The sequence below is a fragment of the Struthio camelus genome, chromosome 7 (assembly GCF_040807025.1).
Source record: "Struthio camelus isolate bStrCam1 chromosome 7, bStrCam1.hap1, whole genome shotgun sequence".
Taxonomy (NCBI): Eukaryota; Metazoa; Chordata; class Aves; order Struthioniformes; family Struthionidae; genus Struthio; species Struthio camelus.
In genome coordinates this window covers 18,307,387-18,570,385 of record NC_090948.1, presented here as the reverse complement: position 1 = coordinate 18,570,385, position 262,999 = coordinate 18,307,387, and the positions used below count along the sequence as shown (strand labels likewise).

Sequence of the window (262,999 nt, the reverse complement as noted above, 5' to 3'; positions counted from 1 at the left end):
TACTCTGGAAATTGCTGCCATGGCTTACTGCTGTCAGCTCTTCATTACTGCTCCTTTCCTAGAGGGTATCACCTCCAAAACCAAAGAGCCAGAATGTACTGATGCAGATGAGTGTCAATCATCAGGTCTAGTTGTTCAGCCATGGGGACAATAACTCCAGCAGGAGGGATAAGGGCTTAAACTCTTCCACTTCACTTTGCAAGAGGAAATCTAACTATACCCCTAAATTTTTGAGGAACTTGCATGTACTGTAAAAATTAACCCTATATTTTTAGTTTAGGTTTTGGACAGGTTCACTAGCCACTTTTCTATTTTGTTGTCGTTTATTATTTGTAATAGAGCATTGCCATGGTAGGATATGTAAGGTAAAGAGCAGGATGCTGTTATGCTAGGTGCTGTATAGATACAGGCTATAGATAACAGGTTTGAAGTGTTGTAGTATACATTTAATTTTCCATTCTTGTAATTAATTCAAATTATATATTTGCAAATATAGAATGCCTGAAACTTGTAAAAGCAACTTTTCAAGGGAAAAGAACAACAACTCTACAGCCTAAAATTTGCCCTTTTTCTTATATTAAAGCTAATGCAGTCAATACAAATATATTTTCCATGGAGGAAGCTAGGTTTCCTTAATGTTTCCTGCTTGTCCTGTTTTCACATTGTTCCTGGTGCTCCTGTGCTTATTTTCAGTCTGCTGCTGCAGACTTTACTTAGGTTCCTGGGTCAGCTTTTCTTTTGACAATTGCATTGAAAGCAGGGGTCAAAACTTCAAGGTGAAAAGCATGTATTAGGGGGTGAAAATGGAAGTGAACTGTATCTGGCTGAGGAACTCCAGCGTGCAGGTGTCTGGAAAACAAAGTAACTAGGATGAGGACTGAATGCTAGTTGTAATTAAAATGTCTGCTTTCCAGGTTTGAAGGCGAGTTTAATATCAGGGGACAAGATCAATTTCCGTAACGGGTCCTAAAAGCAGCCGGGAACAGATCTCAGAGGAATAACACGTATATCCCTCTTCTCCAATTATATCACAGTAAGCAGGGGTGGTACCAAGCCAGTGTGTCAGCTTTGTCCTGTCTAAGAGTTATGCTTATGAACATAAATTCCCGCTTTACTGGCTAAGTCAGTTTTCTTGTTCTTTTGTGCACCCCTATCATGGCTCGTGAAAATGCATGAGAATTTTTACTGCCTGGAGTTGCTAGGTGATATTTCTAGTGCTGGAGAAACAGAGTGGAAGAAATGGCCAGAAACATGGATCTGGAGAAGGAAATTCACAATTTGTTGTGATCCATCAGCTATCAGTCTCCATTTCGCCTATGTTTTTTCTTCAACTAATTTTCTGTAAGCACTTTCCCTTGGTGCCCTGATGGAGCATCTAACAACTCTTTAAAACTCCCACACTGTCCTTCAAACACTGTCTCTGTATCATCTCCAATCAACAGAACTAAGCAATTGGCATGTTATGACTACAACTTACTCCCTTCAACTCTTTCACTGTTACATTGTGCTTTCCCATACACTATTTTTCCCTGCTTTGTTTGGTCATAGGCTTAGGCTAAGTGTTTGGGGAAAGGGACCCTCTTTTTGTTAGGTCTACAAGGCTTAGAACAATGCTCATTGATTCAGTACTGCAATAGAAATAATACACGCTCAATGACAAAATGGTTGTAATTATAACGATGGGAAAGTACAGAACTGGAGAGGATCCTGAAAAACAAACAGACAAAATGTGCAAGCTCAAGAACCAAAACAAATAGAGAAAGGACACTGAAAAGAAGGAAAAAATCAAGAGCACAATATGAACAAGAGCAGATGGGAAGTAACAAAATAAAAAGGGAGGGAAATTTCACAGAAAAGATGTGATAGAAGGCGAAAGAGCAAGAGAAGTGCTTGAAGATGGGAACAACAACAGCAAAAGTGAGTTCTGACACTTCTTACTCAGGCAAAATTAACTGCTGTCTTTCCTGTGAAAGATTAGGAGCCTGGCTTTGAACTTTTTCATACAGACAAAAGTAAAAAAAAAACTTCAGCTGAGGTGGGTGAATGCCACAGGCACTGTTAATCTTTGGAGAATTTTTAGCATTATTATTAGAAATAAAATTATATTTGTTTCTATGTGTGTATTTATACACTTAACATACTACTTTGCAACCTCACAGACATTGTTTTAAAGTCAAGTCCTCAAAAGTTAGGAAATATCAGCTTTGTAGCTGGATTTTCAAAAGCCATTCAAAAAGGGCCCTTATTAGAGGCTCTTAAAGGATATTGAGGTGTCCTGGGGTAAGAAGAAGAGTCCTAACACACAAATATCTGTGTAAATATTGGAATAGAGAGTAAGAATTAATGGTCTGTGTTTTTTTTTTTTTTTTTTTTTTCCTGTGGAGGAAGGTCAAAAGTGGAGTTCTGGGGGGTTCTAAAGATAGTGGTAGGGATGTGCTGACTGAGACTGAAATTCCCAAGTAATAAAGTATTAAGTCAGAAAAATGGGAACCAATGGGGAAAGAGTAAAACATGGGGGGGTTGTTCATTTAGGGTGTGGAGAGAAATGAATATAAAGTAACCTGATTGCCATGACCTTTCACGGATAACCGAGAGCGGCCTCGCAGTGACATCTGCCAGCTCCCTCAGCACTTCTGGGTGCGTCCCATGAGGTCCCATGGACTTGTGTGTTATGTCCAGTCTGTTTAGATGTTCCCTAACCTGATCCTCATTTCTGAAAACATTCAGCCAAAGGCCGAAGCCTTCGTATCAAATGCAGATTGGCAAGTTACAACCAACTGAAATCTGGTACAATGGGAAGTGGCTTGTAATAAGTGATGCTATCAGTGTGTGACAGGGTAGCAGGAGTGTGTATGTATATTGCAGTATTTTTAATTTGTTTAAGGTGGGATTCAGCCCATGTGCCTTTAGCTATCTAATGGTTAAATATGTAATAAAAAGGAGTTTACGTTCCTTCTCTAGTTAATGGATGGAGATAGGCATCTCCAGTTGATAACTCATCCCACTTATTTTGGATTAATTCTACCCTTGTTATCTTGTAGAATGACAGTTTAGTCTTTTTAAGTCCTCTAAATTATGTTATATATCCTGAAGGGTCAATTCTACCCACTTAAACTTCAAGGACAACGTTTTCTTTGATTTTAATAAGACCAAGATTTCAGTGTACGTGTTTTATTTTTCTAGCTATATTGTCAAAGGCTCAAGTTCTTCTTTGTTTTAATCAGGAACATTGATTATGAATAAGGCACATGTTCTCATTCAGGTGTGGAATGAGGTGGAAAACTATGAATTTGAAAGGTGGAATAAACGCAGTCATAGCTTAATAGACAGTAGTTGCACCTTTTCTGACACAAACAATGTAGTGAACTTGGGAATTTGCTGTGAACTGCATCATGACAATTGGATAGTGAAGATCGGGGCCACTTAGATTTTGGTTTATTTCTTTGGATAAGTTTTGCTGGGACTTCTACAACATTTGAAAAAATGGGAGATTACCCATGTTCATGCTAGAAATCCTGTGTTTGTAACTGCCCCCCCCTCCCCCCGGGGTCCTTCAGGAAGAAGTGGGACTATGCCAGCACATTTCCCATCTAAGAAGATGCTGTGCTGGGGTGCCAAACCTAGAGCTGATGTGTGTTTTCCTGCGGAGCTGATCCTTGTAAAATTTTCAAGCAGAACTGACTAACCTGAGTAGTCCTGGCATAGAGCAAAGACTGATGATGCATAAGCTATACCAACTCCAGAAAAAATCCTATCAGACTAGACTTCTGCACATAATTTCTTCCCTACTCTGTTGGTGTAGCGTCTTCAGCTGTGTTACACCTGCAGCATATTTAGATACCGTACATGTTGGCTAAATTGACCAACACACAGCGAGGCAAAGGGTGAGTTCTTATATGGTCCTGAATGTTCCTTTAGAGATGACCTCTTAGCTCGTATTCTAAGCTAAAAGAAATTATATAGGTATTTAGCCTATATAGCTTTGTGTTTAGCACAGACAAATAAGCACTACCAAGAAGATTATACTCAGGGGCATGTGAGTGTGTCTACATAGCTCTGCTGGAAAATAAATTGGTTGTAAAGTAGTAGAATAATAAATAATGGGTGGAGAACTTCAGAGTAAATTAGTAATTATCTGTTAAAAATTCTACTCTCCCTCCCCCTGCAATGCCAAACGGAGCATGGATTGCCACACAAAGATGCGTCCAGGAAATTTCTGTATGAAAGATACTGCATATTTCCTTTGAAAAGTACAGCTCCATACCCTGGTGAATAAACAAACAAACAAATCTAGTGACTCCTCATCAGGATCACAACAGAAACAAAATAATGGACATTCTATTTAATCCTGCACTTTATCACTTCTTCACAATTTGGTCATTATGAAATATTCTCTACTATGTTAGCTACGGTTCTAATTACTTAGAGACCTGTTTTGCAGGAGATGAGGAAGATTTAATATGATAACAGGGAGCTGTTTTAGTCTTTGGACTCTCAATTCACTGGAGGGAGGACAGGAAGAAGAAGGGTGTGTTCATACATTACTGCCATTATAGGGCTGACAGGGTTTCATGCAAGTGTGAGTGAAAGAACATGTTTTAGGCAGCTAATATTCTTTCACTTTTTTTTTTTTTTTGATAAATAATACAAAAGATGTTGATAGGAGAAAATTATCTAGTTCCCAATTCAGCAAAATCCTCTAGCTGCACAAAACGACTTTGGGATAAACTTGACGTGAGGAATCCATCTGATGATACAAAGCTACTGGCATAGGATCACGGCCAGGTGTGTTTGAGGTGAACGTAGCTAGAATGATACTTCATCCTAGGGATTACCAACTGGGGGACTTGCCCTTTCCAGTTAGTGTAGAACTGACCCCATCTTAACAAACTGCAGCCAGTTCATCATGGATGCCGCTGTGAATCTGGCCCTATAAATCTAATCTTTCTAAGCAGATAATCTGGTAAATGTCCTTGCTGGAAGTGCAAGAGAATGCTGGGTGGAAATGAACAGCTGGAATCCTTTTTATGTCTAATTGCCTCATGTGTGCCATCATTTTCTTTTATGATATAGCCAAGAATTGGACATGAAGTGTAGCGCATAGTCCATCTTTCAACATCAGTTTAGCCCTGTCAGGAAAGGGGAGGAGGTTCATTTAATCCTTGACTATATTTATGTGAATAGCTCCCTACAACCATAATGCAAGCCTGCTTGCTATTATTGCAAGCATTTCTTAATTGAGAGGAGTTCAGCAGACATGTCTGGTATTCTCTGAGGTCCAGCTGGCATCCGATTTCCAGCAGAGTTTACTGAGAAACATGAAGGTCAAGTAACTTCCCCAAGGTTAAACCATAAGTGGCTCAGCTGGGATTAGGGCCCAGATTCTTTTTGCTCCTAATCTTTTGCTTTACTAATCACTGCAGTCTCTTTCTACAAATACTTAATAAGTTCATATTTGTAGGCATACAAGCACAATGCTATAGTCAAACCTAACTTAAGTTTTGGGAAGAGATTTCATGAGAAGATAGATAATGAGACCGTGTTAGCAAAGCTAACTTGTAACTGAAATAATTAAGATTGTTTTTTGTTTATGGGAGCTATCATTTTAAAGGCAATGTTGCGCTTCTCCTCTTGATCTCTCATTTTTCAGAGCTGTGCACATTTGGCCACCCTTCCTCATCACTTTTCCCTTTCAATATATGTGCCATTGAGGAGCATGACATTTCCTGAACGCTCCAGAATCTTTATTTACCTTTATTTTATCTCAAAGAAATTGGCTTACTGGTTCTGCAGAAAGAAGCAGTAACAAGGTAGCTGTCACCAGCTATTTGTCCTTAACTTAAAACTCTCCTTGATACACATTCTGAAGCATTTAGAATTGGAAGAGTGTTATAATGTGGTTGTTCTACCCATCTCTTATGTCAGATTGGGTCCTCCAGCTTTAAGATGAAAACCAGGAACAGAGTTTTTAGTCGAGAAGAGGAAACCCCCTAATTTTCCGTATCTTCAACTGAAAGCCACGGTCGGTATTATGGAGCAGGAAACAGTTTATAGTGTCAGCTGGTTTTAATTAAAGGCTAATTTTCCCCAATACAAAGTCACTTAATTACAAACCAATAAACATGTTCGCACCATAGCCGTCAGCTCTGTTTCTGTAAACAGGAATGGCTACAATGCGCATGTCTGGAAAACTGCTTGGAAAGCCTCGCGAGGCACAGAACTAAAATAATAGCTAACACACCTCCCCAGGATTAAGGAGCCAGAAAAACAAAAATCTCTTTATTTAGCCTATTGTTAAACTAAGTCAACACGGTGTAACTGATCCGCCATTAGGCAGTGAAATCTAAAGCCGTGGGGCACAATTAAAAGGCAACCTGGCACCTGCTGTCTCCAATGTATCTTTTGAAATAGCCAGAAAGGGACTATGCAGTTTATCAAGGGATTGAAACTGATATATGAAGGGCTTTCCATTGTAGGTTCCTACTTCAAATTTAGCCAAGTATTACAGAGCCTGGAAATTATTGTGTGTGCCTTATTCTGGTCCTATATAAAAGGATTTTGATCGCTATCCCCACTGTTCAAAAGTTACTGCTGGATATCAATAATCTCAGCAAAAGTGCCAAACATGAACAGACGTGGAAGTGGGACTCATTTGCAGTGTGAATACAGATGATTAAATGCAGTGACATAGTTGTGGGACTATGTAGGGAAGCTTCTATTGTGCTGCTGCCCTTGCAAGACTTGAATTGTACGTATAGGATTAGCTCACTAAAGATTCAAAATGCAAAATGGCTCGAAGTCTGAGTTGTTGACTATTAAAAAAACCCCCAGATTATTAGATTTTAGTCTGAGATAATGCTTTAAAATCCATTTGAAACCTTTTAGGGAGCCAATGAAACATATAAAAACTGGATAAAATAGGAAAGCAGAGACTTCTGTCAATGTCTAACTTTGCTATGGTATCTTGATGAGATGTTGGAACAGCTGGAGACTTTTTCAGAGGAAGTTCTAGAAGAGCCAGCTAAAATTCAGCATGTAGAGATATAACAAATGTACAAAAAAGTACAAAGGTATCTGAGCAAAAGAAAGGAATCTAGGTAGACTCTATTTTCCCACTACGTTAAGGGCTGGTAGGGATTTCATTAGATGAATTTTATCAGTAGTGATTGGAATGGAAGTTCAATTAGCAATTGAATGGAATTGTTCAATTAGCAGAAAGAAAAAAGCAGTGTCCAACTCTGCACAGGGATACTCACGCTATTTCCACAGAATTCAACAGGGAGCAAACACTCATACCTGAATATTTTGTAGCACTCCCATTAGATTTTACCCTCTGTTTCGAAGCATATGTACATAGCTAAGATTAAAATACAGGGAGTTATGTTGATATTCATGTGAAAACCTTTTTATATTAGAAATATCACCCAGTTCTTGAAATAGATATTCTAGAAGTTCCTGATAAATGTCAAGGAAGGTACAAAACTGTTTGTTTGTGGAATAAGACAAAGAAATACTTTCAACTAATATAATAGCTTGCATTGTAGAATGAATTAGTTCTTTTAGCACCCTCATGAGTGTTCACCTTGACACCAACAGATGGGTAAACTGATGCAGACAGGTTAAACAACCCGACGTGAGGTATGCAGGTATGGACACATGTGCCTTGTATTAGTGCATTAGTATCTGCCTAGATGGTGATAACATATGAGAAGGTGCTACTGACAGATAGCCATAACTGATAGAAGTGCGAAAATACTTTGCAAAAATACACCAAAGGTGTGGCATTATAAGATATATTACGACATGGCTTATGTCACGGCTTAGAACAACTTGGTGATTTTAAACATTCCAGTTTGTTTATCTGTAACTTCCAGAAGGAGAAATTAGCCCTCCTTGCTAAAGAAAACAACACGTGTACGCAGGATGTATTTTGTAATGTTGCATCAGAAAGAAAGTATGCGCAATGGCGTGTGGTTTCTGGTTTGTTTGCCCACCAAGAGTAAAATCTTCCCCATTTTGAGAATGGGTTGAAGACTGCTTTGTTCCCTCAGCGTCTCTATGCATTAACAGATTAATGCAATTTGTTTCGCTTCAAACTCTTCTGGTTTTGCCAGTTCTTCTCATGGCTCATTAGGGAAATTGAGCTCCAGCTTGGCACTCACATATGGCTTCATCACTGGTAGAAAGTCCCTTGGGATCCTCCATTAGTATTTGCTGCTAGAGAAGGTGCTCCTGTGTCACACGACAATCCGTGCTAGCTCAGCACAGTGTCACTGAAAGTTGCAAAGTCAAGATGTCTCCCACGGTCAGTTCTGTGTCTCTTTCTTAGTTATCTGGCCACTACTAGTTTTCCAAAGGGTAATGAACTCACCTCTGAGCCAGCTGGGTCATGTAATCTCTCTTGACGTATGGGAAATGGGAAGAGAGGCTCTGGGTGGCTTAATGCCACCCAATTATAGTTGTGCTCTAAAATTCTGGTTTTGAATGTTGGATCCTGTCCCTACCTAAAGTCCTAATCCTATTTTCTGCTTTCTAAACATGTTCCTAGTTCCTCTTCCTACTTAGTGCGGATTCCTAATCCTGCCTCTGGTGTGCTCAGCCTTGATTCTTAGCTCTTGCCTCTTTCTTTTCCAGCCCTGATTTTTGCTTCGAGTTGGCTCTCCTGACCTCATTTCAGCTATACCTGCTCCCAATCCTGAAGACGTTTGCATACATGGAGACTAAAATTACAATGAGCCAAACCTCATCTTCACTTAACCTTGCAAGCTCTTTGGTTTTCCTGAGATTGAAAGTTAACTGAGGACAGAATACAGTTCAGCGGGGTTAGTGTATCCTAATCAAGACACAGAGCATGTGGAAATTCTAGTTCTGATACCAAGGCAAGCTATCCAGGAAGGTGAGTGTCATCTTTGAGCGGATTATTACTGATGGAGTTACATGTGGTAGAGCCGTAAACACAGTGAGAATTTTTTTTAAAAAAAGTTGTAACACATACATAGAAATGTACATAAGAACATAAAAAGTCTCTTCCATCTGTTGTCCGGAAAAAAAATCATGCTAATAACAAAAAAATCTTTTACCCCTTTGAGAGAATGGGAAGACAGAGAGATGTTCCCCCACAGGTTGTAGGAGAAGACTCAGTAATTGGCTAAGAACTTTTCCCTCACGCTGCAGAGTCTTCATGTGCAAGTGATCAGAAATTGTATTTGAAAAAGCTATATGACAATAAGTGTATGTAGGATATTCAGTTATAATAGGGCCTCTTAACCGGATGTGTCTGTCTGGTTGGTAAATTAAAATAATTAACAAGGGAAACTGATGTACTGAGTCTATTTAGCAGAGTGTCACCTGGCCAAAAGCAGATTCCAACAGAACTGGAGAAGAATAGGGTAACTGCTTTGTAGTATTCTCCCAGTTTGCTCTCCCAGTGCACAGCAATCTGAGGCGCAGGGACATCTTGATTACGAGGTGGTTCCTTTTTTTTCAGTAGTTAGATTCATCCGTGATTTTGTCTCATGGCTTTTCAAACTCATGTTAATTTTTGGTATCTGCAACTTCTTGTGAGAATGTCCCTTGGTTTAACTATGAACTGCACATAGCACCCCTTTTATTTGTTTTGAACTTGCCTCTTGATAATTTCATTTTATTCCCTCCAGTTCTTTTACTATGAGAAACTGTGAGCGGTCATCCTTTGCTCACCTCTTTCATATCACTTCTATCATATTCCCTCTTAAGTTATCCTTTCTCAAGGCTGAAGAGTCTGAGTTTCTTTGTTCTTGTAAAGAGATTCCATGCGTTTGCCTTCCTTCGTTGTTACCCTCTGGTTCTGTTCTGGCCTGCCTGAGGGAGGGAAAGCAGAACTGCATATAGTGTGGCAGATACCTGCATCACAAGGATTTATGTCGTGGCTACGTGATGTTTACAGTTTTGTTCTCTGTTCCTTTTCTAATGATTCTTAACATTCTCTTCTTGTTTATTACTTCTATGTTTATTACTGAGCTCCCAACGCTGTTTTCATATCTGTGTATATGGTACCTCAAAGATATTTTTCTGGGTGGTATTAGCCATTTCGGAGCCCATCATTTTCTATAGAAAATTACTATTGCTTTTCCCTATGTATATTCCTTCACGTTACTATTGATTTTCATCTTCCGGCTTCTTGCCCAGTCCCTCAGCACTATGAAACCTTTTTGCAGCTCTTTGCAGAAAACTATGAATTGAAAAACTTATTGTCATCATCAGACTCCTTCACTGTGGTATTTCATCCCTCCTTCCCCTTTTGTGAATATATTGAACAACAGCACAGGCCTTAACAGCGATTTTTGTGGGACTCTCTGGAAACTACCAAGAAAATTGAATTTAAATTCCCACAATCTGTATTCCATCTATTAACTATATTTAACTATCAACTATATTAACTATTTATGGTATTTATCCATAACTGGACCCACCTTTTTTTTTCTTTTTTGCCAAAGCAGCTAACTCCTTTAGAAGCCTTTGTTGAAAGATCTTGTCAAAAGTTTGTTAAAAATCTAATTAACATAGGTCAACAAACTCTTCCCTGTCCTCAGGCACAGAGACCACCTCAAAGAAAGCCAATATACCTGTGGGACGAGTCACAAAACCTGTGTTTAATAATCTCTACAATCCTGTATTTATAAATCCATGGATCCTACCCTTTTTAATAGTTTCTGTCAGTTTGTTCAGTGTGCACGTCAGACTTACTAGTTAATAGCTCTTTGGCTTTCCCCACAAATCTTGTCTGTATGGCATCTTCAATTATTTTGACATCGAATCCATTTTAACTGAAGAGGTTCACGTCACACATGATCATGTAGTTATTTTATTCTGTATTCCTTTAAAACTCTTTGTTTCTGGTCTTAGCGATTTTGTTTGTTTTGTTGATTTGTTCTTTAACCTTTTCTAATGATGCTTAATTTGAGACAGATTCTCTTGCACATATTCCACAAAGAAGAGTTCTAATGCAGAAGCCTCCACAAGCTCTGCATTTACATCTGTAAAAACAGATGCAAATAATTCATTTTGTTTTTCTTCTGTGGTTTGATCTTCTGAATGCTCATTTCATACCTCATTCATCTATTGGCTGTACAGATTTTCTGGAAGACTTCCTGTTTCTGATTTTTTTCTTATGGCATGGGCTAAATCATTTCTTATAATGCATAAAATTCTGAACTGCGTTGTTGCTTTTAGTAACAGCAAGTACGACTTAATCTCATACATCTGCCTATTTCATCATTTAATATATTTATTAAATATATATTTTACAAAATTTAATTCATTAATGTTTTTTCCTGGCTTGTGTCTAATGAGGTTATAAACCATATTCTTCTGTACTGTTTGGCAGTACCAGCTACTATTTTGTATCACCCGGGCAGCTTAAGGACTATTTGTTTTTCCAGAAGATAGCAAGTTCTGAATATGCTGATGAGGAGTAGAGCAAGAATATGTCTCTTTCCATGGCTGCAACTGTGTGGGCAATACTACAGGTGGCAGAGGCTGAAATCCGTGGTGGAAGGGACCATGGACTAACCATATTGAGATGAAGGAAAATTATGATTAGGAGTTCACAGCTCTTGCTTAGCATCGGTAGGCCAACTGTCTAGGAAGACAATCTTTGAACTTGGAGCAAAAAATAACCAAGATGCGCCTGCTATTTCTTTTAAGAACGTCTGGTTCATAGGAGTCGGAAAAGATCTGTTGTGACACCAACAAAAACTCTGAGCCAAGCAATCTTACTGCTAGATGGTTGTTTCTAATTCTTGTCATGGCCTGTAAATAAAAACTGTAATGTTACATGTAAACAACATAATATAAATGGAGAGTTCAAAGAAAATACATTTATTCTGTTATAGAATAGTTCCATTGCAAATGTCTTAAAAAGTGCCAATACGCTACAGTGGTTATATACATTCTGGAGACAATAGCCAATGCTCAAAAAAAATATTGACTGCAGATGTCAGAGAAATTTTTTGGTGAAAAATAACAACTGCTCTGGGATAATTCATGTTTAAACAGGGCATAGACTGTCTTGCAGTTGAAAATCTATTTCACAGGGTCTCACATTGTAAAGCAGACCAAATTCAATTTAACTTTTTCAAAACGAATGAAGGAGTGAAGTGTTCTTACATGGATTTAATTCTTGCTTTTTAAGAATTTGAGAATTTAATTGTAATTTGAGAATTTAATTGGAACAGGTTGCCCAGAGAGGCTGTGGAGTCTCCTTCACTGGAGATCTTCCAAACCTGCCTGGACGCGATCCTGGGCAATGTGCTCTAGATGACCCTGCTTGAGCAGGGGCCTTGGACTAGATGATCTCCAGAGGTCCCTTTTAACCATTCTGTGATTCTGTGATTAACAGTGATGCTTATACATCATGCCTATCCAGATATACTATGGGCGATCTCTGTCTTAGGGCAAAAGAATACAAAGATGTTCTGGTTTTTATGCAGCATTTGTTGACCCTTAAGATATGACAGTGCTTGATGTTACCTTAAAGAAATCAGATTCTAAGGATAACAAAACTACTTAGAAAATATCCAAAAGTGCATTTTTGCACTCACTCACAGGGCGTGCCTGGCATCACATGAGGTGCTGCTGTCAGCATCGTTATTTTTAGCAAATATGTCTGCTCTCCTGTTCTGACATTCAATTCTGAAACAGTTGAGGAGACTGCAGTAAGATTTTGGTCTCATTTGAATTTCCTTGATGGCTTCCAGTTTAGTTTCTAATCTGAGAGTGGTGCGATAGCACTTGTTGCATTCATTGGGTATCACTTCCATGAGCGAGCGGATTCAGAAAGGTCTCTGAGGCAGCCTTGGATGTCGTGAGGTGTTATGAGGTGTTCTCAGTACTCCCGCAAAATGGGAAGGCGATAGGCTACTACCTAGGGAATTTGGGAGAGTGTTTTCGGGGATACTGACTTGCATGATAAAGAGCTCTCATGGTTATTCTGGGAGGAGCTATTACCTCATATTAGTCTTTTTGGTGGATTTGGTCGTTTTTGTCATTTTTCACCAAACTATCACCTTTCTTTTTTCCTATATGAATCTTAATCACAATGTAAATTTATTTTTGTAAGTGTGTGTCTTGATGATGTCTTTTCTGATTACTCCTGTACTGCAACAAATCTCAGTGTATATGGTCAGACAGTAATCTTTCTTCTTTTTTTTCGCCTGCTGGTGGGATAATCTCTTTAGATTCCCAGGTTTTCTTTTTTTTCTCCTGTGCCTGACATCCATATATATTCTAAAATTGAACCATAAAGCGATACACTATCAATAAAATATTTTATTCAATGTTTATATGCTAATCTGTTGGGATAGGTAGTTGACAATACAATGCAGTTTTTCATCCCTGCATTAGGAAAGCACGTATTCGAACACAAATTTTATACTGAAGCTGCAAGCTAGACTCTGATGATTTCTACGCATAATTCTTGTCTCCTGTCTTTCCTAACTTTCAGGCTGCAGCCAGAACTATATATAGGCGTCCTGTTTTTCATTTTTGTTTTTTAGTTGTAGCAAGTTTGCAGATCCAAAACACTGTGGGTACAATTTGTACTCATCGCTTTTGACCATTTATGAAAATGTAATGAATTAGAGGCCAGAAGAATGATCTCAAGATTTGCATGTAAAATGCCAATATATTTCTCTGCTTGTTTTTGGCACAGATTGTTTCATTTGGGCATAGCAGAACCATCAATGATATAATTTTATTCCTGAAGATAATCTTTTGGGCCAAAAAACAGAAATTCAGAATGGCTTCTTTTCATTCTCTCTTACAGTCAAGGACACAAGGGAAATCAATGATGTCAGTGTGAATGAGGAATGAAAAATATATTCATTTAAAATGGGTCCTTATTATATGCACATACACACTCAAAGACAGCAGCAGTCCTCCTTGTTCTTCAATTCAGTCCTCGGTAAACAGTGTTTTTCTTTAACTTTGTTGGAATTAGTAAGATGTGGCAAGATTTCTGGAGAAAAATTTAGCTGATTGCTCAGTCAAATTGCTCATGAGTTAGTTTGAACTTCTCCTGTTGGGAACACAAATCTTTCTACTCCTTGCTTTTGATTTTGGATGCTGTTTCATAAGCTTAGAAAGATTATCCTTTTCAATGTCCTCTTTGTTCAAAAGGCATCTTTACTGCCTATTTCTGCCATGATTGTTTGCTCCTTTTGGCCATGTTATGCCTGAATTTCCTATTTCTCATTGTGTCTTTGTACTCCTTGTGATCTTATCTTTCCATGTGCTTTAAAACAGCACTCTTTTACAGCACTCTATTACTATCAAGTGTAATTTATCCTTCTTCTAAGTAACAATAATATTGTGTTACTAACAAAGCAAACATTTCTTTTACAGTGATTTCAGTTTTGATTTCTGCTTTATTTTGAGCATATGAATATATAGCAACTAATCTAATTCATGTGTAATGTCCCAAATGCTTTCACTACTGCTGTCTTTTACAGATATCCACTATAGTTTGTGCAGCTCATCAATCTTCTTTCTACACTGGACATAAACGCATTATGTAGGGACCTTTCCTTCTTGCTGTTTTATTGCGGTGTCAGCTCTCCTGCCCAGTGATAAGTGCAGTGAATTTCATGCATGCTTGTGCAGAAGGAGGTGTAAAACCATAAAAAAGTAATGGGTAAAGCAAATAGGGACAAGTCTCTCTACTCCATCGAAATGCTTACAGCTTTGGCTGTTGGTATATGTTGTGGGGCAGAGAGCAGACCTGGATTTGGGGAAGCGAGGTGTGGCGGATGGGTGCCCATTCCCTCTGCGAGCAGATGCACGGCCGCGGCGGGCTGCCCAGGCCCCTCGGAGGGCTGCGCGGCCGGGCCGCGCGTGCGGCCTGGCTGTACGGCTGGGCTGCGCCATACCTGCGTCCGGGCTGCGTGGCGGGGCTGTGCGCATGGCAGGTTGCACGCGTGTCAGTGCAGCGTGTCGGTGTCACGCGGCTGTGCAGCAGGTTGGCGTTGCGTACTCGGCCATGCAGCGTGTAGGTGTTGTGGGCCTGGCTGGCTTGTGTGCGTGGCCGAACAGCGTGTCGGCGTTGCGTGCGTGGCCATGCGGTGTGTCGGTGTTGTGGTCATGTCACTGTTGTATGCACGGCCGTGCAGTGTTGGTGTTGCGTGCATGCTGGTGTTGTGTGCAGGGCTGTGCGGCGTGTCGGTGTTGTGTGCAGGGCTGTGCGGCGTGTCGGTGTTGTGCGCAGGGCTGTGCGGCGTGTCGGTGTTGCGTGCAGGGCTGTGCGGCGGGTCAGTGTTGTGGTCATGTCACTGTTGTATGCACGGCCGTGCAGTGTTGGTGTTGCGTGCATGCTGGTGTTGTGTGCAGGGCTGTGCGGCGGGTCGGTGTTGCGTGCAGGGCCGGGCAGCGGGTCGGTGTTGTGCGCACAGCCGAGTGGTGGGCCGGGGGTTGCGTTGCTGTTGCTGCACGGCCCGTGCTTCGTGCCGCGCTGCACAGCGGGTCGGGGCTGCGCGCGTGGCGGCACCGCGCGGCGGCGGAAGCGCGGGAGGCAGCGGGAAGGGGTGCGGAGGCCGCGGCCCTGCCGCCCGGCGGCCCTGCTTTGTGTTTCCCTGCCGCCCGCACGGCCTCACCCGCGGAGGAGGCGGCGGCGGCGGCGGCCCCCACGGGGCTCGGGCCCGCCCCGCTGACGGGGGCGGCGGCGCCGCGGCCGCCCTCCCCCCCGCCGCAAACGCTCCCCGCCGTGGGCCTCGTCGGCCTCCGTCCTTCCCCGCCAGGTGAAGCGCGTATCCCTCCGCCGCGGCCGCCCCCACCCCCCGCCGTCGGGCTCGGCAGCCCCGCAGTCCCCGGATGGAAACTGTTATGGCCGCCAACAGTGACTCGCCGGGCTACGAACACGGGCGAGGTAACGGGGCGCCGGCGGCAGCGGGCGGGGGAAGGGGCCGCGGCGCGGAGACCGAGGGAGAGAGGGAGGAGGGGGCCCGGCCGCGGCCGGGGCGGCGGCCCGGGCGGGAGGTGCGAGCTGGCAGCGGGGCAAGAAGCCGCGGGGCGGCGGGGCTGCGCCGTTAAGTAGTTCCGCGCCCTCCCCCGCTGCCGCCGCGGGCGGGTCCCGGCGGCGCCCAGCGAGGGGCCGCGCCGTCCCGCGTGGCCGCGGCGGCGGCCGCCGTCTCCCTCCGCCGGGTGGCGCGGGGCAGCGCCGCCGCCGCCCGGGGCCCGCGGGAGACCGCGGCGGGCGGGAGGGCGCCGCTGTCCCGCGGGACCGCGCGGCGCCTGTCGCCGGGCCAGGGCGGCCGGTGGCAGCTCGGGGAGGAGGGGCGGGGTCCGTTGAAGCCTCCCCAAACGCAGCCCCCTGCCCTGCCCTCCCCTCCCATTTCGGGGAGCGGCTGCCCCGCAGCGCGGCCGGGAGGCGCCGGGGCCGTCGCCAGACTCGTCCCCGGGACGGGGGGAAGGTGTCGTCGCGGCCGCGCTCCCCGCAGAGCCGCGAGTCGCGCCGTCCGCGGCGGCGGGGGCCGGTGCCCCGGCGAGGTGCGGCGCGAAAGTGCCTGCGGGCCGCGGCCGATGCGGGCCGGGGAGGCGAAGCGTCCGCAGGTGCCGGGGCGGCGGCGGGGTCGCGCTGGCGTTTTCCCGGCTGGGAAGCGCGGCGTGTTCGTGGGTGCCCGGTGTTGGCCCTCGCCAGCTCGAGGAACGGCCTGGCGGCTGTTTCCGTGAAATAAACACTTTGCCGTGGCGGTGAGATTGTATCTGAACATAAGAAAACGCAGCTCTGTGAGTTCCTGAAGAGCTAGTCCTGTTACTTCCTGCGTGCGTCCGGGTTTTTGTAGAGATGCAGGCGCTACTTAAAATTTGCAGGCACGTATAGGATTGGAGCGAGGATGGAAAAGAGTGTTTGTGCTGTAAAGTTTAAGTGAGTGTAAGCAGATTTTGCGAAAATCTTGAAAATACTAGCTGCCTGGAAATATATTTTAAACTACTTTTTTGTTCTAAGTGGAAAAACTAAAAAGGGTACCAAACTTAGGAGTGTCTTATTTATCCCTTCTCACTAGATTAAACTATATAACTGCAACTCTTTTCTCCGTGTTTCTTTTCTTTCTTTTCTTTTTTTTTTTTTTTGGGGTGGGGGAAATAAAGTTCATACTAGAGCACCCCTGGGGTGAAAAAAATGAGGCTTAGAAACAATTTATGTTTGCACTTACTTTTTTTTTTTTTTTGTTAACCTTAGCACATGCATACATATTTTCAGGTTTTGTACTTACGATATCTGTTTTACAGTCTGCTTACTTGTTTCAAATATTGTGAATGTACCATTTTTCCCCTTAGGTTTTGCAAAACTTTCTGGAAAATTACAATTATCTTTGATATATTTATGACAGGTTGTTTACCATTGTTGCTTAAGAAATATTTTTTGTGGCTTTTTTTTTTTTTTTTGGCTCCAAAGACAAGTTTGTTTGGTTCAAATTAAAATTTGATCGACTGATATACCTACTACTGCTTTCTGTCTTCTTTTTAGCCTTTATACTTACCACGGTTAAGAAAGCCTGTAAAGTACTCACAAAGCTAAGATTAAAACAAGCCTAATTATGAGGAGTTTGATTGCTATCTATTCTTAATCCTGCTCATAAATTTAGAATTTGTGTTGTGTTCAGTAGTGCTCTCTGATGGGAGGGAAGGCAGTACATGTTTACAGTTTTTTCTTCTTTACTGTTTTAAAAATGGATACAATGTAAGATTGAAGGATTTGTGCCTTTCACCTTAAGCTTTCAGTCATGCTTGTATTTATACCTTTTAAAATATATATCCTTTTGTTTCCAGACCTTTTCTCAGTATTCCTCCTGACTGTGGTGGCATTTCTGGAGTTTTACATACTTACCTCTTCTATGTGAGTGGAAAAATGTTAAAAAGGCTGTTGAAGAATTGAAGTCTAGTCTGTTCTTAATGAGTAAGTTTGACTTTTCCTTTGATAAAGTAAACTTGAAGATCACTGGGATTTTTATTTGTTATGTTGAAGGTGTTTGTAGATTGTTATTATTAGGTAGTATGGAACTATGTTAAACTGTAATTTGTTGTTAATTAGTTAAAGATCTCAAATCAGGTTTGGATATATCCAGCTGAGATATGTTGCAAAACAGAAATATGCTTTATCTAATTAATGAAAGGTTGCCCAACTGAGGACCACATCAGCCCCAAGTTAAAAGCTTGAAGTTTATTCCCTGCAGCATGCTGCATCCACTTTTATTTTTTATAGTGTTAGCTGTATAAATATTTCAGGTTTCAATATCTGACGGCATTCCCTTTTAATTGGAAAAACAGGCTGCTATTATCAGGATGATGTATTTCTGTGCTGTAACCTGTAAGCTTCATGTGTGACATCTCTGTATTTACAAAAGTTCTTCAGCCAGCACTCCCCAGTCGTATTTTGGTCACTGATTCTCTATGCTGGAGTTTAGCTTTCTCCTGTTCAACTTCAAGGGATTCACCACTGGCAGGAGAAAGCATTACAGTACAGTGCTTTTTTGGTGCAAATGGAGTGTAATATATATGAATTGTTCTTTTCGTATGGCTCAAAATAGAGTAATATCACATGTATTAATCTCCAGTGTGGAAGACAGGAAATGTGTTTGTTTGACTTAAAAAAAAAAAAAAAAAAAAAAAAAAAAAGCATAAAGTGTTTAGTTTTAATTTTGAGAGACTCCCAGTGTTGGTATGGTTTCTTTCAGTTGTTTGTTTTGAATATCAACGTGTACTTGAAATGTTTGAGTTCTCATAACTGAAGAATACAAGTAATTGAATTACAATTGATACTGAAGTCTGCATAAAATGTGGAGATGTTTTGTTTATTATTTTCAAGAGTTGTGTAGAATTGCTAATATCTTTTCTAAGGAATACAATAAAACATATACTTAAAAATGTGTTTTGCTTTTCTTATACTCTGGTACATAAGCATGACCTTGAAAATATTTCAGTCTCCATTTTCTTTCTGTTGAGTATTTACAAGTTTAATGCTAGATACTCCCATTTCACAGGACTGTGGGAAAATGTTTGGAAGACTTTAGTGGTGATGCTTATAACGGCTTGCAGCTCTTGTGCCTCAACGCTATGAGGAGAGGATGCGATCATTCTTTCAGTTTAAATGTGAATAAATAGGATGATCTAATGACTTCCACGTCTGCATTGCTTCAGGGTGGGCAAGGGAATAGGGGAGAGAACTGCTGATCAGATTTCAGCCAATGCTTTACTAACTTCTGCTACTAAAGAAGAAAACAATGCTGTGACTTTTTCACTATGGAAAATATATTTAGCAAAAAATACTATATGCTAGGAAAGAACTAGTGAAGTACAACTTCTTGTTCCTTTTCATTTTCACTTTCTGAAATGGAAATGATTTTCTGTGTTATGCCGTTTGTGCTGATTTATGCTGACATGGTAGTGTTGTTTGAATGTGGACTTGAGCATAAGTTTTCAGCGCAGCCTGTTATAGAAACGCTGACGTTTAGTCTGTAGGAAGAGACTGATGCTAACTATACCTGTTTGAGCCTCTTAATCCATGGAGAAGTAATGTTGTTAGTCATACTTCTGTTCTGAAAAAAGTTAACCTATATGCAGGAATGTATGTTGAGAAACAAAATTAAATTTTTATCTATGGACTACTTTATTGACTACTTTCTACTACCTTCTAGTACTATACTTTCATTACGTGATGCTAAAGGTAGCCTTGCAAAATATTCATTGTGAATAAGTTGGTTTAGCCTTTTTTTTTTGTGTGTGTGCGTTGATAAAGGTCACTTCTCCATTAGTGAAGGAGATCTTTGTATTAAGGATTTTTTTTTCTTTTTAAGCACAATAGTTAGTTATTATGAGAGTAACAGCCTTTAATAATAATAAAAAACTTCTGTTGAATTTGACTTGTTTTTAGTACTTCAGCTAGGTGCAATTAATGATCCATGTCACAGAGGAGGTATTGAGTTTATATTTGCAAGAAAACTTGAGTTTATCTGATCCTCAGTAATTGCTAACTTTGTTTAAAAGAGAAAATCTTAAACGTTCTGATGCTTAGAGTGTCATAGTGGAACAAAAATTGGTGGCACAAAGCATCAAAATACTTTCCTCTTTTTCAGTAGATGTCCCTTAAAGCTTTTTTCCCCTGTGCTTGCTAAATATTTTGTTTAAAAAAAAAATAAAGTTACAATACAATATCTCTTTTGCCTCATGGTTTTCTCTCAAATGCTATTATGATCTCTCAAATGCAACGACTTCAAAGCTTGTCATGTATTCATTAATGAGTTGTAGTGAATGTACTAATTGCATTAGCTTTAAAAGTAATATTTGCTGTGTTTGTTTTCTACTTTCAGGAGAAGAAAATGGGGAAGTTCTAGAACCTCGAGGATAATTCAGCACAGAAGTTTGCTGCAGGAACTAAGACTAATCTCAAGAATTCACTTAAAAAAAGGGAAGGAATACTTAAAATTATGCCATCTGAAAAGGAACAGATTTTTTGTGATAAAAAGCAAGTTAATTTGTTAAATCACAATGCTGCAAAGAAACTTTCTGTGGATACTACTTTGGAAAAAGCACTGGTGAATGATACTTTAAGTATGATGCCTCAGCCAGCAATTGTAGATGTCGGTCTCTCTTATGAACTGAAAAATGTGAAAATCGATTTACCCAAGGTGAACATTCCAGATGAAGTATTAATGAAACATGAAGTCGATAGATTTAGAAAACTGTTTCAGTGTAAACAGCAAACTGCAAGGAAGTCTTTAAATCTAGACAAAATAAATGGAAGCAATTCCAGTAGTTCAGAGGGAGGCCACTTGCAAAATAAACCAGAAGTGCAATTTGAGGAAGGGTTGAAAACTACAGCAAAGATACTGAATTTCACTTGTACAATGTGCAAGGATAACATTCGCTACAGCCCAAATGATCTACAGAAACATTTTCAGCTGTTACACTATGGAGAGTTGCCTTTATATCCTTGTGAAATGTGTAACTTTTCAGCGAATGACTTTCAGTCGTTTAAACAGCATAGACGCACCCATCGCAGCACTTTAGTAAAATGTGAGCTCTGTAATGATGAGCATATGTACACTTTGCTGGATTTGACAAAACATTTCACATCAAAGCATTGTGTAAACGGTCACTTTCAATGTGAAAAATGTGGGTTTTCCACCCAGGATGTGGGCACATTTGTTCAGCACATTCACAGACATAATGAGATCCCATATAAATGTGGAAAATGCCATCACATAAGCTTTACAAAAGAGGAGTTCCAGAAACATCTTCTTGTCCATACTGGTACGTTTCCTTTTGGTTGTCAATACTGCAGTTACAGCACACCGCGGAAAGATTATCTTTTAAAACACATTATAGCTTTGCATAGAGACCACCTGTATGCAAAAGAAAAACTGGAAAAGGATAAATGTGAAAAAAGAATAGTCAAAACTTCAGCAGGATTAAAGCTCGTATTAAGAAGGTATAAAACAGGAGCATCAAAGAAAGCACTCTGGAGACGGAAAAAAATAAGTAGTGGAAGTGACGCTACTGAAGAGAAAAATTCACAAATACTAAGAAGTATGAATAAAATCCAACTGAAACCTGAGGAGCTGAACCAGTTTGTAAGAGATGTGGAAGCAAATGAAGAAAAAGATGAAATTATATATACTGAAAAGCGTAATTTCACAGGTGGAATGCTATCTGCTACTACCGCACAATACAATAAAGCAGATGATGGAACAAGTTATGGCCTGGGATTATTGAAAAATGCTGTTCATGGGCCCACAGTATTGATGGTCAAAAACAATAAAATATCTGTTCCAGCAAATTACAGTGCTAAATTTATGGGATTCAAAATGGTAGATGGAAAGCAACATATTGTTATAAAATTATTACCTACAAGTAAGCAAAACTTACATTTGTTGGGTCAGAAAGCTGATCTAATTAAAGATGGCTCTGCAACTTTGCTACAGACTGCTGATCCCTGTAGCTTGTCTTCAGGTGCTATGCCACATGTAACTGATCAGGCAACCTTGAAGAACAATTCTGTTCACCCGTTAACCTCTGCTCCGTTTTCTTTTTCTGCTCCTCATTCAGGAAAAACAAAAGCAGAAAAACAAAATAACTCCTTATTGTATGGCAGAAGTGTTTCTCAAAGTGTAGCACCTTCTAATGTAGCTGTGGGAAAAAGTTCAAATCATTTGCAAATGAAGTTGTGCTCAGCTGTGCCTCCGTGCGATGAGGTGACAAAAGTTGGAACTCAGAGTGGTATCTCGTGGGGAAACTATAGTCCTCCAAGTCATCCTCAGGTATTACCGCCTACTGTTACAAATGCGCTTCATTATGACCCTATGAAAATGCCCTTCTTCCCTGAACTGAAAATACAAAATGGTGGCCTGAACAATAGTAACGGAACTAATAATCTGTATTATTCCCCTTCGGTTGATTCTTCTAATGAAGGGTTGCTTTCTTTTCATAATTACTCTAAAATGGACACTTCGGATAACCAGTGTAGCATTTGGATGTCAACAGATGACAAATCTAAAGAATTTATATCCAGCAAAACACTTTCTTTTCAAAACAGTAGGAGAGGTGAATCTGCATCTTCATTTTCAGAGTCAGTGAAAGGCTTAAAACCAGAAAAAATTGTATCTGCTCAGTCAAATATTAATAAAACTTATGGACACATAAACACTAAGAATAACTGTATATCTTCTAAAAGCCAATCTAAATGTGTTATTGATAGAGAGTGCTTTATGGAAGACCAGCATAGTAATGGCCAGCAGTATTTGGACACTAACATAAATCAAGGCTTTGAGAATGTAGCAGAGAAATTTCAAGAAGATGCCTCTGATTGTGTTAACTCAGCCTTAATGCCTAAAATCACATCGGTTTTCTCGTTACAGAGTGAACAGGCAGCTAATTATTTGTCACCTGAAATAAACCAGTTATTGCAAGATGTGTTAAAAGTGAAAGCAACTACTCAGCAAGAATCCCATGGCAAGTCAAATAACTGTGTAAAACTTTATTCTGAGAAGTTGCTTTCCAGTCAGGAGACAGGAAATAAAGCCCTTATGCATTTAAAGAGCTCGGCAACTGCATGTGGGTTTCAGAGGCCTCCGGCTAATGTAGGCTTTCATTTATATAAGAGAGAGTTGAACTCAAGATGTAGCACAAATGAAAATATACACTGTGGGAAAGAAAGGAAGATACCCAGAGCATCATTTGATTCACAGGGAGTGGATAAATTATCTAGAACTGCAGGTGTTGGTACGCTGCTTAAAACCCATACAGATGCAATCATAACGCAGCAGTTAGTAAAAGATAAAATGCGGTCTACAACCCAAAATCCTAGTAGCTTTTCACCAGTTCATCAAGAACAGAAGAAAACACTTTTAGTTCAGTCACCGCCGTCAGGATTTTTTGTACCTTTGCACCTTGCTAACCAGCCCGGACTACAGGTTGTTTCAGGAAAATCTCTTCCATCCACCAGTTCATCGGACAGTCATTTGACTAAAGGTGTACCTACATCTTTTGTTTTAAATAAAGGGCCTGGGATGATTTTGACCTTTAGTGGGGCAATTGGAACAGTTGCAAACGTCCCTGGTGATAGTTCTCAGGTTTTAGGAAGAGTTGCATCCAGAGAATATGGTAAAATAACCATACCAGCTTCAAAACCAGATTTAAAAAATGACAGTTTTAGAGGTATAAGAAGTTCCAGTAGTAGGAGAGCGTGTAGCACAGCAAATGACTCATTGAATAGCATGCCATTCAAAGGACCTCTTGTAATTACAAACTCATCTGAGTCATCTATGAAAGGAATTTCTTCTGTGAAAGTGTTAACAGAGCATCAGGATGCTGCCTTTGGTTCCTCAGAGTGTATAAAAGAACAAGAAGTTCAACAGAAACAACATGTTTATGCGCTTTTGCCTGATGGACAGCAGGCAGTTTTTCTGAAATGTATGACACCAAACAAGCCTGTAATACATAAACGTAGTGTTTTTCAGGATAATGCTTATCATCAAAATTGTCAACCAAAGAAAACCGGAGCCATGCAACAAAAGCTTTTGGTGAAAATTAAGACTTCTACTCCGGAGTCACTGGCCGATACGAATCGGTCAGTAAGCAGCTCAGTGCCCTCACTACAGCTGGACAACATGCAGTCCCTTACTTCTGCACTAGTACAGAAACAAGCTAATCTTACTTCTAGTGATGCCTTAATCTTACCAGGTAGGTTAATGCCAGCAAATGCCTCTGTGGCAAGCTCTAATCCAGCATGTTGTATTCATCCTGTAGAACCTGTACGTTCTGCCAAACCCGCAGGGACACGGTTGCAAAAAGATTCTGCCGAGAGTACGCAAGTAATAACAGCTAACAATAGGAATAGCTTTGGTAGTCAGAAGTCCACGTGGAGCACCAGAAACAGAATTGCGAAAGTAAAACCTCGTTTAAAACAAACTGGGCCTAAAAGTTCAGAAACTGTGGTTTTGCAAAGAAACAAGAATTTCAAACGAAAAAGGAAGGATAATTACCCAGAACCTCCAAGAAAGAAAGTAACGTTGCCCAGAAAGTGTAAGGAAAAGAATCAAGCTGGGGTTGTTAGTGAATCAGGTGGCCCTTACAAACCAAGGGCATCAAAAGAAACCGTGAGGACTTTGAAACTACTTCCTTTCAATTCTAAACAGCTTGTGAAATGCCCTCGGAGAAATCAACCAGTTGTTGTTCTTAACCATCCTGATGCTGATGTTCCAGAAGTTGTAAATGTAATGAAAACCATTGCTAAATTTAAAGGACACGTTCTTAAGGTTTCATTGTCAAAAAGAACTATTGAAGCTCTACTGGAGCCGGCTTTCTGCAGTCCTTTGGACGTAACTACTGATGATCTTTCTCAAAAGAGGCACAGGACAATAAAACCTATTAGCCCTGTAAAAGAAAGATTTGTGTTAAAATTGACACTGAAAAAGACTAGCAAAAACAATTATCAGATTGTGAAAACTACCTCTGATAATACCTTGAAAGCTAAGTTTAGCTGCTGGTTTTGCGGTAGAATATTTGACAATCAGGATAATTGGGTAGGACATGGACAGAGGCATCTGATGGAGGCTACTCGAGATTGGAATTCATTAGTGTAATGATGACCAGTGAAGAAAATAAATACCATGAGTACACATTTTAAAAAGAGAATCCAGTTGAATTATGATACACAAGTCGTTTTGTTTTGTATTTCAGTATTGTAACTGAAATTTAAGTATAATGTAAAATGGTTGTATTTTGAAAGGAAGAACAGATTCTCTGTTGGCATTGAACTTTGAGATACATCAAGGAGCTTTGTGGTTTAGATAACTTGTAACTAATTGCAAATACATTTCCATAAAAATATATATTATTTTTTGTTACTACTATTATGTCCTATATTTTTATTCTATCGAAAGAGTCTTCAGGGCTTTTGTTCTGTACATATTTAAGAAACCTAAACATGTAAATATTTTTATACTTTTCAGTTTTTTGGTATAATTTTTGCACAGAAATTATTCCCCCCCCTTATTTTTCAGTTCTGTGCATGCACTACTAAAACCAATTTTTAAATTTTCTTCAACTACACACAGCTAATATCCTGGGATTTTTTTTTCACTTGTTAGCTCTTGATTTTGTTTTTCAGGGATTGAACACTATTGTTAGCAAGTGCCTAAAAGATGTGAAGCAGTTTACATTATGTCAACTGTGTAACCATAGGTCCAAATAGGGCCATTTCCCCAACAGTTTCATTTAAACAAAGCCATATGTGAATGCTTTAAGCTATATTGCTATGCACATGACACTTGTACTATTTCTGTGCAGTTTGTCTACTTTCTTAGTGAAGTATTTTTCATATAAATTAATAAAACATATTACGATTGTGTTTAATACAGTGAGCCTGAGAATGGAATCAGTTGAAAATATACAGTATATATATTCATAATGTATATGGTGTTTAAGAATGGTGAACATTCCTAATCTGTATTGACTCTGTCACTATTAAATTTGATATAACTTGTGTTTACAGAATATGACTATGAGCATTTATAGAAAATATTTCTATTTTGGTTTATACTATATCTGACACAAACCCTCTAAGAGGGGCAGCATATAATGAAGTAGAAAGAAACAGTTCAGGCCCGTAGCTGGATAGTAGTTATTTTCCACGTGGAAGTAATGTGTCCGCGTAACGACTGCATACTATTTCCTAATGTTGCTTACTCTGATGAACTGCTTTTTAGGGTATTTGGGGCTTGGCAAAACCCAGGCTTCAAGTAGTCCTCCTTCATTTTAATGGCCAGTAGGGTAGTACTCCCAGGAGCCTGCTTGCTTCCTATTTATTTTTTGTAAGGGTAAGCAGCAAAGGAGAATGAACTTCACATCGCTTAATGTTCATGTGAGAGTATGTGAACAAATGTCCTTATCTGATCCAATGATGATTATATTTAGAGTCTTTGTCCTCTAGGTTCTTAATGAATCCAGAGGCTAGATTGAGCCGTCAGTAGGAGTGCCCTTAGCATATAGCACTTGGTGTCCGTGTTAGGCCTTACATGCAGTTTGACTGAGAGGTGAGGCAGCGTACAGTTCACATCTCTCCTTGTAGCTGATGGCGTCACCCTTCATGAAGCTCATGGGACATGTTCAAGGAAGAGCTTGAATAACTTTTTAATGGGTATCATTATTGCAAGGTCAGATGGGAGATCTTGAGATTGCAAGAGTGCTGGGTCGCATTCACGCTGGTCAAGTAAGCATGCTCTTATGTACCCAGAGGAAAGAAGCTCTTACGTACCCAGTGCACTCCAAGTTTTCCCTTGGTGAAGAACGCGGGCAAGGTGTTTCCAAAGCCGGCTTGGCAGCAGGTTCTGGCTTTGCAGCCGAATGCTGTGCTACGCAACAGCGTAGCTGTTAGAGTTTTACCTAACTACTGGCAGATTACATCTTAGGTGTGTAGGTCCGCTTCCAGAAGTATTGATGGAAAAAAATTGTCAAAATTGAGTACTGGACTCGGAAAAGGCTGGGACATCACTGAGATTTTAGATTGTATGCAAGTCCCAAGGTAGTTCTCTGTGACTGTTTCCATAATGTGAAAGTGGAGCTTGACCTGCTATCAGTGAAGTAACTAGAAGTCCCTTAGGGATGCTCCTGGGAAGAGAATTAGATTCATGTTACATTTAAAAAAAAAGTTACAATGAAAATGATACAAAAAAATTTCAGTACTTAGATATGCTTTTTTTCTTGATGCGTCCATGGGCAGCTAGTGAGCTGCATTTAGGAGTCAGTGCCTGAGCCGGTCAAGACAGCAGTTTTGGGTGAATTAATACACAGTTGGAGAGCTTTATATATCAAAAATGGCTCATTTTGTGCTACACAGTGTGTTTGAACTCTGATGCGAGTTCAGACAGGAACTCCGAAGAAGAGTTGTGTACTGATGAGGAAATTTGTTAGAAACAGCATTATGAAGAAGCATTAAGCTTTTTGGGTTGAAAGGATCTATTGACTACCTTGGTTTACTCTCCTATAAAGCCAGAAGTTGAAGCCCTGAATCTCGGACACTGCAATTGCCTTTGCTGGCAGAAATATCTGTGAAGTTTGTGGCTAAAATGTACCTACTCAGTGCTGATTTACCAAGGATAACACATTTTTGTTACCGGTTACTTAACACTGAAGTTAAAGTCTTGCCATGGCGTTAGAAGGTTTTCTCTGTAGTGATGAATCATGTGGGTGTCAGCATACTGTCATTTCTTTTTTTTTCCCCACCAGTTTGTTTTCCTTTGAATCTGGGAGCCTTGTACAATACTGTGAAGAGCAACACTGTAAAATCAGGAAATGTTGAAATAAGGTTGCTTTATAAAATATTCATTCATTGTTGTGTGTCGCTTTATCCATGGACATCTATCTCATTTAGTACAGAGAACTGTTGCTCACTAATGAGCAGTGATTTAGTATTTTGTTTCCCCACTCTTAACTATGTCTCTGTATTATTTAACGCACATTGTTCAAATATTGTTCTGAAAATAGAATTCTTTTTTATTATGAGCTTTTCCATAATGCTTCATTTGAAGTCATAAGCGTTTGGCACTGCTGTAGATCAGGTTCCAAGGACTCTCAGGTCAGACTTCCATTAAATTAAGTATTAAAGATCACAGTTACAGATCATCCTCATCAGTAGAAAGTTAGGCTTAAACAAACTGACCAGCATCACAGTGGATGTGTAAAAGGAGCAGGGACGATATACAGTTCTTGAATGAAATGTTCAACTGTCTTAACTGTATGAGGCTACCTTTCTACAGGCAGATTCCTGCAGTGTTTCTTTACACCTTTCTCAGCTTCTTCAGTAAGTGGGCAAGGTCCCCTGCAAACAACAGTCTGTCATTACACAACTACGATTTATCCCCAGAATACCACTTCTGAGCTAAATGAAATATACAAATCTATGTGGAAAAATAGTAAATGATCATATATTTAATGCCTGTATTGTAATAGATATTGCTGAGGTGACAAATTAAGGTTGCAGGAGTTTCTTGATTTGAAAACTGTCTGATTTTTGAGTGTTTGACTTGCAACTGTAACATTTTAAGATAGCTTGTAATATTGTGCAGATAACAAGATAAAAAATTCTAACTTGGCTATTGTGTTTTGGGACATACGGAAATAGGTGTAAAAACAGGGTCAACAAATGTTTTTTCCTACAAGAAAAACATATAAACATAGCCGTGACCTAATCTTTATTTGTACACTGTTCATGTTTTTCTGACTGTGTAAAGCGGCCTTAAAGGAGGCCTAACATTTAGCCCATTGTGTATTCTTTGTAACATCACTAACTCATGTTTTTTCTGCTTCAATAATTCCAACGTTTTAACAAAAAACTTGTGTTTAACATTTGTTCCAGGGCTGTTGTCATGTGAGACATGTTTTATTTTTTTTAACAACATTTCCTAAGACTCTCTGCCTGCTGCTCGTGGTTTAGAGTGAAGGAGGAATGTAGTTTTGTAACGTGCGTGTCTGAACACTTGAATTTCTGAGAATGCAAGTTCTTACTCCTTTCATGAAACAACCTTGACAGGAATAATTTGCAATACCCATTGTACTCTCCTTTTTGTATCAGGTAGGCAGAAAAGACTTCATCTCTTGAGTACCTTAGTAACTATGCTAGTTTGCCCTGAGTTCTCAAACAACCACAACAACTTCTAACTTCATTTTAAAGCCAAATTTTCAGTTCTATAATTTATTTTACTCTTTCCTTTGTCATTCTAGGTCTTCAGTTAATAACAGTTATCTGGATGATAAATGTATGTAATAATAACAAAGAAATATGAGGGAGAGGTGTTGCTATAGCTGTCAGAGATCAGACTAAAATACCTGCTACCTGGGGAAAACACCTCACAGCTTTAACTAGTGGCAGATGCTGGCACTGCAGCAGTTGTAAAAAAGTTTCAGGTATAGTATTGCATCAAGTTACCGTTTCTTAGATTCAGTATTGAGTGTTGAATCAATATGGCCAGTATTTTTAACATAATGTGCTCCAGCCTCAGTACTCAGTGTATTTGAGGTTCTTGGAAAATGCAGATCTTTTGCTCCTCCCGCTCTCAAAACTTTCTTCTTTCCAGCTTAGATCTTCTCTCCAAATATGTCTATACTGCAGCCTGTGCAAATCAGTTATAAAACTGATTGGGTGTTGGAAGCAAACTAGTTTGCTTCCTGTACAACACTACGAGCATAGAAAAATACGTGATTGCATACTGTTTTGTTTTTTTGCATGAGGCCTCCTTTTTTGCCTAGGATGTTCTCATCTCCGGATGAATGGATTGTTTTGTGGAGGAAGGTATTGCCTGTTAAATCCTTGCCTCATTTTGTTGATGAAATTGCAAGGTACCCATGTAATAGGGGAGAGAACTGCAAAAAGGAAAAGGGTTTTGCGATGAATGTTTATCTGGAGCACATTATGATATTTGTAGATCAGCCACGAAGTAACAAAGCTTGAGTGCTGGGAGCTGAAGGTCAGTGGCTGCAGTGGTTTGAGTATATGAAGTGCTCAGTATTGCTAATTACTTTGAAAAAAACCTGATACTTAGTCTCTCAAATGGAAGCCCATAGATATACTTGAGTTTCACTTTTCCATACCTTTTTCTTCCCAGTTGTAGAATGGCCGTGATACCATACCTTTACTTCAGAGAAAATATATATGAAGAACCTAGATACTTTTGTGAGAAGCGTTTTGTGAGAAGCACCAACAAGAATCAAACAGTTGTCCTGCGAACAAAGATTAAATGCTGTGGACTATGAGAGTGAATAAGGCAAGGAGTGTTTGTGAACAGGAAGAAGGCTAAATATCAAGTGACTGCTTATTCGTGAGATATTGTCCATTGTGAGTATTACTTGAAACGGTAACCTTTTGAAGAGATGTTTGATATAGTTAAAGGATATGAGAATGCACATGCAGAGGGAGTAAATCAGGCTTGCAGAGGGAGCAGTACCTTTGCCTGTTATTAATTCTGAGGCCTTGACTGCAGTCTATGCTCTAATCCTTACACTAGTACTAAGCATAGTAACAGCATAATACTAATTAATACCAATTGAATAACATATTAACATAGAATTTATGCAATACTGTAAATGATATAAACTAAGGTTTGCGTAAACTCTATATGTATGTATTTCCTTACCTGCCAGTATCTCGTTTCCCTCACATATGGAATAAGTATTAATCTGTGTTGCACAGGGAAGAAATGAGGCCTAGCAACGTAGACAGCCGTGTGCTGAACATCTTTCTCCTATAAGTAAGCAGTTAATTCTAGAAGCCAGTTGCATTACTTCTGGAAATATTGCTCAAAATCACAAGGAAGTGGTTGCAGAATACAGTGACAGGTGTCTTGCTGAAACTCCTACCAATCTTACAGATCTGGGCTTAAGTTTTAGCCCAGTTAAAATGCTTTACTGATAATCCTAGAGAATGCTGCCTGCTCTAGAACAAAAAGAATAGAGCAGATGTATATGGAGTGTCAGTTTTGGAAAAAACCTTTAAGATCGATGAGTTTTCAAATCCAATGAAATAAAACACCTTTTGAACTAATTAACAACAGTTCTTCGGGAGTTTTTCATTGGTGCAATTTATATACAAAGACTATAAAGCATAAATCTAATATTTAGTGAATTGTGCTTTATTGTACTGCATTTGTCTTTAGGTTTTACCAGCTGAGGTTCCCTCTATTTAAACTGTTTATACAGCATCAATTTCATTTTCACTGTTTGCCCCAAGCCTTTTTGGAATTCTCAGCCTTTGTGGAAATGACTGAGTTTATTTATTATTCTATTACCGTGAACAAACTAATGTGATAGAACAGGCTTAGAAAAAGTTATTTTTTGTCTGTAAAAACTGATTCTGTAAGAATTGAGTTTAGCAATGAAGCAGTTTGCTTGAGCCTACAGTAATTTGAAGACGACAGATTTTTAAGAAATATTAAGCCCAATGTGTATGCTAGAGATGTTTAAAAAAAAAAAAAAGATAGGCTTCATAACAACAGAATTTGTGAATGAGCTTGTATAAACAGATATATTAAAGACACATCAGAGACAGTGAATTGACCCTTTCTGGTTGGAAGGACGCTAACAAATGTCATCCAGCAATACTTCCATACATTACTGACTTTACAATATTTTTAATTTTATTTGCACATTTGAAAATACAAACAAAAATATTAATGAAGCACCTAGAGTAAAGCTGAAGAAAAGGACAATGCGTGTTCATTAATCTCAGAAATTCAGGCAGCTTTATTGCCAGTGATCACATGAAGTATAGTTCTACTTTCAGCTTGTACACAGTGGTACCTTAGGTTTAGTTGCTGTAACTTCTGGAGCTGTGCACTTTACATGGAAATCTCTGAAAGCCGTGGTGTGTGGTAAATTTAGCAAGTGGCACGAGCAGGTCACTTAGGGTATTCTCACTTTTAAAGTGGGAATGTCCTACAGGAAATCTATCTTTAAATAGCAGTCAGAGAACGAGGCTGCGGTATGCAGTTGTTGACATGACTTTGAATATCCGTGTTGTCATAGATGCAAACCACAGATAAGACTGTCTCTGCTTTGGCTTCTTCTGTTAAATATGTATGCTTTTCGGATAAAATGACATGGGGTTGAACTTTATGAACTGCATCTCTTACTATTCAGTGGATGTTCTTAAAGAATATTCTCCATCATTCTGGATGATCTTCTTTAATACCTGATCCACAAATTTTGGGATGCTGCAGGAAGTGATTAAGAAAGTCTTGATCTCAGCAGTTCAGTTTGATTATGAAACTCTTACAATATGTTTCAGTTTCGTTGAGTCTTTTGTGTTGTTTTGGCTGTCAATTAGAACCAAGGATGTGCGCTGATGATTCTCTACTATTTCAGCAACACTGTCAAAGCGCTAGATAGAGAAAACAAAAATTAGTTAGTAGCGTTAGCTTCCTTTAAGTGCTCTAACACTAACAGTAATCAGTGTATTATCTCTTTTTCTCTTTGGTCCTCCCAGCACTGAAGATGGTGGAACTCTGCCTTTTAGTAAGAGCGCTAGTCCTGTACTTAGTCCTGATTCTAATCATAAACAGATTAAATTTGGACAGTGGCAGAGATTACTGCCACTAGCTGTCTCATCTCATGCTCTTTTCCCTTTGTTGTTGCTGCCTGCACAAACCAAACCATACAATTTATAACTTGGCATGTTAGACTGACACCACTTTCAGCTTACCTTAATTTCCCAAGCTGCAAACTATGGCAGTTTGGGATCTGCTTGATTTGTGGCTCAGCCACCTGATAGAGGGCTGGTGATCTCTGGGAGTAAGATGGTACAGACAGCTAGCAATGATAACTGTTTCAGCCATTCAGTTTTCATCTGTTTGTCATTGTGAATTAAAACCCTGAATCTGCGAGGTCTGTTGCGCTTTTCCTTTTGGTCTTCAGCCAAATACATATGGAACTGCATCTTTCACTTTTTCCCTGAGGTCATTTTTGACCCGTTGTTGAGGGCCAGATGAGCTCCAGGCTATTATTTGTTCTGTAGCCTCAAAATGTTGCCTGGGAGGCAGATAATTAGGCTCAGGGAAGCCTTTCACTTCCCTTAAAAGCCTACTTTATGCAGCGATAAAACCCAATTTTTGTTGATATTTGGGTTCCAAATCTCTGTGCAGCTCTCAGAATAACTATCTGTGTGGTATAATAGCCAAGCAGTGATTTTTACACTCTAGAACTAATTTAACATATTCTTTATGTGAGAATAGGAGTAAAAGTACACTCATTCTCTTTTTTGATAGAGATTTGAGGGAGAGAGCAGTGATGACTTTTTTTTTTTTTGAAAATTACTGGTGCGTAGCTTCTGCCTTTACAATTTTCAAAAAACTTAATTGGAGTCTAAGTAGAAGGTGAATAGAGGACTGGAGATGGCTGGAGAATTTGTATCTAGTAACTGCAGTTCTCATCCTCATAGCTGTTCAAAATGGTTATATGAGTACGTTTGAAACTAGATTTGTGGTTTTAATTAGCTACGATGTGCAGTAGCTGACGTTACACTGGTTTAATAAGCCTGGTAAATCAGTTGTCACATAGGGTATACTTTTATCTTGATGCATAAAGAATCCTCTTGATCATAGTGCGGCATACCCTAATCCTTTCTTATAAAGCTATATAACTGAAAACAATAAGAGTGGAAAAACCACTCTCTCACCTCTTCACCATTTTTTTCTCTGCCCAGTGCATATTGTCGTGTTGATTCAATAAATCGTATGGGGATGTTGTATACTCTTCTGTTATAAAACACAACCAGTGTGTATGGTTGCCTTGAATCCTGTCCAGAACTCTTTCTAATTAGGAAAGATCCATCCTAAAGAAGGAAAAGAAAATAAATAGTGCGTTCAATTTTTTTTTTCTAACAGCTTAGTCTGTTTTTAGCTTCATATTTGTATCTGTATTAGTGTTAAACCTTTTTCTCCCATTAGGGAAACTTAATAGAGCAGAAAGGAAGTAGCATGTATTCCTGCTGTCCAAGATTAGCTTGCAAAGGTGTCCTCTAAGAGCCACCTTTTCTGCTGCTTCTGCCTGTTCTCTCTCAGCCAGAGAAAGGAAGAAGAAATAAACGTGCAGTGTCAGAAGTCTGTTGGGGTCCACAGATGATTAGTAAAGTAAGTTGCTATCAGTGGCAGTAGGTGGGCAAAAAAGCAGTGAAACACAGGTTAGAATTACTGTTTCTACGGAGCTGTAAAAAGCACCCTGATCATGATCACCTAGTATCACTGACAACGTAGCCCAGTGCTCACTAGCTAGCAGTAGCCTGTGCTGGTGATAACCCCAGGGTCGCTGCCCCACTCTCCTACTTTGTGGCATGATACAGAAGAGAGCTCTCAAGAGTGGAAACATGCCTCATGCTGAGGATGAAACTCTACATGTGATTAATCCCTTTTGTGACATTAGTTTCATGTACACAAATAAAATAGTCAAGGCAAGGACTCAAGTTCTCCAAATATCTAAATGTATACTGTTGCTGTTTCAAAATGGGTAGCAGCATCAGCCTTTCTAGATAGTAACTGTTTTTACAGTGGTGGTTAATATTTGGGATGGAGGTCATTTAAAAGCCATGAGACTTTGCCTTTCATTTTAGAGAATGCCTATGAGCTATCACATCTTCCTCAGCTCTCAGCTTTCTCCCCAGTGCACTGCTCTTTGCTCTGAGTTACACTGATACAGCTTTGATTGTCTTGGGATGGAAAGTATAAAAGTTAAAGAGTTTCACCACAGTAATTTCTTGTTTGACAACATCTGCATGGGATAGTATTTTGACCTGTTCAGCATACGGCTCACTCTTAGAATATATCTAGCTGTCTTCTCATTTTTTTATTTGCAAAATTTCCTAAAACAGACATTCTTTAAAAGCGTGACATACCTTATTTGATCGATACAATGCGTCTTCTGCTGTTTTACGATCACAGGTAGCAGCATACCATGCTTTACTATGAACACCAGCATCCTAGAGAGAGAAGGAGTAAGTGTTACTTGTATCACATCATTGCATATTACCATCAAATAGCACTTGTAAAATAATAATAATAAAAAAATGAACTTTTTTGTAGGGGAGTTGCTACTAAATAATGACGACTGTGAAGAACTCAAGTGCAGAACACCTCAGGAAACAGAATTCAGACAAGCGTTTGCCAGGAGCTCATAATTTTCATTAGATAGAGGCAGTACAAAGAAAAACTAGTGTGTCAGAACAGTGGGAATGGATGTATAATAGAAGGCTGATACATGATAGAAGAAAGATACCCTGAGGAAAGTCTTCAGGTACAACCAGAGGACAGTTTGGCATTTGTAAAGCAGAAGGATATTCCAGTAGAATTTAAGGAGAGTTTTCAGGAAGCGTTGAAGAGTAGTATGACCATTAACAATTTCAATGCCGCTCAGCTGTGGCCTAGCTCATAAAATGTCTAGATTTGGTATGTAAGGTTTTGTGAAGGAAATTTTTCCATATGCTTAGTGCTATTTGTGAACGTGACCAGGATTGCCTCCATCTGGATAGTGTGGAGGTAGGCTAAGTGTGTCTTTGGCTCTTTGTTGTTATTAAATGAGTTATTAAATGTGCCCCACAAAACTCAGGAAGCATTAACGTCTCCCCTCTACCTGCCCAGCAGTGCAGCGCACAGTACTTTCACCTGAGACATAGGAGATTTGGATTCAGTTCAGGTTCTCTGTTGTTGGAATGAGTCTGAATATACCATCACATTTAAAACAGCGTTACTAAGTAAAGGGCATAAGCTACATTATGTTTACCGTGGGTGCCACGGACAAAGATTACATCTGTGACAGAATGCAGAGGGGCTAGTATTTTTTAACATACCTCTTGGGTACCTCATTTCTGTGTGGTGTGCCCCTGTCAACACCTCACCAAGATTCCCCTTCTTCTCTCCATTTATTGCATACTTGTACAGGCAAGGCTTTGTACAGTGATTGGACTTGTCCAGAACCTGTTCTTCCAGGGAAAAGCATTGGACAAAGGACTTCATCATGGGGACATAGGGTTGGATAAAGATACAGTGTGGGAAGACTGGCAACCCAAAGATAGGTGGATTCCATTTTAGAAGATAAAAGGTCTAATAACATAAGAAGTATGAAGATAAAGAGATAGGAGGAGGTGATGGCAGTTGGGAGTGAGCATGGCAAGAGATTATGATTTGGGTATAATAGGATATGGTAGAAAACTGGGTAGTAAGAAGATGCTTTATTGGGTGTACATTTGGGAACAGGAGTGGAGTTTAGGGGTAGCCTGTGGAGGGTGAGATTAGAGAGGTCCAGGAGAAAGATCCTCCATAAGACTATAGGGGAAGGACAGGAATGAAGGACTAGAAACAGGTGAAACCTATGCATTACCAGGCTCCGATAGCTAGAACGAATAGTTTATAAAACCAGCAATCATAGAAAGTGAGCTCCTGGTGAGGTGGGTGATGCAAAAGCTAAACCCAGTGAATGGAGAGGCTTTAGAACTAGTGCACATAGTGCATAGTGAAGTTGCATATTATGGCTGAGCTGGCCTAGCTGGCTCATGGCAGCCAAAAAGGGAAGGTCTTGGCCTCTCCCTTATGCTCTTTCTGGTGTTCCTCTGACCCCAAGATGAGATAGTTCGCTTTGGTAATTGCAGAAAAGTATGTTACATTTTTTTTTGTTTTTCTTGTTTTGTTTGACTGTGAGGTTGGTTTACTGTCAGTTTAAGGAGTTGGCTCAGCTCACTGCAGGCTCAGAGGACTGCCACAGAAGCACATGGCTGGGAGTGCGGAGGCAGTGAGGAGAGAGCAGAGCCTCCTTTTTGTGGGCACGAAATTCTTGGAATTGGCTCAAGCCGCATCATGTAACTTCATCCCCAAAGTCCTTCAGTGTGTCTGTCCGGTCACACTATTAATGGGAAAAGGACAGGATAAGAGGAATTGCAAGTATGCAAGGTACTCAGCACTGTGGGAATGAGCGCAGTAAACCAACCTTTATTCAACTGAACAGGAAGGAGTCGACTGCCCAAACCCTTCTTTCTTCCTACCCTATCTGTGGGGTATACCCTGGGAGCAGAGAGCTGCTGCCACTGTTTGGATGGGAGCCAAACAGGTAATGAACCTATACTGGCATCAGTCAAGCCTGCGAGCACTTGTGTGGTACAGCAAATGGTAGTACTGCTGTATATTTTAATTGGTGGGAAATAACACCAACTTCAACAGTTAATTTTCATTTTTTAACAAAATGGATCTTTTAAGGCTCTGGTTTTGCCTGTGGGTGTCGCATAAAAGCTGTGAATGTAATTGTTACAAGCCGTTTATTTTAGTGTCTACTGGATTGTTTATTTGAAAGCGATTTTTATAATAATATCCAGTGTGACTTACTATTAAAATTGTTCCAGAACTTTGAGTCCTTTGTGTTCCTCACTGTTGTATTATCTTTGTCATGTCAGGCTTTAGAACATTTAGCGTTACTGGCTCTGCATAATAGAGCCTTTGTTTTGCACTCAACAGAACTATTTTTACCTTGTTTGTGACTACTGGGCTAATAAGGATGGCTTCCTGCATTTTGCGGTCTCCCTTCATCCAAAAGGAGAGTAAGGGGTATAGTATGGAAATGAAAATAGCTTTGCATTTGCTCAAATGAATAATCTTAATGCTTAATGTTGGAACAAAATAGAAAAAAAAAAAGAAAAAAAGACATCATAGAACTACCTTAGTATTAACAATAATGAGAAGAGGTCTGTTTAAAGGAGCAGAAAGGAGTAGACTAGTGTAGGGGGAGGCACCATAGAGTCTGCAGAGAGAGGCAGCAGTGCCTTGCTTCTCAGGCCCTACAGCTTTGCTGACACCCCAAACTACACTAAACAGGGCAACGTTCATAATAGCCCAGCACAGCAGAATGCCACTCAGCAGAGCATCTTCCTTTTTCTCCTGTAAGTTTCTGGATTTTCTTAGCCCATCTCATTAGTGCAGGCCAATGCTATAGCTGCAGATGGCTTCATTGTATCTGCTTGGTGCAAATTTTTTTTTTTTTTTAAGCACACTAGCAGGCAAAAAAGTATAGCTATAAATTAGAAAAAAGAAAAAGGCAATTAAAAGCTCTTTATAATCGTCTGTATCAAGGGCTAGACTAAATACTCTAAACTACAGGTTTCCTTGTATCAAATGGTGTCTGAATATTATGACCTGAGAATTTAGGAAGCTTTTTGGGTTTTGTTTAAAATAACTGGTAGAGTGCTAAGGTTTGGTATAATGCTATTTAAGCATTTTTCTACAGTTTGTTAAAGCTCTCCTACGCTATGTGTTGTAAACATTTTGTATGGAAAATTTAGATTATTTGTGCCATAAATAAAATTTTCACTACAGATGGAGCCAGAGTCCTTATATAAAAGGGGAAATGGAATGCGAGCGGCCTCAGCAAAGGAGTATGACTTAGGGAGGGAGATAGTACTTTAAGTAAACCAAAGGATTAGAAGACTTCTGTAACTTGAAATGCCTTTAGCTAATGTTATACCTGGTCTGCAGTACTTGAAATGGATGAAAAACTGCTGCGAGGGGAAGCACTCAAAGAACGGTTTGCAGCTTCTGGCACTTCTAGAAAAGAGAGAGTACAACAGGTATAAGTTCTCAAAGAACATTTTGTTTTATTATCCAAAATTGTTTGTTGTGAGAATTTTGGAAGGTCTGGAAATGCTTGACCTGTGGTATCATTCAGGAAAGAGATGTACTTGTGTGGACCCTATGTGAGTGCCTGGGATACTTATCTGCTCACAAGAGGATCTTTGCATATAAATATAGAGAAACAATTTGGAAACAACTTGGTTAATAGCCAAAGCTATATTTAATATGCAAGGAAAAAAACCCTAAGCAAATCAGAATATAGCAACGAGTAAAGAAAAATCAGGAAGACTATGCGAAAAGTACTCAATATCTAATGTGAGAGGTAGTCATATAGGTGAAGGAGTCAGCAAAACTAATGTAGCTCAGAGATAACTTTTCACTTATTTCATCCAAATGAATTGTTTGCACATGTGCTCAAGAAGCCTCGGCAGCAAAATAAAGAAGCAGAGCTAGTAGGGAAGACTACGAAGTTTGAAAATAACAGAGCATAGTGGAAAATACGTGATATTAACTTGTGATAACAGAGCATAGGAGAAGATAGCTATCATGGCTGAAACACAGATGTTGAAGAATTTGAGAAATCCAGAAATTAAGAGGCAAATGGAGGAGTACTGTTGCATGCATTAGCATATAGATATGATGGAAATATGGGAAATTGATATAGATGATTGGTTTTCTGATAAGACAATCTTGGACAAACATAGCATAGATGTCTGCTATAGGCACTTGCGTCAGATTTGGGTACAGGTAGAGAAATGTTTAATATTAAGAAAAGATGGCTATAGAAAGTTGAGTGTTAGAATTATCAAGATGGGAGGCTATATTTCCTGTTTCTTTTACTTATTGGAAAAAAATGCTACTAGTATTGTTAGTGCTCACCTATTCCTGAATATGATACTTTGCAGACTGCTTTACTAAATAGTCACTGATATAATTCTGATTTAGATTTTGGTTTCAGAAAGCAGTACGAACATGATAGTGATCATGCGATGATTCAGAGAATTAGAGAATGCAGTTGGACTGAAGAGCTCAAAGACTTCTGTGAGAAGTAGATTTAGATTTTCTTTATAGTAAAGAAGCAGTTGTCTGGAAGTTGCATTCCAGGTGGGTGGGAGAAAGTTGTAAGGAGCAGTGCCAGCTCTCAGTGAATGAATAATCACCTCAAGAAGGCTATTAAAGATTTAGAATTTTGTTTTCCTAGCATATTTTGACTGACTCGCTGCAAAAGCTGTAGCGGACAGTTTCTTTGTATGAAGAAAGAATTGCCAGAAGTCAGACTGAATTAGACTTTACAGAGGAAGTTAAAATAAATAAGAGGTTCCTTAGCCATACAAAAAAGAAAAGAGAAAATGGCACTGTCCGCAGAAAGAATTGTATTGAGTTTAAAGATAATCTCGGTACTAAGTTAACAGTGGTTCTGGTGCAGGAATGGAAATTTCCACAACCAAGTTGGAAGCAAAACTCTGGAAGCTTAGTACATTTGAACTGGCAGGCCCAGATAATCTTTATCCCAGAAATCTGAAAAACTGGCACATGAAGATCCAGGGCTGGTAGCAATTATTGTAAATAAATTTCAAGTCAGGGTGGTACTGTATTACTGAAGAGTACCAAACATAACAGCTATATTTAACAACATGGAAAAAGCGACCTGAGAAACGACAGGCCTTTTTGATGGACTCAACAGAACACAAGTCCCTAGAAGAGAATGTAAAGGAAAGAATATTTTAAAATGTGGAGGTGAAGGGGAAAAAAAAGTAGGAGAAAATCTGACATTCACCCAAATAGATCAAATCAGACTAACATTATAGCTCTTTCGTAAAAGAACTGATTTCTGTGAAAAGGGAATATGGTGCTCTACTCACTGTAGGCTTTGTCAGAGCATTTGATAATGTGCCATATGGGAAATTAGTGCTTTTAAATAAGAAAATGAACATTAGTGCAAGACTTGCGTGGTGATAAGGGAGAGACAGCAGGTTGTGCTGAAAGGACATTACAGATTGGAACCAATTGTATCTGTGATAAAGTTGCTAGGGACCTAGCACAAAATGAGTTTGTTAATGAAATTTGCTTATCAGAGCATCATTTAGTACCTGATGACCTCAAAGAACAGAGTAATAGAAATAACACAAAATTTAATATTCCAGTAGTTACACTTAAAGGATTAGCAAGAATTTATGCTACAAGTTGAAGCACATCGCTTGCATGTGACAGGAGCAGACAAGCTTAGGAGCATCAGCCCACTGCAAGAATGTGAACCATTATTATGATTCCGCAGTGTAAAAGGAGATGAAATAGCAACATACATCAAGCAAACATTTCCAGGAAATATAGGGAAGTACTAATAACAGTGTACAGAGTATAAGCTAGACCACATTCAGACTGCTATGTGCAATTCTTATCACCCATGTACATTTTAACAGATATGTTCAGACAGAAACACATGTGGAAAAGGGCTAGTAGAGAGGTCAGACAAATGTTTGTCTGCTAAGAGATTAGAGAAATATTAGAACTAATTTACACTTCTCTATGAAATCACTCGATTTTTTTTTAACCATGAACTGAAAGTTTTCTAAGTGTCTCTCTGAAAGTATTATTTACAGAAGAGCTTTAGAATTTGCCATTATAAAAATATCATTTTTTCCCCCCACAGAAAAAGAATAAATGGCTGGGTGCAATAAAAATCTATCTAGCTTCCAGGCAAAAGAAGCTTGGAGCAGCCCAGAAGAAATTATATTTGGAGTTTTTCTGTGGCAACGAAGACATATGGAATCTTTATTTTGATGGAAATTGACCCAGACTGCCTTTTGCAGAAATTTCCAGTAGTCATAAATGGGAGCGAGGCACCTAATTCCCATCGAGTTACACAATAATCCTAGCCTAGTCCCTTAATTTTACTAGCTGAGCTGAGTGTTATATAGCCCCTTGGATATTTAACGTCCTGGTTGTATACGTTATAGACACAAATGTTAATTCCAAACTTATGAATACACATGGCATCTTAAAATAGTCTTAATTCAAAAATTTGAATTTACAAGTTTATCACATCTTAATTCAAAATCTGAACTATACTTACTTGGCAGAGTTGAGGGCTTTTGGAGCAAAGACCTGAAATAAATATCAAGAGATTATAGAAATGTCTGAGGGGATCTACCCAGTTTTGAAAACATTATAATTGTGTATTTGGAAGGATGCAAGGGTAGGACTTGTTCCATCTCACCTGTTGGCCCGTTGAGAGATAAGGACCAGATACAGGTATTTTTAAAAATCAGTTCCCACTAGTAGTGGCAGTTAGGAATTTAAGCAGCTGGCTTAAATCTTCTCCATCACTGACTTAGAGATCATATCCACCCATGCTTTTTGGTGGTGGTTATACTATTTGGATATACTTGCCAAGTTTTATTTTTTGCTACTGTGAAGCTTCAAGAAACGTGACTTTTAAAAAACAGCAGGCTACAGAGAAAGCAGTGCTCCCCTTTGAACTTCCCACACCTGTGTCCAGACTGAGAAGTAGGAGCTGGTATGTTGAAATATTCAAAAGAAGAGGAAAAGAGATTTTACTTTTGGGCACCACTTGGAAGGGATGGAAGCGGAAGCTCTTGGCTAGAACCTCGCCGTCGCTCTGCTGCTGTCGGTTTCTCTGTAATTTGGGGAAACAAATTGTAGAGTCAAGATTTCTACAGAAATATATTGTCCCAGATAGGAGAGTCTCAGTACTTGAAGGGTGTTTTTTTTTTAAAAAAAAAAAAAAAAAAACATGGCAACGTGGCATCCTGCTGCTTTCTTTATTGACTGGTGGCATACCACTAAATTTTTAGGCAAATAGCTGTGCCCTGAACGCCTTCAAGAATTCAGTGGGAGACGGTGCCTTCTGAGAGGGGAGCTATGAGACCCAGGAGGACACGGGGGGCCGTCTGCCTGCAGGAACTCGGCTAGAGGAGGTGCGGCCGCCTGGCTGCCTCTTGCCCTTGTGTTAGCGGCTCCCGCTGGGCGCTTGCCTTGGGGAGCCGCTGCCTTGCATGGAGCAAGCCGCGTTTTCTGCCTGGGTGAGGGACTGGCTCTTGCCAGGAGCCGTCTGTGTGTGGTGGTTCTCGCTGAGCTCAGGGTGATGCGCTCGCACTTCCCCTCCCTTCCCCGCTTGCAGCACTTTATGGCACGTTGCTGGTATTATGTCGTACGTTACCCTGCCAGTAACCTCAGTAGTTTTACTGTGGCTGTTTTTAAGAGAACAACGATATTCAGTGCAACTATGGCTGGCCAGAGCCAGTTCTGTACTGCTAAAACGAAAAACCCTTCAAAAACCTAGAATAAATTGAATGTGATATTGTTTGTTTCATGTTTTTAATAGAAGAAAATTAAATTCTGCCGAAAGCCAACTTTTTTGGCAGTAGTGGAGATAATTTACCTTCATTTACAGTTAAGGTCTCTCTGGATGGTAAACTTGGTTTCTGCAATGAAACAAAAGGAAATCAAATATTAAATGGCATATTACTTGTACAGAATATATATTTGTTTTTCGTATAGTTTTTGTTAACCAGTTTACATTTAGAATTGACAACCTCTCAGAGGTATGAGGAAATAGGGACATGGCCATTCTGTGATGAGCCTCTGGTTGTATGATTGTGAAGCTTTGGATTTTGCAAAATAGATTTGGAAAGAATCACAGTTTATATATAGTGTAAACAAGATGGACAAAAGTAAGATCTGGAGATGAGTGCTTAGTGAGATGAGCGCATGGAATCCCCCCAGGAGCAGGTTTATGTTGTAACAAATGATTCATTCTGGTCTCAAGAAGTTCAAAGATGAAAAGTCCATCCCAAATACTTATGAATCAAAATGTGAATATTCTCATCTTGGTCAAACTATGGCCAGTTAATGTCTGAACGCTTTTCTCTTTACTGAAGTTTAAATTGTCAGTTGAGCTGGCAATAAAAACTGTCGCAACCTTTAAGTTTCTTTTTCTTTCCCCATTGTGAAACAATTAGAATAAGCTGTCAGTTTCAAAACATTTTTTCAAATGAATTTATTTGAAAAGGTCAACTAGTTCTCCTGCTTTTTCCCACAAGAGGTTTTGGGATATTTTTCTAATGACGAAATATTTATTGAAAAACTTCTGGCTAATTCTGGTAAAAGCCTACATCTTCCTTGAGTTATCGTTCTTATAATATATCCGTGTTCTCCATATGCAGACCCTGTAGATTTCAGCTGATACTTCTGAATGGCCCATGCTCCCATCTATTTCTCATTTTATTCAGTCTTTGCACTGTGCATTTATTGTTATATCCTAGAGTATCATATCCAAATATCTGTTTAATCTATACGTTCTTCTACTTGAGATTTCTTACTGCTGCTTCATTCATATAACTACACCCAAATGCCTGTAGTTAGTTTCCATTCTTTATTTCACTCCTTTTCCCTTATTTTTTCATGCCTTTATGTTGTGCTCAAATTTATGATCAAATTCAGTCTTGCAAGAAAACTAAAAGTTACCTGTAAAATGATCACATAATTATGCAGTTATAAATCAACTTACTGCTGGATTTACTGCATTAGAAGTCTTCTTTCTGCAGATTGGAAAAAAAAAAGAGTATGGTTACTTAACAGATATGTGGAATTCATTTAGCAACTAAGCATCAGGTTCTTTGATACCTGAGATATTTTTGGCCAACGTAATATGCAGGTCTTTATTGGATAGCTTTTGCAGTAGAAAAAAAAAAGATGAAGGGTATCATGTGGCTTCTCAGTAAAGGTACCTATGGTATGCAAGGAAGCTGTGCTCTATCCAAGGCCTAATAAGACAACTTGGGTGGGGCAGAAAAGTTTCAAGAAAAAGAAAAAAACCAACTGTCTGCATTTATAAGCGTGCACATGCCATTGCTGCAGTATATGACTAAATTAAGAAAGCCAGCTAGCATCTGCCATCAGTGGCAGGCAGTGAAGGGCAATGGCACTGTCATACAAACAGTATTCTTCTAGAAATAACGAAGGATGGCCTGGCAGCAGTGATCCTGGCTTGCTTTTACCCAGTCAGGATATGAAAAAATACTCCGTTTCATGAAAAGGAGTAGAAATTGCTGGTTGCCACAGGCAAGGATAGGATTCTGCTCCTAATACAGCTAGCAATTAACCCCATCCCCCTCAAAGTAGTAGGTATATTGTTTTTTTTTTTTACTCACATGACCCTAGGTAATGGAGAAGGAGCTGCTCCAGTGGGAAATCTGGATTCCTGAGCGCTATTGAAGCTATGATCTAGAGGTGCATATGATATATTTATTATTCAATATTAGCAGTATCTGAACAGTGGGTTTTCTAAAGGCCCACACTGCAATGGTATAGCCATCTCAGTGTTAAAGTAATAAAAGTACAAAAAGTATCCTTTGGTTTAAGTTCTTTCTTGACATATTTTCATGCTGATTAAACTGGAAAGCAGTTCAGTAGCCTTCCTCATTGCTGACTGATAAGGATAAAATTTACACTGACACACTCCACTGCATGGGATATTAAGGTCACCAATAATACTTACTACTTATTCCCTCTCATATCACCATGTCTTCAGTGCAGAATACTTACTTTCCTCATTATTGTTTGCTTCACGGTCCTATAATGGAAAAAAATATTAGATCTGACAAGGAGCAATTAAAAAATAAATTATTGTCTAATGGGAGGTGCATGAACTGTTCTTGGCACACTGCTTAATGTTTAAAAAGTACTAATATAGAATGGATATAATATTCAGCATCCTTTTCATCAGCTTTCATCAGGGAATTCAAAATATTTTAGCAAACAGAAATTATTTTTGAATGCTATGATAAGCTTGGGATTTCACGTGGCATAGAGAAAAGCGTCCCAGGATTTTGCAGTGGGACCTTTTGGTGCATGTTTAACTTCTGAGCTGGAAAACAGAAATTCTGCAACAGACCCAAAAGTTTGGAGTAGGCTTCCTAGGGTGGCTCTTGTGCCAAACTGCATAACTGCAAGTACCCAGGGGCTGATTATACCCATTGTACAGATGGGAGTTTGCTTGGGAGCCCCATCCTTCGTTCTGTAACTGACTGCGTGGCCATGGCAAAGCGTTCATCTCCCTCGATTCTCTGTCTGCAAAGCTATGATACCTATTTCAGAGGTATGCTGTGAAAGTGAATTAATGAGACGTTTCAGGTGCAATATGGCAACAGAGAGCGTTCTGAAGCCAGAGCATTCTTGTTAGCACTAAGCAGAGTGGAATTTCTGTCCAGCATTCTCCCTTCAGATGGATTTTTTTAACCGTATGTTGGTATGAAAAGCTGAGAAATCAAACCATTTCATAAAAGAGAAGTCCTGGATTTGGCACCACTCAGGAATTGTTCAGCATCTTGCAGGATATAGATCAAATTAATTGGAAGAATGTTGTGATCAAGTACAAGGGAAACTAAAATGCTACTGCTGTTACATTTAGAGGTATGAAAAAAAATCAGAAATATTTGGCATATCTTGAAATTTAAAGATTGAAAGTGAGACTATAAGATGCTCTGAGTAATCTGTATTATGTTGTTATCTTAGCATCCAACTTACTTAGGTATGATCCCAAACTCCTAATTTTAAGAGCCTAATTTCTCCGTGTAGTCATTGCTAGAAATGGGTATTTCTTAAGGACAGTTCAGAGGACGGGACTGGGACAGAGTTCGATGCACATAGCTTTTGGCACTGATGCTGATGCAGTTACTGTTTCCCTGATTCTTGGTAGTTTGCTCCTGATGTGAACTCTGCCTTATGCTGGTACAAATGTTAGTGAAGCTATGGTGCAGAACAGCTTAGGGAACTAATCTGACTGAAAAAGAACCTTTTCTGTATTTGCTTTTGCCCATTTGCTGCTCAGTTAGGTAAGTTTCCAGCTAGTTTGCTTCACGAAACCTTTGTTCTTGCACAACTGAAGGGGACAGACTGGGGACAAGGGTAGAGGTAAAAATGAGATGACGAACACAGTCATAGGAAATCCAAAGCTTATAATTACTGCTTTGTGGACTGCATTTTCAAGTGATACTGATTACTCAGACTACCCAGTCTGAGAAGTCATAGAAAGATTCAGTTTTTCAGAACATATTAATCCTTCATTATCTGAATATGAATGAAGCTCAAAGAAGATGCCTCACATTGGGCAAAATCACACATTGCTACTGAAAATAAGGCTCTTTAAGTTGCCCTGGCATTTTTTTTAGTACAAAAGCTTATTTTTGTGGACTTAGACTTATCCCTTAAACCACTTAAAATTTTTCATAGACCAGTGCAGATGTCAAGTACACTTCTTTTGTCCCAAAGATTAAAGAACAATTACAATATTAGATAAATCTGACATTCAGAGTCATCTATTCCTGTTACCTAAGCCAGATAATAAAAAGCATCCTTATATAACACAGATACTGGAAAAGCTTAACAGATTTTTTTATAGCAGCATGTTAGTTACTCACTGCTTTTGGATGAAGACGATTTCTGGGAAGAGGCACAATATTTCTGGAAAATAAACGAAATAGGTTAAACAGTTTTTTTTTTTTTTAATTGCTTGATTCAGACACGTATTTCAGGATCTAGAGAGGGTGAGGTCTGCAGTAAATGGATGTAGTCACAGCTAGATACACTTGTGATGACTCTTTGCCTCTAGTGTGGAACTCTTGTAGAAGAGCTTCTATCCTGGACCTTTGTCGCCCATGATTGTGCACAGGACCTCCCCGAACACTGTAACAGATATCATGTTATGGATGCCACCTGCTCTTCCTGGGGTAGGTGGCCTGTTTTGCACAGTGATGTCCCAGAGATTTGCAGTGTCTTGGTTACCTACCAGCTGCACTTCTGGAGTGACATAGGCTGCATACTCCAGTTTTCTTTGCCTCTTTTCCTCCAGAGAGTCAGAATATAAAATTGTTGATTGACCACCTGTGTTCAGCTTCTTTACCAGCCCTCCTGTGCCCCATCACCTGCAAGGGGGCAGGGGATGTTTGCAAGGGTGCAGAGACTGACAATAGGACTTGAGACTGGCTTGCAGAGATGTTTTACTCCTGCACTGCATCCCTGAAGGTATATTCAGGAAAACAGTACGTATTTGGCAAACTGGCTCAAGTACAGAAGTTGACAAGGAAGCTGAAACTTTTGTTTTTAACTTGCCCCAACATCCCTAGCTTGTTCTGTGTGTGTGTCCTGACAATCGCTCATTGCCTGAAGGGCACACAATAGAGAGGAGAAGAGTTTTGTCTACATTAGTAGGTTATTGACATAAGCTGCTTTTGCTTTACCTGGAAGTATCCAGCTTAGGTGATGTGCTGTGCATGTGGGAGTGCTCTGTATTCTGAGCAAGCGTAGAAGGAAGTGGCATAGTGAAGCTAGTACAAAACCATGAATTTAGAAAGGAAAATTTTATTTAAAAATAATGAATAAAAAAAGCAACCTTTCTTTCTCCTCTCCATCCCCTCAAAATCCTAAAAAAAAATACCCATAAGAGAGATTTCTTTTTAATATATATTACTCTGGTATTATTAAAATTAACAGAGGAATGAATTGCATTATTTTTGTGAAGATATTCTGAAGACAGATAAGTATATAGGTGTCTAAATAAGAAAATATATTTTCTGACAAGTTTCAAACGATGCACAAACATTCATAGCAATGGATTACCTGGTTACTGGTGGTGGTGATGATTTTTCCTTTAAGAGAGAATGCACTGAATTATTTGGTTATCTTTAGATTTCATAAAATATAGCAGCATGATCACATTTATGTTATAGCAATAACTCAGATTTACTAGTGCTGACTTTCTGCCTATCCCATCTTGATGCGGATTACGAGGCAGAGTTCTGGAAGTCTGTACCTCAACAGAAAAACGTGAAGCCTTAAGTACACCGCTAGGCCCTACGTTATGTCAGTACTGGCAAACGGGAAGAGAAGGACTGTGTCAGAAGTGTCATCGTTCCTTTTGCTGTGCTTGTGCTTCTAGAAAGCGTTGCCTTGGGCTGCTGCTTCCCAGACTGGCCACTGTCACACAGGACTGGCAAGTGTCAAGATTTCCCCATTTATTCTGTTCTGCCATAAAGTTCTAGGTGCAGAGAGAGATTTATTCCGATTTTTCCCCTTTGAAGGGCTGGTAATATCTCTCTCTGTTATTTTATTTTTTTAAACAGTCACATTTATGTTTTTCCTCATGGACAGAGGGCAACATGAGTCATAAAAGACATAACAGCCTTACCTCCTCTTCAGGAACCTCATAGATTTCTATAGGAGAGGAAAAACATGGATTTTTAGTTAACAAAAATGCACCACAGGTTTCGTTAGCAAAAAAACTGGTTAGATTTTATATCAATTGTACTTTTACTTCTGGAAAAATAATTTGGAGAAGTCACTCAAAGTTTGATTCTGCTTCCTTTATTAAACTGAGCTCATCCTAAACCCTAAGGCAGCCACACCCGTATTCTGTTAATGGGAGCTTTAGAGACAGTCCCAGGAAGTCTGCATAAACAGGCCCTGTATCAATGAAACTCTCCTTCCTGTCCCCCCTCCCACCCCCCCCCTTTTTTTTTTTTTTTTTTTTTTGCAAAACACAGAGGAGTGCTTGTGGGAGCAGTTAGCCTTTCCTTGACACTCAGGAAGGTAGAGATTAGGTGAATCATAAACCCAGACTGACACATTTGTGTTGCCCGTGTCCATCCCTAAGCTCTGTCTCACAGATGTATTTTAATTCACAGATACTAAAAGCCTAAAATCACTAGCATCCTTATTTATGTCTAGTTTCTTCAATGAAACTTGAACTACATTTCAATAAGTTTAACGTCAGGATTTGTTGCTTTTGTTGTGCTGAAAAGTGTTCAGGTACCCACTAGGGGGAGTTGTTTTATTTTTTTTTTATTTTTTTTATTTTTTAGCAACGAATCTGTCAAGAGATGGTTGTTGGCCAAAAACTGATTTACAGAAAGGCCAAGATTGAAAGGACATTAGAAATGTCTGAGATGTATGTGACAAAACATGAGAAAAAAATTCATAGTTTGTGGCTCGAAAGTTGAACACATTACTAATGAATCTGCACACCCTTTAAAGAACTGCATTAACAGTTTGTAAAGGTTACTTTCCAAGAAATTAATGTCACGATGAGGAAACGAGACAGCTCAGAGCTAGCACAGCTAAAAAAGATTAAGCAATGTTATCTGCACTTTCAAAAGCAAATGTGATCCCTCTCTTTTATTTGCTTCTGCTTTATTTCTTTTTCTAAGTAACTGCTTTTTACACAACTGGAACACTGTATCACAGGGTGTGCAAAACATCAGTTTATACAGAATTTCATAAAGATTGAATCTTGATGTGATTTTAAAATACTGAGTCTTTGTTCCTATAGTGTAATGAGATTATTAACATACTGAGTCCTGAAACTATTTTAGTTGTATTGATCCACCTGAGTTCTTCTACTAAAGCAGAAGACTAAAAATAGGTCGTTTGGAGTAAATGGCTTGTTCCAGTTTTATTCATTCTTAAAACCAATTTACTAGTAAAGCCAGGCAAAAAACTTGCTACAAAACAGAAATACCTGAGGGGAGCATACTTTTATTTTATGGGAGTATGTCATAAGGTTTATATTCCGAATACATCAAGTGTAATTTAATACTATTCACTGTTAGATTATGTTATTTTAACAGTGATACAAAATCCACATACCTTGTGTGTCAGAAGTAAGAGAAGGCTTTGCAGAAGTAGGGAAGGCTGACTTTGTCGTTGGTTTCATAAATCTGTTCACAGGAGCTAAAAACATACATATAGATAGATATAGATTTAGATATGTGTGCGCGTATATCCATCCATCTCTATGTACATATGTGTGTATTTTTTAAAAAGTAACATTGTGCAATAAGAATAAATATTAAAAGGGTCCTAGTGATAGCCTGCTATCCTCGTGTGACCTTGAAAAAGTCAACCGAGGCAGAAAGAAACTCTCATTTTAAAAGGGAAACATTATTCACAATGTTCATGTCTCGCTGAGTAGGTCTGATATTGTCAGTAAAGGTAGAGAGCAGAACTGCATACTCTTCCCTATTTACTTTTCACCATAGGACTGTAATTTCACTCTCCAGCTAAATTTACTTCAGATAGTGAGGTAAAAATATTAATCACAGTCTTTATTTACTGAAAGCCTAAAAAGGCTCAGAAAACAGAATTTTAATGCTGTGGCTCTCTTGGATGAGGAGAGAGATTCTCATACCATGAGAAGCTTCCTGAATATACCAGGGCTAGACTTTGAAATAGCTGAATCAGAGCAGTAGGAGTTAAACGTGGCTTCTGACGAAAGTAAAGATAATTTGCTTTGGCCTTGTCATGGCCAAAGGAGACAACTGCCTCTTGTCAGCTTGTATGCTCTTTAACAGCTGCATCTCTTCTCTTTGAACCCCAGAAATAGACATTAATTCAGTCCATTTTTTCACTGTTGTTCCTAACAAGGTAATAAACAGTTATCAGCTTAAATGACTAATACTCACGTCTTGTAGGTACCGACGAGCTGCTTTCTGTGGGTTCGATATAGTTATCGTCGTCATTGTCCACTGGCACGATGTAATTGTCCTACGAGAAACACAGGACAAAAATCTACTGATTAAATCTGCATCACTTCAAAGAACTGTTGGGAATGAAGTCCTGGCAGCAGCTCACCGTAGTTGCCATTTCACAGTGACTGCTATTTCAGACATTTATCATTCTATATGGATGGGATTCCCCGAGACTGAACACCCTTCACTAAATAACTCGAATTATAGCCTGGTGGATAAAAGCCCTCCCTTCCCTTTGGTCCTAGTGTAACGTTCAAATTTACTCTCCCCCTATTGCCTGCAGTTTGTTATGGATGAGCAGAAACTATTCTGTGGTCTAAATGGCTTCCACGGATACTTGAAGTAAGCAGATATCCACTAGGAAGCAGCCTGGTACTCACAGGTCATTGCTGTGATGGACAGAATGATTTGAACTGTAGATGGCTGATTGAGGCTGGTATGGAGACGAGCATGTGGAACTGCTGTGTGGTCTACTTCATGATTGCTCTAGGGCCATCATTCATTTAAACCACCAAAACAAGTGTATCTATGAACATTACCTCATCATCACTGCACTCCTTAGGCTTTGGTGGTATTTTTGGCTTTGGAGCAGTAGATGGCAGTGGCAGAGATGGCTTGGATGGTTTCTTTGGTCTGGACAAGGCTGAACTGGGCATGGTTGGGAGAGGTTTGCTGATGGGAGGAGGCTGCTGGTGACTAGTCCGATTGTCTTTTAATGAGAAAAAAAAAAAAAAGAAAAGAAAAGAAACAAAACCGTTTTGGTAAAATTTACTAGGCTCTGGACACTCTTCTACCTATGCAAACAAATCTCTCCACTGTCGCTGCAACTTAGGTTAAAAGGCAGACCTGAGGGACTGCAGGTCCTAATTTTGAGATATGTCTGCAAACTAGTCCTTTTCTCACTCAAGGTAGCAGCCTAGTCCTCTCTATCAGACCACAGAGGCTGCCTAGACACTTGACTTATGCAAATAACTGTTTCTTAACTCCTCTGGAAAAAGATAGTGGCCAGACGGTATGATCCATTAATCAGGGTGCTCTGTGCCAGAGTAATCTTTGGTGATGGGAAGTGAAAAAGAACATATCTGTCATGTGGAAAAATAACTGTTATAGCATAAAGGGTGGGACTGAAACACAAATTATGGCAAGTGTCATTTTAAAAACTTCTCACCTATTCAAAGAACAGGTAGGTAACGTGCTTATAAACTTCTGCGAGTACGTGTGTGGCACTGTAGCACTTCAGCAGCTATTTTACAGTCAATAACGGTCTTATATAAAAATATCTGGCATTACGCTGCTCTTTCTTTTCTCAAAGGCCCAAATCTTCATCTAACTGAAGCTAACTTTCATTCACTCCAATGTGACCTGCTCATAGCCAAAAAGAATCAACACAGGAAGAAAGAAGGCCTTTCTGTTGGACTGATGGAAGTAAAATCTTTCTCCTGTCCCGTTTTTCAGTATATTTATCCTACTCACTACCAATTTGGAAGGACAGCATGGATGCTTGGGCTGCTTTGGCCTCTGCTTTGGTGTTTTTGGAATAACAATATGAGCTACAGATGATAAAGAAGGGACCCCTCAGAGTCCAGTCTTATGTGCTTAACCTTCAGTATGAATCCTTCATTAAAATACGGGGATGAGTTTGGGGCCAGGTCAGTGGTATTTCCCCATACCTTTGCTTGAATTTTATAGTTAGTGGATGACTATCATAAAGTCTGTAGGCCTTACAATTACGTTGAAACTCTAAGCATTGCTGGCAGCAATACTAACCTGTTTCACGCTATAATAACAAATTGTACCCCAGAAGGTTGAATATATGATTGTCAGAATTAAAAGCAAACTCTTGAGGAAGGGACAGGTTAGTCCACTTGAGGCCATTTCTCTTTTGGTGCTGTTAATAAGCAGTTATCAGACTGATGTAACCAACTATTCCACATCTACCTGCGTATTCACCCCTAGAGATAGGGAATGCTGAGGGAATCTTCTTTTTCTCCTGCTCACTTGGAGGCGGTTCATAGCTGTCGTCAGCGTTCTCTTCACTGGGGACCACGTACATCTCAGAGTCAGAGTGGTCATCTGGATTTTCATAATCACTGTCCTAGGAAGACAGAACTTCCCATTTTTCACTTCATAACACACTTACAGCTTTATAGCAGGGTATGACATTCGAATATCCTTGCAGGATTACAATTAACAAAATTACAAAAATGCGTTGAGAAGAGCACATAATGCTCCTCTTTAGTCCTCCCTCTCCAAACAAATAGAAACTCCACCCATCTCCCCTTCCCTTCTGTTCCAGGTCCCTTCCTCGTCCCCTTCTCCGTGGCACCTCCAAGAAGTCTTTGTCATACTAAGAGCTCAATCTTTAAATTACGGACCAACAGCTTGTTTTTCATCACAGGACAGATCCTTCCTAGCTCCTGCCGCAACTCTTGATGTGTCCTGCCACTTCTTCTTCCTTTGCTATTAAAGAGAGCTCAAGAGCTAACACCTGAAGGAAACAGGTCACTTCAGGGTGATAGGCTGTACAGTATGGTAATTAATTAACTGTGGAAGGCAGTTGGTCATGGCTTGCTTCATACAATTTCAGTGGTATAAGTTCAACCACAAGTAGGTGATTCAAAAGTAAACATTCATTATTATTGTTTGTGCTGAACTTGTTGCTACAGTAACTTCCTACTACCTCCCCAAAAAATATACTTACAAAATCATCTGACCATTGTTCCTCTTCATTGTCTGCATGTTCTAAACCAAACATTAGAGTTATTTAAGGAGATGAAATAGCATAAATGTGTATCTTAAGCATAGACTGAAAAAATCTAACATACTCAGTTAAAAAATGAAAAGAGTGAAATTTTCTTGAACAGTTAGGAGACAAACATTTTTTTGGTTTTGACTGAATAGTAAAATCTCCTTCTGCTTATTTGTTTTTGATAAATTGTTACAGAGCTGTTGTAAGAGTAGTATAAAATGGTAAATTTTATCTGGCCTAAACAGTAAGAGCGTGCAGTATACCCAGGGTGTCTTACTAATGCATCTCATTTTTTAAATAGAGTAACAATTTCTAAGTAACGAAACTAGTTCTGGCCTTCCGGCCATTCAGTTTCTTTCTTCTCTGTTCAACTTCCAGGGTAGAAGGCTAACGAAGGTGGTGACATTAACCACTGAATAACTAGCTGATAACTTCCAAAAAAAACACCCTCTTCTGCTTCAGCATTTCATATTGTTTCCTTAACAAAACAACTGTTAACATGTAAAGATGGGCATAAACAAATTTGTAAATATTAATTCTGAAGGAGCAGTTGCTTGCTACTGTTTGTTCATGGTGGGACAACTTGCCATGGTTTTCTTGCTTCACATTTTGTAAGTGAGCGTTATCTTCAGAATTGTTGGTAACAGTATACTTATCAACAGGAAATTATAAGGAAATGCATAGCTGAGCTACTCTTAACACATACAGGCATCAAATATACACAGATTTAAATTTCTATTAATCCAGTCTTACCTGAAGCATAATCTCTTTGTGGTACACTTGGTGGTGCTTTTTTTTTTAGCCTGTAAAAAATAATTATTAAATATATGATCTAATATGTAATAGCAGCTAGAAGGAAGCATTAGCCACATAAAACGCTGATGACAAGACGTCTGCAGCTGAAGAAATACAGATTATTTTGCAGATGCTTAGCAAATAGCTGTGAGAGAATGCTTTGAAAAGCTGGAAACACATGGGAAATTAGAATCTAGTCTGAGATTTTTTTGCTAAGAACATATTTTGAAAGAACAACTTCCTTGCCCATCCTCCTCTTCACTTTCAGAGTAGCATCTGATGATATAGGTGTCAAAGATAAATACACATCTATCTGAAGAAGAAAATCTATTCGGGTTTACAGAGGCTTTTCTAAGTCTGTAGCAAGAGAAAAGGGTGCAGCACTCGTTCTGTTTTATAACTATCATTTGTATGCACTTTATTTTCTGGTTAATGTTTAAATGTATAACACATCTTTCAAGGCCAGATTCTATTTCCACTGACTATTATTTTATGGTGTTATACCCTTTTTTTGGTAAGTACTATTCCAACAGCATTTTTAGTACTGACTGAATCAAAAAATTACCTGTAGAAATACTGAAAGGATCTTTGTAGCTTTCTCTTCAATTGCAGCTTCCTGTGCTATATCTAGACTGTGAATATATATATATATATATATATATTCTTGCTTTCTTAATTTGCAACTGTCCAGAGAACATACTGAATTACATAGTCAGTTGATATATTATTTCATTAATGTTCTAACATTACCTTGTAAAAAAAAAAAGATGTGAATTTGTGTTTAAAGTCAAACCAAATGGTGCATGTGTGACATTATATGCCAGACTGATGTATCTGAAGACAAGAAAACTTTGTTTGATGTAGCAGTGTAAAACATGAATACAATTTTCATAAAATGACTCTTTAAAGTGAGTTTTAAACACCATCTGACAGCTCCCCTGCAGCACTGGTGAGACCTCACCATGGATTTGAACCGTTGCCCACTGAATTGATGGCTTCAATCATTCTTCAACCATGGAATTTCTTGATGGTATTCATTTGCAAAAAACGAGCAGAATATTTACAAAGAATATTGTTCATAGAGAATTTAAATTTTTTTTTTTGGTGATTCTCTGAGCAATAGTGATGTCTATAAATTTTACTTTACAGCAAGAATTTGACAGTTAAGTCTTGAGCATACTGCTTAGCTGTTTGTTCAGGTAACAATGTAACTCAGAGTGGTGGCACTCTGGCACTAACACATCAACGTAAGAAATTTTCAAGCCTGTTTTGAGAAATGCTTCGGCTACTACTGAGTTAAATTCATAGAATTCGGTCACTCAGGTATTCACAAAAAATAAACGTGCATGAATGAGTGACTAGTAAAGGCACTGCTAAAGCTCAAAAAAAAAAAAACCAGGTGTATCATATAAAAATATTTATCCAGCTTTGTTTATTACTAGCAACACTAATGAAGGATAGCTGCATCTTTCTAGTCTTTAGCTTCCTGCAGCATGAATATAACTTAGTGTACAAACAGTAAATTAATAAGCATTCTTAACAGCACTGCTATGTTCTGCCCAGGTTAGCATAGGCATGTTAGAAAGAAAAACCCAGGGCCACTGCCAGGACAGATAGCAGCCTTAGACGTTAGGTCTAGAGAGAGAAGACCAAAATCCATTCAGGTACTTTGCAACATGTCTGTCCTGAGATGTTCAGAGACAGCAGAGACTCAGAAAACAGTGGGCTGAGGCAAGAGTGAGAGGCCCTCTGGGTCTCAGGGCAAAACACGTGGCCTAGGCCACATTATGCATTTCCTAAGCACTAAGCAGAAGATTTCAACACTTGATCCCAGGCCCTGTAAATCCTGGCAGTAGCCCTGACAGAAAGTGTAAATATGTTACAACAAAAGCACAAAAAGCACAGAACAGAGCTCTGTGTCTAAGCAACCTATCATGCCATTGTGCAGCTCTGAAGTAGCATACCGATCCCAAGTATCTTTCCCAGTTTTGCAAATTAAGGCCACTTGTTCATTTTGGAACCTGAATATCAATAGAAGAAAAGAAATCATGTTTCCATCACAGAGCTGAAACCGTTCATGGCCACATCTCTATATGTTAAAATCTCTTCAGTTATTTATTCTAAAATTTAAATCCACCTAAAAAAAATTCACTGTACTGGCATGGTTTATTGAGTGCCAGAACTGACATTAAAGCTCTCTTGAAGTCAGTTGGAGCTTTGCTTTTCACTTTGCTGGAGCCAGAATCTTACCCACTGTGCAAACTGCAGTGCAAGCTCAAAAGACCTGATCCCTATGCCAAGGAGCAGTTATCTAGCTATTTCAGATATTGGTGTAGTTACACACATAGATGCTTACAGAGTGACAATTGACTCAATCCTGTTCCCCTGAAGTTAATGACAGAGACCTGGAAAAATCAAATCCCATCCAAATGAGGATACATATTTAAGTGGAAGACAGAATGGTTTCCTAAATTATCTTATCACTGAGGTGTATAAAATTATAGCAAATGCAATTTGATACTTATTATATTCCAGTAATACTCAGTTCTGGACTTAAGTTAAAGGTGTTTTAGCTCTAATGGGAAAAAAAAAAAACCCAAATAATTCAAGTTTCCGTTGACTTTAATACGACAGTCATTTTTCTAAAATTTAATAGAAAATAAGTATTTTCTGGAGATTTTCAAATATCCCAGAGAAATTTCAGTTCTAAAGGACTCATCCATAAAATCAAAATATGCTTTTGAGCATATATTTACAGTTGTTTTTTTTGTTTTTTTTTTTTTTAAAAGAAGCAATATGACACATCTTACTACATCATTAGCTTTGACAAATAACCAGTTAACAGTTGAGGCATTTCACGTAAAGGGGCCTCATGCTGTTCACACAAGAACACAATGCAACACAAGAACACAACGCACCATACAGAAACTCGAAATAACCTTTAGGAGAATTAATTATATCATTAAATACATACATACATACATATATATATATATATATATATTCTGAGATTTCTTTTCTATAGCATGCTGCAGTTGATGCAACAAAGCATTTAGGCATGGTCAGCTAACAATTCCTATAGGAATTACAAATAGGCTTAAAGTTAATATCACATATATGTTTTCCCAAACTATATGGGGAAGTTGTAATGAACTGCAGCAGAGGTATAAGTTTTCTGTTCTAGCAACACTTGTTTTTACAAACTGCACCCAGAAAGGCAATCACACTTCCGTAGCAGCGAGCCTTTGTGTGTAGTTCTTAATTCTTCTCAGATGCATTTCCTCACCAGTGTTTTTGTTCCCTCCCTCAGCTTTTAAGATGTGGCTAAAATCTATCTATTTTCAAGAGTTCTTTACTTTTCCTGTTGTTAGCTATTTGTATAGGGCCCATCCTCTTCTTAGAGAACGTTTTTACTTAATAGAATTTACAAAAATTATGTTGACATCCTTACTGAGTTGAGTATTTATAGTACATTATTACTCCTAAGTGCACTAGATCATCACACTTGTGATTAAAAGAAGAAATAATTGAACTTTGTCCAAAAGCTTTTCAGAATTCCAAACATGTGCAATCTAGCTGGCAGATAAACTTTCTCTGAGCTGTGTTCTCATGACTCAGTGGAATAGTTTGTTATAGCTTTGGAATTGCACAAAATTGGGGATTTTTTTTGAAAATTTGGTGATTGTACAAAATAAATTTTCAATTGTTTTTAATCTTCTTGCTACTCTTTTACACATTTTCTTTACAACTCACTGTAGCACTGAAATGGCATACAGTTGGTTTTTGTTTTTTTGTTTTATTTTAATGAAATACTGTCCTGCTAACAAAAATCTTCAGGCTGTACTAGAAAGGCACTCAAACCATACTATTCTGCTACACGTGGAAATTCATGTTTCTTCAGAATACAGTTAAAAATTATTTATTATACTATCTCCTGATTTCTTTGCCTAAGTGTGCTACAGCTCGATTTTAGTACTTTCTTCTCAGTATTTAGCGCATAAGATACCACTTTTCCCTCTGCCAAGGCTTTGATCACAGATATCTTCTAGTTGCAGCTATGCAGGTTGAAGAGACGTTTGGTGACGCAACCGTGTTCTGCTGCCTCAGATTGCTCCCCTTGCGGTGTGCCAGCACAGTGGGACTGTGTGAGCACTCCCAGCCCATTTCAGTCAAAGTGACCTGGGATGGCAATGCTCTGCTATTTAAATTGTCTAGGCTAGCCACATTACATGAGCAAGTCAGCCAGCAGACTGAAGTGGGAGCAGGTTGCAAGAATTTGGGAAATGATGGGGGAGTATACCTCCTTAGGATGGCACAGCTATGGGTGGAAGACAATGTCTGGTCAAGTTAGTAGTAGTATAAAAAAAATGGACTAGACAAATCTGAAGACTTTGTTAGGAAAAGCAGATGAGATGAAGATGCATCTTCTTTCCATTCTTCAGGTCATGTGGCAAACGTGATTCAAGAAATGGACACGTTTGGATTGTGCACAGTTGAATAACTGCACGCACATAGTTTCAGCTGTTTCTGATGGCTTTGCAAACAAAGTTTCAATAGGATGTGATAATGCAATAAGGTGAGTAATATGAACTCCTACTTTCTTATTCAGCACGTACCAAACGTGAAATCCTTACTTTGCTTTATACGCAATATAAATTTTAGCATTGACTTCAGTAGAGCTATGAGTCCTCTGAAAACAACAAAGCCTCAAAGGCTTAAAGCTTGCGATCTACAGATCAGTGCTACATCTTTACAATAGGTTTCAAACACAGGCCACCGTTCTGCAGAGTGAAACCCGTAATTTCTCTTTCCAATTTCCCTGTTTTGTATTACCAAGGATGTGGCTATGGACCACCTCCCCCAACCCATCCATCTGATTGTTTATACAACTTTGGCTGTACCTATCACTTCTTTTACACCTGACTGCATAATCCTCTTTGAAATCATGATCTTCATAGCAACTGGGATGCAGGTATTGTAAACAATTATGCATGTGATTCAGGGCAAGCAGGTGAACAGTAGCCTGCGTAGGCAATAGTTTTACAATCAGTGAATTTTGAGTTAGGTTTTAAGAACCTTTTAAGCAATGAAGAAACTAGCTATAAATTTCTTTCCTGTTACTACCACTATTCAGACCGTTTCCACAGAACTTTAAAAGCTACGTGTTTGCTAAGCATGCGTACAAACCCCCAAAGATGAACTAGCTTGGAGAGTGAGACATTTGATGCAGAAACATTTCTTACTGTTCTGCCTGGTTAAGAGCCAAAGCAGGTTTTAGAAATGTCTTAACAAATACTGGTAATAAATTGAATGCATTTCATGAGTACTTGATCATTTTTTCAATTTCAGGCTTACAGTATACATGTTGTTTGTGACAAATGAAGGCTTGGAATAAGCAGGTAAATTGTTGGACTTCTGTAAGATTATTTCTACTTAGAATAGGCTTGAATTTGAGCCAAAATTACTACATTTTTCCAGTGTATAGACAAATTCCAAAACTGTGCTACAGAAAGCCAAGTTTTTATACAATTTTTCCTGTTTCCATCATGTTTATGTCTTAGATATTCCATAAAATAATCATATATGAGCGATCAACTGGATGACTATATTTTTTTTTTTAAAAAAGAAAAAGCATTACTAACCTCCGCCCCCTCAAAAAAGGGCAAATTCAGTGGAATACAGCCAGTTCTAATTCTGCAAAGCTTAGTATCTATTGTATATATCCTTCTCAAGGTTGTCAACTGCTGATTTTATTGCAAGACTCATACTATGTTGGGGGGCTAAAGAATACTATGTTAGGGGCTAAAGACTGAGTTTTTTTTTTTTTCTTTCAATCTCGCAATTTGTCTCTGGTTTCATAGCTGGGGGAAGTAGAACGTGAGCTTTGTGCTGCAGTCGCACATTAAGAGAGTTTTTATAAGCCTATTCTTTTTGTGGATTTTTTTTTTTTTTTTTTAAATCTTGGGCGAATCAAACTGCAGCTATCTCGCATCTGACGTTTAACAACAGCATTATCATTATCCTCTGACCTTCCCAGCTTTAGCTACCTTTAGTTCCTGTTATTCTTCCCTTTTATGTGTCCTTCCCTTTACTCTCAGGGAAGGACACAGTCAGAGCAATCCTGATTAACAGCAAACCTCATGTCCAGGCAACCCTGGAAGACAATTTGTTGCCTCAAGTTATGAGCTTGAAAGGCCTCTGTTTCTGTCATCTGATTTCCTCTCTGAGGCATTTGCATTGGACCCATTGAAACATTATTAACTAACTATACTTAAATTACTCTGAAGTGGAAAGCCAAAACAGAAAAACAAAAACCAAAAAAACCCCCAAACACACACAATCCCCCCTGCCACCCCCCCACCTGCCCCCAAACCCCTTCCACCAAAAACCTCGATTCTAGAAGCTGTTTCGTGTGAGCAGATCCCAAGTGAAACTAAGGTTTTTGCAGGTAGAGATCAGATCTGTCTGAACAGAGCGGTCTATATGCATACATACGGTATTGAAACCAAAAGTGTGCTTAAATTATATTAAAGATCTAAATAGTTGAAATATGGTCAGTTTAAGGGAAATGTTGCTTTTAAGCTTGTGTGGAAATAACAAACATATATAACACTGATTTACTGTAAATTGCAAATTGCCTACTCAAGTGTTATGGACAGAAACAGAGCTGTGATAAGGACGCCACAAAGGAGCTCTTGCCCTGCCTGGGGAACGGTAGAGACGGAGCGGTAGCTGCTGCTTCGGGAAGCGTTTGGCCCCTCTGCCAGCAACAGCAGCTGCCCCACAGGCACCGACCCCGTCGGGCTGGCCGCGGGGCAACGAGCTGTGGCCTGCCGGGGTTTCCAGAGCTCTTGCATAGCCAGACTAGGGGGTGCCTTACTCTGTTCCCACCGATCTCCTGACTGCTTTGTAGATACCTAGCGTTGGCTCTTGTTAAAATCCTGCTTTTCTTTCTTGAAGTGGTCACACTTGTTTAAAAACAGTTTAAAAAAAATGTTTACATACATCTTTTATGTATGAGAGCTGTATCTGTAGAGTTTTTAATATCCTCATCCTGGAAACATGGTAGATGCTGTCTACTAATCAACTTTTAAAAGTACTTAGTACTTTAGTAGTCAGTGACCCATACCTAAAGAAGGACATCTGAATGAGGGAATCACATCCAAATGCAAATTCAATGCAAATGAGCTATTTCATTAAAACAAAGAAAGAAAAAAAGCAGCACACTAAATGGCTAATTGCTTTAAATAGGCCTTTGACCAGAAACAGTGAATGATGTATTCATTTGGCAAGGATGTAGGGTTACTGGAGTTTCACTCCATGTATAAATATACATTATGAGTATTTTGTGGTACTCGTATGCATGCAACATCAGTGTTTATGCTGTTTTGCACTTCTTACTGGAATGAGAATTTTAGGCTATCCTGGGTTTTGTTTTACGGGACTGCAACACAGGACGATTTAGCATGTTTATAGGAGTTCTGACTATGATGTCTGACCAGTTGGTTCAAGGTGGAGTTCAAATTAAAATTTAATTGCAGCAAGTAGCCTAAACAGCAGCTTGAGGAAAAAGGCACACATTCAAACAGCAGGCAATGATCATTGCCAAAGAATATGTAAGAATGCATTTCACCTAAACTGTTTTTCAGTGCTCTAACACAACTTCCCTTTGCAGCTCAATTCTGCAGCTATTTTGTGAGACGCATTATTATTGATGACAGTTTGGCATGATGCAATCTGGACTGAAGCTCTTAATATACATTGAAGGACATCCCTCTAGAATGACATGGTTCCATCTTTAATGTGCTATACATTATGTTAGTCATCTAAACTTTAAAAAAAATAGGATTAATATTTCAAACTTACTTTTTGAACTTGTTTATTATCCCAGTTTCATTTTTCTTGATGTCATGCACCATCTTTTGAAGCTTCCTGTAAGATATTAAACAAAGTAGGATTAAAATTACCATGTGATTGAACACCTATTTATATAAATTAAGAAAAATATAGGGAGTGTATATAGTTGTTTTACTTACCTAGTAAACACAAAACACATTTTTAAAGTAGTTTAGTTGCTAAAATCATTTGTGTATGAAGTTTCCCTCCCTTTTTAACAGAGCTCTTTGGTATAATTTGTTTTATCCTTCTCTGTACTACAACTCAGTTTAAACAATTGGGCTAAGTTCCAGTGCATCAGGAAGGAACTTCATTGCCTAAATTAATAGTTTAGAATATTTTAATGTTAACATTTTCTTCAGAACTGACTTTATGATATCTCACAGCTAGAATGGGAATGCTATCTGATTTCTGACTTTACGTGAGTCATTTCATCAGTGGACAGTTTACCTCATTCCCATAGTGTTTGTAGTTATAATGGGGTGGGGTGGGGGCAGGGGGAGAGGGGGAATAATACATTCCTGTCCTGCTGTGCCCAGGCCATCAGAGAAACCAGTAGAGGATCTGTGACTCTGAGCTGTAAAAACTCATCGTGTCGAGACTCCAGTTAGATGGACGGCTAGCTGGAACCAACGCTTGTTCTTACTCTTCAGCTAGTTCCCCGGACCTCATTAAAAATATACTTGTCATCAAGGCAATTTAAGTTGAATAACTCATTCTTTAGTCAGGAAGCATCATTTTAGAATCCCACCTCCCTTCACATTTGAAAAACCCCACTAAAATCAAATCAACTTCAGGAAAACAGATATAACATTGCAAAAATACTGCTTTATAACAAAAACTCTTAGAAGGTTGATCTTAATAGAAATTCCAATAGAACGCATATAATTTTTTAGTTTCTTCCCGCAGTTTATATTCTTTCTGTACACCTAAATGAAGCATCCCTGTATTAGACTTGAGCTGAAGATTTTATCTAAATCAATAAAAAGAGGAAATGATTTTTCAAAACAGGCTTTAAAAAATTCTGCCTTGCATTTGTCATTATAAATTGCCCACGTCATTTCATGTTTTAGTCCTGCCTATCCTACTGCTGAAGCAAGATCAGACTACCAAAAGGCTTTCCAAATCTTTGCTTATAAAGAGCAGTACAAAAAATCAACGTATTCTTTTCCTTTTTAAAGCTTTCTTTAAACTTGCTACCTTAATTTGCAGAAGGCTGAGTAACATGCAGAGCTTTGCTAAAAAGAAACATATCTTCCAGCTTCGTCATTAGTAACCGTGGTTCTCACTTAAACGTTCAAATAACTTTTTCAAAGGAAATTGGAATTAGATGAGAATCAAATAAGTAAAATTGGGAAATAACTGCACTAACATTTTGTATCTATTTGTCTGTGATCCATGGATCAGATCGAGCAGACAGGTAGCCACTCTAGGCATCAGATAGTGGTAGAATATTGGGCTTATGCTGAGAGGGATCTTCCTATCTCCTACCTTCCGGTGGGATCTAGTGTAATCCTTTTTTTAATGAGACGTGCTTTAAAAAAAAACCAATTAGATAGCTGAGTAATGGTAAGTTTTTGGAATCCTGAAATAAAGAACAAAGCTTATTTTTCATCTTAACACTGTTTATTAACAGAACAATCTGATCTTTTCATTGCGTCAGCCAGAATTGAAGGGTATTTCTCACTTTCAGCAGCCCTGTCACAGAACAATCCTGCTCTGTCAAAATAGGTCATGGGTCTGATACATAAGGACTATTCCTAGAGCCTAAATTGTTGCCCAGCTTTCCTTAGAAGCCTGTCTTTTTCGGTTCTCCACTAAGCAAAGAACTCATGAGACTAACCCTCTGACAAATAATTCACAAGCACATCTTTAACTTTTGCTCAAACCTCATACCGTTAATTTACAGCAAAATGGTATACTGTAAACTGCTGATAATAAAAAAGATTTACTTACAGATGTGAGAAATGGATGAACAAAAATGCTTAGGGATTTGCTGCAACAATGCACTACATCTATGAGAAAAGTTTTGTTATCTAAACTAGCCAGATCCATTAAATCTGCAAATCTGGGATCAAGATCAATCTCAAAAGAACTTCTGCTTTTGTGAATTTTTCTAAAACTACATTCAGTTTCTGGTTATGCTTGAAAGATCATAAATAGCCATCTTTTGCAGTTTCTGTTTTGTGCCCCAGCTGGCACCTGGCAGTGCTTATAAACTAAAAGTAATGAGGAATCAAAAGAATCAAAAGGGAATTAAATGGTTTAGTTCTAGTTTGGGGAGAATGGTTGCTTGTAAGCATTTGTCCTTTTCAAAAAGGCTTGCCAGCCTTTAATTAAAAATTGCATGTGAGCATTAATTATTTTTGTTCCAGTATCGATTTATTGTTAGAGACGGGGCCCAAACCTAAATCTGACTTTGGATTTAGATCTGAATGCTGCACATGGCCCATCTCTGGCATTCATATATCTTTAAAATAGTATAGCTTTATTGTGAAAAAAGTTGTTTCATTTTTCACATGGCTGATTTTATTTTGGATTGCCATTTTGGCTTGGGGGTGGGGGAGCTTATAACTGCAAGTTCCCAGAACAGGTTGCTTTTCATCTGATCATATTTAGCTGAATTGATTAGACTGTCACGGTGATGCTCCATGTGCATTGAATAAAACTATAATTTAAAACAGCATTTTAATTCAAATTTCTATTAAAAATAAATGGATGCATTAAATTTAGAGATAATTGCATGTGCTGCTACAGATGCAATCAGTTATTTTTCCCATGCAGATGGGCAGAAACGAAAACATTTCCGTTCTTGCATAATCAAATTTCCTAAAAATCCTTGCCTGTTTTTTCCTCATTCTTTTTCTGGACCCATTTCATTTTATAATTGCAAATTGTGATCAGTTGGTGATTATCTAATATGTATTTGTGAATTGTTTCACTTTGAATGTGAAGTTGTTGCATAGCTCTTGTATTCGTTGCTATAATACTGAAGTTGTTGCCTGGGGACTGCTTAACTTGCAGCAAGCCTGTGCGAGTAGGCAGGTAACCAGTGCGTTGTGTTGTGTAGTGGTGAGACTATGCAGTCAGCAGTCACGGGTGAGCTCCAGGCCAAGTGGAATCCCCTTTGACCCATGAAGTTTAACAAGCTGTGAAAACCAGTCCGTCCAGTTAGCTAGCAAAGGCTAAGATTTTTTTTTTAAGATGTCACCTGATACAACAGGCTACAATGGACAGGTTTTACAAAGGGCTGTCGGCCTGGTGGGCGATTTTAGAGAGAAGGTAGAAAAGACGAACAGCAGATAGCAAAGCTGGTCAAGAGAGGGACTCTGCGGATCCCAGAGGGCCCTGACCCAAGCCCAAAGGCCCTTCCAGAGTGATGAGCAAACTGAAGCACAGAAGTGCAATTCATAGACTTAGGTTTTGCCTGGACCTATGTATCTCACATCTGGCTCTAAAATATTTTTCTTAAGACAATCTCCTCAGACCTCCTAAGCAGAGAGGTTTTGTTGTGGAAAGAACTATACAGAGCAGCAGCCTTGTGAGTATCTAGGAGCTGGAGTCTGCCATGGTCCAGGTGGGCACTCCTTGCTTCAGGTACTTTACAACCTTCCTCCTTCAGGAGGCTGCAGACTCAGGACCTCGCTACTTGTTCTCTTGGAATGAACAGATACTAAAAACACTCAGGGACCTCAATCAGCTAATATTGTAAATACTGAAAATAATCAAAGTAATGCTACTTTAATCTTGCATTGCAGTTAATTAAAGATAATTAAGAGGTGAAACTTAAGAGTTGTTTTTTTAAGTGCTAACTCTTTCAACTTTGATCGAGAGTTTTTGTTTGTTTTTTTAGTCTAAAACCAGGCTTGCAGATAAAGGCACAGCCTGTGTTACTGTTAATCTTTGAAAACACCTTTTAGCAAGATAGCTGTTGGGATGCAGTTCAACCGTGTGACTGGTATGGACCAGGGTATACTGGTATGGACCCTTGGACGAGGGACTTGCAGCAGATGGGACAGAATTTCAAACTGCTGCCTTCAGTGCTGATAGTAAGCATGCAAATAATTTTGGAAAATCTGGTTGTAGATGCTGCTTCTACAAAGTTTTAAGTTTCTAACAAATATATTAAAAATTCTACAAGTTTGAAGGAATAACACAAAGACTGTTAAATTAATCCTCCCTCTGTATCCACTCTGCACTTAATGCTCCATTTCAGTTTCATAGCCATGGTCAGCCAGTTAGTTCAGTGGACTGGTCAGGCCTTGTATATAGGTGATAACTCCGTGATGAGTGAAACTCTTTCTATTATAGCTACTCTCAAATTTTAGTTTCTCTCTTAAAACAGCTCTGTGCTGCCCTAGGTTATTAGCATGTTGAAGGTGGAGATCCTGTTCTTTGTCGGAGCCCAACAAGAAGTGTTATTAACTGGTAGGAAGCAGTCAAGTGAAACAATATGTATATGAAGTAATTAGCAGACCACAAGTCCCCAACAAACATTAGTAACTTCTACTAAAGGGCTTTTTACTAGCTGAAAAATGTGCAAGAAAAATTGCATTCAAATAAAGCTAGCCTATTCCCCTGGTCTCATTTGGGACTTTATGAAAATAGTTGAAGGTTGTTAAAGGTGATAAACTGGTCTAGCCTGGGCCTATTCTTGATGTTTCAGTGCTCTCCAAGTGCTTTATGTGTTCAGAGAACTTCACCAACATGCTACTTCATACTTACTGCACTCTTTTGACATAAGCAAAAACTATTCCCCTATTTGAGAAAAAAACTGAGGTAGTGACTGGTTAGTATGAGATCTAAGTGAAAGATGGGAGATGGCCTTGGGAGATTAGATCCAGGTTTCTTGATTCCAAATTCCCTACAGATCAAACTGCTACATGTGTAGTTTTATCCTACCTGGCTAAAACAATGAAAATGCTGAAGAAGGAAGATTATTTTACTAGACAGTGATCCAGCTTGGAGACAAGATCTAGAAAGAGCGAGTCTAGTGAGCTAGAAAGTGTATCTGGGAGAAGAGAAAGAAGGGTATTCTCCTTTGTGGTTGAAAGATAACTATTTCTAAAAAAAAAGAGATGCCTTTTTGCTCTGTGTTGACTGTTTTCTCTATCTTCACTTGTGACCCCCAGCAATTCAGGATTATCTGATATACTGGAAAAGGAGGTCACTAGTTGTGATACATATGTAAAGAAAGTTGCAAAGGTTTACCACTGCAAATACAACATACCTTGAAAGGAGGACTCACTGTGTCACAAAATACCTAGCTATGCTCAAAGACTGGCAGAGCTGCCTTGAGATAAAAACAAAGTGAAACAAAGCCACCCTCTCTTTGATCTGGTCACAGCTCAGCATATGAGGAATGTAGGTAAAATGAAGGAGAATGATTACTTAGGGAAAAGACTAGCCTATGACACATCTACACATTCAAAGATCAGCTGGAAACTTCTAACTTCTTTGCATACAAAATATCCCACAAAAGGTTTCCATAGTTAAAATAATAAAAAAGAAAATACAAATAACAACAACAAGAAAGCGTGTAATAAGCTTTCAACTCAGATGTAAACTAAGGTAGAGAATGCACAGAATCGAGAAAGAGGGGTCAGTCTTATTTTCAGACAGGTCTGTGTCTGAGGAATAAGGAATAAGGAGTTCCCTCACCAAATAAGTGACTGAGAAACCGTATCTATTAATATTATAAATCTCTGAAGACACTGACAAATATATAATATAGCTAGAAAGATGGTGGGGTTGGTATGTATTTCCCAGGAATTCTTCATTAGGGAATCCCCTGCTTATGCTCTGACTTTTGGCAATTCTGACTTTTGGTATCCAGATTGCATTCAGACTGCCAAGATCGTTCACACAGTCCAAAGTCTGCCTTTGCACTCCCTTTCACAGGAGGGGACCTGTAAGGCCCTTGGTGCGACACGTGCTCTGGAAAAGCCACTGCCACAGGCATTCCTTGTCCAGCCTTCAGCCCCCTCCTCAGCGGCTGCTGCCTCCCAGCACTCCTGGGGGCGGAAAGGCGTCTGTTTGCAAGCGCAGTATGTTTAATTTATTTGTGCGCAGTGAATCCAGTAATTTGGACCATCAGCACACACGCTGGTTGACCACACTCCAGCTGTGCAGCTGGCTTAGGCACGTGGCAAGGCCAGGCCCGTGGCAAATGACACCCCTCTGCTGCAAAGCTATGATTACGAGGGCTCCTGGCTGGGAAGGCTGGGCTTTAGCGCGTCTGGCTGTGAGCACAGATGTGTGCACTCAGAGTCGGGAGTGGTACTGATGGTGTTTCTGTGAACAGTGCTGACTGCGGAGTAGTAGGGAGTGGTAGCAAACGAAAACCAGTTTTAAATGAATCACAGGAAGCTTTCTGTATTACAAGCATGCTTACTTCTGTTTATCCGGAGCACTTATAATTATAACTTTTCAAATTTCCGGCACTTACAAGACAGTCTGAATTATCTGTTGTGCCTTTTGAAAAAATCCCTGCCTGTGCTTATGGGACCCAGTTTCTCTGGTTAAAAAAAAAAAAAAGAAAAAGACAGAATTTTGAACAGGATATATTCAGACAGAAATGATAGGCACCTATTCAAGCAGTAATGAGATGAGATTTGAATCCATGCACGTTCAGTGTGAGGTGACCTGCATATTCTTTCTCCTACTCTGAAGTCCAGTTAGATCTTTAATTAAACTGGTAAACTTGAAATAGTTCCAAAAGAGGGATTGCAGCCTGGGTTCAGTTCTTGCACCTTTTTGGGGACAGCCTTTGTTCCCTGACAAGGCACTGTTTAGTTCCATATTTAGGAAGTCTCATATTCTGAAGATACAGTTACTACCTCTGGTCACTTAAAAAAAGTAAGACAGTCGCACTTTGGCTGCAGCCTTCACTTTTGGCTCGAGAAAGACTGCTTAATAGACCAAGCAAAAAGAAAATTCTTATTTTCCAGGCAAATCTAGTGGCTTCGCATTGGGAACCAGGAAGAAAGGGATTTAATAGGGGCAAGTTGAGAGTTAAAAAAAGAAAAAAAATTAAATGAATTCCCCCTGAAGCCCCCCCCCCCCTTTTTTTTTTTTTGCAAAGAAGAATCATAAAAAGAAAGGGGAAAACAGGAAGACTATAATGGGATTTGGAGAATAAAACCTAAATTATTAGAAGATTAAAACAAAAACTAAAGAACAGAAGGTTAAAACTTACCACAGCTGCTTCTGTTCTTAAAAATGTGAAATTGTAAAGAAGAAACAGCATGCCCAGCCCCCTCTTTTACTCCTCCTCATAGCACAGTTATTCTAGCTATTTCTACCCCCAACTGGTCTTTATTTTGTGTTTCTGTTAGCTTTTAGTTTTATAAACAGATGTGCAGGTGACAAAATTAAGAAAGAAGGTTATTGACAAAGAGGAAGAAACCTGCTTGCTGGGGGGAAAACGTGCTCACCAAGAGAGGGATCTGTAAAAGCACCGCTTGAGATTTTGAAAAGCTTGAATGTCTTACCTTGACCTGATCTTCTCAAACTCAACTAATGAACAAGAAGATCACCACCTCTCATACAGTAGGCTTCAATCAGTACAGCAACCCTAACACTGTCTTTGTGGAAGAATACTGTTTTCAGTGAACTGGGTAAGAGTATCTTCATAAGATATAGCTTTGTGATACTTGTGCATCTAGAACAACCCAATTATTTAGTACGATTTTTTTTTTCCTGTTCCAGTTGCTGAGTAGAAAGCAACATGAAATTCCCAAATACAGGTGGCATCTAATTCCTCTCTCCAGGCCTACTGCAAGTGCTTCAGAGCTCCAGCCGCCTGCGCTGCTATATATATATTCTACCTGGAGCAGCGAGAAGGAGAGTGCAAACTGGCATCATGCGCTGCGTGGCAGTCGGTGAGTTTTCTGTGACTGCTATATAATGCAGATGTACAACACTGGGTTCTTAGGGTGCAGTCAGATAAACTGTCTCAGTTGCTGCAGATCTGGGATAGAAAGTTGCTGCCCCTCATGCTCTCTGGGGACTTATGGCAGCCCTCCGCCGCGAGAATTTTTGTGGTGGGAAGGGAGGAAGTTTGGAGCTGGAGGTGGTAACTTGTGGCACCAAACCATCAGTTCATTGCAATGAGCCTTTGATCTTTATCTGTAAAGGCTCTCTCAAAGCTGTGAAGAAAGAAGTTGAAAGAGGCTTGCTTATGGGGAGAAATCAATTACAGACACCTATCTGAAAGGAAGGAAGTGCAGCAAATTGTCTTCTGCTGTGTTCATGAGATATACAAGAGGAGGTGACTATAAATATTTTAGTTTTGTCATGAATGTTGATTTTTTCCTTGAAGTCTGAATAACATCCTATTCTGCTCACTTTTCAATCCTCTGTTATTCTGTCTAGAGGCAAAAAACTGTAATTGGAGCAGGTGTGTGTTTACATGATATACACAGAGGCACAGAAAGGCTAAATATTGATTATACTTTTCATCTTCATATGCCCTCTAGCTAATCTTGACAAACTAACTGTCAATCTGTCTTTTACTAGTAAGTATTAACACAGACTGACTGAATGAAAGTATGTAACATGTAAAGGCATATTATATCCTTGGCATAAATTAGTCCTAACATGAAGTTAAATAGTAAAAGGGACTTAATTTGAGGTGATTGGGAGTTCTGCAAACTGAAAGAGCCTTTCATTTTAATTTGATCTTGACTTAGCCAAGGAGCCCTTATCCTTGGCTAGGGCTCATAAGTAATATGAATAATTATTAATTATATGACTTATCTAGGCATATGCAGATTTATCAGTAGGGGTAAGACAACTGAAGCCCTGTCAGTGACACTGACTGGTGCAACTGCTCCCTCATTTTAGAGGAAGGCTGAGGTTTATTCTGAATATTTATGAGCAGTATATTAATACGAAAGACTTCACTTGTCTAAATTGTATGGATTTTTTTTTGCATAATTTTTTCCTCTGATTTAGCAGAAAATAGTAGATCTGGTTCCTCTTATCTTTCTTTATTACTTGTGGGGCCTTCACAAATGGTTTTGCATATCCAAAGACTGGTGATGGTCAGGTGCAAAATTTTTAGTATAGCCTTTTGAAATGGAAATATTTAACACAACTCTGAGGGCGTTTCAGGTATGGACACCTCTTCCCTTTTATCCAACTTGTTCTCCCATTTATCTCATAAAGGAGTGCCAAAAATGTCATCCTTATCCTTAACTGGATAACAGTCACGCTGCAAGTAGTACAAAGAAGAAAAAGAAGAATTAGCTATTATGATGTGCTAAGTGAATATTGCAGATCTTTTATGGGCACAGTAAGTTTAATCTTGTGTTCTGCAACTAACCTGCTCTGTTCTGACTCTTCTTGGTTAACTAGTCTTTTATATGCACCGATTGTCTAGATACCAGCTGATGCATTGAAAAAACAAACAAACAAAAAAACAAACCCAACCTACACAGAAGCTATATTCACAAAGCCTACTCCATTCTTCTGAAAGGCTTGCAAGCAGCAGAGGGAAACTAAATGTATGTAAATAAATGCCTCCCTGAAGGGCTAGTACTCTACAGTCCTGTAGGTTATAGCAGAGCAAGGACAGAATATTTTAGAGCAGTGTTTTTTATGCTTTACCAAAAAGAGGAAGTTTAAAGTCATTGCAGGGAAGTGAATAAAGAGAAAACTTGGTATGGACCCAGAACATTTCCATGATAAACAGTGGTAACATTACTTTTAGTCACAATTCTACTGCATTTTTGAAAGGTGAGATGACATTTGTCATTCCTGCAGGCGTGTAGGTTGAAAGCATAGCACGGTTGCATAAAGGAAATGAAGGTGAATGGAAAAGTAAGAAAACTGAGGAAAATAACACCTAAAAACGTGAGTGAATTAGACATAGAAAGAAGAAAGCTCATCTTCGATTTTGAGTTAGAATATGGTGAATTAATTTATTTTTCCTCCTGTCTACCTCTTCCACACACTTCAGATCTGGCATTTTAGTTCTGGCCACCTATTGAAGGACAACTAAAAAAAAAAAAAATCTATGTTCAATTATGTAATGGTGTGACCAAGATTTAGCCAGGTGTTTAAGCACACATCTAACTTGAACTGCCTTAAAGTTATGTACTGAAATGTTGTGGTCTTGCTAATGTAGGCACATAAGCACCAATATCAATAAATTCACTTCATGATCTGAATGCAGTCTTCATCAGTGTCTGTGTCATTGCTTGCTGCTAAAATACATTTTCTAATGTAGTGATTTTAATCCACTGAGTTCATGAACTTGGAGTAATATAAAGTGGTGTGCTTTTTCAATGGACTGGAAAACTTTGTGGGCTCAGTAGCGTGAAGGCAAGGCTCTTTGTACTAGAGAAGAGGTGGTCTTGGGCTTTTTAAAATCAACTTCTTACTCTTCTCCTTAAACCAAAAGTGCATTTATATGCATAATGGTCTGCATTTGCTCAACCAAATAGTACTCTGACAACTGAAAGAAAGAGAGTAGATCTTCTAGGTAGGGCATTAAACATTCTTATTAACCAGTTTCTACAGACAAAATAACCTCAGATATCTAATCTTCCCCAGTATTTGCAAGTCACTGATACGGGTTCCAATGGAATAGCTTTTAGGTAAGTAAGTGCTAAGACACTCTGTAAGCAAAAGATGCAAGAAATTAATAAATTCTCTCATTTTAAGATTTTTTAAAAATAAATTCACATTGCTTTTGTAGAGGCAAGATTTGTCTTAAAAAAGAAGAAAAAAACTAACTGCATGCTTGGTTCAATTCAAACTTACTCAGCAAGAACAATAATAAAGGAGAAAAAACCCAACACACTCACAACTGGACTTTCAGCATGGCTTTTAAATTGTCCTTTACAGTCTAGTACCTCTTTTTCCATTCTCTGACATGGTTTTCCTCTCTTAGGCAGTGTTTCTCTATGGGGCCACCTGAGCTGGAAGAAGATTAGAACTCTCTCTGGTTTCTCTCTAAAGGATAATGTTTTTTTTCCCCACTTTCAATCTTTTCCTTACCAATTAGCAGCTTCGGTGTAGCAACTGATTTCCTTTGCATACTTTTGCTTGTTACATAATGTTTATAGCAAAAATTGCAGATTTTGGATGTTATGTCTTCAGCACTACATTATAATTATAAATTATTAAATTTAATGCCTTTAGCTCAAATGACTTTACTGCTTGTTTAGAATCCAAAAGAGGGAGGAGTAGTGAGATGGACCAATTTTGGCACATCTGATGGGGACTAACGAACACTTTCTGTATGTGGACGATAAGTGTTTTTGCTCAACCTACAGAAGCGTCATATCCAGCATAGACTGCAGGGTGGAGGCATCGCACTAGTAGGGATCTAACAGGAGCTTGTCATAGATTTGTTTTGTTTATTTTGACTGAAGTCTAGCAAGTTTTGCTAGAACTTCAGAAGTATTTTGGTCCAAAAGTTACATGGCCGCCTTAACGGCGCCTACATGGGCTGCTATTGAAAGGGGAAATCCTGCCCTTCTCTGTCGTCTTGCTTTTGACCTCAGTGCTTGTCTATCTATGATGGCTGAGGGAACACACCCAGCTGAAAAACTAACTTCTTTTTCCTTTTGCCAGTTTGGTATCAGCAGGATCAGATCTGGCTCATCACATGGCCACGGACACCCTCCTGCCAGTGCGAGGGTGGCAATGAGCAGTTGGGCAGCAGGGAGAGTGAGGGAGTGGCAGAAAGGTTTTTTGGCAGCAGCTCAGCCTTATGCCGAATTACATTGGCCATATAACTACAGCTTCAGCAGCGCTCAGCTGCCTCTGTGCTTCTTGCACAGATGCCAGTGTCTATATTTTAAGATGTGAAGGAATCATTTAGCCATGTAATCTGACCTCTTTCATTCACAGCCCACGTCACCCAGTTACCCCTGTACTGAGCTTGAAAAATACGTGCTCATGTCTTTCTTTCATATTTTTGCCTCATGATGTGTTATTTTAATTCTTGCTAAGAAATTTACTATAGCATTTATACTGAGCTCATAAACTTGTAGCATTGCACATCTGGCTTCACTGATATCCGGAAAATAAACTTTCCAAAATGTATATATTAAGAGATTAGGAACAAAGATGCTAACAAAATTTCTAGGCTTCCTTTGCCCATCAGTCATTTAGTATGGCTGTTAAAAAACAAACTTAGTTACACGTTATATAAAGTCCTTTCACAGTCTACCAAAAATCTAAAGAGGGTTCCCTACAACCAAATGAGAAAACACTATCAGTTTTCCAGTTCTCTTGTCTGCTGAACACATAAAACTGATGACATTTGCTTTCTAAAAGTGATATTTACTTATCTGTCATAGTGTAACATGCTTTAGCGTACTTAGAATAGAAAGGACGTTATATAAAACTAAATATCTATCCTCTAATACAATAATCACCTACAACGACAGAAAGTATAAGCAAAAACTATATAACGAGCCCATATATTCTTTCTTTTCTAGTGGTCAGGGTCTTATAAATCATCTGCAGAAGTGAAGAGGGGTAAAAATGGCTTTCAACTGATTCATGCAGTCGGATTCTTACCTATAACAGAAATAGTTTTGAGGCATTTCCGTTAGATATGTGAAATAGTGGGTCACAAATTTCCCTAACAACAGTGTGCACCAAGTAATCTTATTAGAAGATTTACGTATGAAATTTGTTTTTAATGAAGAGGGCAGAATGGCAGACAGTGATAGAATTTGGTCCTGACAGGATGAGGTAGTCAGGGAGAAGGATGAGAGTGAGGAAAAAAACGGTCAGAGGAACTGTTGTTATGAAATGCTTGTGCAGAGAGAACACACTGGGGGTGTAAGAGGAGGTTCTCACAGTTGTAGTTTGGGAAGTTTGGAATGGAATGAGATAAGTGCGAAGTCCAGAGATGAGACAGATTAATGAACTGATTAAACTGACAGAAAGCTAGAGGAAACAGATTGTACAGCTTCATCATTTAATCACAACTCCATGTTTTGTGTGGCAAGCTGGACCTAAAAACCCCATAGGAGGAACCCGTATTTGTACTCATCAGCATGGCAAATTTGGCTGGGGACCTCCTTTTCCCCATCCCTGCGTTCCTTTACGCGTTCCTTTTCAATGCATAAAGACTATACCAGCAGCACCATGATTTAATGTGACTTTACATTCAGCTCTCATTTTTGGGGGATTAAAATGGCTGGTGTGCCACAGTAGCTGCTGTTGGGACACAATATTACTGTGCAGTGGACAGTTGTTAGGAGAAGCTGGAAGCTGGGGTGAACGGGTGCTGGAGGTGGGAACCCAGTGGTTGAAGGCCCAGAGGACATTCATTGCCCTTGCTGCCTTTGGGCTTCAGGCTGGAGGCAGCTGAGGCTTTTGCTAGAAAACAGAGCAGGTAGAAGAGCAGAAGCAAAGGGGCCGTGACTTGTGCAGAAGAGGCAGTGATGAACAACTAGACGGGGTCATGCTAATAAGTTGTTAACGGGGAATGTTTCCTCTGATTTGGGCCCTCAGACCACTGAGCAGCACAGAATTAATTGTGTGCATTTGCATATCCTTTCCTCTGAAGGCTATAAGTAAAAGGGGGAAAATGTTAACGTTGGATATGGATTCAGGTGTGTGATTCTATAGTGGGGGGCATTCTCTAATTTACTTTGGCACTTAAGTTTCTTTCCTATCTATGTTTATTTTTGTTCTTTTGTCTTGTTCATTGCCGAGTTTTCACTCTGATTCTGAAATACAGTGTGTTAAAAATTTAGTTTAAAAAACTAGATTAAGTTGCTGCTATTTACTATTAACAGGAAAAAAATAGTAAGTATTTTTATTACACTAATCTTACAATGCAAAATTAATGTTCAATTATTCCCAATTCATTTTCTCCAAGAGGAAGTATTGCCTATGGTAAAATATCCTGTACACAGAAGTCATCAATTTACAGTTAAATAAACTCATTTCTGCTTATACGCTTTCATGAGGAATACCTTTGTAAAACAGAGGGGCAAAACTATAGGCTAATAATTTGATTGAAATGCAGTTGATGTTGAAAGTCAAAGAACTCTTAGACCTAGTTTCCACTCTAAAGTTTTGTCATCAAAGTTATATTGGCTAAACTTAGAGGGGGGCTATATAGCCAAAGTGCCCTAGAGTAGGTATAAGAAGAACGGACCTAATAGTTACAGTCAGGCTATCTGTATTAGCAGAAAATCAGTGAGGACCATAAATACCTTAAAATTTGTCAGCTAGATGTCTCTCAATCAGGCCTTAGGGAAACTCTTCTTGATTCTAACAGAATTAGGATTTAAACCTTCCTGTTTAGCAGGGGATATTAAAACAAAAGGATTGGCTTTGTACTGCAAATAAGCTCACAGGCTGGGCCAGCTTTAGAAAAAAAAAGGCAGTAGCTTTTCATAGATTTGGGAGTTATGGATGGAGGCAGTGATTTTAAGGCTTTTTTGGGAAAAAAAATTGCAACAAGTTAATGAAGTCATCTGAAGAGAACATGAAACCATGCTCTTTAGAGTTGGAAAAGCAACCTGTTTGTAATCTGGAAGTTGTCATCTTATATGACCTTAGAGAAATGAAAGCTTGTGGTAAACTTCTGGTTCATGCCATGGTTCGTCTGTCCCTGCAGTGGTGATGGTAATGATGCCTTTGAAAATGGATTTGTGATACACAGCTGAAAACAACTAAGAGCAAAGGGTCATTATTAAGGTTTGTGGTCATAATAAAAAAATGCAGTAAGTCTGAAGAGATGTTACAAGAGTCATATACAGCAGCTGGAAATTATTTAAAAAGGAGGAATCATAGCATCTTAGTTTAAGGAAGTTGAACCACAAAAGATTCTGCAAGTTTGGTGCTATATCTTTTGAGTTGCTAACTTCATGTTACCTTTGCCAACTCTCATCCTGGATTACGAGTGCATCTATTTATGTATACATTTGTCTGAAGCATAAAATTATTTTCTGAAAGTTCAGGCTGAAATCAAGGCACACCAAAGCCTGCCATGTTAGCATGGCTATTGCTCGTGTATTTCACTCCCCACTTTAAAACACTATTCTTTAAGAAGTACCTGCAAATACTTTGTATGCACGACATAGGTTAACCTGTCTCCTAATAAATTGGCCTAGGAATTCATGCTTTCCTGACTACTTGGAAGCAATCAGAATACATAGTGTATTTGGAGGGAATATTTGCCTAATGCTGTGCATACTTTATCACACTACCTAAAAATAATCCTGGAATTCCATAAAGTCCCAGCATTCCTGTCTGATATTCAAGTTAATTGGGTGACTTAATTGCAACTGCAAACAATGTCCATAACCACAACATGGTAGTTAAAGAGGCACATAAGACCGCTTTTAGTTCTTATTTTTGAGATAAATGAAGGAGTTGAATATGTTAAAAATTCAGATCTGATACAAGACTTGCTAATGCAACGAAAAGCTAGGTCTGATAGATTCAAATATACCCACAGAGAATAGAGAGAAAGATTGATATGAGATTATCAAAACCACATAATAGCTAGCTTATCAGATCTACACTTGGAGGGGGGAAATCAAAAGCTGTAGGCTCAGACACCAACTCAACAGCAATGCTAGTCTTTAGAGAAATACTTGAACTAGAATTATGCCAAGTGAAATTTTGTTTTGTACGAATACATCTTAGCTTATGGAGAAAGTTAGATTCTAATGTAATCTTTTCATGCACATAATACTCAGTACAAACTCTGAACCAGCTAGGCATCTCCCATACACATAGGGGCTATACTATGAAATCAACAAGCCGCATGGCATAAGCGGACATACGATTATTTCAAAGAGTGAAGCAACGGCTGCTACCATGTTAGGCTGGTCTCTTGCTGTACTTGCACATCTCTTCTAAATTTATACTCTCAATGTGTACTCATAGAGCGTTCTGCCATATGTTATTAAAATCCTGATATTGTAGTAAGACCATGTAGCCAAATATCCAGAATCTCTGTCTAATAAGGTATTCAGACATGTTCAACTTAAAGCATGCATACAGCTCCACTGTGTGCAATGAGAACACTCACAAATTGGAGCAATAAGCGTTTTTCGTATGTTCCTTGCAGAACCATGGTGAGCTGGCTGTAAGAAGCAGCGAAAAAGTAGCCTTTGATACTTGAAGATAATAGAGCAAAGTAGAGCTACCTCCTTCTCTTCCTTATTTTGCAACAATGTTAAAACTTCAACCAAGATAAAGTGTCAGCCCATGTAAAGATGCAGCAGGGATGCAGCGGCATCCCTTTCCAATTTAGGGGTTTGGAATCAGTACACAAACAAGTTGCAGACCGTTATAACCCTGGCCTATCAAACCTCCTCTAAGTATCTGCAAGTGATCCTGTTTTAACTACTTGCACCGGCGCATCAGCTGCATCCTGGCTTCCATTTTAATCACAGGAGGGTGGGTGTTTTATTTCTTTATATATCAGTAACTGCCTTGATGGCATCAAGTTTTCCATCACATCACTTGCTTATCATCTTGAGATAACTAGTTTATACTAACACTGAGGCTTGTCACCATTTAGAAATTATAAGGTGATAACATTAGAGGCAGTATATGCTTTCCCAGTGTGTCCCCTATCCATTGATCCTTGCAGAGAGTCCTTCCCAGGGATGTGGGATGCAGTCCACCTAGCTTTGTTCAGTAGGTCATGCTGGGGAATAGCAGGGCCGTTGCAGCTTTTCAGGTTCCCCCTCCTATCCCCCAATATTTCAACATCATTGAAAGGGTAGATGTCAAGAAAAGCTGTTCCAAGCTTTACAAGGGAATATTTTGATTTCCATGAAAGCTTCTGGGGAGAGGGAAGGAAGCTGAGAAAGGTTTATAAATTGGTGGTGAGTGTTTACATATGGGTTATTTTAGAAGATTTGTTTTTCAGTATTTTCTTCTTTTTTGGGGGGGGGGGGGGGTGAGGGGAGTTCCTATTTCACCGTAATCTGCAATGAGACTTCTTTTCAACATTAAAAAATAAAAGTCATATGTTGAAAAAGCCTTGGGGTGCCAATTCCAGTACACGTGTCACACTAAAAATACTTCAGTAATGGTCAGCTTCTGCTTTTTGTCTCAAACACTGTATTTAAAATTGTTCTCCTTCACTTGGGAAGATTTCCCGTTTTCCTGTTTCCTACATTGTATCAGTTCTTTTGAAGACTGGGAAATATTAAAGAACTTAGCAGGTGCCTAAAGAACTTAGGAAAGGCACCTTCACAGGACACCAACCTGTGGTTGGTGTGGTTAAACCATTAAGCAATTAATTCAGTCTTTTACGTATGGTTCATTCCCCGTAGCAAGTCAAAGATTTTCACCTTAAGCCTTTGAAAACAGGCATGTGCCCACTCTTTTACTTTTCCCTGCAGGAGAAGCAGGGACACACTTTGCTTTGAAACCTGCTGCATCTGACCATTCGCTGCAGGCCCGGATTTATCTTTGTGCACTTCCCTGTGCCGCCCGGTGAGCCGGTAGCAGCTCTGTTTTACACGAAAACTTGTGCCAAGTCCCTCGCGCGTCGCAACCTCCCGGTCCTGCCCCACGGCGCTGCCGAAAACGGGCTCAGGGAGAGCTCGTCCCCTCGCCGTGACCCTTCCCGGCCCGCCGGGCTCAGCCGGGCCGGCGAGAGCCGGCAGCAGGTTGCCCCGCCGCCGCCCTGCCCGGCCCGGCCCCGCCGCCACCTACCTGAGCTTCTCCCCGGCCGGCACGGCCAGCTTGTTCAGCTTGTCCATGCTCCGCGCTGCCGGCCCCGCCGCTCGCCGCCGGCTGCCCCGGCCCCTCTCCGCCCCCTCGGCCGGCCCGACCCGCTCCGCGCCACCTGCCGCCGCTTCCTGCCGCTGCCCGGCTGCAGGCAGGTGGCCGGGCGGGGAAACGCACGGCACGGCACGGCACGGCACGGCACGGCACGGCACGGCACGGCACGGCACGGCACGGCACGGCACGGCACGGCACGGCACGGCACGGCACGGCACGGCACGGCACCCCCTCCTGCTGCTGCTGCTGCTGCCGGCGCGGCGGCCCCGTCTCCGCAAATAAAGCCTCCGGCGGCGTTACATCGAGGGCGCTGCAGCTGCCGCCGCGGGGCTGTCGCAGCCTCGCTCGTTCCCCCCGGCGCCGGCAGAGGAGGGACCCGGTGCTCCAGTCCGGCCCGGCCCGGCCCGGCCCCTCGCGGCGCGGGGGCGGCGGCGGCGGAGCCGGCGGCCCGGGAGCGGAGGTTACTTTTTTCGCAATGGAAAAGCAGAGCCTCGTCAAACCGTTCAGACACCCCCCTCCGCTCCCTCCTGTAAAGCCCTCCGAGGGCTGTAGGGGAGCCCTTGAGAGAAGGTGTGCCTGCAGGACCGATACTCCCCGGCTGTACACAGCTAAACCTCAGCGGGCTGTGGCAGGGCCCGGTAGCCCACGGCCAGCCCAGGTAGCCAGCCGGGTGCGCACGGTGGCTCTGCACCCTGCACCCTGGGCTGCCGCTCTGCTGCTCCCCACTCCTTGGCGCTGCCCCAGTTAGGATGTGCCAGCTCGCAACACACTGCCGTGGGCACTTCGCCCTTCCCAAAAGGTCTCCAGCAAAAATAGAGAAAACTGCCCCACTGTCCCCATCCTTTTGAATGTCACTGTCAGAAACAAATATTTCCTCCCCCTCTGAAACTAAGGCAGGAGCAAACCCTGATCCAGCCTAGGCAAGGCCGTTCTCACCCAAGATGCAGCTAGCTGAAGGGTGTTTGGTGGCTCACGTGTCTGAGCCTGGGATTTCTGTATAGTCTGGGGCTCAGCCATTTGTTCCTTTTTCAGGCTGATCTCTGCAGGCAGCTGGTTGTTTCCGAGGGGTGCATAAGCAGGTATTAATGTTTGGTCTTTATCCTGAAGTGCAGATTAACGGGCTTTTTGAATTCTGTGGCTTTTGCTGTCTCTCTCTCCTTTCTGTATTTTTGACTTGTCTGTGGTGGCTTAGTTTATAAGCTAAGGCTACTCTAGGCAGGAAATCTACTCTTTCTTTCATTTTTATTTTTATTTTTACTTTTTATAAATGTGTATCTGAATCATAATAACACTTCGACAAGTGCAATATGTTTTGAGGACATCAGGAGGTATTTCTTGGGGAGATTCTCCAGCCACTTAGGCTAGATATCCACCTGGAAGTGTTTCTTCCCTAGATGGTACTGATCATAATTGTTTCTTTATGAAAATTTAGTGGCAAAACACACTTTTCTGATTAGTGCAGAAGACTGTCAAGTGGGAAGAAAGAGAGGATGCCACAAGATTTGTTTCTTTAATAACAGTATTGCTCTGCTTTTGGCATTGCTAACAATTTTTGTCTCTGAGCTTTCAACATGCACGTCACTGGGTATTTGCATACAGCTTTTCTCTAGGGACGGCCGGTATTGAACAAACCGTACTGTCTGGGGTGTCTAACACAGTTCTTGGGCTGTAAGGAATGACATAATAATATCATGTACTACACGCATTTCTGGAATTCCACCTTGCATTATGTCTGGTTACGAACTGGACACCTTTGCAAGTTTATTCTATAAAAGGTATTTTGAAAATTAAAGTTGCACTCTTGCCATGTGAAGAAGTAGGTGTAAATAATTTGCAGTGTCACTTTACTTTTTGCTTGCATAATCTTCTAGCCATATCTAAATTTATACCAGAATTTGCGATTTGCTCAGCAGACCCATACAATGATTTCTCTTGCACAACAACTGGCTCTTGCCTGACTAGCAGAGAAATCCCAAACTGTTTCCCTTGGAGATCTTTGGTGGCAGCCTGTCATGCCCACTGCGTACTGCTTTCACCTTGTTTGCCGCTGACTCAACAATTTACAGGTTTTAATGCTCAGCAGTGCCTGGTGCGGGGGGCTTTCACCCTGGTCTGCAGAGCGCTGCCACGCCAGAGCGCTCTGCTCCCGGGAAGGCGTCCCTGCAGACGCCCTGTTCTCGGGGCAGTCCCTGAGGCTGGACTTGGCCTGGCTCGCTGCTTGGTAGCAGCGCAGCTTCAGCCGGCTCCCTCCTCGCTGCGCATCGCGGAGCCCACTGATCTGCTGGCTCGAGCGTCTGTATAGCTGCGCAGGGAAATGGACTGGGAAGGGAATCCACTACAAATGGCCTAGCACAAAGTAACCAAAAGTAACAAAAAGGGAAGTTTCAACTTGGAAGGGATTTGGTTTAGTGCACAGATGTTTGTAAGAGCGCAGCACTGGGGGTGGGAGGAATAGGGTGTGCGTCTGCTTACACTGGTGCTGCTGCCAAAAGGTCACCGCTGAGAAAGTTCCCATTGTGCAAGGCTTGCTCCTGAGATTTTGTGGCACTGGCCACAAGGCCTTTCACTGGTCATCTCTCAACCTGCTTGTTTCTTCCATGCGCACATGTGGCCCAACACACAGTCCTTCCTCGCTTTAATATCCACTAGCATCTTGTAGCAAAAAAACCTTTTCCTGCTATTCCTGCAAGGCTTGTTTTTACCTGATGCTGGAAAGCTGTACAGGGAGAGGAAGTAAGTACTTGTCCTCACGGCTTACCTGCTCTGAATGCTTACACAGAGTTCATCTTATCTCCCCTTATTTCCACCCCCATCGAGACACTCTGATTCTTTTTTGGAGGGAAAAAGAGGCCTGGCCTAGAATTAGCAGAGGTCACTAGTACAGGGTTTGGCTGTCTTTGCTCATGCAGAGCGTAGGCAAAGATTAAGTCAGCCTCTTCCTCCCCAGGAAGAATAGCACATGCAGGGCCCAGTGTCCCCTAGTTATCTTAGCTATAAAGAGAGTTGACAGAGCATGACAGAGCGTTTTTCCTGCCCACTTAACATATACTATGACTGGGAAACTAGTGGAGTCAAGCACAGGGTATCTAACTCCTGAAATTAAGAGAAGGAACCCTCCATATCCTAAACCAGATGATGTCAACCAAAGCTTTTCTGGTTATGATCCCACAGTGAAATACCTCCTCTTCCCCAATTTAAATGTGTGCTTGCATCTGGAGCATTTGGATCTAAACAGTGTAGTCTCATCAAAAAAAGACTACAGCCTGCTTAATGCTTTCTGTTCTGCCTCCAAATCTGCATACATAGCCATCTATCCCAGTATTGACCAAGCTAATCCGGGTAGGACAAGATAGGACAACCACTGGAGAAAAGCCTTAAATAAAGAACGCACCCAAATCCCTCCAAATGGCCTGAGGCCATTTTCCTGCTACTTTTCCTAGCAGATGGTTTCAGAATCAATCTGGCACGCATTGGGATTGATCCTGTCTGTGGTCAAGAGGTTTTTATAAAGTCCAAAATTGGTCTGTAAAAGCCTTTACTCAAACCATATGTGAGGAGAGCACAAAGGTAAGTCATGCTGGTCATCCGGCTGATGTACTGACCCGGAGTGACTCGAGGTAGAAAGGGGGCAGCTGCAGTTTCTGGGGAGAAGGAGCCCTGCAGACCAGCGAAAGTGCAGGAAGGGTGAAAGGATTTCCTCTCTCTTCGCCTTGATCCCATAAATCATGCGTCTCGGGTCCTGGGCAGAAGAGATGGGGCAGGGCATCACTAAGCTCAGCTCCAGGAAATGGCCTTCCTTCCTCTTTAGGAGGACTGGGACAGTCTGGAGGCGGTTATAATGTCATCCTATTTTTGTAATTGTTGTCATCCCAGCAACTGCCCCTCTTTGACTTCATGTGCTCATTTGGAGAATAGCAAAGAGGAACTGGGATCCAGTTTACTGAGTGGGCGGCATCTTGGCTGCAACCTTGGTTCAAGTGAAACTGTCTTTCCCGGCCAAGAGCACTGCTCCTGATGGGGGGGGGGGGATTTGTTTCGAGGAATTGTCACCTGTGCCACCCCCATGCACCCTCGCATGTCTGGGTACGGCAAGGCAGCGGAGGAGGCACAGCAGCCAGCCTGCAAGCGCAGCTGCTTGCTGAGCCCTGGTGCAGCAGTTGGGGCAGCCCGCACTGCCGAGCGGAGGGGAGGGCGGCCAGTCCCGGGGAGAGCAGCCCCTGCTATGGCCTGGCAGGTATCTGCAGTGTTGGAGCAACCATCCTGGGCACCAAGGGGACGTGTTGTTGGCCAGCATGTGGGGGCTGGCATGTCACACAAGGCCCAGGGGAATATATTTTCATGCCCTGAGTGAGGCTTTGTGCAGGGGAGTTCCTGCAGTACCGGTACCAGTGATGCTTGAATAGAGCCTCATCATTCAAGCTCATTACCTAAACAGTATTTTCTTGTCTAACCTTTTAAGAATCATGTGGAATCTGCTGTTTTTCATGATTAGGTGGGTACCTGGTAGCTTTATTTTCCTGTATGTGGCTATGAAAGGTACAGGATAAATTCCTGGTCCCATTGCCTAATGCAGGTGATGCGGGGCTTGCCAGTTTGACCAGGATTGTTCACAGAGTGTTCATGCTTTTTGATTTTTGCTGCTCAAAATGCCATTGACATTTTTGTCCTTCTTAATACTTTGACAGATTATCTAAATGCTACTGAGTTTTGCAACACCATTTCCTCATCACTGCACATGCTGTGGCTTAGTCTGGATTTGTTTCCCCGACCATCTCCCAGTATGTCTACGTAATTCTCCTCTTATGCTCATAAATAAAATGATTTTGAAAAGGTTTTTCTTTATCTTACATCTTCAGAAACTAAAATTATTTTTACCCCTCTGCTATTATCTGCCGTTTATTTCCCACTGGCTCATTCCTTGTACATGCTTCCTCACTCTGGTGACTTGGTCTGTTTTCTATTTGAGAAAGGCTTGCTCAAAACAGCTCTCCGTGCAAGGGACTCTATCTGAGGCTGTTTGTATCTTACCTTCATTAGGTCAAAATTTGTTGTGAATTATTGCCAAGTATTTCCAGTTTACCGAGGGCTCCAGTTTTCTATACCGTATTGTTAAGATCATTTACGATTTGACTTTGCTTCCCTTAGTAAATAGACAGCTCTTGTAACAAAGAAATAAGATATCAGAAGACTTGTCTGAAGCGATTTAGTCCTTGGTAAATGGTGTCCCTAGATCAGAACAAGTATCTTCATACAGAGGCATCGTGATAGAGAAACCATTAGGCCAATTCCAGAATTTGATTACTATCAGTGATGAGTCTGATGTTTTTTCTCGACTACAGATTTCTGCCTGACTCCTTTGATTGCTTCTTTTTCCAGTGAAATTAATGCTGTGTAGTTTGCTACCTTGCAGTGTATTGTTTGTGTGATGATTTGCGGTTTGTCAGGGATTCCTGCTGAAGCTACTAGTATTACTAATGTCCACATTACAATGTTAAATATTACATAAAATATCAGTAGTACATATCTTCCTTTTAAATCCACACACTTTAATGTTAGTGGCTTTTTATGGAGATCATTCATGTCACAGTTTTAATGTGGATTACAGATTTGAGCTATGTTCATTCTAGGGAACCTGGGAGATGTCTGAGCTCCTGCTCCGGGTCTGCAGCGTCTGCAGCCCCAGCCGCATCCCAGCGATGTAACGGGGAGGCTCAGTGGTGCATCAGCATCGACCCAGAGCCTCCTCTGCCGACAGCAGATATTGTGATAAATCCCAGCCGGTACATAGAGGCAGCCTTGGCTTTCGGTTGTCTTTTCTGAACATTTACGACTTTGCACAGCTACAACAAAAAGCTGAGAATTGTAAACTGTATCATGTAGCACAAAAACTTAGCAATGAGGAGGTGGATAAAAAGAACTGCAAATGGATTAATTTAAAACATTATCCATTTACACTAGATCTTTTCAATGTTTTATTTTTAATGCTTTGAGGAGACAGTGCTGCATCAAAGAACCTCAATGAACTATGCATGACTATTTCAAGAGGAAGCTATTTTTTACAGATGCTCATAGATACAGTCTAGTACCTTCAATATACATAAAACAACTGAGAAACTTGATTTGAAGTAAGCAATCACTTTGATGACAAGGTTTCAATTTTATTTATGATATGACCATATAGGGCTTGCTTTTTCTCTCAGTCATGCTAGAAAACCCAATTCTGAACCTTTATCATTTACTAAAGTTTTTTCTTCAACACTAACAGAGAAGATTGTGCCAAAAAATGTTTTCAGAAATACTCAAGAGTGAAGAATGCAACTGTTCTTTATAGCAAAGAATTCTTGAAACAGGTTTCATGTAAAACCTGTCTTGCTGAGTATAGCTGAGATAGCGTATTTACTCATTTTGACTTCTCCATTTCTGGGGAAATTGGGAAAATAGAAGATGAACATTTTACTTTTTAAAGGACAACTTCATGAGCTTTTGCTTGGCTTTTCCTTCCAAGTCATGACAAAAGAGCAGAAAATCAGCTTTCCTGAGTAATACCTAAAATGATCGAAAATTAACTTCAAAATATCTGTCTGTTCTTACTGTCTTGAGGTCATGGTATTTCACCTAACTCAGAGATACTTCTCTCTAGCTGTCTCTACATGCAGTCTTAATTCTCTCTCTCTCTCAGACTCCAATAATTGCTTCAAAAAGGTTTTTATTCATATGTAAAGGTCTCCAAAATTTGAATCTACTGCTTGAGTTCTGGCTTTCTGCCACCACAAGGGTAGCGCTGAAGGTGAGAGCTCTAGCCACTGAAAGTGTGTAAGGTGGATGTAAATGTAGCAAGTCAATAGGAGGAATTTGGCTTGATCAGTCTGTGTTCACATGAAAGCCAGAAAATAGTTGCTACAGTTCTGTTTCTCAAGGCTGTGAAAGTTAAGTGTTTGAAAATAACAAGAAAATGATACCACCTGAATCTGAAACAATATCGCAGGCCTTAATTTTTGCTAAAGTCTGTTATTTTAAAATATTTTCTGTATATTTGATCTCTCCTGCTTTCAGAGTATCCTCAGGAAGACATGTCAGCGATATGCCGTGGCGATGAAGAGAGGAGGGGAAATGGATTGTTAACACGAGACTGTCACATGCTGCCAGGATGGGTTTATGCATGGCAATATGGGTCTGAATGCAAATTTGTGGTACTTGATGCCATGCCAAAAGACAGCTCGAACTCAATTGTTTCAAACTATGTCAATTTAGACATGGTTTTGTTTCCCCTCTACTTCTATTTCAGTTGATGCACTGCCTACTTAACTTACCGCTCAATGTCTCTTAACTGGTATTTGGAAACCGTGAGTTTATGGAACCTCATGACATTCTATGTATTTATTGCTCACTGATTGCTATAAACAGGCAAAACACAGCTGTATTTGTTTTTTTAAAATAACACGTCTCTCTCTTTTTTTTTTTCCAGGCATATCTCTTAGACTCTCGTCAACTAGTCCATTTGAACGGATCTTTCCATTTTCTGGATGCATATAAGCTGTTTTAAACTAGAAAATACTGCTTCTTGTACAGAAAAAGTTACACGTGGGCACTCAGTTGTGTCTCAGCAGATGAGAGGAAGGTACTCTGTTATTGCCTGTTGTGTGGTAGATATTTTAAAGTAATACTCATTTTCAGACATTTTAGTCTCATCATTGAGACCTGCCAACTAGCTTAATACCACAGTGTTAATCTTGGAAGGCTCCTAGCAACTGCTCTAGAAATCTTAAAGCTTTAGTTTGTTATCACTTCAGGCACTAAATATCTTATTCAAAGTTGTTTAAATGGTGATAGGAGTAGACAGAAGATGCATTTGAAAAGACAACTCTGGGTTTAATTGAACGGTATTTAGATTCATCTCTAGCTCACTGGAGGAAACAGGCAGTAACTGCAGGCAGGAAACTAAGCTATGGGGTAGGCAGAGATGTGAAAGCAGCAAATTTAGTAGGATTTTCTCATGAAACGGCTTCTGAACAAACTCATTTTAGCACCTGCACAGAGAATGTGTTTCCCTGGGGACAAACCCACTGTGTAAGAAGCTGCACTTCTGCTTTTCAGTTTTACTGTCATCTCTTCCACATGCACACAGAAACACAAAATTTGCTCCTTCAGACAGCGTAACTATTTAATGCTTATGCTGAAAGTGTTTGAGGCCAGACTGTCTTGGAGGCAGTGATCTGTGTTGCAGCCAGAAGACGGCTACTGGGGAGAAACCTGGCTGCTGCGCTACTCTGAAGGGCAGTGCTGCTACTCGGTTTGCAAGTCTTGTCCCCTTCCAGCAGGAAAGAGGGACCGTAACACAGAGATTCATAACTGGCCAGCTTTAATCTAGCTAGCAATCAAACCAAGAAAAGTGAAGGCACAGTGGCATGGGCTTCTTTGCAGACTGGCAAGCCAATCCGCTTTCTAACATTTCTCTGGGGCTTGTGCACCTTCGGCCCCTATTGCCAGAGCCCACTAAAAAGGCTTCGTGGAAGTGCTTAGGAGAGTGTGTTATCTGGCCCTGGCGCTGAGAGTAAGACTTGCACAGGCACGGAGGAGGATGTGGGAGGAGAAAGTGTTTTATGTCCTTCCTTTCTGTGTGTGCCTACTCAAGCATCAGTCAGAATGTAGACATACATATTTAATGGTCTAAACAGGGTTGTATCTGCTGACAAAATCGCTGTGTATCCTCTCACTGAAAAAGATTGCACAAGGTTTCCAAACTTCAAAATGGAAGGGTGGTCCTAAAATGGGGTTATTTCTGTGTAGCGCCAATACTGTTCACATGTGTCATGGTGCTGTCAGCACCTGGAAGCAGCCAGAAAACCAACAGCAGTTAAAGCACGTCCCTCCTGCACTGGTCTGTAATACAGCCAAGGAAAATGGTTAGTATAGCTTTTCCCTAGAATGACTTGGCAATCTGCACTGCTTCAGTGACCATAATAAATCCTGTCTGAGCATGCTTAGGGACAGGAAAACTACTTTTATCTGTAGTCTTTCTTACTTTCAGGTGTTTCTGCCTTCTTCAGCCTGTGCTGTTCTGTTTCTTGGATAACGGGAATTGCCTGACCCTGTGTTCTGGGAGCAGGACTATCGCTGCAGACAAGCTCCAAAGGTCCTTTCTCACCTAAAAGTGTAGTGGATTTGAAATATTGCCTTCAAAAACGGTGAAGTGACCAGGGAGATAAGGGAATTTTGAAAGAAAAAAGACATCATTAAAATTGTAAGTAGCAAACCACTATGTGAAATAATAACACAAGTTTAATAACTGAAAGTCCCATATCGATGTGGCTATGGCATAAAATAAATACATGTAATAAATCCTGTGGAGAAAAATAACTCACACTTAAAACTATAGCCATGAAATTTGTCTATTATCTCAGGCTGCAAACGCTGTGAATTGTTGCAAATATTATGTACAGTTGCTAACTTTAATTGCATTAAGACCACAAAACTGTACCAAATGAATAGGAGTGCCATACCATATCAGTGTGTTATTATTTCTATATATCCTATTCTGAAGCATTCGTTGTTGTAGTACAGCATTTAAAAGAGTTATTTCGTAAGTCTGAGGTCATAAAAGCCTGCATCTTTATACTCTCAGGGTTCAGTAGGAGAAAAAAAATCTTCATTTAGTAGCATACCCTGGGGTTCAGAATAACTATTTCTACTTTTTGGTCATCCTTTCAGATTTAAAATAAAAAAAAAAATACCTAGGGAGAAGTGAAGGAAGCAAGAAAATTTGATAGAGGCCTACATTTAAGGAAATGCATATATGTGAATTTTAATATTCACGTCATTGCAGTAGCGCATAGTAGGCTCACTCATAAACGATGATTCCTTCTTCATTATGTATTGTTCCAACAGAGAACAAGGAGACGGTTACTGCCTTGAAGAAGTTACAATATAAAAAAGTTTTGAGATTCAGGAAAGTTTTGCTCTGATAGTTTAGAAATATATGCACAGATGATAGTTCTTTGAGAGTTTTCATTTCTGAACACTGGTAGGTTTTGCTAATATCTGGAGCACGGACTTGGACACTTAAACCTTCTCCATGCTACAGAGATCTGACTGGGGTTTAGGAGTGCTACATGTTTGAAGGTGTCCTGTTTGTTATTGCCACAATATTTTTGAGTCAGGAATATGTTTATAAACAGACTCATGGCTGAAAACACGGTTCCTATGAATTTCGTACTGTTTGTATTTTGAAACTGTTGAAAAGGTATATATTTTTTGCCCAGCTTTTGCTATCAAATGTTCATGTTGCTTAGCAAATAGCTTTCCAGGGTAACAGAATGTTCTAGACGGAAATTACAGATTTTTAAGGTATCTTTTCCTTAAGAGTCGTGGTTTCCTTCAAGCCTTACTCTTGGTCTGGTAGTTAGCTTTCTTCGCTCCGCTCTCTGGTGAATTTCCCTTTTTCTGAGAAACACCCTCAAGGTATCATGAGCTTCTAAAGAAGTTTTAGAAACTTTTTTATTCTTGGTGGAACTGATCCAGCTAACGCTTTCCTGAATATTTGTTCAAAGGGTAAATATATTTGTTCGAGCCTTGTCCAAAGGGCTATGATAACCCAGCTCAGCTAATGAGGTGCAGACCCATGTATGTACCCACAGAGATGCGGAGACATCCACCCGCACTCCCTTACTTTGTTCTTACGTTCTTCCCTAGGCCCCTGGTGCTGGCTGATATCATAAACGTCATATGACCTATACAGACCTTTGATCTGACTCAGCATTGCTTTCCTTTCAATCGAAGTAAAGCAATACTGAACAATATTAGGGTAGAAAGAAATGCTGTATCAAATGAGAAAAATTGTCAGGATTGTAGAGAATGAATTTTCAACCTGTGCAGCTAACTCCTGGAGCTATGCCACAGAGATGCGTTTCAAAACGGTCTTTGTGCAGGGTTGTGGATGAACAGCGTTTCACTTGTGTACAGAAAGTGGGGCTTTCACAGAAACTAGCTTTCTATCCTGTGGACTCTGCAGGATGCATAATAGGTAGAGACATGTGCTAATATGCTGGTTTTTACATAGTCTGGTTTTAGGCCATTTAGATCTTTAAACCTGAAGAGTTTATTCCCATTATTACCATATCCACCTTGAAGATGATGGAGAAGTATTGCTGGAAAGGCATCATTTGTAAGAGCTCCGGTCCGTGACTTGAAATTGGCTACATTTGTTATTTTCACTGTTTTCTTAGACTCAGTTTCTTTCCCCTAAAGAAAGCTAAAAAACAGTAGTACTAGTGTGATGGTGATGTATCATACATATGTAGTACTACTTTTGGTTAAAAGCTGAAATGGTTGAAATTTTGGTTTCATCTGTACTAATTGGAAAGGGATTACCTAGCAGAGAATACCTGGAACATGTTATGTGTGCATTGAACTTGTATTTTATTAAAAAGATAAAATAATGACAGGAGTTATTTGACTTTGACATTTTTTATCAGAGTATATTTAAGTCTATCTATTTGTGGGCTATGTGTAGACAGAAAAAAGAAGTATTTACTGGGTTAACTAAGTATTTACTTAGTTATGAATCATTTGCTAAGTGTTATTTGGTACCATTCATGTAAAAGTAGTGTATCTGATAGTTCAGGATGACATCTCAGGCAATATAAACAATCTTGTTACTTCTGTGATCTTGAACTATAATATCTATTCATTAAAGCACTGGTATGGATGTGCCTTATACTTCCTTGAATTTCTTCAGAATATTATTGTTTGAAGGCAGAGGAATAAGATAAGAAAAATAATATACTGATAAACCTAACTAGCTATGACAGATAGATAGTCTGGGATTTAGAGGCAGATCTGATGACTTTTATGAAATGTACAGTAAGGCAATGACATGGTAAGGTATTTTTAGGTTATTGTCAATGCTCTGAGAGAGCGTCATGAAATAATAAAAAGCAGTGAAACTGGACAGTAAGGAACTAAATAGGAGAAATGACAGAGCTGTGGTAGCAGGTGTTGGGGGAAACTGAAACATCAGAATTGTGAAGAGGAAACCGATACTTAAAGCTCCATCAAGGATATCACCGGTGGCTACCTAAAATGTGGCAGTGACACAGGGTGGAGGAGAATGGAAAGCGAGAAAACTAGTACAGAAACTGTAAAAAACATAAAATCTCTTTTTTTCCCCAGGACTCTTGACTATTAGGAACAGCAGGAGGTTGTCAGAGCTTGAAGAATCAAGCATGGGTTATGGAAGGACAGAACAAAATGTTTTAAAAAGCAGATTCAGGCAGTACTGCTCCATTGTCGTTTTTAAAAGTAGTCTCAGCCCAGACCAAGACAGCTTTGGGCAGAGCAACTGCACTGCCTCCTCGTGCTGCACAATGTCCTTTCATCCTTCTGTCTTTTAGATGGTTGATAAAATAACCTGAGAGAGATGGTCTGAGTAGTCCTGAACTGTAACATGTGGAGGGAGCCTTATGCTACTGTCCACAGGGCCAGATGATGGCCATAGTCTGGCCTTAAATCATTTTACCTCTTCAAGAATTCTCGGCATATCTGAATTTTACTTCTAAGAACTGTAAACAAATGTCAAGTTTTTAAAATCACCGTGTGTTTACACTGTGCAGCAGAGCATGGTGCCAGGAGCTGGTAACAACTGAGCAGTTTCTGGGACAAGACGTAGAGGAGCTGCACCACGGGATAAGGTGTTTTAGCTGTGGTGTAGTATCCAGCAGAGCAGCTCTCCTGGCTTTGGTCGATAAGCTACATCTCTGCTTGGTGCTCGCTCATCAGGCTCTACCCTGTGCCCCCGGCAAGTGAAAAGGCACTCTGAAACACCGACAACCAGAGAAGGCGCGCACAGAGGGTGCCTGTGACTCTTAATTTGACTGTCATAATTATGTGCATTAATTTAGGTGGTTACAGATGATCTTTCCACAGAGGCCCTCTGATGTTACGAATCAAGTGTTGCAGAAGTGTTAATATCATCCCTTGCCTAGGTGAGCACAAGTGCCATCATGCCAGTGTCTGTGTTGTTACCCCCGTAGCTGTTATTTCCTCACACTAGCACTGCTGTCGGAAAGGAGGATTTATGCAGGAGGGACTACTAAACAGGTATTCATTTGCATGGTTAATGTGATTTCTACTCTCGCTTGAGGCAAATCTTTCAAACATATGTTTTTGGCACATGTAATAATTCTATGGGTTACCACCTGTAGCTGGGCAGTCCGTTGGGTTTCAGCTCTTGAATTCTGTTACAGGGTTCGTTGCACACCGAAAGGGCTGCTGCGGCGTTGCTGCCAACTGCAGCTCATCGTTTGCCAGGCCAGCTGCGTTGAGCCGACTCTCCTGAAGCTGTTTCAAGTGACTGGTTGCTACAGGCACCAACTGTCTGGCCAGCAGCTGCAGCAAGCCCTCCCACCGCAGTCCCTTCACTTCTTGCATCTCATCTTCACGTGTTTTCTCTACCCTGCCTGTCTGGCTGACCCCGTTTTTAAGTATTGCAGTCATATCATGGCTTAGATAGTTCTCACTCTTCCACATGTATCTTATCTCAACTTTTTGCCTGTTTTCTTTTCATTTCTGAATTCAAAAAGATCTAAATGAAAGAGTTTAATACTTTCCTTTATTGTCTTACAAATAGTGAATAGATGACCTGACATTACAGGAAAAGCATATGAACTAGTGAATGAAGTGCTGCATGCTCATATAAAAGCAGAAAAGGGTTATGTTTTCACTCGTTATCACAGAGGCTAGTCTGCAGTGAGAAGAATGAAACGCCTCTCCTGCAGAGAGCAGAAATGTATGTGTTGATAACATACAGTAAATTAAATAGTGTATTTCTTTCAAAGAATGAGAGGACTCCAATTTAGGAGTCCTGGAGCAGAATGAGCTAAGACATCTGTTCTGTTTTCTGCATGGTGTGTACTTGAGCTGGGACACATGTGGAATTCAGCTAAAGCAAGATTATAAATTAATAGTTCTTCACACTTCATTGCTTGAATGAGCCAGAAGTTATTTTCTTCTGATTTCTGAGTCCCAGGTGCGGCACTTTCTGACTACCAAATGCAATTTTCTAAAAGGGAAGAAAGACCAGTGAATTGAAACTACAACAACCTGTTCTCTGTGGTCTGAGAATGGTCTTGTAATAGAGAAAAGCAAAGCAAATCAACTGACAGGGCGGAGGAAGAAGATCCTTTCAAGATACATGACGATGGTGAAGACCTGGTTTGTGAATCAGGCAGCAGCTTCCATTCCTGATTCTACTCTGGCTTTGTGTGTAAACATACACAGGTCATTTGAGCCTCTGTCTTAAAAACACGACCTTAAATTTTTTCTCTTTGTTTTTTGGTACCCAACTGGAGTCGCTCTGGGACTGATTTGCTATTGATATTTAGGCTGGTCTACAGTTCTAAAGATAAATGTTTCTATTTTCACTAAAATTTAGTGAGATTAAACTGACTGTTACAGACCTGGACTTTCCCTACAGCTGGACCAGCATACGGTTTTTCCTCAGAGGCTGATCCACACTTACTCTTGAAGGAGGTTTAATATATATCTAGTATTATTTAGCAGTACTCTATCACACTAGTATCGATAAGAGCCTGTGATTTAGCTTTCTTAATGTCCCTAAAAATGAGAATAGTGTTGCCAATATTAAAGAAAAAATTTGTATAATTATGCTATCAAAACCACCTGGAATGGTATTCCACAGATGGCTGGGTACAGATAGGCTAACGTGAAAGGAGGGCGGCCAAGATTGAGTCTAAGTCTAAAATTTTCTCGTTTAGAAGTTGTCCTGAGCAGAGCTCTAGACGGGGAGTAACGGAGGATCACAGCGGGTTGTAGTTATGTTCCTTCTACACAGCCTAGAGGCAACATATGGCCCTCAGAACGACAAGAACTAAAACGTTGTCAAGGTAGTTTCCGCTTAGTATTGCGCCATGCTGACTTTTGATTTGCTTCCATTGCTATGTGGGAAGTAGTAATATACCAGAAAATATTTGGATATCAGGACTCCGTCAGAAAATACAAACTTATATATTCTCAACTTTTGAAAGAAGTGTATTGCAGCAAATTGGACCTGTTTTTCAAAGACTGAATCACTGTTTTATTTACAAACAGGCTTCGTAAATCTCTTGTGACTCCCAGTGATTCATGTAGATAGGTACCTGTTTTCTATCTGCATGTACTACCAAATGCAGTTTTTAGCTATATATTATATTATATTTTTGGCAACCAATAAAGGCTTGTAATCATAGTTATTTCCTGTCAACTTCATTTAATATCTTTATACAACTGTAGCTGATGAAACTGTGTAGTAAGAAAGGCCACTGAAGTAGGGACTTATTAGTTATTGTGTTTGATTAAAATGTTCTTCATTTAAAATTTTTATGGGGTGCTACCAGGAAACATGGAAGGTAAGACTGTTGCCTCTCATCTCTGAGAGCTTGTATTAATGGTGAACTATAGCAGGGGCTGAACTGGCAGGATGTGCGTCTGTCATGATCTAAAAGCCGTGCCACACAGGACTGAACATAAGGTGATATACCTTGCTCCTCAGCTGGCTACCAGGCTAGCACCAAGCTAACCAAGTTCAAATGGCATCCGTACTAGGTTTGGGTTTTGTCCTGCCCAAAACATCATTCGGGTAATTCCAGCTTGTATCTGAAGGCACTACTAAGAAAGAAAACAATTTTTCTGAAGGTATCTTCTGTGGGGTTGCAGTCATAGGAGAATGTGATGTACAGAACTAGTTTCTTCCATGTACAATTTTCCTTGTACACTATTTTCAATATAAAAGAGAATCACAAAATACAAATTCACTGTTCATCTATGGGAAAGCATCACATGTTATTTGACTTAAATCCTGGAGAACATATTCTGCCAAGATGGCAAATCTCAAAAAATTATTAAAATTTTGCTGAAGAGGGTTTGGATTCACTCTATGCTAAGAAAAATACCCAGTTACAGATCCACAGGATTGGAACGTGTCTGTCTGTCTGTGTGTTCTCCTGACTGCATACTTTTCTTAACATAAACTGGGGAGCTGAGATAGGGAAGGTGCCATGACTGTGGTCCAGGTTCAAATCCATGCTGTCTGTAATGGTGCCATGAGCTTTTACGCCATGGTCTTTCTCACTCTTATACTTTCTTTCAGTGCTAAGTTTCGGCAAGGCACTTCTAAAAGCGTTTTAAAATACCAGTTTTGCCAGGCTTTGGATTCAAGATAGCATGGTGAACAGTTGCAAGAGATAGTTGCAAGATAGTTGCAAGAGCAGAAGTGACCTTCCTAGAAGAGCTTAGGACACAATATATGCTTAAGCTGTGAGTGGGTCTTTCCTCCTCAAGCAACTCATGTTATGCAAAAGTGTCAGTTGCTCATGACAGAGTGTAAGAGAAACTGCTGTAAAGAAAGTGTCTGTTGCCCCCTTTCTGCTGCAGGCGGAGTATAATTTCTCTGCTGCTGTAAGAGGAAGCAAGATGGTCTTGCTCTGCCAAGCAGATGTTCCCATGTTCCCTAGATCCTCCTGTGACCTGGGGAATATCCCAAGTTAATTCTAATCAGCAGGCAATGACTGCCTCTGTAAATATTTGATGCCTGGCTAGACTTTTCTCACAGATGGGATATTTTGCCTTTTCATGCTAAAAATGAGTAAATAATATATAAGAACGTGTTTTAAAGTCAAATTCATACGTTTTTTTTTTTAGTTGGAGTGTATACTGCTGCCAAGAAAGTGCCCTGTAGTATGTTTCTGTGACACTAGAGTGGTTATCTTCTGGAAACCTCTTTTGATCTTTATAAGGTATCATTTTTATTGCTTGGGAGATTGTTGAATTAAGAGGATTCTTCTAAACTTGCAGCCCTGGTCTTCTTCAGGTTTCTGAATAACTAGAGATTTTTAAAGTGGCATTTCAGCTATACCAAGAACTAAGAAAAGTAAGGAACAACATCTGCATATTTAGACTTAACTTAAACCATTTTCCTGAGTCAGCACTGCTATTTAAAGGTAAGAGGGTAATTTAAAATGCATTATGGAATATCCCAGTGAGAGGGGCAAACCTTTCCTGCTTGCTGAATATCAGGATAGAAGTCACATACTACTATTGTTTTTTCAGCTTGAAACCTTTGCTGGGGTAGAATGGGAAAAGATTTCTGTACTGCTGCACCTCACCTCACAGAGAGAGCAAAAGCTCTATAATCGTCTGCCTTATTTATTAAGGAACCAGTCTTCACAGAAATCTCATTGCTTTTAATAGTACTAGTCCCTTGATATTAAACTTTTTGGTTAGAGAAAGTAGTGCACAGAAATAAAACAGAGAAGCCAGAAATTAAAATATTTCATAGTGAAACTGAAAATGTCATGTTGCACACCCTACCTTTACTACCTAAGAGTACCTTTAATAGTAAGAATACCCACATAAATCCCCCCTCCCTGAAACAGGATTAGAAAATTCTCTACATGTGAAATTTGAATGACATTACACTCTCTCAGCCTATTATTTTATTTCCTGACTTTTCCATTGTTTGATTCTTCCACTGACCTATTGCTGTAATGTTCATGCACTTAATTTTCTTGTCTGTTTAAATGTAACAGAAGACAACGCAGCATGCTTGCAAGTAATTGAATCTTAATGATTCTGTCTAGAAACATGGACAATGAGTTAAAAATGCACAAAAGGAGGTGTGTAAATCTCTGTCAGAACTCAGAACTAGGACAAAATCAATCCTGCCAGGGGCGACCTCCTTGCCCTTTGAACCGTTGTAATTTTTGTTGCCTTCAAGCCGGGGCGGCCCCTGGCAGCGCAGGGGGCTGCCTGGCAGCTGCAGCAATGGTGCTGCGGGCCATTGCCTGGCCAATAATCTCCACAGTATTCTCCTCTCCTCAATGCATGCACCTGCCATGCCCCTACAGCGTCAAAGCTCACAAGTGAGATCTTGGAGAGCAACCTGATGGCTTTAATCTACAGTGTGGTTTTACAGTTTTCCATATTATCTGAAAGAAGGATTTCACTTCTGTTGTAAACATGGGGAAATACTATTATTTCCATTTTGCAGATGGGAAAGGAAGCGTGGCATGCTGCAATAATTTGCCTAAGTTTACTTGTGAAGTCTGTGGCAGAGCAAGGTCTCAACCCGACCTTTATCAAATCGATTTAGTGCTGATTAGACCCCTTCACTCCAAAATATTTTGCCTTAAGAACTCTCCCCTGGCCAGCTACGAAGGCACTAAAAGGGGCTGCAGTCCTTAACACGTGATATTTTGGCCTGGAGTAAGGGTGACTAACTTGTGTATGGTGTTTAAATGTTGATAGCTATAGAAATGCTGAAGAGCGAATTTTCCAAATGAGGTTGTTTGTCTTCCTTAATGAAGGAATAAAAGAAAAAGGCGGGTGGAGGGAGAAAGATGAAAAATAAGTTAGTGTGCAATGTTTCTAGATCTGGCAGTTTGCATTATGCAAGTGCATACATTTCAAGTGGAACATATCAGCATTACAAAGATACTTTTCTGATATGAAATGCTCTTACAATTCAGAATTTATTCATATGTCTCAGGAACAGAGATCTCTGTTGCTTGGAAGACAAGAATGAAAAATTTCAACCTAGAGTTATCTATCTCATTAAAAAATTATGAACAAGTGAAAAATAAATGTTAGAAAGTAATCTAGCAATCAATCTTAGCTACACAACATTTATCTGATTTATGAATAGCAATTTTTTTCTGCATATACGATAAATTTTTGGTAAAATAAACTAGTGATATTTTTAACAGCAGCAAAAAGTGATAGATGTTTATTTCAAGAAAAGGAACTCAAATGCTGCCCACACCCTAATTAAGCAAAGCTTGTAATTATACACTCCCTGTCACAATTCACTTATTATCCCGGGTCTTCCGTAATTGCATGTGGCCATATACAAATGATAGTTGCAAGACCTGACACTTCATATCTGATTTGTGGGTGCAGATTTCCTGTTTACCTGACAATCTGACACAGCTAGAGCAGGCTTCTGACCTTGCACATGCGATAAAAGGAATGGATTTGGTAATGAAAGATTCCAGTTTTGATTTTGGGAAACTGTCCCTACAGCATATGGGCTGACACCAAAATTTATTTCAGGTTTAGTTTGGGATACATTTCTAATTGTATTAGCTATAAAGAAGACCTTTTAATTTCATGGTCCCTGGGAAAGTGAAACTTGAGTAAGCAGAAAGTATTGTGAAATAGTTTCTGCATAAACATCCAATGCTAACGTCTTGAACTATCTACGCTGAGGAGACTGAGCTGTAACTACATTTCAACTACATTTCTTTCTCAAGATATGCTTCCAAATTATGGGTGTATATAATTTGATTATAGCTTATCTAGATCAGACTTGCTGCATACAGCTTTAAATTCCAGTCTTATTTGCACAGCTTATTAGTAACAATACCAAGAGAGCATGTCTGGAAAGCACTTAAGCTCCAGTATTTGAAATACCTGTGGCATGAGGTTGATTTTGATACCTGCTCCCTCTTAAAGCGTGCTCCTGAATTTAGTGTATTGTTCTAGATGTTTTTCTTCCTGGAAAAAAATTTCAAAACTGAATAAATCAGCTCATGGCCAATTTAAGTGAGAGGTTTAAAACCTGGGAAGGTCTGTTGTACTGCGGTTCTTGAGAGTGAACTTGTTCAGTGTTTGGGAGTTTTGGATGTCTCCGGGCTATCAGGGTGAGAGTGTTTCAACCAAGTCTGATGTGCAGAGTGAAAAATAGAAAAGCACCTCTGTAGACACCTAGGAAGGACTTCTAAACAAATCTCAATATTTCAACATGGAGTCAGGACCCTTGGAAACTTAATAAAATGTGAGAGCAGTTGGTTGCACAATCCTTGCAGCCAGAGCCAGAGGATGAGTTTTTGGGTTTGTCCCTTAGCATGCTGCTGTCCCTTGTTCAAGAGCAGCACTTGCTCTCTTCTATTATTATTCTGGGAAGCTTGGAGGGAAACCTTTCATTATCGCATTTTGCTGATAGGGCAGTAGTAGGGAGTGGTCATTGGTAATTTCACTACTATATTGCCTAGCTGCTCAGAAGCAATCTAGATAGTGCTGTGGCTTTAAGTATAGAGGAGAAGTAGTTTACATTAGGCTGTCATTAGGCTGTAAAAGCCAATACTAATTGAATTAAAGAATATAATGAGAAACTTTTTTTAAAATGTCTGGTGCGAAAAAAGTTCATTTCAGAGTATTTCAAAACAGAATTACTACAATAAATGCTTCCCAGAGAAAATATTTTGTCTCTTTTTCGCTTCTGCTACCTTGTCCCACTAAAGAGCAGGTTCAATACCGAAACAGAGGGAAAAGTGCCTTCCATTGAGTGTGTGGGCATGTTTAGTGCAGGAGTCAGGGTGGTATACCCATACCTAGATGCAGCTTGCTCCTGGTACATCTGTGGGATCTCTTAGCAGGTGTAGAATAATTGCATGTTTTAGTTCACAAAGTATTTATAGCTGTCTACACTCAAATTCTTTCTAGTGAATAAGTAGAACATGTCATGTTACACTAGTGAGAACCAGAATGGGAAAGGCAAAGGGCTTTTGAGGGAGGTGCTTCAGGGTAACCAACTTCCACCCAAGCAAACGCCTGAAGAAACTTTTGCAGCAGGCAGGGACCCTTGCACCTTACCTGGCGCACTGGCTGCAGCCAGGAGAAAATGTAGGATTAGACAGTTGCTCTCAGCTTGTTTGGCAATTGCCATGTTCCTGCTTATCTATTCTTAGTGCTTTGATCCAGCATGGATTACCTGTGATATATATAGGCTTGAACAGACCTATTCATCTTGTCTAGGTGGATCAATGTAAACCTTCTCCAGTTAAACCATGCAAACTGTTTGAGCGCTAGTCACTTGGGCAAGTTTTGCACTAGCAGGTAGTAAGATGTACTAGAAACAGCTCTTAGAGTGAAACAGTTGGTGCTGGGGACCTAAAATCCACACCATGCATTTTAGGAATTTATTACTTTGGACTGGCTCTAGTCTGGCCTTTTGTCTTCTACTTGACAACAGAATTCCTACTAGAAAATTACAGAATTCCTATTAGAAAACATCTTTTCCTATTCCAATTTACCATGTGAGAATTCAAGGACTAAATGTTCACTTCAGTAGAAGCCCAACTCTTGGTCTCACATCAGTAGATTTCTATTGGCCCTAATTGTGTACTAGTTCAGACTCATATATATCACAGAAACAGAAGTCACATCCCTGCTTAACTTCACATTCATGCTCTCTACATTTCCTGTCAAAATGATGTCCCGTTAGACTTAATTACCTTGCAAGAAAGTCCTTTGGCATGTGACTTATTCATCTAGTTAATTACTAAAACGAACCTAGGACAATATTCACTTACATTCCGATCAAATTCTTATCAATAGGAATACGATTTTGATGTATAAAATGGCCCTCAAGTTCCTCTACCTTCTTATGAATAGGGTGGGATTTGCCAAAAAATTCTGGTTTTGTAAGTGGATTTCATGTTTTCCCAGCTAGGAAAAATATCTTACGTGAAATAATAAAAGCTGTTAGATGAAATAGAGCAACTCACTCCATAACAAAATGAATTATTCCTAAATTTATTGTCTCACAGAGAAAACTCTTTGATATTATTTTCTGTGCAAAATAATACAAGTGAATAATATACCTGAATATTAAGGCTATCCTTTTACATGGACTTGAATTGTCACAAAGTATATGAATACATTTCCTAACTGTTATACCTAAAGCTGCTTATTCAGTATTCTAATTAAATGAGACATATTAGTATGAAACTTTGCCTATAAATGTAGTAGTAATTGGAATACATCACCCACATATATACAGACCTTTCACTCAGTTCCCCGTAAGGGATCAATAGCAATAGCTGTTGGTCATTAGCATCTGCTTCCGGGATGATTGGGTAACTTAGACTTTTTAAATCTTGTTACTGGAATTTTGAGCCAGCTAATATTAGAGAAGGTATTCTGAATTGACAGCGGAGACTTCAGTGGCTTGGGGTTAGACCCTGATCTTTTTTAATTGCATGGGGTCTAAAGGGGTCTAAAGGGGTCTAAAGGGGTCTGGGTAAGCAGTTCTCAGTTTTGGCTCTGTTCTGTATTATAGGGCAATCTGCGACGCCCTTTCTGTGATATCCTTGTCATGTCACTGGGCTGATTTTTACCTCTCAAAAGCCTCAACGCCCAGTGTTTCCACAATAACATTTACATCGAGATATTCAACATAGCGCTTTGTTGATCCTAAATTGGCCCCTGAGCGGCAGATGAACCAATTCTGAAAATTTGGCCCCATACGCTGTACAGCAGAAGAGCTTTTACTTTCCAGAAAAAAGCTGAGCTTGTGCTTTTGCTGATATTAAGATTGTCCCTGACTGTTTTGAGGAAGAAGATTGTGCTGAAGCTGCTACGGAAGAGACTCTCGTCTCCTGACCTGAACCACAGTTCTTGTAAACCTGCCAGGGTCTCTGTCCTGAGAAAGTCCCACCTCAATCAGTTAATGTCCTTAACATGCACACGTTACAATTCCCATTCTTCCTCACTTTTTAACAGAGAAATTGGCAGCATACAACAGAGCATTAGTTGTTTCATGGGGATGCAGAAAAGAATGAGGAACTTACGGCTGATGCATTATTTTGAATCGGTTCAGCTCATACTCTGATATATTCTAAAAAGAGAGAAAACAAGTTTTGTTATTTTAAATTGAGATCATTTTGAGACCAATGCACTAAGTGAAATACATGACTTTTTAAATGGTGAACTAAGCAAGCACCTAAAAATAGTTTTTATTTTTGTAGCTCCATGGTTGTCTCATCTTGGTTAATGCTTAACTTCTTATTACTGGCATTTTGTAACACTTCTGGAAGGGAGGGAGCACACACTGTGTTGTTTACCTGGAATTTAACCTAGCATGTGACATATTAAATTATGCTGGTTAATGAATCATTCAAAAAGTGATAAGCAAGCCAATTTATATAGTCTCTTTCTAGCTCGCCACGGAATTTCTTTGTGTGTGGGGGGGGGGGGTTACTTAAATCACCAGATCAGTGTAACAATGGTTGAGTGGAAGATTAGTTTAACAATGGGTAGGAGACTACTAATATTAAGTCACAATTTGGTCTATTACTGTGCTAGGCTTTCGCATAACTCTTAACCCATGAAAAACTGGGGATGAAGAAAGAAAATAAAAAATTTTTAGTGTGTCTTCTTGCAGCCAAGCTTCTTAAGTCAATCTTTTAAGCTAGTTATTTTTGTTGTTGATTGATTAGGGATTTTCTTTCAGTGCAAAATTTCCAGTAAAATCTCTGCTGATTGTGCCAGACCAAGGGTGTATCTATATAGGTAATCGCATGGTTTTAGTCTAGAAACCTAAATGCCTTCTTTGTCACCACAGATTTCAACAGGGACAGATCAGGCTGAAAGCATGTCCATGGAACAGACTGAATTCTAACCCTCTTTCTATTTGTGTGTCAGGAAGAGGAAATTCGTCTTCTTGTTTCCTAAGCCTTCCTAGGCACAGCTACAGTGGATATAAAAATCTCTGGAACTGGTACTTTCCTGTGATTTAAGCCACGCTGAGTTAATTGTAATATGGTCGTCTTTAGTCCAGCTCTGTCTGTTTTTCTGAATAACACCCCATGCATCAGTCCCTTTCCAAACTATTCTGCCTTTTCGCTAACCCTCTCAATCAACTCGACAGGTGAATTGTCTCAGGCATACAAAATGAGACGCTTAACAACATGGATATGAGATGAGCAGATCAAGTGGAGAACATGTAAGGTCTCAGAGGAAACATTTCCTCAGTCTGTATTTATATTCAAGTGAATCTTTGCATTTATTTAAGTTCTTTTATATTTTTGTTGTGAAAATATGTCATTTCAGAGACTAGAGAGCCCTCCATACTTAATTCTTAGCCTGTAATTACACTGTAACAAAAAGCAGCTGCATATCTACATGTAGGGTGTATGATAATTAGCAGCTCATCTGGCAGATCCAGAAATCATCAAATTCCTGAGGAACTCTAAAAACTATATTGAGCTATCAGATTGGTATATGGCCCTTCTGGGCATTCAGACTTCATCACCAAATTGCCCCTGCAATTAAAGATTATCAATATTAGGACCATTTCCATCTCTGTTAGTTTATCTTCTAAATAGAGGCCGAAATTATGCCTTTTACTGTAAGGACTTGGTTCTTATTCACTCCCTTTTCTTTGCAAAGTAGAATCTGTAAACCTTTACTTGTTTATATTAAGACTGCTAAGGCAAAACTGCTCAGTGATTGCAGTAAAATAACTTATGTAATTCTTGCTGCCGTTCCATGCTGGTAGTCACTGGCATGCATTTCCTGAGCAGCGCTCTTCCGTAGTTATCCCTTCTGCACAGGCATGCGCTGCGCATGCAGCCAGATCAGACACTTTTTTACTGGCAGTTAGCGTAGCAGAGGAGGGAACGACGGACCCAGCTATGGAACCTTTCATACTGGTGGATGTTTTGGATAGAGTTTGGTCTTGCTTTCTTTTTTTAGGAGATAGCATTTAATAGCAGAATTAAACTGCGAGCCTTCCTGAAGCTTGAGGAGATTAGCATGTATGAGTCCCGCTGAAACTCATCTTTTCTTGTTGAGTATGCTCATTTTTGCAGAAAATTGTACCACTGATTGTAACCGTACCATTGTAACTAAGAGCTGCTGCTTTTTAGCAACAAAATTCTGGTCTTAGGAAAGAGAAGGAATTAACATTTCTGAAATTACGTGGTAGCTTCTGGGGGAGGATGAGTAAATCTCCAAGTTTTCCTTATCCATTGCTTCTGTCATTGCTTATGATATACACTGTTAGTGAGTCGTCCTGGCAAGAGCGGGATGTATTGCAAATGAACATATATGATAAAGAAGAAGTTAAAGTAGTTTCTTTCCTGGAAGGATTTGAATTGCAGAACATAAAAAGAGGAACTAAAGGGGCAGATTGGAGACACACTGTTTTTACAGTTAGAGTGTAATTCAGTAAACATAAAATTTATGTTCTCTTCGAACCAGCTGTTGATTTCCTGTCCTTTACTGGCCATTTCATTCACCTGACATCAACTTTCTTAGTAGCTCACTTATCTGCAGTAACCAAAACTCTTAGCTTGCAGATCAAGTAAGCCAGCTATGTTTGGTAGATAGCATCATGGCCAGGGAGAAACGCTGCAAGTGTTTGAGGTGCGTCTCACTCCCGTACCTGCAGAGGCACATCTAGGAGCTGAGCCTATCCTGCTTATCAGCGTGGACGCTGAGCTGTGCGAAGCTTTACACCAAAAGCAAAGAGCAGCAAAATTTCTAGCCGCTCTGGAGCTGCAGAGTCAGGAGCTGTAAGCAGGGTCGATGCATGTTTGTCAGGAGAGGTTTAGACAGACTCATGCCACGTGGACCATGCAGTATGCGCACAGTGAAGCGAGGCGTCCGAGGTGCTTCACAAACGGCCAGCATGTGCATGCAGCTATGCGCCTTGCATGGCGGGGGGACCTACTGCCTTTACAGACCGGGGTCATGCTGGGGATGCCTGGTGGGTGGGCAGGGAACAGTCAGCGTGGGAAGAGTCAGCAGGGTCCTGGTCTGAGGAAACAGGAAATGTGGTAGGAAAGCTAAGGGGAATGTGGCTCTTAGACATGATAAAATCGTGTAACACAGTGTCTATCATGTGGGAGTTTTACCCTCCCCAGGCTTAACACATGCTCCCTCTAGTTGTTGGAAACAGGAATACATTTCAATTTTTTAAGGAAGGCTTCAAAGTGGTAAATCTAGTCAGAAGTCATGGGACCCGGCATGTTTTGGCCTCCACGTTTACTTCAGAGCTTCTGGCATGTTTTCACACTTCCTAGCTAAGACTGTGCTAAGGGATATTTTTTATATAGTCTCTGCCTCAAAAAATTTAGCAGATATCTTTGAAGAAGGTTTTTGGTACAGATGGTTGTATGACAAAGTTTTTTCAATTATATTTTGAAGTATGTACAAGCACTTCTCTTTCCCTTTCCTTACTTTTCAACCCCTCCTTGTAGATAAGCTTGTAGATGACTATTCATGTATGTGCTACATATGCTATGTGCTATAGTATAACGAATTTGACTTCCTCCTTATTTTCTTCATTTCTTCCAGGGAGGTAAAGCCCCAGATTTGTTTAATGTAAAGTGATTTGATGTTGTTTTGGCAAAAAAAATGCAAAATATATTATAAAGGTTCAGCATGATGAACTTGTTTATGTTAAGACCATGATGGAATCTGCTTGTTGTTGATAAAAAGACCTGCAAGTTTCCAGAACAAGGAGGAATCTATTTCCTGAAGATCTGTATTTTCTTTTCTGTGAGGTAGGAATTTAGAATGTAAATAGAACTGATCTATATTCAGGCAGTCATTGTGAGTGAAAATCTGAAAATCATAGGCTTATAATAAGTCATGTTAATGATATCCTCTGTTAACTGGCAGTGGAGATTGTCCATAATTGGTCAGAGGGGATTTTACAATTCTTAGTAAAAATGTCCTTATAGAATATAAAAATACCCTTATGCAATAGGCATAAGATCTCAGTGCTGTCCTTCAGGAAGACAATCTGAACTATGGAGTTTTGCCAATGATATCTGGCAAAAACTGCCAGACTGTCTTAGACTGGGTAAATCATAGAATAAAATGCACAGTGGAAATTCTTTAGGTCTTTTTTCTTAGGTAAAGGAAAACTAGTGCAACACAGGACAAACAGCAAAAGACAAGAATGAAAAATAAGTGTCATCCTTAAAAATAAAGCTTAGTCCAGAGAGCATGACATAGTTAAGAAATATGTGCATATTGTGAACATGGTAGAACTGCTATTTTTGAAGTATTTATCCCTTTTAAAGTGTATAAAACTGACATCTAGTGGTAGCAAGAGCACTTTGTGTGCAACATAGCTTTATAGCAATACCAGTTTGCATAGCAAATTAACCAGCTGTAACTCTATTACAGGAAACTGCAGTCTCAATATATACTCATTTAGCCTAATCCAAATCATGTTTCTTTGTGTTACAGAGTCTTTCAAATTAAATCTGCCGCCTTTAGCAATATCGGACTTACGTGAAGCAAGATGGTGGTGTCTGCTCATCTTCACGCAGGCAGAGAGTCCTATCACATAAGTTTTGTCATGCTGAGGGACAGTTTTATTAGAGAGGAATAGGTTGGAAGAGATGTTAGGACTAAAATATCCACATCCAAAAAAGTGAGATAAGGGTTGAGGAATATCCACAGGGAAGCCAGAGGAGCTTGTTCTGCAGCTACCAATTTTAGACCTCTTAAGAATAACCAGAAAAACTGAGGCTTCAGAGCTGTGACGCATTTCTCAAGTGTGACATTACTCAAAAGTGTAAGATGCTCTAGGATGGGAAGCAGGACTCAGGTCTCACGTGATTTCAGGCAAGACGTATGGCGTCCAAATCAGCAAAGCATTCGGGCATGTGCTCAAGTCATTACCACGGAAGACAGCAGGAAATGCACACTTGCAAAAGTCTGCATTTAAGTTATTACCGTCTTTCTTTCCATTTCTCATTCATAATGTTACCGTAATAGCATTTTCCTTTTATATTTTCTTCTGTATTTTTTCTGGCTTATCACTTAGATTTTAGTGTCTTTGAAAAATTTTTTTGCAGTCTACAATGCCCACCGCAATGAGGCTTTAATTTTAGCTTTGCCTCTAATGCTATTGTATACATAATGGATAAATAACTAATAAACAGAAAAAAAGAGCAAAATGATGTCAAAATGAAACATTAATTGTTTAAAAATTGTCCTTATGAGTGCAATAGTCAAAGGATTCAACTTGAACCAAACATAGAAAAATTTAAAAGCATCAGTCAAGCCTGTTTTCCAGAAAATAAAATGGAAGAGATCAGCAGCAGAAGACTGGGGAAAGGCACTGGGATGGAAGACAGATTTGAAGGAAGAATGAAAGGAAGCATGCTCCCATGGAAATGTAATTAAAAGTGGGCAAAAACTAGTTTTAAACTCTTCTCAGTTCACAATGCCAGCTTTTGTAAATATTTCAGGGGTAAAACATGTTGTTCAAGGCTGAGGTGAATCACATTATGCTGCCGCTATCACTCCATCTCTGTAACTTTCAAAACATGGTAAATCAGATTTGTTGAACACAAATCTTGACATTCTGCAGTGAAACTAAAGTCGCAGTTATAGAAGTGGTATAAGAAACAGCAGCTGTCATTTCAGAAGCGACGGTCGTGTTTGTGTCAGAGCTGCTCTGTAAGGAGGAGATTACGTGTTAGCCATCCTGCCAGCCAGGGCTGGGCAGCAGACACTTGTCTCTTCTGAAGCTGGTAACCCAGTACCAGTGTTCAACAGTTTATTTTTCTGCAACAGTACCTCTCTGAGACCCTGCAGTTTATCTTATTTTAGGGAACTTCCTTCTGCAATGCTACCTAAACTGTACACATTTGAAGTTAGCCATTTTTACTTTTGAGAGAGCTCCAATGAAAGATTCAACTAGTTTATCCTTTGTTCTGTTATGTGCTACCTCGGATTTCCTCCCCGTTCAGTCTCCCAGAAGCTGCTAGCTCCCCCCTGGCTATCCAAGCCTTTGTGGAATCTGTCCCATCCAGTCTCACACATCAAATGAGTGGTCCCCTCCCTGAAAGCTGTCTATAGAAACAGCCTAGGTCTAAGACAATAAAGCCTGATCTGCAGCATAAATCTATCTTTTGACTGCCTGAATTGGGAAAGTTCATGCTATTTTTTCCTAGAACAGGGGTGCCCTCATTAGCCTCAGATTGATCTGATGGAACGATAGGAGATATTCCAGGGGTCTTTCAAAATTTTACTGTCCCCCTTCCTGGCAGAGTGATGTTCTGTGGGCTGACCTCTATATTTGCATGTCCTTATTGAAAGGACACGTACTGGAACGCAGAAAATAAAACCACTTCCCATGTCTACACACTGCTATATGTTTAAGCAAATTGAAATGGGTTTTGGTGTTTGAAAAAGGAAACAAGTCACCACATATAGAAATAGCAACTATGACCAATAGGAACGCAGCCTCAGCAAAAAAAAAAAAAAAAAAAAAAAAAAGCAGAGCCTGCTGCTGATGTGGACTGCAAGATTAGGAAGTCCTATTTTTTTAAGAAAGAGACTTGAGAAGAGCCAGCTGAAAGTCTTCTAGCAGAGCCATTTATCTCTAAAAATGTTGCATCAATTAAAACAAATTGTTTTGCAGGACTCTTCTCATTTCATCAACGATTAAGAACGTAGAAAAGTTTTTTGGCAAAATCAAACCACTTTGCTTTGATGCTTTTAATATAAGGTAAAAGGCCAAAATGAAGCACGTCAATGCTACTGCTTTAGTGGTTCCAAAACATTTTATTTTCACTTTTATGGAAAATTTTTACAACTATTCCTTCTGATCCAGAACAAATGGAAATGTTGAAATGTCAGGCTTTTCCAAAGAACAGAAGTTCCATTTTGGGCCAGCTCTAAGAATTAAAGGCTTGGAAAAATATTTCTACCTAGTAGTTAAAATGCCAGTGACCTGAGATCTCCAAGAAGCAGAAAACACTGCAGCAACATCCTCCACTTTGGACTCTGCTGGAAGCAGCACTGGCATTTTAGGACGTGACCTTTCCCATATTGAAGCAGGACTCCAGCCTAGCATAGGAACGTGCTTCACTGCTGACAAGTTTGGAACCCAGTTTAATAGTGGCACCTCACAGGATTCACAGTTAGCTTCTTTTTCTAATCTTGCCCTTCAACCGGGCCACATCTGAGGCCAGCTGCAGCCTCCAGCCACCTAAGTCTCTTCCCAATAATGGCACCCAGGTTGTCTGAGTCAAGCAGAGCCCTTTTCTTTGAGTCCAGCTTATTAAAACAATATATCTGTGCAGTTGTCAAAACAAGGCTTACCCTTAGCCATGTGGTTTGGGTAGCTCCTTTCTAGCTCATCTTTTCCTAATTAAACAATCTATTTTTGCTACCTGGTATTTCCTTACATTAGCAGACCTTTTCACCGTGGCTAAGTCTACCAGGCTCCTGCTGAAGCAGGAGTACAGGGACCTCCCTACATCTGGGAGAGTCTCCTGCTCTGACCAAAACTTTTGTGAGCTGAACCAGCTGCAAATTATTAGGGCTTTTAGTGAGCTGCTTTTCTGATGGCTAAATCAGTTGAGGCTGCTTGCCAATAGTTGGGGTGGGCACTAAAAGAAGCCTCTGTCTATAAAAGGAGGGGGAGAATAAACAGATAGTTGGTGGTGGGACTAGTGTTGCTGCTAGTGGCTATGGTGTCTTATGCTGTTCTGGCTTCTGTGTAATCTCACACTGAGACTGTGTTTCCGCTGCTGTTTTAAACCTCCTGCAGAGGTATATTCTCTGGGCAGTGTACTTTCTCCTCCATGCTAATGTGAGCAATCATGTGACAGGCTAGTTTAGTGAAGCTGGAAAATAACCCTATGAAAGAAGAAAAGAAGTTTCCATCTGGATGAATACAGCTCCTTCATGGTTTGGTGAGTGCAAGAGCTAGTAAAAGGGGGAGGTGGAAGGGGAAGTGTTGGCCCTCTAAGCAGCTATGAAAGTGCCCTTCAGATAATCTGATTTGTTTATGAGGAAACTGAGGAAGACAACGGTTAAGATGGTTGTGGTGTGTTGGCATTTGAATATTGACTTAGCTGGAAGAGTGTGCTCTTGGAGAATGTCAGCAGAGGCACATATCAGTGCAAGATGCTCTGTGCACTATGTTAAAAACAAAGTTCTGTCTAGTTTCTGGGTATTAACAGTTTCCATCATGCTCCCATGAGGGAGGCTGAAAAAGGCAACAGGAAACAGCACAGCAGGAATCAATTCTACAGTCACTGATAGGTGAGGCTGGTGGAGACCTTTGTTACTGGGGGAAAGTTAAGCCATAAGACTACTTAAGTGCTGCTATACAGAACAAATTAAATACAGAGCCTCCCTAGGTGTCTCAGGCTGTTTGGATCAATCTTGAAGAAATGCAGAAAGTGGAGGACTTCAGGCCCCCATTGTATAGCTAGCCCCTGTTGGCCAAGGGCCTGGGAACTGTGCAGGAATGCTCCCTGCTGACACTGCCTGCAAAGCAGCTGCCTTCTGCTTTCCTGCATCTGGACAAGAATTATAATTATATCAAAAAATGCTGGGAAATAGCTTAGCTTGAAAAAAACTACAGAAAGCATGTGAGAATTGTCTTGCCTCTCAAAGCAAAGCAAGTATTACGGCAGAGGCAGTCAGCGATCTTCAAACTGCAATAGCAATCTTAAGACCTTAGAACTTATCCATGAGAATCATCTGAAAGATTAAGAAAGACCAGATGCATAATTGTAAGCACATTAAAATTCACTAATGGAACTGAAAGTAGCTAAACTTATTAAGAATAAATGACCTTGGTGAATTGGAAACTGGATGGTGACTTTGCTTGTGTTTGGCAGCTCTGAACGCTCCAATAGCTGTCTGCCTTTGGTTTGGAAATAAACTATACTATAAGCTCCTTGCAGTATTTACATTAAACTAACAACTTTGTATGTCCATGTCTAAGTCTACTGAATTGTTTAATTTTGAAAGTACTCCCCTGTATACTGAGATAGACTTGCCATGTCTTCTTCCATACTGTCTTATACTCCTCATGTAGTGCTCTAGTTTCACTGTTTGGCTTGATTTAAACATCCCCCCCTTCCTTTCCCTAATTTGGAAACTGGAAAGACATCCTGTAGACTTAACTCTTCCCCTGCCTCAGAACACCATTAAATTTGTCAGTGTGCTTAAATGGTTTTAATTAAAATCCATTCTGGTCTAATGGAATAAACACTGTCTTCTGTCAGTGCAACATACCTGATGCTAATGCTGTTGCTGGATGATAGATTGCTGTGGAGAAGGCTCCAAAGGTGGAGAGGGACTTACCTGGAGAGGTGTAATGTCCTTTTGCTTAGATACTGTGTGCTAAAAAGATTATGCCAGTGAGAAAGAAGTAAGAGGCTGCTTTGAAAACTTCTAATCATCTGTTCTGGTATGAAATTTAACAATATAATGACCTGTTTGTCACTGGTGTGTATCAATTTAGTACGTGTTAACTATCAGTTGCATTTCAGTAGCAAAAGAGATCTGCTTTTGGCTAAGGGACTAATTATATTAGGATTAACAAAGTTCCTGGTGTTCATGGGCATATTTTATTTCTCTGTAAAATTAGTGCATAAACTATAATATCTGTATCTTCTCTAATTCTATATTGCTGCTTGATCTTTAAACTCAAATATTTTATTCATTTGGATTTTATGCTGAATCTGAGTGCTTGTTCAAAGGCCTGGGGCACCCCAACATACTTTTCATTCCCTCCCCTTAATATTCTGAGTCTTTGAAAATATTGGTCCTTTCTCTTCATGTCAGCAAAGTCTGTATCCACTTCTGAAGTTCCCAAAGCTCTTAAGCATTCAGACTTTATAACTTATTGTGCTGTGTGTTGATTTTATAGCATTAGATACCATTTGGAAATGGACATCAAGCAGCTGTTCTTGTCACTTTTGAAGTGACCTGTGCTATTTGTGAACAGGGCAATGAAGTGCAGGTTGTTTCTTAAAAAATCCACTATATAGTGGAACATCTATAAATGTATGTAAGTATGCTTCATAGATAAGCCTCTTTTAGAAACCAATTTCCAGTGATTTAAAACATGATCCTATCACTTGTATTTTATTGCCTAGCTGGCCAAATTACAGTAGTTGGCAAGTGTGGTTCTTGCAACGTAGGAAACAGATATATACTTGGTGTCTAAAATAGTTGTGTTCCAAGATTTTGCAAGTAGATGATCCAACAAGCTGTTGACAACCAAGATTAAACTTTTAAAAGCATTCTTGAATTTCCAGTGATGTACAGAAATCATTTTGTGTCCTGGCAGTTCATGAAATGTTAAACTTTAAATTTCAGTCAGGTACCATTTGACCATTTTGGAGCAGTATATATTTAAATCTATTGCCCAGTTCGTGTGGAGTTTGTGGGAGGGGAAAGAAATGGACGTGTGCTTTTTTCTGTTGAGCTCTGAAAGCTATTGAGACTCTTTGAATGTTGAGGTAAATTAGCTGAGTGATTCATAGGCAGAGAGCAAGAGAAGAGGTCAAAACTGTACATACAAATGTTCTTTTACATCCTAGTAGCTTCTGAAGAATCACATGGCAAAAGCTCACTTTGGGGATACAATATGCACATGTGAAATCAGTTCTACTGTTGTACTCCATTGTAATGGTATCTGAAAGCCAGTGGTGATATTTATACTAGCACAAAAGAGACTATTTGCATGTCCATTTCAAATTAGGCTTCCAACCTCAGTTGTCTTGTGGGAGTAATCCCTTTGTGGGGGAAGTCATTGCTTGTTGACTCTTCTCTGCCTTGCTCACCCACTAGCTTCTGACTAATATTGAAATTTAACTTTCAGTGAATATTGTTTTTGCTTATGTGTCACTTCAGATCCTTTAATCAAGGGTTTAAAGCAATTTAAAGTGCAGATTGACTGTCATGTTCTATTATCTACATGCAAAAGCAAATAAAAATTGAATGAGCATTGAGCATTAATATAAAAATCATATGCTGTGTTCTCAGTGACGCTATGGGCTCATGAAAATCAAGAGGCAATAATGGACAGTGTATGACCGTATAATAGCCATCCTTATGACCAGGTATATACACCTCTAAAATAGAGAAAAAGAACAGAAAGAGAAACACTTTTGACTTGAAGTGTCTCAGTTAATAAATGCTGACAAATTTGGCATCTATAGTAGAAGTTAATCCACCATTGGGTTAAAAGCACAGCTAATAACTCATATCAAATTAAGCCCTGCCATTTTATTTTGCTTGTAGCCACCTGAAAAGTCCTTTAGTAGATAAACTAGTCAATTCTAATTACATCAGCTTCCTTATTTTTTGACAAAAATGGCAAGAACTACTTGCCAACAAGCCTTCTCATGTTAACTTTAACAACTAAGATATTAGCAATGATTGTATCTCTTCAATTACAGAATCCAATTATTTTAGCCATTTCTGTTACAGTTAAAATCTAAACAAAGAATATAGGAAGTATCTTCTATTGACCCAACTTCTTAAACTTAGGCTTATCTACCTGATAAAGTAACATGGCCATAGAATGCTGTAGTTAATTTTTATCTTCACTTATTTTTCTCAATACTGTGGTAGAGGGAAGAATTCAGTTTTCTCTTCATACATGCGGACTTGGGTAAATAAAATCTTTCTCAAAATTTCTCCTTATAAATTACTACAACCCATAATGGTGTGTACCTCCTATATAATGCTAACAAACTATTTTATTTCTATTCCAGAAAAATAACAAGTAAACATTCCTATTTAAGTTTCCTGTAGTACTCTCTCACTCTACTTGCACAGCCAGGGAATTAGAGCAACATATTGAAACATCTGTTATGATACACCTGAAGTAAAGGTGTAATTTTTTCCCCCTCTTTTCCTGTTACATCATCTGCCAAATAAAGGATCATGGCATTCCCCCTTGTTATGTTTGTAAAATGAACACTGCTTCTTGCTGTGATGTATGAGGAAGATTTAATGCATAGCACATGCATATGCGTATATCAGCAGGTACACATTCCGATGATGAGTGTTGTGATGGTTGTGTTGACTGTCTCTCACTCCCCATGCTTATGGGGAGTGTCTGTGGACTTGAAGTCAATTTAGCATGACAAAAGTGGCTCTATTTGGCTTTATCTAATTAAAATTCACTTCCAATTTTGCATGAACGTGGCTTACTTCAAACTGAAACTCAACAAAGGCAAAAACATTCAAGAAATTCTCTGCCTTGGAGCCATATTTCATACTTCTGTTATGGAAATCCAGCTATTGCCTGTGAATGTTGGATTTTACCCATTTTATCTGTCCTGCCCAAATGGATGTTTCTCCCCTTTGGAATCAATGTGATGTTTTGGGTTATGACAAAGACTATAGGAAAAACTCCAGAAAACCTCCAATGACCTAATTGCTGAGATTCTCAGTTTCTTATGTTCATGAATTTATTCATGGGCATAGTCACACAAATCCTTCAAGACCCAACAGAAAATGTAGCACTACACTGTACAGTTCAAGAAAATTTAATTGGACAGGGAAAAGGAAGAAATGAGAACACTATAAATAATGCATGGTGGATGTCTAGAAAAGGAGTGGTAAGTTTGTTAGTAGAGGACTTTCTGGTGGGGAGGTGCATGTGTGCATGTCAAGACTAAGCATAACCTGGGGCTTTGGGTACAATACCATCATGCTTGCAGACTCTGTAATTTGTCCTTTCTCCTATTGCCTCTTTAAAATGCAGTGCTCTGTTTGCACAGATACATTGCAGGTACTCTTTGTACCAGCTGCACCAAAAACACTGCAGTGAGTAAGAGGTCGGGGTTTTTGTTTGGTTTTTGGAAAAACAGTCAAGAATTTCTTGCTTACAGTGTGATAGTGGCATGTATAGACCGTTTTCTAATCTGCTGTTATATACCACAGGAGCTGAGCAATCTAATGCGCAAATGAACTGTGGCAATATATGCTTCTGCCCTCATGGGAAACGAGATTCAGGGCAAGCCACCAAAAATGGTGCTAATGTCAACCTATTCCATGGGTAGGTGTGAGTAAAATAGGTTGTCAGCTATAAATATCAAATATACGTTTGTAACCTGGTGTTTGTAACTTCTTTAGCAACTGATTTGTACTATTTGTATTGTTACTTATTCCTATACTTTTCATGCATTCAGGTGGTTAAGCACACTGGCTACTTATATTATGCTGATCAAATAATGTCTTAGTAAATGGGGAAGTTAAATGGGGGGGGGAAATTTTAATCTATGATCAGGGCCATACCATGACAAGTCAACCCAGGGCAGCTGCAAGGCCCTGAACGTCTTTAACCAATCTTATCCTCTTCAAATTATTATCTGTCATGCCTATGTTGTAATAGCTACAGACAATGACATATTTGAAGGCAATCTACACTTTTAAAAATATCAAGGGATAAAAGAGTTAAACTGTTAAGCCAAAAATCCCAACTGCATAGAAACTGGTGGAAATAGAAAGAAAAGCACAAACTAAAAAACATTCTGCAGCAGGTCTCATGGATACTAATTAATAATTTGAAATACATGTAGTGGGAGTTCTGTTTTTATTTTCTTAATGCAAACCCAAACACTGCAGGTAATAATACCTAGAGGAAACCGAAGTACCTTATGAGGACAAGCTATGTTTCTCCATTTGCCACAATAATGGGAATTTTGCATAAACTTTATCCTTTGGTATTCCAGTCATTCAAATTCTTCTAAAGGCTGGTTTGGTGGGTGCTCTGGGAATTCTAATATCTTTCCAGCTTCTCTCTCTGAGCTTCAGTGTATGATGTGGTTTTTCAGCAATGCAACTGGAACTTCAGGCTAGGTTCTCCAATATTGAAGTCTGTGCTTAGGCCCAGAGCTGGCACTGGGAACACTCACTAATGAAAGATCTCTGCAATTATTTTCATATGTTTTTTAATGTGGGTGAATTCCATGAGTTTTTAGACATGGATAGATTGAAAAATATTTTAATAAGCTCTGCTGAGCCATTCTAGGAATGGCTGTAGGCTTTTGTTGCAGTATGTTGATAACTGAGAGGTTGTGCAAGTCATCTGCTGCTGATCATTTTAAATCAAAAAAAAATTACATTGAAACTACTCAGTCACTAAACTTGTAGTTTTTCAAAAGTTCCTGCTTTCTGTGCATCTTTTTTCTGGCTATATGCTTATTCAGAATAGATGATACAATGCTGGGGTGGAATCGAGGATGGCTTCATTTTACTAAGGGAAACCCCCTGACACTTGGTAATTTGGTCTTTATCTGCCTCCGTTTTGTTTTCTTGTGGTTTAGCAATGCTGAGTTCATGGATTTTCATTTTTAGCTATGTTAAGCATCTTAATATAGCCATAAGAGCTCAATCGGCATTAGCAAAATGAGCTCAGGTTACTGTGGCTACAAGCACGACCATGAGAAATTGTCAGCAGAACTGTACTGGCATAATCATCCTCATGTAACTACCTGTGTGGATGTTGCCTTGGGAATAACAGTAGTTTTTCGCTTTAGTTTGTCACTTTGCGTTTAGTAATTTTGTAGTAGCAGACAGTATCCAAACAGATTTGGAAGATGTTCCAGCAAAAATGTACTTCTCCCTGCTCTTTAGGGGAATTAAAGTTGCTTTAATTCTTTTCTCTTTATTTTTTATTCTTTATAGCCATCTCTGACTTCTGCAATCAGGACGCCCATTAATCCTGTTTTAATTCAACAGGCATAGCAGCTCAAAATGTATCTCCTTGGAAATTCTTCATCTCCTACTGGTGATGCTAGTGCCGGAATCATATCAATATGAGGGGCCTTTCCAGGTTCCCTCTGCTTGGAATGAAAACTTAGGCTAAAGCCAGCTGCAATACTTGGTGCAATCCTGTATTTACAATGAAAAATCAAAGTCTCTTTCTGGATACAGTGGAAATAAACAACTTGTAACCTCAGAGTTCCCCTGCTCTGTTCCTGAGGTGCCATTGCTCTCTGCTGCACTGTCTGATTCTCCTGATTTCTGTTTTTAGTGGAGTTGCACACATGTAGCTTTCCCAGCCAAACGGAGCCCTAAGAGCTGTCCCTGTCTGAGGAAAAACTCCTTTACAGAATTGGTTTAACCTTGTTTGTGCTGCTTCATATGAATCAATAGTATTTGGCTGGTTTTAGCTTTTGCTGCAGAAAAATATTTCATCAAAAACCTTTAGAAATATCTTCCAGGCTAAGAGCACTACAGCCCCCACTTCAATGAGACAATTAAATCAATGTGACTGCATTGTCCTTGGGAGCTCTGCAAGTGTTTGGCTAGATTGAACACTGAGCAACACAGTTCAAATACACTTCCTTTCATTTTCACAGTGCTAAAGAGCCATGGAGTTACAAGCTCAGTCTCACCAGTGAGATGGCTATGTGCATAACCTAATGCCCTCACTGCTGTTCTTCCACTGCACAGTCACTACACTTTAGTATTTCTCTTCTATCTTAAAGTACTAGTACTACCTAGGGAAGCTCTCCAGTCATCAAAATTGATATTGAGAGAGTAAATTAGAAATTCTGATATATCAGAAAGTTTAATTTCTACAAAAGAATTTAGATCCCCAAACAAACAAGTCCTTTACTGTTTCCATGATTGAATTAAAGAATTTGTGAGAACGCCCAGCTCAGCTCAGGCTTTCTTCCCTGCAGACACCTGATGGCTACTGATATATTTTCAGCTCTTTCAGTTTTCTTGTTCCTGCAATTATTGGTGTAACTCACACTTTCACAGAACCAGCATTGGCTTTGATAAAACAGCTTGTGTACCAAACTGCTGTGGATGTACAGTGCGAACGAGGGATTTTGTTTTTGATTCTCTAATCCAGGCATTCTGGGTTGACAGGAAGCACTATGTACAAAAGGAAATGCAACTTAGACATTGATTAGCATTTCCTGCCATTAGTTCAGTTTTTTTCTCGTTCTTCTGTAAAGTCCTCTTAACTTCTGAAAGCCAACTGCTTCTGCAGAACTTGTGTTCATGAGGATTATTTTTTTCCCCACCCCTCTGCCAGAAGGGTGAATGCCCATCTTGTACCTGTGTCCTTTTCGGAATATGTATGTGTGGGAAGTTCTCATTGGTTGTTCCAATCTAGTTCTTCCTTAGAAGAAAAGCATGAAGTATCACTTCCTTAAATGCTTCTACAATAAGCCACAATCTGCTAGTGCTTTCTGACTGCTCTCTCAAGTGAGATTTGGGCAACCACAATTACAGTTTAGTTGTCCAGTTTGGTAGCTTTGCAGTGCTACAGATGGAACAACCAATGTATAATGATGAATTCTGGTCCCTTCATACATATGCATATATATGTAAAGAGAAGTAGGGACTGAAAGAAAAGAGAACCTGCTGACTGATCTGCATGAGATTGTTTGCTGACTTCCTGTGCAACTTGCTCACTGAAATTAAAAATTAATTCATTAAATAATCCTTATACAACTTAGTGGTACTGCCTAGTGATATTTTTCTGTCTTTTTTAATGTAATATCAGTCTGTAGAGAGATAAATAATGAATAAAGGAACTTGTCACTAGTATCAGCTTCCCATATTCATCTGCCTCCAAGTCTAAAAGAGGACACAATTAGGGATTTATAGCCCTGTATTGGAAATAGCTAAAGGAGAATAGGTGGACTGAATTGTGATGTTTTAGGGACTACAGGAGAATTTCTGAAATGGTTAGCAGCTGGTATTTCACAATGGGAAAGTGATTATAGTTTCTGGCTAGATTTTTAAAAGTGACTAATGATTTCAGGCATTAGTGTTATGAAGTTCCAACTTAAATGCATTGTAAAAGCTCCTGATTTTTCAGGAAGGAGTACAAAAGCACCAAAGCCAGATTCTTCACATCACATTATCTCTAAAGACAAGAAACCACTGTTTTTCCTAAAATGAGCTTTGTGGGGAGGGGGAGGTTACATCTATGTAACTGGGATGTCTGAACAAAGCAGAAACAGAAGTTCAAAACCTGAAATCCTGAGACTCTGGAGTCTTTCTCTTTTTCAGCTCAGGGCTTACAAAGTCCAGGTTGGAAACTATGATAGAATGGCTTAAGCTTCCACAAATTCTCAGTCCTTTCTATGTTCCTTGAATCCAAAAGGTTCACAAAACTCAAAGGTTTTATAACACTTAATTATCAGTAAACTTTAAGAACAAAGAACTCTGCATCAAAAGATATTCCTTTAATCTATATATAATATAATTATGAATAATTTGACATTTAGAATTTGATTGTTTTGTCAGAGCTTTAAGGACTGGAAAGCAGACAAGCACATTTGCAGCTACTGCATAAAACAAATTTATGTTCAAATCACTTCTGGCAGCAGCATTTGGAATGTGAATAGAAAAGTGCTGCTATCACTATAAAAATTAAGGACCCGGTCCTGCAATGAATACTTTTGCATTGGCTCAGGATTTTTTTTACAGCAGGATTGCATGGCTAGATTATGGCTTTAGAAAGTTATATTAGTATCAGCTTCCTTCAAAAGCTACTTCTGAGATATTTGAAGATACTTAGCAGGAAAATGAATAAATAACTGCATAGGAATTCAGTTTCTAATCAAACTTTCATGGTCTTCTGGTAACAGTGCTTGTTGACTTGGTACCTGAACCTGAAATTTTGAGTGTTTGCTTTATTAATATTAGCTTAATACATTTTTACATGAATAAATTCATGGCTAAGATAAGCTGTGCTATGTGGCTAAGATGATGCATAACTTCATGGTGCCATAGACTTCAGATTATATCTACATTCAATAACCTATCTTCATATTTATCTTTTTGGATGAATTAAGGATAAATATGCAGTTTTTGCTTTTACTTCACAGATGTCTTATGCTTTGTTAAAAGAACATGAATATGTATTGCTCTTGTACCTGACTCTTTAATTGAAGATGACTGATAGAATGGACACGTTTTACAGCTGAGTGCATCTGCCACACTCTGATCTTAAGATCTCTTTAAAGTCATTCTTTGTTTTGGATTGCTTTGTACGTTTAGCAATGCTTTGCCTTTTTTCTGTGGTATTTTTCTTACTGTTGTCCTCTTCTTAAAATTACCATAATTCTACTTTTAAGAACTAGCTTCCTACTTAGTTAGAAACAGAAACAACCCCCTCCTTGCATACTGGATGGTGATGTTCAAAATGACCTAGAAAGCAGTCAAGTTCAACTCTTCTTGGGGCACCTGGCTCCTACCAGGATCTAGGCCCTTTGTTAAAAAGGTGAGTCTGGAGAAATACCTGGAAAGGGAGGCCTTTCTGAAAGAATACCTTTCATAACTGAGCCAGCTCCGCTGCCTCTAATTGGGGGGGGCGTCTTTCCAGGAAGAAAGGAAAGGAGGAAAACCCATGGGCCTTGGCACAGGCCAAGCATACTGGGGAAAGGGGAGCAGGGATGTGCAAGATGGTAGCTAAATGTGAATGGGAGAAAAGTATTGAAGGAATAGAAATTGCAAAAAAGCAATGAACTTCATGCACTTAGGTGGCCTTATGTTTTGCAGCTGAAAATATTTATTTCTTATAACAGTACTCTTGTATGAACAATTGTTGCTTTTGCCTCGGAGACCTTGCATGCTTGCCAAAGACAGGATGGACGGTGCTAAGATCACTTATATTTGCATAAAAACCTTGGGCACCCCAGAACTTTGCTACTGAGGTTGTGTGATGACAGAAAAGCCCCTTTTTTTTATGACTTTCCGTGATAAGCAGAGGGCAGTTAAATAACATCGGCTATGGATTTATAGCATTGAGCTGTCACAAACCAGCCTGAGAGATTGGCTCACACTGAAGATACTGTGGCAACTTTTGTCATGTTTCTCTAGATCTTGCCTATATGCAAGCTCTTGACTGGCCTGTGCTGCAGCCTTCACCTTAGTTGCAGTGTTGGCAGGGATCTTCAACACGCTTGGTGCGTGGGGAAAACACTGCAAGAGTTTCTTAGTCCTTGCCCAAGGCATTAGGTCATGACAAAGTAGTTGGTGAGTTTCTAACAAATTGTGTGCTCGTGGTTTAGGTAGGACCCTACATAGCATTGTTTTCCTCAGGAAACTTGCAGTCCATGTTTTATTTCCAAAGCTAAGTGTGCAGAGGTGGATGTCAAATCCAATTGAACAGTCCTTGATGCTGCTTAGCTCTTTTCTGATAGATACCCAAGGAGCCCAAAGCAACTTTAATCTATCCTTCTGCCTGTCCTTCCCCCATGCCACTGAAATATCATTCCTGGTACTGTGACTGCAGAGTGGAGATGGTGTCTTCACTGAAGCTGAGGAAGTGGTTTAGGACTTGTGGGACTCTGGCATCCAGGTGCCTGCAGAGGAGCTGCAGATATGGTATTTTCAGTTACTCTGGCCACTAGAAAAAGGAGGTGGTGTTCTTGCCCCTTGCCTGCTGCTGCTTTCCTGCAGGGAAGGCAAGGAGCATCCAAGCGAGGCAAGCATGGCTTATTCTCAGGATTAATGTTAACATAAATGCATGTCAAAGTACATTCTCAGTGAGTTGAACCTGGGAAGCTCTGGAGGTGTTTGACACTGGCAGAGGGGCACAAATCCTCCACAGGGAGACAAAGTACAGTCCTTTACTCTCCCAAACCCCTAATGTATTAGTGAAGAAAATAGGCTTGGCACTCCCCAAAACAGGCACTTATATTCCAGCCATGCTATTCAAAGCACCTTTTGAAACAGCAAAATGGTCAGACATCCTGATTCTAGACCGCCTTTATGTATTTCTCTTATTTCTTGCTATGTTCAAGCTTTCTTTTAATATATTTCTATGTATATATCCAATAAGAAAGTATACTGTCTGTTAGTTCTCAAGTTTGGCTCAAAATTCACTGATTTTTAGGCCTTTTTCAGTCTGTTGCTGGAAATATAAAAATGAATTAAAAATAACATGAAACAAGCAACTCGGAAGAGAAAAGCAGAAACAGTGCAGTAAATTCAGACCTCAAAAAGCAGTAGAACATAATATGCTCTGTGCAGTGCAGCTGTGGCTAAATGCTGATTTGCACATTAGGACCAGATTAGCATCATTCAGATGTGACCAGCATGTTGAATAGCTACCACAAGTATAGTACTATTGATAGAAAAGGAAAATGAAACTGCACAGTACACTTCAGATCTAATGCACTATCCCTTTGCATCTTTAGCTTCCTCAGAAGTGTAAAGGAAGAGTTATTTCTAAGTTCATGAAAAATGCATGTTATGTTTTTCCTATAATAGATCAGTTTGAAACGTTTGTTTTATAAACGTACCAAGTAATATTACTATAAAAGTGGTTGTCCTTTAACCACTCAAAGACATGAAATCTTCAAAGAAAGCTATCTAAATGTTGATTACTTGATTCCTATTCTGAAACCAGTCAAAATTGATTGAAGGTGTTGTGGCCATCTTATCGCATGTATGGCATTATAGTGTATGCATGTCTTGACCGAATGTTTTAAGCTTCAAAAAACCTTAGTATTAACAAATCCATCTGACTTATTTTCAAATAAAATATAACTTGCATTTGATATGAAGTGTACACGGCACAGGAAGCCCTCTCTAGGAAGTTCACAATAGTTGTGGTAAGCTTTAGGATAACTACTTATTGCAGCATTTCCTGAACTTTTGAAAGCATTTTCAAATTAAACAATTTAAAAGGAAAAAATTGAAAGGATTGTGCCCCTTCTGAACCTACACAGGAAACAGGCACAGCTGGTGCGTTGGTGGCTATATGCTGTGGTAAGTGTCACACGAGATTGCTTTCCAGGAATGTACCTTGTAAGTTGTTTTTTATAATACTGTTTGTGAAGATTACACTACCAAAGACTCATTTGGGAATTGTACGAGGCTACTGGGAGGCATTAAGGTAGCTCTTGTTTCAGTGAGAGCTTGTGCTCTTCTCGGCCTTTTCAGGAACCCTGATGTGCTTTCTGCAGTGGCGCACAGCAAAGGATTGGCTTTCAACCCAAGCAAAGGCAAAGCAGAAGGCTGTGTCTACCTGAGTGTACAGTGGGCAAAAGATCATTACAGTTGCAGGGAAGACACCACAGGTAGCTTCCCTCTTCTCTCCCTGCCTGATTAGGAGGGAATCTTCTGTCTGAAGATACCAAGCAGAGATCTTAATAAAAACATCCCTTCATCTAAGTACTAAATACCAATCTAGCATTGGGCAGGCACACTGTTCGTACACGGCATAAGAGCTACATCTGCCTCTATACCCACATGTGCAATAGCCAGAGTGCAGTGAAGTAAATCAGTCTCACTATTCCTGAATGATAAATTAGGCTGCAAAAGCTAAGGTACTTGCCAAAAGTAATAAAAGTAATTGAGTGTTTGGAATTACAAATTCTGACATCTATGTACAAACCAGAAGATCCCTTACAGTTAGGGAATGGCAATGTCCTTGTATACTAGGCCAGGAGCTTGGAATAGACAAATAGGCTATTGCTTTATGTACTTACAAGCGTACATATCAGCTTGTACATAGAGAACAGTATCTGGTAGTTAGTCAAATATTGCTATTAATGATACCAAAAACATCCTGACAATATAGGTTTTTGAATCGTTCTTTTTTCAGTATTGTCATAATTAATTCTGTTTCAAGCACAGCTTATTAGAGATTTATCATGCTGACAAAGCTACTGAGCAATTCAATTAAAGAATGCATGAAAGCTTTAAGAGTCTTATGTATGGGAGACCTGTCTCCTTTTTGTACAATGACATGAAAAATGGATGTAGCTCATTGCACCACACATACTGCCATGTTTTCTGCAGTGCAAAATAAAAAATATATAGTTTGGAGAGCATATTAGCAAATGTTTTCACTTTTAAACATATTGCTTTTTAAATATCCTGTCACAGAGCATCTTACAAAGGTCACCCATGGTTCCTCTTTGCTTTTTTCACTTATATTTTATTAGGTTACCACTAATGTCTAAAAATTTCTCATATGCTTTCCCACTGCTGTGGTATGGTGCTACTTGCAGCAGGTAGAAGGAGCCAGCACAAGCACCTTTAGCTTTAACTTCAAGCCTCCTCACGCAGCATTAAGATGCTGTGACTACTGGGTCTTTAGCAATTTATGATGTATGAACAGAACAGGAACCAGTCTATATTTCTGACTGTTTTGTTAGACCTCAGGCAGTACAAGCAGTTAGTAAATCCCAGTTTTACACTTTGGCCATGCAATATTACAGTAAACCTGCATGCACCTGAATAATTGTGTTCTAATTAATCAGTTTGCAGGATGGGGGCTTCTGTTAACATAACCAGCAGATATAACTCCTACTGCACCCAGCAAACAGCTCTGAGTAACAAAGTGCCAAGCAAACACAGTTTCTCTGCAGGGCATAAATACCTTTAAACAATTATTTTACCTTTAAACTAGGTCTTAGAGGTCTCTTACTTCAATAACTCAATGAATGGAATCGGTGGGGGAGGAACTGCCCTAGCACTAGGCTTGCTCCAGTACTGGGACTTATTCTGTTCCTTTCTAATTGCTAAGTTGAGAGCAATTTAACCACATCCTTATGCAAAAAAAACTCTGTAGACTTCAGTGGAAAGGAAACTCAGAATTTTTTAGACATTTTTCCCTGTGCCTGTGTAAACAATGTAAAATTCATGTAGTAGATGTTTTTAATCATGTAAGTTCTATGGAAAAGCTTTTCCATAAAGAGTAACTATAAAGTATATAGCTTCTTAAAGAAAAACTGAGTCATTTTTCATAGGAGACATTCCTTCCCATGTCTGCACTAGCATGTGATTCTAGACACCTATACCCTTTCTGGAGGGGGGGAAGGGCTGGCTGGGACTTATGTAGGAGAAGGTTCCTCAAGTCAGAGATGTAAATACCTCGTTTGTGTGGAACCAGAGCAACTGACTAACGCAGCTGCAAAGAAAGAAAATGCCAGACTCTTTCTTGCTGCTGTAAGGAATACAAGCCTTACACTGAAATATGACTGACTGATATGCCTGATGAAAGGCTTGCTTACCAAGAACTGAGATCCATTCATGCCCAGTTTTTCCACAACCGCAGCAGATTCAGACATTCCAAACTGAGGTGAGAAAGAACAGAATTAGTAAAAGTATGCAACTTGACTTACATATAAAGAAATTTAAGTATTTCAATATGGAAATACTAATACGATTTCTGAAATCTTTATATATTCCACTTGGCATGGATTGCTAGAAGATAATATTGGACAGAGTGCTCAGAAATAGGTGGTAGCTTCCACATAAGAGATAAGACAGAATATTACTGCTCTCTTTGGAAGAGAGATTACAGGGGGTGAGGGCTGATAAAATCATAAACGGAGTAGACAAGGTGAAATTGTGAAGCAGCAAGTATAACATAAATTGAGCAGAGAGCACAACAGAAACAAATTGTGGAAATTTAATTGCCATAGAATAAGAGGTGGCCAGAATTATAAGCAGGTTGGTAGCTCTGCCATCACTCCAGGAAATGCTACATCGCTGCTTGCTCTGGAAACTGAAGGCCAGATAAGAGAGAGACTGATTTTTACATGCGTGTTCACCAACTCTGCTTTGGCTGCTGTTTGATTTCTAGAAGCAGATGTTCTGGCTAGGTGCATCTGTGGTATGAGAGCATGGGATAGGCCTTCAGTTATCATGACAGATGGGCATTGCTAGAAAGTGATTTGTATTCAGAAACAGGATCTCTTCTCAGTAACATGACTTTTTTTTCCCCTAAGCAAGTTGTTGTTGATTATAAAGTAAAATGAAATAAGAACGCCCAGAAGTAGTATCTCCTTATCTCAGAAACTAAATAGTAACTGAGAAAAAAGTAGATACATTGGATTTCCTTGATTAAAAAAAAAAGTAGTAAGGAATAGAATTGGGCTGAAAAAGTCCTAGAAGTCTCATTGATTGCTGTGTTATATACTTTAGCCTGGCTTTTCAAAGAAATTGCACTGTTACACACAAAGTAGAAAGAAAATCTATAACTCTTTTCATTAAGGATGTGCAGCTCTTGAAATGAGTTTCAGTATTTGTAATACTTAAAGTATTCAGTCTATCTGTTTCAGCTCCACTAACAAAGTGAACTTTAAAACCAGATCCTATACATTCATTTCATTAGTTCAGACGTGAGCCACGGAGCTCTGGAAAACTGTTAAACGTATGATCTTGATGCTCAGAAAGAAGGCAGATGTCTGCTTCCCATAGGTGTGCAAGATCTCCCTGCAGTTTATAAGAAGCTTACAGTGAGCATCCAGGTTTTTCCAGGATTGGATCAGTGACAGTTTAAATGCTTGTTTGTTCTAAGCAAGTACATTTAGAATTTAAAACAAATTGTTACATTCTGGAGTACAAAACATAGGGAAAACGTTACATTTGTCACACATTTATCAGTCCTTGCTGACTGTCCCCTATATTATAGATGTAAATTTCTGTAGCAGTAATGACTAACACAGAGACTAACAGAGGGCCATTAGTGAAAATAAATTCTTCTCATAGAAATAGTTATATGGTCTTTCTAAGGTAATTCTTTATTTCTAGAATACTTTCCTTAAAACTGTTTGCCCTTAGAAATGTTCAGAATAAAATATTTAATCTACTTATTTTGATCTAAGCAGAAAATTCTGAAGCATAAATCTGCTTGGTTTTTAATGTCAGGGTTTCTGAGCTATTCAGACAGTTTGTTTGGTCTATAAACTATTGTTTCTGCATCTGAGTTTGTAAATTGTTCTTTTATTCTATGATTGGGAGAGTGCTGATTGTTTACAGTGCAATTGTGGCTTCCAGATATGATCGCTGATCACATCACATGTGAGAGGGTTGCTGTGGGGAGTGTTAATTCGCCACTAGCACCATTGTACTGACACTGGAGGAAAGGAGAAGGATCGAGATAATGCATAGTTTCTGCTCTTTGCTTTTGCCCATCTATTTCCAATTATTGGCTCCAATGAGTTCCTTTTCTCTTTTGCTTTGTGTTATGCTGTTAATCAAGCATGCACCTTTTGTGTAAGGGAAAATTTGGTCTTTTTACATTGTTAGTTTGTTAAACAAGTAGATGACAAGCTGATGCCTCACTGTTTGTGTTTAGTGATGGTCACTGAACCATCACCATTTTATTTCCAATGTACTTCTAGAGGATGCAGTGTCAGTCAGAGCACATAAGCTGATGTGACTGTCATGAACTGCTGTTCAACATATCGCAGTCTGTTCAGTGCTCCCTGCTTTCTTTTGTACTATACGTTACTCAAACCTGGGGCCTGTTTACATATAAAATATATAAATATAATATATACACATACAGGGGTGTCATATATATCATATTCAGTAACCTGGCGTTTTTATCTTCTGAGCAGAGCTCCCACTGACTTTGGTTGCGATTCTCGGTTCTCACCACTTCTGCAAATCAGAGCCTGGGATTTCACATCAGGCACCTAGGCAACGGCAGGTTGCGTACAGGTGACTTGTAGTGCCCCAGGTGAGAGTGCTGTGCTGGGGCAGTGACAGCATCTGATACTTCAAGGCAGAAGTCAGCTGATGTTACTATGAGTTCATCCTCTCTTCCAGCAAGCCTTGGCCTTGTGCATCTTACAATTTCTGTATCAGCCCAGAGTAGTGCACAAAACATAAGGCTTTTTGCATGGAAAGAAGCAGGTTTTTGGGAACAGGAAAAGCAGTGCATGAAGAAGCAGTTACAGACTGTTGTAATATGTAAAAGGAGGTGAAGTCTGGTTATAGAGGTAAACCCTGTCCTGGCACTCTTAACATCCAAGTACTTCATCCTGCAACCTTACTGCTTAATGCTGTTATTTTATGGTTTGTGTGTGTGTGTGTGCGCCCTGTCTTTGGGGCATGATGCTTGCATCTGCGGGTACATAGGCTGACTGCAGAGCTGATGGTAGTACCCAGTGGTCAGGTCATGCTCCTTATGGGTCGCTGCTACTGGAAGCTGACTAGCACTATGCAAGCTGGCCAGAGGTGAGCTGGGGCTGAACGGCTGCCAGCACCGTGCCTTGACGCACAGAGCGGCCAAACACTAAATGTTGGTTATGCTGTAGCTGTCCTATCACTTAGCTATTTTAATCAGTGGTGTAAGCATAGGTACAAGCATTAACAACTTGATGTACACATGGAAGAGTAAGGTCCTAACACTTCTCTTACAGAGCATGAACTCAGTAGCTAACAGCTTGCCTGCTGAAGTTTTCCTGGAAGTTTCAGTTGTTGAACAACTGTCGTTAGTTTTCAGTTTTGTAGTCTGGTGTAGAATTGCAGGGGACTTTGATGTTTTTACATCTTCTGTTAATCTGATTTCCTTTAAGATGAAAGGTTTTGAGCTGATTAATTACCACAACTTTTCGTGCTAATAATGAAGTTCACAGCGTAATCATAATGTATCAGCTAAGCTATGTATTAACTGTGTGGAACAAGTTAGCTTTTTCAGCCTAGCAACTGTGGTCTGCCTGTGATCCATCTGCATTGTAAAACTTTTTTTTTAATTACACATGCATGAGAATAGGGTATTCACACAATGCAAAAGTGCAAAAATAAGTCATACAGGAGCATTTTAAATTTTGTCCTGCTTATGTGGTTATAAATGGAACTATTATAGAAACATCTCATAATGCTCTACTTCTTCCTCAAAAAAATGGCATGCTCCTTCAATTAAAAAGGATGAGAAACCTTGATAGCAGACTAAGTTCTCATGGTTGGTGTAAAGCAGGCACTCTCAAAGACTGTGTACCAAAGTTAGAAGTAGAATGCACACAGGTCAGAAAAATCCTAGATGTAAAGTCATAGTGAGAAACTTGCACTGAAAAAACAAACAAACGTAAAAGGAGGTTATATATAGCTCATACAGGTAAGCTGCAGTAAAACCTGACTTATAATGTTCAGTATGTTACATGGAAAAATCTGATTTAAAAAAAACATCTTGGAGGAGAGATTATTCAAGTAGTGAAGGGATAACTGCAGACAGGTCTGGAGTGTTTTGTGCACTTCAGGTTACCTACATAGACTTTGCATTGCAGACATTGTAGAAGTAGGAAAGGTACAAGAAGACAAAGGAATCATTTAAAAAAGCAAAACTTCAGGTACCTTAAGCTTAAGACTACATCTAGAAACTACTGTAGGTACATGCATGTTGAAAAAAAGATGAAAAGTAGATTGTTGTTGACAAACTGTAAATTTTAAAGTAATGTTCAAATAAAAAAAATTATGCCTGCTTCCAATGAAATGGTTATTTCTTCCCAGAAAGAAAGTATGGCCTCAACTATCTTTTCTATTCTAAGAAATATTCTTGGGAGCAAACTTTTTTGTACAATTTACCATGAAGGAGATCTTAGCTAGCAGAACTAAATTTCTGTAAAAGCTGGGAGAACACCAAGAAACTCACAGATTATTAATACAAATGAGTTCTTGGAGGTGGCAACTGCTGTCTAATCTATCTTAAGATAGATATCTGCAGTTTTTACAAAGATAAATTCAGAAAGAGATTTGCTAGCTGAATATAGAAGAACTGTTGTGAGTGTTGCATATACATTCAGTACCTGTCTTAGGAGATCTGCAACTTGAAATGCTGTCCAGTTCTCGCATTCCTCTTGAGATGGTAGTTTTGTAGCCATGTTGCTATCCAGTGAGAAAGGCTTGATCTATATGAATAACACTGAACCGCTGCTTCACTGGTTTTTACTCAGCTGCTGTAGAAATCCTAAGAGGAAGTCCTTTTGCAACTTTTTTCCTGTTTGTGCAGTTAAAGTGCACGCCTTTTTAAAAGTAGCTTAAGAAGTACTGATATTCTTGTGTGAGCGATCCTTTTTGAGTCTAAGGAATCTGTAAGTGTTCTTTTATATTAAGATATGCAAATATCACTCATTAATGAAGTTTACTAAGAGTTCTGCTGAAAACCAATGTATAAAATATTTGAGTCATCAACGTCTGATTTATTTACAGGTGCAACTAAGGTGTGACTATTTTTCATATCTATTATAAAACCTGCTAATGGCAGCTAACTTGGCTTGCTTACCTCGAACTCCCTTGCAGTTGCTTGGATCCTTTTTCAGACCACATTTGACATGGCCCTTGGTTTTGACATGCTGAGCTATGGTGTTTACACAGAAGAAATAGAGCTTAGTTACAGAGCTCGTGCTTTCCTACAGTCACGTTAGTTAATGTCAGACTTCCGGTCAAGTCTGGGCATCATACTCTTGGGCTTAAAACTCAGTCATTTACTCAAGGGCAATGTATGTTCTAAAGAATTTTTTTTCTCTCAGGTTCTTAGTACTGTTAAAGAACAAATTCTTTCTGATACTCTGTTACCTTTTTAAAAAGCTAAGGCTGACCTAAAATGCATGTCCTGGGTCAGGCCAGAAGTTCATGTAGCCCAGTATCTTGTCTTCTGACTGCGGCCAGAAATGGGATGCCTAGGAAAGAGTATTGAAAGGGGCAAGCATGAAGTATATCCCTACACTCTTCCAGTCTCCAGCCATTTTGACCTGGGGGATGTCCTGGGCTGGATGTGGGTCTGTGTATGCGGGCAGGCATGTTATCCTCTATGGAGGGAGGTGTGCAATGCCCTGGGCCGACACAAAGCTGGGAAACACTCCCAGCAGCAGGAGAAGGAATGAATGCAGCAGTTTGGCTTGGATGGAGGCAAGATGAAGTAGCGCTGAAAAGGCTGAGTGGCACTTCTGTTCCCTTGCACCCTTGTCTCCATCCAGATGTCTCCTCTGAGCTGAATCCCCTGCCCTGCTCCTCATGGTCCCTATTCACCTCTAGCACAGAGCATGTTCCCAGTTTGAGATGAGCTGCATATGCATTTCTGAAAATGGAGAAGGGGTCACAGTACATATTCTGAAGTGGAGCAATGAGGGAAAGTTTGAGAGCCATTGCTTTATGCATTGGGCAACAAAATAGTCAAGACGCAGCTGCTGAAACAAAACCAGATTATTTTGCTCAGCAGTTCTGAGTCATCACGACAGGAGAAATAGGAAAGCTTCCATAAAAGGCTGGAGACCAACGAATCAATGTTCTGCTTTCCAATTAACTCTTCCTGTTTCATTTCCCAAAGCAAAATGGATTTTGGGCACGTTTTCAAAGTTAAAATGTCTCATCTGTCATCCTTCAAATTTTCCTGCATGTATTTTTGCTGTTAGAGTGACTGACAGGTCAGACTGTTGCCACTCTTAACTCTTTACTATGCCATGACTTTCCAGAACAATGAACTCGGCCAAACTCAAATCTTGGAATTTCAGATGCAGAACTAACACAATGCCCTTGCAACTTAAACTTTGCCTTCTCAGAACTGAAAATTATCTGAGTACCTGGTTGTGTGTATAAGAAATCATATGTTATATTTTGTAGCATTTGGTCATAAGTGGTTCCAAGGGGGCAACAGCTCTGGATGAGGGGAGGCAGCAATACCTTCTTCCAGTGTGCACAGAGGAAAGAGGTGCATGTATCCCAAAGGGATCTGTGTGCCTCGTTTCAGCACAGCAGCGATTGCATTAGTAGCATGTCCCTTATGTATGTATTATTGCCAGCGGCTGGCAGCAGCTGGGTGGGAGATGCCTGTGAGTTATAGCTTTGGCTGCTTGGGGAAAACAGCCAGGTAACAGACGCTATCAGGAGTGAAACGCGAGTACAGTGAAATTGCAATGCTATTATTTCTGTGATAGTGGCTGTGTTTGGTTCCTGAGCGGGTGTAAGCCGTTCCGATTCAGACACCTCGATGCCAGGTTAAGAGCGGTGCTCTGCGGGCGCTCTGCAGTGGGGCACGCGTTGCCAGAAGCACCGGCTCCCTTGCCCACCATGGCCTGTTAGGCCGGTAGCGTTGCTAGAAACCGCTGGGTGCCAGAAGCTGCTCCTTGCTGCCTGCCGCCCTCCACTGTTATGTTCATGCATAGCGTGGGAGCTGGGTCCGGCCCTGCCTGCGCATCCCCCTCGCTGCCGCGGCCTCCCTCCTCCCGGCGTGGGTGCTCAGTCACTGCTCTCCCCCGGGGGCTAACTTTTGGCTAAGTCTCCTACTGTTGCTTGGGTTGATGTTTCCTTAAATTTTGCATTCCTGGTTTTCGGGAGAGGGCCCTCCAGGGGATGACATGATGCAGCTAGTTGTCAAAGCAGGATGCAACTAGCAGGGGTCCCCGGCGCTGGGATTAGGGTTCACCTCCCTCTACTGAGTGAGACGCGTCGCCCTGGTAAGTCACGCTCAGCTCTGTGTTCCCGAGGTGGCTGAACCACGGGGGCTTTCATTTTGCTAGAAACTATTTACCTTTTGCTTTTCGGTCTGATTAGAGCATTGATCACAGTGACAAAATAATTAAACCCAGGGACATGGGGCTGCTCACCTGGGATCCTGCAGCTGGTCTCTGATACTGATATTTATGCTGGCTTCACCAGCGTTGTGGTTTTCTTTCCTCAAGTGTGTGCAACAAACTGACAGCTTGTTAGTGTGTGTTTCCTCTTGCTTTTCACTGCTTCCGGGGGGGGTATTTGAAGTATTCTTGCCTCTGAGGGCTCTGGTTTTGGTAATTAATTCTGCTTAGTACCCCTGTACTCCTGGTTATCCTGCACCAAAGATCATGGTAGTCTGAGTAAATATGTGCCCTCAAGCCCATGTTGGCTGTGGGGACGTGTGGGCTGCAGGTGGGGGGAGTCCATGTAGGGATGAAGATGCTGTTTCTTTGCAAATGGCCAGGCGCTGGCTGCTCCTGTTCGGCTGCGTTGCGGTGACTTGAGTGTGAACCAACACCAGCCCTGGGCAGGCTGTGCTTGTAGCTACTGAATATGCCCCTGAGCCTCTTGATCTGGCATGGAAACTGGCAGGTTAAACTGCTTGATGCGTTGAACCAGAAATGTTAACGGCTTTCATCCCTGCTGTTTACTTTTGCACTCTCCCCAAAAGTGGGGTTGGAGCTGGTGCTCTACCTCTAGTAGGGTAAATGTTAAACACCTGGAACAACTTTGGGGAAGACTCAAGCTGTGGAGCCCCCAGAGCTCTACAAAACTGATCTGTGTATATTAAGAAATTTAATTTTTCTGGAGCCCTTAGCAAAAAAGACATCTGATGCTGAGCCCTGTGTTGCTCTCCCTTGAGAAGCACCAAATATCAGGGGAATCTTAGTTAATGTGCATGTTTTAGACACCAGATAATTTGACCTTTACATAGAAAGGCATTCTCATACATAACTCCCAAACATAAAGCAGGATTAACACACCATTATGATATATGTTTGAACAAAATTATTTCCTACGGTTTGGAATGTGCAAGCCACATAAGAGACATGTTTTTACAGGCTACTGCTCCTTGGAGTTTCGTAAAGTGAGTCCTCAATTTGCAATTTCATAGAAATCATTAACGAGGAATACAGAAAATGGTTGCTAGATCATGCCATTAACATTTCTTACAAAATAGGGCTATATATTTTCATGAACAGAGCCACTAAATGTGTTAAACTTGCTTTAAAACTTTCAAGTCTAACTCTGCTTTGCAAAAAAAAGAAAAGGCAGCTGCACGTAACATTTTATTGGATATAACACTGGACTACTGCTCTCATTAGCAAAATATACTTGAGTAAAATCTGAGTTCTCTAAGGTATGACTTTATACAGAATATAATCCTTTGGCATTGCTATTTTTATGCAAAAATAACAAAAAGAACATGACTTACCATATACTCCTTGTTTTTCTTCTCCCAGGCGTGCATGTTGGAGTTGATTCCAAATAAGTTAAAGGAAGAGCTTCTCATGTCTGCTCTCGCCTCTTAAACCCTCCCATATGTTTTTTGTTGTTGTTAGTGTGATTGACAGGCCTGGCATTCATGGTGGGTGGGGAAAAAAACATTCTTAAAGTAAAAAACTAGAATAAAGTGTCATAGTCTGAATAAGTTCACAGAGGAAATTGGAGAATGAAGGCTTACTCACAGCTGTCTAGAAGCTTGAGAAAATGTTGCTAATCAGCTTTGTCTTCTCTCATTTAACAGGAAATCAAAATAACAGAAGCATAAAAACCATAGGGCCTGGAAGGGACCTCAGGAGACCTAGGCAGTAGAGAGGCAGGATCACATGTAACTAGAGCAAACTGGCTCTGTCTTGGAAGTCAGTTTGGTAACTCCTTTATTCTAACTGTAAGGTTTTGGGATAGTACCAGGCTGACCATATCCTAACGTGAGCACAGTAGGAGGAACAAATATAAATTCCGTGCTAGACTGTGGGAGAAAATGCCTGTTGGTAAGGATCATATTTGCAGCCTGGAGCTGGACCCTTGGAGATCGCTCTGATTGTGCTGCACTAGGACATCCTCAAAACGTTTGTCTAACCTGATCTTAAAACTTCCACTGAAGGTTTTTATAACATCTCTTATCCTGTCCCTGTGCATCACTGTCGTTATACGTTTTTCCATTTTCACTGTTAGGTAACAACTCTTTTTTTTCTCTGAAAATTAGTTTGGTTTCTTTGTTTCCCATGCCTGTTGAATCTGGTGAGCACCCACTGTACAGCACCTTTGGAGTATATATCTCTTTTACGTATCCATATATATCTTGAAATATATATAAACTTATATATAAATTTCCTGAGCAAACAAACCCAGTTTCTTCAGCTTTTCTTCCTAAGCAGTGATTTATAGAGCTTTTCTTAGTCTTTTTTGTTCTCATCACTCAAGTTTGGATACACCTTTATTGGAAGTTAGAGTGGCCAAACTGGTCCCCATATTATAGTCTTTATCCTGTGCAACTGGATAACCTATCTTGGTGATATCCATATATACTTTAGAAGTGCACTGTTTATTTCAGCATCTGTGTCGTTAACACAACGCTGAATACGATTAAGGCCGGAACAAATCTCTATGGGGCTCTACTTGAAATAACCTCTGAGTTTGAAATGGAACCACAAATATCTTCTCCGTGAGAGCTGGTTGAGCACTTACAGTATATGGTGCTTTATCACATTTCTGTAGCTTGCTTATGATAATTTTACATTAGGCCACAACAAAAGCCTTAGTGACCATATATCCTTCATGCTCCTAATCCCCTAGGCAGTTATCCTGTCAGGGAAGGAAATGAGTGATTTGACACAGTTGGAGTTCCTTCCTATTGTCGTATTAAACAATTTGTAAGCATATTGAGGATCATAATTTGCTGTAGAGTATTATCTGAGAACTGAAGTTGGTTTGACTGTTCTGTAGTTCCTTGTCCTCGTTCTCCCCTCATCTCGAAGGATGGATGTCTGCTCTTCTTCAGCTCCCTGCCTGGCCTCCAGTGTGTGCTGAATTCCTCATACCTGGAGTTCAAGGACTGCGATAGCTAGGTCTTCACCTAGTCTGTTTGCTGCTCTTCTCAGTGTTCTGGTCCACCTTAACCTAGGTAATAAATACTCTGATCCTTTCAAGTTGGTTCCTGTCCCTTATGGAAATTAAGCATCTGGTCACAATTTATCATCTTTTTGTAAAGACTGATTCAATACTTCAGTCTTCTGTTACTTATTCTCTTTTCCTACCTAGCAGTGGATCTATAATTCCCTCTGTTCTCCTCTTACTAATATTTCAAGAGCCAAAGAGATTTGAATGGACTTTGGGTGACCTTGAGTGAGGAAAGTGCAATGGGTGTTTGCAACAGCGCTCACAGGTAAGCACTGAGGAAGGAGTTTCTTCAAAAATTCCTGCAAAATATCATTGGGTATTTAAGACAGCTTAGCTTAAGCAGGATCTGGTGTGCACCTTTGTCTTTGAACTGCTGTTCACTTTTCAACATTTATTTTTTGGAAATTCTTACCAAAATTATAAAAATTATGCAACAAGAAGATAAGTGAAATCACTTCTTTCTATTCAGCAGTGCTGTATTGCTTAAAACTAACTCATGTTCTTACAGTAAGAAAAACGAATGCCAGTTAAACGGTATGCCAAATTCATAACTTTTGTAACGGTCTGACCTATCTCAGAATGTGACTCACAATATGAGAGCCAATCTTCCTGGTTTTGCAGAACAAGTGGGGATTAGGAGCTTAAACTGGTTACATGTGACAACCTATACTGTAACATGTACTACTGATTTTTTTTTTTTGGGGGGGAGGGGTTATAGCAGCATTTTGTTTTCTGCTGTAACAGTTGAATATATGAGGCACAGAAATGGAGTTCAAGAGTCTTGGGTTCCATTTGTGGCACACATTATTTTTATGATTTAGATGACTCAATTAGGGAGTCTTTCGGAGGCCAAAGGGAACTTGGCCTGTCTACATACTTCATTGATCTTTGCAAATCTCCTTATTTTCTGTCCTGGTATTTTCCTCCCTCCTTGTTTCTGTGAGAGGATTTAATACTGTGTCAGGGAGAACCATAGGGAGGCTTAATATATCAATAGCTTCCCACATCTTATGAGAGCTTTTATGTTATAAAAGGAGCATATGAGTTTTGTAATGTTGATTTTTCCTGTTATTTTTTAATATTGCTGTATTTTTGATTACCTAGGTAATGTTAAGCAGTTAGTAAACACTCCTTCCAGTTTTATTAACTGCATATTACATAAATTATTTCTGTTCACTGTTTTAAGTCATAATGCAGAGTCATAATCTGTAATCCATCTTTGGGCAGTTATCTCACAAGTCAACATAAAATTTATTGGAGAATTTTTGCCATCTAGACTGTTACTGAAAAATATTTAACTTTACATTGTAAAGAATGAAGAGCATCTATTTTGCATTGCTTAATTGATGTCTCTAGCCCTAAAAGGTAATTCTGAAATAGTTTTCCCCCTTGTGATCAAAAAAGATCAACACCAAAGAACCTTCAAATGGAGGAAAGGACCAAGCAAACAAAAAACCCTTGTTAATCATTCTTAACAGCATTGCTGTGCCAAAAAGACAGCGGTTGAAAATAGATTTGAAAGCTGCCATCTTTAAATCACTTCCACTATATCCAGTTTGCTGTATAGATACAACCTCTTTCGTATTTCACTTGTTTTTCAAACCGTTCCTGGGACGGGTCTGTCCTCCATGTCACTTCAGCTAAATTTAAATTTTCATCAAATGATAGCTTTCTTCTGTGTCACAGAGTATGGGTACACAGAAACCATTATCAGGGCAGTTGCACTTTGTTATTGCTCAGCCTTCCAATATCTTTTTTTATAGGGTGATGATTGTTGGTTTCACCTTCTCTTTGTATCTAGAGACAGATGCATAAACTGTCCTAGAGATGTGTCCTCAAACTAGCCATGCGTTAAAATGTATTTATTCTTGTACGTATTTGGAAACTAAATTTGGTATCCAGCTTTCTTTATCTTTTCAGATATTCTTTTTTGTAACTAGTACAAAAAATATAATATAAAACCCCAACCTGCTATGAAAGTGACATAATTTGTTAGAAATTCTCTGATTTTTTTTTGAAGGCTGCAATTGATACTGAAGTGCTTGGTTATGATATCTTTCATGTGTACGCTGTGTTATTTGTGGTGTAACTAAGCTGCTTTTTTGAATTGTATTTATCTGAATACCTTGGAAGAATTTGTCTGTTCCTCTGGAATCATGTACTGGCTTTTATAGTTTGCACTTACATTTTTATTTCATTTCTTTATAGAACCTTTTCTATCTTGAAACCCATCTGAGAATCAAATACTCTAATAAACTGTAGGAAAATGTGTGAACAGATTTCCATCTGGCAACATATATGTGTTAAAACGTTGTAAGCAATTTTAACAGGAAAAACGATACTATTTTATTGTGTCTTGCCCTATCATTTAAATAACATTCTGAGGCAGTTTAAACTTGAAAAGCTGCAGCTGATGCTATTTTAAATTTTGTTTGTTTTTTTGATGGGTTTTACTGGTAGAATGAATCCTGAGTTAAACACTATTGATTTCTTTGTGCACTGGTATGTGTAGGTCTCTCACCTTTTGCATGACACTTGATACGAGTTAAATGGAAAACCATTAATTTAAAACTTAAGCTCCCAGGAAGCATACTAATGCATCATTGAATGGTATTTTTCAGTAGAAGATCTCAGTGAAAGGCTGACCCTGTAGGTGTTGAAGACCTTCATGAAGTTAGTATAAGAACTAGAATGTTTTTTTGTGCTGCATCTGCTTCCCAGGCCTCGAGTTCTCAATCATTGCAATAAACTTGGCCAACTCCAGTAAATTGCAGTTTGAGAAAATTCCAACTGATGTTTCCAAGAAATCTGCCTCTGCATGACTTCGAAAGGAGTGTTTCTATTGAAATCTTAATTGAAAGTGTTAAGGATAATGCTCATTTTCTTGGGAGTGCACGCACTGATGTACCTCTTGCTTTGCCAGTTGTCTCACACTTTCACTTTACTCCTTATAGCCCATGTAACCTTTACAACAGCCTTTGATATTTCAGTACATCCAGCTACCAAACACCAGTTACGTTGATCTGAACAGAGAAGTCGAATTACTTGGGTACGCTGTATTGTTAGTGATTTGAACCAGAAAAGCTTCAGTCACAGCAGACTCTGATTCATAATGGAAGTATTTATTGCTAGATTCCCTGTTAGCAAGAAGTTTAAGGCACTTCATGGAAAGCAGAGTTGCTTCTGTTTTGAAGATATTTCCTCCTTTTTAACATATGTGATCAGAGAGGAAGAAGAGAATGGCATTTCTCTCCTGCCCTTCCTGAGCTCGGGATCCTGCAGAAAGAAGTGGAAAAATAATACTTTGTAGGAGTATATCCCTGCTAGTGGCATGGAGGGTTCATTCAAAAACATGTATCAGGTGTGTTTTTTACAGAATTCACAATGGTCATAGCTTTAGTTTATATATATTTAAAAAACAGAACAATTGCAGCAGAACTGTTAAGGGGGGAAATAGCTGGACAGGCGAAGAGGACACTGCAAAATCCTGGACCTTTCTGCAGGATAGCAGAAGGTCTGGGGGAAGCTAGGGTCAACTTTCTGCTCCCGGTTCTTCCCTTCCTCATATGAATCTGAAGTGTAGAGTCCTTTGGTCAAGGAAGGAAGCAAAAGTGGTGGCTTTTGGGAGCACAGGAAATTCTGGGAAGCATGTTATTCACTTTTGTGGGTGAGAGGAACTGTGACTTGTGTGTGTTAACTGGTCAGCACCTAGATGTTATTTGGACCAAAAATGAGCAGTGCTCTTCCCTACTTTCAGCCAAAGGAAAAGAATAGGGATACAGGCATAGATGGGATGGGAACTTGATAGAACCTGAAAAAATTGGAGAAATGAAAGTTTCAGACTGCTAAAAAAAGACAGAAGGAATTTGAAAAGGAAAGGAGGTTCATAAATAGAGAAACTGGAGAGATTGACAAAGGCAAGGGGTGGAGAAGTAGAAGAGTACAAATGGCAAAACAAAGGAAGTGATAGAGAGATGAGCTGTGTATAAATAGAGAACATCTCTCAAGGTTTCTGGAATCATAGATAGAGATATTAAAGTCTTGTGTCCTTAACCTGCTGTCATAGATAATCCCTCTCCATAAAATTTTTTTTTATTTGACAGTCAACACAGCAAATGATAACATCTCAATAAATAAGAAATATCTTAAGAGGTGAGATAGTTCTATAGTTTTCCTGAATTCTGACTGCAATGTTTGGGCATATTTGAACAAAGCTATTTCAAGAGATGTTATGTTTCTGCTGATGCTAATAAGTTTAAAATGGAAGAACTATCAAGAAAAAATGACAGTGACTTATTTTTTCTCATCTTAGTCACTCACCATGAACTCAATCATTTCATAACCTTTTAGTCGCTGCTTTTTATTAGTTTTTTTTGTGTATCATTCATGTAGTGGTAATATCAGCAAACTTCTCTATCAGCGTGGTCCTAAGTGAAATTAAGTCTCAAGTAAAATGATCTTAACAAAGAAGGAACAAATGTACGATAACATATTGGTCTCCATACCAAATTTGGAGGAGAATTTTCTATTTTTATATGCTGAGCAGTCAGAATTTGGTATGGTTATGTCCATTCTCTTCCCTTTTTTTCTTATGAACTAACTTTTTTGCCAACCTTCTTTATAGCTTTAACATTTCCAATTTGGTTGCCATGGAGATATTCCAGGAAAGCCTCAATGTGAATATTCTTAGAGTTACTGCCTGTTCATGGTGCCAATGTCTCTTGCCGCAGTATGATTGGGTGACAATATAGTTGTTTCAATTTGTTCTCCTCTCTACCACACAGGCAGAAGCCAGGCTAATCACGCTAGTTTATTTCCAAGGAAATATGTGGTGTGTAGTGCAAAAACACTGCGGCTCCTAGATATAATTAGGTAGAAAGTAAATGACATGGGATGTGCCAAAAGGCAGGTTTGTAATACCAGCTGGAATTAGTGGGAACGAGGGACGTAACTGCCTGCTGTTTGTGCTTGGGTTGCATGACAGACAGTGCCATTACAGTAAGTCTCAAGATTTTTGCTGTTTCTATGGAATATACTAGGCAGTGCTGGGCTCAATATGCATTTATATTCCAACCCAATGAAGAAAACTATGATAGCTACTCTTGTGTGTTGCAAGTGGTTTCACCATAAGCTTTTTTAAGGATCTACATACAGTGTTCAGTATTCGTCCATCCAGTGACAGTGTTATAAATATTGTATTTCGGACCTTCACAATTTCTCATTTGATTGATGGCTAAGTGATATATTTGTCAGTTTGACATTGCTGACACATCTGCCTGCCTGGTGTAATGCTGTTGCACCATGACTCTTTGTGGTCCTGTTGTCTGTTGCGCAAAGTTCTGCTGAATGATAAATATGCTTTGACTGAAGCAACATGGAAAACACTGTCCAAACCTCATTCACAACAAGATTTGCTTTGCAAAAGGCCGCCTTCACTGCCCAGTATAGGTAATGAGGTAATCTCAATATATTTAACACTGTTGCTTTATCAGCTAGTATAAAGAACAGTGAGCTACTATTCGGGTATATACCAAGTATCTCAAGTATAATGTTAGCCAGATTTTTCCCTTTTTTGTGTTTTCCCACGCATATGGTACTGCATTACTGGGCTTTGCAGGACACTAAACTGAACAGTAGTGGAAACAACCAAAACAGGAAGCTTCTAAGTGGTGAGTGTATCTAGACCATATAAAGTTAGAAAGAAATAAATGAATAACTTCACACTCTGGTATCACTTTTTGATATACTTGTTCCGGTGTTTGAACATATCTTAAAAGCAGCCCTATCTTAGAAGCCCATGCCTGTTCTCAAAAGTTGAGTGGATGTGTGATGTGAATGAGACTTTGATAATTTCATCTGCAATCCTGATAAACTGAAATATGAGTGTTTTAGTTCAAGTATTTTATGAAAAGTCAGCAGGAGTTGTTTATGCATAACCTTCCTGTCCTCATTCCTTTATCACAAAAAAAAAAAGTAAGAACTTGAACATAAAGAAAAACTTTCCACAATGAATGTCAGGCTGATTAAAAAACCTCAGCATTGACCTCCAGAACAGTGAGATTTGGCGATGATTATCCTGAGGTCAGAAGTTACAAATCAGATGAAGCAGTAATTGCTTTAGTCCTCTGCAACCTATACGTTCTGCATAACATCCCATGCCTCATTTGCCATGTCTTTTCCACTATCCTGAGCATCACCTGCTATTTCCCTCTGCAATTTCATCCCTCTCCATTATTGCTGGAATGCCGCAGGTAATGAATTTGCTAGTGATGCTCACCTCTTGGTCCACTGTGCCCCATTTCATAACCAAAGCACTTAATGTCCTGTACATGTGACTAGCAGACGTGAGAGCTGAAGCTACTGGAGCGTGCGCCAGCCCTGATGTACCTGCATCAGCAAGATGAAATGGCGTGGGCCATAGGTTATAACTGATAAGATTTTCTTTCTATTGCCACTACAAAATAATTGAGACCCCACAGGGCCACATTTGAGTAGCATCTCTCCTCTTGCCCGTTGACTTGCATGGTTGACCTTAGTTTAGTTGTACAGGCACACAGATGACTGTCAGATATAGTTAACACTAAATCAATGCGTGCTAGAGGCATTGGGGTCTGGTGCTCCCCCATCATACTGAGATGGTGTCTTCAGTGCTGTTTACCTGGCCACCCCGGTTTTTGGATTTTCACTGACAGTTTGGAAAATGCTTACATCAGCTTGTAGAGTGATATTTTTTCTAGTTTTAAAGAAAACTCAATAATGCATAAGACGCACAAACCTACCATATAGTTCTGGAGATTACAACCAGAAAGCAACACAGTCACGTGCTCATTAGATAATTTCCTTCCTTACCGGGGATCTTATTCACATTTTCCACAGAAATCTAGTAAACTTGATGTATCAAATGCAGACCCAAGCAATACTTAAAAATGAGGTGTTGCAAGACTTAGGCGCTGAAAACCCTTTTGGGAAAGGGAATCAATAGTGCTCCCGGTCTGGATGAACTAAACTCGGGAAGTCTTGGTGCTATACATAACTCCCGTTTTCCTTCCAGTTCTCACAGTAGTTGTCCTGCGCTCGGCTTTTACCTCTTGCTTCCTCCCTTGCAACGTGTAAAAGCTGCGAGTCGCCTCCTTGGTGAGAGCAGGGCAGCAGGCCAGCGGGGTCAGAAGGGATGAGATGCCTTTTGCAGGGGGTTTCTCTCTGATCGATCTCCTTCAGATTTGTTACCTGTGTTGCAGTAACCGTGAGGGGGTTGATAGCTGCTTGCCAGCAGCCTCCCTGAAACGGGTCTCTCTCGCGCAGCTGTGGATCTTGGAGGGGGCGGCCAGCCCCGGCGCGCGCTTTCAAAGGCTGATTTCTGCCTGCTGCTCACAGAAAGCTGGCAGGGGAGGGGAAAAAAAACCAGACTGTTTCATGTGAGGCAACATATTCATAAAGACTGCCTTTTTGCTTCCCTTTTTCTGAGTTTCTGTCAATTTGTCTGCCCTTATATTGCAAACTGCCTGTGGGAGGGAGCAGGGTTTGTTACTCTCTTGAAAGATGAGAAGCATCTTAACAATATTGAGGCTTTATCACAGACAAACTGCTAAAGAGAGGAGATGGGGAAAAGCTGCTTTCTTTATTTGCTCACTCCGTCGAAAACACTGAGCCTTTATATATGTGGCATTTAATCCTCTAATACAAACACCCTGCCTGAATAACTTAAGTGCGAACAGTAACTAAAAAGAATATGCTTTAGCATTTAGTTCATACTATTAACTCCAGTTATAGAAATTCTTAAAAGTATTTCTGTGCAACTGTGTGTAGAAGAATTCCAAGGGCGTGCATCCTTCAAAAGTAGACACTGTGCTTAAATATAAGCAGTCTCAGAAAGAACAAAGTTGAAATGTAGCATTGCATGTGCAATTTCTCGGTGGTATTTGATAGTTTTGTACCTGTAGAAGAGTTTAAAGGTGAAGAGTGTATTTCTTGGATGTTTAGAAAGATAAAGCAGGAGACAAGCTGACAAATAAGGCTCCCTACAACTGAAGATGGTTGTTGTTGTCTTTAAGAAGACCTATTTGTAAATTTGTACTTAATAAAAGAACTTGTATTGCAAGCATGACCTCGTTGAGAAACTTGGAAAGCGAAATCAAGTGAGCTTCTTGAATGCAGTTGACCCTCTAAATGTCAGAGCACGCTCCAAAGCACTTCCAGATTCTTGTGCATCCTTTAATCCACAGGTACAGAGTGTCTTCAGCTTCTCTTATGCTCGCAGAAGAGATAGTATTAGAGACTACTTGTCAAATTACAAATGGGAATAATCAGTATCGAGACTCAGTTTTTGGTGAGGGGATTTTAGTAGGTTTTTGCAGAGTTCCCCAATGTAATGTTATCCACAGGGCAGTTTTCATTCTTTGAATGTTTTAATAAATATTCGAAATCACTTTTTACATTTACTCTCGTAACATATACTGCAGATAATTAAGCTGATTATTTTGTTTAAACATCTAAACTGCAAATCCATCATGGATAAACCCACTCACTTTTATAAACTGGGTAAGCAAAGATAAAGCACTCTCAGAAAGGATGTCTTTAGTAAACTGTTTTATCAAAATGACTTCAGAACTATCCAGTTCAAGTTCAGACAGAAAAATCGGAATCAAATGAGTTGGTATTTTTTTTCTGGAGAGGACCTCTAATCCTTAATGTGCTTTTTGCTTAACGTTATAGGATATTCTGGGAGACGTTACTGCTTGGCCTTCTTTGAAGGTACTGACTGAATTTAGACATTTAGTGACATGACATGGAGGTAGTAAAATCATGTCACTGTTAGTGTATGTTTTTTTTAGTAAATTTTGAGGAAAAAGAATCAGAGGTAACTCCGATGGAGTTACCATGGACTGATGGCAACTACCTGTTTCATTGTTCCAATGGCATTTCAGGTAAAGATCTTCTATGCTTTCTTCCCTTCTGAAACATAACGGTGCCCTAGTAGAGCAGGGAATACAGCAGCACTGACTGAAGATGTTACAGTTGGTTAGAGTAGGTGAGATACCCTGTGCCTTTTCAGTCAGTGCTGTGATGAAATAGGAACAGCTGAGTACTTTCTGAATGTAGAAAGGCATTTTATGTTGAATAGTTTTTAATTTAGTCCAGCTGGTTTCATATAGTGTCTAAACAGGAAACCTTTCTTCTGAAAAGGTTTAGTACAATGAAGTAGAAATTTCATTCTTTGTTATGAAACGAATATTTTAAAATAGGCCACTTGATTTAAAGAAAGTGGTAAACTAAGATGGGCTCATATATTCAGTGATTGTGTAGTAATTACAAATTTTTCATCAGTGAGCTCATTCTTTTATAGAACAAAGTGCAGATGGTGCTGACCATGTATACATACTGAATGCTCTTTTCTGCTTCTAAAAGAGCATTTCTTGAATACCGTTCTAATGACATTTCATTTCACTGTGCTACATTTGTTTCTTACCGGAATTAGCAAATGTGGTTTCAAATAATCCCCTTCAGCATATCTCCTATTAACAATGCCTATCTGTAGTTATAGTCCAGAGTAAAATCCAAATAGCACAAGGCAGTAGTCAGCCAGTCCTGCTTTAACTGATCTTTTTCTAGATATTTGTTCTATATATTTGTTACTGAAATTTGATAACAGTGATCAGAAATAAATTTCAAAGCAAGACAATGAACCATCACGTGCCGGTGCAGATAATCTGTCACAGATTTACTCAATGAACCAGTTTCTAACACGGGTTGCAGAGGCAGAGGCCCCGTTTAACTCTGACAATATATGTACAGTGCATATAGGGGATGCTAGCCCTTGATGAAAAGGAATGCAAAGCATGATAATGCCATGTTGTAGCCGACCGTGAGGGGGAGCGCTTAACAACATCAACCTGTTTCGGCTCAAGATAGAGAGACTGAAAGCAGGAGTTTAACACAAGACTCCTGAGCATCGCTAATCTCTTTAACTCTTGTTGACAATAAAAGTTGATTTCCTAAAAGAAGACTTTTTCAGATCTATAGACTCAAAACAATCAAGTCACCCCATAAATATGAGAAGAAAAGTAAATACTTTACTGAACCACAACTATTAAAATTAGTTTTCAAAAATGAAACGATGGATTTTGGTCGCTTGGAAAGGAGTTTGATAACTTCTTCCTTTGATTGGATACTTAAGTCATTAACTTTATAATTAGGGACTATAGAGAATTACTGCTCCCTTTTTCTCCCCCATGCACTAAACATGGCTTTGGTATGTGATTTTGCTCTGGACAGTTGTGATGTACTTGTTTTTAAAATGATGTTGTTTACTAAGAGAGCTTTTCTTGTTACCGCTGTGGCTGAGATAGGAATCTAGCCCGCAGTGCGCTTCATGCAGGAGACATTCACAGCTGCCAGAGAGCTGTTAGCTCATTGGCTTGTTTGGAGATCTGTGGATTGAAAACCACTACAGATTGAAGCCAAGATATAGGATAGGAGCATTTGTTTTGTTTTGTTTTGTGTTTTTTTTCTAACTGGCACTTGGTATCAAGAGGGCTTGAATGCTAGTTTACTGTTTATCTTGGCAAATTTTATGTGGAAGACAACAGTTACGCAATGGTTGTATAATGTTTTGTTTGGTATCAACATCTCTGTACAACATGCTTTCTAAAGAGAATTCTGTGTTTTGTCTTTTATTTGAGAATCTTCATGTTCTTTTTGAATACTATTCAGAAAACTTACTCAAGGAGAAATTACTGATGTTAGGTAGAATTGTGACTCTTTTTAACATTCACCAGTTAGAAATAGGAACAGCATGTGAAAGAGCGCTTCACTCTCTTGCAATCTGCAGCAGTCTCACTGTACCTTGGTAAGCAACAGATTATGGTAACTCTGAAGAATGCTTTTGATATCTACTCTTTATTAAGATCAGCATATGAAAAGGAGAGAGTGTGAAAATGCTCATTTTTCACCTTCTGACTAGTCTTCCAGGGATGATATTCCCTACATGCTTACATTTTCTTATAAATAGAAATTGTTATTACATGCCAGATTCTGTCTTTAAAATACTTTATGGTGAATCAGATGCATTGCTTTTGCTTATGGTGCCAGTTCAGGAGTTTAATATTTGTTCAATTTAAAATAAGGTCTTAATTTAAGACTTTCCTTGAAAACAATATACAGCTATTGGTTATAAACCTAACTGAATCTCCCTCTGCATTTGGATTGATTAGGCAGTGATTTCTGAGTCAGAGAACTGGGAATAAGTGATATCCGAACACACTTTCCATGTACACCTTCATGTTTCAGCAACTTAAGTTTAAAGAAGCCTGTCAACAGTGTGTTGGAAGCAAAACCTAAATCTCCATCAAAGCATCTCTGAAAATAGCCAAGACCTTAAAAACATTTCTATAGCGACCAACGAGCCAAAGACAATTGTTGCATTTCATGATCCATTCACGGGGAGCTAAATCATACTAAGTGCTAAAGTCACTGGAAGATATTTAATTGGATCTGTGCCTATGACAATCAAAGATTCTAAATGTCCTGAGAAATTTGTCTCCTAAAGAATCCAAACAACTTTTATCTTGTTAGGAACAACTGTGATGGAGCTATTTTTCATTAAAGGTGCTGTTCATTAAAATGTATAAGCTCTGCAAAATTGTGTTAATTTTGCTGATACCCCTTCTTAAGAATGAAAGGAACAAAAAAAATTCAACTTTATTTAAATTACACTTCTGTATTTTTTCAAATTTCCTTTAAAAATTACTTTACTTTGAATTATGTATTTTATCCAATATACCACAAGCTTAAAAGTCCAAAGTCAAAAAGGAAGAACTCATTGAAACACAATTATTCCTGAGTTTACTTTCCTGGAAGCTTTCAGAACGTGGAGATTTCACAAAATTGATTTTTCTCTTACTAACCATTTGAAAATAGAACCTAGATTCCTAAGATACTAAGGATTTTTTGAAAGGATTACTTTTTCTTGCCAGCAAATTTACCTTTTGTGGAAACACAGTGTTCTCAGTCAAGGCTGTTAATTTACACTGCTTTCTCAAATGAACCATTCGTGAAGTTGCCATTCCCTCCCTTTCCCACCAAAAATACCGATTATGAAAATGTGGGGACTTAGCTGAGCTATTCTTAAAATGGAATTTTTCTTATGTTTCTACTTCATCCCTTTTTGTTGAAATAATTCATCTGAATGATTCACTGAACAATTCTTCATCCATTTTGGTTTATTGTTCAAATATTTTTCTGGATGAAATATTCCTAAATCTAACACTGAAATGTGACTTAAGTGTCTCTTGCCTGACTCTTTCCATTTTATGGACAGAATGAACAGGCTTATAAGTCTCAATTAAAAAGTGAGATTAGTCCCAGAACAACTTATATCTAGAACAAATCCCTTGAATGAAACAGATATGAATAATATCAACATTGCTATGATATAAATAATGGTTATACTATTAATTAGACTGGGATTTAATGAATCGTCCTGTCTTAAAAGAGCTTGGAACATGTTCAGCCATCATGCAAGAAATTATAGTATGATGTTTTTGCTTGGATGGTGTGGTGATAAATTGTTGGATAGAAAGCACAATGTGTCCCAGATTGACATGCTCCAGCAGTCTTGGAATCCCTCATGAAAAACTTATTGCCCTGAATCCTCAGCTTTACAGGACCACTGTCTCCTATGATGCTGCTAGTTCTGCTTCATAAATGTCTGCAACTTCAAGCATTTGATCCCCTCCACCTCCAGTACAGATTAGTATTATTAACCACACGTTCATAGGTGAAAACGCAACATGTGCAAACATGCACATCAATATGCAGATACAAAGCATGCTTTTTCTGCACCAGTTGCAGAGCAGAATGGCAGCAGTCTCAGCCATCTCTTATTAAACTTTTTTACTTGTTTAGACTTCTACTAAACTTGAATGAATCTCCTGTGGAAATATGAGGTATTTTTGCTATGATTCAAGATACAGTTGTATCAGCTGAAGCAGAGATAATCCAGAAGTTGCCCTTAAGCCAGGAATGAATTTGGTAACTACTCAGTATAGAAATTACAGCCCTTAACTGAGTCGTCTTTTGCCCAAAGTATAGAAATGGAGATTTATGAAATCACAGATTTTTAAGGTTGCTAGCAATTTATTCTGATTATAGAGTGTGACCTTCTGCATAACAGAAAGCATGATTTCTGAGAATAAATTCCTGCTTTGTGTCCTTTAACTGTGATTGAGCTAAAGCATATAGTTTGTTAAAATATCCACTTTTGATAAAAAGAATTTTCAGTGTTTGAAAACTTGCTGCAATCCACCTGCACAGAAACTGCTGTCTGTTCTGGTGAGAGCTTGTATTTTTTTGTTTTGACAGCTACATGTAATACCAGACCAGTCTAAACCTTCATGGCTCATATCCAAATATGCTATTCTGCCATGTGATCCCATCAGCAGTGTAGTTAGCCCAGCAGTTCAGTTAGTGATTGGGTCTGTCTTCTCCTTAACCCAAAACAGATTTGTACTTATAACCAAAACATAGTTAATAGCTTGAAAAATGAATATAGGCTGCGTGCTCGTATGACCACAAAACCAATCCAGGTGGCTCCTTCAGAGTCAGGTGTGACTCCAGTCTGTCAGACACTGTTAACCCAAAAGCAGCTGTTACCTCCTCACACCTAACACATTTATTTAAAAAAAAAAAAATAAATCTGTATTTGTAAAAATATAAGCACAGAATTTCTTAGCCCTCAACCCATTCGGCAATGTGGATCAATGACCCCAGCAGCCCTGACACCTCTCCCCTTCTGCCTGTAAGCCCAGAATTGCTTGCCCAACGTCTTTTGGCAAGACAAATATGTCTATTCTGAAATTTGTGGAAGGAGGAGAACATTAACAGCTACTCAGGCATGTTCAGCATGAATTGGTGTGAAAAGTGGTATATAAGCATTTGGGTTTATTCAGTTTAATTATCATTCACAGATACCAAAACAGTTTTAGCAAGGATTGGAAGTTTTTTATGTATCCATTTAAATGGATATCTGCACACTGTGGCTGGCTGGGTAAGGGATGTAGAGGAAATATGTTGTGAGTCACTACTGATACAGTCATTACTGAAAAATAAACAGCAAAATAATGGTGTCAGTTTTAAACTTAGCACAACCCAGTTCTCATGTATTAATGAGACTATACCAATAAAAGATGTGCGGAGAGCTGGGGTGGCAGGAACGCTGTGATGGCCTGAGTCCAGGATGCGGGAACTGGGCGCTTTGAATTCAGGGGCAACGTTGCAGTAGCTGCAATGCTAATAGGATGGATTCTCAGGAAAGAAAGGAAAAGGACAGGTCTTCAGTCACTGCTATAATGAGGAAATAGTCTCAAATATTAACAAGATAAGAAAACATGAGCAATTACTCTTTTAATATATTGCTATATTCTTTCTTGCCTGCTCCAGAGATGAATGAGGAGGCTGTTTAGCCTCTTTTAATGAGCAAGTCACAATGCAGCTGGCTCTCTGCCATCATGATAATTTAAGTGCTTTTCAGGTGATTCTTCTAACCTTAGATTGCTCAGAGCAAAGTTTTTCAAGTTTTCCTCAGTGGTTTACAGCCAGGCGGGGTGGATGAGTTCCTTCGGTTCAGGCATTTTTACAGTGAGGCTCAGCTCTAGGTTTTCAGAGTGGTACAAACACTGTCAAATGAACAGTAGTGGGTTGCTCTGTAGGTGACAAGGCCATAACAAACTGGCTGTAACCTGGCTGTAACTGTATCTGCTATACTTACATGCATGTTATGTAATTAGAGTAGCTTGATCTTTAGAAGTTTAATTTTAATCCTGTTTAATAATGCTATATTTTCCTAATCATTTTTACACAATGAATCTGCTAATAACTGGGCCAAGCAATGTAAAATAGCCTTGCTACCTGAAGAAGTACTGTCAATCACTTTTTCTTTCCTAATTAGTCCGTTAAAACAAACACTCATTCTCGTTTTCCACCCCTTGTGTTCACCCTAGGACTCTGCACGGCCTTTTGCTCGTGTCGGTGTTTGTGCAGTAGCATCTCTGTGGCAGCCCAGCTGCGCCTCCGGCGCGGCGCCAGCCCACGGTGGCTCGCTGTGCAGTGGCAGGGAGAGCGCCCTCGAGTTTTGTGTCTTGCTGCAAAGGCTGGTGGGGGGTTGTGCTGTGCACGGACTACTGAAGAGAATATATGGTAAGTGACTGCTAAAGTTAGAGAGTGTTTCCCCCAGTAAGTACTATATCTCGCTGTTTGAACTGTAACTTTAATACATCTTTGGATAATTCTGAAGTTTATATGGAACTAATAGGTAAGAAATTATATATGTATTTATATGTGTACATACAGGCATACATGATTTGCAATTAAATGCAAATATTCTAAAGATATTTTTGCTACACTTCAACTTTTATTTGACAATGTCTACTGGAGAACAGCTATTTAGGGTGTTTTGTTAATGGCCTATTTTAGACATTTGCCCTTGACATGTGCCCTCCTCACTGTCAGATCCTTCCTGCTTCCTGGCTCCTTTCTCCTATCTAGAACCATCTTTTTCCACTCACTTTAGCAAAGTGAAGAATCCTCCTTCCTGTAACGTTCTGTCCCTTAAGCATCAACTATTTTATTCCTTCTCAGAAACAGACTCTTACTCCCTGATTAAGGCAGATCCTTTAACTTCTTTTTAATCCTTATTCCTCAATGAATATTTGTGTTCAGTTGTCTTTCAGGATACAGTATGCAAGCAGCACTGTAAAGACTGCTGCAAAGTTGGTTTGAACGTTTTCTTGCAACCCTCTGAGCTGATACCTATCACTCTCACTCTGCTCCCCTCTGTTCAACACCTGCACGATGAGGTGGAAAGGATCAAGGAGACGTTTTAACTCACATAACCCACGTGGCAGTGAAAAAAGGAACCAGAAAGCCATCAAGTCTGCACAAAGGGAAGAGATAAATGACATGTAATTACTTGTGACAGAGAATTTTCTGCCTTTAATATGTGCAAATATGCAGAGATTCTCCCTTGGAAGGTTATGCAATATGACACGTTTTGTACCTTATTAGACTGCTGAATAATGGACCGATTGACCAAATGTTCTGTAGACACAAAGCAATATTGTTTTAGTAAATTATAATTTTATTGAGGCTAACTGGTTCAGTGATTCCATTTATATACACAACTTAAACATACAGCCTTGACTAAGGAATTATGCTTTCTGTAGTTCCCTGCTCTTCAAATCTTTCTCCTTAGACCTGTTCTTAACACAATTTTAATATGTGTTCACTTACAGCTGTCAAAGCTGCCATCTTTGACTGTTGCTATGCCTGTGACTTCCTCTCTCTCGGAAGCGCGTCGTGCCATGGCTTTGCAGGTTACCTTGAAGCATTCAAGCGTTCTGTGCAAAGACTCAGCACAGCACAGACTGATGGGTAATAGGAGACTGTAAAAGAGAGTGTTATTTTCTTTAATGCCTCATGTGAATAATTCAGTGGCCTGACCTAACTACCAATATTACAGAAGATTTTCCCTCAATCTTACTGCTTGACTTGGTTGCATTGGACAGTAAAGACTGGGTGAGAGTGTAGTATCACTTCTGTTGCGCTTCTATCATGTAGAAGAGCAGCCTAGAATAGCTGGAAATGAGCCAGTCTGGTTTAGAAAATATGTATGTAGTAATATTGTCAAAATAATTATTCTTGGGTATATGATAGGTTTTGAGTCTAATGGCACCTACTTTCCATAACCATTAATACAGTCTCAGGATTTAGGCCTTTATCTACCTTGGCAAGATTTTTACGTCTTTGTAATTCCACATCTTTTGACACAGTTAAACAACAGAGGCTAAATTTGTCGGTATATTGTGCTTATATTCACGACATTTTGAGTTCCTGTGTATTGTAAACCTTGTAATAATTTGCCAGCAGCAAAGGAAAATTATGGTATTGAGTTACGTGTCTACAATAACATCCTGAAAACCATGTTGTACAAAGTGACTAACTCAAAATATCTTTAAATTATAAGTGGCAAGTATTTTTAGCAAAATTTTGAGTGAACTGTTGTAGCAGAACAGCATTCGCAAATAGATTTACCGGTTTTATTTCCTTCCCGCTGTCATGCTTCATGGTATATGGTAATAATTAGTTTAACTGTAGGGATAGGAAACCATAAGAATATAGGAGGCCATAGTGGGAGAAAGAAGTTGAAGCCTGCTGATAAAAAAGCTCTTCAGTAGAGTGTGATCTTCTGATTTGTCACTTAACCATTGAATCCACAGCTCCTTTCATAGCTGTATGATAGTACATTGAGTCTGACTTTTTGCATGGCACACAATTAGCTTTCATATCTTAAAAAATGAATCCTCTCCCCAGCAATAAACACAGGAAACAGGAACAGAACTCATAATGCAAAATAAAGTACTTCCCCTATTGGATGGAATTATACTGTTTCTTTGAATAGTCAAATGTGTCAAAACTGTCAAAACTTGTGATGGAATTTCCTAATAAGCAGGTGTGCATCATCAAATAATGGCAAGAGGTTCACGTCCTTTATTTAAGGAGTCAGAAAGATGAATCACAAGGTTATGATTTCAAAAACATCTAGGGAGAGTGTGGTTTTTGAATAAAGATCAGTCAGCATATGTTCACAGCTAAATAAGTATGCAAGCCTGCACCAGGCCAGGGCTTGTAGCACCTTTGCTATTTGCACCTTTGAATTGTCATACTGAGATTCATTTTTCTGTAAGATGAAACCATGGAGCAAGTTTTGAGATAAACTGGAAAAGGAATTTCCAATGGTTTCAGGAGGTAAATTTTATGCAGTTGAAAAAAGTAAGTTTTCACTGCAGTGAGAAGCAGATTTATCAGATACACATTGCAAAACAAACAAACAAAAATATATATATAAAAATTGTAACATGATTGGCAGTTGCCAAATTGTAGGTAAAGTTAGTATGAAATAGAAAGAATTCTGTAAAAACAGTGGCAGGAGTGGCTTTGGATGAAAAAAATCCAGCTAGATAAAGCAAACTCTTTCCCTGCTATGAATTAATCACTCAGCTGGGTTACTTCTGCTGTAATTAGTTCAGTATTAATGAAACTCAGCACCTCAATAAATGAAAGAGGTGAGACTTCTGTGCCACTCTGCTGTGATTTCTGCTGTCCTTCAGCTCATGTTTATAGAATAAAAAAAGGCATCTAATTGATTTCTCCTTCACCTGCAAAATTCACAACATGTCACGCAGATGAACATCTGTTTTCTCTCTAGAGAAAAGATATGTGTAATCCTCTTCAATTCTTGCAGCTTCTCGGATGCTGGCTCTGACTTTTTTCTGCAGCTTATTTCAGTGGAGTGTGCAGGACAAGCACTGTCAGAGCTCACTCTAGTGTTAACCATCACCCGTTGCTTTTGCTCAATAGCTAGAAAGTGAGATAAAGTTTATCTTTGTGATGTGAACAAACTTGTGAGGGGAACAAGGAGGAGATGCTACATAATATTATTCATAAGGTTTTCTTCCCTTTGCAACACCGTTGTCTACTGTACTTGTTCTTATTTACTTATCTCTTTTATGTTATCTGATCTGATTATATCCTTAGTTTAATGACGTGGGAGCTTCAGGCCAAATAAACATTCTGCACTACCAAAAATTGAGTATATAGTTGAAAGCTTGTTATGGAACTTGGAACTCTTCCAATTTTTATTTTGGTTTAAGTGTTTTATCTTTATTAAAAGCATCATATTCTACTATTTCTAAAAACAGAAGGCATTAATCTCACAGATACTGCAGTCTGCATATTTTATAAAGTAAATAGTTCTAGAACTGCATTATTTGCAGTGTTACTGCAACAAGCACCTGTTGTACCAGCTAGTTCAAAGGCGAGGCATGGTCAATGTAGCTGCTATACTAGAGTGAGCAAAGCTGGCGGGTTATGAATTTTTATATAACAATGTGTTTATTTCTAGTGTTACCTTTTTATGTAAGAAGTTTCAAAAATGGCCATGGGAGTGTTATTTGGTTGTCATCACTGAGCTAGAGAAATGATCTTTCCAGCTGGTTAAGTGTCGCCCATGCAACACAGTTTGTGTAACCTCATCCCTGAAAGCTTGTTGCATATTCATAGATTAAGGACATGTCTGTTAACACGAGCAGTGTGATGAGCGTGAGAATCTGAATAAACACTGCTTGCTGTCCAGAGACATTCACCTTTGTAAACTGTGTTGGGAAGAGGTTCAAAACTGTCAAAGGACGTGCCTGATGCTGTGTGGTGGTGGGATTACGCAGCTATGCCTCCATCTGTGGCTCAGGAGGCTACAGTGTGAAAAAAAGCTACTGATGCCCCAGCACAAATATCAAAGACTAGTCCAGTAACAATCATAGCGAGAAGCAGTGGTGCTGTTAGCGAGTAACCAAAGGGTGCAACTGCAAGCCTTGTATGTAGAACAGCAGGACTGAAGGCAGAGGGAAAAGAACTGCTTCCAGGGAATACAGGCATGTTGACGCTGGTAGGCAATATCTCCTGCTGGGCTTTGTCACTGGTTGCTTTTCCCCGTGTTGTAAGAGGTGGACCCTATTGACTTCTTTTAGGATTCAGCACTGTCATATTAATCTTTCCTAGTTTACTTGCAAGGGGCCTAGAAGAATAGACACTTGCTGTAGTAACCCGTGCATAGCACCAGCTAAAGAAGCTCTCAGCTCTTGGTAGAATTTCTCCATGGGTAGGTGTTGAGTTTGAGAGATGTTGCTAAATTTATTCTTCTCGTTCAGGTTCTCATTTCTGATTAAAACCAAAAAAGATAATGAACAACTACTCCAACCATACACAGAAGAAACGTTATGCATTTGACAGCAGCTACAAGATTTCATCTTCTTTCTAAGCCTGCCTTGTCTTACATGCCAAATACTATGACATAGTCAAATAAGTGCATTCAAAGCAAGCTATCAGTTCATCGGTTTCTCAAAGTTCTTGGTCATCTGGATATTTTATGGAGGTTCACATTTATAAATGTGAACAACTCAAGCATGTATGCTTCAAAGTTGCCTGCTGAAAATATTCTTGTGATTAATGCAAGGAATATAAACCCTGAACGGGGTGAGGGAGAATTGATTTTTAAATGTATCTGAACATTTCCAGAATATATTTTGCAACATTTGCTTATCTTTAAGCTTAATACATTTATTCTAAACTGTGGATGCAACAGCATGTTGTTATGTTTCTTTATTTTGAAGGTCAGCCAGATTGATTTACAATGCTCATTTTCTAAGAATTCACTATTACAAAAATGGGAGGGGAAAAAAAGGGGAGGAGAACTGTGAAAGAAATAGATTCATGCAATATATGTTCAAACAAGGTTTGATGCAGGTAGCAGTGTCCAGAAACTTCAGAAATTGAGCGCTTTAGTCCAGTGCGGTTGTGAGATACTGCTGTAACTTGTTGATCATCTACTAAACAGTGATGATAACCTCAACTAATTAATAATCTTCCAATGTAATACTGAATTACAGACAAACTCAAGGCCTTAAGGAGTTCACATAGCTCCCTAGTGACAAGAGAAATAGACGAGTGAAATAAAACAAATAAAAAAAACGAAGACAAAGCCTGTACAGTAGTACTTCTTAAGAGATGAAGGTTAACAAAAATTTTTTTAGACGTTTCAAATTTTGGTATGTGTACATCTTCAAGTTTGTGCATTGCATAAAACAAGGTGGTACAAATATAGAAAAGTTCTACATAATACGTTAATTTAAAAATATAATTGATTCCACAAAGTTTTTAGGAAAAAGAGGAAAAATACCCTGGCATATTATTTTTAAACATTGAGAGACTGGTAGAATAGTTATCAATGGCAAATAGGATGCTTAGCAGCCATGAAAGTCAGAGTTCAAACAAAAAAGGAGTTGCAGGAGTTCTGGAGAAAAATAGCAGGACGATTTTAAAATGTCCATAAAACTGTTCATTGAAGAATGCTGAATTCTTATCACAGACTTTAAATCAAAAACTAAGAAAAATAAATCTTTATGTAACAATACCACATGAGACGCTGTTAAGGCTGTATTAAATCTAAAAAGAGGTGTACAAACAATCATTTCTCTGGTTTTTATTGATGGTGCCTTTTTTGAAGATTAGTATACTGCAACAATATATTAAGTCATCTGTCATTCTTCACAAGAAAGCTATATAAAATTGGCAAGTAACATGTTATAAAATATTTAAATTGTAGTTCATAGGAAAGCAGAGTACTAAAAGAATATCTGAAAATAACCAAGGAGGTGCCCTGAAAGCTTTTTGCTGGTACTGAAATGCAGAGGAGCTGAACTGTGCTCTCCAGTGGTTGTGTGCTCCTGCACTTCTCCTGCCAGGGAAACCCACTTTGAAGTCAGATGAGCGCCGAGGTGCTGGGGCTTAGGTCTATGCCAGGCGCTGCTCACCAGCTACTTGCATTGCTGCTGTTGGCACAAACCTCACAAGTGAGGAAAGGCAGTTACTTAAATGCCTACCAACCTTTACACGCATCTTTATACCCTTGATTGTCCACAAAATGGACGTACGGCAATGACACCAGGATGTGGAAGTTTGCTGCAGATTTCCATCTGGTGCCTTCCCAAAGGCTGTTTCTTCCCCCCACCCCTGGAGAAGTGACCTGCTCGGCGCTCCGCAAGCCTGGGCAGCAGTGGTGCTGCGCTGAGCTGAGCTGGAAAAAGGGCCGTGGGTTCTGTGGTTTCAGGCCACTAACTGTGTGTGGTCAAGAGTAAGACACTGCATGTGGTGCCATGACTCAGGTAACGGGAAGCTCTTTCTTCACCATAAACAACAAGAGGCTTCTCTCTGCTGTATTTGCTCTCTGCCACGTGCATGTTCTACTTGCAGTGTTACTGCCAAGCATGTTGTAGTGTGATGTTGTGGGAGAGTAGACTACTCGTTCTGTATAGGGAAATCCAGTTACTTTTAGAAGGTATGTTTAATAGAATTGGGTTATTGGCGGAGAACTTTTCATGACGTTATACTGTGTGTGTTAGACAGAGTAAATCTCTTTGCATTAGGTTCAAAGACAGAAATGGATTTCCGAAGGAGCTGGGTGCCTAACTTGCTTTGATTTTGAAAATCCCACTAGGCCTGTGTTTGCAACTTTTTGGCACCTAAATAAACTTGAAAATCTGGCTCGAGAGTTATTAGAATAACACAAAGAAATAATAACTTATGTTTTTCATGCCAGAAGGGTTTTACTGGCACTGAGCATCTTGATGTTACACTGGGGGGAATTATATTTGCATGTTTGAGAGCACTGAATTAGTTATAACATAAAATAAGACTTTGTTTAACATATGTAAAGAATCTGTTCTCAAATACATTATTCCTTGCAGGGCTTGAGATAGTAAAGTGTTCTACCAAGCCTAGGAAGGCTGTAAACAGGGAGATGGCCGGTGTTCAATGGTTGATTAGCAGTCTGGAAAACAGACACAGAGCAACCACAACAGATTGCTCAGTCTTAATGCCAGACCTATTGTTAGTAATTTTTGCTATTCTTGCTGCTATTCTTTTGCTTAAGCCTCTTAAAATCTGCTTGTCTTCCAGTTCCTGTGAAAATATCTCATATAACTTAATAGCCTTGAAATGATTTATTTTGATAAATTTAATGCTATAAATTAGAGAGAGGAATGGATATTTTGGCTCCTAGGTTAGCCTTAGGCAATGGAAGAAATGATTTGAGTTTAGTGTATGTACTGGACTATGTATATATTTTTTTCCATGGCCTCAGGAAGACCCCAAATCTGAAAGCTCTGTATTAATTTTTAATGGTTAGCTTCTATTCTGATGAGAACTATTTCTTTATACCTCTGATAATACAATTGAAGAAGCAAGAGCTGTAGGGCTTGGAAAAATGTCAGTAATACTTTTATGATTTAATTTTAAACTTCTGGGCATATTGGAGAAAACAGTTTTTGAGTCATTTTTCCATAACTCATGTATTATACACATGCACGATGAAATGACTGAAAATAAAATTAACTAGATAAACTTTTCCAGTTGTTTCCTCTCCCAAACTTGAGCGTTGAGAAATGCAAGTTATAACATTTTTGAGCCATTCTGAAGAACAGATAAACTCCAAATTTGCTACTATATAAAAAAATTTTAAAAATCCGTGGAGAGGGAGATATTCACCGCTGACCTAGAGTTTTTCTGCTAAAGGAGACACATGTGCTATAGACCTGGTTGTTTGCACTCTGTATGGATGGAAATTGAGGGTGATACCAAGTTGGTCCAGCATAATGAAGTCTATTTGCAGTACGTTTTGGTGAAGTTTTCTGACTAATACCCCATCCTCTGGGGATAGTATGGTGGCCACGTAGCATCCACAATTTCCTCTGTAGTTGTTTGGAGGTCACTAGGTGCTTAAAAACAGGAAGGCGGTTACCTTTTCTCAGCGGTGTGTGGCACAGATAACTCGGTGCATTCCAGGGCAAGTACTGCAAAGCATTTCATGTCGGCAAAACATGCTGAAGGCATATTTAAGCTAGTCTCTCATGCTTTGTCTGTGTCCTTCATTGTCTTAATATAAAATAGCAAGGGATTTATTTTATTGTAAAACTAATTTCAAATGCTTATTCTTTCTTTACGTTTTTTAAAAAGTATCCCCTTTAATCAACATTTTATTAAGTTAAGACAGAACCACGGGAAAAATTGTGAAATACTACGTAAAGGAAAACAAGCCTTCAGAATTAATTATACAGAAGTAACAAGTGCACAGAGTAGTCTAAAACAGTTGTATATGGTTACTTAAATGCATTCTAAGATGTAATTCCGAGGTAACAATAGGAAGAATAATTTTGTACAATTTTTTAAAAGCTACTGAAAATTAATATGCTCTTCAGTACAGTGAGATCTGTAAACAGAAACTGATGGACCTATGCCATTAAACCAGCTGAAGACCTGGCTTCATGTGCTGAGCTAATTTTGTTATGCTCAGTGTTGTTTGGAAAAGGCTTTATAGGTAATGGTCGTTTTAAGGAATTAAAATGTATTTGCACCTGCCTGGAGTAGTTCTGTGCAAGGAGTGCTGTGTGTAAGGAGAGCTAGCTGGTAGAAAGCAAGTGATGTTTCTGCTCATGTAGCACCTGGTTTTGATTTCAGAAGAGAGACAGGAAAATTACTTAAATGGGTGGTGACATTAAATACAGCTGCTCTCTGGCAGAAAGCATGTGAGCTCCCTTTTACCCAAGTTAAAATACTTCTACCTTGCATCATGGAGAGGATCAGAGCTCCAGCTGTGTTCTCCCAGAGGAAGAGGCAGAAAGGAAGGCATTCCCCAAACCCTGCCTGCAGCTATGAAATAAAGTTCAATAAATTTGTCATTTTTATTATGCAGAGGAAGATGGGGATGACCAGAAGGACATTTCTAATGGAGCTGGCAAGAAGAAAAGGTTTCAGAGTAGAAAGTGAGCTAAGGTAGGAAAACCTTTGCATATGTAGAAATCATATATAGACATAAGGCTTGGAATGTTGTAATTTAACAAATACAATCGTACAAGTGACTGCAGTGGAAGTTTTTGTGTCTTTGGTGGATATACTTTGCTCTTCCCACTATAATGATGTTTCAGTATTTCATTATGTGTTCTTGAAGTATGGCTCATTCCTGTTCTGGGAAGAAAACAGAGAACAGGCAGAATGCAGACACTAGCAAAAATGCTTATTTTTTTTACCTTTGAAATCTATATTTCTAATTTATCTCAGTCTGTCAATTTTAATGTGTTTGCACTTCTCAGTGTGCTGTTTCTGACATGGACTATCAAAAAAAAGTAAGGTCTGAACCTTGCAAATGCTTATCACAGGATTTGTTTCTGTGCATTTGTGTAGTCTCACTGGCATCAATGAATCATGTCTTTAGCTGATGTAAATCAGTGATTGTTTATTTCCCCATTGAAGTCAGGCTGGAATTAATCAAAATTTAATGGCCAATTCCTGAAATGAAAAAAATTAAACATATTGGCCTGGGAAACGTGATAGGCTGATGGAGATATGTTTCTCTACAATAGTTCTGGTATTCTAATAGTCTTTCTTTGAGTTATGCAATTCTGAGAGTTTCAAATAAAGAATTACTGTCATACTTTACTCATACAGCAAAGCACTGCAATCTGTACAATCCAGAAAAGCACTGCAGAAAAGGCCAAGGAATGAAATACCACAGATGCTGTGTTTCAGGATGAAGGTACACTCCAGCTGCAGACTTATGTCGTGGTGCTTGGGTAACATCAACACGGTTTGAAGCAGCCCTTCCTCTGCTTAGTGCTCTTCGTGAGCACTAGTTATATCATTATATAGTGTTCAACAGGTCACCTGAAAACCTGGAAGAAACCGAAATATTGATCATTTCTCTATATCTGTATGCATACAATATATCACTGGATCTTCCTCATAAATTTTCGTTTTCCACATACTTTTCAATCCCGTCACCTTTGAAAGGCTGAGGAAGGAGGAAGAAAGCTCACGGGTAGAAATAATTTGTGTAGCAAGATTCAAGCAGGTATTGTATAGAAGTAGGCAATTAGAATCTAATACAAAAGTAATTGAATTCTTAGGAAAAAAATGCGTGGGGCTGTTCCGAATGCTACATAAACAGTCCATTGACAGCTGAGTATAGGGTTTATCTGGGCTGCTTCAACAGAGGTATTTATTGCCACTATTTCAAGCTTTCTGTAAGTTGTATGCAAGTCAGACAGGTGTATGTTTAATTTCAGCTTAGCTGCTACTGTATAAAACAGAACTATTTAACTGCTGATTTTTGTTTTTGAGAATGGCAGAGGAAACGCTAAATTTGTTACATTCTGTGCCAAGAAACAGCACAGCTGTACAGGTACCAGAGGAAACTGGTGCACAGCAACTAAACTGCTGCTGCGAGCATAGTGATGGCAAAGTTCCCAGATCTGCAGCTTGGTACAAACATATTAAATATGAATATTTTATATAAAGTGCAATAAACCACAGGAAGCAGAAGTTCTATATCTCTAACTGATTTTTGTTTTTTTTTGATTCAAGTAAAGATGTGACAGTTTAATTAAAGTAGAGCCTAGCAGGGTTAAATAATAATAAAAACAATAATATTTTGTGGAGATTGACCTAACCTAGATTTGCCATCTTTCAGATTAAAAATAAAATGGGCGTTTTTTTTCAATGGGCTCTCTCTACAAGTTGCACAATATGAAGAGAAGAAGACTGTGTTATATCATGACATTTTTCTTATTTTTAAAATATAGCATGCTTGGTGCTTTTTTCATCTTTCCAGAATATAGTACATTTAATGCATTGGAGGGTTATGTTACAACAGTTTTCTAGGGGATGACCCTGCAGTATTTGTTTTTGTGATCAGATGATTTAATGAAATCACTGATCATTGGTGTGAAGAGGGGCTGCAGGGATAGGTCCAGGGGTTTTGCTGGTCTCCTAGAACGAAGTTCGCTTTGAAAAGTTGTACGTGATCTGTGTCCTCCAACAGTTAGCACAGGTCTTTTTAAAATCGGTATGAGCTAGTCATCTTTACCAGTGGTACCTCGCCTTCTGGCTGGCTGTTTCACTTTGTCTAGTGCTAGGGAAGGGCTGCAAAGTGACCTGTGCTGTCCACCAGGATCAGCCAATGCCGTTGACACCGTGGGCTAGGGGGAGGATGCGGTGGCATCGGGACAATTCATGCTAAAATTCTGGGCTGTATTCCTATTAAAAAAAGGGTAAAATTAATCACGCTGGCTTTGTGTGTGTGTTTGCCCCTGTAAGTTTAGGAATGTGTTGGCTGATCTCGGTTAATTGACACAGATTTCAGGGATGCTGAGGTCCTACACCTTTCATGAAAACAAGCAGTTAGGCAAAGAGGGAAATGCAGCAGAGATGACACAGGTAAAGCAGAACCATGTAGGTGTGTGAGAACAACCTTGCGCTTTATACGTTCTAGAGACTTCACATGGGTGAGAGCCCTTATAAATGCTCCAAATGCTGGAGTACTGTCAACTGGAGGTTGCTTCTGCTGGGATGCCAAAGCCCATAAAGCATGAAACATGTTTCCTCAGCAAATCTGTTTGGGCGATAACGGTTCCTTAGCAAATCTGTTTGGGGGATAACTTGTTCTGCCATCTATTTAAGTGGGGCACTAGTTTCCTCCTTAATCAGTTATCAGCTTTGTGGGTGACTCTACTACACTGGGGAGGGGAAGACACGTTAGGAAGTTCACTCTTAAAATTTCCAACTGTTGCTGCTTTTCTAAACTCCTTGAGGAATAGCAACAGGCCAGGAAATCTATGGTTCATGGCAGGTATGTATGCAATTTCTTGAAACAAACATCCTTTGGCCTGGGACCTGGAGAAGATGCAAAACAGTGTTTTTTTTATAAAAATGAAGTATCATGTGATTCTTTCTCATGTTATTCTAACATATCAAACTGAATTTAGTATAGTAATCCTTGAGCTACCATGTTTTTAAGCAATACAACTACACAACTACCATATAATCTATTGAACAATAACTCAAACTAATCTGTAAATTTTGTATCAACTAAACCAGGGTATAAGTTTTCTAAGAGACTGCTGTCTTAATAGCAAGGAAGAGTCCTTTAGAAGGAGTGCATAGTTCATAAGATTTAGATCATGAACATTTGCCAATGCCATACATACACAATAACACAAGGCTTAATATAAGTACAGAAGATTTAAATTTACAAAAACATTAGTAGCTGTAGAGCTTTATAGGATTACTGTTAATAGACTTTGTAACGCTGTAAAGCTTTCATTCGTTGCTCAGGAATTTTGAGGGGGGAAGGAGTCTGTCGGATATCATACAACAGCCTCTTCGTTCTGCTATTGCTTGCACAAGCCAATATTTTCAAGACTGCGAAAAGATGTGTATGTAATATGATAGTGTCCTACAGAATTTAAGTGATACTGAAAGAAAGAAAATGCTGCACTTACAGATGGTGTCAGGCTAAAGTGTTTCCTTAAAGTAGATTCACTGAGTGGAAGAGCTATATTGTGATATGAAAATGCAACCGGTGTCCCACATCCTTAAATACAATATAGACTATGATTTTCAGGAAGTGCATGGTATTTAAATATGGAAATGGCAGCTATGTAGCTGTCTGCTATTGAGTTCAGAAAAAAGAAAACTTATTTGTGTATTTCTTGACAGTGACTCTGTCACTCATATTGTGGCAGAGAACAATTCTTACCTGGAGGTGTTGGACTGGCTGAGAGGACAGGCAGTTCAGGACAGCTCCAGATTTGAACTACTGGATATTTCCTGGTTCACTGCCTGCATGGAAGCTGGAAGACCAGTTGATTCAGAAATGAAATATCGACTCATGGTAAGTCAGATGCTTCAGAGCGAATGCAATGTCATTCGAAATGATCGACTACGTTTTTTTTTCCCCTTCGTATATACATATGTATATATAATTATGCTGTGAATCAGTTTTTGAGTTTAAGTACATTTTTCCTGAAGCTTACATTAGCAGTTCACATAGTTTTAACAAATTAAGAAAGATACTTTCCATACCTTTTCTAACAGGCTATATTGGCATCTGCCAATATAAGTTATAATGCTCTTGCGTGTTAAGGACTGAATAATGAGTACTTCTTATTTATGTAAAAATAGTGCCATTAAAGGGGAAAGATCCCTCAGTGAAATACTTGCTTTTGTTGTGATATTTGTGGTATTTCCACAAATGCTTAAATGTCATGGCAAATATACCACTGAGAGGGATGCATTTTAGTGAGTTCCTCATGGAATACTTTGTCTCTTCAAAACAATACAAAAATGTTAAAAATCTTCGCTGTTCAGAAGTGACCAGCTGACCAGTAGGCCCTTGAAGAACCTGTAAAGCGAAGGCTACTGCAGTCTGTGGCCAAACACTTACAAACTTGGCACCAGCAAGCAGAACTACGGTAAGAACCAAAGGCAGTATTATGTTGTATTACCTCCCAGTGGGATCTTTAAGTCCTAGGATGCAGGGAACGATAGGCCAGTTAATCTGGGAACAGCGTTTGACCTTCAAACAACGCATGATGACATATTTCCCTCTGATCTGTATCTGACAAAAGTATGTACTAATTTCTCAGGCTGGAGTGTTGTAATAAAACAGTGGTATTCAATATACCCAGTGCAGACTGTGAATAATGACTGTGTGGTGGTGGTGCTTGTACACACTGGGCACAGTGTGTCAACAGCACATGCCTCGAAATAGACCCTGGGATGCGGCGGGATTAATGTATTCCTTTGGGCTGCATGCACTTGGTTCCCACGATGATGGATTTAACATGGCCTAGTAAAGATATTGATTCATATGTCAAGAGAATTGCAAGTCTGATCTAACACGCTCTGCAGTGAAGTGCAGGATTCTTCCTGGGTTCAGGGGGCCTGGACCAGGCTCTGTGTGAATGACGACACCACTGCAAACGGGATCCGGGAAACCTGTGAACACCAGGACCACAGCAGAATCTGTACTATGCATCTCCCTGTTAAGCAGAGCATATCTGAAAATTATACAGCAATATCACACTGTTTTCTTCTTCTTCTTCATCTGGATTTTTAGAATATGAAGAATGATTCCCCAATAAAAGCCATTGCTTCTGATTCATTTTTCAGTCATCTTTCATTGCCAGAAACTATTTTCCCAGATTTTACACATAAAAATTGCTGTTTAATAACAATTTAAAAAGCAATGAATACACCAGATGGAGCTGTCGCTCCCAGACTCAGCGTAATTCTGTGACAGAATGTGTGTTTATATTTGCAGTACTTCCAATGAACTATTTCGGCAGTATATTTGCAATATTTCCAGTTAATCTGCTGAAAGGAGAATACACTAAAGGAATGTAGAAAAGAAATAAAACTAAAAGCCTTGTAACTACTATATTATAGAGAAACAGATCATAAAAATATAAATCCTGGGTTTGCAAAAAATTTCTCTAAACAAGAAAAAATCCCAAACAGGTGAGCAAATCTATAAACCCCAATAAACTATGCTGAGAATTTTGCAGCAGGGTTAAAAAGTAAACCAAATTACACATTATGCAACTTCCACTTAATTTCAGCAGTGCTGAAAAACCTATGGCTTCAGATGTCTCAAAGTATCCGTTCATAGATTGATTTTTCTTTTCAAAGCAAGAAATGCCTGTCTCTCTCCAAAATGTTTCCAGCTATGCTGAAGCTTACTTTTTCTTTCTTTTATTAATCAGTGAGAAGGCTACTGAAAATTGAACTGCTTTAGTTTCCTTTTATATATAATAAGTAGGTCTTATATATAATAAGTAGGTCCTTTTGGAATAATGTTAGAGTAGAAATTTCTGAAAAAGCTAGCAGCACTGGGGTCATTACTATACTTCGAGGTTGGTTCTGTAAGCAAGAACTTCTGTATTTACTGAGGCATAGAGATTTCATGTAATAATTGCACAGCACAAGATGCATGCAAGCGACAGCTGTACAGTTCACTTGAAAACTTATAGTTAAGACCAATCTTAATTACATAGTGGTCTTCAAGTAATAAACATTTTTGTAAAGCAAAAAGGGAAGGAAGTGAAAGAATTCTAGAAATTCAGCAATTTTAAAATAATTTTATTATTGCTATGTCGTCAAAATTTTTTTTGCCTTGAGAAAGGAGGAAGGGACTGGAATATCCTTTTAAGCATTGGGTCAGACTTGTAAATAGTGTAATTTAATTGGCATTTCACTGAAGACAAATTTGGTTCATTATGTCAGTCTTGTAAAATGAAAGTGAATTAAAAAACCTTGTACTCAGACTATGTCATAAAAACTTTGGGGTAAAAAAAAAAAGGATTGCAGTGGGAGAATGTTTTGTGTGAAATACCATCTACAGTGGGCTAGTGACAAAATTCCCATTAATTTCAATAGTGACAAGATTTCACCTTTCAGGTCTCAAAGTGGTCTGGAAGCTTATGTTTCCTTTAAGACATTTGTTTTAATGCGTTGCTGAAAAGAAATGTCCTTCTTAGTGCCGAACAAGGGCAGTAAGTCAGAGTTACAGACCATTAGGCAATATACTAATTAAAATTATCATTAAAGTACAGCTTCCCCTGGTTCTGAACGCTCTGCAAGATGCTCCGGTGTTAAAATGATTTATATAGTATAAAAGGCGGGGTGAGCTGGTCTGAATTCTTAGCAACTCACAGAATTCTGTGATTCTGTGGGAATTCTTAGCAACTCATTCGGTGATAGTTGGCTTTTATAGTTAATAGCCCCCGTTTAATTCCATAGGCTGCGCAAGCGTGGTAGCCAAGCACCAGCTTTCAAGGGAAATCCAAACATCTCTCTGCTTTAAGAATGCCTTTGTCCCGCTGACGCCTCTGAGCAGAGAAGCACCTGCCCTACCAAAGCCCGTGGGTTTTCGGGACGCTGGTGTTGCGCGGCGCCAGGGCACCCGTACGTGGTAGCGAGCACTGCTCTCTCCTGGCTAACGGGAAAGAAAGAGGCAGTGGGGGAACTTTCAGAGGGACGGAAAGAAAGAAAGAGGACCATAAGTGGGCTGGTGTCCTCACCAGCCTTACGAACCTTCCTTCCTGCACTAGGAAAAGGAAATCCCCCTCCCTCGGAGCCCCTGCGGTAGCATGACAGGCAACTCATATTTAACGTTTTCCTGAGCGTCTCACTCTATTGCCTCATGAAAGAGAGCGGCTTTAACTAATGGAAGAAATCTTTCATGCAGACAGTTAGAGTTCCCCAGAAAATAAAAAGAAACTTATAAACTAGCCATCCTCTGTTCATAAAATGCTGGCTATCAGCAGCCTTTATGATTTGATCAATGCTATCTGGACTTTACAAAGCTGCTGGCTGTTGAATAATGTGGCCTGACGCAGCCTCTAGGGTCTGGGCGCCTCGTGCGCTGCTGCCGCGCTCGCTCTTTCTTCCTTATTTCCCTATGCCATTATGCTGCTTTGTTTGTGCATTCGAAGAAACGTTTCGACAACGGGGGAAGTAGTCCTTACAGGATTAATTTTGCACCTAAGCACCTTTCCTGTAAAAACTGGTGTTAGGTGATACAGGCTGATTCTCCTGCTTATGCTGTGCTGAAAATGTCAGCGTAAGGGAACGCGAGTGACAGTCGCTCTTCCTGTGGCACAAAAGCTGGGTAAAATTGTGAGTAGTGCTACCAATAGGGAAAGAAAAAAGCAGATCCGATAAGAGAAGTGTTAAATTGAACACTTCAGAGACTGGAACTTTCTCACGTTCACATGATAGAGTGCCATTTTGCAGGTTTTCTGTAGCAACTCTACAGAATTTGAGGCATGGATTTTGTTAGAAACAAGCAAGCAGTCTACGCTTCTGGATATTTTCAGTGCTGATCCCTGTGCAGTGTGCCATGATTTGGTTTTAATGTAGTGTAGATGTCTGCAAAAGAGGGATTTAAATGCTTACGTTTTGCTCATGTTCACAGTTGTTTCCTCCCAATGCTTCCTCCCAATTATTCTGAGGCTGTGTGTTTTGCAGGGTTGCTTGCGCTACACTAATTGCCACTGGACAGAACTTTGTTTTGTTCCATAATCTGTACAAATTATATTCTCCCATCTGCTCTTCCCACCAAAAGCAATATAAATTCTGCTCTTGTGTTTTGCTGATGATAGGAAAAGATCACTTCTGTAGTTCTCAGGCAGACACCATAATATTCCCTCCAAATCAGACTATAGTAATTAGAGTTGCAATACGTTTTTTCTTTTGATTTTTAGCCCAATTTTGTTCAGTTATTTGTACAACCAAGTCCTGCTAATTAAAAGCACTACCATGTGGATGACTGAGGAAAAACGCTCAAATAATTTTGCTAAGGCGAAAGGGGATGTTTATGTGCCAGTCTATCACCCTCCTAAGTACATTGAGTTTCTGCACTGATTTTGCTCTCATCAGGCTGGTGCCAGGTAGTGCTGCGTATGGGGCTTTTGTTCCTAGATAGCCTGTCTATGTTCTAATGAAGATAACAGCTTATTGCATTTTCTATTCAGTAACACTGTGTTTGTTCACAGTCTTCTCAGCTGGCACTATCATTTCAAGCAGTATATTAGCTATAATCAGTCATAGTTTTTATGATTTAAAATCAATTTTAAAGTATAATTCATGAACGTGTGCAAGAGGGGATGAGTAGTGCTGTTGATCCTGACTGAAACCTATTTTAGTTATTCCCTAGAGTGGACTTATGCATAAAAAAACTTCCTTCCTTTCAGCATATACTATGCAAACTGCCATACAAGTCTCTGCTCTTTCAGCTGTGTAAGCAAATGCCTTTATTTTTTTGTGGATACTATTATGCAACTACTCTGAATCAAATAGGAAGACAATTTAGTATGAAATTATGTGATATGTGTTTGTGTCTCACACATACACACGTGTGTGGACTCTTATGGGTTAACCTGCCATATTTGCTATCTTTATGCCTGCATTTATTTTGAGAAAGGGCCATTATTCCATTGCTGGGGTGAAATTTTTATCAGTGTATCTGTGTGATTTTTTTTGTTGAACCATTTGCCCGTGGTTTTTGGATAGTGCGTTGTAATACGTTTTTGATAGATCTGCCAAATGTTTTCAGGCAAAATGATAAATGGGGAAAAATACCCAGAGATGCTGAGAATGCTGTGGGTGTTTCCAAAGTACTTCAAATCTGGGCACTTTCAATGAAAGCAAAAGAATCAAAGGGCTGGACGTATACAGCAGTAGAAAAGCTGGTGCCAGCTTCTCTGTTCCCAGTTGCTCACTGGTCAGGACAGTTACATGTTGAGGACTCGTGCTCAGGATATGAGCTGACGTGTCCCACCTGTTAGGAGAACTCCCTCCTCGCGAGGCTAGAGAGACTGCTGGGTTCTGAGTCTTCAGACTCTCTTGTCACGCTGGTACCTTTTTCATGGAACAAAATGAGAAGAAAAGAGAATGATTGCATATGTGGCCTGGTGCTTAGGATGCTGTCGTTTAAGACGATGCACCTGGCTCCTTTTGCTTGCTTCAGTGAACTTTTAAAAGTAATGTGTGCAGTGGATCAGCATTTACAAAAGGAATTGAGCGAGAGACCACATCATCAGGTGAGCACAGGCTGTTGGATGGAAGGATGGAAATGATGCTTTTATGGCTGTTTGTAAATGTTCCCTTCACTTCATAACGATGCCCAAAATAGAACATTCTCTTTTAGCTGGATCAATTCAATCAGAGACAAAAATGTTTTCCTTTGTGTTGCCTAGAAAAAACAAGAGGGGAAAAGTTTATTTTAGAGTCATATAAGCATTTTTTCTCCTGCACTAAATTCAGCTGCAGACCCCAAAAGTCAGTTATGTGAGCATTGCTGTTTTTTCCTTCTCCATCTAACATCCCTGATTTTCTACTGAATCATCTAGTGTTTTCTGGAAAAAACTATCTGTGTTCTTTCAACTTTATCCTCTTTTAAGGCTTTATAGTTTTGGAGTCTTACTGCAATAACAGCAAAAGCAGTGTTTACCATGTAAAGACTCCCTATTTTTAAATAACAATGCCACTGAAATCTATCTGCAAGAACTTTCTGCACAAAATGAATAATCCTGGTAGTCACCAGATAACCAGTTTTGTCAGTGGAGCTAACAGGAAATCAATTGATTTTCCTAGGAAGATCCTAAGGGCATTATTATTCTCTTATCACCTTTAAAGGAACATATTTTGGGCTCTAGGTTTTTTTTTTTCTTTGTCTAGTTTTTTAAGCTATTTATAGATGCAACACCACTTTACCCCCTCCCTTTTTTTTTCGGTAGGAGCAGCAAGATCAATCCCTTACTTTGAATACATCTGAATCAGAAGTACCATCGTTTACTGCAAGCAAAGTATCTCAATATTCGTGTCAAAGGAAGACAACTTTAAATAACTTCAACAAGAAATTCACGGTAATATGTATTCCATCCATGAAATAAAAGCTAGGATGAGCAAAATAATACAGTACTTGAGTCAATACTGTCCATGGTACCCTCAGCAAATTGCTGGGCTAAACATTCGGCACAATGATAGCAATCCAAAAAGATTAGAAATCTGCCGTATTTAAAATAAAATCGAGTGTAAACTTCATTGCATCTTTTAAGTATTGCTGCTTGAAAGCTTAACATAGTGTATCTTTAAATACACTAATATCTTGCAAGCACAGGATTTTTTTAAAAGCAAATGATAGAATGAAAACCTCTTTTGGGCTTTCATTACAGCCTTGTTTGACAAGATGAAAGTAATAATAAGCAAAGTTTGGTATTGGTCAGTTGAAGATACTTTACAATTGCTGTGGCCTCTATTTTTCTTCCCCGCGTGTTCAGTTCTTCAAAATGTGGCTGTAAGCTTTGTATTTTCACATTTGCTTAATTATAAAGACAGATTGTGTGATCAATGTAATCACTTTAACATGATGAAAACCCCCTTAAAGTGTCCAATCAAATAGACAACCCAGAAACTGTCATATATCCTATTTAAAGCTCTTAACATTACAGACTTCAGTGGACATGGAAAGCTTGAGTCATCTGCTCTAAATTCCACTTAAGTTCTTGTGCCTTATGTCGCTTCTTGGCTGGCTCTGGACAGTCAGCAACAACTGGTCAATAGGAAATTTTTGACACAGACACTAATGTAATTTAGTCTGAATCAGTCTGACCTAGATATATTCATACATTTTCAACTATAATATAAAACAACTCTGCGTCTTCTGGAACTTTTATTATTTATTTGTTTATTACATACTACTTTTATTAACTTTTACTTTTGGGGTGTGTGTGCCTGTAAATACTCACAAATCTTACAACTGAATATTATTTGAGAGATCCGTATAAAAAAAAATGCTGTTCAGAGTAACAATAGGTACCAGTATTTTGGAAATAAAAAACATTTACAAGAATCTAAATACTAAAAACCCTGGAAATTCAGAATTAAAGCTAAACCTGACAGAAATTCCAAAACACTTAGGTCTGGAAATGCACAGTTAAAAGTTAAACATCCTGGGCCATGTCTTATAGTAATGCTCTGAAATAATCATCGAATCTGATGAATATATAATAGTGTTTATGGTACTCAAATAGACTAAACTGGCTATTTAGAAATTTTCCCTTTATTACATAATCACAGCATAGAAAATTAAATGTAGTTGACATTTTTGTTCTTTACAATCAAAGCTTGTACCTGGGTAGGAATAGAACAATGTGTTGCTGCAGATATTGGATGGGGGCTGGAGGAGGTGACTGAAGAGGAGCACCTGAGAAATTGGCTTTGTTTAGTGTAAAGAGAAGACTTCATGGGGACCTAATAGCAGCCTTCTGGTTCCTACCAGGAGGTTACTGGGCAGAGGGAGTGGGGCTTTTTGAGGTGCATGACAGGAGAACAAGAGCCAGAAGTCATGAACTGAAACAGGGAAGGCTCCAAAGGGGGAGAAAGAAAAATTGTCACTAGGAGAATAATTAAGCTTTGGAACAGGTTGTCCAGGAAACCGCACAGACTCTCATCCTTACAGGTTTTCAAAATATGATGGGACAAAACCCTCTTTTGACCCTGCTTTGAGCATGAGGTAGGGCCTGCTGAGCTCCCTTCCCTTCTGAATGATTCCATCACTCTAAAAACTGCTACTTTCAAAATAGCTGCAGTGTCCTACTTTCTACTATAGAAGCAAGGCTACATACTATGTTTTCATTTAGTCTCTTAAAAACAGTTGTTTTTCATGGTTCGTAAAAATCAAATTCAAGTTGCTGGAAGGGAAGATGTCAGACCTGGTGCAGTATGATCCAAAGATTCTAAAAAATACTGGCCTTCATGAAGAGGTCTTAGTTTTACATTTACTGAAAAGAGTGGAATATGGTAGACATTTTGAAAGTAAAAAGGGAGAAGCAAAGGGAAAGGAAAAAGCAAGAAGGAAGTGTAATGGAAAATGGCAAAAATAAAGTAACTACTCTTAGTAGGCATGAATTTGCCATGATTTTTAATTATTAATGAGATACTGAGCACAGAAAAATCCAAAATAAGGTACAAACTTACTAAATAATTGATCTTTACTTGTAAATTCTCACAATATTTTTCTGTTTTCAAAGAGTGAGTACTATAATTCTGGGGAATATATAGTTTATCTTCAAGTTATTGAATTCCAAGATTCGATTCAAACTTTACTGTAAAACTATGATACCAGCAACTTATTATTAATTGAGTGATTTCTCAGTTGTACCTGCTTTTCATAGACAGGCAGTCCCTAAATTACTTCCAGGTTTATCATTGCAGCAGCGTTAATGTCAGACTACAACTTGCACTTGATAAATTAACTTAGCTGTAAACGTTAGAAGGCACATAGTTAAATGACTGAAGTACGGGGCTGCGTTCAGATATCCCATATATCAAACATTTCTGAATCTGTGCAGAAATTATGTTTGGTAGTGACAAAGGTGGCCGTTTTTCATCTTGCTTTGAGAGAAACTGTTCCAAACTCATGTTGTATTTTATTTCTGGAGGTGGTACTGGACAAGTTGATAGTGCTTGTGAATCTATCCAGCATCTGTATCTTGAAACTTATAATGTAACTCCTTAGGGCTGTTTTTTTTCCTCATAACCAAAACTCGCAATGACAGCTGAAGGCTTAGGTGTTTATGGACTGCAAGTGTTGACCCAGTTCCTGGAAGTCTGCCAGTCAGTCTGCCTAATGTCACAGGGGCTTGATTTTCAGTTTTGCTGTTGTTTGGTGGGTCTTGTATTAAACCTGTAATTCATATTCTTGAATAAAAGCGTTCCAACAGATTTTTCAGTGCAAGCACTTAGCAAATGCAATGAAGCGTTGGCATAATTCGGTCATGCATGCTGTGGGTAGCCAATCGTTAAATGGTAGTTTTTCCCTGGCTCAGTGCCATACATCCTGAAAACTTAGGTCTAAAGCATCTTGAGTAATGGGCTGATGATAGTACTTTGTTACAACAACTTTATTCTATGAGACAGAGTTTTTCCTTTTTCTTACAGATGTTCTGTTTTCCTTGGTTAGCTTGAAAATACAGAGTTTTGATCTTGCCTGTTACAGGGGCACAGAGCTTTTATCTGCGTATGTATTCTTGGATGAGCTCAGGGGTCCTTGCGTTTACTAATAGACCTTGATGCCTTAATACTCTGTATCAAATTCCTCCCTTAAATGAGTAGAAGCTGAATTTGAGAAGGAGTGGCAGCTATATTTGACATGTTTTAGTCTGTCCGTAATAGCATGAAAACAGTCACTAATATGGCAGTGATGTGAATATAATGAGGCTTTGAATCTCCTGCTTGCTAGAGAAGAGACACTGTTGGAGACTTGATTATCTGGAGATCATATAACTGTAGTTAGTCATCAGTTTTCATCTTGAGTCCTGTTCAGTATCTATTTTACAGCTGAAGGATCATTTATTTAAACTAAATGGCAGAGAGGTTTGATGAGAGATCGTGAGGACAATGTGGAGATTTAGTATATGCCAGATACAATTTCTGTGCTCAGCTGTCCCATGTTTCCTTTATAGGGGAAGAGTCAGGAAATGACTTACAGATAGGTGCAGCAAGTCAGTTTTACACCGTAGAAGAAACCACAGAAAGGATGGCAAAGACAGTGCAGATGGTGAAGTTTCCATGCCTGTATTCAATGTGATGCAAATTCTAAAAAAAATGTTTTTTGTGGGCCACTGCAAGACCTGTTATTTGTATGAAGAGTAAACTTATTATGTCCAGTCACATGCCAAGACAGAAACAGTGGTATTGTGTGGCAGCTTAAAGAGGAGAAATACAGTCCCTTGGGACACTCCACAGGATATTACTGCTATTGTGTAATGGCAACTCTTCAGATGAGTAAAGATGCAAAACAAGAGGCCAAATCATTTCACCGGAGGCTGTACTTTGATATATTTCCTTTATGTTTGTCCTAAACATTAATGTTATGATAGAATATAATATTACAATATTTTCTCTGACTCATTTGGAAATAGCTAGCCATCCTCCCCCTCTTCCCTCAAAAATGTGCACTTAGGGGCTGCACTGGGTTTTCATGTGGTAAAATAAATGGGGTCATTCTGCTTTGCCCAAGAGGGATTGCTGGATCTGAATATTAATACCAGACTGCAATAAAATTCAGAAAGACGTTCTTCTTTGAGAAGAATTCAATTTAATTCTTACCGAATAAACTAATTAAGTCAGTGGCAAATGGTTCTTTGATTCTGAGGCTTACTGCTAATGCTACTGACTGTTACTCTGCTCTGCTGGCTGTTGCTCATGGTAATGAGAATGTGAATGTTTAGCCTGGGAAAGACGACTGGTTTTCTTCCTATTCTCTTAGCGAAAAAAATAGTTCACTTCTTATTTTCTCTTCTTTTGGACCTAAAGAAATATTTATCAGTTATGTGAGTGGCTCCAGCATTTGTTATTGTTCCATTTTAAAATCGGACCTCAGGAGCACCTCGTTTTTAATTTGATAATGAACTTGGAGGCTCTATAAGTAGAAAACCACTAACTGAATGCGTGTTCTAAATAACATGTACTGTGTCTTACTGAACACAGCTTACCTGAGCGAAAATTCCCCAGCTAGTACATCAAAATTGTAATGTGAAGTGTATATCTATCCAGAATGAACTTGTGGCTTGGTTGAAGGAGAAAATGAGTCTTCTCATTTTTGAGATAATTAACAGGATTCCCCCCGAAACACAGGTAGAATATAATACATTTTCACCTTTCAGCAACTCAAATTCTCACAAGTACTTCAAATCTATGCTGTTTTCTTTGAGCGTATTAATACATGTAATAACTCTTTAGTATTTTATATTTCTCATTTCACTGTTTGTTTTACTCTGCTCGGGGCAGAGTTATAGAATTGACAGTCTATCTGCATTGGTGTCCTCTGCCAGTGAATCTTCCCTCACAATTTTCATCTTGCTTGCTTTCATGTTATGTGGAAAAGTATGAAAATTCCTTGAGTATACTACTCTTTTCTGTTATAAGAAACTAACCTGTTACTATTATTTGAGGAGCTGTTGGAGTTAATAGATATTTATCTCTAAAAGGTATACATATGTAAGAACTTTGAGACTGTGCATATCATACTATTGCTGTCATTCTCATTCTCTCAGCTCCTCCATTTCTCTACCTGACTTAAGGTGATATGATAAAGTCTTTGGAGCTGGGCAAACATTGGGCTTTTCAGTTCAGTTGAGATCTGAAAAATCAGAAAAAAATTACTCCAGATTGAACCAAAATGGATCATATTTTTTCATTTTGGAAAACACTTCTGTCAATACAAGTTGACTCAAAACACTTAATTATCCTTGAAATAAATACTTGAAAGTATATATTTTTTCTCTCTGTGTGCATGGGTATATATGTAAATATATACACATATATACACATATATAAAAAAAGCGTGTCGTACGCTATGTCTCTTCCTATTGACTTGTGAAATTATTTAGAATTTGCACTGGGGAAACTGAGAAGAAAATTAAGCCTGTTGTACTTGAATGGATTGTTCATTTTAAATCTCTTTAATGGACACCGAACATGTGCAACAGCAATATCATGAGAACTAACCCCCCTTTAGAGGTACTTCTTACCAAATAAACTGCAAGTGGAAAAAATGATTGAGAGGAAAAGCAATTTAACTCAAATTGCTATTCTCAGTGTAACCATCCTTCATAGTTCTCCAGCTAAGTATTGTGTGGTTTGGTTTCTTTCTTGCCTTTTTTTTTTCTTGTTTAGCACGCTTCAGCATTTAGCTTTTTGACTGATTAAGTTACTCTTTACAATGATATAGTATTGATATTTTTGTATTTGTGTTGCAGTAGCATTTGAAGGCCCATGTTAGAGGGAGGCTTTTTTTATAAGAGATGCTGTACAAACACATTGTAAAAGACAATTCATGCCCTGGAGAGCTCATAGCCCTAAATGGCAGCAGAGGAAAGATAGCAGGGGAGTCAATGACAGGGAGAGCTGAAGCAACTCTCCAAGGTCACACCGCAGAAAAACAGCGCATGTAGGCATGGACCTAAGACAAGTGTCCTGTCTATGCAGATATAACTCCTATTGTGACACCTTCCTTTGAAAAATAGAGTGAGTTTAAAATATTTTCTTAATAACATAGTATTAACAATGTCTGTCCTTGAAGAGTTTTAAACTGAGGTTGTCAAAGACTATTTTGCAAGTACCAGTGGAATTTCCCTGACAATCTTATGGGAATCATATTCTTCTTGAATTAGATTCTTGTCAAATCACAGGCTGGAAGCATTAGTTCCTTTTACTTTTCTGAATGTGAGCAGTCTTATGCTTTTTGATATTCATGTGGAAAATCATGGAGTTAGTTCTTTAGCAGGCATAAACTGGCGTAGCACTACTGATTGTTTTTTTCAAGAATCATTTAGTTGAGGATCTTGCCTTTTGTGTTGATTGTGGTGGTGTGACTTTCAGCAGTTACAATCTTCTAATATTTTAATGTACGTGTTTACACATGGAAAATGCTTACTAGTGGTTTTGCTTTGCTGATAATATTTAATTCCTAAGTCTTCGATACCAAACATAAAATAAGCTGCAAAATTTCTGACAGTAATTCCATCCTATTCCCTATTTTTAATATAGTTCAATAAAGTCTTTGTGTACCTTTGTGTCTGAGAAGCTGGGATCAGGAAGCCCATTCCTCCCCAGAATTTTTCCATACCCCAAGTCTTGCCAAAACTCATTCCACAGTTTTGGGCACAATTAGAAAATTTGCGATCAAAGCATTTCAAAAAGTGGAGAGCTGAAATGTAGCCCAGCTACCTTTTACATTTAATTAGAGCATCCTCTGGAGAATATTCTGGATGTCATGAAAATCCCACATGTGCTGGAGAACTCTAGGAATGTACTTTCCTGTTAAATTATTATCTTTTAAACAGACAGTCTGAGTATTGATCTCATTGCTAAAGATGGTGGTAAGAAGCTTAATGTAAGAAATACCGAGGTTTAGAATAAAAGAGAGGTCAGCAGCTTTCCTTCTTATAACACCATAAATAGATTTCACCAGAGATCTAATAGACTGTAGGCTTTTTCTGAGTTACTATAGGAGTTTCATGTGCTTTCCCCTCTGGAATTTTATCCAATATGGACTATAGTATTGAATAGATAGTAACTCTACTTGGGAATTAGTTGCTTTCTTTTTTTAAAACAGAAAGACTTTATCAAAAAGAATGTCAAAAGCAGTTTTAGGTAAAGAGACAGATCTGTAATTAATTGCAGCATTTGCAGGCACTGTTTTCTACAGGGAATAATGCATATTCAATACTTGTTTAATTGTTTATTTAAAATAGCTTAATGAGCTCTGCAGAGGCAGGAAAGCACTGAATAATGCAAACTAGAATGATAAAAATGCTTTGATAATATTTTCTCATTGACTGTCAACAGCCTCTGAGTAAATGCTACATATGATTGTCTTTTTCAATAACGGTGGTGACAAAGCTTTTCTGAAAACCATCCACCTGCTGGTAGAAAGGACTAACACTTCTCTAAAATAGCAATGGTACTGATATATATAGACACATTTGTCATGATGGCTGATTTTGTTGTCTAGAATACATCTATTTAAATGTCCATGTGAGAGGCCTCCTATTGGGTTTGAGAAAAATCTCCCTAGAGTTTTTTCAGTTTCCTTAGCAAAACGATGATGACTTTGCAGGTTTTTGTCATTACTACATACTGTTGAGCAGGTACTTGTGAGAACTGTTTTCTGTGTGTCTGCCTGTATAGGTTATTTTAACAAGAAGGCAGCAATTGCATCTTTTTGGTTCTGACCTCTGATCGAGTCTGCTAGTGTTAACTAGCAATAAGTGAGAAATGTCTTGCCAAACACTCTGCACAGCTTGTAAAGGGGGAAAAAGAGGGGAAACATAATCCTAATTTTGTGAAGGGAACTCCAAACCTCTTGAAACAAGAAGTGGCATCTCTTATTTAGTTAAAATAAATAAATAAATAAATCTTTGAAGCTGATAACAAACTTAAAGAGGAAGAACTTGGCAGAATAAAGAGGGCTGCTGTAGTCCCAGATCCCCTGCCAGGACTTTCCTCGCCGTAGGCCTACAGTCAGCTCAGACAGCTGCACAGCAGCTACTGCTGGCTTGAGAGGAGCGCGCTGGGACGACACTGAATCAGGGCGGTACTTAAACTGCTTGAAGCAGAGGCTAGCTAAGGAGCTCAAGGCAACGTTTTTTACTGCGTTAAAAAAAAAAAAAAAGAAACACCTAGCTCCCATCACCTCACTTGTAAAATGCCTTTGCCCGTTGGCCTTGCAGTACCGTGCACACTGGTTTTGTTCTTCCAGAAGACAGCTGGGATGAATCCACGTTGCTTGTGAGCTCAGATTGGCAATTTCCCTCTCTTGAGCATTAATATTCTTTCTAAATGGGAATTACAAAGTATTCCTGACTTTAACCAAAAGATATGTACTTAGATACAACATAAATGAATCCATCAAGCAAATAGAGACCTTAAATATTAAAAAAAAAATTCATTCATTGTTGAATGAATCCAGCAATTAGCCACTGCAAGAGCTTTAAAGACAGCAATAAGGAGGCGAAGGTTTTTTGCACTATTTTTATAATTTTTGTTTTCTCTCAAAGGAGCATTCTCTCCTCCCTCCCCCCCCACCTTTGAATTCTTATACCCAGGGGTTAGTTGAATGTAAATAGAGGTAGAAACTTCCACATCACGCATCTTGCTAAAAAAGTCTCTATCTCAAGAGGTCTTTCATTAAATGTTCTGAAAACAGAACAGCAGAGCACTTATGAATCTGACATACGCTGAAAAATAAACATGCAGCTAAGAGTAGGACTCCTCTAGTGAGATGAACTGCTGGTGACTAACCGATTCTTAGAGCAAGGAGCGAGGTTGTGCTGGGGACAACAGAAGAAACAATGACAGATTCAAGATCGAAATGGTTTTAGTCCTATTTAAGCTCTATGGTGAAGACCACAGGAAAGCAAGCAATATATTAAGCCCAATTCAGTCTATAGGAAATACAGACCTACAGATGTTAACGCTGCAGTAATAATAATTAGTATTAATTTTATCCAAAAATTTTGATTTTTTTTCTTATTATTAAGATTAACCACCCTTTTTTACCAGAGTGGTAACTTAATCACTTAATGACTTAATCATTTCTTTGCTAGTCTGAATTATTGGTACTTTGAATTTATTCAGAATGCAGAATTCTGTCCATTTCTGGGAAGTCTGTATGAGAACTGATCCAGCTGAACAGATCTGAGTGTATGAGCTGTTCTTTGAAGATAAATTTATTTGGGATCCTGCTCTTTTCTAAGAGAAGGAAAAAAACAAAGCACAATTTCAACAGTTTCAGTCTGGATAAGGTCATCTATATTAATGGCTAAAAAACAGATATCAGACAGATGTGCTGATAAATTGTACATATAAGGTATTGCAAGTTAACTACATCTTAACTGTAAGTACAGAAAGAACTGGAGAACAGGAAGTGAAACTCCCTAAACCAGAACATGGAGCAAAATGCTGCTTCAGGATTCTCTTAGCAATATCTACAGGTGTGAGGAGAAAGATGCAAAACACTTCAACATGGCACCATAGAAAAAAAGAGAAAATGAAGTGTTTTTGATCACACAAGGTGCTTATTTCTTCTAAAGGGATTCTGCAAGCCAATTAAGCTTGCTTGTTTTTGTTTTGTTAAAATGAAAGTTTTGCAAATCCTAGGGTCAGTAGAGACAACAATTTCTTCAAGATTTTTGATTAAAACCTTCATTTTGCTTCAATGAGAGTATAATGTTTATAATCTGACGAACGCAACGTACCAGATGGTCTATTTTTCCAGAACTGACCAAATTGAATGAAAATTAATATGCAAATAATATACAGTTTATGTGAAAGGCACATTTAATTTTAAAAAGTCTTTCTGTGCTTTAATAATTCAAAGGATTGATGCTCAAATAAGATTTTTGTGTGTGCAAATCACACTGTATTCCATCAATGCCGTGTGACAGATCCTGCCCTCAATTCTGTGGGTGTAAGAAAGGAATGATTTCACTGGATTTGCAGTCATGTCAGTTAGCGGGACTGGAACTGAGCCACTTCATCCAGAAATAGTAAGCATACAGCATTCAGGATGCACAAGGCCTGTTGGTTTTTATTTGGCTTCTGCCTTCTAATAGAGAATACATTAATGCAATGATAACAATTAAAGCAAAATCTAGAGTTGTTTTTCTTTGAACTATTTAATCCTACATTTAATTGCAAATAATTTGAAATCTCAAGCCTAAATACAGTGATCCAATAAATACTGAGGGCAGAAAAAATGCTGTTTAATCTTATTCCCTCCTACTACGAGCTCAGGTCACTGTTCTGGTAAGCTGCTTCCTATGTCTTTGACATCTGTTTTACTCTTACTTTGCTTATTTATCTAATGAATGGCCAGATAGTACCTCTAAACCTGCGCATAGGGTAACGTACAAGTAGGTTAAATAAGGGGAGCTGAGTCCACTGGAGGGAGGGATATAATAATATGAGTAGAAAGTTACTACCAGACGCATAGGGTGTTACTCCTCCTTATTCCTAAGAGATTTTCTGAACAGCCACTTGGATTATAGCTCAGGGAAGTGTCACTGGCAGGCAGATGCACGCCACTTCTTCAGTGTTTCTAATAGCCTTTGGGTCAAAGAAGAAGCAGGAACAAGCTGGAAGACAGGCAGGATAAGCAACAACTGACAAATACAGCAAGACCCACTAAACAGGATGCCTGGGACTTTCAAGGCTTAGATCTGTTACCTGCTCTTGAGATACTGCCTGAGCAGTAAGAAGTTGGAAGAAAGCACTTACCTTTGCAGACTTAGTAAATTTTGAAGTTTTGTGTAAGGTTTCACGTCACTCAGTAAGATTTCTGACTGCTAATCAGCAGCAAGCCTTCAAGAATGCCCCTCTCCTTGTTTTAGAGGTTATTCACGTACTTTTTGCAGCCTTTGTGTTCTCTCAAAATGAAGAATTCCACGCAAGGGAAGACAAAAACCTCCCTCTCCTTTTCACCCCTGTGGGGTATATTCCCTGCCTTCATTTCTTAAAACTGTTGCTCTTGATGTGTATATATGTACACTATGAGAAGGAGGGGGACACAAGAGCTGCATAAATGACACAGTAAAAAACAAACAAACAAACCATTGTATTGGCAGTCTCCAAGCAGTCTCGTTTACAACATCTTCAATAAACCTAGCCATGGATTGATGAAGAACTGTAAAAGAAAATGTTTTTCTCATTGCATGGGTCGTATGTCTGGAAAGTGAGGGAAAAGTGAGTCTGTTCCTTAAATTACTAGAGAGAAGCATGGCTACAACTTTAGAAAAAAAGTGGTGGTTTCCTGTATTGGCACAGACTCCGTTTTGGTTTTGTCTGAAAATGAAGATGTCCCGTACTGACCTGCTGGATTGATTACATTTGGGCATAACTCACAGAGTGGCACAGAATCATGGAGATGTTTCATATCATGAGGCTCAGAGTGTTTCCTCAAATTTTCAGAAGTGCGGAAAACTTTTCTATATGTGAAGCTGTGTATTAGATCTGCACAGAAGATATAAAGTCATGAAATGACTCAAGAAGTCTCATGAAAGATTTTAAACTTTGGCTTCATTCTAAATTAGAATCTTTTCCCATTTTTGTCTCTAAAATAAAATTTTAATGAAATCAGGAAAAGTGGCGATATATATATATATATATATATGTAAATAAATATATAAAAATATATAAATAAATATATATTTTTTCTCCTATAAAGATTTGTGAATTAATATACAAACAGGAACTTTTCAAAGGAGTATGCTGAACACTTTCAAGTTTTTATTAGCCTTTTTTTATTCTCCCTTCACAGGATGCTTTTGAAATAATGGCTGAAAACTACGAGTTCAAAGAAAATGAAATATTCTGCCTGGAATTTCTGAGAGCAGCTTCTGTGCTGAAATTTCTTCCATTTCCAGTGGTCAGAATGAAAGATATCCAGGGGCTGCCCTGCATGGGACACCAAGTCCGAGATGTCATTGAGGTGGCGGAGCTCTGGCTTCTATGCCAATTAATTCTTTTACAAATTTACTTTGAGAGGTCAGAGGAGGCACTGACATTTATGCCTGTTTACACAGCCTTATGTATACTTTGTAATGACTTTATATCATCCTCATTACTGAGAGTGCAATGATTTCTGGAAAAAAATCATTTCTGTACTTCCCTTAAATCTGTACAGGGAAGCAGCTGTCACAGAAATGCCCCTTATGAATAAAGGTAATTCGTGAATAAGTACAAATAAGTAATGCGGTGTGATCTGCGTGTGTCATTTTAAAAGGCTCACTCTAATTTGGATGTGACAGGTTAACTGCTAATAGTTTTGCTCATGTGACTTATTGTGCCCTTGGGAACATCATTTCTCTCAGCTGAATGCTTTATTGCAAATACTATTTTTGCAAAACTGGTAAATGTTTTAGTACTTTAATGTTAAATCCTACCTTGCCAGGAGTTGTAACAGGCCCTTTTATCTAGGTAATGGACAAACTTTACATTCTTATTGGAGCTTTGACTATCCCCTGCATTTTTCTTTTCTTAAATCTGTGGCCTTTTCAGGACCCCACGTCTTAGCTATTGTTATTCCGGTAGGCAGCTGATGGGAGCATCTTAGCTGTTTGGAGAGGTCATTGCTGAGTGCTGTGATTCACTCCAGCTCCTCTTCTGCCTCACTCCACCAGTTAAGGAAGCAGCCTCTGAAGTGCTCTGTGTACCTACTGCCTGGGGACTGCGAGTTCAATTATGGTGCCTCAGACAATAAGATGGAGATTCTCTCTCTTTTTTTTTTTTAATCAGAAAGACTAAAGGGATCATAACTCTACAAAAACAACTCTGCTCCGGCAGTGCTCCTATTTTTTAAGAGAGGTAAACTTAAATAATGAAATTTAATTTTCAGGGAAACTCATTGATAGCTTAATTATTAGCCACCTGTCAATTTATGAGTAAATAATTGCTGTGAGATATATTCCATGGTCCCAGTTTCTAGTTCATGCTTAGGTCAATGGGAGTCCTGTCTGAAAAAGGATTGCAGAATTTGATCCTAACGGAATAAAACAACATGGCTGCTAAGGATGCTCTCTGTGTTTGGAAAGGCTGATAACAGTTTCGATTAGACTATTTTATTACAACTTTCTGTAATCTTAATTTTAAAAAGTAACATATTTTTCTTTATTTAGGAGATTATTGAAGAAGGAGAGAGTTCTAGAGCTAAAGAGGTGTTAAATGATGAACGATACAAATCATTTAAGGTAAATTTTTTAGGTGTGCTGCTGCTGCTTAAAACTGCATATAATTCCCCATTTAGTAGATCTTAGGCATAACCTTCAATTTTATTACAAAGGACATCTTATATGAAATCTAAAGAAAGAGAAGAACTTGAATGAAGAGAAAGAGGGAGAGGGAGAGACTGTGGTAGAGTAAGAAATAACTCTGAAATTAGTTACCTTTTTAATTAGTATGATACATATACAATGACTGTTAAGCTCAAACTAAACAACCTCTTTTTCCTGAAAACTAATGTAATGTATACTCTTCCTTGCTGTAAGTTTAACCCAATATATTTTTCCCGGTGGTTATCATTATAGCAGTACACCACCTTGTTCTGACGACTCTGATCTATTTTAATTCTGTTGTATGTGAGGAAAAAGGAGGAGGATTGGGGATATTTCTCTGTTGTTAGGCACATTCTGGATTCAGAAGCATATTCACAATTCTGCATGATTACAGAGTCTAGAACGCATAAGAATTGCAGTTCCCATTTCTTAAATATCTAGTGAAATCTCTGCTGGAAAATATATTGTCAATGCATTTTTAGCCTCTGCAAATATTCTGTTTGTGTCTTCAGAAAAAATTAAAATGTAAAAGATTAAAATATTTTAAAATTTTTATCCAGAAGAGTAAAATAAATTGGATTATTTAATTATCCTCTGTATTATTGGCTTCTACTTCAGCTATTCAGGGGTACTTTGGTCTCTCTGACTCACAGAAGTATGAAAGCATATTCAGTGGTACTTGTTGAGGCCATAACATTGGCAAGATTCAAGAAAAGAAACGCAGCTTCTTGTGTACAGCAACATTCAGGAACCAGACTTATAATTAATAGTAATAAAAGTTGAGGAATATAAAATATTATGCTTTAAGGTTTAAGAAAATCTCTTAGAGATTAGAATAAAACCTCTTGGGGACAGCTTTTCTCAAATATGCTTTATAGCTTCTTTGATATGCCAAATTACAACAAAGCTATGTGGCTCTTCTGTTAGCTAAGCAGTTTTCAACATTTTGGCTAAACTGGATGCAGCCAGTGTTTCTAATGATTTTTAGTGTGTGTCTGGGAAAGCCAAGAAAAAGCCCATGATATAGTCACACAGAATGACTGAATTCCTAAATTGTATTGTTTAACATGGTTCTGGTGACTGCTGCAAAATGCTTATCATGACTTAAAAGATCACCACTGGTCCCAGGACCACAGTTATCAAACCACCAAAATAAATTATGCACCTTTTGTTTTAGATGTAGGGTATATGAGTGGCACAATCCGTTCTCTTCCATAGGGAGGTAGATGCTGCAGAGAAGTTCACACAATTCACTTTCACCAGCTGAAGCCCTGCAATGCTCAAATATACAATTGAAGAAATGGGCTATCTGTTCCACAGAGCACTCGCGGCAGTGTCTCTAAATTGATGTATTTAACTCTACTGAATAATAATGGATCTTAATGTGGGAAGAATAAAAAGTTTTTTTTCCCTAGAAATTCAGATAGTGGCACAGAATCCATTTTCTTTAGTTCTCTGCCCATTACGCATTATTAATAAAATTTCTTGGAATAGTTCTGAACCAAGTAATAGACTCTTTTGAAAATGCAGCAGTAGCAAACATGTAAGCACAAGATACCAATCTAAATGATTAAAACTATCACATTCTTTCACAAAATCCTGCATTTCAGGCAAAGAGTAGGTAATTTCATCTATTATATATAAAATGTTGGGTAATTCCTATTTAATATTAGCCAAGATTTTCATACTTTCGTTTTCTTTATCATAATTGTTTTCAAGGAATTAATCTCATTAGAAAAACCCAAGATAAAACTAACAGGTTTGGAATTTAAAGGTTGTAGATTCAATGGAAAAGGACAGTTATTTGTGTTGTACATAGCTACTCATTGAACTAAATAACAGCGCATTGAAACTGTTGAGAGCTTCAGTATTGACAAAGTAAAGACGGAACGTGCTTTTGGATGAGTATAAACGTTTTCTCTCCTGCTTTCCATATCACTGCTTATCTGAGATATTGATCTAATGAATAATGCTTACATCCGTGACATTTTTACTTTACATCCTATTTTGGGGAATAAGTTAATGTACCAAATGACTTTGTAATGAATGGAATATAACCGTAGCAAAACTTTAGAGAGCGGTTATTTTGGGGTGATTTTTTTTCCCCAGTAGGCAAAATAGTGAAATCCGTATTCCAAATGAGACAAATAGGAATTCAGGTTGGCTTTCATAAGGATTGGAGGATTGTAAGTCTATGTTTATGAGAAGGAAGCAAGTAAAAATTACCTATTTGTACTTGAAATTGAATCCTATTTTGGAAAACAATATTTGATGTATCTTCCAAACATTTATGTTTTATAAGATGCATTACAAACTAGTACTACAGGATTTAGATGCCTTTATGTACTTATCATCTGTATCCATGCACTATTGATACCCGTTGTCCTCAGTGTAGAATGTAAAGAGCCACAGAGTTGCCACTGATCCCATCTCTTCATCTCTTGAGAGGGCAGTGGCACCAACATCAGATTTACAGGTGAGAGCTGGTAGTGCATAACATACAAAACTATGATGTCTGTCAAATTTAGTAGACTGTATTGAGACATTTCTTAGTCTTTGATGTCAGTGTGAGGTGACCCACCTGTATAACATAACATTATTGTTCATGTCTCTTAATTACTCTGTGAGGTAAAAACAAAGACTACTATCCTTACTTGAAATGTTTGTTGAAAGTGCACATTTAGCTAAATCATACAAAGGTGCTGGGGATACAATTATATTATTGTTTAAATGTCACTTCAGTGAGAACTGTCTGTGTATAAAGACCACTGTTTGCTGGAGGTCACTGTGCAAAGAGAGGAGACTGTATCTGTATGTCTGTATTTATCTTCTGCAGAGGTTAAATTCTGCCTGATATTTTCATTGTTAAACCTGTTTATTACCCACTTATTGGTAACTCTTTTAGAAAAACTGAAATGTGTGTTCTTTCACTGAACTTAGCAATTTACTTCAGTCTTTGGAGTGGGAGTGAAGACATCTGAGAAATGGTATAGAATGGGTTTACGGACTCTGGAAGAGGTGAAAGCTGAGAAGACCCTGAAGCTATCAAAAATGCAAAGAGCAGGTAAGACAAAAGTCCCATCAAAAACTCAGCATTTCTGTGCTCTAAGAACTTGAAAACAGAATTGGCATAGAGACAAAGTTCATTTATGCATCCGTTTTCTTGCTGTGGAATCTTTTGAATATTAAATTATGTTTAAAAATAATATTTGGGTTACTGGGAACCTCACTTAAAGAATGTCATTCCAAAAATACAAATATGCAGTTTTTTATTGCTTACATAGATGCCCAACAAAGTCTGCTCTCGTACACAAAATGTTAATGGGACATTATTACACAGGTTGTGGAAAAACTCCAAAGCTAGGAGGAGACAGAACTATTTCTCAGAGGAGACTTGTTTCCTTCAAGACAGCCCTACTCTAGAGATGAATCAAGATTTGTAATAAAATATGCACACTTGTAGAACACCACCATAATCCTGACATATCTTAACGTCAGAGTATTCAAAAAATGAATAATGTTTCTCTTTTCTGTGCCATTTCCTTAAGTAGAGGAACCCATTTAAACAAAGGAATCCATCACATCAAAAGAAGAGATTCCATAGTTGGTATTAGGATTATGTAACTTTATTTTTGCATCCATGTGTTTTACACCACCTTAGAATCCTTTGGATTAGTTTAACTACATTCATGCTCATTTGTCCTTTTTTTATTTAGAAATCATATCCAAAGGGGTTGAATCACGCTGCAGGACTGGGCTCTTTTAATGCCACAGACATAAAGATAGCTAGGATACTTTGCATACCTAGTAATCCTCTGAGCCCTGTACTTGGGTAGAATCCTGTCATTTTCAGGAAGAGTGCCTTTGAAAGCTGTGCACCCAGAAACGCCACTGCTAGGAGCTAGTAGTGATTTACTAGTAGTAAGGTTCTTAAAAAGTGGAAACTGGTAATGCTGTTACTCTGATTGACATGCTATTATAAATTATAGCTTCTCTGAAAGGCTAGATCTTGTGCACGTGTTTTCCAGAAGAAAAGCCCTGACCTTTGGATCAGTTTGAGCTGACCTTTCTGAAGAGCTGGATCTTAGTGGGAACTGTAGTAGATCTAGTTCAGTCCTCCAGCTGGCTCATGACAAAGTTGAGGCAAGGAAGAGTTAGGTGTATAGTAAGGTAAAAAGATGATGTTTGCTTCAATCAGAAAGGGAGAGCTAGGGTTGATTGAGACAACAGGCTGAACTGCTGGTGCTCTCAGATGGAGATGAGTAGCATCTGCTGTGTGGGGGTTTCTGTGGTGCTCTCATGGGCTGCATGACTGAAGCATAAGCCATAAGGGGGCACTGCAATCCTCTGGATGCAGAGTGGCGTGGCTTCCTGGTGGCTACTTATTTCCCACCTAATTTACATAATACACTGTGGATTTTCATAATTTGCAGTGACTTCACTCTTTTGCCTTTGATTTCTAGGGTTTCTCTACTATGAAGATCTTGTTAGCTGTGTATCTAAGGCAGAAGCAGATGCAGTAGGCTTGATTGTCAAGAAGACTGTACATATGTTTCTACCAGATGCTTTAGTTACCATAACTGGTGGTTTCAGAAGGTAAGTGAAAACTAATGAGGTTGCTTGACATTTTTATTCATGCAAACCCAATGATTTTTGCTTCTTGTAGAAATCAAAGAAAGTTAGTGGGAAAATATCAAAGTTTATTTTTAACAGTTTCTTTAAACGGAAGAGCAATTCTAGGGCCACATGATTTTTCTATGACATTCCCAGATTACTGTGTTTTTATAACTATAGATGCTTGGTTTCTCAGAAAAAAAATCTATCAAAGGAAAGAAGAGCTTGCTGGAAAGATGATGTTTAGATCACATAGTGTACTTGAGCATTTTTTTTTCTTTTTTAGTTGATCTAAATTCCCAAGGCTGAGAGCGTTGTAAGGCCATGCTTCAAAGAAACAATTGCTTTAAGGCAATCTTGTTTTATTTTTGGAAAACTTGGTCACACAAGATGGGAATGTAGCAAGACAGAGTTTGTAATGGTAGAATATACGTTGCAGTAAGCACTGACTGAACTGAATATATGGTAGTCTCTGAGTAGATAGGGGGATCTCAGAATTGCTTTTCTGTCTAGTTATTTTTCCTAAAGCTTTCAGCCTTGCTCTGTAAAACCAAAAGTAAAACTGTAGCTCAGGACATACATTATTAATTCTTCCAGTGCTTGCTTGAGAGTTTTCTTGAAGCCACAAGCAAAGTATTAAGAGTGGGAATAGTCTTGGAACATTGGATTCCTTGCTACGTACTCAGTCTACTGTTAAGTCACTACTTACACATGTCATGCTCATAAAACAAAACAGGCTAGTGCCTTAGAGAAAACACCTTTACTCTGCTGCTTCATTTGTTTCTTTGTGAAACTTTGCCTATATTTTGTTATAAAAAATATCTTTCAAGAATAGTTAAAAATATTCTCTTAGGACTCTGAAAATGCAGTTCTATCAATCTCTTTCTTATGCAACTCATACTGGTATGGGAGGGAAAGAGAGAAGAATGAAACATTAATAATTAGCATCTCAGTTGTGTGATTTTAATTTTGTGTGCTTGGATAGTATTCCATAGACTCACTCCCGTGCCATCAGTAGCAAAATTAGGACCTTACATGATTTGTAATTGCAATTGTAATTGCATAGTATTTATGATGAATGTATTTCATCCCCTTTGTGCCACCTGGTATTTCTTTGTAATTATTCTTTCTTTGTCCCTTACTTATTGCAAAGATATTTGCAGCCACTAGCTGCATACTTTCTACAAATATGGGAGGTCAACAAGAAGCATAAGGCTCAAATACGAACCCTGAGCAGAGATATAAGAACAAGATGGAATTTTATATTCGGGAACCTCATACATTGTCATGCTGCCCTTCCCGGTTCAAGAGGAACAGGATGCCAATCTGTTCACATGGATGCAAATCAGCCAGGGACCTTGTGTTTTTAGTAGCTTGGATATAACTGATTAACACCTGCCTGGGTAGGTCGGGGTGTTGCAGGGACATAACTGTCATTCCACTCAAAGCTCCGAATTTGTTCTGATACGATGTATACGTGAGGCTTGTTGGCAGCATAGTTGTCTGCAATGTGTGAATGTCAGAGGTTCAGATGTAAGCCTGTTGTGTTGCTTTTTTATTTCAGAGGGACGTGGTAGCTAACCGTTCTTTTTACACTAAGAGTAAGCCTTTGTATTTCTAAATGGGCATGGCAAACAGAAGTGAAAGTACTTAATTATTTAATGATGACTTTGGTGAGTAATCCCGTATATTAATTACATGCCTTTAAAATACACAGAGAATATATTAAAAAAAACCCCAAATATACTCAATATACTCAACATACTCAAAATCTCAGTCGAAAATGCCATTTTACCAGCCCATGGAAAAGAAATTTCCATGTAGGATTTGTAGAAAACTTGATTTTTAAGTGGATTGAGGTAAGTTTATTAAGCACACATGCTTTAATTACTGAATTACAATAGGATTTGTATGACTATCTGCTTTTTTTTTTAAACCTGTGTGCTATGATACTGTTGTTAAACTGAGCTGTAGTATGACATATGCGTAATCTCACTGGCTTGCAGTTTTCAATTAGCAAATCCTTGCTTGTTTCTTTCATTCTCTACTGTGTCAATATCTTAATAAAGCAGAAGGAAAATTTTATTTATCAAAGAACATGACTGGGATCCCTGAATACTACACTTTGAATACTACTAACATAACAGAAGAATAAGCTCGTGATTATTCTGAATAATATATTCACTCCCTAGGACCCTGATTTGCCTTGTTTTCCATATTTGGTTTATAACTTTGAAAAAAAGAAGCAGTGATGAATGTCTTCCTCCAGATTTGACCAGAGTGTTGAAAAACAAGTCTCATTTTGATTTTGCTGATAGATACATCTGGAGGCTGTGTTTAGGGCCCAGCTTGCTTTTTATGTCAAGAAGGCAGGGTTGCAGGATTAAACTACTAGTTGTTTTTTATTTGCTGATTATGTAACATTGGAGACTATTACTTGTGTGTTTCTAATTCACGGTGATAGAAGTAGGAAAAAAGACCACAGACAGGAAGGAAAAATCAAATTACTCCTTTGGATCTATGTCATTTACCCAAATTGCAGGACTTTAAATTCAAGTTGTTCCAGTAAGGCGTGAAAATTGGGAGAAGTGCGTTTCTGTGATGCCTGTTGAGAACGCACCAAGACCTATCTCTCTGACCAGTTGCCATTAATTTCTTTCCTCTTCCACTCTAACACCTTTTAGTCACAGCTCAGCCCCAAAATTCTCTCTTTTACCTCTTCTCAAGGGTCATATTATCAGACTTCAGTATCTGCTACTTCCCTGATGCCTTTTCTTTCTGCTCCTTTCATCTTTCTGCCACTCTTCACTAAACAATACCTTGTGACACATCTTTGTTCAGAAATGCTTTCCATGCCCCTTTGCTTGGAAGTGGTGATGATGCTATAGTTGGTTGAAGGCTACTCTCTTTTCAGCTATCTGAATCCATAAAGGAACATAATGACTTTTTACAAGTATCTGAATTAAAGGGTTCTGATGGCAACCCTTCACAGCTCCTGGTTTTCAGGAGCCTTAATTAACCCTGTAACAACTCCCTAATTTGAAATCATTCAGGAGCAGAAAGAATAGAATAAACTGATGAAGTCTGGATGAATTTATCCTTTGTTACACTCCAACAGAAACACTTGTCTAAGTATCTGTAAAACATATTCCTTGAGGGTTTGATTTGGTATAGTCTGTTATGACAGATTGGGAGGAGTTTTTTTTTTTAATCCTTTTCTGACACTTATCTGGGTCATTCTGAAATAGAAGTTACAACACTGAAAGGGAAGGAAATACAAAAGTGGAACAACTGCACTTAGGAAATAAATCACTCTCCTACCCACACCGTCCATGGAAATGTGTTTTATCGTTTCTTTAGTGAGGCCTAGCAGCTCCAGTGTGGAGAAGGACGTACTGAAGGTGCTGATAAGGCACTGTCAAGCATCCTGCAGACAGTGTTATCAGAAAGACTTGAATCTGTCATGCAGTCTATTTGATTTAGGAACTGTCATGGCACTGTTTTCAGTGGTCAACCTCTCTTATTTTGTGTTGCTGAGATTTAAGACTATTTTCCTCTGAAAGTTAATGGGTCAAATCCTGAGAGGTAGGGAATAACACCTCTTAGTACAGGTTACAAAAGCTATTGAGGGTGAAGCTTCCCTTCCAGCATTGAGTTAAAGCAGATCCTGGGATGGGGAGAAATTAAGCTTTATTTTAACATGAGACTGCTCTTGATTAATACTGTATTTGTCTCAAGTAACTCCTATGTGGGAATGTAGTATTATGTCTTTCAAATGAGAACTAAATTGAGGGCCTGATGATTTCTTCTAGATATTAAAAATCTCATCCTATGAAGAGAATTAAGGGCTTTTCAGTGGTAATAGCATTATCTTGTATATATTACTGCATTTCGTATAAAATACGACTCCTGTTAGGAGTAATTCTAATGCTGCTGATAGTTAATGCTATTATTAGCAATTTTACCTTTATTACAGGATTGCTAGTAATAAGAAGCACACAGAGAACTTCATACTAGGTTTTCTGAAAGTGAAAACTCCAGTAGCCTCTCCCTTAACTCCACATCAGACCATGGCTCCCTCGTGACTTCAAGAAAAGGTTGTTATGGGCAGAAACATTATCACCACATTCTGCAGCATCCTGGATTTTTGCTAACTTGCTTTGGCTGCTGATATTTGATTTTACTACCAGAGGTGATCTAGACTGAAGGCTTCCTAAGAGCAAAAATGCTTAGAGGAAATTCCCAGAAAAATTTTTCTAAGTGAAGAGGTCATATCAAATATAGTTTGTGGCTTTGGTCTCTAGACTAGTGATTCATAACCCAATACACAAAGCCCCCTATTTTGACAGGAGAAGTTGAAGAAATAAGATTTGTAATATATAATTATCCTGCTCATTTATTGAAGCTGCAGTATGGCTTTCTGTTCACCTTTCTGTGTGCTTTATCTATATGAATTCCAAATGCCTGAACTTTTAAGTTTTTCATGTATCCCATGTAGCATGCTCAAATAGTTGTGGCTAGATCTGCGGTGGCAGGATATTTGTACTTGTTTTGGGGGACATTCAGTTCTGAAGAAAATAAAATGGCCACTGAATGTATTTTGTTCATAAAACCTATCAGCAGTGTGGCCTGTGGGTCCAAGCACGGACTAAAGGCTGCATAGGCCTGTGAAAAACAGTAGAAGAAACCACTACTTCAAGACTTCTCAGCCTTCTCTAAAGTCAAGTTCTGAACTTAAGATCTGTGGATTTTTCATCTATGTTTATTTTTAACAATCTCACAGTTACTTTTTGTGTTGAGTAATTCAGTTATAGTTACCGTGTCATTCTTAATGCATGACATCTGAACATTATTATTCTCCATTCTGTATCCATATCCTTTATATCCAGGAACCGTTAAGATTGTCCATGGTACTGGAAGACCTTTGTGGACTCCATTGACAAACGGTATCTACCTGCTCACTCTTAATTAGAACAGAGAATAAAATCTGTGTGTAACTTACTCTCAACTTTGATATAAATAACACTACACCTGTGCAAAAGCTCCATAGCACACAGCAAAAGGTAGTCCACAACTGGAAGATAGTAGGAGATCTACAGTTTCCTGCATGCACTAAGCTATCAGGAAGATTTGCTATTTTAGCCAGCAGGTGTCCCTGCTAACCTCAGCCAACTTCTGTAAAAGGTGTGCACCAACAGCCAAGAATATTCTAATTTATTTTGTTTCATTGTAATATTAAGTGACTGTGTCATTGTGTAGAAGTCATTGAGCTTTTTCTTCTAAAACTCTCCAGAAATATTTCTGAACTTCTTTTTTTTTTATCCTGATATTTCAAAGTACTGCTGTGACATGAGTACATACTGCCTAATGAAGATATATTGACGTATTTTTCTCTGCAAACATACTATCCTTGTTATTATTTTGGCTCTGAATTTCCTAAATTGGATTTGCTCATATAAACTGTTGTTAACTTCTACCGATGTTTGCCTTTAGATAGAGTGAAGTACATTAAGGAGACACTCTGTTTTAGAAAAATTTTCGTATTACAGTTCCTACTAAGACTTCCAAGTGCCTTTGGGAATGCATCAAGCAGAGTAACTACTGTTTATCATGTAATATTTGTCTGACGGGAGGTCCTCCGTCCTGGATTAGTCTTTGAGGAAATTTTGTCTCTGATTCTCTTATTACTGAATTCTGTTCTAACAAGAGTCTAGTTGTGGATGACTAGCTCCTTCCTTGAATTTTATGTCATTATTCAGAAACCAGGATTTGAGGGCCTGTAGCATTTGAATGAGGATGAGGATTCGCCATCGAACGGCAATAAAGAGAATAAAGGACAGGGTCAGTGAGTTTGTCAGACAGCACTGCTGGGGAAATGTGCTTCTTTATTTTGCAATGCAGAAGCTTCCTTCCTCTGTGCAAGGAAGTTTCCTACAAGTTAAAGAAATACATAAAGAGATGGCATGGCACGAGACTCTGGTGTTATTGTTTGTATCATGAGAATAGTTAATACATTCCTTCTTTCCTTCCCAGAAAATAAAGTGTAATAGGTGGGACTAAGAAAAACTTCCAGAAATTTTCTTACAGGCTCACACACTGAAGAGCAACTGATGTTATTGTGCGACTCTTGTTTCAGAAATTGGACTTCTGTAAGGCTCCTGGCATCACAATTATCTCACAGTATTGACACATGCTTATAAAAGAAAGAATATGAGATAGGATATATGAAAGATACCATACTTCTCAAGCCCTTGAAATATACTCAAGACTTTATAGTCTATTTAACTGAGCTAGTCATGCAGCCTCTAAGTGAATTCCTTGGTAAATCCTGATAAAAAGCTTCATTTGACCTTGTCAGATTGGGATACTCCTAGTAAAATTACTCTTTAGCAGGAGAGAGAGGTTTTTCAGTGAGGCTAGAACACTTGTCAGGACTCCAAATCTTTATTAAGTCTTACTACACAAATTATTTGCTTTCTGCTCAGATCTAGGGTTCAAATAGTACCAGACTTCAAACTAGTATAATTAATTCAGCACAACTTGCTTTTCATAAGTTTTTACACAAGCTTACTATCAGAAGGTCCTTATTCTATTCACACTTTGGCATTATAGTATATTTTGGAATGTACATTGCTCCTTAGGTGTATTCTTTCTTTGTCTTTTTACTCCAAAATATGAGCCATAATAAGGGAAGATGTAACTTGTATTCAGATGCTCAAGTCCAAATAATTTCTGCTAACTTTCTTCCACTAGCGGTACAATTTTTATCTGATGTTATTTGATTTTGTCAGGGAGAAAACTGCTATAAGTGAACTGTGCAAGCTGCACACTGAACATTTGAGCTGATATGGTAGTTTGCAGACTCTAATTTAAGCAGATCCTAGAAGAATCTGCTAATTCTGCCAGCTGCAGAGTGAACAGGTAGTTTGGATATTGTTCATGAGTACAGGTTTGCCTCTGATAACTGATAGCCCATCCAGTGACAGCCTGGATCATGCTTCTGACCCAGAGGTCTTCTGACCTGGTCTGTCGTGAAGCAGTAAAACACCTTCTCCTTACAGAACTCCCTAAGATTAGAAGTGTTTGACCTTGTGGTAGAGGGATGCTCTGAACAAAAATATTCTGTGGCAGGAGGTTAGAAGCACTGCAGCTGAGCTAGAGCAGAGGTCATCACTAGTTTCTTCTTCAAGTTTTCCATAAGCATTACAAAATAGCTTAGAGAAGGAGAAAACAGCCTTTATCCAGCTTAATGGCTTGCTAAGTCAATTTAGAAGATAATCTATTGGACTAATTCAGACACTTCCTTTGGCCATTAGTATTTTGATTATTCTTCCCACTCATTTCATCTGCTATTAGTCATGATGAACCACGAGGTAGAAGCTGATGGAAAAGGTACTTGGGAGTCACGGACTGAAATAACGCCATACGAATCCAGGAGACGAATGACATCTCAGGACAGCTTATTTCCTCAAAGCCTTTCAGAAACTTGTTCCAGGATTTTTATATGCCTTACTCTATATGTCCTTAATATGAAAGGAATCAAAATCCCCAAATCTTTACCACTTTCATAGGTTTATCAGCTCATAAGAAGGATGACACTCAACTCTCTTCTCTCTAAAGCTATCTCAAGTGCTAGGTCAAGCGGAGACGGCAATGCCACTGATTTCTGTGAAAAATCTGCCAGAAATATTGCAGCATATAGGTAGAGCCAGAAACTCCCTGAAGTAGCCTTATGGTTTTCACAATAAAATTCCACTCCTAGAGTGGATTTGGCATAACCTCAACAATATTTGTTGTTTTCTGTTTGATATTACCACCACTAATGAATTTAAGTCAGCTAGAGCAATAAAAGCAATGTGTATACAGCAACATATAAAACTGCAGATTATATTATTCTAGGATCATTATGACATAGCTTTCTGTACTATCATACTAGCATTTAAAATATATATAATAGAAAAAACAAGAATGTGAGCCAAAACAGGAAAGAAATAAATTTCCTTGTCAGGTAGTAAATCTGAAAGTTTAGTTATTTACTGACAGATGACCAGATTTATCACTAGAATTCTAATTCTAGACAGTGTTTTATATGAAACTTACAATTGGCTAAAATCCTTCAACTTACTCCTCTGATAATTGCTCTATGCTATTTACAGCATTTGGTGTTATATGTAAAGTATGAGGAATATTGGCAGTATTATTTTCAAATCATGAAGGCAAACTTGTAGAGGCAAAGCAGCATATCACAAGTATACTAAGAGGAATAAAATAAGGTATTGTCTTAAAGATAATTCATTTCTTTAGAGCTCACATAAAAGTAGTGTGCTATCCATTTGATATCCAAAGCTGATATTCAATGTTAAAATGAAAACCAAAATGTGCAATTAATATAAAAATTCTAGATTTTATAGCGAAGATGCCACTAGTTTTAGTGTAATAAGCAGACTAAAATTCACAGGACTCTACCTGTTTTTGAGGACTCCAACTGTTTTTGATCACAAATAGCAAGTAGGTTGCTTTTTTCTATAAGAAGCTATTTTAAAATAGTGAATGAAAGAAAGTTTTCGGTGGAGCTTAGGTTTTTAAGTTAACTACACAGATCAGATTCTGCCATTATCAGTGGCAGAAGTGCCCTGCTACAGAGAATTCCGCTGATAGTTGTGATAAGATGGAGAAGTTTAAAATCAGCAAGAATAAAAGAAAAGTGAGTCAGAATATGATAGAGTTTGATTGTGAGCAGAGAATTTGTATATGCACGTATACACGTGTGTACAGTAATAATACACTTACAGATACACAAACTGTATATATACAGAAAAAAAAACCAAAAGACCAGAATGACAGATAACTATGCTATTCAAAGACTTTTTCTGCTTTTGCATTTTTTCTGATTTGCCCTTTAAGATCACTTTCAATCATTTTTGGTACATAAGGGTGAGCCATTTGACAATTAGGGGTTCCTGAATTATATGAAAATATTTTTAGAATGCTTGCCACTGCATAAAACCAAAATGTTAATGGCTTCACGAAGTCAAATTAAATTTTAATGGCCATGGTTTAATTTTTCTTTTAGCCTGTTCCCATCCTTTAAATAGCATTAAATGTGATTCAGTTGTCTTCTAATATCACAGCTGACCTGGATAGCCTTTTCAATTAGCCTTTTAGATGAAGCAAATCTGATACATTTTAAATAAATAAAGATCTCTTTTTTATTGGCTAAATGCTGATGTTCACAGCTCATTTAGTCCGCTTATTGAGATGCAATGTCAAAAGAACAACAGTTTCTTTGTGTAGTGTTGGTGAAGTATGTGTAGAGATGATAGAAAAAAATCATAGCTTCTTTGCTTTGTAAATGAATGCAATTTAAGAAAAAGGAACCCAAATAGATCTATTTAAGATTTTTAGAGGCTTGGTTAAGAAATAAAGAAAATCTTTTTGCCAAGAAATTGTGTAACTTTAAAACATTTTCTTAAGGAAGTGCTAGGTGGGAAAAGTAGTGAGCTGACAATATGGGGTTCCCGCAAAAGTTTATTTGGACATCTTGCAAATAATCTAATCTCAAAACAGTATATGGATGTCCCATGTTCTTTAAATTCATTCATTTTGTATTAGTTACATGATTTAATTTAATCTTTTCATAGATAATTTTAGTGTTTACAATGTAATATGCTTATTACTTATACAAAAAGTAACAGAAATTTTTAGAAAGCTACTGTGGTTCATTCAGAAGCATCTTTCATGTTTCTGTAATTCTGTTTGATGTTTGCTCTCATTTTTGAACAACAGGTTCTCAGTATCTTCCCTATATAACGGAGACCGCCTACTGTGATAGAAACCTTCACTGTGTATGGGGGCAGCAGTGGGGAATGGTCCCTCTGTGTTGAATGCTCAGCATGGGTTACAAAAAAAGCAATCTGAGGTGTCTTATGTAGACGAGTTGGGAGGAGGACGGTATGCTACCTAGATGCATCACTTCCAGTTGCTTTGGTCATCAGAGTTCAAGGGAGTGGTATTGTCATTAGCTAGAGAAGGTTTCAGTACTGACTTCAGTTTTGCTGTTTTAGTTGCTTTTAGCATTGTCAGATTATAAGCACGCCTGCAAGTTCTGTGCTCTCTCCTGGTGTAAAGTCCTAGCTTTGAAACAGGCACCAATTTATCATGACGGTCGGCTCATTAGAGTCACCTAAGTGCAAAGAAGCCGGGAGCGCTGTCACTACGAATTACAGCACTCCAAATTCCAAACTCCAGCTGTTTGTGCAGTGGCGCTCTTTCAGATAATAGACGATTAGAATTCCAAAATGTTCAGACAAATTTTGTGTTATTTAGATAACTGTCTAGACTAGTTTGCCAAAGTGAATGTTTTGTAAAGTTATAAAAAAGAGGTTATAATGCAGCTGTTTATAATCCTAATATATCAGTGAAACAATATACTTAGCAGCCTATATTCCGCTGACCTATATGTTCTCTTTCTGATCTGATTAGATATAAGAATTTTAGTGATTTTTATTATGCTAGGTTACCTCAGAACTATTCATTCAATGTTTTAGAACAGTTAAGGTATGCGATACTGGTTAGTATTAACATTGTGAAAACGAAATATGTAAATGACTAAACTCTGGGATACCTTGCTGAAAACACTTCTCTCTCTCTTCTTGTAAGGGGAAAACCTTTGCCTTTCCTTGAAAAGGATTCTCCCAGATAGAGTCATTTTTTATTATACATAAAGCACATGTATTAAGTTAGCTTAAAAAGGGTTTGTTGCATGGGAAATAGGCATTGTGCTAATCTGCTTTGTACAAGAAAGCGTTTCATCCAAAAGTCAAATCTCTTCTGCACCAGGTTGAAGTCCAAGGGACCCAGGCAGTATTAGAAAATACAGTCTGTGGGGGTTATGTGGCACAGAACGTGCCAGTTATACTAAGATTAACTTACCAGTAAGATTTTATAAACTGAAAAATCTGCTTCCCGCAGTAAGGGCGAACTACTGCTCTTTGAGTGTTGTAGTAATTTGGGAGTGCGTTAGTATGATGTGTCATGAGGAAATAAAACTGTTCTGATTAAAAGGAAACTGCACAGATAATTGGTATCTTACATTAATGTATAAGGAGAAGTATTCACACTGAATAAGCTTCATTTTTAAATTCTGAAGAGAGAATGAGAAGCAACTTTTTACAAGAATATCTCAGGCAAGATCAATAGTAATAATCTTAGAACTATTCTGTAGCAGTTGGGTTATATGTGTTGCAGGTAGTTTGATGGGCATAAAGATGGGCTTATCTACAATTGTTTGCAGACTCGTTCTTTTTCATGCTACTGATATCTGATGTATTGTTTTACGGTAGGAATATGCTAGAGGGAGAATATGAACATCCTCCTCTAATTTTCAGTACGTTTAGGATTTTATCACTTACTTCCTTCATTATGTGTAAGGAAGTCTAAAATCAGCAAAGATTTGATTAACTCTTTTTGGAACGTTACTTTAGTGGCTTTTCATTGATGTTTTTTTCTGAGATACTGGAGGACAGTAAATGACTATTTGTAGATTACTATTTAGGAAGAGGTTTGATGACAGGAGATGGTGGCAATGTGAAAATTGCAAGCAAAAATAAATTAGTGGTGTTATAAAACAGCTTTTGTACAGAAAGTAAGATAGTGAATAAAGTAGATTATACATTTATATCTATGGCTAGTTGGAAAATAGCTGTGAAAATGTTTATAAGGATTGTCTGTTTTCTGTGAAATTTTTTCCATATTTGCATTGAAAGACTGGACTGAAATGTCATTCTCTTTCCTGGTAGATGCTATAATTCAAGTGATGTGTACTTCTTTTGTGAAACGAGTTCTTCAGCCAGAATTTGTCTTTCATGAAAAGCCTCAGCTAAAGAAGTGTCATTTTATTTTGTCTCCTTTCACCTCAAGAAAAGAATATGTATTTTGTGGAAGGTGTAGTCAGAGGCACAGATACCTCTGAGGGGTGTTGCAAGGGCTTTACAAGATCACTGCAATACTTTGATTGAGATATTGGCCAAGAAATTGAAACGACAACTTGAATTAAAACATCTCTTCCTCATTTATGTTGACTGGTACATGCAAATCCTTCTACTCCCATGTTTTCCAGAACAACTGTACTAAATCTTCATTGTTAGTAATAAATTCAGTGATTAAAGAGAGAGAGAGAATAAACTATCAGCTATAATTATCACTAAGAGTTTATAGTAAAATCAAGCACCAGCAAATATTCTCTGGTCATTACTGATTTTTCATAGTTGAGTTTTTTGCTATTCTACATGGATATTCCTGGGAGGCATCAGATTTTCAAGTACTGTTTTAGACACTATCAGTAATCCGGGTCTCTCTTGTAAGCATTTAGCATGAAGGCAGTTAATATCATGCATTGATTTTGAAATGCTCAGCCAGTGAATTTTAAGACTCAGGCCAGTAAGTGTGGTGAAGTGGGTATTTAAAAAACACTACCTGAAACTGTATTTGCTGTAAATGTGTGCTAAGGGTTTTATGAACTGTCTGACAATAAATAGCTGTAGAGTAGAATATATTCATGGTGGCACATAACACTGGTAAGTAAAAATCTTCTTCTGAAAGTTACAGAGCATTAGGTACAAGTATTAGCATAGCGGAATATACAAAGGGAAAGATGAAGTAACAAGATAAAAAGAAGAACAGAAAGGAGATTTGAGATAAGGTGGCAAGAAAAAAGAAAAACATAAAGAAAAGCAGGTCAAAAAAAGAAGATACATGGCCTTGAAGAGATGGGGTGCTTAGTTTGTTAGATTGTTCTCCTGTGGCTCAGTTTTTTTTTCTATAAAATAATTTCATTGGAGTACATCTACTAAAAAGAGGATGCCTTACAAAATCCCAGCAACTCGAAGTGGGAAGGGAATAAAAAGAGACAGATAGTAACCAAAAACTTGTTAGAGCAATTGAATTTTTCCCATAGCCCTTGGAGAAAATAGTGTGTACTTAAAAATCCTTAATGAGCTCATTCTTGTAAAAAATAAAGGTGAGGGAGAAGGCTCTATGTGACCTCATTATTGTCTCTGAGCTTTGCCTTCTCACTTAGCTCAGGAATGTCAAAGTGCAAGCAAGACTTAAAAGCTGTCTTTCCTCATGTGACCATATATTTGAAGAGACATCAAGCTTCCTTTGAGACTTGTCATTTGTCTTGTAGAATTTCCTTTCCTGACTTCTGTGGCTATGAAATGGCATTGTTTGGCACTGATTTCTGTTCAGCAGGTTCCCCTGCTGACAGTCCCTAGATTCTTCTCTACATGCATCTACAAGGATGTGGGTTACTGCTCAGGTGGGAAAGAAAGAGTTGCCACGGCATTTTAGGTGTCCCCATACCTAAGTGCAATATAGAGGAGGAAGGCTTTGGGGAAGGCTGGCATGTTACTCCAAAGCTGAATACGTTTTTTTTTTGTTTTTTTTTTCCTTCTTTGGCTTTGTTAAAGGTGTGCTTAGTGCATGGGTTATGCCTCAATGTTCCTGTGCAAATGTGTCAGCGGCTGTAAGGTATCCTTTGAATTTTGTCTCCTCTCTATTCTTGGGGTGTAGATCTGTGTGATACAGAAAGCTGCAAAAGAATTGGTGCTTTTGTCTAAAGCAAATCTAGAAAAAACTCTGCCAGCAGTCCTAAACTAAGTTTCCAGCAGTAGGGTCGGTTGTAGCAATGATGGGCTAAGGTTAGTGCCCAGTTCTGATTAAGAGATACAGTTAATATGTCAAGAAAGAACAATGCTAATGACTCCTAAGCACCTTTCAGTCAGACGTGACTAGAAGCACCAAAAAACAAACATCTGTGTCTTAGTTTGTTTCAGACAGCTGCACGTAAGCATCTCTTTCACTTATAAACTCTGTTGTCTGTCCTTAAGCACTACAGGAGAGAAATAGAAATAACTCATTCACTTTGTTTGTGGTTCTTCTGAAATGTGTGTTGCTTGGTCTGAGAGCTTTTTTTTGGTGCCTGAAATGTTTTCAGGGATATTTCTTACTATTCATACAGCAAGACAATTTTGTTTGTTAGTATGCTTTACTTTAAAGTGTTTTAGAGCATCTACTCCAGAAATGAGATTGTTTTGAGCGTTTTACTATTGGTGAGCTGTTACTTAGCTGAATCATATTCTTCTATGAGTCACTGCTTGCAAAAGATGTTTTGCAAGCTCCGATGCCAGACAGTTCACTGAGATTACTTAGGCGAAGAATGTGATCTCAGAGTTTGCAGGATCAAACATCAAATTGGTTGTTGTTTAGAGTTAGGAGACTAAAGCATAGTTCTAAATATAATATGTAATACACTGCATTGCTTTTGTCATTCCTAGAAAGTTGGCTTGAAAACAGGATATTAATAGCAGAGTTTACTCATTGCTGCTTCTTACTCTAGCAGAAGTCAACATTTACCATAGGCTAGCTAGTTATTGTAAGTATGGTTGACAGTACAAGAAAAGAATGAGGTTTTCCTGGCAGATAATCATGAGGAAAGTTGCAAGCACCAATGTATTGTGCTTGTATTGTGCTTAGAGCAACCACAGTTTGGTTGAGGGTACGTGTTGCAGATCGGTGTGAGCAAGAGTAGACATAACATTTTAATTAAGTGTGATGTGATCATAATAGTGATGTGGGGAGGTGGTAATGAGGAAGTAATTGCTGGTTTAGTTTTTTTTTATTAGGATGTGATTCAGAAAGGACAATTTCTATATGTCAGATAACACAGAGGAAAAAAATCATGGAGGAAATTTCGGAATTACAAGATAGAGCTAGATTTCATCCTTTTGGTTGCTTTTACTGTTTGGGGATGGCAGAATTTATCATGGTTGTTGCTATTCTGTGGGAGAGTTGGAGGGAAACAGTTCAAGCAATTTTTTTAAAGAAGGAGAAATCAACGTTAAATAGAGAACAGCAAAACCTGATATGATAGACTCAGGGATAATCATCAGCTGTGATAGCTGTCTTATGATACTCCAAGAGGTTACCCTGGAGAAAACCCCCAGAACTATCGTAACCTTACGGATTACCTTTTCTCATGTGCAAGTCTGGAAGCTCATATTCGCTCGTAATCTAATGACCTTACACCCTGTATGTTATGCTAATGATGAAAGTCTGCAGAAAATTTGCCTTGTATCTTGGCACATCTTATATTTAGATGCAGTTTTAGTGGGTAAACAGCTAACTTTCCTGGTTATTTGATCCTGTTGCAGAGGTTACTGTTGCACCTGGTTTATCTGCTTTAGTAATAATATCCTCATTAAACACTGCTGCTCATGAAACGTCTCATGTTTGATCTTATAGTATGCATTCATATTACTACTATTAGTAGTACTACATCCAGACTTAGTAAGTGTGGGTCATATCACCACCACTCAAATATCATAAATGAAACATGAAGAAACTATTGGTATAGTCTAGCTAAAAGACCTGATGTCAGTGGGAGTCTTGACATTGATTTCAGCTGAATCATGACCAAATTAGATGGGTGTTCTCATCTGATTGTTTGAGAATTTACAGAGGCAAGAAATGGTGAGCCAGGAAGGGTTTCCTCACATTTCACGTAAAGAAATAAAAATATCCAGCTAAAATGGGAGTATGAAGATGCCCTTAAAATACTCCCAAAATCTGGGAAAATTATTTGAAGTCACGTAACAATGCAAGCTGAAAAAGTCAGACTGTATTCAGAAAGAAGTGAGATCAAGAATTTGGTGTTCAGAAAAATGACAGGGCTGGCTCTGAGAGATTTTCTGAAAATGTATGGGGAGAACTCTACAATATCTGGATCAGGAAAAAGGGCCCAGAAAAAACATTCAAAAGTGTCATTCTCAAACAGAATATCTTTTTCCATACTTTGGGATTTAGAAAGTTGTTTAATAATAACTCCAGAACTTTTCAATTTTGGATTAAAACAAATAAGTCTCCTTGATGAGTTCCTTAGACTGAAGGAGGACATGTCTTAAAGCAGAGCAAGGGAATTTTGTAAAGGAGGGTGATAAGATTTCAGCAAAGCCAATGTGCTATTGGACTTCTAGGGAGAGATTTACTTAGAGTGGAAGGCAGATTTAATGACAGGCTGGTCTATACTTAAAAGGGTTTTCCGGTTTACTTGTAGAGTATGTTGGCAGCCTTTCTCTGTGGAGATGCAGTATCCCTTTGCCAGTATAGTTTAAAGGATTTTCTCAAGTGGGATAACCTATATTGGCCCCAAAGGTATAACTGTTTCAGCTTCATGGAACCGCTCACTAACAGTGTGTAGTTTTCACACACCACAGCTATCTTGGCAAAACAACAACGTAGACTGAGTTGACAAGTTTTGCCTTTCAGTTTATATTTGAAAACTGACTACAAAAATGACATATTTGTTCTATCTCAGTAATTTTGAAGTAAAATATACTTACTTTAAGAGTAAATATTATTTTCTGTGCAGGAGTCTAGTTTTCTAAATGTGTCCCATAGTTTAAGAGTAAACTGCTCTTCTGTTAGACAAAATCAGTAGATTATGCAGTCCATATTAGGTCTTGGAAAGGGAGCAATCTCATTTTCTTCAGATTATGCCTTCTGAGAAATTCCCAACTACCTTACTTGTGGTAGGGGTGTGCAAGTATAGTTACAGAAAATAATGAGCCCAATCCTTCTAATGTTTAACAGTTCCCTGTAAAAATTTGAACAAGTAAGCAATGTCATTGAAGGTAAAGGGATTGTGCATGTGCTTGGAGTTTAAGCTGTGCATAACTTTCTTTCAGAAGCACTTTAGTAAAACTTGAAATTCGGAAGGTTAAACTCAAACTCACCGGCCTGCAGCTATACGCTAGCAACCATACAAGTGTTTAAATTCTAAATTAGCAGATACATACTCTGTTAGATGGAATAGATGAATAAAATGTCTTTAAGTAATTACAACTAAAGTAGAATTATACATAGGAACTCCATTTTGCCACAAAATGCCAGAAAGGTCAACTTCATAACTCAGCTTCTCACGTCTTTATGGCTGACCCATATGCCTGAACAATTATCTGCTCCCCTCAGCTGTCACACCACCAGCTCAAACAGAAGTCTCGCTCCAATTTCATGTTAGAAGTTGGAGTGGGTTTTTTTTGGTTGTTTCTTTTTTTTTAGCGAATGCAAGTAATCTGTTTCTCAGTTCAAGGAATTTTAATAGAAAAACTGTCGTGTTTACATAACTTCCAGTACAGCTGAGCAAGAAGCAAATAGAAACCTTTCTTTTTATGGTAGGTTGATTCTACATATTGCCCCATCACTGCCAAATAAGTGAAACACAGGCCAAGCATCTAATATTGTTCAGACCTTTTGAAAATACGCATGTTTCCTTCCTTGCATGAGTATTGATAGAGTCTTTTAAATTGTTTAAAGTGAATGTTTTGATTTTGGAAATGCCAAAGTAGACATGCATGGAAAAGAACATTTTGATGGAAGTTTTTGTGGTAAATACAACAAAGAAATAATCCATTTGAAACTCTCAAAGGAGTTAACCAGAAAAAATGAAAATGGGCTGGGATTAAAGGCACATTTTAACTCTGCTACCAGAAAGCTTCAGCACAGCAAATATTGTTGCTATTAAGCTGTTTGTTAATTTTATTATACTGTCAGTATAGAAAAATTTTTTCCTTTCTTCTTTCGAAATAAAATATCATCTCCTAAGCATTAGTTTATATATATTAATGAGATTCTGAGTAAGTAGAATAGAAATATAATTTCAAACCAAACAATTCTCTTTTGGACAATAAAAATCTAAACTAGTAAATGGAAACTGCCCTAGTTGCAAAATCTTTTTTCCAGTGGTTAAAAAAATGTAAGTGCGATGAATAGCTTCATAAAAGCATTTTTTGAAATATACAGCTTTCATAATTAATAATGCAGACTCTTGTCTACTTATTTCAGTAAATAATTTGAATGCAGCTGACCTTTCTGTTTTCCCTGCTACATTATTAATGATGCTAAAGAAATCACCGGGTTATTGTTCTAGCAAATATATCCTGCTTAGCTGCGGTTCAGTTTTACCACTAATGCTGTTTAAAATGTGTCACCTGAGTAGATTATGTACCAGCTGAGGCAGAAGCAATAAACTGGACAGTTTTCTGACTCCACAAACTCAGAATGTCAATGTATTTCAGCAGTTCAGTTCCAAATGCAGACATTAGGAATAAAAGTATTATCTATAGCCAGCTCTTAATTCTCAACATCTAAATACATCATGATAACAAACTTCGCTTTTTGGCAGAACACCAGCAGAAAGTGGAAACAAGACCTTAATTTGTCTTGATTCAGAGTGATTTATATATAATCGTTAATCCAGATCTGGAAGGGATCCATCTCTCTCCCACTTTGCAGGAGTCTGTCCTGAGAAGTGCTGATCACCAGCCACCTCCAAAGAAATCGGGTAGGGTAAACATTCACCCCAGTCCATTGGAAGTTCTTCTGGAGGAACACCAGATCAAGTCCTGAAAACCATAAACCTCTCTTGTCATTATCCCATATGAATTTATTGTTAGAGAGAGGTTATTTGCTTTTCTTTTTACAAATTTCCTCATAATCTCTGAGAGTTCACTGAAATATCTGGCGTTTTTGAGTGCGCTGATCTCTTCGTTGCGTTCTTTATAAGCGAAGGCTGTTGAATTTCCTTCGCTCTCACTTTGCATAATTCTAATGTCTTTGTTAGGCCTTTGAATTAGGGACTAGGGATTTCAAGATGTCTGAGCAGGTTTAGCCTGAGATTATTGTTTTTATAATTAATAAAAATGTTGTACGTTTTCTTCAGTTCAGGGTCGTTCTCCAGTATTTACTAAATTTTGGAATGTGTTTTTTTTCCCCCCCGCACTTTTCAGAATATTTAAAATTTCATAGTTGTTGGTAACCTAATACGCTGTACCAGTATCGTACAGAGTGTTTTCTAAGCGTGAGAAAGTTTGCTGCATGTTACTGTATATAACATGCTGACATGCTGACAGTTTGCACATGCAAAACTAAGTAGATGTTTTAAGACTAAAGTCTTCACACTCAGCTGAGTACATGAGATCTCAAATCCACATCAATACTCATTGGAGTGTATTTCTTTTTCAAACAGCATTGAAGGGATTTTGCTTCAGCATTGATTGGCACTCAGCAAAATTTATGTATGCAGGAAGTTTCTATGATGTCATTTGAAATGTTTGATTGGAATGAAATCTAATTTAAAGGATTTGCCAGGACAGCAAAAGCAAAACTTCAGCAATGTATTTTATGACTTTAAATAAAACTATGACAGATTGGTATGGTACATTTCATAAGCCTTAAAAGCTTGAAATTATAGGGACAGCTTCCAGGTACAGTTGCATTATTTACACGAAATTGAGACTGCCCTCCCAGTGATTCAAAGGTTAAGCATCGTTTTGTTTTGGATGGTAGAATAGAATTTACTTCCGATATAGAATTCTGAGGGTCTGGAGCTGTTAGTAGTAAAAATGCCTAAGCTTAAGCAGGATAAATCAACATTAGGGTATAATTGATGACAGTTATGTTTATGTACCTGAAAGCTAGAATACAATAATGCCGTGTAGGCAATGCAGCTATTGTAATACACACAGGTAGCCATACTTTCTAATTAAGTACATGCCTAAACTGTTGTATGACCATCAGCCTACTTTGCAGTCTCTCAGGAGAAACCAGGTTGGTAAAGGACTAGTTTTATAAACAAATTTAAATTTGTCGAATAAAATTCATTGAAATTTATATATAGTAACTGTTTTCATAGAAAAATTAACTTTCTATAAACTTAGTAAATCTCAGATTTTATATTCTTTTGCTAAATCAACCTGGTCAGTCAGTAGCTTCCTTTGCTAAGGAAACCTCCTTCATTATTTATATATATAGATCGTCATTACACGTATTAGGAAGGTTAATTTTGCCTTTGGTAACAAAATTTGATTACAAAATGCAGTTCAGAGCTATAATTCATAAAAATGTATGTTGAATGGAGTAACTGAGGGAAGAAGATTCCTAATTTAACTTTTTGTTTTCTAACAGTTTTGAAGTTGAGTTAAGGCAGAAGGGAATTAATTTCAGCATGTGAGTAATATATGGTCCTCCTCAAGATAATGCATACAAAAAATAAGTCAGTAAGATTGTATGTATGTGTTTGTGGAAAAGTTTTCTGTTTTCTGGTCAATTTTTCTTTGGCCTGGTCTTCAAATCTTGACTACTTTTAATTTTTTCCGAACGCCCCACAACATAATATTGTTCACATATTTCCATACATGAAAGAATCCTCATGTGGATTTATTTTAAACTGAATATGCTATTAAATAAGCTAAGAGTCCAAGGAAGCCAATACACAAACCCACCACTCAGCATTCATTCTTTTCAGAAGTTAGGGAAATAAATCTTTTCATGGTTTTGCATTATGATATTTTCAAACTGTTATATAATTTTTAATGCAGATAATCCAATGGAGCTTTACAAGATTAGTGGATAATTTATTTTTACTTTAGCCATGCTGCCAGTCATTTAAATTCTTCAGTGAATAACCACTTTCTGATTTATCTTTTCTTCTCGTTGCATGAAAGAAATATCAAATATCTGCTAAAGCAAAACTTGAAAAAAGACATTAGCATGACATGAAGAGGAGTACCCAGGTGTCTTATACTCTGAGAAACAGTGTCTAGGTTTCATTTGGGTCATAAAAGTAAAAGAAGACACACAGTCAAGCATAGCATGCCATATGCTTGGTCTTTGATAGGGCATCTAATGAGAGACTAGGTAAATGGCATGCATTACTGTACTTTTCTGAGGGGATGCAGTCACTCAGGGTGAAATTAGCTTTTTAGTAAGATTTAAGTGGTATTGTACAGGTCTCACACTGATTCTCCACACTTCAGTGATTTTCACCCTCAGAGCACAATTCATATAAATATTCAGAGATGTGTTCCCTTCTGCTACAGCAGGTGACACTTCTTTATTCTGACTTCATAAAAAAAGATAATCTTTCAAATAATATTATTACTCTGTATTCTATTAGATGTTTTCCCAAAATTCTCCTTGGATAGCAGCTACCGATGCTGCATAGTGCTGATATCTTGCTGAATAAATCAGAATGTAAAAGTGCTTGTTTTGTATACCCAGTATTGAAGCTACATTCCCATATGCTGTATAAGTTTCTGCTCCTGCTACATAAGTAAAGTTCCTGCTCCTAAAGGGAAAGGGATTTTTGCATTGCTACTTCAGCACAGAGTTGGATTAACTTCAAAAATAAAATAAATAGCTTCCACAGCTATGCAAAATGAGTTCTGCCTTGGTGAATTAGAATTAGTGTTCCACTAGGCAAGAGAAGCAGGATTTTAAGGAAGTCTCCACCCTTAAGCCCCCCTCTAGAGAAGGCGCCCATGAATCTTAGACAAATACTTATGTTACTCAGCTGAGTTGAATAACTTGACTGGGTAAAGAAGCTGCTATATACTATCTCTGGCAACTCAAACCTTGGTAGAACAGAAGTCTAATTTATAGCTGCCCAGGAGAACATTGGCTCAGTTTTACTTTGTTTTCATTTCAGAGACAGTCTAATCTACAGCTATTTTATTCTTAAATTAGTGGAAGAAGTGATTCTGCAGACAGATCTACAACAGCATGGCTTTTCATCCACAAATTGCCTCAAAATGAGTCAGAGTCTCTCTCATAACTGTATGTTGTATTTTCAGTTAAATATATCATGAAGTCAATTGTAATTTTAATTGTCTTTGCTGGTGGCAGAATTTATTTCAGTTAATTTAATTTCATTATTGCCATTTCAGATATTAATCAGCATCCTATTAAACCATTGCACAAATGTTAATTATGCCCCAAAATAACCCCATAATGTACAATTAGGGAAGAATAAGAGAGCCAGAAATTCCAGAATTTCCTTTAATATGGAATACAAAACTTTACTCAGTTCGGGTTTAGATTTCCAGAAGTACTAAACTCTAATATTTTTCATTGACTGTCCCATGCTTGTGCAAATCAAGTCCAGTAGGATGACTGAAATGCCAGACACTAAAAGCAGAGTCCAGCTCGAAAACGTTTGCACAAATATCTTCTCCCACCTTCCCAGCACTTCTCATCTCAACCGGCATTTTATACGGCATCGCCATCTTTCATAAATTAGGAGGAAAAGTGAGTGATCAAAGGCAGCTAGGACCTAACTCCCCAAAACAAAGCATGAATGCAGAAATTACCCAAGGAAGCCAGATGCTACCATACCCTTCCTCTTCCACAGAGCCTTGATTAATGCAGCCTTGATTGAACTGCATTATTGTTTTCCGCATTATTTCAGGCACTTTACTCTTGAAAAGCAGGGACTGACTGTATATGTGCAGTGTATTGGGATTCATTCACTTATGGTAAAATAACAAATGACTTCTGCCCTCGGTAATCGGAACGTCGGGTGGATACTTTCCTTCAGTTATTCCTTTTTTAATATCCTTGGGCAAAATTATGATCTTGAATCATAATGGATAATTATAATTATCCATTGCATTAAATTACTTGTCAATCTTTACAGCTTTGTCTTCCTATTTACCATCCTAATCCTGTAAAGGAAGGCTTCTCTGAGTTACAGTTCTAGAATTGACTCAACTTATGATTCCTGCAATTACAAAACTTGAAGTTTACTATAACTTTGCCATGATAAATGGTGTAGACGAGCCTTCTCGCTATCCAGTTTGATGAAGTATAAAACGAAATCTTGCCTCTGAGTTGCTATCACTCAAACTATTAAGTCCTAGATTTGATAAAACGCAAAGAGAAGAGGTGTCTTCATCAATGTGTCTTTGTCATGTTTAGGACGGAGGTATAAAGTTCATGAGATCTTTATAGAGAGCCGGTGAAGCTGGTGGTAGAGTTTTGTATCTTCAAGTGCTCATACCTTATTCTAGCTGAACACTCCGTCTTTCACTCTCTCTGTGTTGGCAAAGGAAACAGAAAGTGCATGGTGTAAGTCCAACTTGAGAACAGTTACTTTCTGCATTCTGCTGTCTCTGCTTTCTCTGTGTCAGTGTTTTTTGGACTGTTAACTTTGGTTGAGCTGCTTTTCCAGTTCAGTGAGCCTTTATTTTCTCACTGCCTACTCTGTATGTATGTGAACCAATGCTGAATTGACACTGTTGAATCTAAATGTTGTTTTGAAAATGTGGAGCTGACTTGAATTTTAAGGACAACTGCTGAGCTAAAGCTGACAGTGATTTGAACAACAGCTCGTGTATGGTATATGGGGTTTAGCTGGTCACTTTTGATAGCAATGAACTGGTATAATATTTATGTTGCCACTTAGGCTGTTTAATAGTCTTGATAGTATTGTTCAGATTATGTAATTTAAAGCTTCTGAGGAAATGACCTCAAATAAATGTTTTAGTATTTTATTATAATTTGGAGGGCTCTCTCTGTCATTTGCAAGATAATTTTCCAAATTCTGTTTATATATATACATTACCCAGTTCTCATTGTTGTAAATTCTGAGGAACATTCTTATTCCTTTTACTCAACAGACTCCTTCAGCATGTAATCACCGACACAGAAGGCCTTTTACAGGTCTGGTTCTGTTCGTTTCTTTGGGAAGTGCCTTGTTCCCTGCTGTCAGTAAGGAGTACTGTACCTTGCTGTCCCTAGGAAATGAGAGTGTACTTTTGAGTCAGCAAAGCCGCCTACTCTAGATCCAATTTTCAGACCTGAAAAAATCACAGACGAAAGTGTGCTGAAGTAATTAACTTCTGATGATATTCTGAATCCAGTAAATTCACTCAGGCAAAATTTTCTGGCAATTTCATTTCTGGATCTGCTTTGCATTTGTGTTCTATTAAGCTGCTAGTAACTTTTATCTGAATATGGAAACTTAGCATAGTTATTCAAGAAGTTTTGGGGAATCTGGAGTATTACAGCCAAGAGGAATTCATGGATGAAATCTCTGATCACTTTGCAATCAATGGAATTTTTTTCTTCTGGATGTTAAACAGTTAAACAGTTTTTCTGTGTAAAACCTCTAGCACTGTAACACTCCAGTACGTCCAGTTCAAATATCTTTTCTCTTGGGGGTTTATCACAAACTATAGGAATTTATAGTTTGAGTGACTGTAACTCAGAATTATTTTCCTATCTGGCTATTAGAAATTGTTCATCTTTAGTTCAAGGTCTCACCAAGGACTGCTTAGCAAGCGGATCCGCAAGCATGCCAATTACCTCAAATTTAGGATAAAATTTTTCTTCTGTCCTTCTTCTGAGAGGGCACATAATGGTGGGAGACAGGTAGCAGAGGTACCTTAATCAGGACTGCAGATATTAAAGCCAGAATTACCGTGCTATTTCTATTTGGCCCAACTCGGTTCATGTCAAATGATAGTTTTACATTGGGAGCTATACGGGGAGCTAGATCAGATCCAGAGTAGAGGATGCCCCCCTAGAGTAAAAATGTGGCATCAGTAGAGTATCAGAATAGTCAGGAAGAAATCTTAGAACTATATATGTGTTTATGTGTGTGTTTGATTATAGGCGTAGTTATGTTTGACTATGCATATACACTGAAGCTGCTGTAATTTTCCTTCAGGAACGTACATTTTATAGTACCTATAAATTATTTGTTTGCTATATCTAAAAAGAATGATCCTCCTGCTTATCCAGAGTTTCTCTCTGCTGTTTAAAAAAAAAGTTCATTGTGCTGTATCTCAGTTTGTCCACTTCAGCTATGTGTAATGTTCTGCAGCATTTAATCCCTTTTCCATTGCCATACAATCCTCACTCTAGCAATTGCATTTGGTCTTCCTAAATGTTTATGCATGTGGCTCATCTATATTCCAGGAAGTATTCAAATGGCCTCACATGTTTTCAGATCACTTGGGGAAGTCTGTCTAAAAGCTACCCTCCCTGCATTTCCCAAAAGAACAACGCTGGGAAGATGGCACTTAATTTAACATAAAATGAATTCCCGCGTTTCTTTCCACAAATAAAGGACTTATCTTTTTTTTTTATATCAGCTTTCAGCATTTTAGCTAGTGTCCAGCCTGCTCTACAAACGACTTTCAGCTGGATTCCTTTTAATCTGAGCTCTTAGGAAGGAAGGGAAAATTATATCCTATAATATTTTGTTCACACTCTCCGTATGCTGTCTAAATCCCTGCTCTATGTAGTTCTGGTCTGGGATTCTTTAACTGATTATTGTAGCTTTCTGTATCAAAATGTGATTAAATAATAAAATAGTAAGGAAAAGGAGAGTTTAAAATCTTACGACTTTTATGGTGAATATTGGTTGCATAGCAGTTCCTGATAGCCTGATTATTTTTGACTGTCTTTCCTGATAGCAATCATTCTCTAGCAGCTATTCTACAGCTGTGGCTTGTTTTTTCCTTACTCAGTGTAAAGCCTGCAAATGACATGGGTAAAACACCCATTAACATTTTTAATGCCATTTGAATCTGCTAAATCTGGTTATTAGTATTAGTGTAAATGTACTGTTTTAGTAAATACAGTACAATTTCATTGAACAGATTAACTCAGAACATTAGCCAATATCCAGTCTTTAAGAGTTCATATGCTTTCCTCCACAATCAATATTTTCCCACAGTTTTAGCAAAGGTTCACTCAAAAAGCAAGAAGCCTGAAATATCTGTGCAAAATCTCTTTGTATTGTCCAGTGTTTGTCCTCACTTTAGTACATTATAATTTGTGGCAGTCAAATGAATGAGTATATGATTTGAAGATTCATGGGTAGTTATGTAATTAATTATATAGAATTAATTTGCTTCTTTCCATGAACCTTAGATGAACTTGTTTCTTTATCATTTTATATAATCCATCAGATATTAAAAATAAACAAGTGTTTGTTGTTAGTCCTCCATATGTGCTTCACTTTGTGCATGTGATTAGCTCCTTTGATTTCAGTGAAAGCGTTCTCACGTGCAAAGTTCAGTAGATGTGTGCAAGCCTGAAGGACTTGGCTCACAGGAACCTCATTCAATACTCGCTTAATAAATGGAGACGTGGCTATGATGTGAGTGTTACAAAATGAAAATTTTTTTTAAATGGAAGTTTTCTATCTGTTTTTCTGAGAAACAGAAATAAAAGTTGACTGGCTTCTCTTCAGCCCAAGCTCTGAGAATGCAAGCCAGCGGGCCAAAGTTGATTCTGATGATCTTTCTGAGTAGTTTCTGGAAAATTTTTTTTCTTTTAAATATTAAGTGCCTTCTTCCTCAGCGATAGCGTTCAAGAGCCCTTCCAAAGATGCTTTTCAGAGCTGATTAAATTATGGACTATGGCAGGTATTTCAGCTGCCCTGGGAAGCCTGATACTAAATCAGAGTCCTGCTAGAAAATTTTAGCCATCAAAGCAAAGTTCACTTTGCATTTTTAATCAGAAGTCAGGCAAATCACTTATTATTTAGCAGACAAGGACAGAGCCGAGATGAATCATCCAACTGTCTTCACACACAAGTCAAGTCAGTCTTGCTTGAGAAGGATTTGTAAAAACTGTAATAATCCCACTTTGAATGAAGTGTGAGCTTCTGAAAACACCTAAAATGCAGTGTGTAAAGGAAAAAAATCACAGTGATCCATTACCAAATAACCTAAATAAACCACAGATCTTTCTAATACAGTATTCAAGGTTTTAAAGTCAGAAAGTATTGTTATGATCATCTAGTACTGCAGGTAGACCATTATATTAATCACTTCAGTGTCTTAAAGGACTGCATCCAAGACTTTTATCCAAGGCCTGATGAATATTTATGCTACTCATTCTGGTTTATTCCACAGCATTGTAACTGATTGTCAAACAAGAGAAAACTTATGTCTACCAGAATACTTCTAGGAACACGAGAAATAGCAGGTACGTTTTGAAGAGCTGTCAGGGAGAGAGAATGAGAGAGTGCACATAAGAAGAAAAATCTAACACTATAGAGACGACAAAATTAAGCTAGGAAAGAATTCCAGGGCAACAAAAAAGCACCCAGATCTGACTGTTCCTCTTTATCATCCCCCAGTCTCTGAATGCCAAGCAGAAAGACTGGAGTGAGATTGTCACAGCAGTACAGCATAAAATATTTCAAAAATAAGTGATTATTCAGGAAAGTATTGTGAAAAAAGAGAAGAATCATATTCTAGGCCAAAATCTTAAAGACTTAAAAGAAAATTGGAGATAGAAGATGCCAGTAGAGAAAAACTATAGTATAGCAAAATTAGCTGGAAAATATAGGGCTGTGTGAAAATACTGAGTGAGTGATGACAGGTCTGGATACCACCAGAGCCTAGCTGAAGAAACGGGCTGCCCTTGCAGAAGGGTCCTCGCAACTGAAGGGAGCTGACTGAGATGATAGTCGTGAACAAATCTAAAGACTCAGACGGCAACAATTCAAAGAAACTTCTTTTCCTTAGTTTGCAGGCAGAGCCCAGCATACTGTGGCAATACTGAGAAGTGAGTAATATTTCCATGCACGATACAACATCAATAGTAAAGGTAATAAGTCAGTATTATGACAGATCTATCCAAAGGTATTGCGTTGTCTCTGATTTCACTTTGATGTTTATATTTCTTTGCCATATGCCTGGGCATGAGATGCAGTTATTCTAAACACAGGCTGTTGCTGTTCGTTTTGTATTTCACACACTTCAAGGGGCTGGAAAGTTAAGAAAAGCTTACAGTTTTACCTAATGCAAGCACACATACGGAAATACAGTATCTTCTTCCGTATCCAATTGAACTCTGTATAAGCACAAAGATTGCTAAATGGTTTTCAGGCTTTTTACATGCAACTTGCCTTTGCAGAAAAGATAGTTCAAGTTACTCCATTACTGAACCTTTGTGAGTGGTAGAGAAATGTCGGTCCATCTTTCCTCAGCTAAATTCAGTTTATCAGAACTGGTGTTGCTGTGCATTAGTCATTAAATCAAATCCTGAGGTTTCCACATACTCTTGGCATGGCATAGTATCTCATCTTGCCTATGCTGCCCTTATGAGGTAAGCCAATGTGATTGTCCTTTACAGTCCTTTGATCCGTATATTTGTCTCAGTCATAATGATACTGATGTTTAATGACTTAGAATCTAGATTTTATATTAAAACAATAACGATAAAAAAGAAAACTCCAGCAACTTTAGAGTTAATTAATTGACTACTCAGAGACACTTATCAGCTTTACACAAGTTCAGTCTGCCAAGAATTCAACACAGTTAATTAGTAGTGTTCCGTCTTTTATAGTCTTCAGGCTTGAATAGATTATTAGGACAAAACCTAAGCTACAAATTCAGTTCCGCAAGGTGCTGATTTTCTTTTTGCTCCGGTTCAACAAGCACTTCAGACTAGATTTGAAGGAAAGCTAAAGAAGATGTAAATAGATCTGAATAGCAAATTCAAAATTTGAATCCATATCCTTCCTGTTCTTAGCCTCAGAAGACCAAACTCCGTGGTCACGTCCCTGATTGCGCTGCACCTGGGGGCACATACCCTTTTCCTTCTTTATAGCTCAGCACTTCCTGGCACAAGCAGATCAGTTCCCAGATCCTGTTTGTGCCCAGCTGGAATCTAGACACTAGACTGAGTGTCACCATCATCTCCTAGAAGGCCTAGAAAATAGACAAGCTCTGAGCTACTTTCATATAGAAGGAGGTGTATGTAATTCTTTTCCTAAAATGTCATTGTAGCTGTTTCTATTTTTAAAATAGTATTCAGCTTTTATATAAAAGGCAGCGGATTAGCGGATTTGGGCATTTGCATGCCAGAATCACAGCCCTACATCTGATACCGTCCTCTAGCATGCTAAAATCACTACCCTGGGTGGATTTATACCTCCCTGCAGTATAAAATGCAAGATCTGTAGAGCTGGGAAGACTGTTATGCAGTGTGTAAAGTTAGTTTTTAATTTTGCAATGAACTGCTGATTTGCATACAGTTAAACAGATGTTTAAGTAATTCCTGAACTGGAGAGACAGCACCTTGGCACTATCAAATCCAATGTGTCCATTGCGTGAGTTGATTAATACCTATGGTTGCATACATATATATGTATATATGTGTGTGTGTATATATATATATTCACACATGCATATACACACATATATGTGTGTGTGCATGTGTTTAGAAATATATTTATATATGTTCTGTGAAGAAAAACCCTACTCTGCTGAAATCAATGGCCACATTCTCATTAACTTCAACAGAATGAGGATCCAAATCAACATGTGCACTTTCCTCCATCTTTTTGCATGATTTACAAGCTATGAGCACTATGTATTATGCAGCTTTTGAGTTTAGTACGTTATTTTCCTAAGTCGAGAGAGGCAATAAATTTATCTAGAATGAAATAAATTATTTGTTAAGTAGTACTAGTGGAAATTAGAGTAAATGTTCCAGTAACAGCCTGAAAATTCAGAAAAAAATTAATCTAGTGAACATTAGCTCAAAGAGAAGTTGAAACATAACGCTGATGACAAGCATAACTTCATTTTTTGTGCTTTTGTGTCAGATCTAAGCACTCTAAATTCACATATGAACAGCACTTCAATAAATACACGGGAAATACACGGCCAGTGAAAATCCCTAGATTTCATGAGATTTTATAGCAGGATTGAGGAAGGAGGTTGTTGATAGGGTTAATATAAATATGCATGGGTTGAGTACTAAAGTAAGAATTAGGAACCAACTCCTGATTCCATCAGCTTCCAAGCTCTTCCTCTGCTTAATTTTTTTATAATTTTAGGCAAGTTTTCTTATGCTACTTTCTGCATCTGTTAGATAGGAATAATAAATTCCTTCCCTTTGCAAAAATATTTTGAGACATGTAAGTAAAAAGTGCCATGCAAGGGCTTTGCATTATTATGGTAATTTAAAAAATAATGAATGTCATCTTACAAAATAAGTTAAAAAGTGTTATGTGGAACACTTGATGTTTTTTAACTTCTTGAGTTTGAATTGCTATTCAGATTCTAAGCCTAGACTGATGCTTTGTTTGAAACTTCTTTTGAAATCATTTCCACCTGTTTAAGCAGTTTTGACTTTGCTGCAGACATGGCACAATAGTTGCATTATACTAAGTTAGACTGCTTGTCAAATGTAAAACCTAGGTTTTCATTTCCTTATATCTTGCTGCTAACTCTATTCCACTATCCATCAGTTAGATAATTTCCTGTCACAAAAATGGCAGTTGACACAGCTGCCAGTCAGATCTATTCCTACAAATTTCCAGGTTTAAGAAATCAGAGTCATTATTATAAGAGAATGAAATATTTCATTATCTACAAAAAAATGCAAATCCTTTGTTTTGGACAATTCCAATTTTAACTCCTTGTGTGACAATTCACAAGTTCTCTGAGTACCGGGAAGAGTTTTGAACTGAAACACACCCTGAGCTGTAACACCACGCACCCTTGTGACTATCACAAGGGTAGCTGTGCTGTGCCCTGTGTGACTCGTATAGCATGACTGTTAGGGCACTGAGAGTAAAATGCACGTGCCCTATATGTGGACATAAGGGTTTCTGTGAAAGATATGCAGGAGGATTAGCCTTTTCCCACCACCACAGAAGAAGGATTTGAAGATGTGCTACACCCAGGTGCCACTACTCCAGATCTTAGGTGTTTCCTCCGGATGCTTTCCTACCACAGGTAAAAAGTTTGGGGTGCGGGGCACTGGATCTGCTGCAGAAATATCTCCTCTGCTCCTTTCCCCTAAGACTGCTCAGGCATAGGCTGGACTGATTAGAGCTAATGAAGAGATGTGTACTCAGTCCCTGTGGTGGTACTTAGACGAAAATGAAAACCTTGTATTGGTTCTGCAAACCTCATACGAGTTGCATAAGAGACATACTTATATGTCCTCAAACATTTCATAATTCCAAAGAGAAACATTCCAGATAGCTTGCTTTTGCCCATTTATTCCAATGATAGCTATATCTTAATCTGATTTACGTTTAATAGATTGGGTGTGTGAATGAAAGGCAAGCTGAATGCTTAGATTTAAATGAACAAAAAGAAGAGGTTATGACATAATTTTTCTTTAAGAACATTTACAATTCAACTTTGTGCATATGGGTTTAATTGCCAAATCCTTAGTGAGTGTAATAAACAAGCCTTAGTCACAGTAAGGCTGAACTGTTCTCAAAAAAAACTCAAGCTCAGTCTCTGCAAAAAACATTTTAAAAGAAAAGAATTGTAAAATATTCAGACATTTTATGTCTGCCATAAAAAGGAACAATAAAATAACCCATAATCACCCTTTTGTTCTTTAAAATGTCCATCAAAAGCTAAAGAAGAATGTTTAAGCCTGCAGTAGTTAGACTGGCAAGTTTATCTGCAATAGATTCTTAATATGTACTGTGGTATTTTGATTATGATTTTTTTTTTTCCAGAGATGACTGAAATCTTCCTTTCTAGGACTTAAGGGGAAGAAAGAGAGAGATTTAACATCATCAAATGAATCTGCACTATCTAGTTGAACAACAGAGAAAATACATCAAAAACTTTAGATTATTGCTTAACAAAGAACATTGAAAGACCTGATAAAATAAATAGGAGATTCCATTTTGATTATGTTTCAAGGAACATTGCTATCACTTTATCCTGCAAACTCTTTGTATAATGCAGCAAAAAATATTCTCTTTGAAAGTAGTGTAAAATTCATCAGGAACTTAACTCTTTTAGTCTTCTTGTTATTTATTACTTGTAGGGGTAAGAAGATTGGACATGATATAGATTTTTTGATCACCAATCCAGGACCGAGAGAAGATGATGGTCTTCTGCATAAAGTTGTTGACTTATGGAAAAAGCAGGTATGAAGTAAATAATATTTGGCTAAAAGAGACATATTCTAGCAGCACTAAATTAAGATCAGCACTAAATGTAGTGCTGAAAGATGCCAACTCCTTTTCACAGACAATGTTAATATTTTGAAATCAGATATTTTTCCATTTGGTTATCAAGTATGACAATCCAGGTGCATCCTCCAGCTCTGAATGCTCACTTTGAAGGTTATATCAGGGGAAGAGTAACCCTATACACACTCTGTTATATTTCTGGTCAGAGGTAGGAAACAGATGGACAAGATAGATGGACTTTTGGGTGACCTAGTATAGCTGCTCTTACACTTTGAAACTAAACAATATTTGTTTAAATTCTCCTTGAGATGGGTTTAGAATTTCCCCCAGTTCGCCAGGGAACTCCAGCTCTCATGTGAACTCATGAGGTAGGGTGAACAAATCTAAAAGCCTGAGTACCAAAAATCTGGAATTCTGGCTTCTTTCCAGCCTATAGATTTGCATTATTCCTAGTTTCCATTGGAATGTTGTCAAAATTGACACAGTCCTCCATAAAGTCTGGATTTGATGAATTCACACATTTCAGAAGAATATTTCATTCAAGTGTTTTTTCTGTTCAGCTTTTTTCAGTTCCAACCAGCTTTAAAGTTGGAAGAGTCTGAATTAAAATAGGTATAGGTACCTCAGAATATTCTTAAATCAGAAATACAGTATGTTAGGACTAACAAGCCTTTGTATCTTTTTCTACCTTTTTAGCCAGCTAAGATATCTTTCAACATTTAAAACCTGTACTGTTCAAAGGAACTGAGTACATTTCAACATGTAAAAGGGCAGCTCTCTGTCTGAGGTGAATCATCAAATGTCTCACTGCCAAGCAAAATCAGCTTTCAATTGAGATAGCCTGGAGAGAATACCTTGGAGTTGGTTCTTGAACTATATACTCTAATTAATGTGTAATGGGTTAACATGCAGAAGATATTAAAAACATCCAAATTGACAAAAGCTTGTCTGACTGTATGAAAAGTGATCTATTTTAGATGTGGTCAAAGCCTTTTCTATTACCTTTAATGCAGAGGCATCAAACTTGCTCTTTCCGGATAAAATACTACCCTAGGTGCATTTCTCATTCTCCAAGTTACTTTCAGTCTTTAAAAAGTTAAAAGATTATTACTAGTTTCTCAGACTTCTAAGACTTCCATCCTAATTCCATACAGTAAGTGTATGTATTGAAGTAGGCTGCTAGCAGATGTAATTTATCAAAATCCACTGAAAAGCGATGAAGCTGTGGCTATTAATGAGGAGCTACTTTATTTGTATTTTTTCTTGTATTATATACAGCTTCTTTCTCAGTGATTCTGCTCACTTTATTCTGAGCAAAGCTGCTTTTCTCCTTGGAAGTCATCCTTTTGGCTTCTTAAGCAGACTCAAACCTCAGGGAAGCCATGTGCAGGTCCTCCAAAAATCATGTTTATTATCACACTGCAGAAAGGAAAAGTGACGACAGGCTGAGAGCAAGAGCCTGCCCCTGACTGCAGCCTTTCATTGCTTCTCCCATTCCATCACACCCTACTTACTTTAGTATGAGAACAATGGCTGTGATCTGAGAAGCCTGGCAACTGCTGAAGGTCACTCCACGTTGCTTTCATTAAATGGAATTGAAAGGAAAGACATAGAAAACAAATTGTTCTTGCTGATTTAAGGATAAAATTTGGCAAAAGTGAGAGCAGAGAGAGTGAGGGAGGTCAAGGGTGGCCTGATGAAAAGATTAGGATTCCTCTAGAGATCCCAGAATGAAGAAAATGTCTAAAGGGGAGATAGGCAATGGCAGAAGGAACCAAACCCAGACAAGAAAGGGATTGTTTAAACTGATGGACAAAGATTTTTCTGTGTTCTGTGTTTCCTCTGGAATCCTTATGGCTTATAGTACCAGTTTTACAGCCTCTCAACTGTGGCAGTTGTAATATATAGGCTTTTACTGTCACTGCTAAAAAAATTAGCTGCCAGCAAAACCAAAATGCAAAAACAAAGACAGGAATTATACTTCCCTTGCCTTCTTATTACCTTTGATTTCTAAGAGGAAAAAAAGAAAAAAACCCAAACCTAAAGCAGTTTTATACTTTTTGACAGTACACCTGTCGGCTGCTTCACAGCTTTCCACTTTTGTGCTACTGCTTCAAAGCCCAGATTCATCAAAGAGTGTCACCGAGGTCATGATGTTGACTTCCTTTCAGCAGCTCTTAGCGAAGGATTCTGCAGTGTTTAACTTGTAAACTATGAAACCCTCCCTAATTTTAATAGTTTAAAAGGACCTTTTAAAAAAGGTCCTTTAAAGTTTAAACCTAAAAAAGGTTTAAACTTAGCTGAAAAGTTTAATGCAACAAGATCTTTTCACTGAAAGTTGTTGAAAACTAAGTGGTTAAATCAACACTGTCATGCTCTTTGATGCAGCACCATCAGGGATAAATGGGCTGAAGAACAGAGAACACAAAGTCTCTAGTGAGCTTCAAAGTGGAAGAGAAAATGGAAAAGCTGCAATGCAGTATACAGGTTATGGTTTTAATGGTTCCAAGAAGCTTAATAAAGAAAAAAATTACATCCTCTGTGGGTTACAGCTTGCAAGTCCGTGTGCTAACAGGCTGAGCCATCTGTGGCAATGCAACCTCATCCAAGCACCATGTAAAGAGATTTTTATTATTTGCTAAAAACCTATATAGCTATTTTTAGTGCTGTTCATGTTGTAGCATAGATACCGTAAACAGAGGGAGAGATACCATTACTGTAGACATTCCAGCACTCCTCATTTTTTTCCTTTGCATTGGTGCAAACATAATGTTGCATTAGCCCACGTTGCCATTCCATTTTAGTTTTGGCTTTTAAGAAAATGGGAAATAGGGAGGCCTGCTTGTGCTCGCTCATTTTAGTATCTAAATGGTCCAGTTTAGATTCTGTCATTCATCCTTGCTGAGGTGCAGGGATCAAGAAGGGGAAGGGTTGATGTCCCATTGGTGAATGGTAAGGAGCAAGTAACAAGACTGGTTTTTCCGCTGCTGGAAATTAGAATTTTTGTAAAGAGGGTTCAAAGGACCGCAGCACATTCATTATCTAGTGATAGCTGGAGTTTAGCTGTAGCAGAACCTGTTTCTAAGACGAGATAGAGAAACAGTTATGAGGCTGGAACAAAGAGCTTATTTCTTTCAGATGAATGCCTTACCCTGTGGAGTTATGTTCACATGTATTTTCTCTCCTTTTGACTCAATGAATTCTGAATTCTTTATTGCAATTTGGCCTAACTTCAGCAGGAGCTGAGGACATCCTTACCTAAAATAGGCTATTGCTTCGTGGTTAGGGCACTAAAGTGGGAAGTCAGAGAAATTGGCCTAAATCCCCTCAAGCAGAGGAGGAGGCTGAGTATGAGTGTCCTGCTTCCTGGCTGTTGCATGGAGCAGGGAGAAGTGTTCCACTTCCTGCGGTTTTTTAAGTGAAACTCCTGACAGTGGTGGCATTTCACATGAAGCCTAATCTTGTTGGTGTGTATTATATATCCATATGTGGCTGTGTATCTATATATCCCTACCTATCTATCTGTCTTGCCCACCAGTGCAAATGCTCATGGCATGGAGAGAGGGAAACATCTTCCTTCCTGGACTCCAGCGCTGGGTTGTGCATTCCTGTCAAAACCAGGTTCTTCAGGACATGCTCAGAATCAGATTGTTCTGTTACGTGGGGAACATCAAGATGAAAAACTGTCATCACAGGAAGCAAGGCCCCTGCACAGTTAGGCAGCAGCTGTGAAGTTTTGTATCACTGATCAAGCCTGGGATGGCATTAGCTAACGATTCCTTGCTCTAGCAGGCCTAACTGCTCCCAGGCATCGGTTTCTCAAGCTACTCCACTTTATAAAATTCCATTTGTCTTACCTAGGCAGGGATGTTTTTGGACTGGAATCTCGAACTAACATGCTTACATCCTTATTTGGATTAGTCAGAGATATTTTACTAAAAAAAAAAAAAAAACAGTTTCACTTCTGTATGCCACCTTAGAAGAAAATTCAGAACAACAGCATATATGCATTTCAGAAGAACCTACTGGAATGCATTTGCTAGTAGTATGAAACGGTCTTATTTAGCTTTAATGGAATTAATCCAGTCACCAATACTTAGGAATAATGACTGCTGGTAACATTACACATGGGATAGGATTTGATGTAATTAAATATATTTTTAAAAAGTGCTAATGACCTTATCTGCAATGGTTATTCAGCTACTGATTACATACTTCTCTAAAACTTCACCACTCTTTTCCAGTTTGATCATGGATTTACTCCCATATCAGCACCACTGATGTACCAACATTCAATCTATTTAAATAAAAGTGCAGAACCATTTCAAAAAGGGCAAATTGTTGCGGCTGCTAACATACTTGCCCTACAAAAATACATTTGGTTTTGGTGGTATTGTAAATCTGAGCAGTAAAAATGCCTACATTTTAAAACTTGATTGTTTTAAGGTCTACAGCAATTTACAACGTGTAGCTCAAAATGATACTTGCCAAGAGCTGTAGACTCACTGACAGAGAGTAATGTGAAGGCCTGTGTTTTGCAGCTAGCAGTAGCCAAAGCTTCACACAGTCTTCATCGCTGACTACCCCTTCAAGCAATCTCTTTTTCTCCAAACACACAGAAGTGCCATTTCAGCATTATTTTATGGGGTGAGGGTGATGTCTAGTGCCTAACCAAATTATGTTAATCAGAAACATTATCCCAATAGATATGACCTAGGCTTTGTTTCCTATTTAAAGGTGGTTCCTATTCAAATTTGAATCAGATTTCAACTGATTGTTGAAATCAGCACTCAAATAATTTTTGCCTAATTGTTTTTTTTTTAAGGTTGAAGTAAATTTTTACAGTACATCCTCTTATACTCTTCCTATTAACTTTATAAATTGCCCAGCCAATTAACTATGGAAAAGCAATAAAGCATAACCCAGATATATGCAATCCTAAAATATCCTTCTAGTTACACTTGCTAACCACTGCCATCTGCAAATACTTAAAATGTATTCAAGTAGAAGACATGGCCTAGTCAGCAAGGGAAAACAGAATTCTGGAGGAAGGCCCCAATTCGTTGTTACTGCATCATAATTGCCTCATGCTAAATGTTAAACCTCGGGGGCACCAAGGAATGTTCTCTTGAAATTTCTGAACATGAAAATAGGCAGATTAAAAAAAAAAAAAAAAAAAGGGCTCTATGTTCTGTGGTTTAACAGACAGAAGCTGTACTCTTCAAGCAGCTGGAAGCTCTTAAACAGAGAACTAATGGAATTCTACAGGCAAAACAATACAAGGTACTAGAAACCACACCTAAGTTAGAACTTGGAGAAAATTTTGAAAGTTTAGGAAATAAACTCACTCTGATGAAGGTGTGGTATCCAGGATGACTGGTGTGGTATCCTCCTGTAATGAGGAGCAAGCTGGAAGAAATGAGTCTGAGACCTAAGTAAAGCTGATGCCGAGGAAATCATCCATAAGACGATAGCAGAGCTAAGTGTCAGAATGAAAATGAAGATGAAACAGAGGATACAGTGTATGACTGAAAGTTAAAACTGAATGACCCTTAAAAGGGTAAGCCTGAGCTTTTCATATTAATGACATTGTTATGTCTATTGCAGACACATAGGTGACACGTAATTACAGCTTCTCAAGACCTTCCGTGTTAAAATTCCAGGAACGATATTGGTGGCCATGTGCTACCATCCACAGATCTCACTGAAAGATCACTCACTCAGGAGTTTTAAATACTTCTTAGGTGCTTGTGTATGAAAAGAGAAACCACTGCAGTGTCCTTACCAAGACTGAGGAGATTTCAATTTCATTTGAATAGATAAAGAGAATGCAAGTGTTGATATAAACTGCAGTGAATGTGTAAAACTGGTGATCACGGTTTGAGCACACTACCTGCAAATAGAATACAGCTACTGGAAATGTAGGTTGTTGGAATGATAAAAGGTCCACTTTACCAAAATTTAAAGAGGCTAATAGAATTCTGCCTAGAGAAATAAATTTTAAAATAAATTTGTTCAGGAATGTGCTCTGCAATGCCCCAAATCTCAAAAAGGAAAAAGAAGAAAAAGATGTGAAAGCATTGATGAAGCATCTAAAAGAAATTCACAGAGAATGGGAAGAATGTCAGTGCTTCAATTCATCAGTGACCGTCATTAATGGTCATCAATGACCAATGAGATTAAGAGCATTTTTAGCATTAAAAGCAACAAAAATAACCCGAAAGCAGGCATAGTTTCATCAGTAGAAGTGAAATTATAAGCAGTTACACATTAACATTCAATAGCAATTTTGTATTTTTACTTGGAAATAGCAAGCACCACTCCCTTGTGACGTTGGAGTGAAATCAACAAAAAATTACTGTCTGTTTTAAAGATGGATGCGATAGAGCATCTGCTAAAATTAAGCATTTCCAAATTAGCAGACCTAGAAACTAGTAACCCAAGAGAAGGAGCTAAGTAAGGAGTTTTTTCTTATTAGTTATAATAAATCATCAAAATTAGGAAAAAACGTATAGAAGTGAAGGAGTATCTGTGCAAGTCAAATAGTTATCATTAGAAGGGCTGGCCCGGTGACCCATAAAACAGCCTATGACTGATGCCCAGTAAAATAATGGGATGGTTAATTTGGAACTATCATCAACAAAAAACTGGAAGCTAAAAACATAATAATACCATCAGTGTCACTTCCTGGAAATCGTATCTTGTTAAATGTTCTTGTTACACTTTTTTTGTCAGAATTATAGCTCTGACTGATAAAATAATTTTAAATAATTTTAAATAATGTTATTTGCTGTAAAGTGTTCTCTAAGGTATATGATATATTACCACACAAAATTACCACACTTGCACTATATCAAATAAATAATCACAATAAGGTATTTCAAAATTTGAGGCTTAATAGGGAGACAACCTTCCAAAAATCAGTTGGTTGCTTTCTATGTTCGGAAGTTTGACTCGGACACCATCATAGTTAACCAATGACATCATCAGAGAAAATCACTTCTATATGTTCTCACATATAGCAAATTAAAAAAAAAAAAGAACCAATATGATTCTTTATCATGCATTAAGGGATATATTAACTAAAAGTCAGGAGGCATTCTTGACTCTACTTTTTATGATAAGACTAGTATAAGAATTGCTAGTCTAGTGGAAAGAGGATGTGTAAACATTTGAGGGACTTCAAAATTGATCCAAGGACCTAAAACAATCTTTGCGATGGAAATTTTAAGAAACTCTGTCTATTCATCTCATCACAGAGAAATCTGAGAGATGGATTTGATCAATGTGTAGGTTTAAACAAACGTAAAAGAAGATATGAAAAGATATCTGACAGCTGCAGGCTTGTCAGTCTTGCAGATTAAGATAAAGCTAACAAGCTTTTCCAGCTGGAGAATGAAGTTAGGAAGTTCTGTTTAGTAATAAGATGCAGTTTTCCTTCTAGTAATAATGATTAAACACTTGATAACCCATGAAGGAGGTAGTTAATGCACAGTTATTACTAGTCCTTATGACAAATTTATTTTGCAAAGCCAAATCTCAGAGATCTCTACTTTCTGTTTAATCAGGAGCTCAGAGGAGCCAGTCACAGCGGTCTCCTATATTGTATGAATTTATAAAAACTAAAGTAAGGCTGAGAGTACCAGGACTTTGGCACGCACCTGAGTATATTCATCATGAGGAACTGCTTTCAAAATGTGCAGTCTTTTTGCCAGCTGAGCCCTCCTGCTAGAGATGGCTTCAGCGATACTCAGCATCCTTACATTACTATATATCAAGTTCTATTTCTATTCTGAAGACCCAAGGATGATTGAAAGAAGTAGTGTGATAGACAGTATCTGCTTTATTTCTGTTTATTGTATCTGATATTTTTAGTTCTTTAAAAAGGCTGTGCTGGGCTGCTCCTTGTCTTGTCCTTTGTCATTGCTGTGCTTTGAGTGGGGAGAAGTCTTCTGGCAGGTTGGGGGAAATTGCACTTTACCTGAGGGCAACTGAACATGCTCAGGTGTAAGAGGCTTTGAGAGAAAAGAGCAAGTCTGAGATGTCCAGCAAGCCAGTAGCCTTGGAAATTGCTTAGAAGTGCAAAGTATAGGCATACAAACAGGCTTGAGGAATGACCGAAAGATACTTTTGCTGGGGACCTAGACGGGATAGTGCAGAGTTTATCGCAACCTCAGGAGCCATTGAAAGGTTGCTGGATACAGAGCAAGGCTGGGAGAAGGCACTGCCCTTTTCCACCCAGGCCTCCCTACACTGCTGTATTGGAAGGGATTAATTTACAACCCTCCACTAATCCTATTTTGTTTCACTCTGAATTTTCTTTATTATAAAAAGAAAATTTTTTTAGTTTAGTTATGTTTTAATAAAATCTGGCTCTTGAGGTTCAGCAGCTTTTTGGTGCACTCACTTCAAACAGACAGCACGGGCAAGGCTATTCCAACGCTCTGGTAAGTCCAGGCCTTGTCACAAGGAAATCTCACATAGCAGACACTGTCTGAGTGCTCTGTTTGGAAGCTGTCAGCAAGACTGTGCTCTAGACTAATCTGTTTTTCTAGATGTCTGCCATGTGGGAAAGAATCCTACTCAGAAATTTCTGTTGACTGTTGACATCAACCACAAAAGACTTAGAGGGAAAGATGGAGGAGGAAGAATTGCAAATATTGTCCTCTGAGTACAGAGCAGAGCGTTGCCACTCTCAGATGGCTACCATGGCAGATTTCGCTCTCAGCATCTGCTAATATTTTTCCAAAAGCTGCGGCTGTTTCCTGTCTGAACTGAGCCCAGATTTAGCCCTGCTGTATTCTGTATTTACTGAAACTGTACTTTACAATTTTTAAGACGACTGTCTAGAAACTCTGAAATTACAATAAAACCAGTCCAGTCATTCAATGTGAACAATGTTTTCTCTTTAGGGCTTACTCTTATATTGTGATATCATTGAATCAACATTTGTAAAAGAGCAGCTACCAAGCAGAAAAGTTGATGCCATGGATAATTTTCAGAAGTGTTTTGCAATTTTAAAGTTATATCAGCCAAGAATAGAAAACAGGAGTTACAATGCATCAGAAGAATTTGATATGGCAGAAGTCAAAGACTGGAAGGCAATCCGTGTGGATCTGGTCATAAGCCCCTTTGAGCAATATGCATATGCTCTGTTAGGTTGGACAGGATCTAGGGTAAGTAACGACAAGAGTCTCTTTTACCTTAGCACTGCTAGCCTATTTTTGCTCTTGCAGGACTGTTCAGAGTTCATGGCACATTTAAAAATGTTCCTTCTCTCCACATGTCACATTCTGTAGTGTCCTCACCCCATGAACAGTCACATCAGTGACATTTATGTATTGTGTCTAAAAGAGTTTTTTCTTTTGGAATTATTGAAAATGTTTTGTTTCAGTTTTATTTTACTTGAATATTGTGCTTATTCATTACCTTTGAAGTAAAATAAAATGTTTTGATAGGTACTGTAATAGATAAAGAAAATTTTAAATGATAGCTACTTAGGTATTAGATGTTATTGTTTGTGGGTAATTGCTATTTTTCTGGGTATAATATAAAATAGCATAATGTTTTCAAAATAAAAAGTTCTATCTAAATGTAAACTCAGAACTCAAATGATTAATATTTTACCAGATAATTATTTTTTAATCTATTCTACATGCTTGCCCTCTGATGTTAATTTTTTTTAGGGAATGGTTGCATGGTATAACAAAGTGCTCCTCAAAACTATCTGAGCTCACTTTGAATGAGCTTTTTGATGTGCTAGAAGCAGTACAGGTGCATTAGTGCTCTGTTCTACTTAGATTAATTAGAAGCAGGATGTTTTAGACAAGGCAGAATGCTGCAATTGATGTGTTCTCCTGCTGTGCTGATGAGTTACTTCAGTCAATTTTCTGTTTTGAGATAATAAAACGTATTTATTTGGACCTTGGAATAAGCCCTGCAGACTTTAGGGTCCTTTTTATCCTGGAAATGTTTGGCTACTTACAGGCCTACCTCTCCTCTCAACTCTATAGATGGGTGCTTCACTTTGTGAGGTCTTTTGGTTAAGAGCATAAGAACTTCATCTTTCTCTACCTCACTCAGCTGCTGCTCTCTGAGATGATTCACCTACAAACTGTGGGTGCCCATAACAGGCCATACATACTTCAGGCTTACTTTCCCTTGAAATAGAAAACTATTCTCAGGCTAGCTATAAATGATGGACTATTGCTTATCAAAATCTTGCCCTTTTGGATTATCCGTATGTTCAGACTATAGTCTTTTAAAGAGGTAAGTTTTTCACATATTCATTTGTCGTATGATTCGGTGTTGGAGCTCTTATAAAGGATAACCATTTCAGTTTGTTAGAATCACTCCTATTTGTTACACCTTTTACAGCAATTTGGACGTGATTTGCGGAGGTATGCCACTCATGAGAAGAAGATGATGTTGGATAATCATGCCTTATACGATAAGAGAAAGGTACTGTTTGTTCTTTTAAGTAAAACTATAATGTTTTTATTTCTGTATATACATTTTCAGTTTATTTTTGATATCCAGGTATATAGTATATTTTGGCTTGAATATCTATTTGTTACCTAGTAAAACTGCCTCCCATCTTCACAAAGTTTAGTTTCATTGACCAAGACTGATTCAATCTGAATAAATAAGTCTGGAAATCTTCTTTGGCGGTGCTAGGGTAATTTCTGAAGTTTCTGAAGTAAGTGTGTGTTGGACAACGGTGTTTGGAGGGAAAAGTGAAACCTTCACAAAAAATGAGAAAAACTCATCTACAAGCATTTGTAAGAAGTACTTTACTCTCCTGTTTTAGAATGAAATGTACTTTCTGTTGCACAGGCACAATTTTAGGAGGGATTGTGCTGCCATTTCAAAGAAAAAAGAGATCTTGACTGGTACTGACGCAATAGAAGGCCTGAGGGAGTTTCTTTTGAGTGAGGTACTAAGTGGAGATAAGGGATCATTCTGTTTTTAAAGGCTTGGATTAGGCAGTTTACATGAAATTCTGTTTGGCCAGGCTTACTAGTCATGGTCAAACAGTAGTAATTCTGGTTTAAATGCTTTTGGCTGCAGGTACACTGATCTCTGCGTTTATCTGGCTTAATGTCTACATTTATATTAGTCTGTTTAATAAGAAGCAAAATCAATACCAAAGCTGTTTATTGATGTCATTAAAGGGAAAGGCAAAAGTATCATGTCAAGATTTTACATTAATCTTTCCTGTAGGTTCTTTATAGAATGGGGACTGCTTTTAGCATCTCTATTTACATGCAGCATTTTCTCGTTTGTGAGAATCAGCAGTGATCTAATCCCTCGCTCTGTTTCAGCTGTCTCCGTATGTGCTTGTCAGGCTCAGATGCTATAGAAACTCAGTCCACATGAAAACATGGGGAAATGATCAGATTAATGATTCATTGAGTCAAATATTCTGTCTCTAGCAATTGTCAATACTAGGTGCTTCAGAAAAAAACAGTACATCCCGTAATAGATAAACATGTAGTTAAATGTCTATGGGAGAAGTTTCTCCATGACCTCAGGTATGACATCACTGCCTGCCTTTCTTTCTTTCTTTCAAGAGGACATCTGTATTTTTTTTTATGCTTTCAATACAAATATAAATTCTTTGCCTCAACATAACATAGCAGAGGTTATTACCTGCAGGTTATTTTGTGCTCTGTTAAATAGTTCCTTGTGTGTAACAGATTTCTACATTAATGGAAAAGAAAGAAATTAAGAAATGCCAGAATTACTTTTATGTGCAACAAACTTTGCATGTATATATCATTACATTTGCTTTTGTTTTACATGGAACCCTGATATGTTCAGTGATGCAAAAAAGATACTTCATTCGTGAACAGCATGAATTAGTATTTTGTTTTTTCTTTATTGTGTTTAGTCTTTACATCTTGCCTACCATTCAAATACTTCTGAGAAAGAAAGTGTGAGGTTTCCACGTGTCTTCTTGCTGGAACTAAACTGGATGTTTTACAGATAAATGATGAGTTTATCTTCACAGTGCCCTCTGGGAAGAGATAGAAGATTTCAAATGAAAAGTAAAGAACTGAGGCACAAAAAGATTTAAGGGCCGTAGTGTCCATTGATTTGGAAGTCCCACCCTGTGTTTTTCATTGACATGCCTGAATTTTTTCCTACTGTGTATCTGCCTCAGGACTCTGAAGAATATGTAGAATTTTGTATATGCGTGGCATGTTTCCTAAAGCCATTAGCTGTAGCTGTAACAGAACCTCCAGAGCTTCCACGTGTCTGAGTCGCAAGTTGCGTTTCCTCACTGCGCTGTCCAACAGTGAAGAAATAGAGCTAATGGCTGCCAGTGAGAAGTCAGATTTATAAAGATTTAATATCATGCAGGAATGCTCTGGCAAGGGCAAGGAAAAACATCCAAGCCTTCAAAGCAAATTCAGAGCAAATTGAGAGAGCTCTCTCTCTCTCATAAAGTTCTTAACCTAGGACTGCCAAATTTTAAATGAGTTACATGAATGGATCAAATATCCATTGTAGGTGGACTCTTTCTGTTTGCTTTGCTCCCCCCCCCCCGCCCCAGCCCCAAGAAATAATAACTAAGTCTCTGTTTTCTTATTCTCGCAGACACAGTCAAATTTTCTGCCCCAAAACACGGGCATACTACAGATTTCCAAAGAAGTCATCAAAATCTTATGACATAGTAGAGCGCTGTTTTTGTCCTTATTGCATTTTCAGAAATAGCTAATTTAAACTTTCCACAAAGAGAAAAAAATCCTTTCTGAGGCAGATGCCCAATATGAAGAATTTCAGACCAGACAGCACTGAAGTCATAATCTGCTTAAAAAAGGGTCTTCTGTCAAGAAGTGTCATTCTAACAAAAAGCAGGGAGCCCACCTCCATTGTCAGTATTTTTCTACTATTAGGGTCTAACGTGTTACATTCAAAGGAAATGTTCTTATTTTTAAGCTTGCAATTTCACATAAAGGGCACTTTAAACAAAAAGCCTTCCATACTGCCACCCAGCGTGTAATAAAGTCTGGAGTGTGCCTGATATAGCCATGGTGTCTGTAACTGTGATGATAGAGATGATAACCCACGGTGGAGGAGGAGAAATTTGCAGTAAATTATGTGGCCTGGATGCATGGTTGCCAAGGCTGATTCTTTTTTAAGGTCATCAGGTTAACAAGTCAAAGGTAAGCTTCAAATCAATGATGAAAAATAATTAATAACTTGAGTGCTCTTTCAGGGAGCACATGCTCAAATCAACAAATAGTCTTTTTTATTTAGTTATGCAGACAAGAGAATATTTCCTTCTGTAGTTCTAGTGATTTTATTTCAAAAACATTTGATAGGGGCAAGCACTCAAAAGTGCAGATGTTTTATTTGTACCCTTTTTATCTAATTTAGACTGGAACATGAACATATGTGTTTCATATAAACACTTTTTCCTGTGGTAAGAGATCTTTCCCTGACAGGGAAAGCTAAAAACTATCAGAAAGTAGATATCAATGGTGCAGGCTGCTCAAGATCCCATAACACAGCCCTAACTTAAGGTTAATTAGGGACCACAGGTAAAAACTGAATCTCATCATCTTTTCCATGTTGCAATAGTGTTTGCAGAAGAGAGGTTATCTGATGTCACTGGTTCTGTCCAGGCAGATTGACTTTCATAAAAGACTCTGTAACAGTCAGTGGGATATATTTGAAGAGCTGGGCCAAATCTTTTCTTCTTCTTTCTTCTTATTTTTATTATATTAATTTTTACATTATTATGTTTACTCTGTGTGTGTGTGTGTGCATGTAAAGAAGAAGGGATAGAAAAGTGAGGGAGAGTCAGGCTAATTTGTTTGTTTATTTTAACACTCACCTGTGACCATTTCAAATTTTGCAAGCTGATGTAAGTTAATAAACCATCCTAAAGCAAATATACTTTTTTTTTTTTTTTTGGATAGAAGAGTGTGAGATTTTCTAAATCACTTTGTTACAAAAGACAACAGTTTCCTCGTTTACTCTACGTTCTAATATAATTTGGTATATTTTATTCTTCTTCTATATTAATATTTATCAGCCCTTTGGCACGGAAGCTTCTACTGTGGCCCACTGCCTGAAACACGATGCGTGTCAGAGAATCCCAGGCTGCAGTGTTGAAGGGACTGCATCAGGAGAGGAGCCTGGATACTTCAACATGTTTCCAAAGGGACTCTGACAGGAATAGGGAGCATTAACACAGCAGTTAGGAATTAATTACATAGCTTTGCAGAGGGGAAGAAAGGAACAGATATTTCCTCCAGGGACTCGTTACAAAGTTACACTGTGAAATTATTCCTCAACCTAGATTCCCCCCCCCCCCCCCCGAGTGCATCACTTTCATATTTCTGTAGCTTTTGGAAGATACTGTGCAACTATCAAACTAGTAAGATTTTTTTCAGTCCTGTTATGAAAAGGACATTTCATAAATCTTCCTTTGGTGTGAAAATTGCCACAATGGAAATTGAAAATTTACTACCAATTAACTGATAGTTCTCCTTTTCATAAAAAGATTATTGGCTGTTCAAATCTGCCTCTCTGTAGAGTTGTACCGTAATGTTGTGGAAATCATCATATTTCAGTTGGCTTGTATGTACCAACTTTAAGTATAAAGTTACTGTGATATACGTCAGCTGGAATTTAAACCTTATGATGATTCCCACACTCAGGGAATCAGGGAAGGAGTTCCTTGATCGGCAAGAAAAAGAAATTGTACGTTCCTAGTGTCTTATAAGAGTATTATTGCTGTTGCACTGGTGACAAATGGCATGATACGTTTATGAACCAGGCTGATAAATTTTTCCTGATTTATGAATGAATCCTATACTGCATAAATTAAAAAAAAATCTTAGCAAAATTCAGATGTTTAGACCAAAAACCATGGCATCTTTTGTTGATATGATATCCCTCCATGTCATTCATACTTAAACCCACTATAAAGAATTTTTGGTTGATACATGCATTGTGTCTAGACTTAATCAGAACCTAATAAGAATGTATGCACTGGTCTCCATTATGTGTTTCTCTAATGTGGTCATCTTTTCAGTGAACTGTAGTTTTCAATGTGTGTGTAGTTTGCCACATACTGAGATTTCAAGGGCACTTTCTTTGCAACAAACAAAAAAAAATTTTTTTTGGATGTACTAGGCCAGTTGTTAGTGTGTTCTGACAGCATCCTGACAGTTTTTTAGCTGGGTGAAATGGAGAGAGAACCTATTGGATTTAACTTAGGAGGATATATTTTTAAGTCCCATTTTCTTTTTTTTCCTAAACACTTGTCTCTAAGCTGAAGAACTGTTATGTACTCTTGCATCAGAGGATACATCATGGTTTAATTTCACTTTAATATTTGTTTATTTTTTTGAAGTGATTTTAGACTGGCTGGTGAATCCCAGGCTTTCTATCTTGAAAGGATTAGATGTCCATGAAGTGCAGGTGCTTTTCTACTTTTACAGAGCCAGCAGCCTAGAATAACAGTAAGGTACTGCAAAGTTTGTGGGTTGCTCCTTTATCAAACTCTGTTGATGTCAGCTAGAGCAGTCTTGTCATACTGCACAGCACTGAGGAGAGTATCTGGAGCCAGCTTTGTGAAATTGGATTTTTGCACTCTTCATCAAAATGCTAGAACTGGGCAGGACTCTTAAATGTGGCACTGGAATTACTGGTCTTCCATAAAATGGCTCTCAGACTGAAGTGTGTGCTTTTTTTGAATAAAGAATAATCCTTACGGAAAAACCCTTTCTCATTCTTCAGAACAGGAAATGCTCCTGCCATATCTGCTTAAAAGCTTAGCATCATCTTTAACTTTGAAGTTTGCTCCATCATGCACATAACATGTCTTGTTAAATGTCTTTCCCCTCTACACTGTCTTTGCCTCTATGATTACTCTTGCCTAAGCCTCCATTTCTTCTTAATTTGACTCTCTGTCATTCAGTTTTGTAGACTCCAACATGTGCCCAGAGTTGCCATCTACTTTCCCATATGTGTTATTAATACCACTGCAAATTCCAGAGAATGACTGCAGAGTTGACAACACCTTAGAGGTGTAAGGTCATAAAGATATTTTTTTTGCCCCAAAAGATCTGTCTGGCCTTGTGAATTAGCGAGAGAGCTGCTGCAGCTCTGGAAGACATAGCTTGGTGAAATTAAAATTAAACAGTTTTAAATATAGTCAAGTCTGATTCCAGACTGTAAGCATTAAATTGAAATTCAAGCCCCCAAAAGATTTCCTCATCATGAAAAGATCTTTTTTTTAAAGCTGATTTTGTTTTACCTTCTGGTACTCCAAAAAAAAAAAAGGACACTTTTTCTTCTTTTATTTTCTGATGATTTGCCTTTCATTAGTATCTAATGTGTTTATGTTGATGACTGTGAAGACAGTTGTCCCACAAACTTCCATTCTTGCGTGAGGAAACATAGCCTAGATACATTTTGGCATTTAAAGGAAATCTCATATGAGCAGGTTGAAAATAGCGTGTGATTTTATCAGTTTGAGTCTTCAGGGTTGTGCGCTGTTGAAGCTCTGAACTTGGAAATGTCATAAAAATGCACAGCCAAACCTCTTTGAAATTGATGTGTAAAACTTTGCACATACTGCTGGTGTTTTTGGCTCAACAAAGAAAGCTTTCAAGAATAGCTCTTAAGATGTGGGGAAGGCATTCATATGCAGACTGGAAATAACGTCTGGATGTGATTACCTTCTTTGAGCCTTTTCTTACTATGCAGTAAATACTCTTGCCTAGCACATATGCCTTTTGTCAGATCAGTTTGTAACAGTATGCTGTTGTCAGGCTGGTAGACTGTCATGATTATAGTCAGCCAAAAAATCATAATCTGTTTCAGACTTGTGACATTGGAGGGCATATTTGAACAATTTTCAGGTTTTCATGTTCTCTGTAGGTTTTCTGATCGACCTTTTAAGGCTGAGCTGGCTCTTAAAAAAGCAACATGAGAAGGAAAAGGCATTTTGACACATGGTGACAATTGTGTGAACTGAAGAGATCGTAAATTGTTGTAGGATGGCCTGAGGCGGTAGGATGGTCCAGAGGTTTGAGTGTTAGCCTGCAGCTTGGGTCCTAGATATAGTCAAGTTTCCTCTCTAGTTTTAATAGAGCCACTTAACCTTCCCTGATCTCAATTCTCAACAGAAAATCTAATTCCCACAATGCAGATGTTCAGTAAGGATAAGTCATTAACCACTGTGGCAAAAACTAGTTCCGTTTAATGAAGGTTTTTGATCATTCAGCATTTTGCCTTTCCCTCTACTCAGGAGAAAGAGCAATGAAGGATTTTGATAATTCAAAATTTGCTTTTTCTTTTCTGATCATAAAGAGGGTCAAAATGTTGACATTTTCTGTCAAGGGAAATGCTTTTTGAATCTCAGCTTTGGAAACAATCCACAACTCAGAGTGTTCCAGACCTCCAAAGATCAGACAGCTCTTGGGGCTGCAAGGTCTAAGGCAGTTGGCTTGGCCGGCTGCTCCAGGATCATGGAGCCAATAAGCTCAGGGGAGCTAGGCTCTGATATAATTAAAATGACTTATCTGAACTCAGGCTCCCAGTAGCCTGTCAGGCAGATTGTTGAGAAGATGGGCAAGCTGGCAGAAGCCCAAATAGGCGTACGTTTTTAAAAGCGCTTGGTAAGTTTGATTCTATTGGAACCCTTTTTCTTTTGTTTTCTTTTTTCCCCTTTTTTTTTCTTTTACTTTTTTTCAGGGTAATGTTTTGATAAATGAATCATTTTTAAGAACGCTCAAATTTGAGTAGGAAAATTCAAAAAAAAAAAACCACAAAATAGTTTGGCTGAACAGTTCTGTTCACAAAGCACTAGGACGTCGTGGGACTATACACATGTTATGTAGAAAGATTGTTCCCTAGAATTGCCTTCTCTCTAGGAATCCTAAGAAGTTGCAATGCAATTGTAACCATCAGAAACTGTATTTCCTGTTTTGGTGTAGACATGAGCATCCCCTAAACTTCACAAGTACAGAAGATGCTTTTGAAAGATCTCCTGTGCTGTGCAAACTCCAGCCCTACCACTTTCACCCTTGATAAACTTGATTTTTATGAAATGCAGGATTTCTCAACTATTTTAACTACTACTTCATAGTTTACCTCCCTTATCTAAATTAGTTGAAAACTAGTATTATTACCAAAGGCTTCAGAACCCATTATCAAAAAGTAAGCTGCTTTTTGGTTCTTCTGGATTTTGCTGTAAACTATTCCTTGTAACTAAGAAAGAAGGATGTGTAAGACTTCTCTTCTGTACTTCGCACATTCACCCAATTTCACCTGAGGTTGGATTCTTTATTGCCCTTTTATTTTATTCAATGTGTATTTAGTGTTCGTGACACCACTTGCTGTTCAGCAGTTTCTCAGAGCCAAAGAGCATGGCAGAAGTGTGCTGCATTCAGTATCTGAGACATAATCATTTTCCATTTCATAAGACAAGTCTCTGCATAAAATAGTTTCAACTGGTTGGCGCCAGAAGTTCTTAATGATATATTTCCTTAAATCATTGTCTTTTGAAAACACCAGGGACCCTGTGGAAGTTGGGATGAATGAGAGGTGGGCCTTGCCCACCCTTACCCAGGAAGGATGGGACAGAAGAAATAAGGTGTTGCAGGTACTTCTCTATCCCTGTTTTGTGAAGGGAGAATTTTGGGGATGAAGTGTGGAACAGCTTCCCAGATGGATCATGGCCTTGTAGAAAGTATCTCTCTTCTTCAGTTTCATTACTATTATGCAGCTGAGATCCTCCAGCTGATTATGGGAGCTGAAGACTGGGTTTATCTTGTAGTACTTAGACTTTTATCTTGTATAAATCCATATATTCTCACAATGATGTTTCAGAAAATCACTTTTAACTGCAATTATTACTTTCTGCAGTTCAAGACAGTGAAATAAAATGATGTAAATAATTAGTATTGCTTTTCTATAAAAGAGCAGCTGGCATTCCTAGTGTATAATAAATTGATTAAATTATTAGCATATGAATGTTCTTACACTAACATTGTAGGTTGTTGGGTTTTTTGTAAGGATAAGGTTGCAAGCTCCGAGTTATTTTGAAAAGTCATTGGAGTAGAAAGCAGTTATTAATCTTATGACCTATCAAAATTTAAGATCCAAAATAGCTGCCTTAATGTGTTCTATTGTTAAAGAAATATTGGGAAAAGTATGACACTCTATGCAGAAGACTGGATATGATTGATTGATGACAATTTTGCATTTAAAAACTTTTGTGTGAATTTGAATGGTACTAAATGCTTTTTTGTTGTTCAATAGCTAGAGAGGTGGTTTACATAACTACTCTGAACAGCAAATTCAAAAAATGCCCTGAAAACTTCTTAGTGGGATCCAGCTTTCCAAAACATTAATTGCCCTGCAGTTGCAATGAAAACAGTAAAACCCTGCCCTGCCAATCTTTTTTAAGAGCATATTTAGCTTTCCTCAGGAAACTGGTATAAATATGAAAGGGAAAAGTTATGCTGGGATTTCTTAGTACCACAGTGTAGACATGACATGCATGCAATAATCACCATTAGAATTGCACAAATCACTTGCCTTCAGAAAGCATTCCTATTTAGGAAAATCTTAACTGACTCTTGAAGCAGGGCTTGCCCTATCTTTCTTTACTTATATCAATAAAGTCATAGGAAGGTGTGATTGCAGCCGAGGTAAATATTTCCATGTTGACTTTTGGCTAACTAGCCCAAATAAAATGAGAATTTAGCATAGAGTAAAAACTGGAGAATATATCAAGAAACCCAGAGGGCTTTTACTGGCTTAGAATTTGTTACTGCTGTTTTTGCTGGCTTTCTGTTCTGCCCAGCTATTCTCACTGTTCATGATAGAATAAAACCAGCTGAGGCAGAACGTTTGCATCCTGTGATCTCAATCTGAATTTGTTGTGTAGGTTCATCCTTTATCCTAATCTGCTTATAGCAGTTTAAAGGTTACAGTAGCCACAAATATGTAAGGAGTATAATCAATCTACATAAAAGGTGTCCAAAGCAAGACAAAAGATAGTGTAGCTCTACTAGAATAAATTCTAAAAGAATGTAAAGAACACAAGTAACCAATGTATCGCCAAAAAGTATTTAATGAAACAGATTATTTACTTATTCCTTCAAGTAATCTCTCTGTAAAGAGACATGCAATAGAGGCTGGAAAAGCTATGATGTGATACATTTGCTGTCCTTTTCTCCTTTTATTCCAAAACGGTCCTTGTGTACTGGTGCCTAGAGGCCACTTGTGGAACTGAGCACTGCACAGATGCAGTCTCAAGTCCCACTGCCAGGCATTGCCCTAGTCTGCAGGGCTGGGGAGGATTTGTCTCTTGTGGAGCAAGTTAACAAAGGCAGAACTTAGATGTAGTTACAGAGTAAGAACTATGTGCTGCTTTCCTTGCTATTAGTTAGTGTGTAGAATCAGAAGCTACTGCAAAAATAGAGAAGTTATGCTCCAGTACTCAAACAGCGTAAAAAGTTAATATAAATGCAGTCAGTGTTTTTCTGCATCATTTTCTGTTAACTTTTTTCTTTTAAACAAAAATTTGAAAAGCGAGTGCTTGAAAAGACCAGTGAAATCATTGAGGAAATCAGCCTGTTATTTCAGCTCTTCGTATACGGCTTTTGTGAGTCATTTTTCTCATTCAGAAATTCTAGTAAATCACTATTATTGTTTTAAGAAACATACAGAAATACTTTCAATAGTAGCACATGTTGAAATTCAATATCTGTAAGATAAGAGCCCATAACTATTGATCTAAAATTCATGCATATTGCTAGTAGCAAAAAAGTATGGTTGAAGAGCAAGGGTACTTTTGGCTAGGCCAAGTGAAGTGGAGCATTAGCCCACATTACTTCTGCTTTTGTGAAAAGATTCAGGTCAAAAGCAGCCATGATGAGTGGGATACATAATCTCATTTTTTGCAGGCAGTTAATGTGACAGAAATCTCTTAAAAGCACTTCCAGTTGTTTTTTTAGATGAAATGACACTTTAAACAAACATGCACAGAGCTCTAGGCTACTACAGCTAAACTCTTACTGTTTCTTGCACTAGTTTGTTAAACTGAATCCTCATGCTGCAACCGTCCTTTCAAGGAACAAATTTCAGAGACTATAATATCTGAAGATAACAGGTTTTCAAAAGAAGTGGTTACCTGCTCTGCGACTCTAAATGATCCAAAGATTTTTCAGACACTGCAGAGGAAGGCTACTAGTCATTCAACTGCTGTGCTTTTGACAATGCTATCAAATCAATGATCAATTTAATTCTAGCTGGCTTGATAAACCTTCCGCAGTATAAAACAGGCAGTATGAATAAATAGCAGTATTAGGCTGGAGAAATGTGATGCTACATAATAAAATATTCTAAAGTTAGTGGAGAAATTCAGGCTGTCAGTAAGAAACCAAAGAGGAGATGTTATCACATGGAGTTACAAAAACTGGTGCACAGAAAGGACCACGTACTGCTGGGCTCTGCATCAAAGATTCTCTTAGTCTGGGAAATCTTCGAAGAAAGAAGGAGCCAGAGGTAAAATCAGGAGTACCTGGGATGTAAGGAAAAAGTATCTCAGGAGATTATCCCCTGTTATCTGATGAGGAGGGAGATAGGCACTCTCAAACGTAGAACGCTTTGGTAAATAGAAGTAAATGATGATCATAGCAAACTGAAAAGCTGATATAATAAACTCTGAGTGTCACAACCTGTGATGAAATAAGCTTGAGACAAACCTGTGAGGCATCCAGTGATGTGGCAAACCTGGAGTGCTGTGAGAGTGCATAATGTACAAAATCAGAAGGAGATTCTTCAGTCCTAACCCATTCTGCAGAAAAGCCAGAACATAGTTGTCCTCTTTGAATGACAGGCTGCGAGTCCTGACAACCAAGGATCTGCTTGTAAGGGGGTGAGTGCACTACAGCAGAGCAGAAGAGTAGACTGTGTGTAGAAGCTGCCAACACAAAGACAAATCAAGTAGGCAACTACAGTGACTAGGGAGTAAGAACTGAAAATCACGAGGAAAAAACTTCACTTTTCAGAATAAAAGGCAGCCCAATCAGTTGTAGTCAAGTAGAAGTCATATGACAAGAATGGAGATGAAACAAAAACAAAAGTACTGGCAGTGAAGGCCATGGCCAAGACTCACTAATACAATTTTAGAAAAGTCTCTGATGTAGAGGAGTCAGAAGAAAGGAGGTGCAAGTCATCAAAAAAAAAGAGCCAAGTACAACAAAATGTGGCAACAGACTAAGACTAGATAAATTGAATAACTTTAGGGATTAGCAGGCTCTAACGAATATTAGATGATTGACAGTAATGCTCTAAGGAGCTGGCTCCAGGTGGCTGTAAGCATGCTGAGTTGTGCTACTCCCTGTATTTTGCCCATGTGGCTGCTTCACAAACAGCCACAGTGTTTCCAGCAGGCAGCTCATCCACTTATGCTTGGCAACATGCTTGGACTTTTAGCCTCCCCCATGCCATTGATTTTTTTTTTCCTCTGGCTGAGTCTAAGGCCGCGCTGCTGGCATGCCATTCAGCCAGTAACTTTTGTGTTGAAAGAAGTCTTATAAACAGTGACTGTGTTGCTGGGAACAGTTATGTCCATATGCTGAATTGGTTAGTTAGTACATTCATAGGCAAAAAAAAAAAAAAAAAACCCACAACAACACAGTAAGAATAGTTAAAAGGAAAGCTAGAGCTGCACAGGACTTGGGACAGAAAAGGATAGAAGCAACCCTGAGGAAGCAAGACAGTTTGCAGATGGCTGGATTGTCACCTGCACTTCCTCCTTCTTTGTAAACAGGTCCCTTTATAAAAAGCCAGTTTTATTTTCCAAGTGTTGGTTCTCTTCTGTCTCTACTCAATATGTGGCATCTCAAAAACATACATGCCTGGCAAGAAGAGCTGGCTATGACTCTATGCCTTCATTTTATTACATAAAGACATATAATATTCATATATGTGTTTAACTGTGTGTTCAATAGCTATAGTCTCAAAATTAGTTTTCTTGTGTCATCTGAGAATGTTTATTCTGCAGTTTTTCACTGAAAGAAGATACCTGCAGAAGTTTACTTTGCAGAGTTAAAAAGACATTTTTTAAGATTCTTTAAAAACTGAATGTTATAGTCTTATTTTGGCAGATGTTGCTGTAAAATTATGTAGTTATAACAGTAAGACAGTCAGCCTTGAATATCTTGATGAATTAAACATGCTGCAGCTGCAGAGTTTGCTTCAGATGTCTGCAACAATGACTGGATTAAAATTAAAGTAAACGTAAGATCCAAAGTTTATAATATTGATTTCCAATGTGATCAGTTGTTCACCTAATCATTACTACAACAAACACTGAGTCACTGTAAACAGATGCACATGCTTTCATGTTCTTTTGTCTCTCTCAGAAAAGTGGCAATTGCATGTGGGATTTTGGGGATTTGTTCTTTTTGCACCTGGTCTGTTTTTAAAAATAAAGAATTAAAATAATCTACTTTTTATTTCTTGATAAATAAAAAATGATGATGCATTTTCTTCTAAAGCGTGCTTCTCCTCGTTGTTCTCTTAGCAGTTTAAATGTCTCACAAATCACATACCATAGGTCATTTCTACAAAGCCTGTAATTCATGTATATATTTATCTAAATTTAATCCCTTTGTAATAGCAAGTTGTACCTCTAACACAAAGATTAACACAAAGATACCTAATTGCTGTCTCCTTTTCTTAGAGAGTTCAGTGAAGCCTGGATTGCTAGTGAAAAGAGTTCTCAAAATGTACGAATGTGTGTAGATCCAAAATATTTCAACTATTTTAGTTTCTAGGGCAGTGCAGAGCAAATTATTTTGAGTTTTTCCTTTCACCTGTACTCAGGAGTGTTATTGAATGTGAGACAAGCAGCGTAGCCTCAGATTTCCTGTTGAAAGTGAAGAAACCAATTAAGAAGAAGCTGGGTAAAGAGGAAGCTGGAAAAGGTAGGAGCCAAGGGCCAGAGAGAGAAATGGGATATGGAGTGAGAGTGAGAATGGAAGTTTAGGGTTGATGCACAGATTTGATAAGGAAGTGCAGAGCTTAGAAGTGGCTGCACAAAGCAATGGGGAATGAGTCTCCCCAGCATATGGGGAGAAAGGGTATATCTGATTAGCAGCTGCAGCGTGGAGAAGAAGCTGTGTTCGACCAACAAAGAGAGTGAGCCTAGAAGAGGCAGATAAAGAATGACTGGGCAGAGATATGAGCGGTAGACTAAAAAAATAAATTAAGTAATCAGGTTAAAGCTCTAAGCTGGCAGCAAGAAGTGGGTAAACTTTTGATTACTTCAAATAATTGAGTAACTGAATTTATCTTGGTTTACTCTGGAAACGGCCTGGTAGAGCCTGCAGTAGCATGAGAAAGCTGAGGGGAGAGACCAGGGCTGTAACTCAGTATAGACAGGCAGGGAAGAGATGGAGCTAGATATATTTTAGAAAAGTTCAGCTTCTGCAGAAAAGGACAGGTTGGTCCCACGTTAGCATGCAGCCCGAGATTCCTATCAGTGCCATCAGGAAATAACTGTGAGCCCTGTAGCACAGTATGTTTCCTGCCTAGTGAAAAAGGGCTAAATGTGTTACAAGAACTGAAGGAAGCAGGATTCCTTTGGAGAAAAAGAACTCTGTGTCTCAGTGCATATATGTTAGAAAACTGAATTAAGGTTAAAATGCAATCAACCACCTCCTGAGATTTCTTAAATTGCAGGTCTTTGGCTTTGCAATCTTAGTAATGTTCTTTCAAAGTCATTTGTTTATAATAATCCTGTATGAATTACACTCAACTGTGTTTCATAAAATCTGGGGTATTGTGCATTTTTCTTGTTTCAGTCATTCCTGTGAAGCTTTATAAAGATGAATACAGTGAAGCAGCTAAACAGTATTTGATAAGGTAAAGCTACTGTAAATATCATAGTCTTCAAGCAAAACAGAAATACAGCTAACCTGGAAAAGCAAGTAGTCCATGTTAATCATTTCAAAGACTCTGTGATAGGATGCAGATTGTCAGAGAACTAGAAGGGGCAAAAAGTACAATATTCCTATTATTTTCAAAAATCTCTGTTCTTTGTGTACAACAGTTTGCTATTTAACATGCTAAAACTTAGGCCTGGCTGTCAGGTAAGAAGTTCCGAGTTTCCCTTGCTTTTTCGTGCCCAAAACTGAAAATACGTTTCCCTATTCTGAATGGTAATATATCATTGTCTTTATATATTCTCTTTTATTTATTGTGGCATATTTTTAATTGTTCAAATCTTAATGGGAGATGGATACATAGCTATTTAGCGTCTTGCAACAAAGCAACCATGCATCTGTCATTTTAAACAGAGAATAGTTCTGTTTTGTGCACAGCAGAGTGTTGTTTACAAGTTAATTTTAGCAAATGAAAAAGTGCTTCTTCAGTTAAGTTAAAAGTTAATGTTGTTTAATATTTTATTTTTCAAAGTACCAAATGTCAATTCTTCAGCACTGGTCTTTTTGTTTCTCCTTCACCAAAGCTACTTGGAATAAGTACTTTGATCATATGTAGGAAGGTGAAGGACTACCTTAAGCCTGAAGATGTTTGGTTAGGATAGCTGCCTGGGATGTCCTAATGTGAGCCTGATTAATCTATTTTACTCAGTGTATTGACTTGTGGTTGTTCAGAAATTTAATATGAATAAATCTATAACTAAAGTTGTAGAATAGTTATAGAATGAAACATTCAACTGTGTTATTTCTGATTAAAAGCACAGGACATGTCCAGTGGTAAAATGAAATAAGAATTTATGATTCTGGCTTCTATTACATTCAAAATTTATTCATGCCCAGAATTATTAAAATAAATTCCACTGCGTTATTTTGCATCAATATCGTTGCACATGATTTTGCCTGAGGGTATCAAGTCAATGGGTTATGCTTGTAATACTGTTTTTCAATCATGTTTTGTTATAATGTCATTTCAAAAAGTCTTTTTTCCCTCTGAATTATTTGTCATTTTATTTGTACCTAGATTAGGAACAGATTAAAGGAGGCACGGTAATGTGACTATTACTACAGAAAATACCAGCTAAACATGAAATGTACATTTGGAGCATAATAAAATGTCAGAGGCACTTCAGATTATTTGCTGCTGAAAGCTGTTATGATATCACGAAAGAGAAAGTGCACAGCGTATGCACAGTGCTGTGGAGTATTACTATTGAACTTGATGAAATACTTCACATTGCTAGCACAATTAGTACTTCAGCATTTATGGGCTATAATTATCATGAAATTGTTTTACTATTGATAGTCTCATTCATAAACATAGCATAAATATTTAGCAAAATGTCTAATTACAAGCAAAGCAAAAATCACCAACACCCAGTCTCAAAACTAAACCTCTCCAAAAACAAACAAGAAAAGATTGGGAAAAAGATGGAAGGGAAAACACCTGGCAGTTGTTAGTTGTACTGCTTAGGAAAGTAATGGAAGATGTTCAGACATTACAGTAATCAAAGAAACGTAAAAAATATGTGTTAATCATAATGAAGATAAATACTATTCAAAGTAAAAGATATTAATAGGTAATTATTGAATAACTCCTTAGGGCTTGATTCTATCTCCTTTTCTCATCAAGCAGTACCTTATTCTGAAAACAGTCTCACTGACTACTGATGGAATAAGATGTTGTCCCTCTCAGGCTGGCTAGTAGTATGAATTTCAGGACCCTTGAGAAGTTTGATTTTTCCATATTACTTTCTGACAAAGTTCATACTTACACAGGAATAATCACCGAATGCAATGATTTTAAACCCCTTATGTAATGACAGAATTGTGTGCATTTTTTCTCTGGAAATCACTTTACCTAGTTTTTTTTCTTTTCTTGCTCTTGCCCTCCATAATTGGAAAATCATTTAGCTAGCTGTGAAAGCTGCTGATTACAGTGATCCTTGTTACCATTCTGTCTACCTTAGTGAGTCAGCTAACGATTTCAAAGAAGTAGCCACCATTTTATGGATTGATGGTACACTGTATTCCCATACTTTCACTGCAGATCAAAGGTGCTCAACCTCATATTGCCCAGACTATTGCAGAAATTTATGGATGCTGTAACACTTTCTCTGTAGTTGCTTTACATAATTCTAGGTCTGTAACTGGAGTAAAACTGTAAAGGAATTTGCTAAACTGAAACTCTGAGCAGATTTATGTGTTCCACCAAAGAAGTACAAGCTTTTTTCTTGCAAAGCTAACAGTAGCATAGAAAAGGAAGAGAAAACAGCGGGCTATCTGAACACTGTTTGCAAAGCATACCTTCATTTCAGGTAAGATCTGTCAGTAAAGTGGAGTGGAGCTGCTGGTGCTGCTGAATGCAGGCTGCATAGCAGAACATGAAGGACTTGCATAAACTCATAGACACTGTGGGCAAACAGCCATATCTAAATTCGGCCATCAAAATCAAGAGTTTTTTAAAGTGTTGATAGCAGGATTAGGCTCCTGTTAGTTTTGTAAAAATCTGTATATGGTGCCATAAGAATTCTTTTTTGGCATATAGAATAAAACCACAGTTGCAGTTCTGGTTAGGGTGATACTCAATGATTCAAATTATACATGGCAGGGTGTGGAAAACAGCATGGAGCTGGTTATTCAGGGAAGATTTGAAAGAAATATGCTTGAGAAAGGCTAGCTTTCACTTACACCTGTTGTATTATAGATCATACTAATCAAGTAATATTGCTCACCTTTAAGTTAGGAAATTCAAATACAGAATGAACAAAATGTTTCTTTTCTTTGAAATCTGTTCCTTCTCATGCTGTTGAGTGTTCTTATGTATTTTCTTACAGAGTTCTTTAAATCATGGGGATAACATCTTTCAGGGCTGCTGGCTGGCCCAGCTAGCAATGCATAAGCTTTATCCGCAAGCAATTACTGCTACAATAAGCACGAAATGATTGCTTTTGATAATGGGGAAGGTGGAATGCATAGGTAATCTCTTTTTTGCTAGTAAACCGTTTTTGAACAGAAAGTGATTGAAATACTGTAAATTTGCAGCATCCTTCCTCACCTTTCCCCTCAGCTGCTTTTTTTGCCAAGTCACTTGGCAGGTTACTATCTGCACACCGCTCTTGAAAACCCATTCTCTCAGAAATCCATTAAGATGAAACAAAAATCAGTTATCTTTTCTTATTCAATCTGCTTTAGTGCATTATTAAGACCTGAAAAAGTTTAGCTAGGTATTGCGTCTCTCCCATCTTCTCTTTCTATTAATTTCTGTTCTGGGCACCCTTTTGTTCTTGCTTTTTGGCTAGTGATTGGAGTAAATTTGTTGTCTTGATACAGTACCAAAGGCTGCCCTGGACAGGCAGTTGGGTCTAAAGTTGTTAGCAAGCTTGCAATGCTCTCGTCAGTCTTCAGCGTTCGTATTCTTAGCTTCAGTGTTTTTTGTTAGGACACCAATTTATTCCTCTTAAGGACTGTGCTTTGGTTTAAACAGCACCACTGCTTTTATAAGAGAATTGTAGGTAGGGATACAATCACTTACAGCTGTTTATATACTTTTACAGAGTACAAACGTTATCTGAGCAAATAGCCTCAGAGAAAAAGGATCTGTGAGCAACTTCACAGCTTTGCACTTTCAATGTAATAAACCTATGTCAGTATGCTCTGTACGCTGTAGGTCTCTGACAGGATGAATGCAGTGCTCCACTGAATGCAGTGGCCTTTCATAGCTAGAGAAGTGGTTTCACATCCTGGAAGATATTGCAGGCAACTTAAGCAGCATCATCTCTGCATGAGTCCTAACTAGCTATTAAATAAGTCTTTAACTGCCTTGGCGTAACTGATGATATCTGAAGATATGGCCAGCACTAAAGTGACAAGATACATTTGTAAGATGTAAGATGTGTAAGATACATTTAAGATGCATTGCGGTATCTTTATTGTGGTTTATTAAGCAAGTGCTGTTGTTACCAGCTTTCATCTAGAATTGACTTTACCCACAAAACTGATTTTTAAAATGGATTGTGTCCAGGCACAATGAATAGTTAAGTTCCAGGTTTTCAAATGACAGTCTGTCTTCTTTATTTCCTTTGTTTATTTGTCACTGTCATGCCTTCTGCCACTGTGATAATTCCAGATATGTAAAGTGATGGGGGTTTAGTCTGTTTGGTAGTTATCATTCAGTATACCAAAAATACTACAAACTATCATGCTGCCACTTATATCCCCATTTTAATAATTTTAAAATGAGAAGCAAATAGTAAGCTAATTAAGCTACTGTAGATAGATGTCACATGCCACATACCATATAAAAAATAGGGAGAGCAGACCAAGTTTAAATGAGAAAACCGCTAACTATCCTATTTAAGAGTACGCCATTTTAAAGTATGCAATATTATTGGGATACAAAGGAAAGGTTAGAGTAAATGTATATGTTGATGACATTCCCCAAAACTTGTCCAGAGGCCAAGCCTTATCAAATACTGCTTTTCCAATTTGTTAAGAAAATATTTTTGGCAATACTCTGTCTGTGTTTCTCCCACTCCCATTTTATTTGATGAAATAGTATGTCAGAAAGAGCCCAGAGGGACCTTAATGATTTTGGCCTTCAGGGTCTCTTGCAAAAGAAGGAGGTTTGCCTCCTCCACGATGTCATAGGTTTCCAAAGGATAATGAAATCCACTGGGCTATGACCTCATTCTTTCTGAATTCCTGCTGTACAGCAACGAAGAAGTTTGTACTACGGAAAGGATATGAAAAATAGAAGGAAATTCTTTGGCCTTTGAAATGGCTTTGGTATTTTGCAATATGCTATTATTACCAAGTAATTTGGTAATAATAGTAGGAAATCAGTCTATGTGGATTCTGACTAAATGTGTGCCTTTCCAGCAGGGTGAGTTAATATGGAGGAAGAACAGGAGTAGGTCCGGTTTCAGGAGCATACACAAAACTGGCAGGGCAGTTGCCGGCAGAGCCAGTATATTCACCAGCTTCTGTTCCTCCTGAGCGAGCAAGCTCAGCAGAGCATTCTCTTGTTCAGTGCAGTGTCAGGAGGTTGCTATCGCTGCAGCATTTTTCCTTCCCAAGCAAGCAGTAGAAAGGAAGATGGATGGCCACAATAGAGGCAAGTGTGGGCTGAGCGTGCAAGCTGTACAATTTCATTTTAACAACTTAAAGAATTTATCTAGGTTCAGTGAAAGTGAAAGTGCAGGTTGTTTAATAAACTAGAACAGCGCATATCTAGGGGCCTAAATTGTCATATAATAGCAAGATCCTTCATGTTTCATGTGAAAATTAAGAATTTCCACACAGAAATTTCCAGTAATCTCAGATTTTTGGGGATATCTTTTCTTCTATGTTTTTATAGGACGAATTCCTAACCACATTTTAAGGAAGTAGTAGGGTTTCCTGTCTTGATATGTAGGTTCAGCCTATGTAGGTTAAAGAGACAGGTGAAGGTACTCTCAAAATGGAAGAAGGGAAGAGTTTCAGGGTGTTCCTCAGTGCTTTCAGCTGTTTATATTATTTAAATGATATATATACACAAAATCAGTAAAATTAATATTTGGCCCTCGAAAGAAAAATGCACTGCTGGCCTATCCTTATCTCTATGTCTAAAAGCAGAATTCTACTTTATTGATTACTGGTTTTTTTAGCTGGTTTTACGGTATTAGCATGTGAAATTTAACCAGATGACAACAAAAGTAGTACAACAGCTGTTTGAACTTTGGCAGTGCTGCTTATGAAATCATCATGTAGTGCTAGCTCTGTGCCTTCACTCTCTAGCTTGTTTTTATCAAAAATATCATTGATCATTAATGCCACAATGAAAAATAAGAGGTAGCAGTTCACATAAGAAAACATTTGGATGGCAGCTGTTCTACATTAAGTGTAGTTAATGGTCATGTTTGCAACCACAAATATGATATTTACATCCATTGAAATAACAGAATTCGTTGAATGGGATAAGAGCAGGATGATACCAGCTGCTGCAGAGTTTGGGGTTTTTTTAAGTTTGATTGATGTTGATTGGGCATGTCTTGGCTCTGTTGAATATCTGTAAGAAGCTGCAAAAATTTCACAACTGGGCAGGCAGTTCATTATTTACTTCTTTTCTTGAGCAAAAAGGAAAAAGAAGAGAGAAAGGAAGAAAGAGCAGTACTGAAAGCAATAATCAAATTTGCATCACTGTATAAGCTCTGCATAGATTGACAAAGAGGAAAAATAATAGGTTATGATTAACATTAATAACACTTACATTACTAAAGCAGTTGGCAGATATCAAATAGAGATTCATTTAGAAACATGGCTTGTAGCTACTGAGAATGGTATTCAGCATCAGCTACTTTGTATTAGAAATTTTCCCTGTCAAACAAATGAAATGAGTTTTGCTTGCAGAAAAATATAAAGTGACAGAACAAAAAATATGGGATGGAATTTAGAGTCCCTGAGATATGAAGCAATTCTATTAAACAGTATCCGTAACATATGTCTACAGGTGTAAGATCTTTTTTCCTGTTCTACTTTTTTGCAGAAATTCGTGTGTATGGATTGCCCTCCCTTGTTCATAGTAATAGTTAAAAAAAAAATAAATCCAAGTTCTGTCCTCCCAAGACGTGCTCTAAGGAAGAAATATGTCTGGTAATGCCACTTGAAGGGCAGGGTTCAATCTTTTCTTTTCCTTTTTTTTTTTTTTTTTTTTTTTACTATGTTCAGTTCTTCTCTTCTTCTAGTACCATTTTTCTAGTACTTTCTATATGAAAATAGATTGATTTTTCTCCTAGCGAGTCTTTTCTGTAGGTACTTCTTATTCCAGAATTTGCCATTTGAACTTCCTAGAAAAAAATGCATAATTTGTTTATGCTTTAAGAGCAGTTTTTACTATTACAGACAAATTTTGAACCAGAAGTTCATTATGGCTACAGGATTATTTTCAGCTTTTCATGCTCTAGCAGTACTTGGTAGGTGTGTGCACTCTCCCAGAGTCTAAATATTTATACATGGAGAACTTCCTGCAGAAGGATAAAATATCTTGAAAAGAAAGCAGCCTGCTTTTACTTTACGGGGGCCAAAGCAAAAAGCCACATCATGTTTGTACTGATTTGTTTGAAAAAATAAAATCCCTAAAACAATGGGCCAAGTTTTTCCCTCAAATTTCTGATATGGCATGGTTGCATATGGAAATTATCTTACAGAGACAGAGTTCATTATGGAAAAGGGGCAACAACTTCATATACCTTGTTAAGTGTTTTTACTATGTACTCTAGTGACAAATGTTTAATCCACATGGTGTGTATCACTGCTTGAAATCAATGCCTCTATAGTAGGTTTTAATGCAATGCCATTGACCTCAGTATGAAAGATTTTGTTTCAGTAGGATTTTTTTGAGCCACCAGTGGAGTATGATTGATACACAACAGTTTTAAATCCCTGTTATTTCACTATAATATAGCAGTAATTCTTTAAGAAAGAAAAAGCCTTAGTAACTTTGGATGGATTCAAGAGGATATCAGCCAGAACCTCTCTTAAATATCTATTTATCTGGATGGAAACTTGGAAAGGGCAGAATTAGTACCTTGTATTCTATCCTCCCAAACTCACTGGAGCTTCAAAATCTTCTAGCCCAATTCACTCAGGAGCATCTAACCTCCCCATTCAATTTTGCTTTCTAGTCCTCTAGCCTTTCTAGTAAGTTAAACTGGCTTTCATTCTACATTGTGACACTGAAAAGTGGCTGCCAGCTTGACTCTCCTGGCTATTGTAATAATCAGCATCAATGAAAGATGAGCCTTTAGAGCAGAGTTGGATTTAGACCTTAATTTTAAATGCCCTTACAGTGAAGTGGAAACAGGTTTCTGATTTGGTTGAATCCCTGATAAAGTTTCCATTCAGTTGTTTGAGAGTGATGTTTCATTCTGAGAGTTCAGTTCTTCATTAGGTCTGGGCAAAACTGGCTCCTGACAGGACTGAGGTATGGAAATCATGGGGCTGATGGAGAATATCATTAACCCAGTGGCTCCAAAATAGTGAGTCAGATTTCACTCATGAGGCCCAAGCATATTTCAAGGGCAGCATGAGGCTGTCCTGGGCTCGGTGGTTTTGCTTAATCTTTCTGACTCGCCATTCTTTTCTGCTTTCCTTCCACAGTGGCAGCAGTTTAGACAGCACTATGTAGCCTTCACACTCCTTGGGACCCTCTAACTTGGTTAAGCTGCATGCCTAAGTTTTTCCTACCCAGTGTTGATACTCTTCTCTGGTGACTAATCAAGGGGTTTTACAGGGAATTTGAAAGGAGAAAGAGAGAAGCAGCAACCAGCAGCAGGGTCTATCTGTTCCAGTAATCTGGTGTCTCCCCTGCCCACTGTGTAGCAAGACCCTTGAGTTATGGGGTCACAGTGGGAGTAAGAGACAGGGAAGCACCATCCAGGTCACAGAGTGAAGGAGGGCAAGAAGGAGAGCACAGAGAGGAGAAAGAAGAAAACACTGGTAATTTTCAGTGCCAGAAGTTGTTCCACCATACTACCATGAGCTTGCTCTCATCTAGTTCTGGACTCCTCTTGCTGTCCACTCCCAGGGGTGCGCAGAACAGCAGAGCCCTCCTGGAGGCAGTACTCAGCAGCCAAGAAAGCAGTGGTGGCAGCACGAGATGTGCTGAGCAGTCCTGTAACTGTAAAAGAGCCAGAGATTCACCAGATTCAGGCAATCCTCTCTCACAGCAGAAATTAAATCTAGAAGATTAAGAAACCTAACCCTGAAGTTTTTGTGATCCTGGAGTTTGAGATTGTTCAGAGCTGGACACCAGTTGAGACTTATCTTCAAACAATTCAGGAGTTGCTGAAATTTTAGTATCATTGTTCAATAGAAATGATTTCTTTCTTCTTTCCAAACGCCTCCAAAGAGTGAGGTTCATCCTATTTTAATGCTTATCTACCCTAGCAGCTTTTAAAATTGATATTGTACTTCAATGATGAAAAGAATGCACACGGAAATGCACTTTTCTGTATCAGTCTTCTTAGTGAAGGTAGGGCTTCTTTGTGGTTCCTGTGCAAGAATGCTTATACTTATACTTATAGCTATACAAGAATGCTATATATTTTAAGAAGCCCAGATTTGAAGAAGCAAAACTGATCTTTACTACAAAACATTTATTAGGGGTATGTAAAAACTCAACTGTATTTGTGGTTCCTTCATTTGCAGCTTCCTTTTCCACATGGAATATATTGTCTTTTTTAGATGAACCTTCTCTATTAGAAATTTGGAAATCTTTGCATTTTTAATATTGAGTTACACATACCTAGTGTAACTGTGCAACCATCTGGAATGCATCTATAGAGAACATTACTATGGTAATTTGTATAACACTGATGACCTTATTAAGAAAGTCAAACTTTTCACCCTCATGGCAGGGAAATGCAGGTTTTATTTTAATTCTTATACTTATGCACAGACACTTGAGAAAGTAAATCAAAACAGAGTGGTAAACTAGTCATTAGTAGTGAAAGGCTCAGCAGTGTTAGAACTATTTTTTAACTTGCTTTCACACTTCAAGGTCACCCTCGAGCATAGTGATGACGAGATCGTATTCTGTAGAGGATACCATGGGTAGAACTGTCAAAAATTAACCCCTGTTTTAGAAGAAATTTTCAATTGATGTTTTTTCTGTTTAACAGCCTTATTGACTTATTTTGTTTAAATTCTTTCACAGAGAATCTTTCTCAAAGCTGGAAGTGAGGAAGAAATCTTTGCACATCTTGGCTTGGATTATGTCGAACCATGGGAAAGGAATGCATAAAACAGTTTGCCAGTGTACATTCATCAGGAGACAGCAATGATCTTTGTGCCTATTTCTCATTCTGAATTAAAAATATATGCAACCTGTATCTCTATGGCAGCTAAGATAATTTTAAAAATATATTAGTTACAAGCCGCTATACATGCTGGTGTTCCTAGAAAAGAAGAGCTTAAATTCTTCAGAATCCTTTTTGTTTTTTTCAGTTTGAGTTTCTGAAGTTTCTACACTAGAGTAGAACGGGGGTAGAACTTGAAGATCTTTTTCAAGGATAACTTGAAACTGGTGAGTTTTTTTGCTTGTGATAGGAATTTTAAATTACTGCAAATAATACTTGCTTTTAAAATACTGTCAACTATGACACTACTTAAATAATACAAGATATTTAGGATAAAATTCAGAAAATTACTGAAATATATGCTTAGCTTTAACTGAATTTCTTAAGTATTCTTCTGAATCCATATATAAAATTGCTACTGCATATAAGGCTTAAAGATCTAGGAAGTAATTATTCTGGCATTCTCAGCAAGACGAGGCTTCAGCTGTAATATTTGTCTAGGTTGAGGCACCACGCTACAAAAACTGTAAACAAGTTGCAGAGAATTCTGAGAGAGTTAGAAAACATGACATCTGAAGGTATTTTGGAAAGGAGAAGTGGAATAACTTAGTAGCAGTCTGCCACTGTGGGGGAAAATTTTTATAAACTTGGGGTACTAATTTGGACTAAAGAATATTGAGGTTGTGATGGTCTTTGATCAAGAATTTGAATCATGACCTACATGAAAAGAATTACTTTAACTGTGAGGCCGCTCTGTGGTCAATGTTTTTAATTGCGCTCAAATTAGATAACTGGAAATTTAGGTATTTACTAGTAGCTAAACATGCATTGGAATGGGAAGCTTAACTGAGGTATTTGGCTGTTCTAGAATGGTATTTCCTCTTTTTGATCAGAAATTAATCTGGGAAGTGAGATACTTTTTCTGATGAGAGTACTTCAATGAGATATTTTAGTTTCAGAAAATTCCCATATAGCTCTTGTGACAGAGATGATAATGATCAATTTGTAATACATTTATCCTTTAATGAACAAGGGCATTTATTGTTTTAATACCTAGCTATTTACTGACCATTCATTTGTCATTTGTAGAATAAAGGTGATTGGGAACACCATGACTGGTCAACTAATTTTATTTCTTAAGAAACTGACCTTTTTTCCCTCTTAAGGCTGATTTCATATATTGGCATGATAGGGACAGAATAGCAGAATGACAAGGCCATGAATAGCAATTATTGCTGACAGTAATGGCTTCTCATACTCGAACAATGGCAATATTCACTTGAAGGTTCCACATATGTATAAGCTATACCAAGGTTTAGAAATATAGTGCTTAACTACAGGATGAATGACATTGAATAGGAAGTTCTGAAAAGCTGCTCCCCCAAAGTACTATTGCATTGTTCATACAGTAGATAGTATAGTACAAATATTAACAAAAGTTCCAACATACATTTTTACATGCAGCCCCTCCTTTCTGGTTATTAAAATAGGTAGCAGCTGTATTTCTGTGAAAAGAGTACATTGTAATGGACTTTGGGCTCGGAACCATGAAAACACTCTAAACGTATCAAGGCATATCAAGTTCTACATACACAATGCCTAAATTTTGTAGGATATAGTTTATGCATCCTTCATTCTATCTTCTCTGCTCTATTCATGAAAATATGCTCATTCAGTTTAGTGCAGTTATTCATCTGAGTAAAGTGTTACAGGATCAGGCACAAAAGTGACTGCGGAAAAATGAAGGCTATTTCCAAACAAAGGATCAGTTTTTGAACTAAGGTCTTGTACTGTTCAATGCACACAACCATCTGGCTCACAGGTAGTAGGGAGATTTCCAAAGTTTTAGAAAAAAAAATGAAATGAAAGCTATGGCCCTACCATGCTTACAACAAGAAATTCATGCTATGCTATGAATTCATTCTATAATTTCTGGTAATCCTAATTTTATAGTACATGCAATTCCAATTCTGGAAATTAGGCATAATGTGATGATGTTAGTAGAAATATAGGCAAGACTTTTTTTACAAATATAGTTGCATGAAAATTTTGAAACCAGAAAAAGTATATTGGGGTTTTTTTTACTGGTTCTATTCAACTGGGGAATAGATATTTAAAAAGAACTGAATTGTAAATCATTCTAAAACCTAAACCAGGGAAGTAGAAAAATGTGATAACAGCACGGAATTTTATTCTTGCCTGTGCCAATAAACTCATCCTTTTTAAGTACAGCTTTGCTAACTGAGCTGAAAATATAGCACTACTTTCTAAATTGCTCTAACTAGAAAGCACTGACATTGCTTCCTGCTTTATCACGCTGATACATGAGGCACCTTCTCTGTTTTGCATGAGGATGCTGACACTTAAGCAGCAATGGGATTTTTCAGTCCTAGTGCAAGAGAACAAAAGATTTGATACCTTATCTAAAAAAAACTTCTTACTTGGCCAACATTTATCAGAAATTATATATTCCAATTGTGCTGTTTCTGCATACTTCATACCACAAAAGAATTACTAAACATTTTGATTTCCATATAAGGAAATGTTTGAAATGTGTAACTTGCATCTTGCATGCCTATGCATTACTTACAACTGTGCAACCCGTGAGGGAGAAAATACCAAACATACATTCTTTAGAATGTATTTTACAGAGAATGGAAAACTGGATTACTAACTGGGTCATGAATGATGAAAAATTATGGTTATTGTTAAGCAAGGGTTTAGATAGGAGATCTGAATAGATGATCAAGATAGTCTGATTCTGAAGATGGTAGCTTCTGTTATGAACACCTTTCTTGAGGAAGCTACTACCCTACATGCTACTGTGTGCAGAATCATCCCTGGGAGCACTAGCCAAACTCACTGTAAGGGCAGAGTTAGGAAGCACAGGGGATGTTACTGGTAACAGCTATACATGGGAATAAGGAAAACTTTATGATTCAAGAAGAAAATGTATGTATGTTCTTCACTAGAGAAGAAACATAAGGTAATAAGAAAATTCAAAAAGCATACATTCTACAGTTTTTAGTAAATAAATTCTGAATGATAACATGACGCTTCTTGCAACAATTAAATCCAGTCCTACAGTGCTGAATAGTCTCAGCTCTAAAATGATTTCAGTGGTTCTTGATAGTGTTAGGCAACTGGAACTATAATTAGAAAAGATAGAAGTCATATAGGAGAACTGCAATGGAACAGGGTAAAGGAAATAAAACCTGAATCAACTGTACATATCCTGATCCATGAGAGTACTGAAATCTCCTTACAGTATGGTGGAACTGTTGGAATTGATGCTAATAATACTTCTGAACACAGGAATGACAGGTGAGGCCTGGGGGACTGGAAAAGGGCAAACTCTTGTAGAAAGAGCAGACTGATGTTTGCGAAGCCAGGAGGAAAGAGAGAATTTCAGATCAGTACACTTAATACCTATTAAATTGCTAGAATGATTAATAGATTTTTTTTAAGCACCTAGAGGAAAATGAAATGATAAATTGTGGGTAATATGGGTTCATCAGAAACAAATCAGACCAAACTAATGCAGTTCTACAGTCCCTGGAGGTTAATTTTTAAAATGTCTGCCCCTCCTCTCCTGCTTCTATGCCAAGGCAATTTGGCAAGCAGTAAGAAGAGAAGGATCATTGGTTTTATAAGCATCTACATACTAACTCTCTAAAAATTGATCAGTGACTTCACATCTAGAAAAAATAGACGTAAAACTTAAAATAAGAAGAAAATCACAGCATTCCTTTCATAATTTGTGGTAATCTGTGATTGTCAAATACCCCAAATCATGTTTTCCAGTGACAAATATAGTATAATTTGCCCATTGTATTGCCCAATACATTGCCCATTGTACGGGCAATGTAATGCCCAATACATTGCCCATTGTATGGGCAATGTGATATACTCATAAAAAAACCCGAATCCATATGTGAAATCACACTATTTCCAAACTCCTTTCTACAAATCCTTTAAAGCAATAGCAATGAGTTGTATTTAGATTGGCAGTTAATAATGTAGTTAATGATGTCGTCAGTGTATCTTGGTATAACATGCTAAGGGAAGAGCTTATCGTGTCTACACAACTCTACAGAACTGCAAATCCAGGCAACCTAAATATTGATACGGCTGGCGTTATAAACTCAAATCCACCCAAACTTTCTGACAATGAGGTTGTAAATTACTGTAAATTTACAACTGATGTTGTAAATTACTGGAAACCTGATAATTCCTGCTATTTTATTCCAGAATTAAATAAACAAACAAACAAAAACAAAAAACCCCAAAGATCTGCAAACCTTGCAGTCTCCCAATGAAATGTGTTTTTTACAGTTCATGGCCAGAATTGTTTGGATTTCTCATGTGAGGCAATGTGTGAAACAGAGTCTTTCACTTGCTGAACAGCTATTTCTTTCTATGATAGTTTCCTGCAGCAACTGCAGTTAAAAGAATCAAGTCCTGGGGCTAAAAGGTTAATTGAAGAAAGCGAAAAGTCACATAAAGAAATGAAGACAGGGAGCTCTGGAAACCTTCCCATAGATGCTAAGCTTCTGCTTGACTGGTTGTCAGTCTAGCTAGGAGACAATGCCAGTAGTTTTGTCTTTAAGAGCCCGACAGGGGCCATATCCATAAAAAGTGTCATATGTACGCATCATGCATATAGGTGAATAAGAGCTTAAGAGCTCTCTACTTCTAAATTCAGCTAATTAGCTGGTGTGTGTATATGTGTGCACGCATGCACTTAAAGCTTTTTTTTTTTAATGTTTTATTTTACTAAGAGGACCAAGCAATCTTTATTCCTGCTGCGTAGGTATGTTAAGTGCCTTTTATTTTAATCAGGATGCACCAGATGTAACTTGTTTTAGCTGATGATGTTTCCTTAGAAAAACAGAAGACTAGTTCACAGTCACTGTTGGAGTTCCACTTTTAAGGTCTAATTTACTTAGGATGAATTGTCTCATATCCATTCACAGCTTCTTTTCCATATTTTCTGATATTCTGTATTAGCTCTGTCAAATTCTAATTCTGGATTGGGTCTATTTATTTTTAACTGAAAGCTTGAATCTTTGACTGTGAAAATGAAGTGCCTTCAGGTGGCCCATATCTCTGAAAATATGAGAAGAATGCCCTCCTGGGCAGATATGGGTATATTACATTGGATTCAGTTTGATTCAGAAACATGTTAATCAACAGATAGTCTCTTTGGATGCAAAAATGCATACAGGATTAAGCTGGAGTCCTTCTAACAACGCTAGAGCGTATGTCTGTCTTGATATCTAGATGAGTCTTTATGTCATCTTCACCTACTCCAACCCATGTCTGCATCATACCTTGTAGCTCTCATCAAAGTTGTTTGTTCCCAAGATATTCCCCCCAGTATGACAGTAAGTCTGTACCATCTAAATGAGACTGCTTCTAGGGACTGGTCTGTAAACTGCCTGTAAAGCTGTAATTTGAGAAAGGAGTGCACAAGAATAAGGAATGACTGCTTTCGGTGGACTTCTCTGCACTAGTCCTGAAGCACATGAGTAGGTGTCAAATGTAGTGGCAGAATGCGATTGAAGGAAACTGGAGAAAGGACTGACCCAGAATTTCCACAGAGCTCCAAGGTTTGCATGGACTAGTGCTAAGAGGGAAGCAGAAGGATTTACAGTGCAGTTACTCCGCATGCTTATAATTCAGATGACCTTACGTATTACCCTGACTCTTAGTGTGAACATGGCCAGGAGGACAGGTCTGAATGCAACATGGAGTTCCTTTAGCAGCCTCTGCTGCTTCCCCACTCCCTCTGCCAAGGAGGAGACATCTCAGCCATCTTGATCTTCCAGACAGACTCCGGGAGATAATGCAGAGTGGTACCTAGCTCTATTTCTAAAAATGTCTTCAACTCCCACATGAAGAAATGCAGTTTCATAATTCAGTCCTTGCTGGCCTTGAGAAAATTGTTCACTCATTGATTTTCATACTTGGCAAGAGGCTAAGACTTGCCTCTTCAGAAGAAAGAGGAACCTTCTCATTTTCTCCCCTCAATAATTTTACACTTGTGGCAACGTAAGTAGCAGTAAGAAGCTAGTTTTTACCAGTCCTGTGGATGAGCGATGGTTAACAATAATACTAAAAATGATTATAATTCTTAAATTTAAAGTAATAAAAAGGACAAAGTCTGTCCTCTTAGCTCAAGCTCAAGGGAATTTTCTAATCCTTCAAAGCACTGATCAATTTATAGCACTTTCTGGCCTAAGGCATTCTGCTAAAGCCTAATATTCTGTGTTCCAGAATCTCCTCACACAATGTCAAACCATAACTAGAAAAGGGTTCCTGCAACCAATGAGGTGTTCAAACCTCATTCAAATCCTTGATTTAAAAATATATTTAAAACTTCTTCAGTCAATGTGTTTTACAGGCAACTCATAAAATCTAACAATTTTTAACCTTATGTCTCTAAACAAAGAGTACTCTCTAATACCACTATCTAACACAGACAAGCGCTCTGGTCAGCATTATGGCAGCTCCTGAACTACATATCCCAGAATCCCAGGGGCCACAGCCAAGGTTAGATCACCTGTGGTTTAGCAGGTCAGTGCTGCTGCTGCAGGTGATTGGCCATGAGGAGGGTGATCAGGTGCTGCGTAAGTACTGAGGCTTCTGGTTTGCTGTGTTTCAGTAAGCAAATGCACTTATTTGAAAAACAAGCAGCCTTTTTTATTGTTTCAGGCATTAGACTCTAGTCCCTCTGTGAACGTGCAGCAAAAAGTACTGCTCTATGTTATATAGCCTTTTGTTTTCTGTTCTCTCCAAAATCAGCGCACTAGTTCAAAGCGGATTCCAGAAATTACTAAGCTTCGAAGTGCCTTTGTCATTAACATTGATGTTATAAGGGAAAAACATTAATATGAAAACAGCTCAGAAGCATTTCTATTAAATAAGCAAAGACTTTCTACAGGAGTAAGGGCATTTCATGTATTTTTTGGTATATGTACATACACTATATCCAAACTGTCCCAAGTTTCCCGTCTTTCCAGGAGGCTATTCATTAACACATGCTAGAAAATAGCAAGGAAGATCATTTTGAATGAATACATGACTTGTCTGTCAGGGGGCTTGTGGACTATATTCCAGAAATTGGTGTTTGCAACATCTTAAAAAAAAAAAGGAA

General features: G+C 38.5%; 3 protein-coding genes and 1 long non-coding RNA gene across 28 annotated transcripts; 3 read left to right on the top strand and 1 right to left on the bottom strand.

Annotated features, from left to right (window-relative positions):
* The first annotated feature begins 15,736 nt into the window (after positions 1 to 15,736).
* On the top strand, positions 15,737 to 26,025 carry ZNF518A (zinc finger protein 518A). Of its 3 annotated transcripts, none has more exons than XM_068950010.1 (3): positions 15,737 to 15,898; positions 17,803 to 17,929; positions 20,340 to 26,025. In XM_068950010.1, the coding sequence occupies exon 3, from the start codon at positions 20,457 to 20,459 to the stop codon at positions 25,110 to 25,112; it is 4,656 nt and encodes a 1,551-aa protein (XP_068806111.1). In that variant the 5' UTR covers positions 15,737 to 15,898; positions 17,803 to 17,929; positions 20,340 to 20,456; the 3' UTR covers positions 25,113 to 26,025. The 3 variants fall into 3 exon arrangements, with proteins under 3 accessions (XP_068806111.1, XP_009676068.2, XP_068806112.1); XM_009677773.2 differs by lacking the exon at positions 15,737 to 15,898 and adding an exon at positions 16,350 to 16,758; XM_068950011.1 differs by lacking the exon at positions 15,737 to 15,898 and adding an exon at positions 16,350 to 16,897.
* A 3,192-nt stretch (positions 26,026 to 29,217) lies between these two features.
* LOC138067800 (uncharacterized) lies at positions 29,218 to 80,258 on the top strand. Its single transcript, XR_011142143.1, has 4 exons — positions 29,218 to 29,433; positions 30,132 to 30,361; positions 59,153 to 59,286; positions 69,944 to 80,258. It is a non-coding gene; the product is annotated as an uncharacterized lncRNA (long non-coding RNA).
* Positions 31,629 to 134,670, bottom strand: BLNK (B cell linker). Of its 15 annotated transcripts, none has more exons than XM_068949982.1 (25): positions 134,557 to 134,607; positions 125,912 to 125,974; positions 102,965 to 103,011; positions 62,577 to 62,642; positions 56,675 to 56,731; positions 54,669 to 54,718; positions 53,868 to 53,908; positions 53,105 to 53,261; positions 51,706 to 51,875; positions 51,101 to 51,182; positions 50,286 to 50,369; positions 48,829 to 48,854; positions 48,261 to 48,289; positions 47,882 to 47,968; positions 47,063 to 47,105; positions 45,189 to 45,216; positions 44,795 to 44,867; positions 44,152 to 44,182; positions 43,024 to 43,066; positions 42,180 to 42,258; positions 41,695 to 41,726; positions 38,515 to 38,594; positions 34,907 to 34,990; positions 33,695 to 33,850; positions 31,629 to 32,401 (listed from the first exon to the last, which is right to left on the bottom strand). In XM_068949982.1, the coding sequence occupies exons 1-25, from the start codon at positions 134,590 to 134,592 to the stop codon at positions 32,282 to 32,284; spliced, it is 1,764 nt and encodes a 587-aa protein (XP_068806083.1). In that variant the 5' UTR covers positions 134,593 to 134,607; the 3' UTR covers positions 31,629 to 32,281. The 15 variants fall into 15 exon arrangements, with proteins under 15 accessions (XP_068806083.1, XP_068806087.1, XP_068806084.1 ...); XM_068949986.1 differs by lacking the exon at positions 134,557 to 134,607 and adding an exon at positions 130,915 to 130,995; XM_068949983.1 differs by lacking the exon at positions 134,557 to 134,607 and adding an exon at positions 130,439 to 130,596.
* DNTT (DNA nucleotidylexotransferase) lies at positions 110,740 to 262,472 on the top strand. 9 transcript variants are annotated; one of them, XM_068950000.1, is made up of 12 exons: positions 110,740 to 110,845; positions 160,600 to 160,679; positions 164,400 to 164,574; positions 170,984 to 171,112; positions 183,073 to 183,243; positions 184,430 to 184,501; positions 187,526 to 187,649; positions 189,049 to 189,181; positions 220,868 to 220,970; positions 229,928 to 230,191; positions 231,393 to 231,476; positions 255,699 to 260,774. In XM_068950000.1, the coding sequence occupies exons 2-12, from the start codon at positions 160,606 to 160,608 to the stop codon at positions 255,783 to 255,785; spliced, it is 1,416 nt and encodes a 471-aa protein (XP_068806101.1). In that variant the 5' UTR covers positions 110,740 to 110,845; positions 160,600 to 160,605; the 3' UTR covers positions 255,786 to 260,774. The 9 variants fall into 9 exon arrangements, with proteins under 9 accessions (XP_068806101.1, XP_068806098.1, XP_068806103.1 ...); XM_068949996.1 differs by lacking the exons at positions 110,740 to 110,845; positions 255,699 to 260,774 and adding an exon at positions 245,867 to 246,419 and having other exon boundaries at positions 160,384 to 160,679; XM_068949995.1 differs by lacking the exons at positions 110,740 to 110,845; positions 255,699 to 260,774 and adding an exon at positions 239,559 to 239,996 and having other exon boundaries at positions 160,384 to 160,679.
* The last annotated feature ends 527 nt before the right edge of the window (positions 262,473 to 262,999 follow it).

Bases quoted from the DNA above. Each gene is read 5' to 3' on its own strand.
- ZNF518A (XM_068950010.1), top strand. From the start codon at position 20,457: ATGCCATCTGAAAAGGAACAGATTTTTTGTGATAAAAAGCAAGTTAAT.
- BLNK (XM_068949983.1), bottom strand. From the start codon at position 130,513: ATGGCTACAAAACTACCATCTCAAGAGGAATGCGAGAACTGGACAGCA. The intron at 47,969-48,260 runs GTAATCCATTGC...GTTTTGTACTAG, and splicing joins TCACCACCACCAGTAACCAG to CTTCACTATGCCACTTCCTT. The intron at 44,868-45,188 runs GTAAGTATTCTG...ATGCACCTCTAG, and splicing joins AGCAAACAATAATGAGGAAA to ATCATAGCTTCAATAGCGCT.
- DNTT (XM_068949994.1), top strand. From the start codon at position 160,477: ATGGAGAGGATCAGAGCTCCAGCTGTGTTCTCCCAGAGGAAGAGGCAG. The intron at 171,113-183,072 runs GTAATATGTATT...CTCCCTTCACAG, and splicing joins ACTTCAACAAGAAATTCACG to GATGCTTTTGAAATAATGGC. The intron at 184,502-187,525 runs GTAAATTTTTTA...CACTGAACTTAG, and splicing joins AACGATACAAATCATTTAAG to CAATTTACTTCAGTCTTTGG.